The sequence below is a fragment of the Sinohyriopsis cumingii genome, chromosome 2 (genome assembly GCF_028554795.1).
Source record: "Sinohyriopsis cumingii isolate HCF-2022 chromosome 2, ASM2855479v2, whole genome shotgun sequence".
Lineage (NCBI taxonomy): Eukaryota > Metazoa > Mollusca > Bivalvia > Unionida > Unionidae > Sinohyriopsis > Sinohyriopsis cumingii.
The window spans coordinates 95,976,617-96,199,405 of record NC_142962.1 but is presented as its reverse complement, the minus strand read 5'-3'; the positions used below and the strand labels follow the sequence as shown (position 1 = coordinate 96,199,405).

Below are 222,789 nucleotides of genomic sequence, written 5' to 3'. Positions count from 1 at the left end.
ATATACTATTTCATCTTTTTAACTGAATCTTTCGCTTAACAAGATTTGTCTCGAAGTAAACCATTAATTGCAACGCAGGAGAGTCGCTTTCCAGCGACTTAGCCTAACTTTCAAAGATATATATGCTATTCAGCATTTGCCGTATCATCAAATAATTTATGCTGTTTAGCTAACAGTCTATTCACAGCATTTCGCCTGTCGTACACTCAACAAATAATATGCATCATTTTTGTCTAATCTACCGTCTTCTTAAGGGTATGTTCTCACAATGCAGTAAATCTCAGAAATATAATGAAACGCAGAAGGGGATGGCCGAGTGGTCTAAAGCGCTCTCCGTTACGGATCATTGCCATCTCACCTCTTTCTGCGTGGGTTCGAGACTAGGATTCGGCCAATGTGTGGTATGTGAGAAAGCTTGCCAGTAGCTTCTCGTGGGTTGGTGGTTCTTCCCGGGGTTATCCTAGGTTCTTCCTCCACCATTAATACTGGCCGCCATGCATTGCCTATCGTGTGCTGAAAAATGGCGTTAAACCCTACAACAGCAGCAACAGCAATGCAGAAGTGAAAATTTTAATTAGTCTTAAACTAATCAAATGGCTGTACTGGAGAACATTTACAAAATGCATAGTGTGACTCTTAAAAGTTCAAGAGGAACCCTGCACATTATTGGAAGAAGAAAAAGTATAGTATAGTCCATTCACGGTAATAAACGTTGAAGAAAGGAAAATTAATCCAGATTTTCATTATTTCGTAAATTTAGCGGCTATAATATATTTCTTGAATATACGATAATATGAAATGATTTGTTTGCCTGGGTAAAATGAAGATCTGAAACCGCTAGCCAGCGGTGTATATTGTAAAAACTGCTATTTGGCAGTGGAAATATGTGAAAGATTGCTATTCAGCAGTGGAAATATTTGAATGACTGCTATTTGCCATTTTTAGACGATGAGAGAATGGATGATGGTCGATCATCACATGTCCGTTGGCTTTGCAAGACTGATCATAGAAAATAGCTGAAATCGTATCCAGATGTGAACCATCAAAATATAATCCTTCAGGAAGTTTTATTTCACACAGATTCAAGTGGGAATCGCTTGGCTCTTGTATTGTTTTTGTAAATGAAAGAATAATTTTAGTTCAAGTGTTCTTGTTCATTTAGCATTTCAACAACAGAATTGGTTTGATTCCCGGTGATATTTTGAGTTGTATGAATGATTTATACCAATACCACTTTCCAAGAATTTTCGTGATACACTTGCATGTCTTGAGGTAATTATGCCGTAAAGCAACACCAACTGTTGCTGGTAAACGCATCCAGATAATTGTCATTGGGTAAATTCAGATAAAATTGATTATTCATAGTTCTATCATTTACGTCTCTAAGGAGTCACCCAATGTCAAAATAGAATGATTTTGCAACGGTTCCACACGGTTGCAGTGACTTGAGTGAATATGAATTGAGTTTCCGTACCTACCGTTGTTGCTACTGTTGATATATATTAATGATCGATTCGGAAGATAATCAATATAACTGCTAGTAAAACAGTCCACAGTTCCTCATTCATCTCCTTGTTGCAAACTAGAGTTCCAATCACACAGTATGCCACGAAGATCTGACAGGAAAAAATAAGCCGATTTTTGAAGACTCGTTCTTCGCACCACACCTACTGTTTTTCCTTTTGAGTCTGTGACTCTTCTAGTGATGAGATGGAGGAAGAGGTGACTTCTTCGTGTTATTGTCGACGAGCTGCGAAGCTTCAAATCAAGAATTGCACCCCGGTGGATAACTCATACGTAGTTTCACTTCTTTGATACAATGTTTCTACACTTTACGTGGTCTTTAGACTAGAAAACATGAACAAAATAAGCATGCCATTGATAATTGATTCCTACTATCTTTGTTTGATTTCTTGATAATTTACGTCGAATTGTTTTGTATAACATGTATATCGATTGTTCTTGCAGCCATTGTCATGGAGACGTGCACTTTTGAGTTTGGCTATGGCTGCACAATACAGTTGTTGAACTTCTCCATAGCCAGCAGCATGTGCAGGGTTGGAGTAAATGCTCGCCAAAAGTGTATTCATTCTTTGTTAATAAGTCAACCAATTGATGCTATTAGCTTTGTCTGTTAATTTGGATAGCGAACCATGACGTGTCGGACGAACAATAGGAGCGAGCAATCATGCCTCCTTAGGGGTCAACGGTTTTTGTTTCTTTACACCTGTTATCACCTTTTCTTTTTTCCTTCTGCTGTGACGCCATCATCTTATTTACACAGACGTTCATTTATTTTGTCAAATCGGTTTAGGTAAAGTCGTCAAAAATGCTGCAAAACTTTGGGTCATAGCTGATTTAGCACATTTGTTTGGTAATCTTCTAAGTCTAATACCTCTTCTTATTCTTTCCCTTCCATAGACGTGGCGGTCTTTGTTGTCTTTGTAGCTGCTGTTTTGCTTCACCAAATTCTTAAGATGTCTATGAGCAGACTTAGTGGTCTTGTCTAAAGCTTTCTGGTGAAACAGCTGAAAACGTTGCAGTAACTGTCCGTATCAATACGATGTTGTTTCGTTTCTGACACGTCTGTTCGATCCATCAATAATTGTAATTCTTGTTACAACTGAATCGTCTCAGTGACATTAGGACTCAGTGACAATGATAGAGTACCATCCATCTGTTCCAAGGGACTTGTGTTAATTTTCGTACTTCACAGTGGTCAAGTAGTAAAATACGATGTCCTTCCAAAATGCACCGTACTTTTTTTCTATTTTTTGTTGTTCACCCTAACACTCTTCCTCAAATAGGACCGGTAATTATTTCTAACACACTAGCAACCACATTGGCTCGCACAGGGCTTTCGGCAACGGAAGCAATCCTTCTAGCTTAGCAATCACTTTTTTCTTCTGACTTACTATAAGTTTTTTTTTCACCATGTAACGAATAAATTACGAATCACTTTTTTCTGTGTCTTCGTCAAGATGACGATTCCTTTCAACACGTTCAAACACATTCGCATACCATAAAGACAATTTCTGGAGCTGTTTAAACGATCTGTTTTCGCATCAGTGCAGTCGCTTCGATGACCACCGACAACACATCCCAATTTTCGGCTACACCAGGAAAAAGGCAATTTTGTTTGTCTTGATGAATAGTTTGGCTGCGATGCTGTTGCAGTTAACTCTTCTGGGAGGACATAGTGCCTTAACTTTCGACACTGGACGACGAGACAAAAAAGGTGTTGTCAGTGGACTAAATCGATAGAGTTTTTGTTTGGACAAATCAAATAAACTTTGTAACATAGTAGATTTATCTTGCACTTTATTCAAGGACTATGCTACTATTTTGTCAGCGGCAACAGTCAGAGCAGCAATAGAGAACGAACGAGGAAGGAGTCACTTTTGAATGGGTGTCCTTAGATTTCGCTAACATCACCTATAACGGAGGAGATGCTGAGACGGCAGCGGATATCGATGTGAATATATGTCGAGATTTTCGCGAGTAAAACGTTCGTTCATGCAGTAGCGCCTCTTTTTTTTGGGGGGGGGGGAGTGGTGATCGTGGTCTTCTTCTTGGTTTTCTTGCGGGATGGTGTTTGGATGTGTAATAGCTGCAAATCTCTTCTTCATCTTCCTCTTAATCTTTGTTTTTGCTTTATTTTTGTCTTTACTAATTTATTAGTATCCCACCGAAAAAGCGAACAAATGATCTCTCCTCTTAGAAATGAACCTCCCTTTGGTTTGAAAATAATTTGTTTCTTACTTTGGGTATCGATTCTAGGATTAGCGAAGTCTGGCATTTCAACCTTATGCATTTTGAGAATATGTTGCCTTTGATGAAGAGTGTCTTTGGTTACTTGCAGGAACTGACTTGCCGTATAAAAAAAAATCATCGCTGCACTGTTTTGAGACTTGATTCCAACGAATGCGAATGCACTTGTGCATCTTTTTTGTGTCTGACGGGATACAATTAACGAATTAATTACGTTAATTAATTAATTAATTAATTAATTAATTAATTAAATAAGTAAGTAAGTAAATAAGTAAGTAATTACGATCAGGAGACTGTAAAGAGGTCATGATTAATAATGTCAATAATAAAGTGAGTGATTGTAGATTTCATACGGTTTTTTTCCATAGACAGGCGAAAGTGAGGAAGTTGACATGCAATCACCAGGCCACCTTCGTTGCACCAATCGTGAAATAAATCCGTATAAAAGCTAAAATAATCAGGTGTCGTGGCTTTCAGATTAATCAGTAAATACGTGTGGATGAAGGTACATGAGAAATTTAGATCAATGGGACATCCTGACTGGATTCCAGAGACGGAAAAAAAAAGAAGAACAAGAAGAACAGGAAGAAATGAATTATTGAGAAAGTGAGGAAATGGTGGAAGAAGTGGAGAAAATAGAAGAAGAAGAACCCAAATGCCCTTTTCAGGGCCACTCATATGCCTCGAAAAGATTTGCTTTCTTGCCTAAATGTTTTTAGTCGGTTGTATAGTTGTTTGTGATTGTATGTTGTATGTGTTGTCTATGTCTCTGCCCCGCCAAACGTTCTACGGTTTTTTTCCCGCTCTTTGGTCCGATTGAGGTCAGCCCCTTGCTACATTATTGTTAATAGTCAGTACCGTGACGTCACCTCTCTGTTCGATTCCTATTGTCCCTAGACAGTCCCAATACTTTTTGTCCCTCTATAGTCCCACCCATGTTAAAATTCCCCATGTTAAATTCCCATTGTCCCCCTAAGGGTCCTGGATATCCCGACATTTACACGCAGTGTTGCATCAAAATTCCTTTGAAGGATGTGAGTGAATGATAAATGAATAACCGATAACAAGTGCTTTTACAAAATTCATCTCACATGATGCTGCTCTTTTGAATTTGGGACCATAACTCGTGTATGTATTTGATACGGCATTTCTTGGATTTCCTTTACCGGAAATTCACTTCGGCATAAGTCTCAATGCGTCTCTAAAGTCTAGGTGTTTATTAAACCATACGGAACGCCATGGCTGAATGATGCCTATGACGATGTTGCACGTTCGGGATGTCCTTTGATTTCAAACTCAGTGTAAGCTGAGGATATCAAAGAGGAGATGGAATGAAATTCGAACCATTGGGATTCTTGCATCGTCATCGTGGTGGGTGGCATGGCAAACAGATCTAGTTCCGACTTGGGACAGGCTCAAGACTCTCGATGCATTATTTTCTTTCTTTCTCTCTGTGTGATTTTTTTAAATAATCAAAAACGTCTAAGTCTCGAGCAGTTCTTCTTTTCTTAGTCTTTCTAGCTTTGTGTGTGTGAAGTCCTCTGAAGGGGTGTTTTCGTCGTCTATTTCTGCCTTGTACTTGCTGTGGCGTCAGGGAAGCTGTAATGCCTGACACGTCAGCGTCCAGGGCCTTTATAGGAGTTTCTCGCCGAAGCAAAATGTCTTTGCCTGTTTGAAGTAAGACATTTTTGCCTGCTCTCAAGAAAGCTTCTTTGGTGTTTTGTTTGTCGATGATGACATTTTTTGGAGAAATTCTTTCCCGTGTGCCAACTAAGCAACTTTCAAGGCGTACAATCTTCGTGTCACCATCGGTTTCAACAAGGAAGCCACCGAACGAAAGGCCGATTTCAACATATCTCCTAAACCACGTCATCGGTGTCGAGTGACTCCTTGGTCAACTGGATACATGACTTACAACTCGTTCAAGAATCGTTTTCGAAAATGGAGATTCACCGTGACTTTTGCTTTTGGAGTATGGAATATTTTGTCCCATATCTTCTTTTATGGTAATGTTAACATTGTCTAAATACGACCTACTGACGGGTAAATAGTGAGGATGTACAAATTAGCGGTGAATGTGATAGGTATTTCCACCTTCCTGGTCATTGGCCGTGGTCGAATCCACTTTGAAAGGAATGACACGCAGTAACGGTACGGAGGAGTGTCCTACCACGTTGTATTCCACCACATCGGAGTACACAAAGATCAAATTGAGTCCTTCGTTCATTTCTACAGGGGATTCAAAAGCTCTGTAAAAATCCATATTACTGTTGATCTTTGGACCCAGATTCTGTGCTACCATCTGTAGATGTCCACCCAAATTTTTAAACAAACTACCATTAAACCTGAGGGATAACGTGTCGGTATCCTGAAATTTGATAATGAGGCGACGAGCCACTTTATGATACTCAGTCTTAACACTTCTTTTGGCTCTGCTCAGGGCTTTGCCAAATGATAGCTCGAACCTATCAGCAAACTATGTCCACCAAATGTTCACCGCTAAAATCATAGCCTGACAAAATTTTCAACGTGTAGATGCTGAATGATGGATTGCTTGCTGACTTGGTGTCACCTGAAAACCCGATTTTATTTATCTCTTCTTGCAATTGGGCGTTCAGGATTTCGACCTGGAAAGTGTTTTGTTTTTCAGTTCTTGATTTGTGTAGGGTAAAGCATTTCCACCAAAGCCACTTCCCAATGGCCTTCTTGATCTAACTGGATTGCCTGAGGTAATTTGGCAGAGTAACAACACAAAGTACAGTTGGGAAACCCCTCCATGGAACTGTCACTGGGTAAGGTTAAGTAAAATTGGTTCTTCTTGTTCATAATTCCAGAGTTCTGCTGTTGTCCGAGGGGTCACTGTAAGTCAGAGGAGTGTTTCCGCCCACAATGTTGTTGTTGGAATGGTGACTGACGCTTGACGCAATATTCATGTTGTTACAGTACGAGGAGTATTTCAGAGAAGGATTGGGAAGTAGGTGACCGATGCAACTGCTCAGTAAAATGATCCATAATTGTTTGTTTCCTTGTTGCAAACTCATATTGGCAATGGCCACACCGATGACATAATACACCACAAAGATTTGGCAGAAAAAGACGATTTTCGTTTAGGTACTGGCTCTCCACACCACAGAAACAAGGGTTGCTTTTGTAGATCTTGCAGAGAAGAACTGGGTGAAGGAGAGGTCACTGCAGTGGTAGCCGTAGCTGACGCTGTGTGGAATGGCATGATATTCACTTCCTTTTATAGTCGATCCAAGAATCAAAACTGGGAGGATATCCTTTCCAGCGCACTTTCACTTATCTGACACGTCGTTTTCCCAATTTACGTGTTCTCCAGTCGAGAATGCTTTCTATGTCGTACACTTCGTCTTCTATTTTGGTCATGCGTTGTAACTCAGGCAACTAAACTTTCCTTTTAACACTTCCCCGCTCATGTCGTCCAATTTATAGAAGACAGGATGACGGCCAAACACTCGTCCAGTGACACGAAACAATTCGGTGGTCCAGTTGGGTAAGTAACCTTTGTCGAAAGTGCGTTGGGTTTTGCCAGTGCGTACCCAATCTCCTACTGACAAGATTCCACTTTTCTTGGGGACAGCCACCATCGGGGACGTGCCAAACAGGCCTCAGAAACGGTGACTTCGTTGTCGGGAGTCACTTCTTGGGGGACACGTCCGATGCTTCGATGGCAAGATTGGTTGTACGGTTGAACCATATATGGTAAGACGTCGATGTACTTGAGATTGTGTTGATGCGTAAAATACTTTCACGTGCGTTCTTTCAAGGTACGTTCCACGATGCTGACTTTGGTTTTGGGATTTCCGGTGATGAAAAATAGAATGTTAGGTTTCTTTAATTCTTTTTGGAAAGTTCGTTCCAAAAATTTGGTGCCTTTGTCGGTTTGCCATCGAAGAGGGTGACGACAACTTTGTTTCAACACATGTTGGGGGGCTCGCACTAATTCACTGCCGAATTTGGAAGTCAATGGCATGACCCAGGCAAATTTGGAAAAGACATAGATGACACAAAACAAATATTTGTAGCCACGATTGTAGAAGGTCAAATGAGAGACATCGGCTAAATCGGCTTGCCATTGATGATCGATGCCCTGCTCTCGTGTGCGACTTCTGGAAAATTTTCATCGAATGGGTTTGTGTAAAGCGTACGTGGCTTGTTCTTGTAACCATCGTTGCACTTGAGGTAAACGGAGACTTTTCAAACGGTTTAGGAGCACGAAACAAGTTCGGAACTCCTCCGTATTGCCCAGGATGTGATGGATCGTAGTAAATGCTGCATAACACCTTCTCCATTTTTGCTAACAAGTCACCCACTCTTCACTGATACTACTCTGTTTTCTCGTGTGGTAGTTTCTTGGTTTATAATGCTTTGCGTGTCCGGCGAGCGAGAGGTGTTGAGGAAGAGGATGTCTGAACAGGGTAATCGGTTCTTCTCTCACTTCAGTCTTCATCTTCCTTTTCTCTTCTGATGAAGAAGGGGTGGCCATCATTTGTTTGATCCATCCATTTCTGGATGTAGGTGATATTTGTAACATGCGTACTTTCTCTGGTGGTGTTGTTAACTTGCGTACTTTTTCTGATGGAGTTTGAAACTCATCTTCGTCTCCTTTTTCTGTCTTAGTCACTGGGTGTAGTGGTGGTGGTTGACGTTTCATCAGGGTCTTAAAAACTTTCGGAGTCGCCTCAGCTGTTTCATCTAAAACTTTCTGATGAAAGAGTTGTAGTCGTTGCAACAGTTGACCGTACTTTTGCGATTTTCTGTTTCAGACAAATCTTTTGCAATTCCTGTTGTAACTGGGACATCTCGGTCAAATTCCGATTGGGAGGCAAATGCGTCCGTTGTTCTTGCCAACAATGGTATTCCATCCATCGTTTTTAAGGCCCTAAAGTCAGTTTTCGTCCTTCCATTCGATTTTAACGGTCACGTCTGAAATTTTTGGACCACAGAGGTCCCTTTTATCTTCTTGGTCCTTTTTATCTTGGTCCCACGAGTCCTCCCAGCATTGTTCCCAATATTCATTATACCAATGGTCCTAGCAATAGAGGCAAAATTTCTCCGCGTTGTACCAACAACTTTTTCTTTTGACGAATGGGGATTTTCTTTTGAACCATTTGGCGAAGAACATAACGATGTTTGGGCTAAGCATTTTTTCTGGTGTTTAGACAAAGGAATCGTGTCTTTCAAAACGTTCAAACAACATTCGCAAAGAGACATCTTTGGAAGCGGTTTGAATGAGTTTTTTCGCATGGATGGAGAAGCTTCGGACAAGGCGGACAACATGTCGCAATGTTTGACTAAACGAGGAGGCAGTCCTTTCCTTTTCTTTCCTTTAGGTTTAGAAGAGGGATGGCTTATGGGTAGTGACATCTTTGGGTGTTCATGAGCACAAAAACTGTGATTCCTATTCTTTCCGCAGGCCTTTTTTATACTGGAACGCGTCGCCATTGATTGTCTTTACGTCGTATTAACTTGATGACAGGCATCACGCGTCGTGGAGTGGTTCGCAACAGACTTAATCGGGACAGTTTTTGCTTGGACAAATCCAGTAAACTCTGTAATATGCCTGATCTCTCTTGGATTTTGATTTTGGGACCAGGTACTATGTGAGCAGCTGCCACTGCAGCTAAAGAGGTGGTGGGTGTCACCGCTGGAGGAGAATTTCTTGGAGACGTGGGTTTCCATTGTTTCATCAATTGAGGAAGAACGGGTATCAAATTGAGTTTGGCAGGCATCCCCAACAACAGAGAAGCGGAAGAACCTGAGGCTACTGGAGACGTGGTCACCGTCGCTGCAGGTCGTGGTTTGCGAATGTAAGGTTTCGTCCTGTTCGAAGAAGAAGCTGTGTTCTGAGGGCTTTTCTTTATCTGAGGGTTTTTCGTTTTCTGGGGACTTTTCTTTTTCTGGGGCTGTGACCTGGTCTTGACACTGTTGCTCTTTTTCTTCTTTGGGCTTCGTTTGTCTTTTTTGGGAGCGATTTTTTCTTAGGGAGGACTTTGGGGGCATTAGGATAACATTTTAAGAGGGAACGAATGATGGCACCTCCTGGATAACCGCTCATTTCAGGTTTCAAAATGATTTGCTTTTTGGTTTGAGTGTCGATGCGGGCATCAGCCAGTCGCGTCACGGCTACTTTTTCTCTGAGAAAGGCGTTTGGTTTGATGAGGAATGTGAATGATGCCTTACAGCAATTGACGTACTGTCACCGTAAAACATCGTAGACTTCTTTGGAAATATCTTCTAAGACACGAGCACGTATTTATGGACTTTTTTCGCGACTGATGCCATACAAGGCACGAATCAATTTGACGGGAAGATGAGACTGAAGGGTCGTCATGTTGGCGTTGTGTGCGACAGACCCAAAGTGTCCGAGGTTTTTATTGAATTAATTTGTTAAGTCGACGACAAGGACGTGTACACGACAGGCCCTTGGTCTTGACACCAGTGGTGAAAAAGATGGGTACGAAATCTCAAATAATCGTGGATGGTGGGTTTTAAATCCAGGAGTAAATAGGCGTGAGGAGTTTGAGCGACATCGTCGTATGCATGAGTCAGCCAATGCGTTCCTAACTGTCTGGCTAAGACTTGCACTTGCGATTTATCTCTAGAACTTTTAAACAAGACCTCGTAATGAGCATTGAGACTGATGGCGCGATGGGCTTTACTTTGTTGAAACAAATTTTGGGTAATGTAAACGACACTGGCATTACGATGATGCCCTTTGCGCGTGAACCAGTTTAATTTCTCCTTCGTCTTCTCCTTACATGTCATCGAAAATGACCAGATGGGTTTGACTTGGGTCAGACACGATTCCGTCGTCTTCGCTAAGAATGCCTTCCACAAACACGATGGAATCTCCTTGACTTTCTAGCAAGAGGCTGTACGCCGATTGCCACTCTTTGTAACACCACACGACCTGTTGAGGTAGACGATGGATCAAATTATGTCTATATTCGATCAAACGTTTGACAAATTCGGTTTTGCCTGAACCACTAGGTGCAGCAATTAACATATTAAAGGGATGGCGAAGATATATGGCCTCCCAACCGGCACGATCTAAGTGTTCGTAAATGACTTTGACAGTGGAGGAAGAGGGAGAAGAGACAACAGAGGTAGCCATAGTACAAGGAATGTCACTTTTGACACGAAGACAGACAAGACAAGAGTTTTTATACTTTTTCAGGACACGTTTATTGCAAGTTAAAATGGAACAACATGACATACAAAAATAGATAAAAGCCAAAATGGTTAAGTACAACGATAAAATACACATGAAAATGATCAAAGTTTAATATGAACAAGTCACTGTACAACATGTTTTTGGTAACCAAGATGTCCTGGAGACAGTGTATAATGTTCTTACAGTCTCTACATTGGGTACAGTCACACAGTTGTCCTCCCAGAACGGTGTTTCGGGAATGTCCATGACAGTCCTGTCCTGAAGAGAGTGGTTGTCGTCGGTGACGGGTTCTTCTAGCACTGTCACTAACACAGGTTTAAAAGTTACTTTTTTCCTTGGACGTTTGAACTGAGGATCACAACTTTTGAGCATAATTGGCCACTTCTTTGGTCCAATCCTCAAAACTCCAATTTTTCCAATCACGTACATCTGTTCATTGAGGGTGTAACTCACAAGCTACACACAGATCGTCATACACATCTAAAAGTTGACGAATCTTTTTCCCCCGTAGAGGTCGAGAAGTATCCAGATGAAAACGCACGACTTTGAACAAAATGAGTTTCTCGTGCTCATTTAAATGGACCACATTCATGTTTCATTTGGTGGCAAGTACTAATCGTAAAGATCCCACAAGGAATCTGTTGGTAAACGAAATCTCAGAAAGGAAGTCACTAAGACACACAACACACGTCGACCCCAATTCAATGGACACAGTTCTCGTAATAAGTGTTGACAATCCTCCATAGTCTTAATAGTGTCATTTATATCCTTCCACGGAATATGTTGTATCACGAGTGATACAGGTTCTGGCATGGTACCCGTTTATATACCCTCTTTTTCGGGGGTAATAAGTGTACTTTTTACACAAAACTGATCGTACTCCAGATCCCAAACCAAACTGTTTAGTCACTAGTTCACACACTACACATCGCACAGAATATTCCTCTAGAGACAAAATTTGATAACGTAAAAGATTTTCGTATTCCACTAACTCTTCCTCTGGTACTCGTTGAAAAGTAATGTCAACATGTAACAAGTAAGATGAGTAGACACCAAGATCTTCTGGTCCTCGTCCAGTAAAACAATGCCTGACCATTGGAACTTTTTCAAACGAATCAGTTCTCTTATAGCATTCAGGGACCAGTGGTTTACACACCGGTGACGTAACGGATGCAATTGTTCTATGCATTTCACTTGTATTTTGACCAGCTCTCGGTAAATACGTTCTCTCAGCTCCACATGCAAACCACCAATGTTCTCTTGTAAAGTATCCATGATCATGTCAGTCAGTATTATTTTATTTAAAATCTTCTCCTAGAGCGAAAGTAATGGACATAGTGAATAATTTCTGACCACTGCGATTCAGGGTAACGATCAAGAATGTCGATAAAATCTTCTAACGTAAACGGTCTAAAGCGGAATAATCGGAAGAACGCACACTTGATCCAGAGAAATCTGACGCGTTTGTTGACTTCTTTCACTTTCCTCTTGTGAATTTCTCGACACAAAAGTTCTAAAGTTACCAACTGAGATTTTGCTCTGGCAAGTCCCTGCCAAACTTCCTTGTAGATATTCTCTTTCAGTTCGTTTGGTAATCCTTGAATATTGTTTTTTAAATGGGGCTTAAATACTTGTCTAGCTGTTGTCCAACGTTCGACTCCTAGGCAAGCTGCTTTCTTAAACGATATGGCATGCCACTTCAATGACTCGGTCCCACTTTAGGTAGGTAGTGACAATCCGGAGACCATCGAGCATGTTCCAGGTAAGCCGAATCTTTCTGCTCCCACTGGTGTAGTGGCACCTCCTAGATATTTAGGCCATTTTCCTTTTAAGGTTTCGAATCGACATTCTTAGTTGCAGTATTCATGCAAACGCACAGGGAACGAATATTCATCTTTCACAGGTTGATTGTGATGAGGGTAGGGTGAAATCCGCAGGAGTTTGCTCAGTTTTGAATTACATCCGTAGGGTGGTAGCTGCATGGTTTCACGTGGAGGATAACATTGACGATGAAAACCAATAAAGAGCCCAAGATAAGGTTTGCAATGGACATCATCCCTTTCCATCGTAGGGTAATGGTAGTAGTATTAGTTATAGCAAAGTTCCCATGACGCTTTACTGCATCGCTGAAGTCACATCGTACGGCATTGCTCCCATCGGAAGGCACAGCATCGCACTCCACTTGAAAATTCCCAAACTTGAATGATGTCTGTTTAAAAGGATTCATCTTTCTCGCTTGGTCTAGGTAGTTACAATGAACTATCGATCTTGGAATTTGTCCCTTTTTATATGCTGACCAATATAGACGTGACCGTACGGTAAAGTGAAGTGGTTGGGAAGCCGCACTCACTTCTGGTACACAATTTGATACGGTTTTTCCGAGGGTCGACTGACGATTTGGTGAGTGGGTAAACTTATAATCATGTGCGGTTCGTAGGTGGTCACTTTAAAGTTTCCATCCTTTCCAGACTGCAAGGCTTCTTTCAGTACGCCGCAGTTCATCATTCGACTGTTGCGATAATTGAGTCAATCACGTCTCTTTACACTTCCTGTTTACTTCTCCTTGTTTGTCCCGGTATTCGTAGCCGTAATTTGTAGGACAGTCACTAGCAAAACATAGAATCTTGTGGTCAGGGTGTTCGTCCGTCCAGGCTCCTAAACGGTCTCTAAGGCGATCGATGTAGATGAAACTGTCCATGTCAAAGTACAGGACACGATCTCCTAACAGTTCTGCAGTTTCGTACAATTTTAAGAAAGAATGGGCTGTCAAGTAGGACGCAATGAAGACATATCCAAATTCGGCGGCTTCTACAAAGTCCATTTCGTCTTCGTAATTGACCAGGATCAAATCCTCACGAACGACGTCCACGTGTTTCATGTCATTGGTTTTGTCGTGAATCATCTGAAAGTAACGGGAAAGTTCTGTCAAATATTCTTCTTGGGTATACACGGTAGTTGTGCCATTTAGCCTCACAATCAATTTAACATCGCTGTGGCAAACGATCGGCTTCCTTCGTTTTTCGCCACGTGGTCTAAAGTGATGCCTTCCTGCTCCCAGTATTTCTCTTTGAATTTCATTTGGTCTTCGAAAATGTGACACCAGGAAGGATAGCCGCTGTCTTCTTGTTTCAGTTTCAAAACTGCATCCACATAGCCCCCGAAAAAGTCTTTCTGAGTGTCGTAGCCCTTGTGGTACTGTTCTGTCTTATGAAAGTGGTACATTTCGTACTCTTCTAACAAATTGTATCCAATGTCCAGATCTTTGAACAAATTCCACACTGACCCACGTTCCTGTCAAGGCGCTTTCTTCCTGGGTGCGTTGATAAGGTCGGTCTTGGTTGCACGTTTCGGCACAAGTACGACACAAGGGAAACATCAGTTTTCCTTGGCAATGGTGAGGTAAAACGGGATGGTACAAGACGGTAGGAGGGAAGACTTTGCACTTGATCAATCCTTCGTATTGTCGAATGCTGTCCAGGTCAATGTGTTCCGTCAGCAATTGCGGGTGCCCTACAGGAAAGCGAAAATATTTGCACACGTATGGATACAGCGATCACTCGTCCAATTATTTTATTTCTTCTCCTTTCTCCTCGTCAGCTTGGTACAGCAAACCGATGCCATTTGTCCTTCCTCCATAGAAACTGTCTCGCGGGTTTAGTGGGTCCACGAACTTGTAACTTTCCACGATGCGTTTAAACCAAGGATCGGTTTTCAAACGGTGATCGTACTCATGTCCCCACATTTCCACCACTTGGTATCCTTGCTGATCTAAGTTCAAGCGACGGCGACAAGTGGCCTGGTACAAGTCTTCTATAGTCGGTTGTAAAAACTGATTTTTAGTGTCACGTTCAGGGTAGCAGAGGGGACATCCGTGAAATAAGCAACTGTTAAACTTGTATACGATCTTGGGATTTTCTAAGTGCCAACCATCCACTGAATACGTTCCTATGGTTTTTCGACTCCTCTGTTGCGGGCTTGTTGGATACATTTGTCATCCTTGTCGCACAAGTAACGTAGGCAGCACAGGGCTTTGACAGAGTATTGACGTTTCACAAAGTTGGTCGTTTGAGGGCTGATGACAGCAAGAGTATTTTCGGGCATAAATCGTTGGCGATGCACTAAGGAACCCGCTTTGGCAATGGTGAAGCTTTCATTCAAAGGATCGATCCCTCCGTGTTCCATGAACAGTTCTCGAAATTTTGCACAGCAACGCCGTAAAATGTCCACGTCGGAACGAAAATACTTTAACATTTCATCCTGAAAGTCGGAGGGGTCCGAGGCGTGAGCCTGATACCAAGCGTAGAAAGCTTTTCGTTGTTCGGTACGCATGTTGTCGGGATGGTAGTCGTGGGCCTCAGGCAAATGGGGTAGAACGACGTGTTGATTGGCTTAGGTAGTGAAAAAGTGCGGAAAAAACCTTTGGCCATTTCTGTCATTCCAAACGTTTTAGGTATTCGACGCAAAGGCATGGCCAAGTAACTCATTGTATCTTTAAACTGCGCTTGTCCCACTTGCATGAAGATGATTTTGGCTTCGTTCAAAGTCACTTTAGGACGTTCGGTACTTTGTTCCGTATATTATCTCATAAGAAACTGTCCATCGTATCCCGAGAAATTGTGAGCCATCACCGTGACGTGGCGATGACAATCTCCGTAACGTTTGATGTCCTCTTGACTCCACGTCTCATCGATGGGGTCTAAGAGCCATTGGGCGAAATCGGCTAGCGTGTTCGGTCCCCGAAAGATTTTTTCACGTCCTCCAGGAGACTTGCTGAAGTGAGGGCAATAATTATAGATAGGTTCTTGGATGCACTTCTCGCACGCTCGAAGAGCCACGGATATATTAGGAATGTGAATGCCAGTCTCTTGCATGCATTCGAAATCGAAAAAGATGAAATCGTCTTTCTTCTGGTCATCTTCCTTCTCTTTTTTGGAATGGTATTTTTGAATGTAGCATTCGTGTTCCAAGTCCAGATTTGGTGACAAATGTGATATCTTTTCTTTCCTCGACATACGTGTAACTTGGTACTATTGGTACGTATGCCTTGTCCACAAGTAGGGCACAAACTGAGGATTTGACAAGCACTTTTCTGTTGGTAACAAACAGGGCTGACAAAAGTGGGCTGAGAAGCATGGCAATGCACACGTTCTTGTCCTTCGTCCAGACACGGTTGAGAGGCCAAACATCCCTCACATTTCGATCCACAATGCTTGTGCTGCTCTTGATTGTTATAGCCATATTCACATTTCTCAGAATAATAACCGTATCCCAGGAATCCATTGATAATCAGAACCACTAGATTCCTGGGATACGGTTATTACTGTGAGAAATGGCATCGGAATGTTCATCTTGATGATAGATGTGAATGTATTTTCCGTCTTTGAAATATTTGCCTCGAAACAACAGAGGTCCGCGCACTTCTTGATGGTGTACTTTCAATGTGTAGCGTGGAGCTAAGAGACCTTGCAATTTTTGCATTTCAGGAATGCCACAGGGTGTGTCTTTGGATATCCCCACTTTGCTGTAACAGGAGTTCTGTTTCTCTTTGTTGTCTGGCTCCATTTTCGAATGTTCTCCCAGTCTATTTTCCATTCTACCGTGTCGTTCTTGTCGGCATACGTTCATCCCACCACGATGGCACGGGCTAGACACATCTGGTCTTTAGGGTTGTAAATTTGGACGAGGTTGCGCTTGATGCTCCGAAAATGGTTCACCATTAACACTTTTCTGCGTTGTTCGGTCCCTTTGGGGAGCGAAAAGTGGTCATGAACAGTGTCGCTTTTCCATTGGTGAAGTGAAACTTGTTGTTGGATTGTTGCACGTGTTGAATCTTGTCGATGACTTTGGAAGGTGTCAATTCTGCTGTGCTGCTAAACTCGATCAAAACCGGGGACTTCAGACTGTCGTGATGGATAGAAAGACTCAAGCGATCGTCTTCTTTGGCTTCACATTGTCGTTTCGGTGTGGTTAACAAAGAATCCCACACCTCGGTGATGAAGCCCTCTGCTTTCCTCAGCGGTACGTTGGAAATTAAATCTTTTAACTTCAATGTGAAATGTAAATTTTTTAAAGGAGCGCTTTTCCGCCTCTCGAATGTGGTAGTACTTTTCAGGGTTTACTAATAGTGGTGAACTTTGGCTGTGTGTAGAATCTCTGGGTCTGGAATCTGGCTCACTCATGTCATCTTCAAAATCACTGGCATGAATCTGTGCCAAGACTTCAGCTACTGTACGAGGCGATAAATCACGTTTCTGCCTCTTACTTTCTTCTATTTTCTCCACGATATGATGCGATCGTTTCATCTTGACTGAGTAATGTCATATGACTACATTTTAAACGCCATTTGTCACTTCATATCCATGTCAGACCAGTGTATATATAAAGGGTGTGTGTCTTCCTTTACACTATTTATTTCATTCTCAAACCGAGCAGAACGAAGGAGGAGCCCACACAGATCGAACTTCTGATCAGAGCTTTGCGAGGTGTCATAAGAAAGTTTTCTTCAGACAAGCCGACGGACTACTCCCCCTCCTTTCGAGATAAACGTCAACATATTTGCTATATCTGTAAGAAGAAAATACATTGGTCTTTAGAGTGTCGAGATCGTCAAAATATCAAAACAGGTGTCAGAAGAGACAAAAGTCAAGATCCTGTTATCATTGTCAAGAGAAAGGACATTGGTCTTTAGAATGCCCTAAGAAACAACAGGAGCGTGAGGAAGAGAGGGGTTATGAACAGGAAGAAGAGGTACCCTCCCCCAAAGGAAGAACTCACCCCCGTGCAGAAAGAGAAAAAAAGATAAGAAAAGAAGAAGAGGAGAAAGTGAGGAAGAAGAGGAGGAAACCTGTGAAAGTAAAGAAATTTAAAAAAAAAAAACAGAGAGTGAACAAAGACATAGAAGAAGTCTATGAACTTTATAAAGTGTTGTGTTGTGATATTGACTTGTAAAATTTTTACCAGAATGGATCAGGCAGAAAAAGTAAGCGTCTCTTGGTTTTGATTTTTTAGAATATGGACCTACACTCACGCACTCACTCACTCACTCACACACGTACATCATGGGTAAAAAAGGGCTTTTGAGTTTTAACTGATTTTGGCGATTTAAATACTATCTCTTTTCGAAAGAAGTGGGTGAGCCCTGAAAAGGACCGTTGGGTATTTGTTGTTCTTTTATGTAAAAAATCTCAAGAACGGGACGTAATCATCTTTCAACTGCCTTAAGCCTTTGCCACGGCCAAGGCCTACTTCTAGGCTGGCTCCTGTCGATGATGATTTAGTAGAAATTACTAGGGGTGGTATCGCAGACATAGTGACAGGACAGGTTTGTTTGGCTCTGGAAGGTATTCTCTTGGATCGTATAAAAGAAGTCTGATACATTTGTTTCAGACTCCGTAACTCTGCTAAAATGTCTAAGAGTACCGTTACCGTTTAACTTTCACTGTCCTCCTCTCATAGACCTTGTTTCTTCTCTGCTGATTCTTCCTGTCGTTTCCTTCTTACTTCTTCTTCTTCTCGCTTCTTCTTCTTCTCATTATTGCTGTTGAAGGAACAAAAGTAATTCTGTTTATTTCTGCCGATGTAAAAATTTCTCAAATTCTTATTTCTGTCTTTGTTTAAAATCCTCGACGTGTGGTAACGAAGGAGAAGGTAGCGAAAGTGCTGATACCGGAACGAATTCTTGAGAAGAAGAAAGAAAATCGACTAAATCACAATTAAAATCGACCTCTTCTGGAAGTGGGTCTGTGTTGACTTTGGTAGCTGCTGATATGCCATCGCTTCTCGTCTCCACGGCCGGTGCACCCCAATTCATCGTCTTCTTAGGTTCCGACATGTTTGAAAAGTCTGTCTCATGGATTGACTGCGCACAGACGCTAGCGCACCTATATAGCGAACGTGACGTCACAGTCCGCTCTCTTCGGACTGAAAGACAGGCTCCGCACTGTTGCTGAATTTTGTAACGCGTGTTTGGATTGATGAAAAAAACTCAATCTGTTTCGATCGCTCTTTCACTATAAATAACCCCGTTCATTTCATTCCCTTCACCTGTTCTTGTCACAAAATGTGGTTCAATCATCTACTCTCGCATCGTCGATGCTGTTCCGTACGGACTTACCCATGTATGTGAAATCATCATGGACAATTATCCGGATCACGGATACGAGTGTTTGGAAAAGAAGAATTTATGTTGTTTGAAGAGAGTCCTTATCTCCGGACCAGAAGTCAGAAGAAGTCTGAGGAAGAGAAGAAGACCTATGCGTTGCCCTCGATGTTAACGGAATGATGTTAACAAAAAATCGAAGGCCCTTTTTAGGGTCACTTATATGCATCAAAAAGATTTGCTTTCTTGCCTACATTTTCTTTCTAGTCGGTTGTATAGTTCTTTGTGTTTGTATGTTGTATGTGTTATCTATGTCTCTGTCCCGCCAAATCTTCTAGGGTTTTTTCACGCTCTTTGGTCAGATTGAGGTCAGCCCCTTAATACACTGCTGATAATAGTCATTACCGTGACGCCATATCCCTGTTTCGTTCATATTGTCCCTAGATAGTCCAAATACTTGTGTGTCCCTCTATAGTCCGACCCATGTTAAAATTCCCCATGTTAAATTCCCATTGTCCCCCTAAGGTTCACGACCTTTTTGGTTGGATTCTCCATTGTCCCTATATCGTCTCCTATTACTACTATTCCATCATCCATCATATTGTAATGTTCAACGATGCGTCGGAATTCTGTGTCTCTTTCTAAATTCAACCGTCATCGTGTTCTCACATTTTCACAAGGCAAAATATCTGAGCATTTTACCACTGGTTTCGTTGGCGATTTTGATTTTATGAATCTTTTCCATGGTCAACCCTGTTTACGGATTGAACATTTGTTGGTCAGGATAACACTTGTGATATCCTTTCCATGGCGATCTTGGCTCTGTCTTGTGGATGATGGTGGTATTGGCAGTGCATGATAGGCCATCAAATCATGAAAATTACTAGAGTAACCATCTAACGAAACCTCACTGATGACATTCGGTGACACCGACTTCACTTGGTTTTTAGACTGTCCTTGGAGTGGCGTGCTCGTTCATGACGGTGGACTAAACAAGTCTGTTTTGATTATATCCCTTACCTCACTATATGTGGAACCCGGATAACTTTTTCCTTCACATCCTCTTCACTCTAATGTATTTTTAAAATTCCAAATGATAAATTTGTTTACAATATTTTAATTTTGAAATTTTCTCTTTCCAATTTTTGTTCGTTATTTTTTGTTCTAAATTTATAAACATTTGCTTTGAAGTTATGCTTTTCTAAAAATTCGTTTTGCTTTTAATTATTTTTTAAAATTGATGTTACCGTATTAGTTGTTCATCATGCACATTTTTCTAGTTGATAAAGAAGACAGCATACAGATCGCGTGTGTTAGACACGTACATTCTGAATCTAATTCTTCTCTGGCTGCACGTGCTCCATCTGGGTCGTATTGATTTTCCTCTGAGTATAAACAGAGCTAAAAGGAATGCAACCAGTCGAGACAAGAGTGCGTTACCTTTTAGGTCTGAACGTGTAATTTGTTTTTCTTCCTCTTCTAAATACTAAGTGTCTGTCATTATTCACTTCATAATTGTGTCACTGACAAGTAGTTCCTAACTTTCTTGGATGTATTTTTTTAAAAAAAATAATTTTTCCATAAAATTGTCTACGTAAAAATTCGATAGAAATACAAAAACAGTCCCTTTAAGGTTTTTGTTATTGCTTCTAACTGGTGTGGAACCAATTTGTCACCCCTAAAGGGAATTACATTGTAACAGTTACTAAACACAGTTTATACCGCTAAAATCAAGTTCTAACTGCAAACGGGTTACGACTTTAAAACCCCGCAAACACCAAACCATTAAATCGTAAACATTCAAATTTCTATAGTCATCTTTCAACTGATTTGTTGTTGTTGATGTTGTTGTGGGGTATAACGCCACTTTTCAGCACACGATAAGCTATGCATGGCGGGCAGTATTAATGGTGGAAGTTGAACCTGGGAACACCCCGGGAAGAACCACCGACCCTTTCAACTGAAAAAAAAAACACAATGTAATTAGATACAAGAGAAGAATTATTTATAGTATATGAGACACTGAGACACTTATTTATTGTATAAATAAATTTACAACAAAAAAAAAAGTAGCCTAAGTGGTTAGAGCGTTGGATGCAGGATTCAAAGCCAGGCCGAGTTATACCAAAGACCTAAACCAATGGTATTTACAGTTGCCTCGCTTGGCGGTCAGCACTAAGAGGTTAGTGTTCTGACTGGTCGGCCTGGTGTCAGGATAACGTCACTGGATGAGACATTATGCTACGTGTCTGTGTCATGATGCCCCAGTGCTAGACATCACTATAAACTACCACACTGCATACATAGTAGCGATATGACAGGAAAATCGTTAAAAGCTACGTTAATAATCTAAATCACACACACACACACACACAGAGAAAAACGTTGGCGAGGCACATTGCATGAGAATAAATAATGCACACCTTTGAAATAATAGCATGGTATGTTGAGACTTAACCTTGACGCCTTGTGTTGCCGAGTGGTTCATGATACTTCCGGCTTGTTCCTACAGGCCGCATAACCAGCTATTATGTGTTGAAAAATGGCTTCAGACCCATAAGACAAAACTTCTTCTTAAGCTGAGAAAAGTATTGCTTAATCTAATGAATAGCAATCAGGATATGTGAACTCCGTGATCCGACATCCATGCGTGCTAGGTGTTCTATTGTAAATCATTTGCACTAGCACATGAAATTAATTTAAAGGAAAAACAAATGTATCCCACCATGTACGTAACATTCGTAACCTGAACTTTTACAAATACTTCTCTATTATTTCCACAAACAAAATGCATATGAAGCTGAACGTAATTCCAATTTCCGGTCCTACTGACCTCATTGCACTGCGTATAGTGATTAGCGATGATATAAAACAGCAGAAATTCTCACCCATGCATACAGGTTATACTGATAAAACCGCGAGAAGAGCCTTTCATATTATGAATGAAAGAGATACCGAATGCAGACGACTTAATATGTTTCTCAGTTACGATAAATATCTCTCTTTTTGTCTCATCAAGTTTCTTATCAAGTTTCAAAATCTAAGAATGTGATGCAACCATTTCGTCACTTTTACTTTGTTATCGTATTTATTTCATTATAGTATGCATCACTGTACATTTAGATTAGACACTGAGAGATTGATTTCAAAGGTATATCAGCACATGATTCGCTCTCGAGGCAATTTCGTTGTAGCTATCATATTGTTATATCAGCTTTCTTGTACATGAAATGTTACCTTCACGTGACTGGAAATTGACTGACTAATAAATAAATCTATATATTCCGGAGTTCTATTATTTTTGTAGTTATACTAAGCTTTTATTACGCCCGTTTTAGAATGGGATCTGGTTGTTTGGAAGCCCAATAAATCAGCCCCATAACTGTACTGATATATCTGACGGGTTAAGGTCCCTAAAAAGTCTGAGTGTCAGTAAAAGCTTGGGGTTGACTTATCGGACAAGCCAATTTGTAGACAGCTAGAGCAATATCTCTCCGAATTAGGAAATGCTAGGTACGCCGTACAGTGTAAACGTTACCCGGCATCTTTCAATGCGCTTCAATGCACATACGTTATACATATATTATTTTCTTCCTTCCAAGTGATACCATACGAAAACCACATTGTGCACGAAGCATAGCTGTGTTCCAGAACGTTGCACGCACAACAAGCATCTGTTTCTTGTCGTAGTTTTCTCAAACACTGAATGACAATTCGGCCGCTCGTTAATAAATCATGGAAACGATTAGAAATATCTTTAATAACATGTTTATGGCTTCTTTTCCTCCTCACGGTATGATTAAAAGTTAATATTTGATTGATCTGACTTTAGTAAGAAAACCAGAAAATTTCACTGGGGCCATCAGGATAGCTCATATTAATGAGTAATTCCTGACATTTCTTACTTCTAATACTAAAACTGTTTTTGGTTTGTTGGGGGCGGGGCGGTTAAAGATCACATTGAGTCTTGTAATCCAGAATCGATTCTGGGTTGTATTTGTTCTTTTTAATTATAATTTTTAACTTAAAAAAACTTACCTTAGTTGAACTGTTACAAAAATAGATGCATTATGTAGTGTCCACACCTTAGCTGAACTGTTACAAAAATAGATGCATTATGTAGTGTCCACACCTTAGTTGAACTGTTACAAAAATAGATGCATTGTGTAGTGTCCACACCTTAGTTGAACTGTTACAAAAATAGATGCATTATGTAGTGTCCACACCTTAGTTGAACTGTTACAAAAATAGATGCATTATGTAGTGTCCACATGGCTATCTTTACCATAGACCTGAATCTGTCCATATTTGCCTATTCTCAAAAGGCAACAACAGCAATAATAACTTCCTCAGAAAGAGAATCTACAAAGGATGACAGAGTTTTCACCTTTGGCCGAGTGGTGAAAAGGTAATTTAAGGCGCTCGCCTCTGCCACTCACTGATCACTGACATGTCACCTTTGTCCGCACGGTTTCACATCTCAAGCTCGGACAACTTAGCCATGTGATAAAGTTTGTCCGTAGCTTCCCGTGGGACGGTGGTTGTCTCCGAAATTTTGTCAGGTTCTTATTTTCACCAGATTTATGGCCGCCATGTGTAGCATATTGTGTCCTGAAATATGGCGTCAGATCCACAACTACAACAACATATTTTAACTTTCCCTTTTAACAGCTGGTGTGAGATATTGCATTTAAGGATTATATTAAAAATACACTTGATGCAAACGATTGATATCTTATTCTGATTATTTGTTTCCTTACTCGTTTTCTAACTTATTTTCCTAAAACAAATCTTTCTCATTTTCCCTTATCCTTGTTCTAACCAACAAATGAAAGAAAAAAGTGGCAACTACTGCAAAAATAATTTAAGTTGCTGTATTATTTATCTTTTTTTCCTTATGTCTGTTTTCTTTTTTATGTGTTTTTTTCATCAGAATCGTCACGAATCATGTACCCGTTTTTATTTGCTGCCGTTTATGAACATTGTGACTAAGTCTATTATTTGTTTGTTACCATCATGCTGGACTCAGGTACTAATCATACGGAAGAAATGGAACCAGTATAGAAATGGGTGAACATAAAATTGAGCATATATATGTTTGGCTAGTCATGGCTGCTGATACTGAAAATAAACTTGTACTATAAAGAATCTGTTGGGAGCTTGTCCTAGTTGTAATGATGAAAATAGAGACAAGCTCTTATTGGTGGAATTGTTGTCATTTTACAGACTTGGGTTTGGAAAACTCATTACAAGGCCGGATTGGAAAAAGGGGGTGGGATCCGGACGCGCCCACTTTTGACTAGAAGGAAAAACAAACGTACACACACATACAAATGAATAGTCACTTGTCACTTGAAATCTAACCTTTGTTTTTATTCATTAGCACTTTTATTGGGCAGTATGCACACTTTGAGTAATTAGACACAGACTTTGCTTGGTGCCCTTTTGAGGAAAGTCAGGGCCCTTTCGACATTTTGGAAATAACCCCCTCCCCCAACACTTGACCTGATCCAACCCTGGTTCTCAATTATTTAAAAAAGTGTGCATCACCATGGATCCATTTCTCTGTTATTCCTATAAGTATGGTAAACAGTCATTATGTGTGATTATTAACAATTCCGGACCCACCCACCCCGATCCGGCTCTGAGAACAAAAAATACAAATACTTGAAATCATGAGTTTACTGTAAACACAAATCACCCTTTTAAAATAATAAAATATATTTTTGGACATATTTCAATGTTACCGTTACAAACAGATGTACATGCAAAGCATGACGAACCTTTAGATTTTATGACTTACAAACGTCTTCCCTGATGTTGTTAGTAAGCAACGTCACTGCACTCACTTGTGGTCTGACGTTGGTGAGGAGACATACCGTTAGGCCACAAAAAAAAACAATCTGATGTTTCGTTGAACCGAATTTAAACTAATAAATAGTTTGGTTTAATAATAACGTGGGTCATCGACACAATCTATATTTTATATGTTTATATACAATGTGATGACTCGGTGGCTCTTAATTCTTGTTTACAAGCAGATGTGCATGGTCACCTATTATTCATGGCCATACAAATTATCTCCCCACCAGTTAAATGCCAAGTCGATTATTTCGCAAATTATTTTCTGTCGTATAGAAAAATCGATGCTCAAACCGACCATATGATCCTATACAACAACCTAAAGCCATGACGAACGAATTCAAATCTAGTGTATGAGGTTTAATGCTAAAATAACGCAATGCGATAAGCATATATATAGCAAGCCATGTCATCTCTGTCTCTTGAAAGATCGTTCTGTTCAACAATAGCACCATTGCCTTTAGTCTGCTTCCCCGCACTCTCTCCACTCCGTTGCTGTTCCTCATATCGAAGAATAACGAAGCGGAGAGAGGTCAGGGAACCAGACTACCTTGCCTTACTGTAAAACGATCTTAAGAAATTAATTTTAAATGTGGTTCACGCAAGTAGTGAATAGGTCACCCTAGCCTCAATGGAAATTAGCATTACAGGACCCCTTGGGTCACTCTAAGCTCAATGAAAATTTAACATAGGGAAAAATCATGGGTCACTCTAGCCTCAAGGGAACTGAACATGGGAAAAAAGTCTTGGGTCACTCTAGCCTCAAGGGGAATTGAACATGGAAAAAAAAATTCTTAGGTCTGTTGAGCGACAAGGGAAAATGGAACAGGGTCGGGACCCTATTAAAATAGGGTCCCGACCTGATGGGTCTATGGAAATGGAACATAGGAAAATTGAAACAGGGAGGGGTCTCTATTTTATTTTAAACAAAAAAAATAATAAACAAAATGAGGTAGACAATTGAAAGTCTATCTCTTTTCGAGAGATGTGGGTGGCCCTGAAAAGGGCATTTGGGTTTCTTCTTCTTCTTCTAACTCCTTAACTTCTTTATCCATCCCCTTATTTTTTCCATCATTCCTTTCTTATTCTTTTCTGTTTCCGGTATCCAGTCCGGGTGACCCACGGCTCGGAACTTCTGTTGGATTTTCATCCAGTTAGCGTTCAGTTTCTCTAGTTCTTCCTTTTTCTTTCTATTTTCTTCTTCTTTCCTATCTTTTGCCCACCTGTCCTTGATTTTCTGCGCTTCTTCATCTATCACCTTTCTCATCTTTTCTTCCCCTTTTTTCAATTGTTCAACACTCCTTTTGACAAAGGGCCACTCTGACCTTTGTTCTATCTCTTCCAAGAACCTTCTTACTTCTTTTACCTTCTCCGTGGCCTCTTTTATTGTCCCCACTCTGACATAAGAGGGATTTATCAGCCCTCTCAATCTCTTCACTTCTTCTTCAATTAATCCCTCTATCATCTCCCTGGCTAATTTTAGTTCGTTCACGTAGTGCAGACTTGTTCTTAACCTCCAGTCTCTTTCAATCCTTTCAACTCCATATTCCCCATCCACCATCCAAAAAATAAACATGCCTTAAGTCATTAAACAGTTGTGACACCTCCATCTTCGTTTTGATTATTCCGTATGATGGTTCTAACATTGAACCTTGTGGGTTCTTATAGTTAAAGCGCGGACGTGAAGGAAAATATCCCCCTACTTTTCTCATTTCATATAATATACTATCCACATAAGTGAAGCAGCAATTAACAGGCCCTAAATCTACTATCCACACACGCAAAGCATTATAATTAAACCCAGTAATCTACTATCCACACAAACGTAAGTGAGAGCTTACAAACACACACACACACACACACACACACACACACACACACACACGGAAAAAAGAGTCAGTGTTTATATTCACACTACTCTACATACACACATTAGCAAATCGATTACTATTTCTTTTCTAAAGGTTTGGGTAGCCCTGAAAAGGGCTGTTTGTTTTTGAACTCCAGTGACACCTGGTTAATGATGGCACCTTCCAGGCCTGGCACCACACACACATCTTCTTCCCCAGTCTCCTTTTACTTTTTTTCTTGAGAGCGCAGAGGGAGGATGATTGGCTTCAGCACCCCAATCCTCTGTCTCTGGTATCTTGTAAGCCATCCTCTCTCCTATTTTCTTTTCCTCCTCTTCCCTCTGTCTTCTCTCCTCCTCTTCCTTCTTTATTCTTCCCTCTTCTACTATGGCCTCCGCTGCCAGTTCATTTAACAGGTGCCTGGCATATTCCAGATGTATCTGGAGTTCAAGAAGTTTGCTTATTCAGGTATTCATTGTCTTGTTAACGAATGAACAGGGTAGCTAGACTGCCAAGCGATATTCAATTGATAGTCAAAGCGCGGACGTGAAGGAAAACATCCCCTAAAACAAAATTTATCTTACCTAGATCATGACCAAACAACGCGCGGACCTAAAAGAAACACTCACTCACTTTTTATACTACCCATTACTAATTTAAAAATTTTCATTTTAAAAAAATTATATACTATCCACATATGCAAAGCAATCAAATCCCAAATCTACTCTCCACGCACGTCAAACAGCAAAAAAAAAAAACATTATCATTATCCACACAAACGTACTTGATCTCTTACAATCACAAACACATACACTCACACCACAAAAGAGTAAGTGTTTATATTCACACTACTCTACATACACACATTGGCAAATCGATTGTTATTTCTTTTCTAGAGTATTGGGTAGCCCTGAAAAGGGCTGGTTTTTTTTGTTTGCTATGGCAATCTTTTAGTTTCTAAGAATGCGACGTCCTCTGACGATAGACTTTCTGACGATAGGTCTGCTTCTTCGGAAAGAGAAGAAGAACTCTTTGGTGACGATACGCCAATCGACAAAGCCTCTGTCAGGTTGCTGCTGCTGTTGTTGCTGTTGCTGCTCTCTCTGCTGTTTCTGAAGTCTGTACTGCTCTGTCCATTCTTCTTTCTCCCTGTTCATTTCTTCTCTGAAAAGCTCTTCTATCAGGTCTTCAGTGACTTTTAACATTCTCACATTCTCTATCTCTTCTGGCTTCGGTATCAGACTGTGTCTGACCCTATACAAATTCACGTAGGCTTCGTTCAGCTTAGCTAGTCTGGAGCACATCTTCGTAGGAGGATGAGTCGACAATGGATGGTTAGACTGGAGGCTGCCCCCGGCTTTAAAGTCAAAGCGCGGACGTGAAGCAAAACATCCCCACATGATTTTCGAGTCGGACCGTTCAATGAGTGTCATGAGAGGGATAGAGAGAAGTCAAAGAGCATGAATCAAGATTCCTATAGCCAAACAAAAGACAAAGGCATTTTTTCTTCAAAACACAACATTTTTTATTCAAAATTACTTAACACTAACAAACAACTCTAACATTTTTTAACAATAATCCAACAATATAACATCAAACATTTTTTTCAAATCACAAATATTTTTTAACTAACACTTTATTTTGGACAGGGCTGACAACGTTGTGAATGAAATTGTGATTTCCACTGTTGGAAGTCATTAGGCCATTGATGGACACTACGTTTACTAGCTTGAGACAAAAGATAAGCATAATGGTCACAAAACCATTGATCTACTTTCACATCATTTCTAGAAGAAGAACGAGGATCAAAATGAGTCACTAAATGTTCTAAGGAAAAGCCCAGGCTGCGATGATGCAGAAAATACACACAATATTGTCCACACACCAAGGAATCTGTGCCTTGTAATTTCACATTATTGAATCGGGTGGTCGGAGCATTTCTTCTCATAAAGTCAATGATATCGTCTTCCAAAGGGGGTAATCCATACGAATCGAAATATTCCACACATCCTTCTTGAGAAAAGTAGACGGCTACCCAGTGGGTTCCTGGGAGATGACTGTCGTCCGTGTTGATCACATAAGCTTGATGCTCTTGAGGTTTGCGATGAGGGAGTTCATCTTTAGCACAGACGACAGGATTCCAAGGAGCCGTGTACGAGCTGTGGTTCAAAAGGTAATAAAATTCCCAGGTATCCTTTTTTTTTTTCTTCTTCACAGGTAATAATAAGTGATCAATTCGACCCTGACTTTTTGCTTGAAAATGTCTGACAAGTAAAAGGCGTTTAGCTTCGTCTCCCCACTCTGATTCAGGACAGCTTCGATACGATGGATCTCTTGAGTGGTTAATGGTGGACAAGAATGTTCACGCAAGTCTTTATACCACTGATGCAACACGACTTCGTCCGAGATGAGACTCCAAGCTTCGTCCAGATACTCGTCCAATTTTTCTTCTTGACTCAGCATCAGGCATTTATCGTGTTGAATTTGACTGGGATGATCGTTTTGACATCCATAGCAATTTTTCTTGATCAATTCCGTCATTTTTTCGACCAAGTGTTTGGCAAAACAGGACACTAAACGGGCTTCTTGTTCTGGCCATCTTGACTTCATGATAACTTTTTCGTCTTTGTCTTGAGATTCTTCTTCCACATTCTCCTCACATTCCATGTTCAAAGTTTCTCCACTAGGTAAAGAGGGATAACAATTTTCCGTGGTTTCTAATAATCTAGAATGACTTCTCTCAAACTGTTGATTTCTAGGGTATTATCGAATTCTGCATACAGGATGACGTTCACCGTTTCATCAGGTTCTCGGTTTGCAAACTGAATTTCTACTCGAATCTGGCCTGATTTTATAGGGTGGAAATGTCCCTCATCGCTGCCTTGGTCTGGAGTGAAATCAAAAGCCCACAAAGCATAGCCTCCTGCATAATCTTCGTACGATATGCCATGACTGGTGTTGGTTCCTAACTGACCGGTGGCTTCGTACAGGGACAAGTACGACCTCAAGTAATTCTTCTTGTCAAAGTCAGGTTCGAAAGGTTTGATACACAAGGTCTTGCCATCGCGACTGACTTCGATCTTGGACACGCCTAAGTGTTGAAAGTAGAAAGGACTTTTATTGGCAGCTCCGTTGAAGGCTGTATTCTCGACGATACCAACGATCAAATGTTTGGGTAACTGTCTTTGGAACAGATGATCTTCGATCATGGATCGCTGTCCCTTGGGAATGGTGAAGGTTTTCACTTCCACGCGTCGTATGGGATACTTGGCGGTCGTTCTGCTCAACGTCTGACTAATGTCGTTTCCCACTTTAGGTAACACTTCCACACGGCGTACGTAGAGTCTGGCTTCTTGGATGATGGTTTTGTAATTGTCACTATCAGCCACTAAATGGAAAGTGACGCTGCTACGATTCAGTCTCAGGCGAACATTCACCCCGTACGGCAAATACTTTTCTTGCAACCACATGTCCAAATGCAAACGATCCATCAGTTCTAAACTCTGTCCGTCTTTGATTTTGTTTCTTCGTTCTACAAATCCCTCATTGTGGTCTTTCTTTGGATCAGTTTCCAATATTTCAAACTGGTTTGTATCGTCAGCTTCCCATAACACACAAGCATTGAGATGAGTGTTCTTGGCGTCTATTCCGTACGTCAAGAGATTTTCCAGGTACGCTCGATAAGGGTAAGTATCCATGCTGCTACTGACTAGTTTGTTATTCAAGTACAAGTCCACTCCGCTAAACAAGGAATGCATGAAATTGTTGACGAGAGCTACTTTCTCGTCATCTATAATACCGACTGTTTTATCAAGAACTTTGACTTTCAGGTACAAGTAACTGCTGTTCAAATCTATGTAATCTTCGGGCTGTCCTTTGATTTCAAACTCGATGGGAGCGGAATCCGTCAAAGAGGAAATTCCACCCATTGGGATTCTTGCATGGTCATCATAGTGGGTGGCATGGCAAACAGATCCAGTTCCGACTTGGAACAGGCGCAAGACTCTCGGTGCATCATTTTTTCTGTGTCTCAATAATCGAAAACGTCTAAGTCTCGGACGGTTCTTCTTTTCTTTGCCTTTCTAGCTTTAGAAGTGTGAAGTCTGGTGAAAGGGTGTTTTCTTCGTCGTCTTTTTCTGCCTTCTCCTTGCTGTGGAATGCCTGACTCGGTAGCGTGCAGGGTATTTATAGGTGTTTCTCGTCGGCCTAAAAGGTCTTTACCCGTTTGCAGCAAAACATTTTGCCTGCCCTCAAGAAGGATTCTTTTGGGTTTTGTTTGTCGATGATGACATTTTGGACAAATTCTTTGCCTTGTGTCAGTGCGGCATCTTTCAAGGCATGCAATCCGCGTGTCACCATCGGTTTCAAGACTGGGGCCACCGAACGAAAGGCTGATTTTAACATATCTCCTAAACGGTGTCTTCGCTGTCGAGCAACCCCTCGGTACACTGGATACATGACTTGCAACTCGTGAGAGAACCTTTTTCGAAAATGGAGTTTCACCGTGACTTTTCCTTTGGTGAATGGAATATTTTGTCCCAGATCTCTTTTATAGCAATGTTGACCGTGTCCAAATAAGACTTAGTGACAGGTAAATAGTGAGGATGTACAAATTCGCGGTGAACATGGTAAGTGTTTCCACCTTCCTCGTCAGCGTTCGTGGCAGAATCTACTTTGAAAGGAATGACACGCACTAACGGTACGGAGGTGTGTACCACCACGTTATACTCCACCACATCGGAGTACACAAAGATCAAATTCAGTCCTTGGTTCATTTCTACTGGGGCGCGAAATAACTTGCTAAAAGAATCGTTGTCGGAAATGACTGGCAATTCGTTTTTCTTTATCATGGCCATCCTCATGTCCATGTCCCCGCCCAACATGTCAAACAATTCAGGACAAAATAAGAAAGACAACATTTTGTGCCCCTCAGGAAATTTCATCAGGAAGCGACGACCTACTTTGTGGTACTCCAGGGGGACACTTTTTCTGACACTCTCCAAAGCTTTCAGAAATACGACATTAAACCTGGAGCTAATGGTGGTGACCAAATGTTGACCACTAAAATAATAGCCTGGGGGAATGATCAAGCGATAGGTCGTCTTTTGAGTTTCTGAGTTATATATTTTGTTATCATATTTGACGTGGGTATTCAGGTACTGTTGCATTTGCTCGTCATGAACTTCCATTGAAAAAAACATTTGATTGGGAAGGACATTGAGGACTTCAGTCGGGTGAATGATTCTACCAAAGCCACTTCCCAATTGGCTTCGTGATCTAATGGGATGGCCTGAGGTAATTTGGCCGTGTAACAGCACAACGTGTTATTGGGAAACACCTCCATGGAACTGTCACTGGGTAAGGTTAAGTAAAATTGGTTAGTGTGACTCATAATTCCAGAGTTCTGTAGCTGTCCTAGGGGTTACTGGAAGTCAGAGGAGTGTCTCCGCTCAAAATGGGGTTGATGTTGTTGGAGTGGTGACTGGCACTGGCACTGGACACAAGGTTCCCGTTGTTCCCGTTCGAGGAGAATTTCAGGGAGGGATTATGAAGCAGGTAACCGATGCAACTGCTCAATAAAATGGTCCACAATTGTTTGTCTCCCTGTTGCAAACTCAAATTGGCAGTGGCTGCCCCGATGACACAATACAAAACGAAGATTTGGCAGAAAAAGACGATTTGCGTTTTAGGCACACGTTCTCCACACCACACCCACAAAGGTTGTTTTTGAAAATCTTGCAGAGAAGAACTGGGTGTAGGAGTGGTCGACGTGGCTGCGTCTGTGTGAAAGGGCATGATGGTCACTTCTTTTTATAGTCGATGACTTGCGAAGCGTCGATGCAAGAATCAAAACTGGGTGGATATCCTTTCCAACGTACTTTAACTTCTTTGACACGTCGTTTGCCCACTTTACGGGTTCTGCGTTCGAGAATGCTTTCGATGTCGTAGACGTCGTCTTCGTTTTTGGTGACACGTTGTAACTCGGGCAAATAAAACGTTCCTTTGAGCACTTCTCCGTTCATGTCTTCCAATTTATAGACGGCAGGATGACGGCCATGCACTCGTCCAGTGACGCGAAACAATTCGGTCATCCAGTTAGGTAAGTAACCTTTGTCGAAAGTGCGTTTCGTTTTGCCAGTGCGCACCCAATCTCCTACGGGCAACACTCCACTTTTCTTGGGGACAGCTCTCGTCGGGGACGTACCAAACAGGCGCTCAAACACCAACACTTCGTTTTCGGGAGTCACTTCTTGCGGGGCACGTCCGATGCTTCGATGGTAAGATTGGTTGTACGCTTGCACCAGGTGCGGTAAGACGTCGATGTACTTCAGAGTATGGTGATGCGTAAAATATTTCCACATGCGTTCTTTCAAAGTGCGTTGAAAATGTTCCACGATGCTGGCTTTGGTTTTAGGATTCTCGGTGGTAAAAAAATGAATGTCACGTTTCTTTAATTCTTTTTGGATAGCTTGGTTCAGAAATTCGGTGCCTTTGTCCGTTTGCCATCGAAGAGGGTGACGACCACTTTGTTTCAACACTCGTTGCAGGGTTCGCACTAACTCGCTGCTCGATTTGGAAGTCAAGGGTACGACCCAGGCAAATTTGGAAAAGACGTCGATGACACAAAACAAATATTTGTACCCGCGATTGTAGCTGGCCAAATAAGAGACATCGGCTAAATCGGCTTGCATTGATGATCGATGCCTTCCACTCGGGTGCGACTTCTGGAAAACTTGCGTCGAATGGGTTTGTGTAAAGTGTAGGTAGCTTGTTCTTGTAACCATCGTTGCACTTGCGGAAAACGGAGACTTTTCAGTCGCGTTTTGGCAGCACGATACAATTTTTGAACTCCTCTGTAACCTGCAGGATGGGAGGGATCGTAGTAATTGCTGGCTAACACCTTCTCCATTTTTTTGGTTTCTTAATAAGGCACCCACTCTTGGAAGATGCTACTCTTTTTCTCTTGTTGTATTTTCTTGGATTGTAATGCTTTGCGTGTGCGACCGGCAATAGGTGTGGAGGACGAGGAGGATGCCTGAACAGGGGATATTTTTTCTTGTTTCACTTCTGTCTTCACCTTCTTTTTCTCTTCTGATGAAGAAGAGGTGGTCATCATCTTTTTAATCCATCCAATTCTGGAGGTAGGTGGTGTTGTTAACTTGCGTACTTTTTCTGGTGGAGTTTGAAACCCTTCTTCTTCTTCTCCTTTTTCTGTCTTGGTCACTGGTAGTGATGGTAGTGGTACTGGTGATGGTGCTGAACTTTTCATCAAGGTCTTAAAATCTTTCAAAGTGGGAAGAGCTATTTCGTCTAAAGCTTTCTGGTGAAAGAGTTGCAGTCGTTGCAAGAGTTGACCGTACTTTTGCGATTTTTCTGTTTCGGACAAATCTTGGCGATCCATCAAGGACTGCAATTCGTGTTGTAAGTGGGACATTTCGCTCAAATTGGGATTGGGAGGTAAATGCGGGGTGCGTTGTTCTTGCCACCGATGGTATTCCATCCATCGTTTGTAAGGCACTAAAGGTAGTTTTCGTCCTACCATGGGACTTCAGAGGGTCTTTTTATCTTGTTCCCATCAGTCCTCCCAACATGGTTCCCAAAACTCCTTTCAGTAAGGGGCCTAATAAGAGGGGTAAAATTCCTCCACGTTGGACCAACATCTTCTTCTTTTGGCGAAGGGGAATTTTCTTTTGAACCATTTGGCGAAGAACGTGACGATGTTTGCCTAAGCATTGTTTCTGGTGTTTGGACAAAGGGATCGTACCTTTCAAGACGTTCAAACAACATTCGCACACGGTATCAATGACCTCTTTGGAGGCCGATTGAATGAGTTTTTTTCGCAGGGGTGGAGAAGCTTTGGACAGGACAGATAAGATGTCCCCATGTTTGACTAAACGTGGAGGCAGTCCTTTCCTTTTCTTTCCTTGGGGTTGTTTAGAAGAGGGATGTTTTCTGGAGGGTGACATCTTCAGGAGCACCAAAACACTGATACCCTACTTGGTCACACACCATTTTTATAGTGGAACGCGTCGCCACTGATTGTCTTTACGTCGTATCAACTTCAGGACAGGCATGACACGTCGTGCATGGGTACGTAACGGACTAAATCGAGCCAGTTCTTGCTTGGACAAATCCAGTAAACTTTGTAACATGCCCGATCCTTCTTGAACTTTGATTTTGGGAGCAGGTACTTTGTGAGCAGCTGCCACTGCCACTAAATTGGAGGGTCCCGCCACTGGGGAAGTTCTTGGGGTCATCAACGGAGAAGTTCTTGGTGTGATCAACGTCTCCAAGTACTCTTCAGTTCTTGGTGTCATCAACGGAGAAGTGGATGAACCTGAGGCTACCGGAGACGCGGCTACAGCCGTTGCTGGTCGTGGTTTGCGAGTGTAAGGTTGCGTCCTGACCGAAGTGCCTCTCTTACGACTAGTTTTCTTCTGTGGACTTTTCTTTTTCTGGGGACTTTTTCTCTGTTTCTTTTTCTGGGGGCTTCTTTTCTTTTTCCGGGGTGGTGACTGGTAAGAGGAGGGTCCCGAAACTGGAGAAGTTCTTGGATACACGGGTCTCCTTCGGGACCTGGTCTTTTTCTTCTTCTTGGAGCTTCGTTTGACTTTTTTCTTGGGGAGAAGTTTGGGGGCATTAGGATCCCATCTTAAGAGAGAGCGAATGATGACCCCTCCTAGAGTACCGCTCCCTCCAGGTTTCAAAATGATTTGTTTTTTTGTTTTGAGTGTCGATGCGAGGATCGGCCAGTTGGGTCAAAGCAACTTTGTTTCGATCAAAAAAGCGTTTGGTTTGATGAGGAATCTGAATGATCCCTTGAGTACAACGATAAAAGGCACATCAAAATCATCAACGTGGAATAGAAACAAGTTTCTGTACAACATGTTTTGGGTAATGTTCTGACCAGTTCTATAGGGGGTAAGGTCACACAAGTGTCCTCCCGAAAGGGACTTTCAGGCATGTCCACGACAGTCCTGTCCTGGGTGACGGGTTCTTCTTCTGGTACGGTCACTAACACAGGTTTTAAAGTAACTTTTTTCCTTAAACAACGCTCGTGCATACTGGGCCACTTCTTGGGTCCAAGTCTCGAAACCCCCTTTTTTCCAGGCACGGACATCTGTCCAATGGGGGTGTAAGTCACAAGCTACACACACATCGTCATACACGTCTTCGGTAGCTAAAAGTTGACGAATCTTTTTTTCCTGTTGAGGTCGAGAAGTATCCAGATGAAAACGCAAGGCTTTGAGTAAAAGGAGTCTTTCGTGACCATTTAAGGACATTGGGGTGGTAAGTACTGTTCATAAAGAGTCCACAAGGAATCGGCTGGTAAACGAAATCCTAGAAAACAAGTGACTAAGACACACACCACTTGTCGATCCAAATTGATTGGATACAGTTCTTGTAATAATTGATGGTAATGATCCACGGTTTGAATATGGTCATTGAGTTCCTTCCACGGAATCTGTTCAATCACATGTGATAAAAGTCGTGGCATGGCAGCCTGTTTTTATACTCTCTTTGTTTCGGAAACAATACACGTACTTTCTAGCCAGAGATCTTCGTTCTCCAGTGGGGAATCTAAATGCTCCAAACTGTAACCTAAACTTCAAACTTCGATTAGAGGTTTCCTCTTCCTCTAAGTAGATTCCACGTAAAATATGTTGGCAATCCTTTAACTTGTCTTCCTCAATGCGTTGCACTAGGTGAATCTCAAAGTAACCAAAATGATCAGCACGTGGATCATCGGTGGCTTGGAAGTATTGAACAAGGTCTGACCATTGAAACAATTTCTGACGAATCAGTTCTTTTATACCATTCAGGTACCAGTGGTTTAACATCTGGTGACGTAACGGATGCAACTGTTCTTTACGTTTGACTTGTATTTTGACCAGCTCTCGATAAATGCGTTCTCTCAACTCCACAGGCAAAGCACGAATGTTCTCTTCTAAAGCATCCATGAATAGGTCAGTCCGTACAGTCCGTCACAATCTTCTCCTAGAGCAAAAGTAATCCACATTGTGAGTAATTTCTGACCACTGTCATTCAGGGTAACGTCCAAGAATCTCACTGAACTCTTTTGACGTAAACGGTCTAGAGTGATATAATAGGATGAATGCACACTTGACCCAGAGAAATCTAACACACTGGTTGACTTTTTTCACTTTCCTCTTGTGAATTTCTCGGCACAAAAGTTCTACAGTTACCCATTGAGATTTCACTCTGGCAAACCCCTGCCAAACTTCCTTGTAAATCTTCTCTTGCAGTTCTTTAGGTAATGATTCAATATCGTTTGTGAAATGAAGTTTAAATACTGGTCTCGGTGATGTCCAACATTTGACTCCTAGCCAATCTGGTTTCTTCTTCAACGACATGGTAAGTTACTTCAATGTCTCGGTCCCACTAAGGGTAAGTAATGACAATTCGGTGACCAACGAGCATGTTCTACGTAGGCCGAATCTTGCGGTTCCCAGTGGTGAAGTGACACACCGCAACTGAAGCACTTGACTTTATCTCCTTCGCCCAAGTAGAAAAATCCGGCTCTGGCTAATTCTTCGGGGGTCGGTCCTCCCAGATACTTAGGCCAATTTCCTTTGAACGATTGAAGACGATTTTCAAAGTCGCAGTATTCCGACAAACGTACAGGAAACGAATATTCGTCTTTCACAGGTTCGTTTCGATGAGGGTTGGGTGACATGGACAGGAGTTTGCTCAGGGCTGGATGACATCCGTAGGGGGGAAGACGTGAAGGTGGACATTCACCTTTAAAACGAAACCCAGTAAAGTGTCCAAGAGGACGAGCGGCATCGCTTTCGCATCCCTCAGGTTTGACACGCACAGCATCACTTTCCATGATAGGGGTAGTGAGAACAAAGTTCCCATGATGCTTTACGGCATCGCCAAGGTCACAGCGTACAGCATCGTTCCCATCGCAAGGCTCACAATCGCATTCCACTTCAGAAGCCCCAAACTTGAATTGTGCCTTTCTGAACCAGTTTTGTGTTTCTCTGAAAGTTTTCATCTTGTTCGCTTGGTCTTGGTAGTCACAATGAACTATCGATCTTGCCTAGGGTTCCTTTTTATATACAGACCAATACCGACGTGTCCATAGGGTAAGGTGAAATGATTGGGAAGTCGCACTCGCTTCTGGTACACGATTTGATAGACTTTTTCCAAGGGTCGACGGACGATGTGGTGAGTGGGTAACGTACAATCTTGTTCAGTTGATAGGTGATCACTTTAAAGTGTTCATCTTCTCTAGACTGCAAGGCTTCTCTCAATACCCCAAAGTTCACCAAACGACTGGTACGATAATTCAGAGTCAATCCTTTCACTTTACACGTCGTGTGCTCTTCTCCTTGCTTGTCCCGGTATTCGTAGCCGTAATTTTTTGGACCGCCACTGACGAAACTTAGAATCTTGTCGTCGGGATGCTCGTCTGTCCAGGTTCCTAAACGGTCTCCTTCGATGTCAGGGTGCTGTTGACTCGGGTGATCGATGTAAATGCAACTGTCCGTGTCAAAGTACAGGACGCTTTCCCCTAACAGTTCTAAAGCTTCGTACAATTTTAAGCGAGCATGAGCTGTCACGTAAGCCGCAACGATGACATTTCCAAAAGGGTCGTCTTCTACAAAGTCCAGATCTTCTTCGTAATTCACTAAGATCAAATTTTCGCGAACGACGTCCACGTGTTTCATGTATTTGGTTTTGTCGTGAATCATCTGGAAGTAGCGGGAAGGTTCTGTCAAATATTCCGTCTTGGGTAAACACGGTCGTTGTGCCATTTTTGCCCCACAAGCAATTTAACATCACTTTGGCAAACGATCGCCTCCCTTCGTTTTTCTCGATGTGATCTAAAGTGATGCCTTCTTGTTCCCGGTATTTCTCTTTGAATGTCTTTTGGTCTTCGGGAGTGTGACACCAGGAAGGATAGCCACTGGCCTCTTGCTTCAGTTTCAAAAAGGCATCCACGTAGTCTGCGAAAATGCCTTTCTGCGTGGGGTCTCCCTTGTGGTATTGTTGTGTCTTGGGAAAGTGACAAATTTCGTACACTTCTAACAGTTGGTATCCCATCTCCAAAGCTTTGAACAATTCTACGCTGACCCACGTCCCCGTCAAGGCCCGTTCTTCCTGGGTGTGCTGACAAGGTTGATCTTGGTTGCACGTTTCGGCACAAGTACGGCACAAAGGAAACATCAGTTTGCCTTGGCAATGGTGAGGTAAGACGGGATGGTATAGGTTCGTGGGAAGCAAAACTTTGCACTTGATCAAGCCTTCGTATTGTCGAATGTTTTTCAGGTCGATGTGTTCGGTGAACAGTTGTGGGTGCCCTGCAGGAAAGCGACAATATTTGCACACGTAGGGATACAGCGAACACACGTCCAAGTATTTGATTTCTTCTCCTTTCTCTTCGTCAGCTTGGTACAGCAAACAGGTGGCATTGGTCCTTCCTCCGTACAAACTATCCCTCGGGTTCAGCGGGTCCATGAACTGGTAACTTTCCACTAGGCGTTTAAACTCGGGATCGGTTTTTCAAACGGTGATCGTATTCGTGTTCCCACATTTCCACCACTTGGTATCCTTCCTGTTCTAACTTTAGGCGTCGCTGACAAGTGACCTGGTACAAGTCTTCCATGTTTTGTTGTAAAAACTGATTTTTAGTGCCACGGTCACGGTAACAGACGGGGCATCCGTGAAATAAGCGACCGTTAAATTCGTACACGATCTTGGGGTTTTCTAAGTCCCAGCCATCGACCGAATGCGTTCCGATGGTCTTTTCGCCCCCTCCGTTGCGGGCATGCTGAATCCCTTTGTCTTCCTTGTCGCACAAGTAATGTAACCTGTGTAGGGCTTTGACCGAGTATTGACGTTTGACATAGTTGGTCGTTTGAGGACTGATGACAGCCACGGTGTTTTCAGGCATGAATCGTTGCCGGTACACTAAGGAACACGCTTTGGCAATGGTCCAAGCTTCTTTCAAATGATCGACCCCTCCGTGTTCCATGAACAGTTCTCGAAATTTTCCACAGCATCGTCGTAAAATGTCCACGTCGGAACGACAATACTTTAGCATTTCTTCCTGAAAGTCGAAAGGGTCCGAGGCGTGAGCCTGGTACCAAGCGTAGAAAGCTTCTCGTTGTTCGGTACGCATGTTGTCAGGGTCGTAATAGCGAGCCTCAGGCAAATGGGGTAGAACGGCATGTTGATTGGCTTCCGTATTGAAAAAGTGTGGAAAGTAGCCTTTAGCCATTTCTGTCATTCCAAACGTTTTAGGCATTCGACTCAAAGGCATGGCCAAGTAACTCATCGAATCTTTAAACTGTACTTGTCCCACTTGCATGAAAATGATTTTGGCTCCGTTCAAAGTGACTTTAGGACGCTCGGAGCCTTGTTCCGTATAGTATCTCAAAAGAAACTGTCCATCGTATCCGGAGAAATTGTGAGCCATCACCGTGGCATGACGATGACAATCTCCGTAACGTTCGATGTCCTCTTGGCTCCACGTCTTGTCGATGCGGTCTAAGACCCATCGGGCGAAATCGGCTAGCGTGTTCGGCCCTCGAAAGATTTTTTCACGTCCTCCAGGAATCTTACTGCAGTGAGGGAAATGACTGAATATAGGTTCTTGAATGCACTTCTCGCACGCACGATGAGCCACGCAGAAATTAGGAATGTGAATACCGGTCTCTTGTATGCATTCCAAAGCGAAAAAGATGAAATTGCCTTTCTTCTTGTGTCCATCCTCTTTCTCTGGTTGGGGCTGGTATTTTTGCACGTAGCATTGGCGTTCCAAGTCCACGATGTGGTGACAAATGTGACATTTTTTCTTTCCTGAACATACGTGTGCCTTGACAGTATTGGTACATATGCCTTGTCCACAGGTAAGGCACAATCTCAGGAGTTGACAAGCACATTTCTTCTGTGAATCTTGCGTCTTCAAATGTTGTTGGTAACAGGCAGGGCTGACAAACGTGCGCTGACAAGTTGAACAATGCACTGGTTCTTGTCCTTCGTTCAGACAGGGTGGAGAGGCCAAACATCCTGAGCATTTCGATCCACAATGCTTGTGTTTCTCTCGATTGTTATAGCCATAGTCACATTTCTCGCAATAATAAACATATCCCAGGAATCCGGTGATACTGGTAATGGTATCGAAATGGTCATCGTGATGATAAAGGTGAATGTATTTTCCATCCTTTAAATCTTGGCTTCGAAACAACAGAGGTCCGCGCATTTCTTGAGGGTGCACTTTCAAGGTGTAGCGTGGAGCTAGGGCATCTTGCAATTTTTGCATTTCAGGAATGCCACAGGGTTTGTCTTTGGGCAAGCCGGCTTGTTGTAACAGGAGCTCTGCTTCGTTTCATTGTTTGGCTCGGTCCGATTGTCGGTTAGTTTTCCAGGCTCTTTTCCATTCTGCCGTGTCGTTCTTGTTGACATATGTTCGTCCCACCACGATGGCTCTGGCTAAACACATCTGGTCTTCAGGGTTGTTAATTCGGACGAGACTTGTTTTGGTGCTGCGAAGCTCGTCCACCAATAACATCTTTTTGCGTCCAGTCCCTTGAGGAGGAGAGACATGGGTCATGTCCAGTGTGGCTTTTCCATCGGTGATGTGAAACTGGTCATTGGATTGTTGTACGTGTTGAATCTTGTCCATGACTTTGGAAGCGGTCAATTCTGTAGGGCTGCTAAACTCGATCCAAACAGGGGATTTCAAACCGTCGTGTTGTATGGAAAGTCTCAAGCGATCGTTTTCTTTGGGTTGACATTGTCGCTTGAGTGTGGTAAGTAAAGAATCCCACACCCCGGTGATGAACCCTTCTGCTTTCTCCAACGGTACTTCGGACTTGAAATCTTTAAACTTCACCGTGTATTTGTAAGCCGTGGTTCTAAATTTTCTAGAGGAGCGCTTTTCCGTCTCTCGAATGGAATAGTACTTTTCAGGGTTAACTAAGGGTGGTGAACTTTGTTTAGAGGGTTTGGATTCTGGTTCACTCATGTCCTCTTCAAAATCACTGGCATGAATTTGTGCCAAGACTTCAGCTCTGGTACGAGGCGATAGATCACGTTTCTGCCTCTTACTTTCTTCTTCTTTCTTCTTGAATGAATTGGATCGTTTCATCTTAATAGCAAAACGTCAAATGACTACAGTTTAAACACCATGGACTAATTTATAGTCATGGCAGACCAGCGTATATAAAGGGTATGTGTCTTGTCCTTTCACTATTCATTTCACTCTCAAACCGAGCACAACGATGGAAGAGACTACCCAGATCGAACGTTTCATCAGAGCGCTGCGAGGGGTCATTAGAAAATTTTCTTCAGACCAGCCATCGGACTACTCTCCTTCCTTTCGAGATAAAAGTCAAGATACTTGCTATATCTGTCAGAAGAAAGGGCATTGGTCTTCAGAGTGTCCAGACCGTCAAAAAAGCAAAATAGGGGCTAAAAGAGACAAAAGTCAAGATACCTGTTATCATTGTCAAGAAAAAGGACATTGGTCTCCGGATTGCCCAAAAAAGAAACAAGAACAGTCAGAAGAAGAGAGGGATTCTTCAGAGGAAGAAGAAGAGAAAGAAAGTAGACAGGTGAAGAAAAAGAAACAGGAGAAGAAAATAAGAAGGGAAGAAAGTGAGGAGGAAGAAGAGGAAAAGACTGTGACTGTGATCAAATTAAAAAAAAACAGAGGGTGAACAATGAGACAGGAGAAGTCTATGAACTTTTTAAAGTGATTTGTTGTGAATTTTGAATTGGATTGTAAATATTTATAAAAGAATAAATTAGATATAAAGGTAAGTGTCTTTGGGTTTTGATTTTAAAATAAGAACGTACACTCACACACTCATACACAGACACGTACTATAGGGGTAAAATTGGGGGTTTTTTTTGAGTTATTGGCAATTGAAAGTCTATCTCTTTTCAAGAGACGTGGGTGGCCCTGAAAAGGGCCTTTTTTGGTGTAGGGGTGAGTTTAAGCAATCAACTTTAACTGTCTTAAGCCTTTGCCACGGCCGAGGCCTACTTCTGGACTGCGTACTGTTGATGATGATGATTTGGTTGAAATCACTACGGGTGGCACGGTAGACTTAGTCACAGGGTTGGAGTGTTTAGCTCGGGAAGGTCGTATTCTCTTCGGTCGTAATAAAGAAGTCTGATACATTTGTTTCAGACTTCTTAACTCCGCTAAAATGTCTAACAGTACCGTGACCGTTTGATTTTCACACCCTTGTTTCTTTGCTGCTGCTTCTTCTTCTTCTTGTTTTTTTCTTACCTCTTCTTCTTGCTGTTGTTGCTGTAGAAGAAAAGCTTGTTCCGCTTCCTTTTGCTGTTGTATAAATTTCTCCAATTCTTCTTTCTGTCTCTGTCTAAAATTCTCCACGTGCTGTAATGAAGAAGGTGACGAAGGTTCCGGAACAAATTCTTGCGAGGTAAGAAAATCCACAAAATCCCAATTTACCTCTTCTGAAAGTAAGTCCGGGTTCCCTTGGGTGGTCTCCACTGCTGGTGCACCCCAATTTATCGTTTTCTGAGTTTCCGCTATGTTGAATAACTGTTGCATGAATCGACTGCGCACGGGCGCTAGCGAATCTATATAGACCACGTGACGTCACAGACTGCTCTCTTCGGATTGGATGCGAGCTGACTGAATTTTGTAACGCGTGTTTAGATTGGTCAACGAACTCAATCCGTTTCACTCCTTCCTCTACCTATAAATAAACGCAGTTTACTGCATTGATTCACCTGTTCTCGGCGCCAAAACATGTGGACCGATGTGCACTCTTCTACGCTTGTGTCAACGATGATGTTCAGGACGGACATACCGATGTATGTCCGATCCAAGTGGACAGTTGTCCATAGGACCGACATGAGCCTATGGATACGTAGGATTTACGTGGAGAGGCAAGGATGCCTGAAAAGAGTTTTAGTTTATGGACCTACCATTCGACGAAGCCTAAGAAGAGGAAGATGTTGCAGATGCCCTTTATGTTAAGGGCATATTAACATAAACCCAAAGGCCCTTTTCAGGGCCACCCACATCTCTCGAAAAGAGATAGACTTTCAATTGCCTACCCCATTTTTTAAATTTTTTTTTTGTTTAAAACAAAATAGAGACCCCTCCCTGTTTCAATTTTCCTATGTTCCATTTCCATAGACCCATCAGGTCGGGACACTATTAAAATAGGGTCCCGACCCTGTTCCATTTTCCCTTGTCGCTCAACAGACCTAAGAATTTTTTTTTCCATGTTCCATTCCCCTTGAGGCTAGAGTGACCCAAGACTTTTTTCCCATGTTCAATTCCCTTGAGGCTAGAGTGACCCAAGACTTTTTCCCATGTTAAATTCCCCTTAAGGCTAGAGTGACCCAAGACTTTTTTCCCATGTTCAATTCCCTTGAGGCTAGAGTGACCCAAGACTTTTTCCCATGTTAAATTCCCCTTGAGGCTAGAGTGACCCATGATTTTTCCCCATGTTAAATTTCCATTGAGGCTAGAGTGACCCAAGGGGTCCTGTAATGCTAATTTCCATTGAGGCTAGGGTGATCCTATTCACTACTCACGCATCACCAAAACTGCACAAAAAATCTAGCGTGCCGAAGTCTTCTTGGGAAAAAACATGCTAAGATTTAGCCCCTGAAATGGCCTTAAATTGTACACGGTGTACAAGCAGTACAGCCGCATACATCTAGGTTTGTCATCAGTGATGTAAGAGAAAGGGGTTGTTTAACTTGGGTGTTATAGACCGTAGATCTTCCTCTTTACAAAGCAGACTTCAAATAAACATGCTTGTATTCCTCCACAACGAGGCTCGGGGGTCTTGTACTAATTATGAAATATGTTGATATTTCTAAAACCTTTAAAACCAAACTGTATTACTGAGCTTAAAAAATCAGAGATTTTAAAGTAGAAACATTGTAGAAAAATCAGCAGTTGGTAATAGTAATACATATTTCCCATTCTAAGTACCAGTCTTTATCGGAACAATTTCTTGGTGGGAACGACGATGGATGGGAACAAAGTACATAAAAACAGTGGTAAGTTTGGAAACAATAGAAGCCTTCAAGAAAGAAGGTAATTTTGAAAGAATACCCCCTTCCTCAGCACACACATATACACACACCAAACCCTTAACTTCCCTTATTTGCAACGCGTCAAATGATTTCCTCCATGACGGTTAAAAAAATAAAAAAATAAAAACAAATAAAATGAAAATTCGAACAATTACGGTGAATCAATGTTCTGTTCATAGCTCAAAAAACAAATCCCAAACCATTTGACACCCAGACCGGCATCGTTTTTAGTTATCATTAAGGTCTTCGTTTTCAAATATTTTTCATTTTTTTTCTTTTCGCAAAATATATGAGCGGTGAGTTATTTATGATAATCAGTTAACCTATCTGGCAATTGCGTAAATCTAAAACAAAATCTAAACAACTATGGTGACAAAGATCTGGCTAAACTATACACTCGCTTAAACTGGGTGAATAACCAAAACCGTACGGTATGTATATACGGCATGTATAGCATGCATTGAAAATGTAGTGAAAAGAAAAACAATCGCATTAAATTTCATCAAATGAATAGGATAGTGTTGGGGACTAGGAAAATTGTATGCAGATTCATTACATGCATGTATAAGAATGACCTTGACCACAGGATTTATGAATAAAAGCTCAAGCAAAGTGTCAGAAGCAATAAATTACTTACCATTGCTCTGGGGACAAATGTATTTTTTTTTCTTCAACGTACTATGAAACTAAAAACTATTCACAATTGAAATGGGAGTAAAATCGTCAAGTATGCATACATAGTTTAAACAGATTGCAGAAACACTACTGAACGAACCAAAATTCCTGCTTACTTCAACATCTGCCAGCGTAAAATGACGAAACGGAAAGGACCCCAAACATCCAGTATTGGAGAAGATACAATACAGTGATGAGGACAAAAAATTAAATAAATTTTGTTCATATCAAGGGAAGTAAACAAGCATGTCATTGGATTACACATGTGAATAGTAGCCGTTTCCTGTTCCTAGTGTACAAGAAAGATCGAAAGGCAACAAAAAAGGAGAGGAGACAAGGTTTGTATGTTAAATGATTTTATGATGATAATGTGATTAGAATTATAATTAGAAAGTTTTTTCGTATCATACATGGAGATTGTATCTAACAATACATTTTTGTCAGATATTTTGACCGGTTTTTGAACGGGTATCGACCTTGAGGTATGAAAGATTCTAAAGCAAATTTTTTAATTTCAAAATTTGCCAGCAGACTGTTTTGAATAAATTATTTTTTAGTTCAGCTCTCGAGTTTCGATATTTGGAAAGGGAGACAAGTAAACAGAGTTGTTAAAGAAAAATCAATTTTTTCATATATTTATATGATTTTTTGGATGAAACACCCAATAAACTCTGCACAAAGTTAGTCCGTGAATATCTACAAATTACGTGTGTGCTTAATAATAATAATAATAATAATAATAAGCTATCTTTAACGAGGATAACACATTATGTCAAGGCTTACCCATCTGCCATGTGGTCCTCAGTTTTTGCAGTCGGCTATGTTAAAAATATATGTATAAAAATACACAAACTAAAAATACAAGACTATGCACATAACCAGGTATTGTTGCACACTCATTCATACATATTTAACATGAATAACCCTGTGTGACTGTGCTGGGAAACATACAAATATGAACAATATTCAATACACAGGTACATACATTTCAGCATAAGTTGTACTATCTATCTATCTATCTATCTATCTATCTATCTATCTATCTGTCTGTCTATCTATCTGCATGCATGCATGCATGCATACATACATACATACATACATACATACATACATACATACATACATACATCGAGTAAGATCTGGACATATCATTTATGGATATGATGATAAGGCTTTCTGTTCAGAGCTTTTAATATGTCATTCCAGATGGTCGAGAAAGAATTTCTTTAATGATATTTTAAAAGAAGCAAGGGAAGTTGAGTTACGTATCGTTATAGGTAAGGAATTCCATAGAGTAGGTGCTGATACAGTAAATGAGCTTTTGTAATGATTGATTTTCTAACAGAATCTGGAGATCGTTGTTAGTCGTCGATCGGAGATTACGCTCAGTATCCGATGATCTTAGTTCAATTATGTAAGAGATATAATCTGGAGAAAGACCGTTTAAAGACTTGTATGTCATGATTCCTTTGAAATAAAGAATGCGTTTTTTGTAATGGTAGCCATTTTAGACGTGAAAACAAAACATTCGAGGGAATCATAACAGAAAGTTTCAGTATTATTCGGGTTGCCCTTTTCAGGAGTTTATCAGTTCTGGACAGATTATAATTGGAAGTGTTTCCCCATATGGTACAGCCGTAATCTATCAGTGGTAGTATATAACTCAAAAAATAAAGTTCAAGTGATTGGGGACGTAGAAATTTCGAAAGCAATTTTAATAGCGTTACTATTTTGACTACCATTTCACATAGGTGATCGATATGTGCATTCCAGCTAAGGTGCTGATCAATGTAGATACCAAGAAGTTTTTGATTTTTTTTTTACAATAGATACGTCTAAAACATTTTGAGTTAGAAGTGAATCCATGTTAGTAGATAGACGCTGCCTTGTTCCGATTGTCATACATTTCGTTTTAGAGATGTTAATATGCATTTTGTTTTGATGACACCAAACTGATATATTGGTGAGGTCGGTTCGAACTTTATTTTTAATGGAATCTAGAGATTTACCAGATAAATGCAATATAGAATTGTCAGCGAAAAGATCTGTGTTAGATTGCACTGGACACAAGGCTATGTCATTGATAAATAGTAGTTAATGGGGATCTTATAGGGTCTATGGGATTTATCATTACAGACCCCCTTGGGAACATATAGGGTCTATGTAAATTTAACATGGAGAAAAATCGTGGGAACATATAGGGTCTATGGGAATTAACATGGCCAAAAACCCTGGGACAATATAGGGTCTATGTAAATTTAACATGGAGAAAAATCGTGGGAACATATAGGGTCTATGGGAATTAACATGGCCAAAAACCCTGGGACAATATAGGGTCTATGTAAATTTAACATGGAGAAAAATCGTGGGAACATATAGGGTCTATGTAAAATTGAAACAGGGAGGGTCTCTATTTTTTTTAAAAAAAAATAAAATAAAAAAATAAAATAAAAAATAAAATAAAAAAAGGGTAGGCAATTCAAAGACTATCTCTTTTCGAGAAATATGGCTGGCCCTGAAAAGGGCCTTTGGGTTTTCTTCTTCTTCTTCTTCTTCTAATTTCTTCTTTTCCTCCACCAAGTTCTTATTTTATCTCCTACACTCTTCTTCTCTTTCTTTTTTTTCTTCTCCTCCTCTTCTTTCTTCTTCTCTTCCTCCTCTTCTTTCTTCCTCTTTTCATTTTCTTCTTCTTTTTCAATCTTTTCGTTCCATTTGCGTATTCTTATTCTTTCCTCTTCATCCTCCTTCTCCTCCTTGATCTCTTTCATGACACCACTAATCTTGTCCTTTGCTTTCCTTAAGTTATTAATTTCCATCTTCACACGATGGGGACTATAGGAATAATGGTCTTCAACCAGTCTTAATAGCATCTGTTCCATTATTCCTAAGTTGTCTAAAACGTCTTGCAAGGTTTGAATTTTGTCGATTTGGTTTGACGCCATCTTCTTTTTATTCTTTGCAGAATGGTTTGAACAACGAACACTGTGGGTTATTATAGTGAAAGCGCGGACGTGATGGAAAACATCCCCCTAAAAAACATAAAATTGATCTTACCTAGATCATGACCCAACAACGCGCGGACGTGAAGGAAAACATCCCCACTTTTCTCATTTCATATAATATAAACCTCAACTATACTCTCCACATACGCTAAGAAACAATAAAGAAACCCATAATCTACTATTCACACAAACATACCTGAGCTCTTACAAACACAAACACAAACACACAATCACACAAACACATACCGTCATATTTTTTCAAAAAGAGTTAGTGTTTATAATCACACTACTCTACCTACACATTGGCAAATTGATTGTTATTTCTTTTCTAGAGTATTGGGGTAGCCCTGAAAAGGACTGTTTTTGGAACTTCAGAGGCACCTGGCTAATGGTGGCACCTTCCGGGTCTGGCACCACAGACACAACGCCTACTCCAGTCATTGGTCCAATTGACTGAAGTTGTTGGAAGAGCTGACGGGGGGTGAGTGGCTTCACTATCCCACTCCTCCGTTTGCGGAATAGTGAACACTTCTTCTTCTTCCCTTTGTCTTCTTTCTCTTCTATTTCTCATTCGAGGATGAACAATTACCTCTTGTTGTGGTTGTAACTGTTGTGGTGCAGTCATTGCCTGTGGAGGTTCCATCACCCAGGGCTTCACCTCACATTTCTTTATCATCATAGGGTGGCCCCTGATCTCTCTCTTTCTTTCCTCCTCTTCTTTCATTTTTCTCTCTTCCTCCTCCTGTTTTATCCTGGCTTCTTCCACAAGAGCCTCCGCAGCCAGCTCGTTCAGGAGGCATCTGGCATATTCCAGGTGCATCTGGAGTTCAAAAAGTTTTTCAAGTCTGCTACTCATTTTTAATGTTGATCAGTTAACAAGGGTAGCTAGACTGTCCAGTGAGTTTCAATTTATAGTGAAAGCGCGGACGTGATGGAAAACATCCCCCTAAAACATAAAATTGATCTTACCTAGATCATGACCAAAAAAACAACAACAGCGCGGACCTAAAAGAAACACTCACTCACTTTTTATGCTACTCATTCCTATTCTAAAAATTTTGTATAAATCACTTCAATAGACTATTTACATACTCTAAGCAATCCAATCTAACCCCAAATATACACCTCAAACACTAAGAAAAGATATCATTTTAATCTACTATTCACCTTAACTTACTTTAACTATTACTAACACACAAACACATACCCTCACATTTTTTTAAAAAAGAGTTAGTGTTTATTTTCACACTACTCTACCTACTCACACATTGGCAAATCGATCGTTACTTCTTTTCTAGAGTATTGGGTAGCCCTGAAAAGGGCTGTTTTTTTTTGTTTTGCTATGGCATTCTTTTTTAGTTTCTAAGAATGCGATGTCCTCTGAGGATAGACTTTCTGGCGATAGGTCTGCTTCTTCGGAAAGAGAAGAAGAACTCTTTGGTGTCGATACGACAATCGACAAAGCCTCTGTCAGGTTCAGGTTGCTGCTGCTGTTGTTGCTGTTGTTGCTGCTGTTGCTGCTGTCTCTGAAGTCTGTACTTCTCCGTCCATTCTTCTTTTTCCCTGTTCACTTCTTCTCTGAAGAGCTCTTCTATCAGGTCTTCAGTGATTTTTAACATTCTCACATTCTCTATTTCTTCTGGCTTCGGTATCAGACTGTGTCTGACCCTATGCAAATTCACGTAGGCTTCGTTGAGCTTGGCTAGTTTGGAACACATCTTCTTAGGAGGATGAGTCGACAATGGATGGTTAGACTGGAAACAACCCCGGTTCTTATAGTGAAAGCGCGGACGTGAAGGAAAACATCCCCCACACGGTTTTCGAGCCGCAACGTTCAGTGAGTGTCATGAGAGGGATAGTAAGAAATCAAAAAGCATCAATCCAACATTCTTATAGCTAAACAAACCACAAAGGCATTTTTTTCAAAACACAACATTTTTTATTCAAAAATCAGTTAACACTAAACAACAACTCTAACATTTTTTAACAATAATATAACACTATAACATCAAACTATTTTTTTCAAATCACTAACATTTTTTCTCAATTACAATCTACTTTAAACAAGGCTGACAACGTTGTGAATGAAATTGTGATTTCCACTGTTGGAAATCATTAGGCCATTGATGGACACTACGTTTTCTAGCTTGAGACAAAAGATAAGCATAATGGTCACAAAACCATCGATCTACTTTCACATCGTTTCTAGCAGAAGAACGAGGATCAAAATGAGTCACTAAATGTTCTAAGGAATAGCCCAGGCTGCGATGATGCAGAAAATACACACAGTACTGTCCACACACCAAAGAATCTGTGCCTTGTAATTTCATGTTATTGAATCGGGTGGTTTGAGCATTTCTTCTCATAAAGTCGATGATATCGTCTTCCAAAGGGGGCAATCCGTACGAATCGAAATATTCCACACATCCTTCTTGAGGAAAGTAAACGGCTACCCAGTGGGTTCCTGGGAGATGACTATCGTCCGTGTTGATCACGTAAGCTTGATGGTCTTTAGGTTTGCGATGAGGGAGTTCATCTTTAGCACAGACGACAGGATTCCAAGAAGACGTATACGAACTGTGGTTCAAAAGGTAATAAAGTTCCCAGGTATCCATTGTTTTGTGTTTGTTTTCTTCTTCACAGGTAATAATAAGTCGTCAATTCGATCCTGACTTTTTGCTTGAAAATGTCTGACGAATAAACGGTTATTCGTTCTGTTTCCTCACTCTGATTCAGGAGAGCTTCGATACGATGGATCTCTTGAGTGGTTAATGGTGGACAAGAATGTTCACGCAAGTCTTTATACCACTGGTACAACACGTCTTTGTTCGAGATGAGGCTCCAAGCTTCGTCCAGATACTCGTCCAATTTTTCTTCTTGACTTAACATCAGGCATTTATCGTGTTGAATTTGACTGGGATGATCGTTTTGACATCCATAGCAATTTTTCTTGATCAATTCCGTCATTTTGTCGACCAAGTGTTTGGCAAAACAGGAGACTAAATGGGCTTCTTGTTCTGGCCATCTCGACTTCATCATGATCACTTCTTCTTTTTCCACAGTCTCCTCACATTTCATCTCCAAAGTTTCTCCGCTAGGTAAAGAGGGATAACAATCTTCCATGGTTTCTAGTAATCTAGAATGACTTCTCTCAAACTGTTGATTTCTATGGTATTATCGAATTCTGCATACAGGATGACGTTCACTGTCTGGTCCAGTGACTTTGCAAACTGAAGTTCCACACGAATCTGGCCAGATTTTATAGGGTGGAAATGTCCCTCGTCGCTGCCTTGGTCTGGAGTGAAATCGAAAGCCCACAAAGCATAGCCTTTGTCATATTCGTCGTACGTAATGCCGTGAGTGGTGTTGGTTCCTAACTGTCCGGTGGCTTCGTACAGGGACAAGTACGATCTCAAGTAATTTTTGTTCTTGTCACTAAAGTCAGGTTCGAAAGGTCGGGTACACAAGGTCTTGCCATCACGACTGACTTCGATTTTCTTTACGTCGAAGTGATGAAAGTTGAAAGGATTTCGATTGAAGGCTCCGTTGAAGGCTGCATTCGAGACCATACCAAGGATCAAACGTTTGGGTAACTGTCCTTGAAACAGATGATCTTCGGTTATGGATTGCAGTCCAGCAGAAATGGTGAACGTTTTCACTTCCACACGTCGGATGGGATACTTGGCAGTCGTTCTGCTCAACGTTTGACTGATGTCGTTTGCCACTTTGGGTAACACTTCCACGCGTCGTACGTAGAGTCTGGCTTGTAGGATTGTGCTTTTAGGAATGCCAGTCTTATCAAGATCAGCCAACAAATGGAAAGCGGCACTGCTGCGATTCAGTCTCAGGCGCACATTGACACCGTTCAGCAAATATTTCTCTTGCAACCACATGTCCAAATGCAAACGATCCATCAGTTCTAAACTCTTTCCACCTAGGATTTTCTTTTGTCTTTCCTCAAAGCCGTTATTGTCTTTTTTTAATGTGTCGAACTCGTTCGCTTCGTCAGGTTCCCACAGCACACAAGCATTGAGATGAGTATCCTTGGCATCTGTTCCGTACGTCAAGAGATTTTCCAGGTAGGCACGGTAAGGGTAAGTATCCATGCTACTGCTGACTAGTTTGTTATTCAAGTACAAGTCCACTGAGCTGAACAAGGAATGCATGAAATTGTTGACGGGAGCTATATTCTCAGTGTCTTCTACTGCACCACCATCCTTATCTAGAACTTGGACTTTCAAGTACAAGTAACTGCTATTCAGATCGATGTAATCTTCGGGCTGTCCTTTGATTTCAAACTCGATGGGAGCGGAATCGGTCAATGAGGAGATGGGATTAAATTCCACCCATTGGGATTCTTGCATGGTCATCATGGTGGGGGGCATGGCAAACAGATCCAGTTCCGTCTTGGAACAAGCGCAAGACTCTCGGTGCATCATTTTTTGTTGTTGCTGTGTTTCAATAATCGAAAACGTCTAAGTCTCGAACGGTTCTTCTTTTCTTGGCCTTTCTCGCTTGAAGTCTGGTGAAAGGGTGTTTTCTTCTTCGTCGTCTCTTTCTGCCTTGTCCTTGCTGAATGCTTGACTCGGTAGCCTGCAGGGCATTTATAGGTGTGTCTCGTCGGCCTAAAATGTCTTTGCCTGTTTGCAGCAAGACATTTTTGCCTGCCCTCATGAAGGCTTCTTTAGGGTTCTGTTTGTCGATGATGACATTTTGGAGAAATTCTTTGCCTTGCGTCAGTGCCGCATCTTTCAAGGCGTGCAATCCGCGTGTCACCATCGGTTTCAACACCGGGACCACCGAACGAAAGGCCGATTTTAACATGTCTCCTAAACCGTGTCCTCGCTGTCGAGCCACCCCTCGGTACACTGGATACATGACTTACTTACGAGTCGTGAGAGAACCGTTTTCGAAAATGGAGTTTCACCGTGACTTTTCCTTTGTTGGTGAATGGAATATTTTGTCCCAAATCTCCTTTTATAGTAATGTTGACCGTGTCCAAATACGACTTAGTGACCGGCAAATAGTGAGGATGGACAAATTCGCGGTGGACGTGATAAGTGTTTCCACCTTCCTCGTCAGCGTTTGTGGCAGAATCCACTTTGAAAGGAATGACACGCAGTAACGGTACGGAGGTGTGTCCCACCACGTTGTATTCCACCACATCGGAGTACACGAACATCAAATTCAGTCCTTGGTTCAGTTCTACCGGGGTACGAAAATACTGGCCAAAAGTCACGTTGTCGAAAATGACTGGTAATTCGGGTGGTATTTTTCGTTCTAAGTTCTTCCTCAGCTCCATGTCACCGCCCAACATGTCAAACAATTCGTGACAAAATTGAATGGACACGATTTTACTTCGCTCAAATTTCATCAAGAAGCGACGAGCTACTTTGTGGTACTCCATGGTGACACTTTTGTTCTTGACAATCTCAAAAGCTTTCCCAAACACGCCATTAAACCTGGAGGCTATGGCGCTGACCAAATGATGACCACTGAAATAATAGCCTGGGAGAATGAACAAGTTGTAGGTGGTCGTTTTAGTTTTGTCATCATAGGTTTTATTGTCATATTTGACATTCTTATCCAAGTACTCTTGCAATTGCTCGTCATGAACTTCCACCTTAAAAGTATTTTGATTGTTAAGGACATTGTGGACTTGGGTCGGGTGAATCATTTCCACTAAAGCCACTTCCCAATGGGCTTCGTGATCTAAGGGGATGGCTTGAGGTAATTTGGCCGTGTAACAGCACAACGTGTTGTGGGGAAACACCTCCATGGAACTGTCACTGGGTAAGGTTAAGTAAAATTGGTTTTGGTGACTCATAATTCTAGAGTTCTGTGGCTGTCCGAGGGGTTAGTGGGTGTCAGAGGCGTGTCTCCGCCCAAAATGGGGTTCTGATTGTGGTTGGACTGGTGACTGACACTGGCACTGGACACAAGGTTCCCGTTGGAAGAGAATTTCAGGGAGGGATTAGGAAGCAGGTAACCGATGCAACTGCTCAATAAAATGGTCCACAATTGTTTGTCTCCTTGTTGCAAACTCAAATTGGCAATGGCTGCCCCGATGACACAATACACCACGAAGATTTGGCAGAAAAAGACGATTTGCGTTTTAGGCACACGTTCTCCACACCACACCCACAAGGGTTGTTTTTGTAAATCTTGCACAGAAGAACTAGGGGAAGAAGGACTGGTCGACGTAGCTGCGTCTGATGTGTGAAAGGGCATGATGGTCACTTCTTTTTATAGTCGATGACTTGCGAAGCGTCGATCCAAGAATCGAAACTGGGTGGATATCCTTTCCAACGTACTTTGACTTCTTTGACACGTCGTTTGCCCACTTTACGGGTTCTGCGTTCGAGAATGCTTTCGATGTCGTACACGTCGTCTTCTTTTTTGGTGACACGTTGTAACTCGGGCAAATAAAACGTTCCTTTGAGCACTTCTCCGTTCATGTCTTCCAATTTATAGACGGCAGGATGACGGCCATGCACTCGTCCAGTGACGCGAAACAATTCGGTCGTCCAGTTAGGTAAGTAACCTTTGTCGAAAGTGCGTTTGGTTTTGCCAATGCGCACCCAATCTCCTACGGCCAACTCTCCACTTTTCTTGGGGACAGCCCTCGTCGGGGACGTACCGAACAGGCGCTCGAACACCAACACTTCATTGTCGGGAGTCACGTCTTGCGGGGCACGTCCGATGCTTCGATGGTAAGATTGGTTGTACGCTTGCACCAGGTGCGGTAAGATGTCGATGTACTTCAGAGTGTGGTGATGCGTAAAATATTTCCACATGCGTTCTTTCAAAGTGCGTTGAAAACGCTCCACGATGCTGGCTTTGGTTTCGGGATTCTCGGTGGTAAAAAAATGAATGTCACGTTTCTTTAATTCTTTTTGGAAAGCTTGGTTCAGAAATTCGGTGCCTTTTTCCGTTTGCCATCGAAGAGGGTGACGGCCACTTTGTTTCAACACTCGTTGCAGGGCTCGCACTAACTCGCTGCTGGATTTGGAAGTCAAGGGTACGACCCAGGCAAATTTGGAAAAGACGTCGATGACACAAAACAGATATTTGTAGCCACGATTGTAGCTGGCCAAATGAGAGACATCGGCTAAATCGGCTTGCCATTGATGATCGATGCCTTCCACTCGGGTGCGACATCTGGCAAACTTGCGTCGAATGGGTTTGTGTAAAGTGTAGGTAGCTTGTTCTTGTAACCATCGTTGCACTTGAGGTAAACGGAGACTTTTCAGTCGCGTTTTGGCAGCACGATACAATTTTTGAACTCCTGCGTAACCTGCAGGATGCGAGGGATCGTAGTAAATGCTAGCTAAGACTTTTTCCATTTTTTTGCTGTGTTAATAAGTCACCCACTCTTCGGTGATGCTACTTTGGGTGGGTCGAAAGGGTGGTTTGGAAACGGATTTTCGTGTCCGATGGGCTACGGGGGTAGAAGTCGAAGGTAGTGGTGATGGAGGTGGAGGTGGCAATGGAATGGCTTTGGTTTTCTTTTCTTTTTTCGCTTCTGGTTTCCCTTCTTTCTTTTTCACTTCTGTCGAAGGAGGCGTGGACATCATCTTTTTAACCCAAGCTTTCATTTCTTCTCGTTGGGGTGTGGGGGACGGGGTCAACAAGGATGCTGCAATCTTACTCGAAATGGGAGCTGCTGACGGTGTTTGAAACACTTCGCGCATCTCTTCTTCCTCAGGTCTTTGTGGGGTAGCATCTCTGGTGACCCATGGGGATGGTAGTGGTGGTGGTAATGATGATGATGGTGCTGGACTTTTCATCAAGGTCTTAAAATCTTTTAGAGTGGGTAAAGCTGTTTCGTCTAAAGCTTTCTGGTGAAAGAGTTGCAGTCTTTGCAAGAGTTGACCGTACTTTTGCGATTTTTCTGTTTCGGACAAATCTTGGCGATCCATCAAGGATTGCAATTCGTGTTGTAACTGGGACATCTCGCTCAAATTGGGATTGGGAGGTAAATGCGGGGTGCGTTGTTCTTGCCACCGATGGTATTCCATCCATCGTTTGTAAGGCACTAAAGCTAGTTTTCGTCCTTCCATGGGGTTGTCAGGGGTCGATTCTGAGATCTTGGAACTTCCGAGGCCTTTTTATCTTGCTCCCACCAGTCCTCCCAACATGGTTCCCAAGACTCCTTTCAGTATGGGGCCTAACAAGAGAGGTAAAATGCCTCCACGTTGGACCAACATCTTCTTTTTTTGACGAATGGGAATTTTCTTTTGAACCATTTGGCGAAGAACGTGACGATGTTTGCCTAAGCATTGTTTCTGGTGTTTGGACAAAGGGATCGTGCCTTTCAAAACGTTCAAACAACATTCGCACACGGTATCGATGACCTCTTTGGAGGCCGTTTGAATGAGTTTTTTTCGTAGGGGTGAAGAAGCTTTGGACAGGACAGATAACAGGTCCCCATGTTTAGCTAAACGTGGTGGCAGTCCTTTCCTTTTCTTTCCTTGGGGTTTTCTGGAGGGTGACATTTTTTGCTTGTGGTTCCGGGACATTCACCGAACAGACACTAACGTCGATGACTTAACGCACACCCTTTTATCTTTTTTTTGGGACTATCGCTTTGTCATAAAGGTGACAATGTTTTTCCCAAAATCACCAAGGAATCCTCCCCTTTGTTGACGCCTCTTTTTCTTGGAACGACTGTGTCTTTTCTTAGGGTAATGTCGATGTTTGGCTAAGCGCTTTGTCGGATGACGCGTCTGCCTTTGTCTCTTTCTTTTGTGGCTTCTTGGAGGTGACATCTTTTTACAAGTTCACTGATACCCCGACTTGGTCACAGGCTCTTTTTATACTGGAACGCGTCGCCACTGATTGTCTTTACGTTTTATCAGTTTGAGGACAGGCATGACACGTCGTGCAGGGGTACGCAACGGACTAAATCGAGCCAGTTCTTGCTTGGACAAATCCAGTAAACTTTGTAACATGCCCGATCTTTCTTGGACTTTGATTTTGGGAGAAGGTACTTTGTGAGCAGCAGCCACTGCCACTAAATTGGAGGGTCCTGCCACTGGGGAAGTTCTTTTGGGGGTCATCAACGGAGATGTTCTTGGTGTGATCAACGTCTCCAAGTACTCTTCAGTTCTGGGTGTCATCAACGGAGAAGTGGATGAACGTGAGGATGCCGGAGACGCAGTCACTGCCGTGGCAGGTCGTGGTTTGCGAGTGTAAGGTTGCGTCCTGGCCGAAGTGCCTCTCTTGCGACTAGTTTTCTTCTGTGGACTTTTCTTTTTCTGGGGACTTTTTCTCTGTTTCTTTTTCTGGGGGCTTCTTTTCTTTTTCCGGGGTGGTGGTGTCTGGTAAGAGGAGGGTCCTGCCACTGGAGAAGTTATTCTTCTTGGGGACCTGGTCTTTTTCTTTTTCTTCTTGGGGCTTCGTTGGACTTTTGTCTTGGGGATAACTTTGGGGGCATTAGGATCCCATCTTAAGAGTGAGCGAATGATGACCCCTCCTAGAGTACCGCTCCCTCCAGGTTTCAAAATGATTTGTTTTTTGGTTTGAGTGTCGATGCGGGGATCGGCCAGTTGGACCAAAGCGACTTTGTTTCGATCGAAAAAGCGTTGGGTTTGATGAGGAATCTGAATGATTCCTTGGAGTAATTGACGTGCCGTCACCGTGAACCATCGTAAGACTTCTTTGAGACTAGCTTCTAAGACACGGGCTCGTGTTTGTGGATCTTTTTCTCGACTGATGCCATACAAGGCACGAATCAATTTGACGGGAAGATGCGACTGAAGGGACGTCATGTTCACACTGTGTGAGACAGACGAAAAAGGGTCTGAGGTTTTTATAGATTTTTTGATGGGGAGTGAAATGAAGTCGAGGACGGAGACGTGTACAGGACAGGCCCTCCGTCTTGGCACCAGTGGTGAAACAAGTGGGTACGAAATCGCAAATCCTCGGGGGTGGTAGGTTTCAAATCGACGAGTAAATAGGCGTGTGGCGTTTGAGTGGCATCGTCGTACGCCTGAGTCAGCCAAGGCGTTCCTAACTGTTTGGCTAAGACTTGCACTTGCGATTTATCTCGAGGGCTTTTAAACAAGACCACGTAATGCGCATTCAGACTGATGGTGCGATGGGCTTTACTTTGTTGAAACAAATTTTGGGTGATGTAAATGACACTGGCATTACGGTGATGCCCTTTGCGCGTGAACCACAATTTAATTTCTTCTTCGTCTTCTCCTAACATGTCGTCGAAAATGACCAAATGGGTTTGACGGGAGTCAGAGACGATGCCGTCGTCTTCTTTAGGAATGCCTTCCACAAACACGATGGAATCGCCTTGACTTTCTCGCAAGAGGCTGTACGCCGATTGCCACTCTTTGTAACACCACACGACCCGTTGAGGGGGTCGATCGATCAAATGATGTTTATGTTCGATCAAACGTTTGACGAATTCGGTTTTGCCTGAACCGCTAGGTCCAGCAATGAGCATGTTAAAGGGATGGCGAAGATACAAAGCCTCCCAACTGGCACGATCTAAGTGTTCGTCGATGACTTTGACAGTAGAGGAAGAGGGAGCAGAGACAGCAGAGGTAGCCATGGTGTGAGAAATGTCACTTGTGACACGAAAACGAACAAGACAAGAGTTTATATACTTTTTCAGAACACGTTTATTGAATGTTTTTTTATCAAACATGAATACGAAAGACAAAAATACATAAAAGCCAAAGGCTTAAGTACAAGGATAAAAGGCACATGATAACGATGAACGTGGAATAAACACAAGTGTCTGTACAACAATCACATCTTTTGGGTAATGTTCTAACCAGTTCAACAGGGGGTAAGGTCACACAAGTGTCCTCCCGAAAGGGTCTTTCAGGTCTGTCCACGACAGTCCTGTCCTGGGTGACGGGTTCTTCTGGCACCGTCACTAACACGGGTTGAAAAGTAACTTTTTTCCTTGAACAACTCTCGTGCATACTGTGCCACTTCTTGGGTCCAAGCCTCAAAATCCCATTCTTTCCAGGCACGGACATCTGTCCAATGGGGATGTAAGTCACAAGCTACACACACATCGTCATACACGTCTTGGGTAGCTAAAAGTTGACGAATCTTTTTTTCCCGTAGAGGTCGAGAAGTATCCAGATGAAAACGCAAGGCTTTGAGCAAAAGGAGTTTTTCGTGACCATTTAAGGCCATGGAGGTGGTAAGTACTGATCGTAAAGAGTCCACAAAGAATCGGCTGGTAAACGAAATCCCAAAAAACAAGTCACTAAGACACACACCACTTGTCGTCCCAAATTGAATGGATACAGTTCTTGTAATAATCGATGGTAATGATCCACGGTTTGAATATGGTCATTGAGTTCCTTCCACGGAATCTGTTGGATGACATGTGACATAAGTCGTGGCATGGCAGCCTGTTTTTATAGTCTCTTTGTTTCGGAAACAATACACGTACTTTCTAGCCAGAGATCTTCGTTCTCCAGTAGGGAATCTAAATCTTGCATACTGTAACCGAAACTTCAGAGTTCGTTTAGAAGTTTCCTCTTCCTCTAAGTAGATTCCACGTAAAATATGTTGATAATCCTTTACCTTGTCTTCCTCAATGTATTGCTGTAGGTGAATCTCGAAGTAACCAAAATAATGAACATTTCGATCATTCACTAACTCAAAGTGTTGAACAAGGTCTGACCACTGAAACAATTTCTGACGAATCAGTTCTCTTATACCATTCAGGTACCAGTGGTTAAAGATCTGGTGACGTAACGGATGCAATTGTTCTTTACGTTTGACTTGTATTTTCACCAGCTCTCGGTAAATGCGTTCTCTCAACTCCACAGGCAAAGCACGAATGTTCTCTAGCAAAGTATCCATGAATAGGTCATACTAAATCCTCTTTGGTCTGACACAAGAAATGTACTCTTTGCACAAACATGGTTTCACTTCAGTGTCAAATTTAAATCGTTGAGTCACTAATCTACACATGACAATTCGTTCAGAAGTTTCCTCTTTCACTAAGTTGACATTGTGTTCAAGATGTTGGTAATTCGTTAACTCTTCCTCTGGAATTCGATGCAGTACGTTTACAATGATGTAGGTAGAATCGTCCATACCAAACCAATCCTTTTGAAAACTAGAGGATCGTTGATCAATGTCTGTCCGATGGAACACTTTCAATTGAATCAATCCTTGTATAGCCTTCAGGTACCAGTGGTTCAAACACCGGTGACGTAACGGATGCAATTGTTCTTTACGTTTCACTTGTATTTTGACCAGCTCTCGGTAAATGCGTTCTCTCAACTCCACAGGCAAAGCACGAATGTTCTCTTGTAAAGTATCCATGAACAGATTATTATGGTAAGAAGTTACTTCAATGTCTCGGTCCCACTAAGGGTAAGTAATGACAATTCGGTGACCATCGAGCATGTTCTACGTAGGCCGAATCTTGCGGTTCCCAGTGGTGAAGTGTCACATCGCAACTGAAGCACCTGACTTTATCTCCTTCGCCCAAGTAGAAAAATCCGGCTCTGGCTAATTCTTCGGGGGTCGGTCCTCCCAGATACTTTGGCCATTTTCCTTTGAACGATTGAAGACGATTTTCAAAGTCGCAGTATTCCGACAAACGCACAGGAAACGAATATTCGTTTTTCACAGGTTCGTTTCGATGAGGGTTGAGTGACATGGGTAGGTGTTTGCTCAAGGCTGGATGACATCCGTAGGGGGGTAGACGTGAAGGTGAACATTCCCCTTTAAAACGAAACCCAGTAAAATGTCCAAGAGGACGAGCGGCATCACTTTCGCATCCGACAGGTTTGACACGCACAGCATCACTTTCCATGATAGGGGTAGGGGCACTAAAGTTCCCATGATGCTTTACGGCATCGCTCAGGTCACAACGTACAGCATCGTATCCATCGCAAGGCTCACAATCGCACTCGTCTGCAAACTCCGTGACGCAATTACAATGGTAACCACATGGACAATCGCAGTTTCCTTCCGGACATTTTCCGTCGCAATGCCTGGGTCTTATCCATCCAATATTAGTCACACTAGAGGAAGATACAACTTTTTTACAATCCCCAAACTGGAACGATGTCTCTTTCAAAGTATTCATCTTGTTTGCTCGGTCTTGGTAGTCACAATGAACTATCGATCTTGCCTAGGGTTCCTTTTTATATACAGACCAATACCGACGTGACCGTACGGTAAGGTGAAATGATTGGGAAGTCGAACTCGCTTCTGGTACACGATTTGATAAACTTTTTCCAAAGGTCGACTGACGATGTGGTGAGTGGGTAAACGTACAATCTTGTTCGGTTGGTAAGTGGTCACTTGAAAGTTTCCATCCTCTTCCGATTGCAAGGCTTCTTTCAATACCCCAAAGTTGACCACACGACTGGTACGATGATTCAGAGTCAGTCCTTTCACTTTGCACGTCGTGTGCACTTCTCCTTGTTTGTCCCGGTATTCGTAGCCGTAATTTTTGGGACCGCCACTGACGAAACTTAGAATCTTGTCGTCGGGATGCTCGTCTGTCCAGGCTCCTAAACGGTCTCCTTCGATGTCAGGGTGATGTTGAATCGGGTGATGGATGTAAATGCAACTGTCCGTGTCAAAGTACAGGACGCGTTCTTCTAACAGTTCTAAAGCTTCGTACAATTTTAAGCGAGCATGGGCTGTCACGTAAGCCGCAATGATGACATTTCCAAAGGGGTCGTCTTGTACAAAGTCCAGATCTTCTTCGTAATTGACTAAGATCAAATCCTCGCGAACGACGTCCACGTGTTTCATGAATTTGGTTTTGTCGTGAATCATCTGGAAGTAGCGGGAAGGTTCTGTCAAATATTCCGTCTTGGGTAAACACGGGCGTTGTGCCATTTTACCCCACAAGCAATTTAACATCACTTTGGCAAACGATCGCCTGCCTTCGTTTTTCTCGATGTGGTCTAAAGTGATGCCTTCTTGTTCGTAGTATTTCTCTTTGAATTGTATTTGGTCTTCGGGAGTGTGACACCAGGAAGGATAGCCGCTGGCTTCTTGCTTCAGTTTCAAAAAGGCATCCACGTAGTCTGCGAAAATGCCTTTCTGAGTAGGGTCACCCTTGTGGTATTGTTGTGTCTTGGGAAAGTGGCAAATTTCGTACACTTCTAACAGTTGGTATCCCATGTCCATAGCTTTGAACAATTCTATGCTGACCCAGGTTCCCGTCAAGGCCCGTTCTTCCTGGCTGTGATGACAAGGCTGGTCTTGGTTGCACGTTTCGGCACAAGTACGGCACAAAGGAAACATCAGTTTGCCTTGACAATGGTGAGGTAAGACGGGATGGTATAGGTTCGTGGGAGGCAAAACTTTACACTTGATCAAGCCTTCGTATTGTCGAAGGTTGACCAGGTCGATGTGTTCCGTGAACAATTGCGGGTGCCCTACGGGAAAGCGACAATATTTGCACACGTAGGGATACAGCGAACACACGTCCAAGTATTTGATTTCTTCTCCGTTCTCTTCGTCGGCTTGGTACAGCAAACAGGTGGCATTGGTCCTTCCTCCGTACAAACTATCCCTCGGGTTCAGCGGGTCCATGAACTGGTAACTTTCCACGAGGCGTTTAAACTCGGGATCGGTTTTCATACGGTGATCGTACTCGTGTTCCCACATTTCCACCACTTGGTATCCTTCCTGTTCCAACTTTAGGCGCCGCTGACAAGTGTCCTGGTACAAGTCTTCCATGGTTCGTTGTAAAAACTGATTTTTAGTGCCACGGTCAGGATAACAAACGGGACATCCGTGAAATAAGCAACCGTTAAACTCGTACACGATCTTGGGGTTTTCTAAGTCCCAGCCATCGACCGAATACGTTCCGATGGTCTTTTCGCCCCCTCCGTTGCGGGCATGCTGAATCCACTTGTCTTCCTTGTCGCACAAGTAATGTAACCAACGTAGGGCTTTGACCGAGTATTGACGCTTGACATAGTGGGTCGTTTGAGGGCTGATGACAGCCACGGTGTTTTCAGGCATGAATCGTTGTCGATACACTAAGGAACACGCTTTGGCAATGGTGCAAGCTTCTTTCAAAGGATCGACCCCTCCGTGTTCCATGAACAGTTCTCGAAATTTTCCACAGCAACGCCGTAAAATGTCCACGTCGGAACGACAATACTTTAGCATTTCTTCCTGAAAGTCGAAGGGGTCAGAGGCATGAGCCTGGTACCAAGCGTAGAAAGCTTCTCGTTGTTCGGTACGCATGTTGTCGGGGTCGTAATAGTGAGCCTCAGGTAAATGGGGTAGAACGGCGTGTTGATTGGCTTCCGTATTGAAAAAGTGTGGAAAGTACCCTTTAGCCATTTCTGTCATTCCAAACGTTTTAGGCATTCGACTCAAAGGCATGGCCAAGTAACTCATCGAATCTTTAAACTGTACTTGTCCCACTCGCATGAAAATGATTTTGGCTCCGTTCAAAGTCACTTTAGGACGTTCGGTGCCATGTTCCGTATAGTATCTGAGAAGAAACTGTCCATCGTATCCGGAGAAATTGTGAGCCATCACCGTGGCATGACGATGACAATCTCCGTAAAGTCCGATGTCCTCTTGGCTCCACGTCTTGTCGATGGGGTCTAAGACCCATTGGGCAAAATCGGCTAACGTGTTTGGCCACCGAAAGATTTTTTCACGCCCTCCAGGAATCTTGCTGCAGTGAGGGCAATGACTGAAGATAGGTTCTTGAATGCACTTCTCGCACGCTCGATGAGCCACGCAGAAATTAGGAATGTGAATGCCAGTCTCTTGCATGCATTCGAAATCGAAAAAGATGAAATTGCCTTTCTTCTTGTGACCGTCCTCTTTCTCTGGTGGGGGTTGGTATTTTTGCACGTAACATTGGTGTTCCAAGTCCACGATGTGGTGACAAATGTGACATTTCTTTTTTCCTGAACATACGTGTGCCTTGGTACTATTGGTACGTATGCCTTGTCCACACGTAGGGCACAATCTCAGGAGTTGACAAGCACATTTCTGCTGTGAACCTTGCGTTTTCAGATGTTGTTGGTAACAGGTAGGGCTGACAAACGTGCGCAGACAAGTGGAACAAGGCACTGGTTCTTCGCTCAGACAGGGTGAAGAGGCCAAACATCCTGAGCATTTCGATCCACAATGCTTGTGTTGCTCTCGATTATTATAACCATGGTCACATTTCTCACAGTAATAACCGTATCCCAGGAATCCGGTGATACTGGTAATGGTATCGAAATGGTCATCGTGATGATAAACATGAATGTATTTTCCGTCCTTAAAATCTTGCCCTCGAAACAACAGAGACCCGCGCACTTCTTGAGGGTGCACTTTCAAAGTGTATCGTGGAGCTAGGGCATCTTGCAATTTTTGCATCTCAGGAATGCCACAGGGTGTGTCTTTGGACAGGCCAGCTTGTCGTAACAGGAGTTCTGCTTCACTTCGTTGTTTGGCTCGGTCCGATTGTCGAATGTTCTCCCAGTCTCTTTTCCATTCTACCGTGTCGTTCTTGTTGGCATAGGTTCGTCCCACCACGATGGCACGGGCTAAACACATCTGGTCATGAGGATTGTGAATTTGGACAAGGCTACGCTTAATGCTGCGAAGGTCGTTCACCAATAACATCTTTTTGCGTCCGGTCCCTTGAGGAGGAGAGACATGGGTCATGTCCAATGTGGCTTTTCCATCGGTGATGTCAAACTGGTCATTAGATTGTTGCACGTGTTGAATCTTGTCCATGACTTTGGAAGCGGTCAATTCTGCAGGGGTGCTAAACTCGATCCAAACAGGGGATTTCAAACCGTCGTGTTGTATGGAAAGTCTCAAGCGATCGTCTTCTTTGGGTTGACATTGTCGCTTGAGTGCAGTGAGCAGAGAATCCCACACTCCGGTGATGAACCCTTCTGCTTTCTCTAACGGTACTTCGGACTTGAAATCTTTAAACTTCACCGTGTATTTGTAAGCCGTGGTTCTAAATTTTCTAGAGGAACGCTTTTCCGTCTCTCGAATGGAATAGTACTTTTCAGGGTTGACTAAGGGTGGTGGACTTGGTTTAGAGGGTTCGGATTCTGGTTCACTCATGTCCTCTTCAAAATCACTGACATGAATTTGTGTCAATATTTCAGCCCTGGTACGAGGCGATAGATCACGTTTCTGCCTCTTACTTTCTTCTTCTTTCTTCTCGAATGAATGGGATCGTTTCATCTTGAAAGCAAAAAGTCAAATGACTCAAGTTCAAACACCATGAACTACTTTATAGTCATAGCAGACCAGCGTATATAAAAGGGTGTGTGTCTTGTCCTTTCACTATTCATTTCACTCTCAAGCCGAGCACAACGATGGAAGAGACTAACCAGATGGAACGTTTCGTCAGAGCTTTGCGAGGGGTCATTAGAAAATTCTCTTCAGACCATCCTACGGACTACTCTCCTTCCTTTCGAGATAAAAGTCAAGATACTTGCTATATCTGTCAGAAGAAAGGGCATTGGTCTTCAGAGTGTCCAGACCGTCAAAAAACAGGAGCTAAAAAAGACAAAAGTCAAGATACCTGTTATTATTGTAAAGAAAAAGGACATTGGTCTCCAGATTGCCCAAAAAAGAAACAAGAGGAGTCAGAAGAAAAGAAGGATTCTTCAGAAGAAGAGAGGGATTCTTCTGAGGAAGAAAGAAGACAGGTGAAGAAAAAGAAACAGGAGAAAAAAAGAAGGGAAGAAAGCGAGGAGGAAGAAGAGGAAAAGAGTGTGACGGTGAAGAAATTCAAAAAACAGAAAGACTAAACAAGGAGAAAAGAAGAAATCAATGAACTTTTTATTAAAGTGTTGAGTTGTGAATTGTGAATTGGATTGTAAAAAATGGAGAAAAGAATAAATGAATGATATAAGGTAAGAGTCTTTGAGTTTTGATTTTAAAATAAGAAGCTACACTCACGCACTCATACACAGACACGTACTATAAGGGTAAAATGGGTGGGGTTTATTTTTGAGTTATTGGCAAATTGAAATTGTAATTCTTTTCGAGATATGTGGGTGGCCCTGAAAAGGGCCTTTTATTGGTGTAGGGGTGAGTTTAAGCAATCAATTTTAACTGCCTTATGCCTTTGCCACGGCCAAGGCCTACTTCTGGACTGCGTAATGTTGATGATGATGATAATGATTGGGTTGAAATCACTAAGGGTGGTACGGTAGGCTTAGTCACAGGGTTGACGTGTTTAGCTCGGGAAGGTCGTATTCTCTTCGGTCGTGATAAAGAAGTCTGATACATTTGTTTCAGACTTCTTAACTCCGCTAAAATGTCCAACAGTACCGTGACCGTTTGATTTTCACCCTCTTGTTTCTTTGCTGCTACTTCTTCTTCTTGCTGTTGCTGTTGTTTTTTTCTTACCTCTTCTTCTTGTTGCTGTTGCTGCAGGAGAAAAGCCTGTTCCGCTTCTTTTTGTCGTTGCATAAATTTCTCCAATTCTTCTTTCTGTCTCTGTCTAAAATTCTCCACTTGCGGTAATGAAGAAGGTAACGAAGGTTCCGGAACAAATTCTTGCGAGGAGAGAAAATCCACAAAATCCCAATTCACCTCTTCTGAAAGTAAGTCCGGGTTCCCTTGGGCGGTCTCCCCTGCTGGTGTACCCCATTGGATCGTTTTCTGAGTTTCCGTCATGTTGAATCACTGTCGCATAGATTGACTGCACACAAGCGCTAGCAGATCTATATTGACTACGTGACGTCACAGACTGCTCTCTTCGGATTGGATGCAGCTGGCTGAATTTTGTAACGCGTGTTCGGATTGGTGAATGAACTCAATCCGTTTCAATCCTACCTGTCCCTATAAATAAGCGCAGTTCAGTGCATTGATTCACCTATTCTCGGAGCCTCAACATGTGGACCGACGTTGAATCTTCAACCCTTGTGTCAACAATGATGTTCAGGACGGACATGCTCATGTATGTCCGATCCAAGTGGACCGTTGTCCACAGGACCAGCAGCAGCCTGTGGATAAGAAGAGTCTATATAGAGAGACAAGGTTGCCTCAAGAGGACTCTGATGTATGGCCCTGCTGTAAGACGAAGTTTGAGGACAAGAAGATGTCGCAAATGCCCTTTATGTTAAGGGCATATTAACATAAACCAAAGGCCCTTTTCAGGGCCAGCCATATTTCTCGAAAAGAGATAGTCTTTGAATTGCCTACCCTTTTTTTATTTTATTTTTTATTTTATTTTTTTATTTTATTTTTTTTTAAAAAAAATAGAGACCCTCCCTGTTTCAATTTTACATAGACCCTATATGTTCCCACGATTTTTCTCCATGTTAAATTTACATAGACCCTATATTGTCCCAGGGTTTTTGGCCATGTTAATTCCCATAGACCCTATATGTTCCCACGATTTTTCTCCATGTTAAATTTACATAGACCCTATATTGTCCCAGGGTTTTTGGCCATGTTAATTCCCATAGACCCTATATGTTCCCACGATTTTTCTCCATGTTAAATTTACATAGACCCTATATGTTCCCAAGGGGGTCTGTAATGATAAATCCCATAGACCCTATAAGATCCCCATTAACTACTATAAATAGTAAAAAAAGAAGAGGCCCTAATATAGATCCTTGAGAAACACCACTTAAGATATGACTTGGTGCGGGTATATATTTACCCGTGCAAGCAACCTGGTGTCTGTTAGTGAGATACGACGTGAACCAAGCAACTGAGTTTGGAGAAAACTTGTAGGCTGAAAGTTTTTTAATGAGCACTGAATGGTCAACTAAATCGAATGTTTTTTTTTTAAAAAAAAATCAGTGTAGATTGCGCCAGTAAGTTCGCCTGATTCTACTGCTAGTAGCCTTTGGTCAATAAGTTTTGTCAATGCAGTTTGAAATAAATGATTCTGTCGAAAACCTGATTGTGATCTATGGAGGAGTTGGTACTTGTCAAGATATCTGAAAATATGCTTGCTGACATGCTTTTCAATAATTTTTGAAAGTACGGATAGAACAGATATGGTTCGATAGTTGGATGGGTCATTCTTTTCATTTCCCTTATAAATTACGAATACTTTTTCAAACTTCAATGACTCCAGGAATTTACAGGAAGTGATACTAAAGTTAATTATTTCTTTCAACGACTCTGAGATTGATAAAGTCGACATTTTCAGGGTTTTGGGGTGAATTCCCTCTAGACCAGCCGATTTGTTTGCGTCAAATTTATTGAGAATATCAAGTGTCATTTATTGTTATTAAAGGAATACTGAAACTAACATGATCGGGTACCCTTTCATTCACAGATTTAGTAAGTTTGTCTAAACAGGCTCTGTATGATTAGACCTGTCAAGCGTTTGTGAAATATTAGTAAAATAATGGTTCAGTTGGTTTGCATTATCGCGCTCATCAGTATAACTAGTACCATCAACTAAAATTTCACATGGAGCTAGAGGTGCAGGTTTCGTTGAAGTTAGATTTCGTAAGTGATTATAGATGGATCTGATATCAAAGTTTCATGTAATGGCTTCTTTGAAAAAGGAGTGTTTGTGTTTTACAGTGATTAATTTGACTTTGTTATGCCACAAACGATAGCTTGTAAAGTCTATATTGATGATAGTAGCTTCGTTTGCGTTGTGCCTCTGCGATTTCATTAGTATACCATTCTGGTTGTTTTGATCGTTTAATTCTTTTGATGCGTATGGGGGTGTGTTTATTTAGGATAGTAAAAAAAAAACAGTGGTTCCATATAAACAACTCGTAGTCTATGTTAAGGACATTTATTGTGTTACTATTTTGTGATAGTCCGGTGATAAATTCATTTTCAGCAAAGTTTTTGAAACATTTATACAAAAATACAAAAGTGATGGTCTCTCTCTGACATCATTATGTTATGAGGATTGGGGTGATGACGGATTTCTCAACCAAGATGCAATGCACTGGATGATGCAAAAGTTTAATGCGCTATCTTTGTTGTGACTACATTGTTCGACTCCATTCAAACCCCACCTTAAAGAGTACCGTTTTTATTTGCTTATAAGACTAGTCCAATTCAAACGCACAAACGCAGATCTGACGTCGCATAATGTATCGACAGATCTGCGCCTGTTCAATTTATTAGGGGTTATCAGTAGAACAAACAACATAGACCCTGATCTGCAGGCGCATTATGCTACGGCAGATCAGGATCTTTGTTATTTACAGTTTGACTCGACTGATAAACGAGTATATACGGTAAACAAAACTTTCCTTCAGTAATTTAGAGATGTTAATTCCATCCAATCTCTTGTGAACATTCGAAGTAAAAGAACAAACATAAAATCAATACGTATCCTAGTAACCTTGTTCGGATCATTCAACACTTATCGAGTCTATCGTCGTGTCTTTTAACCTATGACCGAATTCACTGACGTGGTCACAAACATTACTTTATTTCCTTCATGGAAAAACCTTTTACTTTTGTTTATTTTTTCAAATAAGATGTTCACAGGTGGGGCACAATAATTCGCAAGTGCTTTTCTGTTGATGGAATTGTTTCATGCGATGTTGTTCGTAACAGAGTGGACTACCGACTGTTCGTTTGCAAGTGAAGCAATGAATTCTTTCTTTTCCATCAAAAATGCAAGACATAGAGGTTAGATAGCCATGAAATCTTTCTCCGCAATGAATATGGCACTCATGACTGTTTAGAAATAGCGACTGTGTCTGAGAAATCTTATGATACTTGCAATTGCATCGAAAAGATCGTGGTGATGATAAACGTGAATGTATTTTCCGCCTGAAACATGTATGCTTCACGAGCGACTTGGAGGTATACTTTTAACATACTTTTAGCGAGGTCCACACACGGACTTTTTGGAAAATGCCTGCTTGCTGCAAAAAGAAGTTTGCTTCTCTTCCTTGTTTATCTCTGTGCGATCATCTAATGCTCCCCCTTGATCTTTTCTATTCTGTTGTATCGTTTTTCTCAGCATACGTTAGTCCAACTACGATGGCACGGTCTTTTGACAATTGTTAATCTGGACGATGGTTTTGTTTTGCACCACGAGGCTAATCCATTGATTAAACGTTTTTTGTTTTGTGTCGCTCGCTGCCTATTGTAGGTGAAACGTGCGTCATGTGCAGAATATCTTTTCCATCGGTCATGTTATCGTTAGATTGCTGGACGTGTTGAATTTTGTCCAAGATTTTGAAGAAGTTAATTCTGCAGGTGTACTTAACTGGATCCTCACTGGAGTCTTCAAAGTAATGGGTAGTCTATAAAGATCGTGATCTTGAGCTTGGTATTTTCGTTTCAATTCATTTGGCAATGATTAAAATAAATCTGTAATGAAAACCGCTGATTTCTCTTCTGGCACTTGAAACCCGCATTCGTTAATTCCACGATGTACTTGTAAGCTATCGTTCGACATTTTTGGGAAGTACCTTAATGTGTAGGTCGAGTGTCAACATAAACTTCATGAGCTCCCAACGACTTTCTTCCTTGGATGATATCGACTATCTCTGTCTTGTAGTGGAGGTAGATGATGATGACCCCCGATTACTCATGTCTTTTAAAAAATCTCAAGCCAGAAACTTTGCCAACAGGTCTCTGTGGAAGAGGTGATGCAGAAAGTCGACGTCGTCATTTGACTTCTTCTAATTTCTAACTGGAAAAGTGTGGTCTTTTCATGATGATTACACTTTTTATTAGACTGGAATATACACTTTCTCCCAATATACTGAGAGACCCTTCCTCTATAAGAATACAATCATTTACTTTTTAATCTGCGAAGGTGGTATAGCCACAACCGTCTACACGTTTCTTTAGCGATTTACAGAGAATCATCCGAAAGTATACTTCGAACAAGACTTCCACTAGAGATAACAGTCAATATACCTGCTATATCTGTCAAGATAATGACAATATGCTCCAGAATGTCCGCAGCGTCAAAGAAAAGCAACAATTAAGACAGGCGAATGGTGAGACAAAGTAAAGATACCTGATAATGTCAAGAAAAAGGGCACTGTTCGTCAGAGTGCCCCCTCTCCAACACAAAGAGATCACGGAGACAGCAGAAGTAGAATACCCAAACCAGTAGGGAAATTCAGAATAGCGAGACAGGCAGAGGAAGCTAACGCAGAAGAACCATGACAGTGAAGAAATTCAAATATGATAAACAGTTAAAAACAAGAAGAAAACTGCTTTGGTGATGAGGTTTGTTTTATTGTGATTCTGATGTCGCGACAATATACAAAAGCAAACGCGTGTGTGTGCTTTTGTTTTTGTATTCTAGGAGACGAAGGAAATGTTATGTAGACTGATTACATGCACCTATCAGATTAACCTTGACAGCGTAATTTATTGTTAAAAGCCCAAGCATGGTGTCAGAAGCAAAACATCACTTATCATTGCTCTGGTGATTAAATGTATTTTTTCAACAATTATGAAACTGAAAACTGTTCATATTTGAAATGGGTGTGCACCGCTCCGGTGGCCTAAGCGGTTAGAGCATCCGCCTCAGATGCGGTAGTCACGGGTTCGAACCCAGACCGAGTAATACCAAAGACTAATAAGAACTGTACTAGCAACTTCCTCGCCTTGCGCTCAAAATTAAGAGGTTTGGGTTAGGACTGGTCGGACTGGTGTCAGGATAATGTGTCTGGATGGGCGATAGTGCTTCATGTCTGCGGCATGATGCCACATTGCTAGAAATAACTATAATCTGCCACACTGCAGACTGACGTAACGGGTTGTTATGCCGCCACTGTGATAGGTGTGTAATGACTGAGGTGGGGTGTTCCCAATATTATATTTAAATTATTATCAAGGTCCTATCCAGATTCGATTTTAGTAGAAAGTTAAATTAGTGAAAGATAGATGTAAAGCGCCGAGCCCCCAGTCAACAATACCGATGGTTAAATGATTGAATATAGAAAAATGTGAAATTCAACGAATAACAATATTATAACAATTCAATAATCAAGTGTTTCAAATGTCCCAAGTACTCTCCTTCTGCTCGACCTTATGAGAGCCTATTGCATCATTTGATTATAGTGTGAGATAGCTTTCCACCTGTTCTGGTGTGGTGATACAAGATCCCCTTCTTGTATACAAACTTCAGCGCGCCCTTCGGATTTTCTTTTTCCGTTCGATCTTCAGCGTATTTATGGAACTGCGTTAGAGTTAAAGCCTTCCTGCTGAAGCTTCCTCAATTCGGCCGGAAGTACGTTACTGGTCTGTGTCGACGTAACTTCCACCGGCGTTGATTTCGTCTGTCGACTCTTGTACCTTCTTTCCACAACACTCACCGGCGTCGGTGTGCAGGTTCGTTGTTCGGTTGTGGAAACACATAACGACATCCCAGTATGATGTTGTGCAATAGTCCATCCAAGCACGCAGCTTTACGTACGGTGAATCGAGGTCAATGACAGCCAGGGCAACGAGTCACGCGCGCCTCAATTACCTCCCCTGTGTAGTCCTCGGGCTTAACATAATTCTTGTCGACAAGGGCGGGAACTCTTCATCCAGTGTCGTACAATAGCTGCCATCTTCTCCGTTGACGATTGTGGGCACGATGTTTGCTGGTTTACAGCTTGCCTCCTGCTCTCACTCCTTTCTAGCGACGGCATTCATCTGGGTCTGCCTGAATTTGGGACAGTCCCTTGCATAATTCCCCGGGCTTTGTAGCACGTCGGAGGCTCTCGCCATCCAGCAAGGCACGTTTTCGTGGGTGACGCCTATCCTGATCTAAGGTCGGCATCCTTACATGAAGATCCCCTCCGACCTTCCCGTCGCCCTGACGGTTACGGACAGCCGGCTCTCCCTCAACCACACGGCGCGACTCAATGGTTCTTTGAGTGTGCCTGCTCATATCTCTCCGCCATGATGCCGATCACTTCGAGAGTCCGGTGCTCTCTCTCTCTCTCTCTCTCTCTCTCTCTCCGCTAGGGATATTGTCAACTTGTGACGAAGATTACTCAGGACATGCTCCTTGAGTATAGCCTCACGTAGCCCGTAGTACGATTGGACGACTTCTGCCATCTTTATTCACTTTTCAAATAACCATTGAACACGGGCGTGGAATTGAGAATGGGTTGCCATCTCCTGAAACCGTTAATGGCACGTTTCGTCGGTCAGCCGATAATGTCGAAAAAGCGCCTTCTTGAGCGCGTTGTAGTCGCCAGCTTCTTCTTCGGCTAAGTTATGGTAAACTTCGCGATCTGCACCTTGCAGAAAGGCTGAGACGTTAATCACAAATGTTGCTCGGAAATTTTATGAGCGCACGCGAGGTGCTCAAATTGCACAAGGAAATCGTCAGTGGAATTTTCTTTGTCATTAAACCGCGGTATACTTATCTGTATCATTCGGTGGTCAATAATCGGTCATACGCTCCCTCCAAAACTCGTACTGGAGTCGTCCATATCGGTGATCCTAGCTTCTACCCTTAATTTCTCCATTTCGAGAGCATAAGCGCGCTCTCTTTCTTTCGCTGTCGCTGTTATTTGGCCCAGCTCCATCTCCCTCTGTTTCTCTTCGCTGCCACCAACTATTTCTGTGTCTCTCTGTCCACTGCTATCTTTGCCAGCTCCAGCTCTTTCTGTGTCTCTCTTTCGTCTGATTTTTCAGCCATCCCGGCTAGCTCTCTCTTGGCCTCTTTTTCGGCTGTTCATTTCGCCTTCCATTCTTTGACTTTCTCTTCTATGAACGCTGCTCGGCAATCTCCCTCATACCCTAGATCTTTCAAGTCCATGGCGCGATACTCTTTAAGCATCTGTCTTTCAGTAGCCATTTTCTGATTATACTAACAGTTAGCGATACCCTGTCACGACTTACTAAACAAGTGACAGATGTTACAGGTTCCTAACCCATTACTTACCTATTGACAATAACTAAACTCGCTCAGATAAGATATTCTGCCTGATATTTGCTTCACAAATCTACCAAGCATGCAAATATCAAATTATAACATATACAACTCGAAAAATCATAAAAATTCAAATACACTGGATGGAAGATATCTCACAACTGTTCACAAATACCTCCTAACAAATACAACTTTAGGTCGCAAAAATAATATTTATGTCTAATTCAGATCCCGGGCGAAGCCGCCACTGTGACGTGACGGGTTGTTTTGCCGCCACTGTGTTGGGTGTGTTATGGCTGGGGTGGGGTGCTCCCAATATTCTATTTAAATTATTATAGAAGTCACACCCAGGATCGATTTTGGTTGGAAGTAAAATTAGTGAAAGATAGATGTAAATCTCCGAGCCCCCTGTCAGCAATGCCGACGGTTAAATGATTGAATATACAAAAAAGTGAAATTCAACGAATAACAATTTAATAGTCAAGTGCTTCAAATGTCCTAAGTACTCTCCTTCTGCTAGACCCTGTGACAGCCTATTTCATCATTTGATTAGTAGTGTGAGATAGCTTTCCACCTGTCCTTTGTATTCTACTCATCTTCGTATTCTTCTCTCCTATTCTCCCAATTCCTTCTCCTCATCGACTTCTCTATAATCCACCTCTTTCTCCACTTTCTCCTTCTCGACTCCTTTTCCTCCTCCTCCTCGACTCCCTCCAACGACTAGACTTGTCGACTCCGACTGCTCTGCTAGCCTCACTTCCGTCTTCCCTCTTAGAGACTCGGGACTAAACTGAACCGGAAGTTCTGTCCCCCAAAAATCTTCCTGTGAAAACACACAATATTTTCCTTAGCCCTCGCATTTCACACTTCCCCCAACCTATCATCAGATAATGGCTATCAAATTTATTCGGTCACGTATTCATTCGCATCGAAATAATCACATGTTCTTGTGTGGTAAAAAAAAACGTCGTAATAAAAGCAAGGTATCAATTACTTCTCATACAAATATCAATAAATTGCGTCACATCAGTACATATTCCTAACCCCATTATACTAACCGATATCACATCAATCCGACGCATTTCTTTGCATTACAACTCATGCAAAGTACACAAACATTAAAATATCCATGATCTGATATATCCATACATCCATATTAACTAATCGTACACACTTCAACCATTTTCAAAATTCACAATTCAAGCATGTGCAAATTCTAACATGTACATGAATAAATGCACTAGTTTACTCCACAGCTAACAATCTACATAATTCTCTACATAATATTCAAACTCATTTCTCAAATACGCATGTAAATTAAATACAACAAAAGGTAATTATACGTACTAAACGATCATAGTAATTAAGTATACACACTACACATAATTACAATTACAATGCCGTAATATTCTGCAAAAATTGAGCAAATAACTGACTGACCTTTACGAAGTTTTGTCTTTCCTTAGAATCTCCTCTGTATGTTTTACCACCAAATTACGACTGGCTTCCTCAGAGTTACCCTACTATATTACTCAGCAATCCTCCTAGGCGAGACTAAATTTTGGCTTGCTAGTTAGAAGTTATAATTCGGATCGAAATTGTTACTAGTCTATTTTTCACGCCACATTAGTGACCGGCAGTACCCAAGACATTTCACACGACGATTATGCAGGAGGATATTCTTTGCGTGGCTTCAATTTCAATCATGACCTGGCAGCGACGAAGGGAACTTCCACCCGATAAAATTAGGCCAGCTTGTGTGGAACATCACAGCGAACGTCATCTTGTATGCAGAATTCTACAATACTTTGGAAATTAAGGTTGTGAGAGAAGTGGTAATCGACTTATATAAAACACATACCTATGAGGATAGGCGAAGAAGGTGTTTTTTTTTCTGAACAACAATAGTCACGGCACACAATTGAAGAAGACAAGGATAAAAATGCAGTCACGGTATCATGTTGGTTTGAATAAGAACAGTACTAAGTGTCCTGTTTTGCATATCACTTTGGCTGAAAGAAAAACAATCCTGACAAGAGAACATTGCCATTGTTGTCAAATTGATCATCTCAGTGACAAACAAAACTACAGATGTCTGATGATGAATCAACAAGACAAGCTGAAAGAGTATCCCGAAAACTCATAGGCTCTCGTTTCAGAGAGAAGACCTTGAAAGAGAGGTATAAAGAGTTGAGCGACCATTTTCCTACGATTATTAACTTCTTTGGAAACGAAACGCATCGAAGCTCTCTTGCAAAAGAACATAGAGACTCCTCGTTCATCGACGTACTTAACAGGCATTTTCAAGGAAAAGTTCAAGTGTCAATTGCGACGTATCGTTACCTGAAAAAGGAATTAATAGAATACATGAGAACTTCATAACCTTCTGACAGCTTCATGGAATCTATTGGTATGCGCTAAAGACGACCTTCCTCAGCGAAAACCTAAAGACGTTGAAGCCTATGGCTTCAACACAGACGACAGTCATCGCCCAGGAACCTATTGGGCACCCGTCTGCGTTCCCATCAGGTACAGTGTGGAATCTTTTGATTCTATGAATTGCCTCCTCTGGATGAAGACATCATCGACTTTATGGGAAGAAATGGTGTACCCACTTAATTCAATAATGTGAGGTTACAAGGATCAGATTCGATAGTGTCGGGACAATATTGTGCGTGTTTTCTTCATCAACGCCGTCTTGGACTTCCCTTACAACACCTAGCAGCTTGTTTTGAAAATTATTTCTCAAGAACCGCTGACAAAATTGAATGTGGTTTTGTGAACAAGCTGCCTATATGTTTTCGTTCGCACAGAAATTTAATTTGCATAAATGCAAGCTGACACTGCATTAGATCATTATAAGTCTAGCCTGACTCTGCGCCATTGTTGCTAAATAGGCGATTCTGCTTTACTATCTAATTTTGGATATTATCCCTACGCCGACTAAGTCTAAAGTTACGTCTGTATGTGAAGAGAAACAAATTAGTTCGAAACACGTGGCCCAATTTCTTTGTTAATTTTAATGACCTAGTGAACTTAATCTAATACAGCTCTTGGAAGTAATTTTAAGCTAAGCACAATTCTTCCCACCCACCCACCCCAAAAAAGTGTGTTAATTTTTGTTTTTACAAACCCTAAAATTGTGAATGCTTCTTGCACTACTTCTGTTGTAAAAATCTTCATTTTCGGAAAAGCGTAGTTACTCACGTTCTAAAGCTCTTCAATTTCGGAGGTAAGTAAATCTTTCTTGTAGGTGGCAATCCCATAATGCATAAACAGAAGTGATCGGTTAAAAAAACAAAACAACGGAACTTGTGAAGTTGGCTCCCCAACGTTATCAGTCATGTAAATATGTTCATATTTAATATTTGATGTGTGTAAATTAAGAGGAAGGGACAAGCCCAAATCATATACAGCACAAAATTTCATTGACTTTTTTTTTTGGTCCTGACGTTTGAGTGAGCGGGGCAAATTTAACAAAATAATGTTTAGAAAATTGGTTTTTATTTTCTTTTCTAATCCAAGAATCTTTATCCACATGTTCTTTCTATCTGATATAGACTATAGACAATTTAGTTGTATTTATTATGCGATGAAACATTAACAATACGAGAATGGTACAGAAATAGAACTACGTTTTGCGCATTTTTTTTTCAGTGTCACTGAGGCGTTTCATTTCTAAAATTGGTGCGTGGGTGGTTGAGGGTACAAGCTGCTGTGGGAGGGCGGTAGACGAACACTTATAATAAACTTATGTACCTATAATTTTTAATATCTGGCTACGAAACTTCTTAACCTCGCTACATACTTCATTAAAGAAAATTACAATAATCCATGGAAAGCAACGTAGCTTTTGCAATAACAACATAAATAATCTCTTTAATCAGAAAAATAGTATAATCCCAAGGGATATGTTGCTTATAATTTACGTATTGTGCAGAGTCAGGATTATCCTGATAGTACTGAATTAATTATATATAAAAAATGAAGTTACAAACCTTTAAAGATATAATATTAGGACCTGGAAGTGTTCATCATGTCAGCGAAGATAATAAATTGTTGAATACTTTCAAACCTGAGTCTTCAATAGAGACACTGCTTAACAGTTGTTGGATTTAATTATACTCCATCCACTTTTTTAAATACAGATTGCACACAGTATATTTGTAACATTATGTCAGTCATGTCGCACAAAAAACGGAGTATATACTTTTTCAGTTTGTATCTTAAAAATAGCATAAGTTTGTAAAACAAATTATATAATATTAGAGATAAACAAGAAAACCTACTGTTTATTTAGTAAAACGGAATCAAACTATCTGATTTTCCTTTGTACGAAAACAACAATGCTAACTGGAATAAGAAAATGTTTTTAAGTTTGAACAATATTAAGGAAGCCTACAAAACATTCCAAAAGTTTCGGGCTTAAAGACCAGGAAAAGTATTAAAAATTCTTACTAAATTCAACGCAATAAATTTCAAAGCTTTTGTACGGGAACGGATGTAGCAGCAGTTATAACTGTAGGAGAAATATCTAACAGCGTGTCATTTACAGCCCGCAGCTATTTAACAGTCTGTCATTTACAACCAGCAGCTAACAGCCTGTCATCTACAACCAGCACCTATATAACAGCCTGTCATTTACAGCCCGTGGCTATGAAACACTATGTCATTTACGGCCAAAAGCTGTCCAACAGCTTGCCACTTACAATCAGTAGCTTCTGTTCAAATTGTTCCAGGTGAAATATGTAAGGAAATAGTTAGATATATCAAGTCAAATTGAACAGTACAAGATACAAATTAAGAATTCAATAGAGATTAAAAACAATTTCCAGCTGAAATGAAAGATTGACAGCACACAGTTCTTAAACAACCGGGACGACGTTTGTTCGCTATACGAGTTAACTCCCAGTGATGATGGTAGACATGGTTTAAATGATTTGGTCAAACTTAAAAAATCAAGGCAGACAATAATGGATGATTGATATCAACATTCTAATAACGAATTAAAATATGGTTTTTTTTCATTGTACTTGTGATGGATATTAGAATGTATATTACTTACGGGTTTTTGTACGTAATGTAATTTCGGGAGTTCAAGCAACGTTAAATACCTAACACCTAAGAAGCAGGAGAAAATACCACAAGAAGCAAAACAACTCAGTTTTCACTGAAAAGAATCATAGCATAGAAGAAGCACGAAAGAGATTGTAAATACCTGAAAATAAATTAAAAAAAACAAACTTCTAAATGAAACTCAAATTTCCTTTTCAATACAAGGTCCTTAGGTGTCCGTGGACAATGTTATAAATCTCGTGTTTCTTCAATCTAAGTAATGTTTTCAATTGTGTAATTTTTCTTGTGATTGAATAAGAAATCTCTTCCATCTCGAATTTCAGATTCTCTTAAATCACGCATTTGTATTTCTTAGCAAACCTGCTTTGTGTCGTTGTTACTCCTAGATGAATACATTATCGCCAGTAACCCATAAACCGTTGTTAATGGATGTGCCGAATAGTTTATATTGTTTGCTTTCGAGATGTCATAAATGTTGTCCTTGAGACAGTCACTAATGCCGTAGAGCTTGATATCATCGTTCATGTCGTAGAGCTTGTAATCATACTTCATGTCGTAGAGCTTGATATCATGTCGTTATAAACCATTTCAGTCTCAACATTATTGCACAGATATGCATCGGTACAAAGCAAAGTTTTCTTTGTGCCAAAATATTTTGTGGTTGTTGAAATAGTATTCATACATATCCATTTTAATAATGTAAAATTAGCATAGATCAGTTTGATTAACTGGACATTTTTGTTTGCTTGTTTGCTTTTCATTCGGACAGATGTTATGTTTTGTTAAATAACACAAAACATGGTTTGGTCTAACTACTTTAATGGCTAGATTACAAGTGACTGAAACAGTGAGAACACATCCACGCTAGTTTCTTACGCTATTGTTATCATAAGACATATAGAGCTACAACTGAGTGAGAGCCTGGAGCTGACCTTAGGTGACCTGTAACTGTCAGACCATTTGCAGCAACAGAATATTAGTACCGTATATTACCACAACAAGCATCACGTCATCATTAATAAGTATTCTCCTGATGAATGATAGGTCATTTGGAGCATTTTATAATCTGTTTTCAATCTATACATGTTTTAATTGTTGCCCTTTTGCAGGAAGGTTCTAAATGTTTGTAAAATCCAGCAATTTGAAGACATTTTTCTCAAATTCAGTTGGTGCCATTTGTTTCAAACTTGTATTAAATTGTATGCGTGATTTCAGCCAAAGTTGCTGTTTAAATAGGACAGCTTTGTGTATCTTCCTTAGTTTCTGCAGTGTTTTAATTTTCTGTATGTCCGTTGTACACCTTAACTTATCTTCCATCCAAATTTGGTCTTTAAAATATGTATAAATTTCAAGAATATCATCAACTTTCACTGTAAACACTATGTTCACAGGTTTTGTTTTAGCTCTGGTAAAATTCTCTGAAATGAATTCTTTCTACTTCCAAGTTAGCAGTTTTCTATTTGGATAGTTTAATCTAACTGAACTTTCACTGAACCAGATCCTCTGATTTTCCTAGTTATGATTTTCTTCTAACATGGCTCCGTGTCGTTAAACAATTATGTGTGCAAATCTTGACTGTTATCACGACAACCTTAATGCCATTTTACATTTTTCATGAATTAACCTCTATTTTTGACGTTATGATTCCACTAACCTTTTATTTGTATTTTTTTTCTTCTCATAGTTATAAACCATATTAAAGGATATTTGTGTGTGTGGGCGATCAGTAATGTTCCATGCGTATTTATTACCTAACGACTGTTATGGTAAAACAAATGAGAAAGTTAAAAACAGCCTTTCATCTTCCATCTAAAAAAATGCTTAAGTCAGATCAGGAAAGGAATCCTTTTAAAAGATAAATGTTTGGCCGAAACTTTGCAAACATGACGTATGATGGAGTGTTTTAATACATTAAATCAACAAAATGTCGTTCCCCATTTGTCCTTGCAATCATTCCATGTTACAAGACAATTTTCCATACATGCGCACGCAACTGGTGCAAAAGTGTACGATTGTGAAAGGGAAATAACCGGACTAAATTAATCCCAACACATAGCCTGATAATTTCTCTTTACTTGTTCTATCGCGGATATAGAAGCAAATCTACGTTACATGTAACTTCTATTAGATAAATAAGAGTTAAATAGCGTCTTCACATAATCAGTACGTGTATGAATATTAAGTGGATATTCATCAAAGCTGTACTATTGAAATTCTGGCACGGTGTAGAAGTGGTACGTAAATTTTACCTTTCTTCTACAAAATTTGGGTTTAGGTCTTGTAATCTCCAATAACATTGTACGTCTGGAGCAATCTTAAAATTGGGAGCTAACACTACAAATTTAAACTGGAGAAAATTGCAAGAAATATGTGTATATCAGTGCATTATTAAATCGTGATTAGTGGCAGAGTAATTAGTGAGAATGAACTCAAAAACATCCCTGCTTCAGTGGCATATTCAAGAATTTTGAAGTAATGCTGAATACATTCAGTAAAGTAAATGGAAGTTGACAATTTTAGTGAGGGATACACATTTATTCAAAGGTGATTCAACTCTTTAAATGTATTAGAAATAAGAAAAAGTTTTGAAATAGAAACATGGAAACTATTTTATGCGAAGTTGAAAAACCGTTGAAAAGGGGTGGCTGTGACCGTGTGTGTGTGTGTGTGTGATCTAGTGTAGATGTACATTGCATCTACATTCCAATATGTAACCGCACTTTAATTGTGGTCTCAATAGATGTGAAGAAATATAAAGAGCTACAACATACACAGAGAGTACAAATAAATAGACCCACACGGACTTAAAACTGGACCCACAAGGACAGAAGGACAATAACTCGATATACTGTTCACTTTTATGTGGGAATAAAAAGTCAATGTTTTTAAGTTATTGATGTGCATAATCATAGTTTCTGCAATTTCTTTTTTTCTTCTTCAAATGCTGTTGTTGTTGTTGTTGTTGTGGGGTTTAACGCCATTTTCAGCACACGATAGGCTATGCATGGCGGCCAGTATTAATGGTGGAGGAAAGTAGTGAAAGGGGTCACTTTAGCGACAATGGGAATTAGTATTAAAAACACCCCCTGGGCCACTTTGGCGACAATGGGAAATTTAACATTACGAAAACCCCTGGGCCACTTTAGCGACAATGGGAATTAACATGGGAATAGATTTTGGACTTGTCTAGGGACAAGGGAAATTGAACATGGGAGAAAAAAGCAATTTTAGGGACAAGGGGAATTTAACATGGGATTTTTTTAAAATAAAAAAATATAAAAAAATGGGGTAGGCAATTGAAAGTCTATCTCTTTTCGAGAGACGTGGGTGGCCCTGAAAAGGGCCTTTGGTTTTCTTCTTCTTCTAACTCCTTAACATCTTTATCCATCCCCTTATCTTTGCCAAAATTCCCTTCTTCTTTCTCTTTTCATTTTCCGGTATCCAGTCCGGTTGACCCATGGCTCGGAACTTCTGTTGGATTTTCATCCAGTTAGCGTTCAGTTTCTCTAGTTCTTCCTTTTTCTTTCTATTTTCTTCTTCTTTCCTATCTTTTGCCCACCTGTCCTTGATTTTCTGCACTTCTTCATCTATCACCTTTCTCATCTTTTCTTCCCCTTTTTTCAGTTGTTCAACACTCCTTTTGACAAAGGGCCACTCTGACCTTTGTTCTATCTCTTCCAAAAACCTTCTTACTTCTTGTACCTTCTCCATGGCCTCTTTTATTGTCCCCACTCTGACATAAGGAGGATTTATCAGCCCTCTCGATCTCTTCACTTCTTCTTCAATTGATCCCTCTATCATCTCCCAGCCTAATTTTAGTTCATTCACGTAGTGCAGACTTGTTCTTAACCTCCAATCTCTTTCAATCCTTTCAACTCCATATTCCCCATCCACCATCCAAAAGTAAACATTCCTTAAATTATTAAACAATTGAGACACTTCCATCTTCGTTTTCTTTATTCCGTGGAATGGTGCGAATAACGAACACTGAGGGTTCTTATAGTTAAAGTGCGGACGTGAAGGAAAACATCCCCCTAAAACAAAAGTTATATTACCTAGATCATCACTTAAAACGCGCGGACGTGAAGGAAAACATCCCCTACTTTTCTCATCTCATCTTATCTACTGTTCACATACGGGAAGCAGCAATAAACAAGCCCATAATATACTATCCCTACACGCAAAGAATTAAAATGAAACCCAAATCTACTATCCACACAAACCAACTTAAGCTCTTACAAAACCCAATAATCTACTATCCACACAAACATACGTGAGCGCTTACAAACACAAACACATACACTCACACTAGGAAAAAAGAGCTAGTGTTTATATTCACACTACTCTACATGCACACATTGGCAAATGGATTACTATTTCTTTTCTAAAGGTTTGGGTAGCCCTGAAAAGGGCTGTTTGTTTTTTAACTCCAGTGACACCTGGTTAATGATGGCACCTTCCAGGCCTGGCACCACACACACATCTTCTTCCCCAGTCTCCTTTTACTTTTTTTCTTGAGAGCGCAGAAGGAGGATGATTGGCTCCAGCACCCCAATCCTTTGTCTCTGGTATCTTCTAAGCCATCCTCTCTCCTATTTTCTTTTCCTCCTCTTCCCTCTGTCTTCTCTCCTCCACTTCCTTCTTTATTATTTCCTCTTCTACTAAGGCCTCCGCTGCCAGTTCATTTAACAGGTGCCTGACATATTCCAGATGTATCTGGAGTTCAAGAAGTTTGCTTATTCTGGTATTCATTGTCTTGTTAACGAATGAACAGGGTAGCTAGCTGCCAAGCGATTTTCAATTTATAGTTAAAGCGCGGACGTGAAGGAAAACATCCCCTAAAACAAAATTTATCTTACCTAGATCATGACCAAACAACGCGCGGACCTAAAAGAAACACTCACTCACTTTTTTATACTACCCATTACTAATTTAAAAATTTTCATTAATCACTTCAATATACTATCCACATACGCAAAGCAATCAAATCAAACCCCAAATCTACTCTCCATGCACGTCAAGCAGCAAAAAACATTATCATTATCTACTATCCACACAAACACATACACTCACACCACAAAAGAGTCAGTGTTTATATTCACACTACTCTACATACATACATTGGCAAATCTATTGTTATTTCCTTTTTAGAGTATTGGGTAGCCCTGAAAAGGGCTGTTTTTGTGTGCGAAGTTGAAGCTAGGGCGATCTTTTAGTTTCTAAGAATGCGACGTCCTCTGACGATAGACTTTCTGATGATAGGTCTGCTTCTTCGGAAAGAGAACAACTCTTTGGTGTCGATACGACAGTCGACAAAGCCTCTGTCAGGTTCAGGTTTCTGTTGCTGCTGTTGTTGCTGCTGTTGCTGCTCTCTCTGCTGTTTCTGAAGTCTGTACTTCTCTGTCCATTCTTCTTTCACCCTGTTCACTTCTTCTCTGAAGAGTTCTTCTATCAGGTCTTCAGTGACTTTTAACATTCTCACATTCTCTGTCTCTTCAGGCTTCGGTATCAGACTTTATCTGACCCTATGCAAATTCACGTAGGCTTCGTTTAGCTTAGCTAGTTTGGAGCACATCTTCGTAGGAGGATGAGTCGACAATGGATGGTTAGACTGGAAACTACCCCGGTTCTTAAAGTCAAAGCGCGGACGTGAAGGAAAACATCCCCACACGGTTTTCGAGTCGGACCGTTCAATGAGTGTCATGAGAGGGATAGTAAGAAGTCAAAGAGCATGAATCAAGATTCCTATAGCCAAACAAAAGACAAAGGCATTTTTTTCTTCAAAACACAACATTTTTTTATTCAAAATCACTTAACACTAACAAACAACTCTAACATTTTTTAACAATAATCCAACAATATAACATCAAACATTTTTTTTTTCAACTCACAAACATTTTTTAACTAACACTTTATTTTGGACAGGGCTGACAACGTTGTGAATGAAATTGTGATTTCCACTGTTGGAAGTCATTAGGCCATTGATGGACACTACGTTTCCTAGCTTGAGACAAAAGATAAGCATAATGGTCACAAAACCATTGATTTACTTTCACATCGTTTCTAGAAGAAGAACGAGGATCAAAATGAGTCACTAAATGTTCTAAGGAATAGCCCAGGCTGCGATGATGCAGAAAATAGACACAATATTGTCCACACACCAAGGAATCTGTGCCTTGTAATTTCACATTATTGAATCGGGTGGTCTGAGCATTACTTCTCATAAAGTCAATGATATCGTCTTCCAAAGGAGGCAATCCATAGGAATCAAAATATTCCACGCATCCTTCTTGAGGAAAGTAGACGGCTACCCAGTGGGTTCCTGGGAGATGACTGTCGTCCGTGTTGATCACATAAGCTAGATGGTCTTGAGGTTTGCGATGAGGGAGTTCATCTTTAGCGCAGACGACAGGATTCCAAGAAGCCGTGTACGAACTGTGGTTCAAAAGGTAATAAAGTTCCCAGGTATCCATTGATTTGTGTGTTTTTTTTTTCTTTTTCTTCTTCACAGGTAATAATAAGTGATCAATTCGATCCTGACTTTTTGCTTGAAAATGTCTGACAAGTAACCGTTTCTTCGTTTCGTCTCCCCACTCTGATTCAGGACAGCTTCGATACGATGGATCTCTTGAGTGGTTAATGTTGGACAAGAGTGTTCACGCAAGTCTTTATACCACTGATGCAACACGACTTCGTCCGAGATGAGACTCCAAGCTTCGTCCAGATACTCGTCCAATTTTTATTCTTGACTCAGTATCAGGCATTTATCGTGTTGAATTTGACTGGGATGATCGTTTTGACATCCATAGCACTCTTTCTTGATCAATTCCGTAATTCTTTCGACCAAGTGTTTGGCAAAACAGGAGACTAAATGGGCTCCTTGTTCTGGCCATCTCGACTTCATCATGATAACTTCTTCTTCTTCCACAGTCTCCTCACATTCCATGTCTAAAGTTTCTCCACTTTGTAAAGAGGGATAACATTCTTCCATATCTTCTAATAATCTAGAATGACTTCTCTTAAACTGTTGATTTCTATCGTATTATCAAATTCTGCGTACAGGATGACGTTCACTGTGTGATCTAGAGAACCTGCAAACTGAATTTCCACACGAATCTGGCCTGATTTTATAGGGTGGAAATGTCCCTCGTCGCTGCCTTGGTCTGGAGTGAAATCAAAAGCCCACAAAGCATAGCCTCCTGCATAATCGTCGAACGTAATACCGTGACTGGAGTTGGTCCCTAACTATCCGGTAGCTTCGTACAAGGACACGTACGATCTCAAGTAATTCTTCGCGGCACCAAAGTTAGGTTCAAAGGGTCGGGTACACAAGGTCTTACCATCGCGACTGACTTCAATCTTGGACACGCCAAAGTGTTGAAACTCAAAAGGGTTTTCGTTGTGAGGTCCGTTGAAGGCTGAATTCCTGACCATACCTACGATCAAACGTTTGGGTAACTGTCCTTGGAATAGATGATCTTCGATCATGGATCGCTGTCCCCTGGGAATGGTGAAGGTTTTCACTTCTACGCGTCGTATCGGATACTTGGCGGTGGTTCTGCTCAACGTGTGACTGACGTCGTTTCCCACTTTGGGTAACACTTCCACGCGTCGTACGTAGTGCCTGGCTTCTTGGATGACAGTTTTGTACTCGTTCTTATGGGCCATCAAATGGAAAGCGGCACTGCTACGATTCAGTCTCAGGCGGATATCCACCCCGTTTAGCAAACACTTTTCTTGCAGCCACATGTCCAAATGCAAACGATCCATCAGTTCTAAACTTCGCCCTTGCAGAATTTTATTTCTACGTGTGTTAAACCCCACATTGTGAGCATTCCCATCTTCTGTCAGGGCTGTATCGATAAACGTACCATCACCCGCTGTGTCAGGTTTCCATACCACGCAAGCATCCAGATGAACATTCTTGGCTTCTTTTCCGTACGTCAAGAGATTTTCCAGGTAGGCACGATAAGGGTAAGTATCCATGCTGCTGCTGACCAATTTGTTATTCAAGTACAAGTCCACTTCACTGAACAAGGAATGCATGAAATAGTTGACAGAAGCTACTCTATCATTAGCTCCAGGATTGGTGTTTTCCGCCGTTTTGATCACTTTGACTTTCAAATACAGGTAACTGCTATTCAGATCGATGTAATCTTCGGGTTGTCCTTTGATTTCAAACTCGATGGGAGCTTTTTCCGTCAGTGAGGAGACAGGGTGAAATTCTACCCACTGGGATTCTTGCATGGTCATCATGGTAGGTGGCATGGCAAACAGATCCAGTTCCGACTTGGAACAAGCGCAAGACTCTCGGTGCATCATTTTTTTCTCTTTCTCAATAATCGAAAACGTCTCAGTCTCGAACGGTTCTTCTTTTCTTTGTCTTTCTAGCTTTAGACGTGTGAAGTCTGGTGAAAGGGTGTTTTCCTCGTCGTCTCTTTCTGCCTTGTCCTTGCTGAATGCCTGACTCGGTAGCGTGCAGGGCATTTATAGGTGTTTCTCGTCGGCCCAAAAGGTCTTTACCTGTTTGCAGCAAGACAGTTTTGCCTGCCTTCATGAAAGCTTCTTTGGGGTTTTGTTTGTCGATGATGACATTTTGGAGAAATTCTTTGCCTTGTGTCAGTGCGGCATCTTTCAAGGCGTGCAATCCTCGTGTCACCATCGGTTTCAACAACGGGGCCACCGAGCGAAAATCCAATTTCAACATATCTCCTAAACCGTGTCCTCGCTGTCGAGCAATCCCTCGGTACACTGGATACATGACTTACGAGTCGTGAGAGAACCGTTTTCGAAAATGGAGTTTCACCGTGACTTTTCCTTTGGTGAATGGAATATTTTGTCCCAGATCTCCTTTTATAGCAATGTTGATCGTGTCCAAATAAGACTTGCTGACGGGCAAATAGTGAGGATGTACAAATTCGCGGTGAACATGGTAAGTGTTTCCACCTTCCTCGTCAGCGTTCGTGGCAGAATCCACTTTGAAAGGAATGACACGCAGTAACGGCACAGAGGTGTGTCCCACCACATTGTACTCCACCACATCGGAGTACACAAAAATCAAATTCAGTCCTTGATTCAGTTCTATCGGGGTACGAAATAACTTGCTAAAAGAATCGTTGTCGGAAATGACTGCTAAATCGTTTTTCTTGATCATGGCCATTCTCATGTCCATGTCCCCACCCAACATGGCAAACAATTCAGGACAAAATATGAAACCCATGATTTTACTGTCAGGAAATTTCATGAGGAAGCGACGAGCTGTTTTGTGGTACTCCAGGGTGACACTTTTTTTGACACTTTCCAAAGCTTTAAGAAACACGACATTAAACCTGGAGGCTATGGTGCTCACCAAATGTTGACCACTAAAATAATAGCCTGCGGGAATGAACAACTTACAGGTGGTGTACTTTTGATTTTGTGTGCCAGGGGTTTTTATGTTATATTTGCCATGGGTATCCAAGTACTGTTGTATTTGCTCGTCATGAACTTCCACATCAAAAGAATTTTGATTGGGAAGGACACTGAGGACTTGGATCGGGTGAATGATTTCTACTAAAGCCACTTCCCAATGGGCTTCGTGATCTAATGGGATGACCTAAGGTAATTTGGCCGTGTAACAGCGCAACGTGTTCTTGGGAAACACCGCCATGGAACTCTCACTGGGTAAGGTTAAGTAAAATTGGTTAGTGTGACTCATAATTCCAGAGTTCTGTGGCTGTCCGAGGGGTTACTGGACGTCAGAGGAGTGTCTCCGCTCAAAATGGGGTTGATGTTGTTGTTGGAGTGGTGACTTACACTGGCACTGGACACAAGGTTCCCGTTGTTCCCGTTCGAGGTGAATTTCAGGGAGGGATTGGGAAGCAGGTAACCGATGCAACTGCTTAATAAAATGGTCCACAATTGTTTGTCTCCTTGTTGCAAACTCAGATTGGCGATGGCTGCTCCGATGACACAATACCAAACGAAGATTTGGCAGAAATAGACGATTTGCGTTTTAGGCACACGTTCTCCACACCACACACACAAGGGTTGTTTTTGTAAATCTTGCAGAGAAGAACTGGGTGAAGGAGCGGTCGACGTAGCTGCGTCTGTGTGAAAGGGCATGATGGTCACTTCTTTTTATAGTCGCTGACTTGCGAAGCGTCGATCCAAGAATCAAAACTGGGTGGATATCATTTTCAACGTACTTTGACTTCTTTGACACGTCGTTTGCCCACTTTATGGGTTCTGCGTTCTAGAATGCTTTCGATGTCGTACACGTCGTCTTCTTTTTTGGTGACACGTTGTAACTTGGGCAAATAAAACGTTCCTTTGAGCACTTCTCCGTTCATGTCTTCTAATTTATAGACAGCAGGATGACGGCCATGCACTCGTCCAGTGACACGAAACAATTCGGTCGTCCAGTTAGGTAAGTGACCTTTGTCGAAAGTGCGTTTAGTTTTGCCAATGCGCACCCAATCTCCTACGGTCAACACTCCACTTTTCTTGGGGACAGCCCTCGTCGGGGACGTACCAAACAGGCGCTCAAATATCAACACTTCGTTCTCGGGAGTCACTTCTTGCGGGGCACGTCCGATGCTTCGATGGTAAGATTGGTTGTACGCTTGCACCAGGTGCGGTAAGATGTCGATGTACTTCAGAGTGTGGTGATGCGTAAAATATTTCCACATGCGTTCTTTCAAAGTGCGTTGAAAACGTTCCACGATGCTGGCTTTGGTTTCAGGATTCTCGGTGGTAAAAAAATGAATGTCACGTTTCTTTAATTCTTTTTGGAAAGCTTGGTTCAGAAATTCGGTGCCTTTGTCCGTTTGCCATCGAAGAGGGTGGCGACCACTTTGTTTCAACACTCGTTGCAGGGCTCGCACTAACTCGCTGCTGGATTTGGAAGTCAAGGGTAGGACCCAGGCAAATTTGGAAAAGACGTCGATGACACAAAACAAATATTTGTAGCCGCGATTGTACCTGGCCAAATGAGAGACATCGGCTAAATCGGCTTGCCGTTGATGATCGATGCCTTCCACTCGGGTGCGACTTCTGGCAAACTTGCGTCGAATGGGTTTGTGTAAAGTGTAAGTAGCTTGTTCTTGTAACCATCGTTGCACTTGAGGTAAACGGAGACTTTTCAGTCGAGTTTTGGCAGCACGATACAATTTTTGAACTTCTGCGTAACCTGCAGGATGGGAGGGATCGTACTAAATGCTGGCTAACACCTTCTCCATTTTTTTGTGTGTTAATAAGTCACCCACTCTTCGGTGATGCTACTTTGGGTGGGTCGAAAGGGTGGCTTGGAAACGGATTTACGTGTCCGATGGGCTACGGGAGTAGAAGTCGAAGGTAGTGGTGGTGGAGGTGGCAATGGAATGACTTTGGTCTTCTTTTCTTTTTTCACTTCTGGTTTCTCTTCTTTCTTTTTCACTTCTGTCGAAGGAGGAATGGTGGACATCACCTTTTTAACCCAAGCTTTCATTTCTTCTCGTTCGGGTGTGTGGGACGGGGTCAACAAGGATGCTGCAATCTTACCAGACATGGGAGCTGCTGACGGTGTTTGAAACAGTTCTCGAATATCTTCTTCCTCAGGTCTTCGTGGGGTAGCATCTCTGGTGACCCCTAGGGATGGCAGTAGTGGTGGTGGTGGTAGTGATGATGGTGCTGGACTTTTCATCAAGGTCTTAAAATCTTTCAGTGTGGGTAGAGCTGATTCGTCTAAAGCTTTCTGGTGAAAGAGTTGCAGTCGTTGCAAGAGTTGACCGTACTTTTGCGATTTTTCTGTTTCGGACAAATCTTGGCGATCCATCAAGGACTGCAATTCGTGTTGTAACTGGGACATTTCGCTCAAATTGGGATTGGGAGGTAAATGCGGGGTGTGTTGTTCTTGCCAACGATGGTATTCCATCCACCGTTTGTAAGGCACTAAAGCTAGTTTTTGTCCTTCCATGGGATGTCAGGGGTCGATTCTGAGATCTTGGGACTTCAGAGGGCCTTTTTATCTTGCTCCCACCAGTCCTCCCAACATGGTTCCCAAGACTCCTTTCAGCAATGGACCTAACAAGAGGGGTAAAATGCCTCCACGTTGGACCAACATCTTCTTTTTTTTTGACGAATGGGGATTTTCTTTTGCACCATTTGGCGAAGAACGTGACGATGTTTGCCTAAGCATTGTTTCTGGTGTTTGGACAAAGGGATCGTACCTTTCAAGACGTTCAAACAACATTCACACACGGTATCGATAACCTCTTTGGAGGCTGTTTGAATGAGTTTTTTTTCGTAGGGGTGGAGAAGCTTTGGACAGGAAGATAACATGTCCCCATGTTTGACTAAACGAGGAGGTAGTCCTTTCCTTTTCTTTCCTTGGGGTTGTTTTCTGGAGGATGACATCTTTGAATCTTCAGGAGCACCAAAAACACTGATACCCCTACTTGGTCACAGGCCTTTTTATACTGGAACGCGTCGCCACTGATTGTCTTTACGTCGTATCAACTTGAGGACAGGCATGACACGTCGTGTACGGGTACGCAACGGACTAAATCGAGCCAGTTCTTGCTTGGACAAATCCAGTAAACTTTGTAACATGCCCGATCTTTCTTGAACTTTGATTTTGGGAGAAGGTACTTTGTGAGCAGCAGTCACTGCCACTAAATTGGAGGGCCCTGCCACTGGGGAAGTTCTTCTTGTCGTCATCAACGGAGAAGTTCTTGGTGTGATCAACGTCTCCAAGTATTCTTCAGTTCTTGGTGTCATCAACGGAGAAGTGAATGAACCTGAGGCTACCGGAGACGCGGTCACCGCCGTTGCAGGTCGTGGTTTGCGAGTGTAAGGTTGCGTCCTGGCCGAAGTGCCTCTCTTACGAGCCCGTATTTGTGAATTTTTTTCTCGACTGATGCCATACAAGGCACGAATCAATTTGACGGGGAGATGTGATTGAAGGGACGTCATGTTCAAAACTGTGTGAGACAGACGAAAAGTGTTTGAGGTTTTTATAGATTTTTTTGTTGAGTGAAATTAAGTCGAGGACGGAGACGTGTACAGGACAGGCCCTCCGTCTTGGCCCCAGTGGTGAAACAATTGGGTACGAAATCGCAAATCATCGGGGGTCGTAGGTTTCAAATCGACGAGTAAATAAGCGTGTGGAGTTTGAGTGGCATCGTCGTACGCCTGAGTCAGCCAAGGCGTTCCTAACTGTTTGACTAAGACTTGCACTTGCGATTTATCTCGAGGGCTTTTAACAAGACCACGTAATGTGCATTGAGACTGATGGTGCGATGGGCTTTACTTTGTTGAAACAAATTTTGGGTGATGTAAACGACACTGGCATTACGGTGATGCCCTTTGCGCGTGAACCACAGCTTAATTTCTTCTTCGTCTTCTCCTAACATGTCGTAGAAAATGACCAAATGGGTTTGACGGGAGTCAGAGACGATGCCGTCGTCTTCTTTAGGAATGCCTTCCACAAACATGATGGAATCGCCTTGACTTTCTCGCAAGAGGCTGTACGCCGATTGCCACTCTTTGTAACACCACACGATGCGTTGAGGTGGACGATCGATCAAATGATGTTTATGTTCGATCAAACGTTTGACGAATTCGGTTTTGCCTGAACCGCTAGGTCCAGCAATGAACATGTTAAAGGGATGGCGAAGATACAAAGCCTCCCAACTGGCACGATCTAAGTGTTCGTCGATGACTTTGACAGTGGAGGAGGAGAGAGCAGAGACAGCACAGGTAGCCATAGTGTCAGGAATGTCACTTGTGGCACGAAAACAAACAAGACAAGAGTTTATATACTTTTTTCAGGACACGTTTATTGAATGTTTTAAACATGAACACGAGAGACAAAGATACATAAAAGCCAAAGGCTTAAGTACAACGATAAAAGGCACATCAAAATCATCAACGTGGAATAGAAACAAGTTTCTGTACAACATGTTTTGGGTAATGTTCTGACCAGTAAGGTCACACAAGTGTCCTCCCGAAAGGGTCTTTCAGGCATGTCCACGACAGTCCTGTCCTGGGTGACGGATTCTTCTTCTTCTGGCACTGTCACTAACACAGGTTGAAAAGTAACTTTTTTCCTTGAACAACTCTCGTGCATACTGGGCCACTTCTTGGATCCAAGCCTCAAAACCCCATTTTTTCCAGGCACGGACATCTGTCCAATGGGGGTGTAAGTCACAAGCTACACACACATCGTCATACACGTCTTGGGTAGCTAAAAGTTGACGAATCTTTTTTTCCTGTTGAGGTCGAGAAGTATCCAGATGAAAACGCAAGGCTTTGAGCAAAAGGAGTCTTTCGTGACCATTTAAGGCCATTGGGTGGTAAGTACTGTTCGTAAAGAGTCCACAAGGAATCGGCTGGCAAAGAAATCCCAGAAAACAAGTCACTAAGACACACACTATGCGTCGTCCCAAATTGACTGGATACAGTTCTTGTAATAATTGATGGTAATGATCCACGGTTTGAATATGGTCATTGAGTTCCCTCCACGGAATCTGTTCAATCACTTGTGACATAAGCCGTGGCATGGATTCCTGATTTTATAGTCTCTTTATTTCGGAAGCAATAAAGGTACTTTCTAACTAGACATCTTCGTTCTCCAGTAGGGAATCTAAATCTTGCATACTGTAACCTACACTTCAGAGTTTGTTTAGATGTTTCGTCTTCCGCTAAGCAGATTCCACGTAAAATATGTTGGTAATCCTTTAACTCGTCTTCTTCAATGCGTTGCTCTAGGTGAATCTCGAAGTAACCAAAATGATGAACATTTAGTTCATTCACTAACTGAAAGTGTTGAACAAGGTCTGACCACTGAAACAATTTCTGACGAATCAGTCCTCTTATACCATTCAGGTACCAGTGGTTAAAGATCTGGTGACGTAACTGATGCAATTGTTCTTTACGTTTGACTTGTATTTTGACCAGCTCTCGGTAAATGCGTTCTCTCAACTCCACAGGCAAAGCACGAATGTTCTCTTGTAAAGTATCCATGAATAGGTCGTACTAAATCCTCTTTTGTCTGACACAAGAAATGTACCGTTTGCACAGACATGGTTTTACTTCAGTGTCGCATTTAAATCGTTTAGTCACTAATTTACATATTACAATTCGTTCAGAAGTTTCCTCTTTCACTAAGTTGACATTGTGTAAAAGATGTTGGTAATTCGCTAACTCTTCCTCTGGAATTCGATGCAGTAAGTTTACAATGTAGTAGATAGAATCATCAATAGCAAACCAATCCTTTTTAAAACTAGGGGTCGTTGATCAATGTCTGTCCAATGAAACGCTTTCAACTGAATCAGTCGTTGTATAGCATTCAGGTACCAGTGGTTCAAACACCGGTGACGTAACGGATGCAATTGTTCTTAACGTTTGACTTGTATTTTGACCAGCTCTCGGTAAATGCGTTCTCTAAACTCCACAGGCAAAGCACGAATGTTCTCTTGTAAAGTATCCATGAATAGGTCAGTCCGTACAATTCACAATCTTCTCCTAGAGCAAAAGTAATCCACATAGTGAGTAATTTCTGACCACTGCCATTCAGGGTAACGTTCAAGAATCTCACTGAACTCTTTTGATGTAAACGGTCTAGAGTGATATAATAGGACGAATGCACACTTGACCCAGAGAAATCTAACACACTGATTGACTTTTTTCACTTTCCTCTTGTGAATTTCTCGGCACAAAAGTTCTACAGTCACCCATTGAGATTTCACTCTGGCAAACCCCTGCCACACTTCCTTGTAAATCTTCTCTTGCAGTGCTTTAGGTAATGATTCAATATCGTTTTTGAAATGAAGTTTAAATACTGGTCTCGGTGATGTCCAACATTTGATTCATAACCAATCTGGTTTCTTCTTCAAAGACATGGTAAGTTACTTCAATGTCTCGGTCCCACTAAGGGTAAGTAATGACAATTCGGTGACCAACGAGCATGTTCTACGTAGGCCGAATCTTGCGGTTCCTAGTGGTGAAGTGACACACCGCAACTGAAGCACTTGACTTTATCCCCTTCGCCCAAGTAGAAAAATCCGGCTCTGGCTAATTCTTCAGGGGTCGGACCTACCAAATACTTAGGCCATTTTCCTTTGAACGATTGAAGACGATTTTCAAAGTCGCAGTATTCCGTCAAACGTACAGGGAACGAATATTCGTCTTTCACAGGTTCGTTTCGATGAGGGTTGGGGTAACATGGACAGGAGTTTGCTCAGGGCTGGATGACATCTGTAGGTGGGTAAACGTGAAGGTGAAAATCCACCTTTAAAACGAAACCCAGTAAAGTGTCCAAGAGGACGAGCGGCATAGCTTTCGCATCCCTCAGGTTTGACACGCACATCATCACTTTCCATGATAGGGGTAGTGAGAACAAAGTTCCCATGATGCTTTACGGAATCGCTAAGGTCACAACGTACAGCATCGTTCCCATCGCAAGGCCCGCAATCGCATTCCACTTCAGAGGCCCCAAACTTGAATTGTTCCTGTCTGAACTTGTTTTGTGTTTCTCTGAAAGTATTCATCTTGTTCGCTTGGTCTTGGTAGTCACAATGAACTATCGATCTTGCCTAGGGTTCCTTTTTATATACAGACCAATACCGACGTGTCCATACGGTAAGGTGAAATGATTGGGAAGTCGCACTCGCTTCTGGTACACGATTTGATAGACTTTTTCCAAGGGTCAACTGACGATGTGGTGAGTGGGTAAACGTACAATCTTGTTGGGCTGATAGGTGATCACTTTAAAGTGTTCATCTTCTCTAGACTGCAAGGCTTCTTTTAATACCCCAAAGTTCACCAAACGACTGGTACGATAATTCAGACTCAATCCTTTCACTTTACACGTTGTGTGCACTTCTCCTTGTTTGTCCCGGTATTCGTAGCCGTAATTTTTTGGACCACCACTGACGAAACTTAGAATCTTATCGTCGGGGTGCTCGTCTGTCCAGGCTCCTAAACGGTCTCCTTCGATGTCAGGGTGATGTTGACTCGGGTGATGGATGTAAATGCAACTGTCCGTGTCAACGTATAGGACACGTTCCCCTAACAGTTCTAAAGCTTCGTACAATTTTAAGCGAGCATGAGCTGTCACGTAAGCCGCAATGATGACATTTCCAAAGGGGTCGTCTTCTACAAAGTCCAGATCTTCTTCGTAATTGACCAAGATGAAAACCTCACGAACGACGTCCACGTGTTTCATGTATTTGTTTTTGTCGTGAATCATCTGGAAGTAGCGGGAAGGTTCTGTCAAATATTCCGTCTTGGGTAAACACGGTCGTTGTGCCATTTTTGCCCACAAGCAATTTAACATCACTTTGGCAAACGATCGCCTCCCTTCGTTTTTCTCGATGTGGTCTAAAGTGATGCCTTCTTGTGCCCGGTATTTCTCTTTGAATTGTATTTGGTCTTCGGGAGTGTGACACCAGGAAGGATAGCCGCTGGCTTCTTGCTTCAGTTTCAAAAAGGCATCCACGTAGTCTGCGAAAATGCCTTTCTGAGTGGGGTCACCCTTGTGGTATTGTTCTGTCTTGGGAAAGTGACAAATTTCGTACACTTCTAACAGTTGGTATCCCATGTCCAGAGCTTTGAAGAATTCTACGCTGACCCACGCCCCCGTCAAGGCCCGTTCTTCCTGGGTGTGCTGACAAGGTTGGTCTTGGTTGCACGTTTCGGCACAAGTACGGCACAAAGGAAACATCAGTTTGCCTTGACAATGGTGAGGTAACACGGGATGGTATAAGTCCGTGGGAGGCAAAACTTTACACTTGATCAGACCTTCGTAGTGTCGAATGTTTTTCAGGTCGATGTGTTCGGTGAACAATTGTGGGTGCCCTGCAGGAAAGCGACAATATTTGCACACGTAGGGATACAGCGAACACACGTCCAAGTATTTGATTTCTTCTCCTTTCTCTTCGTCGGCTTGGTACAGCAAACAGGTGGCATTGGTCCTTCCTCCGTACAAACTATCCTTCGGGTTCAGGGGGTCCATGAACTGGTAACTTTCCACGAGGCGTTTAAACTCGGGATCGGTTTTCAAACGGTGATCGTACTCGTGTTCCCACATTTCCACCACTTGGTATCCTTCCTGTTCTAACTTTAGGCGTCGCTGACAAGTGGCCTGGTACAAGTCTTCCATGGTTCGTTGTAAAAACTGATTTTTAGTGCCACGATCAGGGTAACAGATGGGGCATCCGTGAAATAAGCAACAGTTAAACTCGTACACGATCTTGGGGTTTTCTAAGTCCCTGCCATCGACCGAATACGTTCCGATGATCTTTTCGCCCCCTCCGTTGCGGGCATGCTGAATCCATTTGTCTTCCTTGTCGCACAAGTAATGTAACCAGCGTAGAGCTTTGACCGAGTATTGACGTTTGACATAGTTGGTCGTTTGAGGACTGATGACAGCCACGGTGTTTTCAGGCATGAATCGTTGCCGGTACACTAAGGAACACGCTTTGGCAATGGTGCAAGCTTCTTTCAAATGATCGACCCCTCCGTGTTCCATGAACAGTTCTCGAAATTTTCCACAGCATCGTCGTAAAATGTCCACGTCGGAACGACAATACTTTAACATTTCTTCCTGAAAGTCAAAAGGGTCGGAGGCGTAAGCCTGGTACCAAGCGTAGAAAGCTTCTCGTTGTTCGGTACGCATGTTGTCAGGGTCGTAATAGTGAGCCTCAGGTAATTGGGGTAGAACGACGTGTTGATTGGCTTCGGTATTGAAAAAGTGTGGAAAGTACCCTTTAGCCATTTCTGTCATTCCAAACGTTTTAGGCATTCGACTCAAAGGCATGGCCAAGTAACTCATCGAATCTTTAAACTGTACTTGTCCCACTTGCATGAAAATGATTTTGACTCCGTTCAATGTGACTTTAGGACGCTCGGTGCCTTGTTCCGTATAGTATCTGAGAAGAAACTGTCCCTCGTATCCGGAGAAATTGTGAGCCATCACCGTGGCATGACGATGACAATCTCCGTAACATTCGATGTCTTCTTGACTCCACGTCTTGTCGATGGCGTCTTAGACCCATCGGGCAAAATCGGCTAGCCTGTTCGGTCCCCGAAAGATTTTTTCACGCCCTCCGGGAATCTTACTGCAGTGAGGACAATGACTGAAGATAGGTTCTTGAATGCACTTCTCGCACGCTCGATGAGCCACGCAGAAATTAGGCATGTGAATACCGGTCTCTTGCATGCATTCGAAATCGAAAAAGATGAAATTGCCTTTCTTCTTGTGTCCATCCTCTTTCTCTGGTTGGGGTTGGTATTTTTGCACGTAGCATTGGTGTTCCAAGTCCACGATGTGGTGACAAATGTGACATTTTTTCTTTCCTGAACATACGTGTGCCTTGGTATTATTGGTACGTATGCCTTGGCCACACGTAGGGCACAATCTCAGCAGTTGACAAGCACATTTCTGCTGTGAACCTTGCGCCTTCAAATGTTGTTGGTAACAGGCAGGGCTGACAAACGTGCGCAGAGAAGCAGAACAATGCACTGGTTCTTGCCCTTCGTTCAGACAGGGTGGAGAGGCCAAACATCCTGAGCATTTCGATCCACAATACTTGTGTTGTTCTCGATTGTTATAGCCATAGTCACGTTTCTCACAGTAATATCTGTATCCCAGGAATCCGGTGATACTGGTAATGGTATCGAAATGTTCATCGTGATAATAGACATGAATGTATTTTCCATCCTTAAAGTCTTTCCCTCGAAACAACAGAGGCCCACGCATTTCTTGAGGGTGCACTTTCAATGTGTAGCGTGGAGCTAGGACATCTTGCAATGTTTGCATTTCAAGAATGCCACAGGGTGTGTCTTTGGACAGGCCGGTTTGTTGTTACAGGAGTTCTGCTTCACTTCGTTGTTTGGCTGGGTCCGATTTTTGAATAGTTTTCCAGGCTCTTTTCCATTCTGCCGTGTCATTCTTGTTAGCATAGGTTCGTCCCACCACGATAGCCCTGGCTAAACACATCTGGTCTTGGGGGTTGTTAATTCGGACGAGACTCTTTTTGGTGCTGCGAAGGTCGTTCGCCAATAAGATCTTTCTGCGGCCAGTCCCTTGAGGAGGAGAGACGTGGGTCATGTCCAGTGTGGCTTTTCCATCGGTGATGTCAAACTGGTCATTGGATTGTTGCACGTGTTGAATCTTGCCCATGACTTTGGAAGCGGTCAATTCTGCAGGGCTGCTAAACTCGATCCAAACAGGGGATTTCAAGCTGTCATGATGTACGGAAAGTCTCAAGCGATCGTCTTCTTTGGGTTGACATTGTCTCTTGAGTGTGGTGAGTAAAGAATCCCACATCTCGGTGATGAACTCTCTGCTTTCTCTAACGGTACTTCGGACTTGAAATCTTTAAACTTCACCGTGTATTTGTAAGCCGTGGTTCTAAATTTTCTAGAGGAGCGCTTTTCTGTCTCTCGAATGTCATATTACTTTTCAGGGTTAACTAAGGGTGGTGAACTTTGTTTAGAGGGTTTGGATTCTGGTTCACTCATGTCCTCTTCAAAATCACTGGCATGAATTTGTGCCAAGACTTCAGCCCTGGTACGAGGCGATAGATCACGTTTCTGCCTCTTACTTTCTTCTTCTTTCTTCTCAAATGAATTGGATCGTTTCATCTTGATAGCAAAACGTCAAATGACTAAAGTTTAAACACCATGGACTAATTTATAGTCATGGCAAACCAGCACATATAAAAAGGTGTGTGTCTTGTCCTTTCACTATTCATTTCACTCTCAAACCGAGCACAACGGTGGAAGAGACTACACAAATCGCACGTTTCATCAGAGCTTTGCGAGGGGTCATTAGAAAATTCTCTTCAGACCATCCGACGGTCTACTCTCCTTCCTTTCAAGATAAAAGTCAAGATACTTGCTATATCTGTCAAAAGAAAGGGCATTGGTCTTCAGAGTGTCCAGACCGTCAAAAAAGAAAAAAAGGGGTTAGAAAAGACAAAAGTCAAGATACCTGTTATTATTGTCAAGAAAAAGGACATTGGTCTCCAGATTGCCCAAAAAAGAAACAAGGGGAGTCAGAAGAAGAGAGGGATTCTTCAGAGGAAGAAGAAGAAGAGGAGGAAGAAAGCAGACAGGTGAAGAAAAAGAAACAGGAGAAGAAAAGAAGAAGGGAAGAAAGTGAGGACGAAGAGGAGGAAAAGACTGTGACGGTGAAGAAATTTAAAAAACAGAGAGACTAAACAATGAGACAGAAGAAGTCTATGAACTTTTTTTAAAAGCTCTATTGTAAATTGTGAATTGGATTGTAAATATTTATAAAATTAGGTATAAAAAAGGTAAGTGTCTTTGGGTTTTGATTTTAAAATAAGAACGTACACTCACACATTCATACACACGTACTATAGGGGTAAAACGTTGTTGTTTTTTTTTTTTGTTGAGTTATTGGCAATTGAAAGTCTATCTCTTTTCGAGAGACGTGGGTGGCCCTGAAAAGGGCCTTTGGTTTTTGGTGTAGGGGTGAGTTTAAGCAATCAACTTTAACTGTCTTAAGCCTTTGCCACGGCCAAGGCCTACTTCTGGACTGCGTACTGTTGATGATGATGATGATGATTTGGTTGAAATCACTAAGGGTGGCACGGTAGGCTTAGTCACAGGGTTGGAGTGTTAAGCTCGGGAAGGTCGTATTCTCTTCGGTCGTAATAAAGAAGTCTGACACATTTGTTTCAGACTTCTTAACTCCGCTAAAATGTCTAACAGTACCGTGACCGTTTGATTTTCACACCTTTGTTTCTTTGCTGCTGCTTCTTCTTGTTGTTGTTTTTTTCTTACGTCTTCTTCTTGCTGTTGTTGCTGTAGAAGAAAAGCTTGTTCCGCTTCCTTTTGCTGTTGTATAAATTTCTCCAATTCTTCTTTCTGTCTCTGTCTAAAATTCTCCACGTGCGGTAATGAAGAAGGTGACGAAGGTTCCGGAACAAATTCTTGCGAGGTAAGAAAATCCACAAAATCCCAGTTCACCTCTTCTGAAAGTAAGTCCGGGTTCCCTTGGGTGGTCTCCACTGCTGGTGCACTCCAATTTATCGTTTTCTGATTTTCCGTCATGTTGAATAACTGTCGCATGAATTGACTGCGCACAGGTGCTAGCGAATCTATATAGACCACGTGACGTCACAGACTGCTCTCTTCTGATTGGACGTGGGCTTACAGAATTTTGTAACGCGTGTTTGGATTGGTCAGCAAACTCAATCTGTTTCAATCCTTCCTCTACCTATAAATAAGCGCAGTTCACTGCCTTGATTCACCTGTTACTCGGCGCCTCAAGATGTGGACCGACGTACAATCTTCCACTCTTGTGTCTTCGATGATGTTCAAGACGGACATACCAATGTATGTCCGATCCAACTGGACAGTTATCCACAGGACAGACACCAGCCTGTGGATGCGAAGAGTCTATGTAGAACGTCAAGGATGCCTCAAAAGAGTCCTGATTTACGGTCCTGCAGTCAGGCGCAGCCTAAGGACAAGAAGAAGACCAATGCGGTGCCATTTATGTTAATGTATCTTAATATTAACATAAACCCCAAAGGCCCTTTTCAGGGCCACCCACGTCTCTCGAAAAGAGATAGACTTTCAATTGCCTACCCCTTTTTTATATTTTTTTATTTTTAAAAAAACAAAAAAGAAATCCCATGTTAAATTCCCCTTGTCCCTAAAATTGCTTTTTTCTCCCATGTTCAATTTCCCTTGTCCCTAGACAAGCCCAAAATCTATTCCCATGTTAATTCACATTGTCGCTAAAGTGGCCTAGGGGTTTTCATAATGTTAAATTTCCCATTGTCGCCAAAGTGGCCCAGGGGGTATGTTTAATGCTAATTCCCATTGTCGCTAAAGTGGCCCCTTTCACTACTGAGGAAGAACCCGGGAAAAACCCGGAAAGAACCACCGATCCACGAGAAGCTACTGGCAAGCTTTCTCACATACCTACATTGGCCGAATCCTAGACTCGAACCCACGTATACAGAAGTGAGATGGCAGTGATCCGTAATGGAGAACGCTTTAGACCACTCAGCCAGTCGGGGCCCCCCTTTAAAAGCTGTAAAATCCTCGATAGAAATTGACATTTTTATTTCTATTTTGAGAAAATATTAAGAGAAGATGCAACTATGACATACAATTAATCATAGGACTAATTAGAAATTGTAACAGTCGATAAGCGTATTGAAATTATATTCAGTTTTTTCACTCATGCGTATTCTGTTTTCATGTGTGACGATGTTTATAACGCATAAAACAGTCAAGTCTAAAGCAAAGAATTTTACTCGAAACATCGAGATTAAATATCTCTGAACATTATATATGATAATTGCATGGTAGTTTAGTGCAAGTTTTATATTCTGCCTATTTCGACAGCTATCGAGCTGTATGCATAGCAGTAAAAGGTAAATCCCCCACCCGGCATTGTGTTCAATTTTGAAGTGCCCTGAAAATCAGCAGTTTAGCACTACACCGTGTCTTGAACATGGGCCCACGGACTCTAACAGACTAGTCTTCAACATTGACACAGCAGCTACATAAATGTGTTCAGAAAATCAACTCAGCAGTGTAACGCTGTCCACGTGTCTAACACAATTACCAAGTGACTGGCCGGTTTGCCGTCACCATGGACAGGGCAGATGTATAAACGTGCTCAGTACAGCAGAATAACTACATCAACACGTCTGTAGCCATATTCACGTAATTGGCACATTGGTATCAAACCGATAGATATCGCCAGAGTTGATATTAATATGTCCATAGCACATTTGGGGATAATTACGCGGTCTCGAATGGTGACCCATAATCTTTGTTGGCATGACGTAGAACAATAACCGCACTGGAATTATTGACACGTATCGAATACTACCCGAGTGACCATGTTTTTGTGAAAGAGACACGGATAAAGTAATGACGTGTCTAGAAAATTGACTGTATAGCAGTTTTCACTCGCTCATAGCTTCATCGAGGAAGATTAATAGACTAGTCAATAAATCAGGCAAATATTTCCGTGGTGCTAGACTAATTAGGAACTACACAAAATCATATGATTGTAACTATTTTTTACCTCTCACCACGAAATAGACCCAATTACCACTGGTGTGCCTAAATATAGAATAAGTCGTGAGAGATAAAATTAAAGAGATAAAAGATAACTAGCACACTGAATAATGTTTATAGAATGTAATCTATCACTGATGTAGTTGTCGTCGCGATTATCATTAGTAGTAGTAGCAGGGGTAGTAGTAGTAATGGTAACAGGAGTGGTGGTGGTAGCAGTAGTATTGTTGTTGTAGTTGTTATTATACTTATTATTAGTATTAGTATTAGTATTATAGCCACACGAGTTCGTGTTTTTAATCCAACCACATTCAATAATTAGTACTATAATATATTAGCATTCGATAAATATCAATATCCTTCTTCCGAGAAGCATTATTTACTAACAAAATGTATACATCTTGCGTCTGACCGATTTTAGATCAGATTTCAACAGTGTTCCCTTGACCTGTAAAATCGTTATCAAACACTGGACAACAAATTTTTACAAAAGTCATGTTACTGAAATAAAATTAGTCAATTCTTATCAATTTTTATGTGCTGAACACGAATATGACAGTCAAATTGCAAAATTGGCTCTAGTTTTTTTGTAATCTGCAAGAAATTAATGTTTACATAACGAAATGCATTCCAATAGTAAAAGGTCAACTGTAATAGCCTACCTATAAAAAATCAAGTCATTGACTACATCTTAGATTTCTTCGCCTGTCTCTTGTACAGCTGTTCGGGAGCATCTCTGAGGAGTGTCCAGCAGTAGTCAGCCAGCATTGTAGTGGACCATTTTCCCTGGTATCTTTGTTCCATTGTTGCGATATCTTGATGAAAACGTTCGCCGTGTTCATCACTAACAATACCACAGTTGCTAGGAAAGAAATCCAAATGGGAATGAAGGAAGTGAATCTTTAGAGACATATTGCAGCCAAGTTTCTTATACTTCATCAACATGTCTTCTACTAGTTCCTTATAGTTTTCTGCCCTAACATTTCCGAGGAAGTTTGTAGAAACTAGGCGAAAAGCATTCCATGCTTGTTTCGCGTCACCTTCCAGCAAGTTGTTGAACCGGTCATCTTTGAAAAGCTCTCGAATCTGAGGACCCACAAAAACTCCCTCTTTAATCTTTGCTTCGCTGAGTCGAGGGAATTTTTCATGCAGGTATCGGAATGCTGGCAAAGTCCGGTCAATGGCTTTCACGAAGTTCTTCATCAAACCTAGTTTGATGTGAAGGGGTGGTAGCAAGATTTTCTGAGCCTCAACCAGAGCTGGGTGTTGGATATTCTTCTCTCCAATGGCTACATTCTGCCTGTGAGTCCATTCCTTCCTCATGTAGTGCATTTCCCTTGCTCGGCTATCCCACTCGCATAAGAAACACATGTATTTTGTATATCCTTGCTGCAGTCCCATTAAAAGGGCAACTACCTTCAAATCACCACAGAGGTGCCAGCTGTACTTGTTATACTCAATGGAATTCAGTAGCTGCCTTAAGTTATCGTATGTCTCTTTCATGTGGACAGCATACGCTACTGGAATAGATGGAAGAATGTTTCCATTGTGCAAAAGCACAGCCTTGAGACTCAGTTTCGAATAGTCCACAAATAGTCTCCATTCTTGTGGGTCATGAGTGATTTTTAAAGCATTCATGAGGCCCTCAATATCGGAACAGAATATCAGATTACTTTCCTTTCTGAAGAAAGGCTCCAATTGCTGGTGGCGCTTTCGATATGCAGTAATTGTGACATCTTCTTCTAGAAGATTCCATTGTTGGAGTCTTGATCCTAGCAATTCTGCCTTGTTCTTTGATAAGTCCAAATCACGAATCAGGTCATTTAGTTCTTCCTGTGTTATTCTGTGTGGGGTTGATGATGCACCACAGTGAAAATCTGGATCACTGCATGCTGATGGACCAGGAGAAGAACAGGTCGACTCACCTTTGTCTTCGTCAGATGAATCAAGAGAATATTCTGCTGGAGGTTCTGGAATAGGAAGTCCCTCACCATGTGGAACTGGTCTCAATGCAGACGGAATGTTTGGGTAGACTATTCTCGACTTCTTTCGCTTCGTTATTCCGCCGGAAAGAGGAGGCACCAAGCAGAAGTAACAGTCATTTAGGTGGTTGCTTGGCTCTCTCCACACCATTGGGACTGCAAACGGCATTGATGACCTTTTGCAATTCAACCACTGTGAAAGCTGTGTTGTACATGTAGCACAGCATATATGCGGAGCCCAAGGCTTGTCTTGGTCACCAACCTTGCATCCGAAGTAAAGATGATATGCCTTCTTCACTTGAGAATTGATACTTTTCTTCTGGTTGGCAAATGTCACTTCCCCACAAATATAGCAAAAATTGTCCGCGGTATTAACACACTTTCGAGGCATTACTGTTCTTTATTGTACGTAAATGGATAAAATAATAAGTTTTATGTAACAGTAGCTTGAACTGTCTCGGACAACGTCTAAAATATTTTAAATGCTGAACCTATCTGATTGGGCTTTATATAGTACACTGCTTACGTCAGCTACAGCAGCCGCCTGGCATTAGTATAATAGGCCTACACATGTATAGTACACTGCTGACGTCAACTTACTTCAGCAGCCGCATGGCATTAGTATTGCATTGCATCAGAAAATGATGCAATCAACTGTGGATGATGTGAGCATGATGGTATTATGCAATGTTACATCATTATTCCGGATGTTGCTGCAGTCCTACTGGAGAAATTTACACAGTGAAACATAGAAAATGAGGTATATGAATATCTTCAAAACGAGAGCCAATACAAATTTTTCACGGTTATATTCGTGTTCGGCACACCAAAATACTACAAATTAGGGCCTTTTCAAGTCAGTAATGATTTCACTGTTGACCAGTGTAATATGCGAACAAGTGCTCTTTGATCTCTCTTTACCTCAAAAGGAATTTGGTCACACGTGTATGTCTTTACTTGAAAACGTCCAACTGGTGCATAAGAAATATAAACAAACAATCAAACATACATACATACATACATACATACATACATACAATATGAGTAACCCCCATTACAGATCACGACCAGTCATTGTAAACCTGTTTAATGATTCCAGTTGATTCTATCTCTGAAATTCCCTCCGATGTCTCCAGCTCAGTTTAAAATGATATTTCCGGCTCGCTTTACGATTTCCCCAATTCACCCAGTGATTACCATGCTCGCCCTTCGATCTCTCCAATTCGTCCAACAAATTTACTCCATCTCGCCTTCTGCAACACATTTTTGATTACTGCCGCTCGATTCCATTTTTTCTTCTCCATCAGTTTTGTACGAGCATATGTTTCACAAGTTTTGAACGACTTGACATTCCATGCAAGCCAGTGATCAGGTGTACATTTATTATTTCTTGTGACCAATAACAGTGTTGTGACAAAGCAAAATATGTCAAGGTAGTACACGTTAACATTCTTACGTATTACCAAATTTCCCATAATGATTTGTTATTTGCTTGGTTTCGGTTTAACGCCACTTTTCAGTACATGATAGGCCGGAAATAGCGGCCAGCATATCTGGTTGTGGAAGAACTCGGGAGGACCCAGGTAAAAATCACCGACCCATAGGAAACTACTGGCAAGCTTTCTCACATACCTCCGTTGAACGAGCTGAGACTCGAACCCACGTACACAGACATTTGAGTGATCTGTACAGGCGTGCTCCTTTTAAACTAGTCGGGCACACAGAGACCCTCTTGTTACACGTACCACGGACACGTACAGGGTATTTATTCAATGTAAAATCAGCTTACTAAACTGACGGCATGCCCAATGGACATATTGCCAAACCTTCATTTAGATATCCATGGTGGCTAAGTGGTTACAATGCCGGATTCACGTCCAAACGTTTGCGAGTTCGAATCATACCATCAGACCAGACTGGGTCAGCTACCGAGGTGTGTCCTTTGGCAAGACACTTTACATTAATTCAGTGTCTCCCAACCATTTTTGGCCGAGATCCTAACAAATACTTTTCTGAGCCACACGACCCCATTTCAACATTTTGACAAGTTTTACCACTCTTGCAATCAAAAAAATCATCGCGACCCTCCTCCAACAACGTCCTCGCGACGATCATCTGAGTCGCGGCTTGGGGGATGTGAACCACTGCTCTAATTTCCTCAGCACTAAAGATCTCATTTGTCATTTACTTACTCAAGCTGTCAGTTTAGATTTGTCTGTCTTGACTTCAAAACATCACGTTTCTGACCTTGTCGTTACTGGTCTAGTTTTCTTTGGCGTCAACATTCAAATCTGGCATTTGGCTCAGTTTCTCTTGCACCTTTCTATGATCCGTATCCAAAAAAGCTAATCAGACGACATCTTTTCTGCAAAGAAGCCTGCCATATTTATCTAGCTGTCTGTCTATCTCTCTCTCTCTCTCTCTCTCTCTCTCTCATATATATATATATATATATATATATATATATATATATATATATATATATATATATATATATATATATATATATATATATGTATATATGTATATATATATATATGTATATATATATATGTATATATATATATATATATATATATATATATATATATATATATATATATATATATATATATATATATATATATATATATATATATATATGAGAGAGAGAGAGAGAGAGAGTGTTACCCAAACATATATGACTTTACTTCGACATGGAGATCGTGCGTACCGTTGTTTTACTATGAATGTACATGTGTACTATAAAGGCGTACGCCACCATAAAAGAGACAAGGCAGTTACCACTATTATGCATCAAAATTAGAATAAGTCTTGGGAAATTAAAGACAAAAGGCACATTCAATATTCGGCACAGGATTAAAACTATTACAGCTGTGGATGTCGTTATCATTATCTTGTTTATTGCCATTATTATTTCAAGAAGTATTAGTGTTATTATTATTATTATTATTATTATTATTATTATTATTATTATTATTAGTATTATTATTTAAAGGAGACTAGAAATCAAAATTTTCCTTTTACGTATGTAATTCTCTACAGATTGTAATTTGACTGCAATGTTTATAAATTAAATATCGTAAGCGGGCAGTGATTATATTGCGTGGAAGATACCACGATTCCGTAAATTGCCGAGTTTTTCCGAGTTTTAATGAGACGACAGATCACGTGGTACCGTGACGCAATACTAGCCAGTCCTCGAATATAAACATTGGCGAGCGAGGCAGACAGGAGACCACAGTTTGGTAATATCTCTCAATTTGGCGCAGCGAAGTCCCGATTATTACATTATGTCTGTCAATTTTCATTTGTCAGAAGAAAAAAAACCAACCCCAAACCATTTTTAAATATAACGTATGCAATCCACAGTCTAAACTGCCACACTACTAACATCGTAGCGATAAGACTGAAAAATTGTTAAAGCTACGTTAAAAATTCAAATCACACACTTCTAAACCCGGCACTGGACGAAATAATTAATATCATACAACAGTTTTTTTCTTCTTTTTTTCTTCTTCAGTAAATAGAACGTGAAGATTAAACATTATTCAAGTAAATTTCAGATTTTTTAAACAACTACAACAGTACTATAGTAAAAAAAAAATAATTAAAAGAATAAAATTGTCACCAATTAGCTTAAATGAATGATCACGTTGAAATTTTCTCTGCAAACAAAATCGCATCTCCATTTCCGCCAAAGAAATTCGGCCAGTTAACACCTGACATTCCTCTACCGTATATGAAAAGTTTAATTACCATGATTAAATTACAAGGAATAAAACAAAATATACCATGCAATATATGTGGCCCTAAAGAACTAATTCTGAATAAATATTTTAATCAGCAAACAGTGTTACATGCATTAAGACTTTAACCTAAGGAAATAAGGTGGGGCATAAAACTTGAGAAAACCGGTTGCCACATGTACGGTAACTTGTGACTGCAGATTTGAACTGTTAAAATGAAGTCCATGGCATCGTAAGTAACAACAAAATAGGCATCGTTTATTTGGTAATCAATTGCTGGTGCTTACACATACACACACTGTCGAACATGGTTTCTTTGAAGTATGTCCGAAGGGCAGTCCTTTTCACAAGATCAATGCAAGGATAAGGATTCTGTTCATCAGTCACACCGGCTTTATTGTTTGCGTACTTAAATCAAAACTTTAGCTATTTTGCAGTTTAGCCAGAACTGACCAGAATATGCAAAAGGGACTTGTCATGGGGGAATAATAAGGCGTATCACAGCGAGAAAAGGCACGTCAAATGGGCGGTCGCACATTGGGGCAAGGGGGGGGGGGTCAATAGCCGCCCCCCCCCCCCCGTTCTATTGTCAGACAGTTAATGTGAAACTTTGACTTTTTTTTTCAATAGCTGCTTTTTAAACTGCCCAAGGAATAGTTTTATATCAGTTCCAATTAATACAGATTACCGTTTATGCATAATACATGTATACAATGCATTTTTTTTTTTAAAAAATTAATTTTTATAAGATTACTGAAAATTGTGTTTTCTCGAAACACGACAGGTTTAGAATCTTATTTTTAGCAAAGCTTCCATTTGATTAAAATCAAATCTAAATTTCACCTAGGACAGTGGTGATTTGATTTAGATTGTGCCGTGTTAAGGCATGTATGTCAACATCTTGAAAATACATTTACTCATTTCACCAGCGCGATCAAAGTTTCCTCAGGCAAACAACTTTTGTTTCGACAAGCCTGACGGGCACCTCACTTTGAATACAGGATGGGCCGGAACTAAAACCAGAAGGGGCCCAGGGTGTCGGGCTATCAGATTTGTTTTTAGCACTGCTGTTTTAGATAAAAGATATGTGGATTGATTGTTGCATTTTGTGGTCACTTACTCGTCCTTCTGCCTATTTTCGTAACTCACACGTTTAACTCTTTTCCCAGGATTTAAAATGTCCAAAGGTATGTCTGGAACAGCGCCAACTTTTAGTTTAGGCCTAGCATTTGCGTATCTTTGAGCTGCTATTTTTTCATGATCCCTCTCGTAACATTCCTTTGAGAAATGTAACGAGCACATAGTGCTGTATGGTGTTGCTTTGAAATCAACTCGTTTGTAATAATGTACCCATTCTTTCATGATGCCTTTATCTTTCGGAAAAGAAAAAAATATTATGTCCACAGGATTTTCTTAATGTTCTATTACACCCTTAAGCAACGCAAAACGGTATTGTCTTTTACTCTGGCAACTCCCACTTGGGCTGCTGGAGTCGCTACTATGACGTCAGATCCCGAAAGTAACCGAATAGGCGCGGAAATTTTGCATACGAGGTCACGGAAATTCAGCTCCTAGAAGATGGGCCAATATTTAAATATTGGCATTACGGTCGCAGATGATACTTCAGAATAAGGTTTTCTGCTATAGTACTTTTATTATTATTCTATATTTCCATTGGTTTCTGGTCTCCTTTAAGTTTATATTTTAACCAAAAACACTGTCGACAGTTATCACTACAACCGTATAATATAAGTTAAAAAAAACCAAAAAAAAACATCCTTCCCTCCTCTGACAAACAGCAGTGCCTGTGAAAATGCTTACAACAACGATCTCGTCGGGATAAGATTTTATTTCATCAGCATTCCCTTGACCCCGTACATGGTTATCATGGTGATACTCAGACATGTGCTCTTTGGTCTTTGTTTATCTCTAAAGTTATTCGGTTACACATGCGTCGGTCTATCTGTTCTAGAAAACGCCTAACTGTTGCGTAAGAAATCTTGGAGACAGGCGGGTATGCATACACTGTTCGATAACCAACCAAGAAACAAGACTAACCCCAATTACGGATAACAGCCAGTAATCAACAAACCATGTTGATGATGTCGATTGACATTCTTTCTTCAAAACCGACTCAACTAACGGTAATAGTCAAATGATAACAAGCGACATCGTGGACAGAGGAAACTTGGTCTAGCAGTCGTTTAAGGGCAACTGTAATACACAATTCACTAAAAATGGGTGGGGGATGGTACTGATTGTGAACCGATGCTACAAAATATGGTACGACTAAGGTCCTAAATTAAGTAAATGAAAAGAGCGAAAACCAACTAGTTTTGTAAAATTCACCAAATAAAAAGCGAAACTTTCAAAAGAACTTGTGAATTAAAACCGAAATAGTCCTAAAAATCATGTCACAAGTCCAGATGTATAAAGTATTCCGAATTAATTCCAATTTCGAAAGTGCCCGTGTACCAATAGGCTGGAATAGTGTTGATGTGCTAGCAGTTTTGATGCTTTACAATGAAAGAATCATCCAAAACGTCTCTTAAAGAATCCACAATAAGTCCAAAATAGTGATATTGTCCGAAAGTATTATTGAACACTTTGTAATTCCAGTGAATAATTTAAATAAATAAATCCTCTCAAATTAAAACTGAAAACAACTTAAAGACTTATTCCACTTTGGATGCTAAGGTAGGAATGAGTACTTCTGATACGAACAACCCTAATATAAAAGTCTAAGGCACGATTAGACGATCAGGATGAGGGTCACAAGTTCATTTCTAGAGCATTCTAAGTTGTCAATAAGACCAGTTCTTTTACTAATATGTTAGTAAAGAACATGGCAAGTATCAGGTACACCAGCAATTCCTGAAGGGAAAACCATTGACTTAGCTATGTAATATGTTCGATATAAAAAAGACATTAATCAGGAAGGCCCAAACTCCTACCTTCAATTACGGAAAAGGTCAATCATACAATACAAATTGAATACAAACAGCATATAATTATGGACAAACACTAATACACAATACAAATTAAATATGCATAATATAATACCGTAATAGTAATGTCCCATTTATTTCAATTAAGTATCCTACAGCATTAGCTATGAATGTATGAAAGAACAACTTATAATAAAAATATTCCATACAATTTGGTCCAGCACAGTACAGCAGTATGTATGTATGTTATGGGGGGCCCCGAGTGGCCGAGTGGTCTAAAGCGCTCACCGTTCCGGATCACTGCCATCTCACCTCTGTCTGCGTGGGTTTGAGTCCAAGGCTCGGCTAGCGTGGGTACGTGGGAAAGCCTGCCAGTAGCTTCTCGTGGGTCGGTGGTTCTTCCCTGGGTTTTCCAGGGTTCTTCCTCCACCAGTTATACTGGCTGCCATGTATAGCCTATCCTTGTGCTGAAAAATGGCGTTAAACCCTAGAACAACAACAACAATGTATGTATGTATGTATGTATGTATGTATGTATGTATGTAATGAAAATAAAATGCGACTGACACCTATGAATAATCCATTTAGTGGCAAGAAAAGTGGATTTTGTATAAAACGTGGAGAAATTGAACTTGGGTTGTTTTTCTGCAAATACTGTTTGCAAATAAATGGATTCTATTCAGTCTTGAACAACCTTGACAGTATTTCCTAAAAAGAGTAGGGATGCCTATAAAAACCATAAGAAGCATTTTATAATAAAGACAATTACACAAGTCTGTCTGAAATTTTGGTAATAATAAGAATGACACAGTTTGAAGTCCCAAACAATATGACTATCCCCAAAATAAACAGTCTCGAGTATTTTCATATCTTCTGTTCATTCCTCTATCTATGTCTATATATGTCTGTCTATCTCTATCAATATATCTGTCTATCTATCTATCTATCTAGCTAGCTAGCTAGCTAGCTATCTAGCTATCTGCCTCACTTGGTAATTCAGTTTTCTATACTTTATTAATGAATGAATCGTCAATTTATATCTCTAGCCACTTTCTTGGTATCCTAATAATGGGTTCGAAGCAAACTGTACCAAATGTAAGACCTTGGTATAATATTTTCACTATATGTAGACCACCAACCACCTTAAGCTTCCTACTTGTATCCTGGTTTCTTAAGCATCCCATGTCTTTGGAAATGACTACACTATACAAGGATAAAAACTAATTAACCTTTGTGTTCAAATGTCATACACGAAGCAACACAAATAAGTAGTTATCACAAAATACAGGAAAATGTTAGCAAATTGCCATTAACATGTATATAACTAACTGTACAAAGAACTGTCTACTCTTTTCTTATACGTTGGCAAGTCGACAGACCATTGTAGAAAAGTACATTGATATGTGCATGTCATATTCACCACCATTAAGCATGTTTCGGTGTACTTAGTTTAACATTCACGATTAGTGTCCATCGTGGCATCCACTAGAACTGAACGAAGTTTTGAATCATACTGTTGGCAGATAGTGCCTTTTCACACTACCGAAAACGCATACCACAGCTACGATAATTCTCATAGATACAAGTTAACTCAATATATATCCCATTTATGCATACATATAAGGTTTATTTAAATAAGCAAATAATGGCAAGTACTGTTCAATGCCTTTAGACGGGTATCAAGAACGAAAGACTGATGATGCCCAAAGATATACACTTTGGCTGATAAATATTGTGAGAACTACGTGCGGTGAAAGAAGACATGGAAAAAGTAAAATGTAAACAAGCAAATGAGTCATTTTATAGTATTTATTTAAGGAAAGTTTTGTAATTCTCTTCGTTGTTATTAATACCGACCACAACTCTACTTTCAATATGGAAAGTTTGATAGTCATAGGGTTACAGGTATGCGTGTGATATAACTGTCAGTCAAGGGATCAGTTTGACTGGATGAAGGCCAATATGGCATCCCTCATTACAAGGCATCCTGATGTTTGCCACGTGCATTGTACACAAAGCCTTATGCTTATGAAATATGTAACTCTTTCTGGATCTTGCTTAGTTTTGATGCAACAAGATGATTCAAAGCAATAGCTCAATACCGTCTCAATGCCGTTATATATTGCGCCTAAGCACAATATCAAATTGCTCGTTTTAGCTCATATAAATTCGTTATCCGCAAAACAAATTATTCCTGAATATTTAAATTACAGATATTTAAGTTACTCATTTATAACTTTTCACTTATTAAGTAGTATACTTTATATTTGGCTATAACACACCCACCCACCCTCTTAAGCCTATTATTATTACCAAGACACCTTATCAGCACTGACACAAATCTCGCTCGTGAACAGCAAAATGCTTGTTAAGAGAAAACAATGAATGTGATCGTCAGTTACGCGTGATCTATCGTACTGACGACATTTTTTGTTGCAGGCTGACCACCTTTTCGGGTTCCTTCTCAAAATGCGGATTTTTTTTTTTTACATGCAGACATATAGCCCCAGGATGACTTGTTTATTCAAGATCAAAATAACGCTGTTAAACTTTCAATTTTTTTAATTCCTGTATCTTGTGCTTAATTATTTCTGCACTAGTCATTTGCAACCGTGGGACGATGTTTGGGGGAGAAAAAAATGTATAGATTGTATATACTTCTATCATTTATGCTATATTTTTAAAAAAAATTCATTTCCGCATTGATTCCCTCTAAATACGTGTTACCTGTCCCGACTGCGGACAAAGGTGAAGCTTTGTTTTATTGCTGTGTTGGTTTTTTGTGGTTTTTATATTCAAAAAATCTGTCCACCCTGTGGTTGAAAACTGAAACGGATATATCTTTCAAAACATATTAAGTTAAGTAAATATATTAAGTATTTTCAATTTCGTTTCATCTAACTTGAGATGGATGGCCATTCTGTTACATGATTTTATATGGACTATACTTGAAACCAAGAAAGCTAACACTGGTGAAATCTCTAGATATATCAAGACAAAACTATAATTCTGGTGTCACATTTCCCTGACAAGAAAGGTTGTTGCCTTGTTTGAAACATGAATCCGGCTTTTCGAAAAGTGACAAAACGCCAAACTTGTTGTAAAATTCAGTAAGAGATTCAGGTTATATTTTTCTCGTTAAAAGGCACAATTCATCATCGCAAAAGTCAATATATTTTCTCTGGTCAAACATACAAGTTTCAACAAATTTCATCCCCTGACAAGGTTTCTACAATATATGACAGACTTTATTGTAAAAAAAATGAGACTGTTAAAAAGTAGGAAAACCAGCTCTTATTCGTCCATAATTACCTGCAGAAAGTGATTATTTATGAAATTAATTATGTGATTATAAAACTAATAAATTATAAAATAACAAACATAATCGGTTGATGGAGATTTGATTGAACAAAACGGAACAAAGTATACAGTACTTATTACAAATTCTAGTGTCATGTACAAACACTGGATTTAAAAAAAAGGATTTTTGTTTTAAAAGGACTTTAAATGCCATAAAAATCTACAAATGTAATTGTTGTTTCAGTATCTATTCTAATATCAAATATCGTGTACACATCCATATATTGTACTTATAACATGGATAAAAAGGGCTATAACAGAATTAATAATACATTCCAAAATCAGGAGACAGCATCAGTTGCGAAACGGAATAAAGAATTTGATAATTAAAATGAAAATCATTGGCATAAACTGTTTCATTTTCTCACAATAAAGTAAGCAGATGACCTAGGCATAAATGCATTTATTCTAAGAGTTTATGCAGAAATTTGACAGCGAATAATTTTCGAAATAAAACTGGACAATTTATTTTCACATTGTTTAGGAATGTTCAACTAGATAATCAATGCTGGCATGGTTTACGGACTGGAAGATCAACGAGTGCAACCGTATCTTTAATATTTATATACCAGGAGACATATTTTCGGTTCGGCATAATAAATCTTTGTATAAAAGAGGATATGATTATCTAATTTAAGGCTGTAATTATATATCTATAACTAGATTTATTCACGAATTACGAAATTTTGGCTCTTGTTAAGAAATAAAAAAGGAATATACACGTGCTGTCAGAAATGTATTCTGCATATACAATGGCTAACATTTGATTTAAAAAATAAACGTAACTGAATATGAACTTGTCTCCATTTGCCACTCTATTCATAGTAAGGTATGTGTTGATACGTGTGTTTCCATTATTATGTCAAGTATACATGTCTATGCATCATAATGCGCCCCTGAGCACACACCCGTATGTACGCTATTATATATATATATATATATATATATATATATATATATATATATATATATATATATATATATATATATATATATGAACGATATATTTTTTTATAGGTGTGTGCATGTAAAGATAGGTATGCATTCATGGATGAATAGACGGATGACTGTAAATCCATGAAAGCGAATGGCAGAAGTTAAAATACAATAACGCACGCACGCACGCACGCACGCACACACACACACACACACACACACATACATACATAGAGAGGGCCCCGGGACGTCAAGTGATCTAAAGCGCTCGCCTTTATCGATCACTGCCATGTCACCTCGGTCCACGTGAGTTTAGTGGGTATGTGAGAAAGCTTGCCAGCAGCTTCTGGAGGTCGATGGTACTTCCAGGGGCTTTCCCGGTTTTTTTCTTCACCAGTCATTCTGGCCACCATAAATAACCTATCATGTGCTGAAAATAGCGTTAAGCCCACAACAGCAACAACAACAACTAACTCTCTCTCTCTCTCTCTCTCTCTCTCTCAGAAACTTCAGATTAAATTATACGATATGTACTTTAAACTGATCCACTACTATGAATATTTCACATTTATATTGAGTTGTGTAAGTTGTTGGCGACGATTCCAAGGCCTCTAATGTTTCTGGGATAAAGTTTTAAAAAAGGAAACAACTTATGTAAATCAAAGAATGTGATTCAACCCGTTTATCGAGACATATGTAGAAGTTTTTTTGGGGATGGGCACTTTTTGGAGAGGTTATAATATTTGTATATTCATGTGTGCGTGTATGTTCATGCGTTTTATCTCAGCGTTATACTCTATCGGATTAGTTTCATTCCTCGGCACCAAATCTAAACATTCAGCACGTATTTGCAGGGCCTCAAAAAAGTGTATGTCCTGACTTCTGTCATTGGAATGATGATTGCACATGAAAATGAGAATTAAAAGCTGTGTTGCTTTAGCCGTATTTCTCTTATATACAAATGCTTATACCCATGTCTATGTTCCATTCTCTTTCGGGGATGTACTTTCTTCTGCCCATTTGGAACGGCAATTTTGTGATTTAGGCTCAGAAATTTGGAGAGTTTTGAGAGTTACAGACTTTGCACACGCCTTTTCAACCGAAATAGTTCGGTTGAAGAGAAAAACGTACGTGCAACTGCGTCGCTATGTATTTACTGCTGAGAACGGATACTGGGTTGTAGAAAAGGAATCATCAAGTAAGTTTTTTTGCATTTAAATTGATTTGATTATGCATGGTACCATATATTTTTTACATATGCCTGCTTCTAAAAAACTACATCCATGTTTTTAAAAGATGAATATGTCGCAAATCTGTATACGGTATTTGAAATGTCGTAATTCTATATACGGTATTTGAATTATCGCAAATCTATATACGGTATTTGAAATATCGCAAATCTATATACGGTATTTGAAAAGCTTTTAGACATATAATATGGGATGTAACTAGCGTACTCGGAGTTCGGAATTCCCCCCCCCCCCCGCTTCTTTCTTTCTTTATTCTTTCATTCCTTTGTTTAATTTTTTTATTTTTGTGGGTTGTGGGAGTGTGTGACCATGGACAATTTACAGTAAAAAGAAGCGACCCACTTCAGTTGTTTGTCCTAACCAAATCAGAAACTAATGATGGATATTATAATAAAGTATGTGTTATAGCGTGAGCATACTTAAAACAAAGATCGGCATTCACTTTAGTAGAATTACCACATCATATGAATCATTTCAAATCGCACTTCTTCATTTACCAAGTGGAGCAGACGTATATGTTTTAGAGCCGAGGTGGGCAAACTTTCCAGTGCAAGTGCCGCATACACAAATGTACACCTTGTCGCGGGCTGCATAGATCATTAAGTAAAATAATTAATATTTGAAATAGCAAAAACAGGTTTTTCTAAATAACATCATAATTAATTTTCAGTTGTTAATATGTTATTAATATTTGAAAACTTAAACTTAAACTTCAAAAGAAGCACATTTATTTGATAAATAGAGTAACATAAGCAGAGTCAGTGCGAATGATGACTTGTTCCTAGGCCGCATGAAAACCCCTGGCGGGCCGCATGCGGCCCGCGGGTCGTAGTTTGCCCACCCCTGTTTTAGAGTGTGTATACCTACTCCTGTACAAGTTGCTTGTGTCGGATTTCGTCACGTAATGTTATCGATAGAAAGTTTTAGCCCAAGACTCGTTAGTTCACTAATCAATAGTCCAAAGTCCACCGACAGCACTGCTCTTAGAGTATATACAATTTCATGACTCTAGTTGCATGAGATACGTCAACACAAACATAGACTGAATTGCATTTGGTTATCAAGAAAGAAGATAATTCCACTGGTGAGTAAATTTTAATTTTGTATTCTCTCAGACAGTAACAAACACCTGACAGCATTGTTCTATTCCAGCAAGGCATTTTACATTCTAGAGATAAACACAATAATTTCATTTTAGTTTTGCAATTTCCCATTCATCACATTTTACCAAGATATTTTATTTGAAGGGTCCATCAGTCTCATAGAGTAAGCCAAGAAAGTTGTTTATAAAAAGCCTTTTCGTTCATTCATTCATTCATTCATTCTTTCTTTCTTTCTTTCTTTCTTTCTTTCTTAACAATGCATTTATCTAAGTGGTTTCTGTTAAATTGCGGTGTGTTGTAATCCGATGAAATCATTAATTTCATGTGATCATTATGTACACTAGGCCCCGTATTCACGATAGGCGTTGTATCCACGAATCCCCTTTACTCTGAGTGTAAAGAACTAAAGTTCAATTTGTGATAATCAGTAGAAATTAAGTTATTTTAAGACTGAAATTTATTTAAATGAAAATGCTTGTTGAATTTAGGCTGATGAAATTTGTTTCATAAAACATTAACGAACAAAGATTTTTTGACAAAAATCTATTGAATTTTTGTTTGCACTTATTTTGCGGAATTTCGTGATTACGGTGACAATACAAAATTTGTCTTCAGGTGCACGTAGTAGTTAAGTCATTAAAACCACTTTATCTTTTTTGTGTGTTCAGTACAGTCAATATGATGCGTAGTTTGAAACAACTATCAATTATAGGCTTAATACTTTAATAGTGTCTGGTGTTGACTGTAATACACTTTAAATCATGTATTTAAATGCGTTCTCAAACCGGTTTTGACAGACTGAATCATTAAGCCTAACAAATTATGGCAAACTGGCAAACTAAATCAAAGTTCCGATATGTTAACCTATCTATACCCAAGCGAGTTGATCAAATACTTCATTGCTTCGTCTCTGTGTATTTCATTTGATGCGACGGCAAGCCACGGCATCCAGTCAGGATCAAGTTGATCGAATTTGAACACTGTTTCAATTAGGAACCGGGGGGGGGGGAGAGGGGGCACACAACTGCAATGGACTGATAATCTGATAATTATAAACATTTCCACTGCCGATCTGTGTTAACAACAACACATATTTTCTCTCAAATACAGCTATAATGGCTTCTCTCTGGCACGTCATCATACTATCGATGTTAAACGTACAAAGTATTCCTCTGAAGTCCATTGCCTCCACCTTTTTCGGCCGATGTACAATGTACCCCTGTAACACTATTGGTTAGTTGGCATTACATTCTAAGGGAGACAACTCATGAAATCCAAAAGATGTCGCTAGGGCAAAGCACTGAAATGTCTGATTGACCCGCCAAGGTACAGACATGTTAATATATCGGATCCTTGGATAGCGAAGATGGGCAATCTAATGCTTTCGGTATCCAAAATACGTTTCAGAATATTTCAATATATAAAATATTTGTACACTGTGGGATTCAAACTATGAATGGTAACTTGACAATATAGTCTTCAGCAACAAAACAACAGTTCTGCAATGGATAAATTGTGGCAAACCAATGACAGGGTATAACAGTACCAATCAAGATGCAGTTGATAGGGACACTGCAACTAGGCGCAAAATAGCGCCATCCTACACTTGTATTACTCAGTCCAGCAGCGTTTATCCAGACCTGTATGTGTCTCACATTACTGTGGGCAATGAGTTCACCATGACTTAGAACATGAATGAACATGAATCACGTACCTGTAATATTTTAAATATATCGATGTCACGGATCGCAGACAAACATGGCGTTCAAACGAACTTGTCGCATCAAAGAAGTTTGTTTACCGCGAAACACGAGCAACCTAGAGCTCCATATTTAAGATACGTATCGTGATAACTCCATCAAGCAACCAAATAATGCAGAAAAACACATTTGGAATTAAATAAGGTCATATAGACATGGACTTTGCCCCCGAAAAGGTACTCAATGAAAAATGTCAAACTTAGATAAGCAACGAGTGTTATAATGATCTATATGTGACAGCTGAAAATCACTGACAGAGATTTCTTGCAGACATAATAAATATGGGATTATGTTACTTGTAGTTCAGTATTTATTTGACTCCAAAGACCATAAGGTAATCTGAAAATATGGCAATGAATAGGAACATAAACGAAAATAGGAAGAAGCTATTCAAACGGTATGTTCTGCTACCAGAGAACAACTCTCCATATCCACATAATTTCTTGCTACCCAAGTGTGACATTTTATACCGGGGCATCATGCCGCAGACATGTAGCATGATGTCCCACCTAGTCACATTATCCTGACACCATGCCGACCAGTCCTAACACTAACTTCTTAATGCTGAGCGTCAAGCGAGGCAGCTGTTAGTACCATTTTTGTAAGTCTTTGGCTTTTTTCCTGACCACTTGAATAATAATAACAACAACAACAACAACAACAACAATAATAATAATAATAATAATAATAACGATGATATGGATGTCATCGGGTAATCGTCATAACCGTTCTCTCTCAAAAATTTGTTTGTACTAGAAAACACAATAATAAAATATTGCGTTCTTAATTATGTCATATTTACAAAAATATATTGATAAATCTGAGTTTGGTCCTCTGGGAATCTATATTAAAGAGAACAATAAACTGGTTTGGAAAAATGACTTAAATGCAAGGAATAATTAAAGTTGTAGACATCTCATGAGTTTATTTCTTAATGTTCTGTTCCTTCAACCGCTGGTCGTTTTTTTGTCACGTCACGTTTTCAAAAAACCCTACCCCTCATCCTCACACAAGTAGGACCCCTCTCGTGTGTGTGACGTCATATATAGACGGCACTTGTGATAAACTCAGCAATGTGCATAGTCGCCTACACATGACCGCCATTTCAACAAGGTTCGACCTAAAGTGAACTTGCATAGTTCCGATTAGAAATTCTTTCTGCCAGTATTAGGGCACATATACCATTTGAATGGTCAAGGACAAGAAGATTATTTGTTTTTCCACTGAGAGTTTTGAACAAATAATGGAACAGTGGATTTCGACCATTTCTTTCCAGAAAGTTTAAGGTGTAAGATCACTAATTCTTGATAAGCTACTGTAGTACAGAAAAGGTAACGTTTTATTTTATTTACATATGAGCGTTGTCCAATTGCAAAGAAAGCATGCGAAAACACAGGTTTATGATTTTCTCCTCAAAAATTTCTACTAATGCAACTTCTTTTTTTCTTAAGAATGTATACTCGTGTTGTGTTTGTTTGTTTGTTATTGTTTTCTTTTCACCTGTATACTGATAGAACAGTTGACCTATATTTTTTGGAGCTGTCCCACTTTTCGCACCCATATCCCGATTTTAGGTCATTACCCCAAGTTAAATGTCCGGCATTATTTCCTCTTATTTCAACTGGAGCTCCTCCTATTTGAAAGGGTAAAACTTCGTTTAGATAACAACTAAACATTATTTAATCCTTAACTTTATATTATGATAGAGAGGGTCCTGTGTCAGAAAGGGTCATGGGGGTAATCTAAGGTAATTTTGTCACTATGTATGATTTTTTCCTTCAGATTATTGTTGTTTTTTCTTCTCAACATCAAGCTCGCGTCGAGCACCTGTGGTGTGTGTGTGTGTGTGTGTGTGTGATAATCGAATATAAAGGGATATACTTTTAGTTCACATTTTCGTACCGTTAACATACAGTAGGTCCAATAATCGCAGTGCTAGTGCTAGGTGTCGAGGCTTTCGGGGGCAATGTTATTTAGTAGTGACTCTGCTTTGCTATAGAGAAGAGTTTTTATGTCAGTTGACAACCTTTTTCCTCCACCTCACCCTCCCCCACCCGGCCGGTCTCAATAGCACCAGAAATCACAGGGGCTCATATCGTTGCTCCTAAGTTTATAGCATACATCTATATTAATAAATTACCATACAAGATCCTGCAAGATTATTTTTTCTCTAGATGTTTCATATGGTATTGAACTTAGTCTATTTGACAGTCCTGATTTGTCGCTTAAATTAACAAGCATGGTATTAATCAGGAGTTTGGACTTAAATGTTTATCTGGTTTTCTGGTTGACACTTAAATTCATAAATTTTGACAAAGGGTGCCTGTTTCGGTTTCTTGTAGAGACAGTTATGAGAAGACTATATTTTACATGTTTTGAGATCGCCATCGACGCTTATTCTGGCTGATCGTCACAAGGCGAAGATTACAACTAGTTTAGTATGGGACACATGGTTACCATGTGAGTCAAGTAACCATGCTTATACTATTAATTCGTTTTAAATTATAAATTTTTTATTCAATTTTGCAACTGAGGCTGGTTACTGATTTTGTAATGTTTTGTAAATTCATCCTTCTTAATCTAATGTTATAATGTGGCTTAGTGGTTAGAACGTCCGCCTCGGATGAGGGAGGTCGTGGGTTCGATCCCCGGCCGAGTCATACAAAAATGACTTACAAAAATGGTACTAACAGCTGCCTCGCTTGGCTCTCAGCATTAATAGGTTAGTGTTAGGGCTGGTCGGCCTGGTGTCAGGATAATGTGACTGGGTGGGACGTCATGCTACATGTCTGCGGCATGATGCCTCAGTGCTAGACATCACAATAAACTGCCACACTGCAGACATCTTAGCGATATGACTGAAAAATTGTTAAAGCTACGTTGAAAATCCAAAATCACACACATTATGTGGGTGTATACATGGGTATTATATATTAGAATCAATACTGACATATCATTTACATCTGTAGATTTGTATGGCATTTAAAAGTCACTGAATTCTCGGAAATTTACACGAAACCCAATTTTGTGACGAAAATTATCAGCATTGATTCATGAAATGGGTCCGTTGATAATATGCGTTTAAAGGAATTCTTCCTTTTCAACAATAAACATATAATATATTTTAACAAATGATGAGAAGACATATATCTACAGGCTATTCAAGCATTTTTTCTCAAGCGAGCTTTAGTAGTAAGGTGGGATAGATTATCGTCAATGGGAATTAGCATTACAGAGACCCCTGGGACAGATTAGCGTCAAGGGAAATTTAACATGGAGAAAAATCGTGGGTCAGATTAGCGTCAAGGGAAATTAACATGGAGAAAAATCGTGGGACGGTTTAGCGTCAAAGAAATTTAAACAGGGTGGGACTTTATAGCGTCAAGGGAAATTGAACATGGGATTTTTTTTTTTTTAAATTTTTTTAAAAAAGTGGTAGGCAATGGAAAGGCTATCTCTTTTCGAGAAATATGGCTGGCCCTGAAAAGGGCCTTTGGGTTTTCTTCTTCTTCTTCTGCTTCTAATTTCTTCTTTTTCTCCACCAAGTTCTTATTTTATCTCCTACACTCTTTCTCTTCTTCTCTTTCTTTTTTTTTTCTCCTGCTCTTCTTTCTTCTTCTCTTCCTCCTCTTCTTTCTTCCTCTTCTCATTTTCTTCTTCTTTTTCAATTTTTTCGTTCCATTTGCTTATTCTTATTCTTTCCTCTTCATCCTCCTTCTCCTCCTTTATCTCTTTCATGACACCACTAATCTTGTCCTTTACCTTTTTTAAGTTATTAATTTCCATCTTTACACGATGGGGACTATAGGAATAATGGTCTTCAACGAGTCTTATTAACATCTGTTCCATCATTCCTAAGTTGTCTAAAACGTCTTGCAATGTTTGTATTTTGTCCATTTGGTTAGAAGCCATCTTCTTTGTAGAATGGTTTGAACGACGAATACTGTGGGTTCTTATAGTGAAAGCGCGGACGTGAAGGAAAACATCCCCCTACTTTTCTCATTTCATATAATAAAACCCAAACTATACTCTCCACATACGCTAAGAAACAATAAACAAAATCCATAATCTACTATCCACACAATCGTACGTGAGCGGTTACAAAACCCTAACTATACTCTCCACATACGCTAAGAAACAATAAACAAAATCCATAATCTACTATCCACACAATCGTACGTGAGCGGTTACAAAACCCTAACTATACTCTTCACATACGCTAAGAAACAATAAAGAAACCCATAATCTACTATTCACACAAACATACCTTAGCTCTTACAAGCACCAACACACAAACACATACCCTCACACTATCTTAGAAAAGAGTTAGTGTTTATATTCACACTACTCTACCTACACATTGGCAAATTGATGGTTATTTCTTTTCTAGAGTATTGGGTAGCCCTGAAAAGGGCTGTTTTTTTGGAACTTCATGGACACCTGGTTAATGGTGGCACCTTCCAGGCCTGGCGCCGCATACACATCTTATCCCCCAGTTACTTTTTACCTTTTGGGGGGAGAGAGCAGAGGCAGGATATGTGGCTTCAGAATCCCAATTTTCGGTTTCTGGGATTCTGAAATTTCTTCTTCTTCTCTCCTTTTCCTCCTCCTCCTCCTCCTCTTCTTTGTATCTTCTGTCCTCCTCTTTGTATCTTCTTTCCTCTTCTTCTTTATATCTTCTCTCCTCCTCTTCTTTGTTTCTTCTTTCCTCCTCCTCTCTTATCCTTCCCTCCTCCACAATGGCTTCCGCGGCCAGTTCATTTAATATGCGCCTGGCATATTCCAGATGCACATGAAGTTCCAACAGTTTCTCCAGTCTCGTGTTCATTTTTGGTGTTGATCAATCAACAAGGGTAGTTGGACTGCCGAACGAGTTTCAATTTATAGTGAAAGCGCGGACGTGAAGGAAAACATCCCCTAAAAACATAAAATTGATCTTACCTACATCATGACCAAAAAACAACAACGCGCGGACCTAAAAGAAACACTCACTCACTTTTTATGCTACCCATCACTATTTTAAAATTTTTATAAATCACTTCAATAGACTATCCACATATGCAAAGCAATCCAATCTAACCCCAAATTTACACCTCAAACACCAAAAAAAGAAATCATTTTAATCTACTATCCATACCAACTTACTTAACCACTTACAAACACAAACACACAAACACATACCCTCACATTTTTTTAAAAAAGAGTTAGTGTTATTTTCACACTACTCTACCTACACACATTGGCAAATGGATTGTTGTTTCTTTTCTAGAGTATTGGGTAGCCCTGAAAAGGGCTGTTTTTTTGTTTGCTATGGCATTCTTTTTTAGTTTCTAAGAATGCGATGTCCTCTGAGGATAGACTTTCTGGCGATAGGTCTGCTTCTTCGAAAAGAGAAGAAGAACTCTTTGGTGTCGATACGACAATCGACAAAGCCTCTGTCAGCTTCAGGTTGCTGCTGCTGTTGTTGTTGTTGCTGCTGTTGCTGCTGTCTCTGAAGTCTGTACTTCTCTGTCCATTCTTCTTTTTCCCTGTTCATTTCTTCTCTGAAGAGCTCTTCTATCAGGTCTTCAGTGATTTTTAACATTCTCACATTCTCTATTTCTTCTGGCTTCGGTATCAGACTGTGTCTGACCCTATGCAAATTCACGTAGGCTTTGTTGAGCTTAGCTAGTTTGGAGCACATCTTCGTAGGAGGATGAGTCGACAATGGATGGTTAGACTGGAAACAACCCCGGTTCTTAAAGTCAAAGCGCGGACGTGAAGGAAAACATCCCCCACACGGTTTTTGAGTCGCAACGTTTAGTGAGTGTCATGAGAGGGATAGTAAGAAATGAAAGAGCATCAATCCAACATTCTTATAGCTAAACAAAAGACAAAGGCATTTTTTTCAAAACACAACATTTTTTATTCAAAAATCACTTAACACTAAACAACAACTCTAACATTTTTAACAATAATCCAACAATATAACATCAAACAATTTTTTCAAAACACAACATTTTTTATTCAAAAATCACTTAACACTAAACAACAACAACTCTAACATTTTTTAACAATAATCCAACACTAAAAGTTTCTCCACTAGGTAAAGAGGGATAACAGTCTTCCATGGTTTCTAGTAATCTAGGATGACTTCTCTCAAACTGTTGATTTCTATGGTATTATCGAATTCTGCATACAGGATGACGTTCACCGTTTCATCAGGGTCACGGTCTTTAAACTGAATTTCCACACGAATCTGGCCGGATTTTATAGGGTGGAAATGTCCCTCGTCGCTGCCTTGGTCTGGAGTGAAATCGAAAGCCCACAAAGCGTAGCCTCCTGCATAATCCTCGTACGTAATACCCTGACTGGTATTGGTTCCTAACTGTCCGGTGGCTTCGTACAGGGACAAGTACGATCTCAAGTAATTCTTCTTGGTAAAGTCAGGTTCGAAAGGTCGGGTACACAAGGTCTTGCCATCGCGACTGACTTCGATTTTGGACACGCCAAAGTGTTGAAAGTAGAAAGGATTTTTTTCGGCAGCTCCGTTGAAGGCTGTATTCTCGACGATACCAACGATCAAACGTTTGGGTAACTGTCCTTGGAACAGATGATCTTCGATCATGGATCGCTGTCCCTTGGGAATGGTGAAGGTTTTCACTTCCACGCGTCGTATGGGATACTTGGCGGTCGTTCTGCTCAACGTCTGACTGATGTCGTTTCCCACTTTAGGTAACACTTCCACACGGCGTACGTAGAGTCTGACTTCTAGGATTTTGGTTTTGTAACCGTCACTATCAGCCATCAAATGGAAAGCGGCACTGCTACGATTCAGTCTCAGGCGGACATCCACCCCGTTCAGCAAATACTTTTCTTGCAACCACATGTCCAAATGCAAACGATCCATCAGTTCTAAACTTGTGTCGGCTCCCGTGATTCTCTTTCTTCGTTCTACAAATCCATCATTGTTGTCTTTCTTTTCATCAGTTTCCAATATTTCAAACTTGGTAGGTTCGTCAGCTTCCCATACCACACAAGCATTGAGATGAGTGTTCTTGGCATCTATTCCGTACGTCAAGAGATTTTCCAGGTAGGCACGATAAGGGTAAGTATCCATGCTGCTACTGACCAGTTTGTTATTCAAGTACAAGTCCACTGAGCTGAACAAGGAATGCATGAAATTGTTGACGGGAGCTACTGCTTCATCGTCTATAGCACCTCCAGTCTTATCTAGAATTTTGACTTTCAGGTACAAGTAACTGCTATTCAGATCGATGTAATCTTCGGGCTGTCCTTTGATTTCAAACTCGATGGGAGCGGAATCGGTCAGTGAGGAGACGGGGTGAAATTCCACCCTTGGGATTCTTGCATCGTCATCATCGTGGGGGGCATGGCAAACAGATCCAGTTCCGTCTAGGAACAAGCGCAAGATTCTCGGTGCATCATTTTTTTTTTGTCTCTTTTCTCAATAATCGAAAACGTCTAAGTCTCGAACGGTTCTTCTTTTCTTGGCCTTTCTCGCTTGAAGTCTGGTGAAAGGGTGTTTTCTTCGTCGTCTCTTTCTGCCTTGTCCTTGCTGAATGCCTGACTCGGTAGCGTGCAGGGCATTTATAGGTGTTTCTCGTTGGCCTAAAATGTCTTTGCCCGTTTGCAGCAAGACATTTTTGCCTGCTCTCATGAAGGCTTCTTTAGGGTTTTGTTTGTCGATGATGACATTTTGGAGAAATTCTTTGCCTTGCGTCAGTGCCGCATCTTGCAAGGCGTGCAATCCGCGTGTCACGATCGGTTTCAACACCGGGGCCACCGAACGAAAGGCCGATTTTAACATATCTCCTAAGCCGTGTCCTCGCTGTCGAGCAACCTCTCGGTACACTGGATACATGACTTACTTACGAGTCGTGAGAGAACCGTTTTCGAAAATGGAGTTTCACCGTGACTTTTCCTTTGGTGAATGGAATATTTTGTCCCAGATCTCCTTTTATAGCAATGTTGACCGTGTCCAAATACGACTTACTGACAGGCAAATAGTGAGGATGTACAAATTCGCGGTGGACGTGGTAAGTGTTTCCACCTTCCTCGTCAGCGTCCGTGGCAGAATCTACTTTGAAAGGAATGACACGCAGTAACGGTACGGAGGTGTGTCCCACCACGTTGTACTCCACCACATCGGAATACTCAAACATCAAATTCAGTCCTTGGTTCAGTTCTACCGGGGCACGAAATAACATGCTAAAAGACTCGTTGTCGTAAACGATGGGTAATTCGTTTTTCTTGAGCATGGTCTTTCTCATGTCATTGTCTCCGCCCAACATGTCAAACAATTCAGGACAAAATAAAATGGACATGATTTTACTTCGTTCAAATTTCATCAAGAAGCGACGAGCTGCTTTGTGGTACTCCATGGTGACACTTTTGTTGACATGCTCCAAAGCTTTAAGAAACACGACATTAAACCTGGAGGTTATGGTGCTGACCAAATGTTGACCACTAAAATAATAGCCTGCGGGAATGAACAAGTGATAGGTGGTGTACTTTTTGTACGGGTTTTCTTGTCATATTTGACATTGCTATCCATCCACTGTTGCATTTGCTCGTCATGAACTTCCACATCAAAAAAATTTTGATTGCGAAGGACATTGAGGACTTGGGTCGGGTGAATGATTTCTACTAAAGCCACTTCCCAATGGGCTTCGTGATCTAAGGGGATGGCCTGAGGTAATTTGGCCGTGTAACAGCACAACGTGTTCTTGGGAAACACCTCCATGGAACTGTCACTGGGTAAAGTTAAGTAAAATTGGCTTTGGTGACTCATAATTACAGAGTTCTGTGGCTGTCCGAGGGGTTAGTGGACGTCAGAGGCGTGTCTCCGTCTAAAATGGGGTTCTGGTTGTGATTGAAGTGGTGACTGGCACTGGACACAAGGTTTCCGGGGTTCCCGTTCGAGGTGAATTTCAGGGAGGGATTAGGAAGCAGGTAACCGATGCAACTGCTCAATAAAATGGTCCACAATTGTTTGTCTCCTTGTTGCAAACTCAAATTGGCGATGGCTGCCCCGATGACACAATAAACCACGAAGATTTGGCAGAAAAAGACGATTTGCGTTTTAGGCACACGTTCTCCACACCACACCCACAAGGGTTGTTTTTGTAAATCTTGCAGAGAAGAACTAGGTGAAGGAGGAGTGGTCGACGTAGCTGCGTCTGTGTGAAAGGGCATGATGGTCACTTCTTTTTATAGTCGATGACTTGTGAAGCGTCGATCCAAGAATCAAAACTGGGTGGATATCCTTTCCAACGTACTTTGACTTCTTTGACACGTCGTTTGCCCACTTTACGGGTTCTGCGTTCGAGAATGCTTTCGATGTCGTACACGTCGTCTTCTTTTTTGGTGACACGTTGTAACTCGGGCAAATAAAACGTTCCTTTGAGCACTTCTCCGTTCATGTCTTCCAATTTATAGACGGCAGGATGACGGCCATGCACTCGTCCAGTGACGCGAAACAATTCGGTCGTCCAGTTAGGTAAGTAACCTTTGTCAAAAGTGCGTTTGGTTTTGCCAATGCGCACCCAATCTCCTACGGCCAACTCTCCACTTTTCTCGGGGACAGCCCTCGTCGGGGACGTACCAAACAGGCGCTCAAATACCAACACTTCGTTCTCGGGAGTCACGTCTTGCGGGGCACGTCCGATGCTTCGATGGTAAGATTGGTTGTACGCTTGCACCAGGTGCGGTAAGATGTCGATGTACTTCAGAGTGTGGTGATGCGTAAAATATTTCCACATGCGTTCTTTCAAAGTGCGTTGAAAACGTTCCACGATGCTGGCTTTGGTTTCAGGATTATCGGTGGTAAAAAAATGAATGTCACGTTTCTTTAATTCTTTTTGGAAAGCTTGGTTCAGAAATTCGGTGCCTTTGTCCGTTTGCCATCGAAGAGGGTGACGACCGCTTTGTTTCAACACTCGTTGCAGGGCTCGCACTAACTCGCTGCTCGATTTGGAAGTCAAGGGTACGACCCAGGCAAATTTGGAAAAGACGTCGATGACACAAAACAAATATTTGTACCCGCGATTGTAGCTGGCCAAATGAGAGACATCGGCTAAATCGGCTTGCCATTGATGATCGATGCCTTCCACTCGGGTGCGACTTCTGGCAAACTTGCGTCGAATGGGTTTGTGTAAAGTGTAGGTAGCTTGTTCTTGTAACCATCGTTGCACTTGAGATAAGCGGAGACTTTTCAGTTGCGTTTTGGCAGCACGATACAGTTTTTGAACTCCTGCGTAACCTGCAGGATGGGAGGGATCGTAGTAAATGCTGCCTAAGACTTTTTCGATTTTTTTGTGTTGGTTGGTGTGTTAATAAGGCACCCACTCTTGGAGGATGCTACTCTTTTTCTCTTGGGGTATTTTCTTGGATTGCAATGCTTTGCGTGTGCGACCGGCAATAGGTGTTGAAGAGGAGGAGGATGTCTGAGCGGGGGATATCGGTTCTTGTTTCACTTCTGTCTTCACTTCTGTCTTCACTTTCTTTTTCTCTTGTGATGAAGAAGGGGTGGCCATCATCTTTTTAATCCATACAATTCTGGAGGTAGGTGGTGTTGTTAACTTGCGTACTTTTTCTGGTGGAGTTTGAAACCCTTCTTCTTCTTCTTTTCCTTTTTCTGTCTTGGTCACTGGTACTGGTGGTACTGGTACTGGTACTGGTGATGGTGCTGGACTTTTCATCAAGGTCTTAAAATCTTTCAGAGTGGGTAGAGCTGTTTCGTCTAAAGCTTTCTGGTGAAAGAGTTGCAGTCGTTGCAAGAGTTGACCGTACTTTTGCGATTTTTCTGTTTCGGACAAATCTTGGCGATCCATCAAGGACTGCAATTCGTGTTGTAACGGGGACATCTCGCTCAAATGGGGATTGGGAGGTAAATGCAGGGTGTGTTGTTCTTGCCACCGATGGTATTCCATCCATCGTTTGTAAGGTACTAAAGCTAGTTTTCGTCCTTCCATGGGGTTGTCAGGGGTCGATTCTGAGATCTTGGAACTTCCGAGGCCTTTTTATCTTGCTCCCACCAGTCCTCCCAACATGGTTCCCAAGACTCCTTTCAGTATGGGGCCTAACAAGAGAGGTAAAATACCTCCACGTTGCACTAACATCTTCTTTTTTTGACGAATGGGAATTTTCTTTTGAACCATTTGGCGAAGAACGTGACGATGTTTGCCTAAGCATTGTTTCTGGTGTTTGGACAAAGGGATCGTGCCTTTCAAAACGTTCAAACAACATTCGCACACGGTATCGATGACCTCTTTGGAGGCCGTTTGAATGAGTTTTTTTCGTAGGGGTGGAGAAGCTTTGGACAGGACAGATAACATGTCCCCATGTTTGGCTAAGCGTGGTGGCAGTCCTTTCCTTTTCTTTCCTTGGGGTTTTCTGGAGGGTGACATCTTTGAGTCTTCAGGAGCACCAAAAAACACTGATACCCCGACTTGGTCACAGGCCTTTTTTATACTGGAACGCGTCGCCACTGATTGTCTTGACGTCGTATTACTTTGAGGACAGGCATGACACGTCGTGCAGGGGTACGTAACGGACTAAATCGAGCCAGTTCTTGCTTGGACAAATCCAGTAAACTTTGTAACATGCCCGATCTTTCTTGAACTTTGATTTTGGGAGAAGGTACTTTGTGAGCAGCAGCCACTGCCACTAAATTGGAAGGTCCTGCCACTGGGGAAGTTCTTTTGGGGGTCATCAACGGAGAAGTTCTTGGTGTGATCAACGTCTCCAAGTACTCTTCAGTTCTGGGTGTCATTAACGGAGAAGTGGACAAACGTGAGGCTGCCGGAGACGCAGTCACCGCCGTGGCAGGTCGTGGTTTGCGAGTGTAACGTTGCGTCCTGGCCGAAGTGCCTCTCTTGCGACTAGTTTTCTGTGGACTTTTCTTTTTCTGGGGACTTTTTCTCTGTTTCTTTTTCTGGGGGCTTCTTTTCTTTTTCCGGGGTGGTGGTGTCTGGTCAGAGGAGGGTCCTGCCACTGGAGAAGTTCTCCTTGGGGACCTGGTCTTTTTCTTCTTGGGGCTTCGTTGGACTTTTGTCTTGGGTATAACTTTGGGTGCATTAGGATCCCATCTTAAGAGTGAGCGAATGATGACCCCTCCTAGAGTACCGCTCCCTCCAGGTTTCAAAATGATTTGTTTTTTGGTTTGAGTGTCGATGCGGGGATCGGCCAGTTGGACCAAAGCGACTTTGTTTCGATCGAAAAAGCGTTTGGTTTGATGAGGAATCTGAATGATTCCTTGGAGTAATTGACGTGCCGTCACCGTGAACCATCGTAAGACTTCTTTGAGACTAGCTTCTAAGACACGAGCTCGTGTTTGTGGATCTTTTTCTCGACTGATGCCATACAAGGCATGAATCAATTTGACGGGAAGATGCGACTGAAGGGACGTCATGTTCGCACTGAGAGTGAGACAGACGAAAAAGGGTCTGAGGTTTTTATAGATTTTTTTATGTGGAGTGAAATGAAGTCGAGGACGGAGACGTGTACAGGACAGGCCCTCCGTCTTGGCACCAGTGGTGAAACAAGTGGGTACAAAATCGCAAGTCATCGGGAGTCGTAGGTTTCAAATCGACGAGTAAATAGGCCTGTGGAGTTTGAGTGGCATCGTCGTGCGCCTGAGTCAGCCAAGGCGTTCCTAACTGTTTGGCTAAGACTTGCACTTGCGATTTATCTCGAGGGCTTTTAAACAAGACCACGTAATGCGCATTGAGACTGATGGTGCGATGGGCTTTACTTTGTTGAAACAAATTTTGGGTGATGTAAACGACACTGGCATTACGGTGATGCCCTTTGCGCGTGAACCACAGTTTAATTTCTTCTTTGTCTTCTCCTAACATGTCGTCAAAAATGACCAAATGGGTTTGACGGGAGTCAGAGACGATGCCGTCGTCTTCTTTAGGAATGCCTTCCACAAACACGATGGAATCGCCTTGACTTTCTCGCAAGAGGCTGTACGCCGATTGCCACTCTTTGTAACACCACACGATTCGTTGAGGTGGTCGATCGATCAAATGATGTTTATGTTCGATCAAACGTTTGACGAATTCGGTTTTGCCAGAACCGCTAGGTCCAGCAATGAGCATGTTAAAGGGATGGCGAAGATACAAAGCCTCCCAACTGGCACGATCTAAGTGTTCGTCGATGACTTTGACAGTAGAGGAAGAGGGAGCAGAGACCGCAGAGGTAGCCATTGTGTGAGGAATGTCACTTGTGACACGAAAAACAAACAAGGCAAGAGTTTATATACTTTTTCAGAACACGTTTATTGAATGTTTTTTTTCAAACATGAATACGAAAGACAAAAATACATAAAAGCCAAAGGCTTAAGTACAAGAATAAAAGGCACATGATAACCATGAACGTGGAATAAAAACAAGTGTCTGTACAACAACCACATGTTTTGGGTAAAGTTCTAATCAGTTCTATAGTAGGGGGTAAGGTCACACAAGTGTCCTCCCGAAAGGGTCTTTCAGGCCTGTCCACGACAGTCCTGTCCTGGGTGACGGATTCTTCTGACACCGTCACTAACACAGGTTGAAAAGTAACTTTTTTCCTTGAATAACTCTCGTGCATACTGGGCCACCTCTTGTGTCCAAGCCTCAAAACCCTGGTCTCGGTGATGTCCAACATTTTACTCCTAACCAATCTGGTTTCTTCTTCGTCAACGACATGGTAAGTTACTTCAATGAACAATGAACTATCGATCTTGCCTAGGGTTCCTTTTCATATACAGACCAATACCGACGTGACCGTACGGCAACGTAAAGTGATTGGGAAGTCTCACTCGCTTCTGGTACACGATTTGATAGATTTTTTCTAGGGGCCGACTGACGATGTGGTGAGTGGGTAAACGTACAATCTTGTTCGGTTGATAAGTGGTCACTTTAAAGTTTCCATCCTCTCCCGATTGCAAGGCTTCTTTCAATACCCCAAAGTTGACCACTCGACTGGTACGATGATTCAGAGTCAGTCCTTTCACTTTGCACGTCGTGTGCACTTCTCCTTGTTTGTCCCGGTATTCGTAGCCGTAATTTTTGGGACCACCACTGACGAAACTTAGAATCTTGTCGTCGGGATGCTCGTCTGTCCAGGCTCCTAAACGGTCTCCTTCGATGTCAGGGTGATGTTGACTCGGGTGATGGATGTAAATGCAACTGTCCGTGTCAAAGTACAGGACGCGTTCTTCTAACAGTTCTAAAGCTTCGTACAATTTTAAGCGAGCATGAGCTGTCACGTAAGCCGCAATGATGACATTTCCAAAAGGGTCGTCTTGTACAAAGTCCAGATCTTCTTCGTAATTGACCAAGATCAAATCCTCTCGAACGACGTCCACGTGTTTCATGTATTTGGTTTTGTCGTGAATCATCTGGAAGTAGCGGGAAGGTTCTGTCAAAAATTCCGTCTTGGGTAAACACGGTCGTTGTGCCATTTTACCCCACAAGCAATTTAACATCACTTTGGCAAAGGATCGCCTGCCTTCGTTTTTTTCGATGTGGTCTAAAGAGATGCCTTCTTGTTCATAGTATTTCTCTTTGAATTGTATTTGGTCTTCGGGAGTGTGACACCAGGAAGGATAGCCACTGGCTTCTTGTTTCACTTTCAAAAAGGCATCCACGTAGTCGGCGAAAATGCCTTTCTGAGTAGGGTCACCCTTGTGGTACTGTTGTGTCTTGGGAAAGTGGCAAATTTCGTACACTTCTAACAGTTGGTATCCCATGTCCAGAGCTTTGAACAATTCCACGCTGACCCAGGTTCCCGTCAAGGCACGTTCTTCCTGGCTGTGATGGCAAGGTTGGTCCTGGTTGCACGTTTCGGCACAAGTACGGCACAAGGGAAACATCAGTTTGCCTTGACAATGGTGAGGTAAGACGGGATGGTATAGGTTCGTGGGAGGCAAAACTTTACACTTGATCAAGCCTTCGTATTGTCGAATGTTTTTCAGGTGGATGTGTTCCGTCAACAATTGCGGGTGCCCTACAGGAAAGCGACAATATTTGCACACGTAGGGATACAGCGAACACACGTCCAAGTATTTGATTTCTTCTCCTTTCTCTTCGTCGGCTTGGTACAGCAAACAGGTGGCATTGGTCCTTCCTCCGTACAAACTATCCCTCGGGTTCAGCGGGTCCATGAACTGGTAACTTTCCACGAGGCGTTTAAACTCGGGATCGGTTTTCAAACGGTGATCGTACTCGTGTTCCCACATTTCCACCACTTGGTATCCTTGCTGTTCTAACTTTAGGCGTCGCTGACAAGTGTTCTGGTACAAGTCTTCCATGGTTCGTTGCAAAAACTGATTTTTAGTGTCACGGTCAGGGTAACAGACGGGACATCCATGAAATAAGCAACCGTTAAACTCGTACACGATCTTGGGGTTTTCTAAGTCCCAGCCATCGACCGAATACGTTCCGATGGTCTTTTCGCCTCCTCCGTTGCGGGCATGCTGAATCCATTTGTCTTCCTTGTCGCACAAGTAATGTAACCAGCGTAGGGCTTTGACCGAGTATTGACGTTTGACAAAGTGGGTCGTTTGAGGACTGATGACAGCCACGGTGTTTTCAGGCATGAATCGTTGGCGGTACACTAAGGAACACGCTTTGGCAATGGTGCAAGCTTCTTTCAAAGGATCGACCCCTCCGTGTTCCATGAACAGTTCTCGAAATTTTCCACAGCAACGTCGTAAAATGTCCACGTCGGAACGACAATACTTTAGCATTTCTTCCTGAAAGTCGAAGGGGTCAGAGGCATGAGCCTGGTACCAAGCGTAGAAAGCTTCTCGTTGTTCGGTACGCATGTTGTCGGGGTCGTAATAGTGAGCCTCAGGCAAATGGGGTAGAACGGCATGTTGATTGTCTTCCGTATTGAAAAAGTGTGGAAAGTACCCTTTAGCCATTTCTGTCATTCCAAACGTTTTAGGCATTCGGCTCAAAGGCATGGCCAAGTAACTCATCGAATCTTTAAACTGCACTTGTCCCACTTGCATGAAAATGATTTTGGCTCCGTTCAAAGTGACTTTAGGACGTTCGGTGCCTTGTTCCGTATAGTATCTCAAAAGAAACTGTCCATCGTATCCGGAGAAATTGTGAGCCATCACCGTGGCATGACGATGACAATCTCCGTAACGTTCGATGTCCTCTTGGCTCCACGTCTTGTCGATGGGGTCTAAGACCCATTGGGCAAAATCGGCTAACGTGTTCGGTCCCCGAAATATTTTTTCACGTCCTCCAGGAATCTTGCTGCAGTGAGGGCAATGACTGAAGATAGGTTCTTGAATGCACTTCTCGCACGCTCGATGAGCCACGCAGAAATTAGGGATGTGAATGCCGGTCTCTTGCATGCATTCGAAATCGAAAAAGATGAAATTGCCTTTCTTCTTGTGACCGTCCTCTTTCTCTGGTGGGGGTTGGTATTTTTGCACGTAGCATTGGTGTTCCAAGTCCACGATGTGGTGACAAATGTGACATTTTTTCTTTCCTTGACATACGTGTGCCTTGGCATTATTGGTAAGTATGCCTTGTCCACAGGTAGGGCACAATCTCAGGAGTTGACAAGCACATTTCTTCTGTGAACCTTGTGTTTTCAAATGTTGTTGGTAACAGGTAGGACTGACAAACGTGCGCAAACAAGTCGAACAAGGCACTGGTCCTTCGCTCAGACAGGGTGGAGAGGCCAAACATCCTGGGCATTTCATTCCACAATGCTTGTGTTGCTCTCGATTGTTATAACCATAGTCACATTTCTCACAATAATAACCGTATCCCAGGAATCCAGTGATACTGGTAATGGTATCGAAATGATCATCGTGATGATAGACATGAATGTATTTTCCGTCCTTAAAATCTTGGCCTCGAAACAACAGAGTTCCACGCATTTCTTGAGGGTGCACTTTCAAGGTGTAGCGTGGAGCTAGGGCATCTTGCAATTTTTGCATCTCAGGAATGCCACAGGGTGTGTCTTTGGACAGTCCGGCTTGTTGTAACAGGAGTTCTGCTTCATTTCGTTGTTTGGCTCGGTCGGATTGTTGAATAGTTTTCCAGGTTCTTTTCCATTCTACCGTGTCGTTCTTGTTGGCATAGGTTCGTCCCACCACGATGGCACGGGCTAAACACATCTGGTCTTGAGGGTTGTTAATTCGGACGAGACTCTTTTTGGTGTTGCGAAGGTCGTCCACCAATAACATCTTTTTGCATCCAGTTCCTTGAGGAGGAGAGACGTGGGCCATTTTCAGTGTGGCTTTACCATCGGTGATGTCAAACTGGTCATTAGATTGTTGTACCTGTTGTATCTTGTCCATGACTTTGGAAGGGGTCAGTTCTGCGGGTCTGCTAAACTCGATCCAAACAGGGGATTTCAAACCGTCGTGATCTATGGATAGTGTCAAGCGATCGTCTTCTTTGGCTTGACATTGTCGCTTGAGTGCGGTGAGCAAAGAATCCCACATCTCGGTGATAAACCCTTCTGCTTTCTCCAAGGGTACGTCGGCCTTGAAATCTTTAAACTTCACCGTGTAGGTGTAAGCCGTGGTTCTAAATTTTCTAGAGGAGCGCTTTTCCGTCTCTCGAATGGAATAGTACTTTTCAGGGTTGACTAAGGGTGGTGAACTTGGTTTAGAGGGTTCGGATTCTGGTTCACTCATGTCCTCTTCAAAATCACTGGCATGAATTTGTGCCAAGATTTCAGCCCTGGTACGAGGCGATAGATCACGTTTCTGCCTCTTACTTTCTTCTTCTTCTTCTTTCTTCTCGAATGAATGGGATCGTTTCATCTTGAGTGCAAAACGTCAAATGACTCAAGTTTAAACACCATAGACTAATTTATAGTCATGGCAAACCAGCGTATATAAAAAGGGTGTGTGTCTTGTCCTTTCACTATTCATTTCACTCTCAAGCCGAGCACAACGATGGAAGAGACTACCCAGATGGAACGCTTCGTCAGAGCTTTGCGAGGGGTCATTAGAAAATTCTCTTCAGACCAGCCGACGGACTACTCTCCTTCCTTTCGAGATAAAAGTCAAGATACTTGCTATATCTGTCAGAAGAAAGGGCATTGGTCTTCAGAGTGTCCAGACCGTCAAAAAAGAAAAAAAAACAGGGGCTAAAAAAGACAAAAGTCAAGATACCTGTTATTATTGTAAAGAAAAAGGACATTGGTCTCCAGATTGCCCAAAAAAGAAACAAGAGGAGTCAGAAGAAAAGAAGGATTCTTCAGAAGAAGAGAGGGATTCTTCGGAAGAAGAGAGGGATTCTTCGAAAGAAGAGAGGGATTCTTCAGAGGAAGAAGAGGAAGAAAGAAGACAATTCTATTTAAAAGAGGCAAAGAAACAGGAGAAGAAAAGAAGAAGGGAAGAAAATGAGGAAAAAACGGTGAAGAAATTCAAAAAACAGAGAGACTAAATAATGAGAAAGAAGAAGTGTACGAACTTTTTAAAGTGTTCTGTGGTGAATTGTGAATTGGATTGTAAAAAATGGATAAAAGAATACATGAATGATATAAGGTAAGTGTCTTTGAGTTTTGATTTTAAAATAAGAAGCTACACTCACGCACTCATACAAAGACACGTACTATAAGGGTAAAATGGGTGGGGTTTATTTTTGAGTTATTGGCAAATTGAAATTGTATTTCTTTTCGAGAAATGTGGGTGGCCCTGAAAAGGGCCTTTTTTCTTTATGGTGTAGGAGTGAGTTTAACCAATCAACTTTAACTGCCTTAAGCCTTTGCCACGGCCAAGGCCTACTTCTGATGATTGGGTTGAAATCACTAAGGGTGGTACGACAGGCTCAGTCACAGGGTTGGCGTGTTTAGCTCGGGAAGGTCGTATTCTCTTCGGTCGTGATAAAGAAGTCTGATACATTTGTTTCAGACTTCTTAACTCCGCTAAAATGTCCAACAGTACCGTAGCCGTTTGATTTTCACCCTCTTGTTTCTTTGCTGCTACTTCTTCTTGCTGTTGTTGCTGTTGTTTTTTTCTTACCTCTTCTTGTTGCTGTTGCTGTTGCTGTAGGAGAAAAGCTTGTTCCGCTTCCTTTTGTCGTTGCATAAATTTCTCCAATTCTTCTTTCTGTCTCTGTCTAAAATTCTCCACTTGCGGTAATGAAGAAGGTAACGAAGGTTCCGGAACAAATTCTTGCGAGGTAAGAAAATCCACAAAATCCCAATGTACCTCTTCTGAAAGTAAGTCCGGGTTCCCTTGGGCAGTCTCCCCTGCTGGTGCACCCCAATGGATCGTTTTCTGAGTTTCCGTCATGTTGAATCACTGTCGCATAGATTGACTGCACACAAGCGCTAACGAATCTATATAGACCACGTGACGTCACAGACTGCTCTCTTCGGATTGGATGCGAGCTGACTGAATTTTGTAACGCGTGTTCGGATTGGTGAATGAATTCAATCCGTTTCAATCCTTCCTGTACCTATAAATAAGCGCAGTTCACTGCATTGATTCACCTATTCTCGTCGCTTCAAGATGTGGACCACAGTTGAGTCATCCACCCTTGTGTCTTCCATTATGTTTAGGACGGACATGCTCATGTATGTCAGGTCCAAGTGGACTGTTGTTGATAGGACAGATACTAGTCAATGGATGAGGAGAGTTTACATAGAAAGACAAGGATGTCTCAAGAGGGTACTTGTGTATGGACCGGCAGTTAGAAGGAGTTTAAGAAGAAGAAGAAGAAGATGTGACAGATGCCATCTATGTTAATATTAATATTAACATAAACCCAAAGGCCCTTTTCAGGGCCAGCCATATTTCTCGAAAAGAGATAGCCTTTCCATTGCCTACCACTTTTTTAAAAAAATTTAAAAAAAAAAAAATCCCATGTTCAATTTCCCTTGACGCTATAAAGTCCCACCCTGTTTAAATTCCTTTGACGCTAAAACGTCCCACGATTTTTCTCCATGTTAATTTCCCTTGACGCTAATCTGACCCACGATTTTTCTCCATGTTAAATTTCCCTTGACGCTAATCTGTCCCAGGGGTCTCTGTAATGCTAATTCCCATTGACGCTAATCTATCCCACCTTACTATTAGCTTTCGTTATGATCGTGCCTCCGTCAGCAATATCTGTTTTAAACTTCTTACAAAACTTCCATGGACCATTTTTGACCAAATTTTGCACATAGCATTCCGACATAGATGGCTTTAAAATTTAAAGAAATGTCGAGATTTTTTCAAAAATGACCGCTGTTACCAAATCATTTATATGCTTTTAAACGACGTCTTCTGACCCCGACCCCCCCCCCCAAAAAAAAGAAAAAAAAGACAAAACAATTGCTGAACAGAATTTGACAGAAAGTGTCTTGTCGGAAAGACCTTTTGAATTTATGCAGGCTATACCAACAATCCTTCAAATATAGTCGATGTTATTAAAATAGTAAAGCCACTGTTACCAAAAAAAGATTATTTTGAAACGACTTTTTCTCCAAAACTGCTAAATAGAATTTGACCAAATCTGATAGAAATAACCTTCGCAGGAATTTTTTTTTTTTTTACATTGGTAAAAACGATGCCCATGTGCCATCAAATATTAAATGTATAAAAACTATGAAACAGCTTCTTAAAAGCAATACAAGAGAATTTGCAAAAATTGACAGAAGACATCTTGTAAATTTGTATAGCTAAGGCTGATTAGCCATAATACATACATGCCGTTACTGAAAATTTAAGATCAAATGAAAACGACTTTTTTTCAGTACCACTGAACATACCTTGATCATATTTTACAGAAGGCAACATGGCATGACGACCTTTCAAGTGATACATATGATGCCGATCAACCAAAAAATTTGGCCGCCTCTGCTAAAAAGGAAAGAAAAATCTGTAAACCACGCCTAATCTAAAGTTGTTGCATAAAGGTTTTACCATCCACCATTGAATATGTCCGCCGTTATTTAAATAGTTGTTGAAAAGAATTTTACCAAGTTTGAAATGAAGCACCCTGGCTTTCATGACAACTTTTAAACTACTACTTTTCCAAAACCACTTCTTTCAATTTAACCGATCCGGATTAAAAAAAAAATAGCCCGACATGAAGACATTATAAAATATTTATACAAATTATGTCGGTCCATTTATAACACCAACAAGAACGTAACTATTCTAATCTGTGTTTTTAGAGTTTTAATCTCCGGTGTTGAAAATTATTGATCTAGCTTTTGACCCATTCCCTGTATATCAGAAGCCCAATTAATTTTGTATATTTCCCATTAAAAATAAAGCTTTAAAAAATAAACGTAACGAATGCAAGTAGTCTAAACAAGTAGATACTAAATTACACAACCACGAATTAACTACTACACGTTCTTTAATAAACAAAGAATGTAACTGTACGCTGTTCCGAATTTATCACAGAGAAATTTTAAAAAGTCCAAGTCAGAAATCCTAGTTTCTTAAGAACATGACTCGCATTAAAATTGACAAATAATGTTAAGCATATGGATTTTATTGTTACTGTGTGGGTTTTCCCCTCTTTTTCTAGATTAAAATGAAAAGTGATGTCAGATATAGGTTGAATACATAAACTATTTACAAATTTCAAAATGCAGAAATTATGGATGGTACTTGTACTTTAATAGCAATACAAATAAACTTAAATAGCATTATTAAATTAAGATCTCAAGTCAATATCAGAAATACACATCGACTAAAACTCTCCAAATGTTAAAAAAAATTGTTATAAATTAAGACTTTCTTGTAATCAATGCATGTGTGGATTTTCTGTACTAGCTTATTCGTCATTTTCTGTCAATTTATTCATTTTACATCACGGATGATAAGAAAATCATCCCTACATATATGCGTCGATTAGAACCTAATTTGTTTGCTGGTTTTTTTTTTTCATTTCAGAAAGTGTACAATTTCGCGTCGAGTGCAGTGTTAAACATTAAATGGCACAACTAGTATTATTTGCAAGGTAATGGGCACAGTTATCAATGGTTATTCATGTACAAATTATGCTTATTCATTTCTTCTAAAGAGAAAACTTATTTTTAAAAAGATGGAGGTTTCTTTGCGAAGAAAGGCTGGAATATGACATCAGCGATCTGTGTTAGATGATCTGGATGAAGTGTCTGTGTAAAACGTGTTCACTTGCACTTTAAACATACAAGACGGATTTCTGTATTATTTTATGCGCGTTTTATCAACATTGGACGATTATACTGATGTGAAATACATACACACTAGGAGTAACTGGTGAATTATATATTTCCCTTTTTAAACCAACATAATTGCCAGTTCTTCGTAAATAAATTTGTAAACTGTAGATTTAAAAATATTTTCCTGATAAATATCATATAAGTAATAGTAAAGTGTACTTATATATATATATATATATATATATATATATATATATATATATATATATATATATATATATATATATATATATATATGTGTGTGTGTGTGTGTGTGTGTGTGTGTGTGTGTGTGTTTCACCCTATCACCACTACCCACTCACAACCTTGCCCATGTTTATTGGCGTCCAAAAATAGTTTTGTGCTCCAGGGAAATTAGTGACGCGTTCTTTATCATAATCTGTCACGCCATTTACCTACTGTAAATTTTCTAAATTTTCCAAACAATCATGTATATTGCAATAAAAGTAGTTAATGATGGGGAGTGCTTTTAGGTGCAGTTATCAATGTTTAAATCTTTTCAAAATCTCAGCCAGGCATCATATTAGTTGATCCACCGCTATATGCGGATTCTATTGACTCTTTTGTGGCTGTCAATTTCTTGGCTCTTTATGTCCTTTACCTGTGTGTGCCTGTTACATAAGAGAAAATCGGCTTTTGTTTGCCCTGTAGGTAAATCATTCTTTTGTCAGGGGATCGCGTCGTAGTAATGTATATAACAGGTGTGCATCCAGCCTGGTAACCAGATCCAGTTTCTGTCTCGGTTACACTACGTATATCTTTCGGGTTTGTATTTTTATCATTTTTTTTAAACAGTCATATTAGATGTCGATTTTTTGTTTATGTGCGCGCGTTTGTATTTGGTGTAAATTGAGAACATTCATGAGATTACACACCAATGTACAGAGGACACACCTCCAACCGAGGACGTCCTCGGTTGGAAAAATGGGAAAATCTTGCTTCTCTCAACTATTTTAGCCTAGAATAACGTAAAATCATGATTTGTAGGAAGGTCTCCGTTTACACGCTTGGCGCTTGTTTGCGATTTTGGAGTGTACCTTTCTTCCAAAGCTGGCGATGCACACGCCCGAAACAGTGTCCTAGATTACCCGGTGGAAAACTTTTAGAGGTATATCCGCTATTTCAAAAATGTATTATCTTCCTTTAGATCCAAGCAACAGATTCCAACTATTAAGCTAAACTTTAAGAAACTAAGCTTGCGCATATAACAGCCCTTCGTAAAAATTTTTTTTTAAAAAATAATAAAAAATTAATATTGTATGCATGTGAGAAAATAGTGTTGAGAAACTCACGATACAGTCATGCCATGCACGTCCAATACAGGCAAATAAATCTACGACATGTACGAAAGAGGTACATCAAAATGCTGTTGGAAATACGCATGCATTCATTGTAGAGTTGTTCCGAAATTGCCTAATTATCCAACCCATCTGTAAAGTTAAAAGATCCTGTTTGCGGCGAGATTTTACAAACATAAAGATATTGAAAAGACATCTTTGATATGCAAAATTTATTTTATGATTATTAAATGAGCTATATCCGCCCCTTAGAACAGATGTGAATCAATTGAAAAAATCCCAAAAAGGTGAGATCGAATTATCACTACCGAATTTGGACGTTACATGCACAGAACTTCAGTAAATATATAGAAAGATAAATATTATATACAGAGGACAAGGTTATCAGTCGTAAACTGTTGAATGCATTCAATGTTATTTTAAATGTATATACTTGATTCATTTGGTGATTTGATGACTTTGCTTAACATATCATGAATTATATTTGTATCGACAGTTCTGCTGTAAACGAAGTCTTATTAAAACAACACACAACATGTATAAACAAGGTGTCAATCTATATTGTTTTCCCAAATTTAAAGAGGTTTTTAACAATAGTCAAAACGCTCAGGATGTTCTACTGGGCCAACATGTATTTATATCTTAACAGAACATTTATTTAGAGCTGCATTAGACTGTAACATTCTTACTCTTTTTTCAGTATGTTTTATACAGAAGGCGACGCGGAAAAAAAAAGCCAACTGTTTGAAACTTTCAATCAGCGATACAAAACACCTTTACGTGGTACCTTGAATTTGCAAATGTATAAACTATGTGATTTGGAAGGTGAACCAAGAGATTGTTGTACCATTAAAGTATACTCTTGTTCATTTGTGGCTCCAAAACAATAAAACAGGATAAACTGTTTGTGAAAAGTATTAGAAAATTATCCCCATCCACTAATACTATACATGCATGTACTCACATAAAGCTATGTTCTTCTGGTCTGTAATTACTGAACTTTAAAGATATTTAGGAGGTTTCAATTCAGTTAACATAGATAAGTTGTTGCTGTTGTTATCGATGTTTTAGTCTATCATTATTCTTTGTGTTGAGGTTGAGATAAAACACTATACAGATTACAACATAAATAATGTTGTATGCATCATCGATTTATTAAGACAAAGCGACTTGAAAAATACAAAGTCTCCGTGAAATACATAATATGGGTAACACAAACATTCGATTTTTTCTCTCCACATAATATAATATCTGCACATGCCCGAGAGAGAGAGAGAGAGAGAGAGAAGAATTGTACGCGTCTTATGCAACGAAGATATTACTCCTTTTTGTCAAAAAGCAAATAGTCATTGCCGATAATGCGAGTTTCCTGCCATAATTGCTCAAATCCAGCCAAATAGTATTGTTACAAGCCAGAGGTATGTGCTTGACCGAGCAGTGTCAAACCCTGGCGTGATTCCGCTAGAAGTCTTAAGTTTACCCCAAATTTCCAAGCACTTCTTTGCAACTTCAGTTGTAAATTAGAAAGCCCGACGTGTCCATTCTATACATAAATTTTTCGCTAATCAGTGCAAGACGACATATCTCAAAACTTGCCAAATATCTATCAACCGCACATCTGCATGGTTTCTCTTCATCAACTTTCCGTACCGTCAGCAGTTCACGCCGTAGAAACTATACAATTCCCTAACACAGGGAACTATTCTTACTGCGCCAGCTTAGGCCAGCCAATTAATGATTTCAAGGCACATTTCGCCAGCACATCTGCGTCACATTTGCCATCATGGCGACATAAACGGTAATAATGAGCGCCTAGAGGCAGCTGTTAGTACCCTTTTTATCTCTTTGTTATGAATCGGCCTTGGTTCGAACCCGCAACCTCCCGCATCCGAGGCGGATGCTCTAACGACTTGGACACCTGATTGGTCGTATTGATTGTTAAGACTGGACTAGATATGCAAACATGTTCTCGTTGGTCATAATGTACCAGTGTCCACGGTCTCCGTGATTTTGTCAAATAGTGTGCGTCCTTAGTTTGCATGGATTATACAGAACATTTGTGTAAACGTGTCTGTCTTCGCTTGCATTGCAAAATGACACATTCCTTAGAATTGATAATACAGTTCCATTCTTGATACATCACCATTTGCTATTAATTTACTGCCTCAAACTGTATTTCTTTTCGCTCTGACATCGCCAGAACAAATGTCCTCGGTACGTGGTACGTGAGTCCTTGATATCCACCAAATACAAGTGTGTGTGTGTGTGTGTGTGTGTGTGTGTGTGTGTGTGTGTAAGGAAAACTCCACTTTGGTTATTACATACCAATAATTTACTGAGAGGTTGCATTAATCGAACTGTTTTTTCAATGGGAACTGCTCAGTCAATCAAATCATAGAAATTGTTGAGTTGGTTCGAATAAATTAAGGATTTCTTTTGCAAAGAAATCTCCTAGGAACCAATTTTTTTAAATTTTATTTTTCGCAAATTACTTCGCGGATGTACATCAGAAGCTTGTTGTTTGCTTCGAATAGTCGTGGTCGTCCGAATCACTCCATAACGAAATAAAGTATCTCCCTTTCTCATCCGCTCACGTTATACCAGCACATCTCGGTGATAATGTCACACGCATTCATGCCTGTATACATGCCTAATATTACTTGTGTAATGTTTTAGACATTTAGTAATTTGAAAAAAGAATAATCATCAAAACTGATAATTAAAACAAGATTTTTTATGAACAAAAGTTTATAATTTTTGTAGATGGTATATCGGTTCGACTTTATGTATAACTTGAACAAAACTGGGATAGAACCATATCGTTTTCCTAAGTCAATATTCTGTAGATGTTAAAGAAAGACAAAGAAAATGTGAAATAGACAAATTCATATACACATGAAAAGTATACGAATAAAATGTAATGTTATGGTTATGTGTAAATATTATATTTTTTTTTTTTGAACGAGGATAAGGAGTCCTACGCGGTACGTTTGTTAAATCGCATTTCACATCCTCAGTCAACGGAATGATCAAGGATATAGCGTGTGACTTGAAGTGGTTAACACGAATCATAACACGAACTTTTCCTCAGTCAATATTCAGTAGATGTTAAAGAAAGACAATGAAAATGTGAAATAGACAAATTTGTATGCACATGAAAAGTATACGAATAAAATGCAATGTTATGGTTTTATGTAAATATTATTTTCTTTCTTTTTTTTTTTTTTTTTTTTTTTTTTTTTTCTTTTTGAACGAGGATTAGGAGTCATACGCGGTACGTTTGTTAAATCGCATTTCACATCCTCAGTCAACGGAATGATCAAGGATATAGCGTGTGACTTGAAGTGGTTAACACGAATCATAATACGAACTTTTCCTTAGTCAATATTCAGTAGATGTTAAAGAAAGACAATGAAAATGTGAAATAGACAAATTCATATACACATGAAAAGTATACGAATAAAATGCAGTGTTATGGTTTTGTGTAAATATTTTTTTGTTTGTTTGCTGTTTTTTTTGAACGAGGATAATGAGTCCTACGCGATACGTTCGTTAAATCGCATTTCACATCCCAACTCAACCGAACGATCAAGGATATAGCGTGTGACTTGAAGTGGTTAACACGAATCATAATACGAACTTTTCCTCAGTCAATATTCAGTAGATGTTAAAGAAAGACAAAGAAAATGTGAAATAGACAAATTCATATACACATGAAAAGTGTACGAATAAAATGCAATGTTATGGTTTTGTGTAAATATTAGGTTGTTTTTTTTTTGTTTTTTGTTTGTTTTTTTTTTAACGAGGATAATGAGTCCTACGCGATACGTTCGTTAAATCGCATTTCACATCCTCAGTCAACGGAATGATCAAGGATATAGCGTGTGACTTGAAGTAGTTAACACGAATCATAATACGAACTTTTATGATCGTAAACATTATGAATTTACATCATATGAAGAAGTTGTACAGCATTATAACTCCTTAATTTCAATGTAATACAAACAATACTTATTCAGTAATTTAAAAAAAAAAGGTCCCATTGGTTCTTGATATTTTGGTGATGAAATTTATCTCTGCAATGAGATAAAAGAAGAAAGAGCAACTTTGGCAGGTTGAACGTGTAAACATTATGGAAACGAATGTCAGAAGTTTTCTTTGCTTAAATACTTGAGGAAGAGGGTACTAATCAGGTATGCTTGCATGTTGTAATATTTGTGTTCTGATCATAAGCAGCATTTGCAATATCCTAATTTCTAAAACAGACACAGTTCTTCTCTTAACTTTACATTTATGGACAAATAAGAAAAAATATAGTGTCATTAAAATATGTATGGCTAACAGACGATATTAAGATACATTATTTGACTCAACATGTAAAACTGGAATTCTCGACATCGGAAATAGAACTTACAACAACCACTGTGTAACTTTACGGATAACATTTAAAACCTCGACATAGGAAACATAACTTTCAACCACAACATTATTAATGAACATATAAAAATCTAAAATCTCGACATATGAAAATGAAACTTTCATTGCAAACAATTTCATTCTACGTGTGAAGTTGGAAGATTCGATATACGACATTGAAATTTCAACCAGTGCTGTGTAATTCATAAGTTAAGATCTAAAATCTTGACACAGGAAACGTGATTTTCAACCTGGGCTGTATATTTCAACACATAAAATGTCAGCGCAAACTGTTTGATTAAACATTTGAAACTGGAATTCCCGATATACTACATTGAAATTTGTAATTTAATAGATACAAATGAAAAACTATACACGTCAAATATAACTTTCAACAACACCAGTTGGATTCAACATGTGAAACTGGAATTCGGGACTTGTGAGAATAAAATTCCAACTTTTACTTTCTCGCTGAACAACCTTATTTCACCTACGGCGCTTCATATTACAAACGCAACAGCAACCGAGTCGGGCTGATTTTGAGGACGGCACGTTAGTAGTGAATCGGGTCACTTTAGCCTCAGTGGGAATTAGCATTAAAAACACCCCTGGGTCACTTTAGCCTCAATGGGAAATTTAACATTACGAAAACACCTGGGTCACTTTAGCCTCAAGGGGAATTTAACATGGGAAAAAATTTGGGGTCTGTTGAGCCTCAAGGGGAATTTAACATGGGAAAAATTTTGGGGTCTGTTGAGCCTCAAGAGGAATTGAATATGGAAAATAATCTTGGGTCTGTTGAGCCTCAAGGGGAATTGGACATAGGGAATAAATCGTGGGACTGTCTAGGGACAAGGGGAATTGAACAGGGGATTTTTTTTTTAAAATAAAAAAAAAATAAAAAAAGGGTAGGCAATTGAAAGTTTATCTCTTTTCGAGAAATGTGGGTGGCCATGAAAAGGACCTTTGGGTTTCTTCTTCTTTTAATTTCTTCTATTTCTCCACCAGCTTCTTATTTTCTGTCCTACACTCTTTCTCTTCTTTTCTTTCTTTTCTTCCTTCTTTTTCTCTTCTTTCTTCTTCTCCTCCTCTTCTTTCTTCCTCTTGTCATTTTCTTCTTCCTTTTCAATTTTTTCGTTCCATACTCTCATCCTTATCCTTTCCTCTTCATCCTCCTTCTCCTCCTTTATTTCTTTCATCAGATCACTGATCATTTCCTTCACTTTTCTTAAATTGTTGATCTCCATCTTCACTCGATGGGGACTATAAGAATAGTGATCCTCGTTTAACCTAACTAACATTTGCTCCATCATACCCAAATTGTCCAGGACGTCTTGCAATGTTTTCATTTTATCAAGTTGGTTTGAAGCCATCTTCTTTTTTTATTCTTTTTGTAGAATAGTTTGAACGACGAATACTGTGGGTTCTGCGTTCGAGAATGCTTTCGATGTCGTACACGTCGTCTTCTTTTTTGGTGACACGTTGTAACTCGGGCAAATAAAACGTTCCTTTGAGCACTTCTCCGTTCATGTCTTCCAATTTATAGACGGTAGGATGACGGCCATGCACTCGTCCAGTGACACGAAACAATTCGGTCGTATAGTTAGGTAAGTAACCTTTGTCGAAAGCGCGTTTGGTTTTGCCAATGCGTACCCAATCTCCTACGGTCAACACTCCACTTTTCTTGGGGACAGCCCTCGTCGGGGACGTACCAAACAGGCGCTCAAATACCAACACTTCGTTCTCGGGAGTCACTTCTTGTGGGGCACGTCCGATGCTTCGATGGTAAGATTGGTTGTACGCTTGCACCAGGTGCGGTAAGATGTCGATGTACTTCAGAGTGTGGTGATGCGTAAAATATTTCCACATGCGTTCTTTCAAAGTGCGTTGAAAACGTTCCACGATGCTGGCTTTGGTTTCAGGATTATCGGTGGTAAAAAAAATGAATGTCACGTTTCTTTAATTTTTTTTGGAAAGCTTGGTTCAGAAATTCGGTACCTTTGTCCGTTTGCCATCGAAGAGGGTGACGACCACTTTGTTTCAACACTCGTTGCAGGGCTCGCACTAACTCGCTGCTCGATTTGGAAGTCAAGGGTACGACCCAGGCAAATTTGGAAAAGACGTCGATGACACAAAACAAATATTTGTACCCGCGATTGTAGCTGGCCAAATGAGAGACATCGGCTAAATCGGCTTGCCATTGATGATCGATGCCTTCCACTCGGGTGCGACTTCTGGAAAACTTGCGTCGAATGGGTTTGTGTAAAGTGTAAGTAGCTTGTTCTTGTAACCATCGTTGCACTTGAGATAAACGGAGACTTTTCAGTCGCGTTTTGGCAGCACGATACAATTTTTGAACTCCTGCGTAACCTGAAGGATGCGAGGGATCGTAGTAAATGCTGGCTAACACTTTTTCCATTTTGTGTTTTGTGTTAATAAGGCACCCACTCTTGGAAGATGCTACTCTTTTTCTCTTGGGGTACTTTCTTGGATTGAAATGCTTTGTGTGTACGACCGGCAAAAGGTGTCGAAGAGGAGGATGTCGGAACAGGGGATATCGGTTCTTGTTTCACTTCTGTCTTCACTTCTGTCTTCACTTTCTTTTTCTCTTGTGATGAAAAATGAGTGGTCATCATCTTTTTAATCCATACAATTCTGGAGGTAGGTGGTGTTGTTAACTTGCGTACTTTTTCTGGTGGAGTTTGAAACCCTTCTTCTTCTTCTTCTTTTTCTGTCTTGGTCACTGGTAGTGGTGGTGGTGGTGGTACTGGTGATGCTGCTGGACTTTTCATCAAGGTCTTAAAATCTTTCAGAGTGGGTAGAGCTGTTTCGTCTAAAGCTTTCTGGTGAAAGAGTTGCAGTCGTTGCAAGAGTTGACCGTACTTTTGCGATTTTTCTGTTTCGGACAAATCTTGGCGATCCATCAAGGACTGCAAATCGTGTTGTAACTGGGACATTTCGCTCAAATGGGGATTAGGAGGTAAATGCGGGGTGCGTTGTTCTTGCCAACGATGGTATTCCATTCATCGTTTGTAAGGCACTAAAGCTAGTTTTCGTCCTTCCATGGGGTTGTCAAGGGTCGATTCTGAGATCTTGGAACTTCAGAGGGCCTTTTTATCTTGCTCCCATCAGTCCTTCCAACATGGTTCCCAAGACTCCTTTCAGCAATGGGCCTAATAAAAGGGTTAAAATGCCTCCACGTTGGACCAACATCTTCTTCTTTTGACGAAGGGGGATTTTCTTTTGAACCATTTGGCGAAGAACGTGACGATGTTTGACTAAGCATTGTTTCTGGTGTTTGGACAAAGGGATCGTACCTTTCAAGACGTTCAAACAACATTCGCACACGGTATCGATGACCTCTTTGGAAGCTGATTGAATGAGTTTTTTTCGTAGGGGTGGAGAAGCTTTGGACAGGACAGATAACATGTCCCCATGTTTGACTAAACGTGGTGGCAGTCCTTTCCTTTTCTTTCCTTGGGGTTGTTTAGAAGAGGGATGTTTTCTGGAGGGTGACATCTTCAGGAGCACCAAAACTCTGATACCCTACTTGGTCACACACCTTTTTTATACTGGAACGCGTCGCCACTGATTGTCTTTACGTCGTATCAACTTCAGGACAGGCATGACACGTCGTGCAGGGGTACGCAACGGACTAAATCGAGCCAGTTCTTGCTTGGACAAATCCAGTAAACTTTGTAACATGCCCGATCTTTCTTGGACTTTGATTTTGGGAGAAGGTACTTTGTGAGCAGCGGCCACTGCCACTAAATTGGAGGGTCCTGCCACTGGAGAAGTTCTTGGGGTCATCAACGGAGAAGTTCTTGGTGTGATCAACGTCTCCAAGTACTCTTCAGTTCTTGGTGACATCAACGGAGAAGTGAATGAACCTGAGGCTACCGGAGACGCGGTCACCGCCGTGGCAGGTCGTGGTTTGCGAGTGTAAGGTTGCGTCCTGGCCGAAGTGCCTCTCTTGTGACTAGTTTCCTTCTGTGGACTTTTCTTTTTCTGGGGACTTTTTCTCTGTTTCTTTTTCTGGGGGCTTCTTTTCTTTTTCCGGGGTGGTGTCTGTTAAGAAGAGGGTCCCGCCACTGGAGACGTTCTTGCAGACACGGGTCTCCTTGGGGACTTGGTCTTGACACCGTGGCTCTTTTTCTTCTTGGAGCTTCGTTTGACTTTTTTCTTCGGGAGAAGTTTGGGAGCATTAGGATCCCATGTTAAGAGGGAGCGAATGATGACCCCTCCTAGAGTACCGCTCCCTCCAGGTTTCAAAATGATTTGTTTTTTGGTTTGAGTGTCGATGCGATGATCGGCCAGTTGGGTCAAAGCGACTTTGTTTCGATCAAAAAAGCGTTTGGTTTGATGAGGAATCTGAATGATCCCTTGTAGTAATTGACGTGCTGTCACCGTGAACCATCGTAAGACTTCTTTGAGACTAGCTTCTAAGACACGAGCTCGTGTTTGTGGATTTTTTTTCTCGACTGATGCCATACAAGGCACGAATGAATTTGACGGGGAGATGTGATTGAAGGGACGTCATGTTGACGCTGTGTGAGACAGACGAAAAGTGTCTGAGGTTTTTATAGATTTTTTTTGTGGAGTGAAGTTAAGTCGAGGACGGAGACGTGTACAGGACAGGCCTTCCGTCTTGGCACCAGTGGTGAAACAAGTGGGTACGAAATTGCAAATCATCGGGGGTCGTAGGTTTCAAATCGACGAGTAAATAGGCGTGTGGCGTTTGAGTGGCATCGTCGTGCGCCTGAGTCAGCCAAGGCGTTCCTAACTGTTTGGCTAAGACTTGCACTTGAGATTTATCTCGAGGGCTTTTAAACAAGACCACGTAATGCGCATTGAGACTGATGGTGCGATGGGCTTTACTTTGTTGAAATAAATTTTGAGTGATGCAAACGACACTAGCATTACGATGATGCCCTTTGCGCGTGAACCACAGTTTAATTTCTTCTTCGTCTTCTCCTAACATGTCGTCGAAAATGACCAAATGGGTTTGACGGGAGTCAGAGACGATGCCGTCGTCTTCTTTAGGAATGTCTTCCACAAACACGATGGAATCGCCTTGACTTTCTCGCAAGAGGCTGTACGCCGATTGCCACTCTTTGTAACACCACACGATGCGTTGAGGTGGATGATCGATCAAATGATGTTTATGTTCGATCAAACGTTTAACGAATTCGGTTTTGCCTGAACCGCTGGGTCCAGCAATGGGCATGTTAAAGGGATGGCGAAGATACAAAGCCTCCCAACTGGCACGATCTAAGTGTTCGTCGATGACTTTGACAGTGGATGAAGAGGGAGCAGAGACAGCAGAAGTAGCCATAGTGTCAGGAATGTCACTTGTGACACGAAAACAAACAAGACGAGAGTTTATATATTTTTTTCAGAACACGTTTATTGAATGTTTCAAATATGAACAATACGAAAGACAAAAATACATAAAAGCCAAAGGCTTAAGTACAACGATAAAAGGCATATGAAAATCATTAACGTGGAATAAAAACAAGTGTCTGTACAACATGTTTTGGGTAATGTCCTGACCAGTTCTATAGGGGGTAAGGTCACACAAGTGTCCTCTCGAAAGGGTCTTTCAGGCATGTCCAGGACAGTCCTGTCCTGGGTGACGGCTTCTCCTGGCACCGTCACTAACACAGGTTGAAAAGTGACTTTTTTCCTTGAACAACTCTCGTGCATACTGGGCCACTTCTTGGGTCCAAGCCTCAAAATCCCATTCTTTCCAGGCACGGACATCTGTCCAATGGGGGTGTAAGTCACAAGCTACACACACATCGTCATACACGTCTTCGGTAGCTAAAAGTTGACGAATCTTTTTTTCCGGTAGAGGTCGAGAAGTATCCAGATGAAAACGCAAATCTTTGAGCAAAAGGAGTCTTTCGTGACCATTTAAGGCCATTGGGGTGGTAAGTACTGATCGTAAAGAGCCCACAAAGAATCGTCTGGTAAACGGAATCCCAGAAAACAAGTCACTAAGACACACACCACTTGTCGACCCAAATTGAATGGATACAGGTCTTGCAATAATCGATGGTAATGATCCACGGTTTGAATATGGTCACTGAGTTCCTTCCACGGAATCTGTTCAATTACATGTGACATAAGTCGTGGCATGGCAGCCTGTTTTTATAGTCTCTTTGTTTCGGAAACAATACACGTACTTTCTAGCCAGAGATCTTCGTTCTCCAGTAGGGAATCTAAATCTTGCATACTGTAACCAAAACGTCAGAGTTTGTTTAGAAGTTTCCTCTTCCGCTAAGTAGATTCCACGTAAAATATGTTGGTAATCCTTTAACTTGTCTTCCTCAATCCGTTGCACTAGGTGAATCTCGAAGTAACCAAAATGATGAACACGTGGATCATCGGGGCCCTGGAAGTATTGAACAAGGTCTGACCACTGAAACAATTTCTGACGAATCAGTTCTCTTATACTATTCAGGTACCAGTGGTTAAAGATCTGGCCCCGATTTCACTAAACATCTTAGCTTGAGGTAATTCTATACCTCAGATCTGTTGAGTTTTTGCCGAGCTGAGATTTTTCTCAGGTACCGTTTCACTATGCTTCCTCATATCAACACTTGAGGATCCTCTACTAAGGACAAAGTTTGAGATCGGTTATTACAATCTTAAGCGACCACACCGGAAGACTCTCTACCTTGGAAGTTACGCATATGATCATCACCATGGATTAGCGTGCTAACTCCCGCTAACTGTAAGTATTATTGTCGTCTGCTTTGAGTTTTCTTGTTCTAGGTAGATGTCAGTTATGGAGCACAAAGAAAATATGAAAAGGTCAGGGAATTGGAACGAAAGGAAAAAATTTTACTTGTTCAGAGTGTTTTAGAAAGGGAAAAGGTTCTTTTTGGAAAACTAAAAGGTTGTGGTGCGGTGGGTGGAGTTACACACTATGACAAGGAACGGGCCTGGGTTGAAGTTGCAGATGCTGTTAATGCGTAAGGATTATTCCAACATTTTAAAAACTCAGTATAATTTATCATTTATTGAAACTTACTATAATTAACTAAATTGTGATATTACCAGATGTACGTGTATGTGTTGACTCGAAAATGGGTATCAGTTACGTACGTCAATTACTAAAATTAACAGTGTAATTGCTTCCTGTGATATCGCGGGTTCTACGGTATCGCCATATTCATCTTTTTCTGTATTTGTCGTGGATAGGGACACATATCATCGACCTTAATTTAAAAAAACAAGGTGTTATAATGAAAAATACATGTAATATTGATTCTAAGGATATACAGATTATATGTGAGCACATGGGTATTGACTTGTTTTGAAATAGTGCAATTCATCTGTGCATTTTTAACTTAGCATACTCATTAGCAATTCAAGCATTTACAATAATTAAAACTAGTAAAGCTAAATTAATAACTCATGGCCATCCAGTTTACAAATGATAAGCATACAAAAGTTGACAATTTGCAGAAAATTACATCAAGCCTTGAATAATTCAATACCAATTGACCGGCCATATTGTAGGATGTTACTATACCATATTATTCAATTAACTAATGCTCTTGCCACTTCAAATATGCATCTGCTTACACTGGCTACAATCACACCCAACGACTCTCCGATGAGCCTGAAGTGAGCGCCAGTGGCGAAAAAGCGTAAGGCCACAAGCACCTTGTGGAGGGGTGGTAACGCCATGCTCCGCTTCGTAAAAGCCGAATCAAGTTTTTCAGTAACAGTATTTAAGATGAATAAAATGGTAAGTCTGGTAAATCTATAGCGAGCGAACAAAACAGTGTCATCGACGTCCAGTGGGTTACCTCTATCCCTTATAATTCTCCTTTCTAATCGAATCCTTTGATGACGTCGACGATAACGTCGTTCAAGCGCCATATTTGAGCGTCTCCACTTGAGGGAGCATAACCATAACCTCAGATAAATGAGGACAGTTCTCAACTTTGAGTTTAGATTTTTCTCATTTGTTCATTGTGAAACCGGATTTGAGAAAAATCTCAAATATTGAGGAAAATCTCAAACTTTGAGTCGAAAAACACACTTAAGATGTTTAGTGATACCGGGCCCTGGTGACGTAACGGATGCAACTGTTCTTTACGTTTCACTTGTATTTTGACCAGCTCTCGGTAAATGCGTTCTCTCAACTCCACAGGCAAAGCACGAATGTTCTCTTGTAAAGCATCCATGAAGAGGTCATACTAAATCCTCTTTCTGACACAAGAAATGTACCGTTTGCACACACATGGTTTTACTTCAGTGTCGAATTTAAATCGTTTCATCAATAATTTACACATTACAATTCGTTCAGAAGTTTCCTCTTTCACTAAGTTGACATTGCGTAAAAGATGTTGGTAATTCGTTAACTCTTCCTCTGGAATTCGATGCAGTAAGTTTACAATGTAGTAGATAGAATCATCTATAGCAAACCAATCCTTTTTAAAACCAGGGGATCATTGATCAATGTCTGTCCAATGGAACACTTTCAACTGAATCAGTCCTTGTATAGCATTCAGGTACCAGTGGTTCAAACACCGGTGACGTAACGGATGCAATTGTTCTTTACGTTTGACTTGTATTTTGACCAGCTCTCGGTAAATGCGTTTTCTCAACTCCACAGGCAAAGCACGAATGTTCTCTTGTAAAGTATCCATAAACAGATTATGGTAAGTTACTTCAATGTCTCGGTACCACTAAGGGTAAGTAATGACAATTCGGTGACCATCGAGCATGTTCTAGGTAGGCCGAATCTTGCGGTTCCCAGTGGTGAAGTGACACACCGCAACTGAAGCACTTGACTTTATCCCCTTCACCCAAGTAGTAAAATCCGGCTCTGGCTAATTCTTCGGGGGTCGGTCCTCCCAGATACTTAGGCCATTTTCCTTTGAACGATTGAAGACGACTTTCAAAGTCGCAGTATTCCGACAAACGCACAGGGAACGAATATTCGTATTTCACAGGTTCGTTTCGATGAGGATTGGGTGACATGGACAGGACTTTACTCAGGGCTGGATGACATCCGTAGGGAGGCAGACGTGAAGGTAGACGTTCACCTTTAAAATGAAACCCAGTAAAGTGTCCAAGAGGACGAGCGGCATAGCTTTCGCATCCCTCAGGTTTGACACGCACAGCATCACTTTCCATGATAGGGGTAGTGAGAACAAAGTTCCCATGATGCTTTACGGCATCATTAAGGTCACAGCGTACAGCATCGTTCCCATCGAAAGGCTCACAATCGCATTCCACTTCAGAGGCCCCAAACTTGAATTGTGCCCTTCTGAACTTGTTGTGTGTTTCTCTGAAAGTATTCATCTTGTTCGCTTGGTCCTGGTAGTCACAATGAACTATCGATCTTGCCTAGAGTTCCTTTTTATATACAGACCAATACCGACGTGTCCATACGGTAAAGTGAAATGATTGGGAAGTCGCACTCGCTTCTGGTACACGATTTGATAGACTTTTTCCAAGGGTCGACTGACGATGTGGTGAGTGGGTAAACGTACAATCTTGTTGGGCTGATAGGTGGTCACTTTAAAGTGTTCATCCTCTCCAGATTGCAAGGCTTCTTTCAATACCCCAAAGTTGACCACTCGACTGGTACGATAATTCAGAGTCAATCCTTTCACTTTACACTTCGTGTGCACTTCTCCTTGTGGGTCCCGGTATTCGTAGCCGTAATTTTTTGGACCGACACTGACGAAACTTAGAATCTTGTCGTCGGGATGCTCGTCTGTCCAGGCTCCTAAACGGTCTCCTTTCGATGTCAGAGTGCTGTTGACTCGTGTGATGGATGTAAATGCAACTGTCCCTGTCAAAGTATAGGACCCTTTCCCCTAACAGTTCTAAAGCTTCGTACAATTTTAAGCGAGCATGAGCTGTCACGTAAGCTGCAATGATGACATTTCCAAAAGGGTCGTCTTGTACAAAGTCCAGATCTTCTTCGTAATTGACCAAGATCAAATCCTCGCGAACGACCTCCACGTGTTTCACGAATTTGGTTTTGTCGTGAATCATCTGAAAGTAGCGGGAAGGTTCTGTCAAATACTCCGTGTTGGGTAAACACGGACGTTGTGCCGTTTTACCCCACAAGTAATTTAACATCACTTTGGCAAACGATCGCCTGCCTTCGTTTTTCTCGATGTGATCAAAAGTAATGCCTTCTTGTGCCCAGTATTTCTCTCTGAATGTCTTTTGGTCTTCGGGAGTGTGACACCAGGAAGGATAGCCACTGGCTTCTTGTTTCAGTTTCAAAAAGGCATCCACGTAGTCTGCGAAAATGCCTTTCTGCGTGGGGTCACCCTTGTGGTATTGTTGTGTCTTGGGAAAGTGACAAATTTCGTACACTTCTAACAGTTGATATCCCATGTCCAGAGCTTTGAACAATTCTACGCTGACCCAGGTTCCCGTGAAAGCCCGTTCTTCCTGGGTGTGCTGACAAGGCTGATCTTGGTTGCACGTTTCGGCACAAGTACGGCACAATGGAAACATCAGTTTGCCTTGGCAATGGTGAGGCAAGTCCTTGGGAGGCAAAACTTTGCACTTGATCAAGCCTTCGTATTGTCGAATGTTTTTCAGGTCGATGTGTTCCGTTAACAATTGGGGGTGCCCTGCAGGGAAGCGACAATATTTGCACACGTAGGGATACAGCGAACACGCGTCCAAGTATTTGATTTCTTCTCTTTTCTCTTCGTCGGCTTGGTACAGCAAACAGGTGGCATTGGTCCTTCCTCCGTACAAACTATCCCTCGGGTTCAGCGGGTCCATGAACTGGTAACTTTCCACGAGGCGTTTAAATTCGGGATCGGTTTTCAAACGGTGATCGTACTCGTGTTCCCACATTTCCACCACTTGGTATCCTTGCTGTTCTAACTTTAGGCGTCGCTGACAAGTGGCTTGGTACAGGTCTTCCATGGTTCGTTGTAAAAACTGATTTTTAGTGCCACGGTCACGGTAACAGACGGGACATCCGTGAAATAAGCAACCGTTAAACTCGTACACGATCTTGGGGTTTTCTAAGTCCCAGCCATCGACCGAATGCGTTCCGATGGTCTTTTCGCCCCCTCCGTTGCGGGCATGCTGAATCCATTTGTCTTCCTTGTCACACAAGTAATGTAACCAGTGTAGGGCTTTGACCGATTACACTGGACAACAAATTTTTACAAAAGACATGTTACTGAAATAAAATTAGTCAATTCTTATCAATTTTTATGTGCTGAACACGAATATGACAGTCAAATTGCAAAATTGGCTCTAGTTTTTTTGTAATCTGCAAGAAATTAATGTTTACATAACGAAATGCATTCCAATAGTAAAAGGTCAACTGTAATAGCCTACCTATAAAAAATCAAGTCATTGACTACATCTTAGATTTCTTCGCCTGTCTCTTGTACAGCTGTTCGGGAGCATCTCTGAGGAGTGTCCAGCAGTAGTCAGCCAGCATTGTAGTGGACCATTTTCCCTGGTATCTTTGTTCCATTGTTGCGATATCTTGATGAAAACGTTCGCCGTGTTCATCACTAACAATACCACAGTTGCTAGGAAAGAAATCCAAATGGGAATGAAGGAAGTGAATCTTTAGAGACATATTGCAGCCAAGTTTCTTATACTTCATCAACATGTCTTCTACTAGTTCCTTATAGTTTTCTGCCCTAACATTTCCGAGGAAGTTTGTAGAAACTAGGCGAAAAGCATTCCATGCTTGTTTCGCGTCACCTTCCAGCAAGTTGTTGAACCAGTCATCTTTGAAAAGCTCTCGAATCTGAGGACCCACAAAAACTCCCTCTTTAATCTTTGCTTCGCTGAGTCGAGGGAATTTTTCATGCAGGTATCGGAATGCTGGCAAAGTCCGGTCAATGGCTTTCACGAAGTTCTTCATCAAACCTAGTTTGATGTGAAGGGGTGGTAGCAAGATTTTCTGAGCCTCAACCAGAGCTGGGTGTTGGATATTCTTCTCTCCAATGGCTACATTCTGCCTGTGAGTCCATTCCTTCCTCATGTAGTGCATTTCCCTTGCTCGGCTATCCCACTCGCATAAGAAACACATGTATTTTGTATATCCTTGCTGCAGTCCCATTAAAAGGGCAACTACCTTCAAATCACCACAGAGGTACCAGCTGTACTTGTTATACTCAATGGAATTCAGTAGCTGCCTTAAGTTATCGTATGTCTCTTTCATGTGGACAGCATACGCTACTGGAATAGATGGAAGAATGTTTCCATTGTGCAAAAGCACAGCCTTGAGACTCAGTTTCGAATAGTCCACAAATAGTCTCCATTCTTGTGGGTCATGAGTGATTTTTAAAGCATTCATGAGGCCCTCAATATCGGAACAGAATATCAGATTACTTTCCTTTCTGAAGAAAGGCTCCAATTGCTGGTGGCGCTTTCGATATGCAGTAATTGTGACATCTTCTTCTAGAAGATTCCATTGTTGGAGTCTTGATCCTAGCAATTCTGCCTTGTTCTTTGATAAGTCCAAATCACGAATCAGGTCATTTAGTTCTTCCTGTGTTATTCTGTGTGGGGTTGATGATGCACCACAGTGAAAATCTGGATCACTGCATGCTGATGGACCAGGAGAAGAACAGGTCGACTCACCTTTGTCTTCGTCAGATGAATCAAGAGAATATTCTGCTGGAGGTTCTGGAATAGGAAGTCCCTCACCATGTGGAACTGGTCTCAATGCAGACGGAATGTTTGGGTAGACTATTCTCGACTTCTTTCGCTTCGTTATTCCGCCGGAAAGAGGAGGAACCAAGCAGAAGTAACAGTCATTTAGGTGGTTGCTTGGCTCTCTCCACACCATTGGGACTGCAAACGGCATTGATGACCTTTTGCAATTCAACCACTGTGAAAGCTGTGTTGTACATGTAGCACAGCATATATGCGGAGCCCAAGGCTTGTCTTGGTCACCAACCTTGCATCCGAAGTAAAGATGATATGCCTTCTTCACTTGAGAATTGATACTTTTCTTCTGGTTGGCAAATGTCACTTCCCCACAAACATAGCAAAAATTGTCCGCGGTATTAACACACTTTCGAGGCATTACTGTTCTTTATTGTACGTAAATGGATAAAATAATAAGTTTTATGTAACAGTAGCTTGAACTGTCTCGCACAACGTCTAAAATATTTTAAATGCTGAACCTATCTGATTGGGCTTTATATAGTACACTGCTTACGTCAGCTTCAGCAGCCGCCTGGCATTAGTATAATAGGCCTACACATGTATAGTACACTGCTGACGTCAACTTACTTCAGCAGCCGCATGGCATTAGTATTGCATTGCATCAGAAAATGATGCAATCAACTGTGGATGATGTGAGCATGATGGTATTATGCAATGTTACATCATTATTCCGGATGTTGCTGCAGTCCTACTGGAGAAATTTACACAGTGAAACATAGAAAATGAGGTATATGAATATCTTCAAAACGAGAGCCAATACAAATTTTTCACGGTTATATTCGTGTTCGGCACACCAAAATACTACAGATTAGGGCCTTTTCAAGTCAGTAATGATTTCACTGTTGACCAGTGTTATTGACGTTTGACATAGTTGGTCGTTTGAGGACTGATGACAGCCACGGTGTTTTCAGGCATGAATCGTTGTCGGTACACTAAGGAACACGCTTTGGTAATGGTGCAAGCTTCTTTCAAAGGATCGACCCCTCCGTGTTCCATGAACAGTTCTCGAAATTTTCCACAGCATCGTCGTAAAATGTCCACGTCGGAACGACAATACTTTAACATTTCTTCCTGAAAGTCGAATGGGTCTGAGGCGTGAGCCTGGTACCAAGCGTAGAAAGCTTCTCGTTGTTCGCTACCCATGTTGTCGGGGTCGTAATAGTGAGCCTCAGGTAAATAGGGTAGAACGGCGTGTTGATTGACTTCGGTATTGAAAAAGTGAGGAAAATACCCTTTAGTCATTTCTGTCATTCCAAACGTTTTAGGCATTCGGCTCAAAGGCATGGTCAAGTAGCTCATCGAATCTTTAAACTGTACTTGTCCCACTTGCATGAAAATGATTTGGCTCCGTTCAAAGTGACTTTAGGACGCTCGGTGCCTTTTTCCGTATAGTATCTGAGAAGAAACTGTCCATCGTATCCGGAGAAATTGTGAGCCATCACCGTGGCATGACGATGGCAATCTCCGTAACGTTCGATGTCCTCTAGGCTCCACGTCTTGTCGATGGGGTCTAAGACCCATCGAGCGAAATCGCTTAGCGTGTTCGGTCCTCGAAAGATTTTTTCACGCCCTCCAGGAATCTTACTGCAGTGAGGGCAATGACTGAAGATAGGTTCTTGAATGCACTTTTCGCACGCTCGATGAGCCACGCAGAAATTAGGAATGTGAATGCCGGTCTCTTGCATACATTCGAAATCGAAAAAGATGAAATTGCCTTTCTTCTTGTGTCCATCCTCTTTCTCTGGTTGGGGTTGGTATTTTTGCACGTAGCATTGGTGTTCCAAGTCCACGATGTGGTGACAAATGTGACATTTTTTCTTTCCTGAACATACGTGTGCCTTGGCACTGTTGGTACGTATGCCTTGTCCCCACGTAGGGCACAATCTCAGGAGTTGACAAGCACATTTCTGCTGTGAACCTTGCGTCTTCAGATGTTGTTGGTAACAGGCAGGGCTGACAAACGTGCGCAAACAAGCAGGACAATGCACTGGTTCTTGCCCTTCGCTCAGACAGTGTGGAGAGGCCAAACATCCTGAGCATTGCGATCCACAATGTTTATGTTGTTCTCGATTGCTATAGCCATAGTCACATTTCTCACAGTAATAAACATATCCCAGGAATCCGGTGATACTGGTAATGGTATCGAAATGGTCATCGTGATAATAGACATGAATGTATTTTCCATCTTTAAAGTCTTTCCCTCGAAACAACAGAGGCCCACGCATTTCTTGAGGGTGCACTTTCAAGGTGTAGCGTGGAGCTAGGACATCTTGCAATGTTTGCATTTCAGGAATGCCACAGAGTGTGTCTTTGGACAGGCCGACTTGTTGCAACAGGAGTTCTGCTTCACTTCGTTGTTTGGCTCGGTCCGATTGTCGAATAGTTTTCCAGGCTCTTTTCCATTCTGCCGTGTCATTCTTGTTAGCATAGGTTCGTCCCACCACGATAGCCCTGGCTAAACACATCTGGTCTTGAGGGTTGTTAATTCGGACGAGACTCTTTTTGGTGCTGCGAAGTTCGTTCACCAATAAGATCTTTCTGCGGCCAGTCCCTTGAGGAGGAGAGACGTGGGTCATGTCCAGTGTGGCTTTTCCATCGGTGATGTCAAACTGGTCATTGGATTGTTGCACGTGTTGAATCTTGTCCATGACTTTGGAAGCGGTCAATTCTGCAGGGGTGCTAAACTCGATCCAAACAGGGGATTTCAAACCGTCGTGTTGTATGGAAAGTCTCAAGCGATCGTCTTCTTTGGGTTGACATTGTCGCTTGAGTATGGTGAGCAAAGAATCCCACACCCCGGTGATGAACCCTTCTGCTTTCTCTAACGGTACTACGGACTTGAAATCTTTAAACTTCACCGTGTATTTGTAAGCCGTGGTTCTAAATTTTCTAGAGGAGCGCTTTTCTGTCTCTCGAATGTCATAGTACTTTTCAGGGTTAACTAAGGGTGGTGAACTTTGTTTAGAGGGTTTGGATTCTGGTTCACTCATGTCCTCTTCAAAATCACTGGCATGAATTTGTGCCAAGACTTCAGCCCTGGTACGAGGCGATAGATCACGTTTCTGCCTCTTACTTTCTTCTTCTTTCTTCTCAAATGAATTGGATCGTTTCATCTTGACAGCAAAACGTCAAATGACTAAAGTTTAAACACCATGGACTAATTTATAGTCATGGCAGACCAGCGTATATAAAAGGGTGTGTGTCTTGTCCTTTCACTATTCATTTCACTCTCAAACCGAGCACAACGATGGAAGAGACTACACAAATCGAACGTTTCATCAGAGCTTTGCGAGGGGTCATTAGAAAATTCTCTTCAGACCAGCCGACGGACTACTCTGCTTCCTTGCGAGATAAAAGTCAAGATACTTGCTATATCTGTCAGAAGAAAGGGCATTGGTCTTCAGAGTGTCCAGACCGTGAAAAAAGAAAAAAAGGGGTTAGAAAAGACAAAAATCAAGATACCTGTTATTATTGTCAAGAAAAAGGACATTGGTCTCCAGACTGCCCAAAAAAGAAACAAGAGGAGTCAGAAGAAGAGAGGGATTCTTAAGAGGAAGAAGAAGAGGAGGAGGATAGCAGACAGGTGAAGAAAAAGAAACAGGAGAAGAAAAGAAGAAGGGAAGAAAGTGAGGAGGAAGAGGAGGAAAAGACTGTGACAGTGAAGAAATTTAAAAAACAGAGAGACTACACAGTGAGACAGAATAAGTGAATGTACTTTTTAAAGTGCTCTGTTGTGAATTGTGAATTGGATTGTAATTATTTATAAAGAATAAATTAGGTATAAAAATGTAAATGTCTTTGAGTTTTGATTTTAAATAAGAAGCTACACTCACGCACTCATATACAAGTAATATAGGGGTAAAATGGTTTTTTTTTTTTTTTTTTTTTTTTGAGTTATTGGCAATTGAAAGTCTATCTCTTTTCGAGAGACGTGGGTGGCCCTGAAAAGGGCCTTTGGTTTTTGGTGTAGGAGTTAGTTTAAGCAATCAACTTTAACTGCCTTAAGCCTTTACCTCGGCTGAGGCCTACTTCTGATGATGATGATTTGGTTGAAATCACTAAGGGTGGCACGGTAGGCTTAATCACAGGGTTGGCGTGTTTAGCTCGGGAAGGTCGTATTCTCTTCGGTCGTGATAAAGAAGTCTGATACATTTGTTTCAGACTTCTTAACTCCGCTAAAATGTCTAACAGTACCGTGACCGTTTGATTTTCACCCTCTTGTTTCTTTGCTGCTTCTTCTTGTTTTTTTCTTACCTCTTCTTGCTGTTGTTGCTGTAAAAGAAAAGCTTGTTCCGCTTCCTTTTGTCGTTGTATAAATTTCTCCAATTCTTCTTTCTGTCTCTGTCTAAAATTCTCCACGTGCTGTAATGAAGAAGGTGACAAAGGTTCCGGAACCAATTCTTGCGAGGTAAGAAAATCCACAAAATCCCAATTTACCTTTTCTGAAAGTAAGTCCGGGTTCCCTTGGGTGGTCTCCCCTGCTGGTGCACCCCAATTAATCGTTTTCTGAGTTTCCGTCATGTTGAATAACTTCCGCATAGATTGACTGCACACAGGCGCTAGCGAATCTATATAGACCACGTGACGTCACAGACTGTTCTCTTCGGATTGGATGCGAGCTGACTGAATTTTGTAACGCGTGTTTGGATTGGTCAATGAACTCAATCCGTTTCAGTCCTTCCTCTACCTATAAATCAGCGCAGTTCACTGCATTGATTTACCTGTTCTCGTCGCCTCAGCATGTGGACTGACGTTGAATCTTCCACCCTTGTGCCAACAATGATGTTCAGGACGGACATACCGATGTATGTCCGATCCGAATGGACAGTTGTCCATAGGACCGCCAGCAGCCTATGGATACGTAGGATTTACGTGGAGAGGCAAGGATGCCTCAAAAGAGTCCTGATTTACGGTCCTACAGTGAGACGAAGCCTAAGGACAAGAAGAAGTCACAGATGCCCTTTATGTTAAGGGCATATATAAACCCAAAGGCCCTTTTCAGGGCCAACCACATCTCTCGAAAAGAGATAGACTTTCAATTGCCTACCCCATTTTTTTCTTTTATTTTTAAAAAAATCCCCTGTTCAATTTCCCTTGTCCCTAGACAGTCCCACGATTTATTCCCTATGTTCAATTCCCCTTGAGGCTCAACAAACCCAAGATTATTTTCCATGTTCAATTCCCCTTGAGGCTCAACAGACCCAAAAAATTTTCCCATGTTAAATTCCCCTTGAGGCTCAACAGACCCAAAAAATTTTCCCATGTTAAATTCCCCTTGAGGCTAAAGTGACCCAGGTGTTTTCGTCATGTTAAATTTCCCATTGAGGCTAAAGTGACCCAGGGGTGTTTTTAATGCTAATTCCCATTGAGGCCAAAGTGAACCCATTCACTACTCACGTTAAACCTTCCGCAACGCGAATCTCTAATTATTTTTAAACGGGTTAGTGGGAGCTTGAGGGAGATGGAGGACTTGGCTTTAGATGGAATACCATTCCAACTTAATGTCGTGTGCTTCATGCCGCTTGACGCCGCGGCAGCCAGGAAAAAGTCCAACTTATAAGCTGCTATCAGGTTCCACAAAACTTAAACAACAATGGTTTCATTCAATGCTGTAGTAAAGCTAAGTGTTTTAGAACAGTCCAATGCTGGTTTGTTTATCATCAAATGTTTTAAATAAGATATAGTGGTTACAGTATCAACTACTTGCCCGGTCGATGTTAAGTTTGTATAACTCTGTAATAGACAGTTGACATCAGAACGTGCAAAAATTTCAACTAACAAAAATAATTATCCTTAGCAACCTTTAACAAAAGAGTAGATGTCATGGACATCGATATGTCTTCGAGGAATGTATACAAATATTTAATTTTAAACGTTATTTTTCAGGTTCATATTACAATTTGAAAATGAGGACAGCACTTCGATTCCTCATCAGACAGACACGTGCTAGATGTCTTGTTCAACGGTATTCGTCACGTGCACCAGCGCTATCTCTGAATGTGAATGTTGGTGGGGGACAAACATCAATCGAAACATCGAAGAGACATTTGAGTTCAGAGGCTGCAAATGACTTGATCTATAAAAGTCATTTTCCTGACGTAACCTTTCCAGAAGTTTCACTGGCAGAGTACATGTTTTCTTGTTTCAACAAGTTTGCGAATCGGATCGCTATTGTGAGTATGCAAAAAAATACACCATAGCACGTATACTCAACTTATCTTTATTTTTAAAGTTAATTTTTTTATTTTGTATATCCCCACATCTAAAAATATGAGACACTTTCTCCCTCCGTCCATTCCTCCTATCTCAGCCGTAACTACAACATGACTACATGTGTTGACAGAAAATATTCACTGTATGCTCATTTTGGAATCAACCGTCTTCGCTAGCCCTGGTCCTTTACGTTAACCTATCTACATAGACAAGTAAAATATCGGAACTTTTGCTCGGGAAGATGGATATCAACATGTGTCACAATTCTAAGCTGAGTTGTTGTGACCGCTCTTTCACTTTCTTGGTTTTATTCAAGATTTCATCATGATCGTGTTTGGGCTCACATTCCAAAGCATTATTATCTATTGAAACAAAGCTTGTCCTGAGAGGGCATATTGAGATGAATATATTTCACCCACCAAAAGTTGGTTGCTGTAACCTACTTTGTAAGGTTTCTTGAATATTACAATATACTGACGCGTGCTACGAAAACATGGCATCGTAGGAGTTCTTCGGTGGCACTTGTAACATTTACGATATGTAGAGAGTATGTCGAGAGACAAGAAAGTCAATTCCCACCGACAACGAATCTGAACACGTTTCAACCATCCCATCTTAACAGAAAATAATCAGACTTGGGGCCAAATTTAAACATTCCTTCGCAAGGAGAAATATTTTTCTTCGCATGTATACTTTGAATTTTGTAAACTATGGAGGTCCAAGTATATTTATTTCTAAGGATGGTTCGAAAATTTCAAGACGACATTGAGAGCGTACCAAACTCTGGATTTGTTTTTTTTTTTTAAAGTGAGCTCTATTCGTGTTTTTATTCCTCTAATGTTCTGCTGAATATGTTCACCTGTCGTTCACTATATATCGCTGTTAGACGGACTTGCATACCGCGTCTCTACGTAGATCACATGCATGGTATTATTAAAAATTGTTACAAGTGCCCATGATCTGTTGCTTACTATCAACTCCTACTGTCTTTGACGGATATACTTTTCTTTTGCCATCCGATGGCCAAGTAAAAAAAAATATCGTAGGTGAATGTTCAGAGTAAGCTTTGGCATACAATCCAAGCGATCAGTTAAAAAAAGGAAATTTTAACAAGTTTAAGTTAAGTATAAAGTAAAATTTCTTGCGATGATTTGTCAAGACCAACAGATGCGTTATGTGCAAAATACGACATTAAAAATTTGTCAGGAATAAATTTGTATGGTCAGACACACGGACGATAATACATGAGAGCTCATTTGAAATAAAATGTATGAAATTAATCGAATATTTGCTATCTTTTGCTTGCCTTTGCGAGGAAAAAAATTGAAATTGTTCGATGAATGAGCACAAACATAATATTATATTTATCACGCGACGAAATTTATAGATTTTTGGAACGAAACTGCAGAATATTCTAGATTTAAAAATACATTTGTGATGTCATTCGGTGATAGTATACCTCTTATATGTAGAATATTATGATATATACATGTCTCCGTCTGCCCAGATTGTATTACCAATGGAGAATTCTCAGATACCAGTCTGGTAAAATACAGCACAAGCTTCGCTCCCTCGAGGTACTATTGAAATCATCTAGATTAGACTTCATAACCTATGTGACGTCAAAAATTACAATAGGCTAATATATAATGTATTTATTTTGCAACATTGTTCCAACCAAATATAAATTGTTACCTTAAAGGTGTATACTGGCATATTCTGTTTTTTTTTTATTTTTTATTACTGGTCTCTTTAGTCAGAGCTTGTAGAGACGTTTAGCGCTCAAAACTTTGGATCACATCATTTTGGGACACCCCCCCCCCCCCGAGGCCATGGTTTGGCTTTCAATTGCTTTGCGATTAAAACCGAAGTAGGTTGGGTGATGCAGGCTAGATGCTGGCCACACTATTCACAATTCGTACTCTTTCAGAATGTATTGCGTCCGTAAGGCTGTTTTGAATCCTGGGTCATCTAGACATTCTAGTTGGTTCCCCACAGCATCGCGAATGCTATTCGCGTCTCTCTCTCATTGAATTTTCATGTCAGCGTCTCGAAATGAAGCTAAAATTACCGAAATAGTTTCGTGTACCTTGGATTTATACGTCGTTCATATTGACATACAGTGGAACACCATTCTATAATCCTGAAAAAGACTTGTTTGTGTACATGTAATCCGCTACGGTTGTCCTGAGTTCTGGAAGAGTCTATGTTTGACGTGCGATTGCTAAGCAGTTAGTCACAACAGGCGGGGAAACCAGAGCCGTGTTGCCTACAATGGTGGTACAATAATCACTTCTGCATTGTCGTCCACAATCTTTTGAAGAACACGTCCCTCCAGGCTGAAAGGGGGGAACATATATAAAATTAATACATGCCACGTCATAGAGAAAGCATCAGTGGCACATGCATGTGGATCTGGTACATATGACACATATTTCCGAATTTGATGAGTCAATCTAGAGGCAAGCATATCAATATAAAAATTTCCAAATATTGCATGAATTTTGTTAAAGCTAGCTTTGTTTAACATCCACTCTGCATCATCGTTGAAATACCTAGATGAGTGATCTACCTCCATATTATTCTTTCCAGGAAGATGGCAAGCACTCAACTAGATATGCCTTTCTATCACCACAACCAAATATAACGAGCCATTTGATCTAGTACTCATTTACCCCTCCCCATCCCATGAGAGAACTGTCATTTTTAATAACAACATCTGGGTTACCTCTGTAAATAGGCTCAAAACTTTAACATTTTGGAACCACCATTTAATTGTATCTTTAGCGAAAGAGAAATGGATGCATCATAACTGCCTTTCTGCATTTTCAATAATCTGTCGTTTTCCCATTCCAAAGATCTGTAGTAGAGATGGGTATATTCTAAGCCTGGTTCACTAGCAGCCATTGTCCCTATTACTTATGTTATTTCAACAATAGCAAATGCTTCTGTTTCAAGAGCGATTCACAAAACCCTAGCAATTCATGTGCCTTTACCTCAGTCAATCGAACACTGATGTTTACAGAATTAATGAGAAATCCCACAAGGCTGATAGTTTGTGTGCATTCCAAAACGGATTTTGTGACGCGTATTGTAAATCCTAAATCGTCCAATTATGCAACAGTATGACACACACTGTTTTTACCCTCTAAGTCTGTTGAAAGTAGTATAGTTGGAAACCCTGGGGACAATGGAATATTCAGTCAAAAAGGTCTTGGGACCTTATAGGGACAAGATTTATAGGGACAATGGAAATCCCAGTCAGAAAGGTCGTGGATCCTTCTGGGGACAATATTTATAGGACAATGGAAATCCCAGTCAAAAAGGTCTTGGGACTGTATAGGGACAATGAGACTTACCGTTAATACAGAATGGGACAGGTGATGTTAAGTCACCGTACTGAAGATTGGTAACAATGTAGAAAGGGGCTGACCTCAGTTTGACCAAACAGCGGGAAAAAGATGGAACGCTTGGCGGAGCGGGACTAGCGGTACGTAGACATTTATAACACATACATTTATAACACATACAAGATACAGACACAGATGGATGAATATCACTCTATGACACAAACAACTGTACAGCCGACTAAAAATTATTAGGCAAGAAAGTATATCATTTCTAGGCATATGAGTGGCCCTGAAAAGGGCCTTTGGTGTTTTGTTAACATCATTCCGTTATGACAGAGACCACTGCATAGGTCTTCTTCTCTTCCTCAAACTTCTTCTGTCGTAGATAAAGACTCTCTTTAAACAGCCTTGTCTCTTCGCATAGATTCTTCTTTTCCAAACGCTCGTATCGGTGATCCGGATAAATGTCCATGATGATTCGACATACATGGGTAGGTCCGTGCGAAACAGCATTGACGATACTAGGGTAGATGATTCAACATTGGTCCACATCTTGTGACGAGAACAGATGAAGGAAATGCAGTGAACTGCGGTTATTTATAGTGGAAGAGCGGATCGAAACAGATTGAGTTCTTTCACCAATTCTAACACGCGTTAGAAATTTCAGTCACAGTGCTGAGTCTGTTTTCCAAACCGAAGAGATCGGTCTGTGACGTCACGTTCCCTATATAGATGCGCTAGCGTCTGTGCGCAATGAATCCATGCGACATAATTTTCAAACAAGACGGAAACTAAGAAGACGATGAATTGGGGTGCATCGGCCGTGGAGACGAGAAGTGATGGTATCGCATCGTCTACCAGAGTCAACACAGTCTTACTTCCAGATGAGACCGATTTTAATTGAGATTTAGTCGATTTTCTTTCTTCGCAAGAATGTGTTTCGGTACCAGTACCTTCACCACCTTCTCCTTCTTTACCACACGTCGAGGATTTTTAGCAGAGACAGAAAGAAGAATTGGAGAAAATTTTTCAACAGCAGAAGGAAGCAGAACAATCTTTTCTCCTTCAACAGCAACAGCTAGAAGAAGAAGCAAGAAGAAAACGACAGAAAGAAGCAGCAGAGAAGAAACAAGGTCTAAGGGAGAAGGAGGGCACTGAAAGTCAAATGGTAACGGTACTCTTAGATATTTTGGCAGAGTTAAGGAGTCTGAAACAAATGTATCAGACTTCTTTATTACGATCCAAGAGAAAAAGACCTTTCCAAGCCAAACAGTCCAACCCTGTTACTATGCCTGAGATACCACTCCACTGACAGGAGCAATTGCAGAAGTAGGCCTTGGCCGTGGCAAAGGCTTAAGGCAGTTGAAGCTGGTTACGTTCCGTTCCTGAGTTTGTTGTTTGGAAAACAAATACCCAACGGTCCTTTTCAGGGCCACCCACTTCTTTCGAAAAGAGATAGTATTCATTTTGCCAAAATCAATTAAAACTCCAAATTCCTTTGTTTTGGCTCCATGATGTACATGTGTGAATGCGTGAGTGTAGGTTCTTATTCTAAAAACTCAAAACCAAGAGACGCTTACATTTTCTGTCTGGTCTATCCTGGTACAAATGGTAAAATCCAATTCACAACACAACACTTTAAAAAGTTCATAGACTTCTTCTGTGTGTTTGTTCACTCTCTCTGGTTTATTCTTGTTTTTTTTTTTTGTTTTTTTTGAATTTTTTCACTTTCTCAGTTTTCTTCCTCTTCTTCATCACTTTCTCCTCGTTTTCTTTTCTTCTTTTTTTCTCTTTCTTTAGGGCATTCTGAAGACCAATGTCCGTTCGTTTGACAATGATAACAGGTATCTTGACTTTTGTCTCTTCTGACACCTGTTTTGCTTTTTTGACAGTCTTGACACTCTGTAGCCCAATGCCTTTTCTTCTTACAGATATAGCAAGTATCTTGACTTTTATCTCGAAAGGAAAGGGAGTAGTCCGTCGGCTTGTCTGGAAAAGCTTTCGTATGACACGTCACAAAGCTCTGATCAAAAGTTCGATCTGTGTGGGCCCTTCCATCATTCTGGTCGGTTTGAGAGAGAAATGAATACTGGAAGGGAAGACACTACCCCTTTATATAGGGAATACTCTGGTTTGACATGGTTATAGGGACCCATGGCATTTAAAATGTAGTCATTTGACTTTATGCTGTCAAGATGAAATGATCGCATAATTTCGTGGAAAAAGAAAAAAGTAAGAGACAGAAACTAGATTTTTCACCTCGCACAGTAGCTGAAGTCTTAACAAATTCATGCCAGCGATTTTGAAGATGACACAACATCAAGAGGAAACTTCTGAACGGTGTGTTGTGATGTGCAAGTTAGTGACTAAACCATTTCGATTCACCACTGGAGTACGATCATCTCTGTGCAGAAAATACACTTTTTGCCTCCGACAAAAAGAGGTATAAAAACGGGCTACCATGCCACGACCTTTATCAGTGGTGATAAAACAGATTCCGTGGAATGAAATCAATGAGAGTATTCAAACGGTGGAGGATTACCAACACGTATTCTATGAACTGTGTCCATGAATTGGGGTTGTCGTGTGGTGTGTCTTAATGACTTCCTTTCTGGGATTTCGTTTACCAGCCGATTCCTTGTGGACTCTTTAAGAACAGTACTTAATAAAAGATGAAAGTGGTCCCGTTCAATGTCCACAAGAGACTCATTCTGTTAAAAGCTTTACGCTTTCATCTCGATACCTCTCAACTTCTACGGGAAAAAAGATTTGTGAAATTTTAGGTGCTGAAGATGTGTACGACGATGTGTGTGCAGCTTGTGACTTACACCCTCACTGGACAGATGTACGTGACTGGAAAAGTTGGGGTTTCGAGGCATGGATCAAAGAAGTGGCCAATTATGCCCAATTCAAACCTTCAGTGAAAAAAATAAATTTTAAACTTGTGTTAGTGCCAGTGCCAGAAGAAGCATGTGTCACCGAGTGAAATCACTCCCGTCAGGACAGAACTGTCATGGACATTCCCGAAAGACCATTCCGGCAGAACACCTGTGTGACTGTATCCAATGCAGAGACAGTAAGAACATAACACTGTTCCTAGGTCACCTTTGTTACCAAAACATGTTGTACAGAGACTTGTTTATATTCCGCTTTGATCGTTTTGATGTGTTTTTTTTTTTTTTATCGTTTTACTTAACCACGTGGCTTTTATGTATTTTTGTCTTTCGTGCTGTTCCTTTTTATATTTCAATAAACGTGTCCTGACAAAGTTTGTCTTAGTGTCAAAAGTGACATTCCCTGCATTTTGGCTACCTCTATTGTCTCTGCTCCATCTTCCTCCACGAACACTTAGATCGTGCCAGTTTGGAGGTCTTGTATCTTCGTCATCCCTTTAACATGTTAATTGCCGGACCTATCGGTTCAGGCAAAACAGAATTTATCAATCGTTTGATCGAACATAAACATCATTTGGTCGATCGTGGTGACAAAAAGAGTGGCAATCGGCGTAAAGCTTCTTGCGACAAAATCAAGGCGATTCCATCGTGTTTGTGATAGGCATTCCTGGCGAAGACGACTGAATCCTGTCTGACCCCAGCTAAACTCATCGGGTCATTTTTGACACGTTCGGAGAAGACGAAGAAGAAAATAAGTTTACGCGCAAAGGGCATCGTCGTAATGTCAGTGTCATTTACATCACCCAATGTACTCTTTCAGAATGTATTGCGATCCTAATGCCCCCAAAGTCCACCCCAAGAAAAATGTCACTCCCAAAAAGCTAAACGGACCCAAATTAAGAAAAAGATCAACGGTGTCAAAACGGGTCACAATCCCAGAAAAAGAAAAAAGCTCACAGAAAAATAAAATTCCCCAGAAAATAGGTTTTGCCATCAATAGAGTCACTTCGGCAACCTTACATTCACAAACCGCGACCTGCAGCGACGGTGACGGCGTCTCCAGTAGCCACAGATTCTTCCCCTTCTCTGTTGTTATTGATGCCTGCCAGACCCAATTTGACACCCGTTTTTCCTCTAGCGGTGACGCCTTCCTCTTTAGTGTAGTTACAGCTGCTTTCAGTGTACCTGCCCCCAAAATCAAAATCCAAGAGAGATCGGGCATGTTACAGAGTTTACCGAACTTATCCAAGCAAGAACTGTCCCGATTTAGTCCGTTGCGAACCCCTTCACGACGTGTGATGCCTGTCATCAAGTTGATACGACGTAAAGAGAATCAGTTGCGACGCATTCCAGTATAAAATAACACCTGCGGTAAAGGATGGGGATTAGTGCTTTTTTGTGCTCCTGAACGCACAAAGATGTCCCATAAAAGAAATGCACACCACTCTTTGGCTAGAAAAGGATAAAAGTTCCTCCTCGTTTAGCCAAACATTGAGACATGTTTTCTGCCCTGTCCAAAGCTCCTTCACCCATGTGAAAACAATTCATTCAAACAGCCTCCAAAGACGTCGTCAATACCGTGTGTGAATATTTCTTGAATGTCCTGAAAGGCACTATACCTTTGTCAAAACATCAGAAAGAATGCTTAGCCAAGCATCGACACGTTCGTCGCCAAATGGTGCAAAAGAAAAAATTCATCCGTCAAAAGATGTTGGTACAACGCGTGGGAATTTTGCCCATGTTGTTAGGACCCCTGCTGAAAGGAGCATTGGGGACAACGTTGGGAGGACTCATGGGAGTAAGATAAAAAAAAAGGATCAACAAGATAAAAGGGACCTCCGGAGTCCAAAAATCTCAGACATGACCATTTAAATTAAATGGAAGGATGAAAACTGGCTTTAGTGATTTACAAACGACGGATGGAATACCATCGATGGCAAGAACAATGGACCCCGCATTTGCCTCCCCATCCTCATTTGACCGAGATGTCCCAGTTACAAAACGAATTGAAATCGCTGATGGATCGCAACGATCTGTCCGAAGCAGAAAAATCGCATAGGTACGGTCAACTGTTGCAACGACTGCAACTCTTTCACCAGAAAGGTGTAGACGACACAGCTCAACCGTCTCTGAAAGATGTTAAGACCCTGATGAAAAGTCCACCACCACCACTATCCCCACTACCCCCAGTGACCAAGACAGAAAAAGGAGAAGAATTTCAAACTACACCAGAAAAAGTACGGAAGTTAACAACACCAACAGAGAAAGTATGCAAGTTAAAAACACCACCAACTCCAGAATTCGATGGATTATAAAGATGACGGCCACCCCTTCTTCCACAGAAGAGAAAAGGAAAGGAGTGAAGACAGAAGTGAAACAAGACCCGATTACTCCAGTTCAAACATCATCATCCTCCTCGACACTTATCGCTCGCCAGACACGAATAGCATTACAAGTCAAGAAAATCACACAAAAAAGAGAGTTGCATGAGTGAAGAGTGGGTACTTATTAACAAAAATGGAGATGTTAGCCAACATTTTATACGATCCAAAAATTGATGCCTGGGAACCTTATTACCTTTGAACTACAGTTCGTACACTGCTTCTTAGAATCCTCGTTTTTGTTAAAGATGAACTACCTCATCGCAAACCTCAAAATTATCTAGCTTATGTCATCTCCCAGGAACCCACTGAGAAGCCGTCTACTTTCCTAAAGAAGGATGTGTATTGAGTATTTTGATTCGTATGGATTGCCACCTTTGGAAGACGACATCGTCAATTTTATCAGAAGAAATGCCCAGACTACACGATTCATTAATGTGAAATTACAAGGCACAGAGTCAGTGGTGTGTGGAAAATATAGTCTGTGTGTTTTTGTTGGCAGTTAGCGTTTGGAGGTAAAAAGTAAGTGAGTGTTTCTTTTAGGTCCGCCAGTTCCATGTTTGTTTTGGGTGATGAAATGGAGCGCTCGCCAGTCTGGCTACCCATCATTGATTCGTGAACTATGAAGAATGAGTAACAGAATCACAAAATTCTTGGAACTTCAGATGCACCTGGAGTATGCCAGGCGCCTCCTGGACAAACTGGCTATGGAGTCCATAGAAGAATGTGCGAGAATAGAAGTGGAGGAGGATCATGAGGAGAGGAAAAAGAATTAAGAGAAGAAAGAATCCTGCCTCATCTTATGCTGAGGTAAGGACGCCGCCACCACTACAACGAGCACGACAACCAGCACCACAATCTATCAACGCCAGCTACAGCCACCAGTACCAGTGCCAGAAATAAGGAGACCTCATCAACCCCAACTAAAAAATAGAAGACAGAGGGAAGTCTTCACTATCCCACAAAGTGAAGACTGAGATGATGAGACTACTCAACCCGCCATTGCGCTCCCATGAACAAATGTAAATTGGGAGCAGGACTGGATTATACGTAGGGCCAGGCCTTGGAGGTGCCAGGATTAGCCAGGTGTATTTGAAGTTTTAAAAAAACCCAGCCCTTCTCAGGCTTAACTAATTCTCTAGAAAAGAGTCTATTCAAGTTGCCAGTTTGAGTGAGTGTGGAGTAATGTGATTATAAACACTCCTTTACGGATGTGATTGTGCGTGTGTGTTCGTATTAGCTCGCGTATGTTTATGTGGATAGTAGAGTGTGTTTATACGAGTGCGCGTACGTTTGTTTGGATATTAGATTTTGGAGTTTGTAAGCGGTCGCGTACGTTTGTGTGGATAGTAGATATTGTGATGTTTTCTCCTTCCCGTTTGTGGATAGTATATTTTGGGTTTATGGATAGTATAAAATAGTTGTTTTCTTCTTCCCGTGTATTGATAGTATATTTTGGGGTCTGTATGACTTCGCGTACTTCTGTGTGGATAGTAGATATTGTGGTGTTTTGAAAGTATAATTATGGGTTTGTATGGGTTCGCGTACGTTTGTGTGGATAGTATATTTGTTTTTTTGTTTTTTTTCCTCTTCCCTGTGTGGATAGTAGATAATATTTGAAGTGAGTGTAAGGGATGTTTTCCTTCACGTCGGTGCTTGACAAATGTAAAGTCAAGCGTCCGTCATTCGCGCCATCAGGGGAATACATTTTAATCAATCAGAATTAATGATCAAACTTTAACAATCTAAAATTAAACCTGATTTGATAGTCATTCAAGAAACACTTATCCACCAAAACAAACTAAGACTATGCCAAACATCCCAGGTTATTCAGCCAGCAATTTTACTACGAGTGACAATGAGCAAAGAGGGGGTGGTTTAGCGAATCTTTGTCAGTGACACACTCCCAAATATATATCAGTGACACACTCACAAATACATCATTCCAACAGCACCCTGTAGCCACAAATGACCCCAATAATCACACACCTCTTGAGTATCAATCGATACTCATCCACAATGGGCAATTTTTATTCGAAATTGTTAATATTTATGACCCGGGCAAGCCTCATACCGTCTCCCCTCTTAAATATGCACAACTTATCAGCACATCAAATGAATACATGATATGCGGCGACTTCATCGCACATAGAAAAAGATGGGGAGGAAAGCACAAAAAACAAGAGGCAAATTAATTGAAGAATGGGTTATCAACAACAATCCGGTCATACTTAATGATAGTACTAAAACCAGAATTTCACCAGAGGATGGATCACTATCGGCAATTGATCTAACAATTTGCACACCCAGATTAGCACCTATATCTAATTGGTAAGTAGATAGAGATTCCACGTTGGGCAGTGACAATTTCCCCATAATTATTACTATTAATCTCACCAATCCAGTTGCCACTTTTCTAAAGTCTCCAAGTGGAAACTGGACAAAGCCAACTGGCATTCATTCAATTCCTTGCTCGTCGAAATAGCTATAGCCAACCAACGGGAAGACGACATTAACAAATACAATAAAACAAATCCTTTAAGCGATCAATGCAGCCGCCACTCAAAGTATTCCCACGATTGGAACAAATAACACCACAAATGCAAAACAACCGATCCCATGGTGGAACGACGACTGTAAAAATGTAATCAAGGTAAAAAAGAAAGCTCTCAATAAATTTCGCGATACCGGTCATTCAGCTGGTTATACAAGCTATAAAATAAAAGTAAAACAAGCAAATGATATCATTAAAAGAGCAAAGGAAAAATCTTGGCAAAAATTTTGCTCCACCCTTGAAATTAATCAATGCAATTCAAAACAGGTTTGGAATAAACTAAAAGCAATGCGAGGCGCAAATAGTAACAATATTCCAAATATCAAGGGTACAACAACTAATAAAGAAAAAGCAGAACAACTAGCAATACACTTCGCTGGAATGAGCAACAATGACAACCATACAGCCAAATTCTAAGCACATAGAACAACAATAGAGTACAAATATCCATACCTATTTACTGACCTAGATCGACGGATTTCTCCCCTAAATGAACTGTTTAGTTTGAACGAATTGAAATCAGCACTTAGAAATAAGAAATCCACCTCCCCAGGAGAAGAAAAAACATGGATTTGAAATATATAAGAAAATACCACACACTATGGAAGAAATCATATTAGATATGATTATTCAATCAAGGCAGACAGGACAAATTCCCCACAAATGGAAACAGGCTATAGTTATTCCAATCCCTAAAGCTGACAAGGACACCAAAGAAATATCCTCTTACAGACCGATCTCCCTTACCGATACCATATGCAAGGTGATGGAGACAATGATAAACAACATCACCGTGAAAGCATCAATCTTCTGTCACAAAACCAAAGTGGCTTCCGCAATTAAAGATCCACCCTAGATCAACTAATAAGGCTCGAGTCCCGTATCAAACTAGCATTTGATGCTAAAAGAAAATGCGATAGACATCTCATAGCTCTTTTCTTAGATCTTGAGAAAGCCTTCGATTTAGTTTGGACTGATGGTCTCATTGCCAAACTGAACCATTATGGAATCAGTGGCAACATGCATAAATGGATTAAAACCTTTTTAAAAGACAAACATGTCAGAACCAGAATAGGGGCACATTAGTCAGAAGAATATGTGCTAGAGAATGGCACCCCACAAGGACGTGACCTGAGTCCGACCCTATCGAGAACGCTCTGTTTACCTCAGCAAAATAGACATATCGCAATTTGCGGACGACAGCGGCTTATGGAAAGCGGGAAACCCACGCAGCCAACAACTATTAACAGAACTACAAGTCAGTTTAACTAATGTCGGCAAATGGGCCGACAAATGGGGGTTCAAATTATCAAATGGAAAAACAACGGGAATACTATTCTTCCCCCCCCCCCCATTAAGGATACAATATAAAACCACCAACCATATATATCCAAGGCGATCCAATCAAATTTGAAAGAGTGGCAAAATTTTTAGGCATGTACTACGACCAACACCTCACATGGAATCATCACATCACCAAATTAATACGGCAATATAGCAGAAACCTTAACCGCCTGAAAAACATCAAAGGTTTACAAAGGAGTGCAGACCAAGATACACTGGTAACACTTTTCAGGGCCTTAATCAGATCCAGACTGGATTATAGATGCCAGATCTATGCATCTGCCAAACGATCAATTCTCAAACGCCTTGACATAATTCAAGCAAAAGCTCTACGTATATGTATAGGCACACTCCGAAATACCTCTAAAGAAAAACTACATATCCTAACAGGCCAAACCTCTTTAACATTAAGGAGAGAAGAATTGACATTAAGATATGCAGCCAGAATTGCTATACAAGATCCGAGCCATCCAACAAGAAACATCATTAACAAATGCAACTTCCCATTTAGCCAGAGACTCGTCCCCTTCCCACCATCTGGGAAAATGATCCACACATTATGTAAAGAACTACAATTCGACTGCCTTCGTGCAGAAATAATACGATATCCAGACACTACTCCATGGACAAGGAAAAAACCAATTATCAACACCTTAGCTACAACATTAGGATCCAAAGTAGAACATCCTTTAGAAATAAGATGAAAGATCTTTACTAAATTAGACACTTCTAACAAAGGTTTTGTCAAAATATACACAGACGGGTCTAAATCAAACAACCTAGACAGAACTGTTGCAGCACACACTATTCCGGAACTGAATAACAAAATAGGAAACCGACTCCCGGAAAATTTTTCAATATACACAGCAGAATTCTGGGCCATATTTGAAGCAGTAAAGACAGCATATCAACAGATAATTCAGAAAATACTAATAATAAGCGACTCACTTAGTGTGCTTAAAACACTGGAAACAGACAACTCAAAGGGGCGTGAAAACCTCCTTAAAGAAACCTACTTGCTATTTAATAACATGGAAAAACAAGACCAAATTATAGAATTCATGTGGTTTCCATCGCATATAAACATCCCAGGTAACGAGAAGGCCGACCAAGCAGCAAAGAACGTACTGAGCGAACTAGAACCAGCCCACATCGATTAGAGCGTCTCAGAATTATACAGCATTATAACCCAAAAAATTTCCTCTAAATTGCAAACCCAGTGGGATACATGCCTTAAAGAACGTACGGTATACTCGATTAAAAAAACAGTGAGTCGCAATACCAAAGCACCGAAAACTAATATCAAACATCATCAATGGATCATTAACCGAATCAATACAGGAAAAACCTGATGCTACACCTGCATCTATCACTCAGTTCGGCGCCTTGAGCTGTCCAAACGTATAATCAATTAAGCAATGCAATAGGTGATTTGTAATTAAGTAACCATCATTCATACTAACATCTGCTCTATCAATATTTAAGGCATGATGAATCGTCTTAAAATATACTAACTATGACTGGCCAACTAAAATAAACATTATAAGGCGGCTTAAATCTCAGCCATCAGGGCCCGCTGCACAATGTGGCAACAAATTGACTCATAAACTAATTAGAAATTAGAGTAACAACCCAAAATTAGACCTATAACGTGGATAAAATCCCAAAGCCATCAAGATCAGCTAGACAAGGTGGTACCACATTACATAATTAGGAAATATGTCCTTAAAACATTAGAACTATAAGATGACCAAATCTCAATCATCAGGCATCCCGCACAAGGCGGAAATATTTTTAGAATACCAAATATTACTCGATTAAATAACTTTTCCCTAAAATAGACTAGGAGATTCATCTTGCCATCTATACCTATATCTTCTTCTACAAATAGCACACATGATTTTCCAAATTATAAACACGGCAAACGACGCCATTTACTTTTCGGAAATTGGGGCACAAAAATCGATCCTGGATGTAGGGCGCATTCCTTCCACTGAGTCCGACCCTCCTTTGCCACCTCCAGACATGTACCATCTAGGTGAGTGCATGTGGACCATTCCCACTCACCACGAATCCCGTGAGACATTAGTGTCTCGAAATCGGACTAATCAAATAGCACTTCCTATGTGCATGAGTACGTTGGTGGAAGTGGCACCATTCCTTCCCCCTCGAAAAAATCAATCATTCCCAAATGGGAAATTAAACAGTCGTACACGCTCGCAAGGGCGAACACAACTTTAATTAAAACGACGGACCGACCGACCATTCGCGCCATTCTACAGAATAACCAAAGAAGATGGGAAGCAACCATATTAATAAAATGTTGAAACTACAGCAAGTTATGGATACGATTGGCATAGTGGTGTATTATTAGTGAAAACTGAAAATGGAGCCTATAGTCCACACATTTGGAATTAATTTGAAAAATGCTAAGGAGCAACTGAGACAGATGATTAAAGAAGAAAAGGAGAAGGAGGATGAAGAGGACATACAGAGGATGAAAGAGTGGAATTACAAATTAGGAAAGGAAGAAGAAAATAAAAGGAAGAAAGAGGAAGAGGAGAAGGAAAAACAGGAGGAGGAAAAATGAGAACAAGACGAAAAGTGTAGGACAGAAAATAAGAAGCTGGTGGAGGAGTAGAAGAAATTAGAAGAAAACCAAATGGCCTTTTTAGGGCCACTCATATGCCTCTGAAATATTTACTTTCTTGCCTAACACTTTTTATAGTCGGTTGTATAGTTGTTTATGTCATAGATTGATGTTCAACCATCTATGTCTGTGTGTTGTACGTGTTGTAAACATGTATGTACCGCCAGTCCCGTTCTGCTAAGCGTTCTAGGTTTTTCCCCGCTATTTGGTCAACTTGAGGTCAGCCCCTTGCTACAGTGTTACCAGTCTTCAGCACCGTGACGTCACCTCACCTGTTCCATTCCTATTGTCCCTATATTAATGGTAAGTCACATTGTCCCTATACAGTCCCAAGACCTTTTTGACTTGGATTTCCATGGTCCTATAAATCTTGTCCCCAGAAGGTCACACGACCTTTTGACTGGAATTTCCATTGTCCCTACAAATCTTGTCCCCAGAAGGTCCCACGAATTTTTTGACTGGATTTTCCATTGTCCTCAGGGTATCCCACTATACTACATTTCAGCCTTGAAGCAGACTATCATCCAAAATAGACAACATTGAGATAACCCATCTTACGCAAGGAAGAAAAAACAGGCTTCATGATTTTGGTGTATATGCGTGGTGCAGATGCCAGTCCATTTGGTAAACAGGTGTATTGATAAAAATTGTCCTTTCCAGCGAAAAGAAATATTTGCCGAAAGCAATGTTAACCGAAACTGAGATATACACGTTTCATGTCAATTGAACCAAAATAAGAACCTTTGCGAACCATGGTCAGTTCTGTTTTTAATGTCTCCATTTTGTAATGGTGATATAGCACATGTGCATTGAAGCATAAAGGTTAAGTATAATCTGGATTCTCTCAATCTTTTCCATTATGAATATGTTAGACAAATCATTTACACAGGTAAAATTCATTCTCTCAACTATTCCCTTATTCAACAGTTTATCATTTTCTGTTGTAAATTACAGTGGATTCTTTGTCGAGATTTTTTTCTTCTGTTTTGGAATGCAAGTTTGGACTGGGCTGATATCGATATCGAGTCTATAATATTTCATAGTAGATGAAATCCAGGCATCAGAGGCTATCGTATGCAAGTATTTAGTATACCGACTAACCTTACCAGCGATAACATTTTCTGGCGTATTATATAAGGCAGGGAAAGTGCTCTCGTGAATGGGGAAACTACTACTTACAGCTTTTGTTGATGAAACAACTCTGCCTCTGTCCACATATCTTGATGAAGGTGATAAAGTCTCTATGGTTTCCGCTGATATGGTTACCGCTGACATGACTGAGACTAGTCCTACATGTACGACCTCGACGCTGCTATTTATGTTTTGTGCGTCAGGCACTAAAACAAAAATAACATGTACTATGTCTTACATTGTAGGACTAGGGCTGAGATCTGTCCCCATCTTGAAAAAAAAAAGACTTTGGTCCTGTTTGAGCACCTTCATAATTTTAGGTTCGTCCAGTGCTTGAAGATGGTAGGTTTCCAGACACTTTGTTCCCCATCTGCAATATTGTTGACATTTGTGGACAGGTCATCTGCAAACAGGAGGTCAGTTACCTTATTTGGGTGCACACAGAGATTGGTAACTGTACTGAAGATTAGGCTTGATAATTTCTTTCCTTTTCTGAGACATGTCACAAAATCCTGAGGAAACATCCGCTGCACACATTGCCGGATTACTAAATAAGTAGAGTAGGCACCGGCCTAGGGACCCCGCGACAACGGATACAAATACTATTTTTTTGATAAATGTATTAGGAGATAATTTACGAGGAGGAGGCAAGATTTAGACTGCCTAAGGGCCTCCACGGGGTTTAATCCGACACCTGCAGCACATAACCAGCATCTGCAAGATGTTTATTTACATTACGGCAAATTCAACGATAACGTGCTTCGTCATCTTTAGGCTTAGTCAAGAAAGCTGGGTGATCTCGTTTAAACCGGTTTCGTCGCGCTCTATGACGTAAGAGGGAGCGCACATGCGGTAGGGAAAAAGTTGTAATTCTAACATAAACAGAGACGCGACAATGTCGTAATTTATAAACAAAGCCTGCGGAAACACTGGCAAGAAAAACTGGCAGTCAAATCCAATAAATTGGAGACAATTATGTAGCTTCGTATATATGTTCGGTATGGTATGTTATATCTTTTATTTTTCCCCATACAGGTATGTGCATTCATGCACGTAAAAGACTTAAAAAACGGCTGTCAGTTCAGATTAAACTTTAATTAAATTTTACATCATGCTAAATTACTGTATGTTACTCCGCTATCCCATACATAGTTGAACACAATCATGAATGAACAATATATGTTCGAAGATGCACGCGACTTCTTCTTCACGCGATCAGACACTAGTAATATAATAATTCAATCCAAATCGACTTTCTTGACCCAGTGTAACGCCGAACTATCATTGTAAAACTACACAGCGATCGATAATTTTCGGCTGTAAATTTTGTTACGACAATTAATGTGTAGATCACTAAAAATAAGTCCAGATTGAATAAATTGTGTTAGCCCTATATTATAATTAAATTTAAAAAATAAAATTATTTCTTTTGAACTTATGTCAATAAATGCGCGTAATGGGGGTAAAAAGCAAACGGGATGGCGTGCAAATGCTATAATTTGAACTATTTAAAAAAGGCACTTGCACAACCTCCCGTTTGTTTGTACCTCCCCTATTTTATTGTCGCCACTGTCAACTTCCTGGCGTTTGTAATCAATGGAAGTTTCTTTTGTAACACGATCTTTGATAATCTCAAAACTTCCATTAACTTTGGAGTTACAACACATGTACCTCCTTTCTGTTTGTTTTAGAAATATTACAAACAGATATTGCAAATATGGGAAGCAGACGACAGCTTTTAATGACGTAAAAATCAGACAGTCGACAGTGTTAGGAACCGCTTGACGACGGATAGGTTAGAAACTATGAATCACTGAATTAAATCACTACGTTTAGTGCATTTTTTATTTTTATATATATAAACAAATATCTTTTTTTTTCGTTTTTAAAATCGGTGGGGGAGGGTGTGCGAATGTTATAGTAGCCCACAGGGTCTCGTACTGTTGCTTACAATTTACCTGTCATACGTGTACAATATAAAATATAATAACTACTTATTATTATTATTATTATTATTTTATATATATATATATATATATATATATATATATATATATATATATATATATATATATATATATATATAACATGTAAGACAGGTAAATTGCAACCATTGGTACAAGCCCCTGAGTAGCAGCCCAGTTAGACCAAGAAGTAGCAGAGACCTTATTGGTTTAGTATCCCGGTTAGCTACGATGTCGTAGCCTCAACTTGATTTATTGTGGTTGTCCACGAGGTACGAGTAAGGGTACTAATATTAGTACTATATCCCGGTGTGCTATAAATTAGCAATCGGCAATCAAGTAAATAAATCAGGATACTTTATACATGTATGTCTATTTGTTGTTTTTTTGTGTTTTTTTCTTGTTTTGTTTTCTTTCTTTATTAAAAGGCATTTGATATCCAATTTAAATCAGATGATTGCAGGAAAGATCGATAAACATATACAATGTTGATTCCATATAATGCAAGGGATGTCACGCTGATATCTTGGTAAATTTATTATCAAAATATCTGTACAAAGGCATATACTTGTCCTGATGTTGGGAGTTTGATGTAATAATAATAATAATAATAATGAGGACTTTGGATAGCGTCAAATCTTTAGAAGCTTTAAGCGCTGAATGGACATGTTGCACAAAGTGTAAATCAACTTGAAAAATCGATGCTGCTTTCATGGCTCTTATTCTTTGAATGTGCTCTCCAACAACAGCAACTTATCTGGGTTTACAGCCAAAGCATGGTTCAGATCAGTTGGTAGAACTTTTTCCACAGAAAAATACAACATAAAAATATTGAAATCTAATGTGCGTTAGAGCTGGATCATAAGATAGTTCCATTGAGTCTGCCGATTTCCACTGCTCATCAGGCTGGTCACTGTCATATGAAACACAATACACTAAAATTATGTAATTGTTTAAAGCATGTGTAGGTAATGTTTTAATTCTGGTATGTTTTTGACTTTGGCACGTTTGACTTTAGTTTGTTTTGACTTGGGTACGTTTTGGTTTGGGTACGTTTCGACCTGTTCCAATGCATCTGTTACCATCCATGATGGGGAAGTCGAACTGAACTGAATTTTGCTTCAAAATCGTTGGACATTATCAGACCACAGACTGGTTAACTGATTTGTTACAGTGATATTGATTTTTAGAAGACAAAGTTCTCTTGAGAAGATGGGGTATGATCATGTTTGATAACGATGATATTCATGGATGTATTTTTAAAATAGTTTACTTGTCAGCAATTCTGAAAATTTCCCAAAATCAGCTTGTGATGCAGAACTAGCTATGAATGATTATCTAGTGTATATATAAGATAAGTAGTACATGATAAGTGGTGTTTTGCAGAAAATTACCAAAAATTTATACCATGATACCTTAGAATGTATGATATTGTAGAAGCAAGCATACCATAAATCTCATCTCTTTCATTACCCTTTGTTTACATTATATTACGAATTATTTTTTTATAAAAATGAAATTCTCATATTTATCGGGGGGGGGGGGGAGGAGATGATTACCACTCCTCTTTAATCAGCCCTTAAACCCCAACTCCCTAGAACTGATTGTTGAGACATCTGTGCCACTGCTTATATAGTGAGTGTTCTCTCCAGTGCTGGAGATGTTAAAACAATCCTAACACCTCAAATATTAAAAAAAAATTCTTCACAGAATGTTCACATTCGGAAATCATACAGCAGTAACATTAGTATTTCTTTTTCAGAAAGATTTTTCAACAGGTGCTTCCTATACTTACACACGATTGAAGGATAGATGTATCAAGGTAGCAAGCTGTCTCACACGTCTGGGTTACAAGAAGGGTGATGTTGTTGCTTACTATGGTATCAATAATCCTGAATTTGCCATGTTGTTACTGGGATGTGCTGCTGCTGGGATCATTCTCACAACTGCTAACCCTGCGTATACTCCTGGTATGCATATTTTGTATTAGTTTTACTTAGATGAGTAACTGTTCCAAGAATTGTGGCAAGGTTGACTGTTGAAGGAACTTGTTTATATTTATTTATTTATGTCCATTTTCTGATGCAATCTCTCCAGAAGAATCTATTCTTAAAAATGACATGTTTTGTGTTTGATTCCTTTTGCACCTTTTTCATAAATAGAAGACAAATTTTGGAATTGGCTACATAATTTGAAAATACATTTGTTACATGATGACTCTAGTTCATTCCTCACATCATTGCGGTCATCCAGTAAATTTGCAGGTCTGTCATTATATGCAGCTAAAAGCACATATTTTGTTTCACATGAAGTATTTAAAAGAAATTAGCCAGGTACTGAGAATTACTGAGTTGCAGATAGGATAAAATTCATATTGCTGTGCAGACTGGACTATAATATACATGACAATAGTTACTGAAAAGTGATTGTAGGTTTTTAATTCTCTTACATGTTCCTCCTATGCTAAAACTTTGTGTGATTTTCTTCCTGCAGGTGAGCTGGCTCGCCATTTGGAACATTCAGGATCCTCAGCAATAGTCACTATAACTCCACTCCTGAATAACGTGAAAGAGGCATTGAAAACTATACCTATCAAGGTAGCTCAATTTTTCCATATAATGTCATAGAACTTTGGGGAAATATACTGAATCTTTGTTTTGACAGGTATCAATACAATAATTCTTGTTTATGCCCGTAACATTTGTTTTGTTTTGTTTCAATAGCCTACAAGATGGTGTTTATTTTCCATTCAGGCATCTGCACATCTGCATGTGGTCCAGTGTTACTGTATGGATATATCTTAGGTCTACATTGCCACAAATATTTTTTACATGAGTAAAACGGTCAACATAACAAATTCAATTGTAATCTTGAAATATGATAACTTTTATTTGGTTGATCATTTTAGAAGATTTTCAGAAGCATTCTGAATAAGTTTTGCTGTTGGAAACTAAATTGGTCTCATCAAACCAAATTGGAGCAGTTGATTGATTCATGAAAAAAAAAATGATGTTTTTTATTGGGTCAGTTTCATGTAAACTTGTGACAAACAGCACCTGGCTGCCATGTATGGCCATTCATGTGCTGAAAAATGGTGTTATTCGACAACAGAAGTTTAAGGGGTTTGATGGTGGTGTGTTACATACAAGGGTGTGGTGGTGAAAATTGATTAATACTTATGCAGTGCTGAATTTTGATGGTATCTTGTTTGGACTGTCTAAAAACAATGTTGGAAGATTATATTTCTCAAGATGGCTTCAATACTCAGCAGCTACAAGAATTGATTCCTGGTGATTCATTTTAACCAGTATAAGTGATCCTTTGATGAACTCTTGTTCAGGAACTCTATTTTCTTGTAGATAGATGATGCCACCACTTTTTGTTATTGGAGCTCAGAATATAAGCTGGAAGAAGAACTTAAGCAGCATATTTGAAAGTAAATACAGCATAACATCACATGCATGCACCATTTTCTGATAGACCTACAGGTCATGTTCAGATTCACCTTTTCTCTCAGTATAATGATGATACATATTTTGTGTTAATCTGTATTTGCAGAATGTATTTGTGGTGGGTAACTCTGATTGCTATCATCCCTTCTCCATGCTCACAGAGGATGATGGGAAGGCATTTCCTGAGCATGTACAGATCAATCCTCGTGAAGATCTCCTTGTACTCCCTTATTCTAGTGGAACAACAGGGCTTCCTAAGGGGGTCATGCTCACCCACTATAATATTGTATGCAATCTCTGCCAATTAAGGTTTGTTCCTCTGTTGTAAATGTTCTGTAAATATTTCTTAGTGTGCCTTGAGAAGAAGAATATGTAGATTATGTGTATTGAAATTCATTAAAATAGTAGAGTGAAAATTATTTTGTATCATTTACAAGATATCTTGTTAACTGCTTACAGGATATCATTTGAAATTTGATGAATAACTTGAGAAGATTTCTTTACAAATGGTAATGAATATATCTGATACATTTAGTTAGATATCTCTAAATAAAAACACTTGTTATGATAACAAGTAAGATCTAATTATGAAATTTATGTGATATCTGAGTGGATGATAAAAATTTTGTAAGAAATATAATACACATTTTAAAACTATTTAAAAAATACTAAATTTGTTTATAGAATATATTATACATGATAAAAGATCTTCTAAAATGAGGTATTATGGGAACTAAAATTGACATTGTAAACATTTTATAAAGTTTACATAATATCAGGTAATGTTTGCCTGATACTTCCTGTCAAAATTTCATATTTCTTGAAGACTTTACATGATTTCTGATAAAGGTTGCATTTCAGTATTGTGAGTTAGATCCCAAATACTTGTAAAAGTCCCATCATAAGTCTAAACGTATAGTGTATTTCGAATGAATTTCGATGTTCGATGTGCCAGTGGTCTGGAATAGTTTTGATGTATGATAGTGATTTTTATAATCTGAAATATGCTTCAGTGAATTCACAATGATTTCCACAATATTTATTTAGTCCTTGAGTCTAAAGTGCACTTTGTAATTCCAATGAATAATTTAAATAAATTAAATCCTTTCAGCTGAGCACAATTTGATTTCACTAAGACTGATGTTAAGATATGGAATAAATAATTCAGAAATAAACAGCATTTATATACAAAACTGAGTTCATTTTCCCATCAAATGCATAAATAAGAACACTTCTAGAACATTCTTAATTTCTAAATAAAACTAGACCTTGAACTTAACATCTGTAAACATGTTTACCTCCAAGTAATAATGATCTTAAAACAAATTAAAATCATAGACAAGTATTGCTTTTGTAATATGTTCTTTACAAAAAAATAAGCTGTGAGTAGTAAGATAGGCCTCTGCCCTCAATTACAGCACACAATATAGATAATACATAACACCTAAAATGGTTTACAAGATAGCTGATAAAAGTTTATGACTATCTCTTTTAATTGCACATATTATAATCAAACTGTCCATGATATATTGAAAACTTTGAAAACGGATAAAATGAAGACATTTATTATCTTAGGGTCATCTAAATGAAGTTATTTATAAAGTACATGTTAAATTTTTAAGATATTTGTTGTATTAACTTAGAGATCTATATTGTAAATTCCATCAGATACGGTATCTTAAAACTCTTCAAGAAATGTAAACAGGTGTCTTTTGAATATGTTGTATACCAAATAAATAATACAAGATATTGTTAAAAAAAAGTAATTTATGGCAGTATGTGTAGCATATTGTCCATGACCTGGTTTTATCTGGTTGCATTTATATCATACATTGTGACTTTAAAAATCGCTAAACGGCCTGATCCCACTTGAGGAAGATGCATATACATGATGTAAGGTAGATCGTAAAGTCCACAGGGTATCTTTACAAAAAAATTCAAATACAGTATGGCGTGTCCTACAAATTATATTACATATCTTTCAAAATTTTAATAAATATTATTTAAAGTTTATGAGAAATTTTATACAAATTGCAAAATATATAATTAAGTTTATGCATCTTATAAATTAAGTGGGTTATTCTTAAAAATGTTACAAGATGATATCTTTATTTCACTGATAGAAAGTCCATCTAGCCATAAAGAGGATAAGTACTTCTAATTGAAGAAGAGTCCTTAGATTCCTTAAGCAAATGGTTTCTGCTTCTTTTCTTTCTTGTTTTTGTTTAATCTAGAAATCTTTGGATTTATATTTTACTACCTTAGAGAAAGTAAATTGGACAAATCTTAAAATTGATTGGTTGCCTTCTTGCGCAAAAGGAAATTATAAGAATCCTCAAGTTAAATGGCAACTTCTTACATGAACAAAATTGAAAACACACTGAACAGGATTGTCAGTTCCTATGTGATAAAGAAATTAACAGATTGTGAAATGTGCTTATTGCATTGGTGCAACAAAGAAAACCCTAAAACCACAGAATTAGTGCTTCTGATATAAGTGGAAACAATTTCATAAGTCCTTTAAATTTTCTTAATATAAATTTGGTAATTTCTTCAATAGAATTGTTGCTGCCTGTGTGAAAGTCTTTATCTTGACAAAATTTTGCACCAGCCAGCATAAAATTAAAGGATGGATGAGTGAAAGGATGTTTCTTTTTCTTTCTCGCATCATTTTTTTCTCTGAATGAAACTCTTTCTCTCTCTCTCATTATTTTAGACCAGCTGCAGTTACAGTACCAGAGGACAACAATTTAGCTGTTTTACCATTTTTTCACATATATGGAATGGTGCCAATTCTCCTTGGAACCTTGCAAGATGGTGCCACTATAATAACATTGCCCCGCTTTGAGCCAGAGATGTTTTTGAACTCAATTAAGAACGAAAAGGTGACAGGCATATTAATTTTTATTATTCATTCATATTGTATTATTTATATGTATATAAAGCTGTATTGATTAATCAGCAATACTCATAATCGGGCTAGTATAATCAGTATCGGCAGAAATAATTGTTGCCGATGTAAACCAGTTTCCAAAATATAAATTCAATCATAACATTCATTTTGACATGGCTTAAATTTTAAATCAGAATTAAATAGTGAAAATTTAGGAATAAACATTTGTTTTGGGGTTAATTGAAAGACAGTATATTCTTAAAGCTTAATACTTTTTAATACACTTGCTGTAAACTACCGCTGATTGTCTGCACACAACAAATTATCAATACCATTCATGCACTCATCCCAATCACTGCAGCCAACAAGCCAATGAGGCCTCATGTGGCTTTTGAACTTCCAGTATACACATTAGCAGATAACTAGGCAGATTAGATAGCTAGCAAAATTTCCAACTACTACGAAACTATGACTCACTATATGCTCTTTAGCCAGTACTGCAATGCTGCTAATAAACGAATAGCAGTCGGACTCTGAAGCAGCTGAATGCTGATTGATTTACAAATATTATGCAGCATTGATATTGTCATGCCAGCGACAGCGATGTTACCCCTGGATACCCCAGCTGCTGAGCTGCTTCAGCGTGCAACCCACAGCCTTGTGCGTGCATCCATCCAGCCACGTGGCCAACTTAATAGTATCTTAATTGATTTAAAGCATTGTTTCAAGAGAGCGAATCGATTAGATTATTAATACTGACTAGCGATTGTACACTACTAAATATACTATCAAGATTATACATAATTTCGAACTCGAAACACTAAAGTTTAGTCTGGAATTTCTTCAAAGTAAATGCAATTGACGAGTCCAAAGTGTAAATGCAGTTGATGAGTCCAAAGCAAATTGTACACTTTGCAAAGCATGCATTTCCAGAGGTTGAAAAGGGTTCTAAAAACTATACATCAGATCTTGTCCAGCACTTGCGCTGCATGCACATATTGAACATGGCCTGTTTCTGGCAGATAAAAAGAAAAGGATGCTGTGCAGTTAACCTCAGTAGCTGTATCAACTCCTCATACTCCGACTATTGACGCCATGCTGAACCGGAAGCAGCCATTTGCAATAGATGACCTGAAAGCTATTAATTGGCACAAAGCTATTGCAGAGCTCATGGCAGTAGATGTGCAGCCATGTTCCGTTGCTAAAGACATTGGATTTTGACGTCTGATGGCCATGGCAAAAATGTGCTATAAAATTCTAAGACGGAAGTACTTTTCCTCATCTTTGATACCTGACATGCATAAGGAGATACAAAACAAGGTGCCTGATTTAGTTTCTGCCCAATCTGACCTTAGTTTGACCTGTGATGCATGTTCAGACCAGACCATCGGTGTAGCCTAGTTGACTCTTACGGCACACTGGCTGAAGAAAGACTTTCAACAGAAACAGGTAATTTTAGCAGCAATGCCTCTCGATGAATCAGACACAGGAGAATATTTGGTAAACAAATTGGACAAATTGTGCGAGGAATACAACATTCCTAAAAATCAGATTCATGTTCTTCTGCGTGATGGTGGTGCAAACATGGTTAAAGCAATGCATCTGGCTGAAATTGACAGCATCATCTGTTTTGCACTCACACTGCACCTCGTTGTCAATTATGGCATTCTGTTGCAATGAGCTGTTAAAGATGTTTGGCGGTTTCGCTATCCATAGTCAGCAAGTTCCGGCACTCCATCCTGGCACAACAGCAGCTCAAAGATCAGCAGGAAAACTTGGGCGTTGCCCATAAGAAACTCATTCTTGCTCACAATTATGTAAATATCATTTATTCCACCAATCCCATTATAATGGCAATTTTTCTGTTGACAAATGTTGATGTTTTAACAAGTATTGACTTTATTTGGACCGCTCCGGTGGCCTAGTGGTTAGAGCATCCGTCTTGGAAGTGGGAGGCTGTGGGTTCAAACCCTGGCCGAGTCGTACCAAAGACTTACAAAAATGGTACTAACACTGCCTCGCTAGGCACTCAGCATTAAGAGGTTAGTGTTAGGACTGGTCAACGTGGTATCAGGATCATGTGACTGGGTGGGACATCATGCGGCATGTTGCCCCTGTGATAGGCATCACTGTAAACTGCCACACTGCAGACATCATAGCAATATGACTGAAATTGTTTTAAAGCTACATTAAAAATCCTAATCACACACACACACACACACACACTTTATTTGGCTAACTGCAGTCACATTGTTTTAGATTGTAAAAAAAAATGATGAAAAAACGTGACCCAAAATTTTTTCAATTTTCATTCTTATATTTTTTTCAAAATTAAATCTGTGACTAAATATATGTAAAAATAATAAAAACATGGCTAGGTTCATAAAATGAGCTCTTTTAGTCACACATATCATAATTGAAAACCCTTCATTTCTGGTTTTCTATTGTGGGTTTTTTAAATGATTTACTCTTTAGGCTACATTTGCAGAGAAAACAAATTTCAGAATAGAAAACTCCAAAGATAATAAAAGTTTACTTGTATAATTTCATGACTTCAAATATATAGAGAATATTTTCTTTCCTGGCATAATTACTGGATATATTTCATCATGTAATACAGAAAACAATATTTTAAAGTGACCTGTTTGACATTTTGCAAATTATTTGATTATATCTGACCATAAAGTAAGTCCAGTTCAGCAATGAATCACAGCAGGTTTATCATTGTTATCCAGGAAGTGTGGGGAAGTATCCTCACACAGTTGCAAATGATGTTGAATCAGATTTCTTCAGCAAAACATAATTTCTGTCGGAAATGTAGTTCAGTCTCTATTTGTTCTAGCTCACAGTGTGCTGCAGGGATAACTTCTATAGGCACACACACACATAAGTAGGGTATGGCATGCTGGGAAATCTTATAAGAAGGGTATGGCATGCTGGGAAATCTCATAATTTCATGTGAAATAATGAGGATATATTTTCATGTGAAAATCTAGGAATACAAAATGTGTAAATTATTTCATCAAGTACTTTCTATATTTCACACTTAAGTGCATAATAGATATTATTATTCATAAAGAAATAATATTCCTTGTAATGCAGAAATACTTTTTTGCACAGGTGAAGGATGCACAAAGGAGGCTTTGCAAACTGTAACCACAATATCAATTTTGCTGTTGTGCATTCATATACTGCAATTTTGAAAAGTTCTTAGTATTTATACACACTGTATTTCAGTCTCATATGCGCATCTGAAGCAGAGCTTGTTTTCTTCAACTAAGCTTATTGCATGTTAATAATAACAATGTATGTAACCCAAAATTCGGGCTCTGGAATTTTATGAATGTTGAATTTCTGTGGCTGCATCTTTGTAACTATTAGCCTCTTTTTGTGTTGATAAAAGTTGTTTATTCTTTGATCTCTAGGGAATTGAAAAGAACCAGTTTGGTTTGTATTTTAATTCTGATTGCTCAAGGTTCTGTGTGCATGACATGCACATGACTGGAAGCAATGGGAACCCAGTTTTGCCATTTTGTAACGATCTTGCAGATCAGGAAGACACTGAGATGACCAACATATTTGCATAATTTATGCAAATAAATTGAATAAAATGTCATCAAGAATTTATTGAATGCGTTCAGAGTTACACAAAACAGTTTAATATTAAAGCATTTAGTCAGATTTTTATGGTACATTTGTCTTGCCATAAGCACAGTCTTTCACAATTGATTAATGTTAACTATGTGATCAGGAAAAGTTCTTGATGTTCTGTGCATGTTTGCAATGATAGTACTCAATAATGGTGAACTGCTCATACCATATGAGTGATTGTACCCTGAGATGGACTTAGAAACTTAGCCATTTGACAAGATTTCATAGATTTCAGTGTCAAAAGCATGAATGATACTTTGATGGTTAAAATTTTGCCTGCTATAATAAGTTTTGTTGCATGGTGTTCATTTTACAGATATAACAGTGCCAAACCATGCAGTAATTGTCCAGTTCAGTAAAATCATACTTAGAACTCAGTTTAAAATCTATGCTGTTCAATCATCTTACTATTTCAGTTGAACAGGATGGACTCTGATCTAGCGGCACATTCATGGTGTTATTGTGACACTTTGGTGTTTTTGATGCATAGATGACTACAGCCGTTTTTGCTGAGTAGTCATTATATGATGCTATTTATAAATTTGTGTGGAAGTTGAGGAGTTGACAAGTGATTCATGACCTTTCTAACTGACTTTTATTTTCATATATCTTTTTCAGATAACAAACCTATATATTGTTCCTCCTATCATCCTTTTCATGGCCAAACATCCTGTTGTACAGAAGTTTGACCTGTCCAGCCTACAGTTTGCAATTTCTGCTGCAGCGCCCTTAGGTGATACTCTAACCCACGAATTTATGGATAGGTTGAAAATTCCTCTTGCACAAGGTAACAAATCCTCTTGTGTTATATATATTTATTCATTCATTCATAGCCTTGTATAGCCAGATTATTATCAAGCTGGATTTTTTTTATCAGAAACTACTAAATTTGGTCCTTTCCTGCTGTCAGACTATTTTTTCTGCATCAAATACATTACCTGGTTACATTTATTAGGATAACCTTTGCTACCTCCAAATCCAGTCCTCCCAAAAAGATGGAAGTAACTTTTTTTCTCTCTCTTTCTCTTATATATATATATATATATATATATATATATATATATATATATATATATATATATACACACACACACACACACACACAGACACACACACAAACACACAGGGAAGCAACTCTTACAGCCCAACTCCAGTTTCAACTTTTTGCTGTTACATCCTGTTTAAACTAGTTTTTACTTTCACTGCCATATGTCCTCCAGACAATCCAATTAAATTTGATATATTTTATAACTTTATAAATTTAATCGTCCACATTTCTTTTTTAAGTGACACAAAAGGTCAGTATGTTGTTATATGTGGGACATAACAACATTCTTGGGAATTCAGGTGAATTTTTTGATATGTTTGCTTCATTCGTTATTGTAATATGATTTTGATCAGTACCATTCAGGTTCACCAGAGAAATTGTGGGTGCTGTACTTATCAACTATTACATTCCTAAGTCATTTTAATAATACATTTTACAATATATATATATATATATATATATATATATATATATATATATATATATATATATATATATATATATATATATATATATATATGTACAGTGTGACCCTGCTATAACACATTATTTGTGAACCATAGAACCTGACCGTGTTATAAGCAACCATGTCAGTTAGCTGAAGAAAATGATGCATGTACCCCTAAAAATTGCAGGGGGCAGGTAATAAATGTGGGTGGTAAAATACCTGCATCATCAGCACAGTTACCATCTTAAACCAATGCATATTAAATGAGAAATTCACCTTTAGTGAAAACAGAGAAGGCATATATAAAAGTTTACTTTATTTAGAGAACCACGAATTAGTAAATATATGTATATACTGTTTATATATACATGTCTAATGTATAGCATGAATAGAGTATCGACACCATGTACTCGCCAGCGAATCTCATCATATACATTGAATCAACAATACAAGTGATTCCATCAAAATTATGCACACACAGATTTAAGATATTCAGTAATTTTGCCACATGTCATATTGGTCTGAATTCAGTGGAAAAGCATAGCACAATCATGTAATGAATGACAAAGCACATTTACTTTTCAGTATGTCCCAAGTCGGTAAAAGTTAGTTTGTATCTTAAGCTGCTGTTGGTTGCGTTCGTAAGCATAAACTTTTTTCCTAGAAAAAGGAAACTTTCACAGTACAGTTAGAGTGTTTCAGTTGCATTGGAAAATGCAAAAATCCATCAGATTCCATTACTTTTATTTAAGTTTGGTACTGACTGCCTTTGAAGAAAAGTTCTTTGTTTTTATTGGAGATTGTAGTCGGCTTTCTTTGATGAATGGTGCATGCTTTATTGAAGTCACTCACTGCTAAAGGACAGCTTGGAAGAACAAAACAAATATCCATTTCATTTTGTGGTGGTAACATCAATATTTGTATTGCATGACTGAGACTGATCTTTTTCCATTTGTTGAGTATGTTTTCATAACAATCTGTGTTTCAAAGGTAATCTGTTTCCTTTGAATTTCAGCAAACTATTTTATCTGGTTACATTTTTAAAAATGAATTGGCCATCGTTTGGTGTATTCTGTTTACTGTTCCTCCATGCCTGTTGAATAAACCAATAAGTAAGATGTGTTTCTTTCTTTTTTTTACATTTGAATAAGCAGTAAGAGGCTGCCTTCCACGCATGCATCAGAAATTTAGAAAAGGGGTGAAGGATTTAATTCTGACTGAAAAGAAGAGGAATTTTACTTACCATCCACATAAAAATGTCGGTTTTTGTAAATATATTAATTACTAGCGAGCAGCCAAAAATCTGACAAAAGATAGATATGAGATAATGTCTCATCTGGTTGATCTCCATTACCAGAAATGTCAACAACAATAAAGCGGATATCTCACAACATACAGTACTCATGCTAGATGCCAAGATAAGCAGATTATGATATAACAAATTTTATATTCAGTCCAAACCAGTGGTTGTATTATACAAGTTTAAACAGCCAACAATGTTGCCAATAAAAAATATCACCAGATGGTATTTTTTGCTGCCAATAAGGAAAAAAATCCAAGTTTACGAGATTGGCAAAGCCCTACATGATCCCAGAATAATCATTTTGCATGTTATTTTTAGTACTTTTAAGAAGAAAAAACTACTTTTTCTTGTATGAGAAAAATACATATAAAAATTCAGTAGCCATGCCATGATCATCTTGTATTATTCATATGCATTCTCTTCTCCAAAATGATAATAAACTTTTTAAGTTTTTTTCTTGTACTTTTAATAAAGATTTCTTTTTTTTCATGTACAAGAAAAATACATGAATATGAAGATCACACCACGACCATGTTATATCCAAATCTGTGCTATTACGGAGCATGCTATAGCAGGGTCACACTGTGTATGTATATATATATATATATATATATATATATATATATATATATATATATTTGTTGTATGCACTACATTTTTTTTCTCTTCATTAAAGACATGACCCAAGTGCAAGAAGTGTAAACAAATGAAATTTATGACATTTGAATTATGGACATGAGATGTATTTACACATACAACTGCTTGCTGGTACACATGTATAATATCTGTGCACCTGGTAAAAATACTAAGCCCAACATTTTTGAAAAGGAGCTCTAGGGCTGCACAAATAAGCATGCTCTAATATGCAAAATAGTGCCAGATATAATGAATCCATAAATGCAGTAGAATCATAATTGGTCTCATGGATGTTGTTAAAATGTCCTCTCCAGCATTATGAGGTTGCAAGATAGCACCAGGACATATTGTATCTGTGTATACACAAAAAAGTACAGGCAATACCAATCAAGCCTTGGAATCACATATGATCGCTATGACTCGAAAGTATTTGTTATCCATATGTGAATGAGTAGAAATGGTGTTTATATATTGTAATTCCACAGGGGATAAGCCTTTAGACCCTGCTAAAGAAGTATGAGTGTTTGCAGTTATTTATTTCATCTATACATGACAGTAGTAGGAAGACAAGTCAACAAAGATTTGCAATTTCACCAATATAGTATGAATGAAAAAACATACTACATAGGTGGCCAGCCATACCTAAATTGGTATGGATAGACAGTCCATACCAACCATACCATACCAGCTGGCTGGACCACAAAGCATATATCATCTTTTGGTATGCAGTCCCAACTGCCAGCCAACCAGTCCAGCTGTACAGATGAGCTGTGTACTTTTACAATGGTCATGGCTTTGTTATCTGTAGCTGGCATGGCGGCCAACCAGTAAACCAGACCGACCATTCTTATGATATTCATAGTAAACAGGTATTACTGATGCAGCTGTCTGACCAAGCAAAACCAGCCATAACCAGATTGGCATTCCATAATGCAGTCACTGCTGACAGCTTATCCAGTGGGCATAATGATGCATGCTGATGAAGGTGATAAATCAGAAATGCATCAATCTGACAACGGAACAGATGAATTTAGGTAATGGAATTTTGTCTCATAGGATTTTGTCTCCATCAAAATACCATCCTCCACCTTCAGTCAGTTCTATCTACAAGGTCAGTGCCTTGGTAGATGTAGTTGATGATGATTAACTGTCATCATCATTCAGAACCTTGCTACAGTTGTTCAAGATTGCAAAAATTACCTGGCATCTCCTGGCACATTCATGATTCTGGTAAAGCAAGAGTTTAGTGGTGATACAGTTGCAGTAACAACTTTCTCACCCACTAGTAAAATTCATGTTCAGAGATACTTTCTCCACACGTACCCTGTCTAGATGTTGATGAAGTGATTAGAAAAATCTAACAAGCTTTTCCTCTAGCTGAAACAATGATAATTGCAGTTTTTCTCAACCCCCTCCCTTTTGGTTTTCTACTTCTGATAGATAGCCATATGCCCCTATTTTTGAAGGCAGGCAGGGAGGGAAGAGGGAGAAATACAGTTTCTCCTTCCCCATGCCTTTTGTCACCCATGCTTTTTCGCAAACCCACTTGAGGCACCAGACTATTCCCTTTTAGCCACATTTGGACCTATGATTCTCACAAAATGATCAAGAAATTCCATTTCTTCTGTTTGTAAAAATACATTGTAGATAGTATGAAAACCACAACGGGGCTTCAACTCCAGAATGTTCTGGTTATAAAGTCCAATGGCAGTTGAGACCTGTGATAGAGATGCGACATGTCCAACACATACTTCAATATACTGATTTGTACAGCCCCATTATAAGTATTTTGGGCATTGACAGAAAATCAATAACAAGAAAGTAGGTATGGAATCCTTAACACTTGGGCATCTTTCTCCCAAATGCATCAAAAGAATTATTCATGTGCCAGAGAAGTCATCAACCACGATGTTGGACCTTCAGTAAAATGTTAGACTAAATCATGTGACAGTTTAGGATCTCCTCCACAGAGAAGGTGGCATTCCTGGATTACACAACTTCATATCCATTGGTAATTATGGCATTTGGTTCCTGACATGAACAACTTCCCCCATTCACAGTACAAGGTAGATAATCAGTGTAGAGAAGTTAGACTTTATCCCTTCTCAAAATTTTGTCCATCTAGATATGGAACTCTTAACACATATTAACTTGGCATCTTTCTCCCTAATACATTAAAAGTATAACTTTAGCATCAGAGGATGCATCTAACAAGATGTTGTTTAGGCAAGGAAGTTTTGTACAGCTCCTTGGCTAGCTCTGCATTGTGGGCTTGTTACAATGCCTGTTTTCTCCTGGACCTGCAGTAGTCAGTGGGATGTGGATTTTTCAAGAGAAAGCACTTCATATCAACCAACTGGAAATGAAAGTCGTTCTCAATGCCTTCCACAAATGGGTGGAACATATCCATGAAACAAGGCCTAGGTAATGTCAGACAATCCATATTTGGTGACATATATCTGCAAGGGGAGGAGCTGTTACCAGGCCACTGCCTCATGGCAAGGGAATACCTTCATGGGTACTTCCAGTATCTGGTAATATTCAAGTCAACACAATTCCTGTCTGGCTGAATGTCCTACCCGATTGTTATCAAAGGAGAACAACTGTTCATACAAACTTGTCCCTCCTGGAACCTGTGCCTTTAGGGGCCATCTGACCCATAACATCTCTTCATTTTTCCATGACCACAGAGACATGGGATAGATATGCTTTTTTAATCAGCTGGAAGGTTAAAGGGGCATCAGTTTTTGTTGTGAAAACTGGTAAATAGGGGCAAATAATATAACATCTATAATTTATCCCCCAGGATGAAACACCCTGGATCAATGATCTATTTAATCCAGTGACAAATATACTAGATGAGTCATAGCAACCTCCAGTCCACTCAAGCAGTTGATATGATCCCTTTTCCATCCATGTCCAAACAAATTCCTTCTTTTCTCTAGGATTTTTAAGGGTTGTATTGATCAAAAAGGAGTTTAACATTTCAATCCTGGAGTGGATCACAACAGATGAGTGATTATTGTCACATCAGTGAAGTCACACCACTCTCAATGCCGATTTCCCAGTGGCAGACTCTTTTCTTTTTCTATTCAAGTACATGAAGTTAGACCCTATCACAATCAGGGGATACTTTTCCATGATCTACATATTCAGACTTCATAAAAAAATGATTTTAGAAGCAACAAAGTATTCTCTGACATATTCCTACGCATGCTGTAGCAGCATACATGACTTGCATTTAATGATAATGCTAACTTTAGCATGCAGATTGAATGAGCTACATGCTATTATGTTCTGATGGTTCAAAGGTCCTAATGACATACAACAGCTTGTTGTCACTAGTCAACCAACAATAACTATTCATTCCCTTTCCTTGATCTATCTGTCAAGAGACACAAAGAGGCAGGACCCTGTACGTACCCTCAGATGTTACCTGAGGTGAACTGACAATCTACATCAACTATGAAAGACTTCCTACCACTGAAGGCTGGAATGCAAGTCGGGACCCCACAAATGCTTGTCACTTGGCTAAAGGGCATTATTAAATCAGTGTACTCTGAACTTTCACAGGGTCAGGGACACAATGAAAACTTCTGTTCACAAAAATTTGAGTAACCTTCATGAGCATGGCCTTGAATATAATATCTCAGTTCAGGATAGAGGCCCCAAGTGGCGAAATGGTCTACAGTGCTCATCATTCAAGATCACTGCCATTGCACCTGTGTTTGCATGGGTTTGAGTCTCGAGCTTGACTAATGTAAGTATGTGAGAAAGCATGCCAGTAGCCTCTCGAGGGTTGATGGTTTTCATGGGATCTTCCTCCACCAGTTATACAGGCTGCCATGTATAGCCTATCTTGTGCTGAAAAATTGTGTTAAACCCCAAAATAATAACAGTTCAGTACATAGCGGAATCAGCTGACTGGCATTTCCAGACTGCATTTTCTAGTTTCCATTTGCATTAAGACATGGCCTTGCTAAGGAGAGAACTGACTCTTGTTGGGTTAATGATATCAGCACAGTGATCACTCCTCATTTATGAAAGCAACATTTTACCCATACATGAATCTGCCAATTTTACTGGATTTCCCATTTGATGATGAGACAATAATCAAGTGCATAATGACACACGTATCATACAAACTGGCTCTTGTTGTGGTTAATTAGTTCATCCTTTTAGTATCCTTCTCCTCTTACCTATTTTTCTAAAGTAATGCATTGAACAGAGTAAGCAACATTTTTTTTTTATTTCTCTAGTAATACTTACCTGACCACATTACAAATAATCCCTGTTTATATATAGATAATTGTTTTTCTATCTCTCTGGGAGGTATGGATTCAGAGGTAGCGAAGGTTATCCTAACGTAATGTGATCAAGTAAGTATTTTATTGGAGAAACTTTACTAAACATTTCTTTCACACCTATTAAATTTAGCTTATTTTCTATCACATCATTTTATTAGAAATTAATTTTGAAAATGATTCCTAATTTTGAAAATGATTCCTAATTTCTCATAGATTTGTTCAGCAAGCACATTTTTGTCTGTTTATATACATGGATGATGTCCCAACCATAATTAATAATTTTTTTCATTACTTGTTATTTCAATTGTTTTACAGGCTATGGATTAACTGAGACTAGCCCTGTGACACATTTAGATGAAAGAAAGGTTACCGTGGGAACAATTGGACCCTTGATTCCCAATACTTTAGCAAAGGTAAAGATAGTCTAACAAGTCTATGAAGAAATCAAAGATTTTATCTTGAACCAAGAACTTTCTTGTTAAAGTTCTTTCTATATTTAACAGATTTCATGTTCCCTCTTTCCTTTTCTTGATTTAACTATTTCATATTTTCTTCCCGAGTTTATCTTTTGCTGTTTCACATGGAAGTATTTAAATCTGCTCATACGTTTGTGTTCAGCATACTGGTGATCATGTGACTCCAGTCCAGCTTCATTCCTCTGACAAAGGCCTTGTGATAAGGTCGAAAGCTAAGGAGTCAAGAATTTGTTTGCTGCAGAAAACATCTCTTCTTATTTCATTAAGTATAAAAATCTGTTGCATGTGACAATATTTATTCAAGAATCTTATTTGTTATTTTGGTGACAGTCTGACAAGGAAGATAACCCAGATGTCTATTATTCATTATGTCTCTGGTAGTTAAGTACTCTGGATTGTTCCAGTATTTATGTTTTCTATACATGGAAAATGATTTTAAAATATATGGTCTACTTGATTGCTGTGTCAATAGTAGATAGTTTCCATGGAATTTGGCAAGGCTGTTGTAACAACAATGTACCTAAAGTCAAACATTTACAATTTTGCCTCAGAACCCTATATTTCTCTGATAATAATTGATACCCAGTAAGTTTTACATGAATGAAATGTAGGTACAACTATTACATACCAAATTATTACATAGTAATTTATATCTTACAAGAAAAATTTGCAATTTAAATATTTTACTGAAATGAAATAAATGGAAGCACTTTAAACCAATAAATTTTGTTTAAATAAGAAGGCTATGTCCAACATTTTTTAAAATCTCATTTATAATGATTAGAACATTTGTATAAGAAAATTTAGTTTTATATACATGAGAAGAAACTTAAAAGAATTTGATTTAAAATAATAGTTTGCTTATATCTTAAGACCTGCTCATGATCTTGATATCTGATAATCACCTGGTGCTGTTGTAAATCATTAATAATATCTGCCTTAATTTCTGTAATTTTGTTATGGACTATTCAAGTAAAATATTCATGGGACCCAGGGAAGGCACTTTTAACATAGAAGTTGTCCATAGATGCATTTTGAATTTTGTATTGTTTTCATATAAACTCTTTGGCTAATCTGAGAACCTCAGCATAATTTTTTTTAAATATGGCTTCCTTGGGTACCATGTATTTTTAAATGAATAGTCCTAAGTGTCAGTGCTTCTTAAAGTTTTGTATAATCAAGGTTCTGAATACTGCTTGTTTTGGGGGTTCCCATTGCATGAAAAAAATGATCACAGAACTGTATGATCATATTGAGCACCAAGTGAATGCTGTCTCTGAATAGTTCTATAAGTACTCAATAATTTAAAGGTCACATGGTGAGTTACACACATATCAGGAAGCAGTGTCATTTTATGAGGCAAGTAGGTTGTTAAAAGTGGCTAGAAAAGGGCATTTAAATTTGAGTGTCCTGTCATGATATATTGTGAATGTATGAAATGCATAAAAATTATTTTCCTACAATGATATGCATGAATAAAAGATGCTTTATAGTAACCTTAAATTGGAAGACACCCACTTGACTTACATGACTGTATACCATTATATAAAGACTGCTTGATATAAATACTTATGTCTTACACATTTATATTTGAAACACAGCCAAATGTTATTATAGTTTTTCATCCATGATAAGACCAAGGAAATTAATTTGTCATAGAGTAGGGAGTGGGCATATTGTCAAAGATATCCTGACACCAGGCTGACTAGTTCTAACACTAACCTCTTAATGCTGAGCATCAAGTGAGGCATCTGTTAGTACCATTTAAGTCTTTGGTATGACTCAGCCAGGGATTGAACCCACGATCTCCCGCATTCAACGCAGACGCTCTAACCAGTAAGCCACCGTCTGTGCATTTTAATAAACACAAATATTCAGATAAAATTCCTCACTTTCAGTTGCATCTGAAACCAATAAACAAGAGATGCAATAAAAACTAAAATTAAAGAAGCTCCCAAATGTAAAGAAATAGGAACCACAACCTGCTTTAGTATTATATGTATTTAGAATTTTGCATTCTATAGCTGAAGATGAAAAGACTCTATTTTGTTTTGGTCATAGCTGATGGTTAGACATGTTATATCTTAACACTGTGTCTATTTGTCGATCCCTCCAAATGAACATGTCACAGTATTAAGGTTTTTTTACTTTTCTTTTGGTATCAATATACAATATTCATTTTCTTTTAAGATTGTAGATGTTGAAAGTGGGAAAGCTTTACCAGTTAGAAAGGAGGGGGAGATCTGGATAAAGGGACCACAAATTATGAAAGGATACTTCAAAAATGAGAAGTCCACATGTGACATGATCACAAGTGATGGTTGGCTCAAAACAGGTGGGATAAATTAGAAATCAGAATACCACATGTGACTAGCTACGATGTCGTAGCCTCAACTTGATTTGTTGTGGTTGAGGCTACAAACCAATCCCATATCATGTAATGGAGCAAAAAAAATCATCACTAAAGTCAGAAAAACAAACAGTGTAGAAATCAACTACATAAGTATAATCATGTTGTGAAAGAAATTTGGCTTATTTTGAATTTATTAAGCCCTTACATGATAAAATAAATTGGCATGGTCACTCTAACCTTATCCTGTCCGCCATGGCAGATAACGCGAGACTCTCGCCGTGACCCCTTTTCTACGTAAGGCTTGCCAGACCATATTTTGGATATTCTACGCTATATTATTATCAATCAAGTGGCAAATAATCGCTTCTTGGTGGAATTTCAAAGTTGCCAATAAACCGTATTTACTTTTAATGCGCAGAATTTCTGACCCAAAGGCGCCAAATTTTTACTATGATTTGTTTACATTTCCAAATAAGGCGCCAATGTCCTTATATGGGACACAAACAAACGAGGCTGAGAACGGAAGTAATCATTATTTAAAATAATGTGGCAGACGATCGAAACAACAATATCGGCTAAAAAAGAAAAACGAGATTTTACAACTATTTCAACAATGATTTTCGATACTTCCGGTATTAAATAAGAGGACTATTCAATTTATTGGATTATATGCAAGGAATATGTTTAAAGTGTTATTATTAGGCTAAAAGAGCGCCGGATCTTTATTTGGAGCTAGACATGTATGTTTGCCAAGAAATTAGGATTACCTGTTTTCTCATGGTCATCGATAAACTTTATATATATATATATATATATATATATATATATATATATATATATATATATATATATATATGATACATGATTTGTTTTAGCTAGTTATTCAGTGGCTTTTAGCACATCAGATAAGTATCTGTGAAACCATACTGTAATATGAGATGGGTGTCTGTGAAATCATGTATTGATATGGGTGTCTGTGAAACCATGCCTTAAGCCTTAATGTGAGATGGGTATCAGTCAGACTTGAAATGCAATGATATTTGAAATGTATAACATTTAGACATAGTACAAGTAGGGCAAATATAAGTTATTTTATTGGAAATAAGTCAGAAAGCGGAAACATTTACCATACAACTTACATATACATCCTTGATTAATAAAAATTATTGATCTAAGTATACAAGTTCATCTGCTGTTGGCTGCCTGATCCATATGTGTTAGTAGTAGTCAGTAGGTAGATAGCTGTATTTTTGCCTGCTGCTTGCCATTTTGCACTTTTACATGGGAAAACGTTTTCCTCCATGAAATCTTAACATTTGGAATATTATTTTTCAGTACTGACCCTGACTGTATCATGTGCTCAAGTAAAATTTTAAAGATTTTAAAATTTTGTTCTTTAAACAATTCAACACAGTTATGTTGATTTAAAAAAAAAAGTACATGGACTTGTATTTTATTTTAATTGTGGTGCATCAAATGGAAGCGACTTAGTCATTCGTTGCATCAAAAATCACATATAACTTTCTCTCAAAGACCACTCTGCAGATTTTGACTAAGTTTGAAAGAAGGCATCTTGGCAGGAAAAGGCTTTAAAATTTACATAATTGATGTGGTCATCATGCAAGTTGACCATTAAGTGTGGTACTAAAACCAGTTGACCATTAAGTGTGGTACTAAAACCAGTTGACCATTAAGTGTGGTACTAAAACATATAAAAATAAATGTGAAAATAACTTCTTCTCAAAACCACTTCACACTAAATTTGACTAAATTTGATCGAACGCATCGCAGCATTAGGGGCTTTCTATTATTCGCACCCTGATAACTTGCGAACCCACTTATAATGCAGGGTCAGGCATGGATCCCATTATTTTTAAACCAGAAAATATCACCCCAAAAATTGATCTATATGTCTTGAACTTGAAAAATAATCACAATTAAAATTGTTAACTGAAACATTGATATATCGCTTGTTTTATGGTCAAAAATGGTAGACATGACCTGGAAACTTTCATTAACATTTTGACATTATCAGCTTTTAATAAGAAGTCATATAATTGGTTGCATTTTCTTTCCAAACGACATTTTAAGTAAACTGTAATTAAAGATATTCAAGGAAATTTCCATCAGTGAAAATGTCACTTACACCTAGTGTAGGCAGTACATTAATATTTAAATGCCAATTAAATAATTTTTATGAAATAAAATTTGTGTTTTAATTCTCTCTTTTAGTTTCACTTAAGTGTAATCATCATAAATGCAATGTGTATTTAAACGTAAAATGTGTCAATCTACTGTAACAACTGTGTCCGCAAGCATTTCTCTGAGAACCTAATTAAGTGCTGACTGTGTTTTGATAACTGATGTTTGGAATTATTTGTTGTATTGTCGCAATAAATTAACAGCTGGCCCCCTTTGTATTTGGCCCTGTCCTGTTAATTATGTCTTTTGAATCAAATAAAGGAGGTGGAATATATAAAAAAGGTAAAAGGCACACAAATCCTACATACTTAAAATCTAGCGGCCCCTGTCATGTGTTGGGTGAACTCACTTCAGTTGATCAATCAAACACTGTTATAAATTTTATTATGTAACATAAACTACCTTAAATTAACCAAATCTTTCATAACTGTGATCAAAGATAACAAGGCAGCCAAGCGAAATGAATACTTTGTAAGATAAAGAGCTTGATTTCACAGATACAGACCATTGTGGGCAAGCGAGTTTCTGAGAATTTCTGAACTAGCACTTAGAGATATCCTCAAGGATGATAAGAAGTTTCACTTTTGCTTTCAATGAAATCACAACATCAATATTGTACTAATGGAACAATACAAAAATTGAGTTTCAATGAAGGCGATTGTCTCACAAAAATATGTAGGTAGTTTTAAAAAAAAAAAGAAATCTTGTTTGGTGGTATATTGACAGATAGTCTAGTTTCCAGCTACTTTGACTCCCGACTTGCTAGTATACTATTTAAAACCACTCCGAGAATCAGACTAATCAACAAAAAAAACAAAGTGATGTAATACACATGTTTTCGTGTACACTTGATGGTTGTTGAAACCAGTTGGAACAATCTTTTACACGTCAGAAATTTTGAACATAAATATTATTTATACAGAATAATGAACAACTTCATTAGAAAAAGCATGCTATTCACAATTATTATCGACGTGATTGTAAAAAGAGGATTCAGTCATTAAACAGCCCAGTTCCCTACCCCCCTTCCCCCACGATTTTCTCAATGTATAAGCAGATTTGTTTGATTTTTGGAAGTCCCTTGATAAATTGCACCCTTGCTTATAGTGTGGTTTATGTTTGTGGACCCTGTTTGTGTGCGAGTTATTGAGGGATAGATGTATGGCTAATGTACTAAACATATCAAACTTTTCACAACTTCTGAAAGAAGCACTCAACTAAATTTGATAGAAAACATTCTGACCTAAATTCTTTCAGATTTTTACAAATGACGCTGATCCATCATCAAATGATTGCTGTCATTACTGAACAAAAAAATCTTTATAAATTACTTTTTCTCAGGACCACTTAACGGCATTTGACCAAATCTGACAGAAAGCATTATGATAAAAATGCCTTTCAATATTAGATGCTGAAGTGCCATTGCATATGGATGAAGAAAATATTTATAAAAAACAGATACCTTGAAACAGTTGTTTTCATAACGTACACAGTCAATCTAGTGACCAAGATTTCTTGCCCAGTTATTCTTGCATTTGGATATTAGGCAAATGAAAGCCAGTTGAGTGATTCCAAACCCACTTGGGTCTTTTGTTTAATAATAAGGGTTAATTACCAGTGGGAAAATCTGGGAATACATTTTTTTGAAATTTTGAACCCTGTGCAAAACTGAAAAAATTTAACACAAACAAATATTTTGTTTCTTACCCTTTGTATGCATTGTTGTTTGGAAACTTAATTTATTTGCTTTAATTTTTGGGGTCTAATTACAGGTGATATTGGGTATGCGAGGGAAGATGGGCGACATGTCATCACAGACAGGTTGAAAGAACTTATAAAGTACAAGGGCTTGCAGGTATTGATTCATGTTTTCTTATTTGACCAATGGAAGCAGCTGTGCCTTACTCTTAGTATAGTGCTTTCTATCAAGTTAGAATCAAACTAGACAGGGACCTGGAACCCTTATCAATTAAAGAACTTCACTGACAGGTTTGAAAGGACTTCAAAATACAAAAGCATCCATGTATTGAGTCATTACAGCATTTTTTCTTTTAGGGTCCAGTCATTTAAATGTCAGAAGTTGGGGTGGCTGCTGTGACTTTCTTTTGAACCAGGATTTTTTTTTGCCTTAAGATAATTAATTCTTTTGACTAATAAAATGCATATAATTAATTAGTTTTTTCCATGAAATCAGGGTTAAAATATTTTTCCATGCTATTTAAGGGTAAATAATTTTGTTTATGAAAGCCCCAGGGCCCCCAGCCCCACCTACACCCCAGAAATGAAATGGTTGGTTTCTTATTCGATGATTAGAGGTACCTCCGCCTAATCCTTTGCATATCAGTTTCCATGGAATTGAACAGAGACCAGGAATCCTAACTGGTGAAAGGACAAGCAAGATGTGAAAATTACGATAGGGGACTAGTTAACCCTTTACCTCATAGAGTATATGGCTCTTTAGGCCTTCGATACACATGTAGCAAAGTTACCCAGTGCAGTGCGCTATAAATAGAACACCTGTTACCTATTTGACTCCATACACATATGCCTGCCTGTTAACTGTTAAGCAGTGTAGTGTATGTTACGTTTAACAGCAGTTTTAACTATTTTGCATTTTTGGTACACATCTATTATGTATGGAAAAATTTAAGAGTAAAGTCTGGTCATTACAGCTGTGTAATTATTCTTCATGAGTGACCAACCATAGCTGCCATTTCTCATACTCGAAATTTACAAGTTTTTTGTCTGCGTCTACATTCACTAAGTCATCTGAATTTGATAATTTATAAAAACTAATTGCTGCCTACATCAATATCAGAGCCTTTACCTAAGTTATTGAAGCTTTCATAGTTGTGATTCTAATCATGAAAACTTCGTAAGTACTGAACAAAATCTGCAACCTCCATTTTGGTGAGTGGAGAATATTACCCAGTTACCTTAAATAGACCACGTGATTTGATGTAATGGTCATTCACAGAAATGAATGTAGTATCTAATAGGAGGTTTTCCCTGAAGGTGGCACTATGAAAACCAGCTTAAAATGGCTGATGTTTACAGCAGGCGTCAAAAGGCGCTTCCATGCAAATGGATATGAGGTATCAAAACTTGCTTCCATGCGAATGGGGCAGAGGCGTCCAAAGGCGCTTCCATGCAAATGGAGTAGAGATGTCCAAAGGCGATTGCATGAGGTAAAGGATTTAGAGCAACAATACTACCTACATGTCATTCATATTTTATTCAAAATTGATTTATCAGCACATCAGTTTTTATTTTGTACATGTTAGTTTATATTAAGTAGCAAAAACATTTAGTGCAGAATTAGTACTCAAAAGCTCTGATAGCCCATTGCCTGGTGACCCTCTAAACTGGTTTCTCCCATATTCCATATTGCCCATTTGCCAAAATAAAAAGAGTATGATCAAATTTACCTGACAAAACCAAAATGTGGCATTTTCATTTTGAAGTTTTTGAAAGATAATGGTAAGTTATTAATATTCAATCCTCTGCTGGGATTATAATTATAGGTCACTCTTAGAAAGATCATTTGCTCACATGTACCAAAAACTATCAAGATTATGTATAAAGTAAAGAATATGACACACAAATGGGAAACAGTATATGTTTATTTTCCTTGTTATTTAGGTCCAACTTTCTGTAAAATTGAGAAAGTATTCACAAACATTCAGTATATAAAACAGTTTTTTTACATTGAAAGGATAGCAAGAAAGAATAAAGTTTTAGATTTCAAATAACCTTATAGCTAAAGATTTCTTCCATAAGGTTTACAGCTTAATGACAAAACTCCTCTGTATTGTGATAATACAGCAAGAAGTTACTTGACAAGTACCCTGGTTGTGGTCAAATCGATGGCCAGAGAACTCATTAAGGTAATTGGGTTTCTTACTGCAGGCATTTTGCACATGCAGCAGTGGATGAACTCAGTATTTTGAAAAAAGTAAAGATAAAAAATAAAGTACAGTGTATGTGATGACAAGGCCTTTTTTAAAATTTACATTTGTGTTCAAATATAATGCATAAACATTTTACTAAACACAATTTCATAAGATTGTTAATATCACCTGAGGTGCCCCATCACTCGTCTTTGAATATTAACAGCTGTTGAAGTGATCTTCATCATCATTATCCATTTGTGTAATCTGGTGGTTTCAGTAGTACTTTTGTTGATGCAACTTTGGGTAATCTGCGATAGTGCTTCCAATGGAGGAGTGGCTTTCATGGTTATCAGCTCATCACCATCTTGATTATTGGAGATGAGTGCCTTCTTTTTAACTGTTTTTGTTGTAGGTATGGGGAACAACTCAGTTTCTTCTCTTCCCTCCTCTTTTCTCTTTTCTCACATTACATAGTTCATGATGACTCCCCACTGTAACTTCATTAGCTTGGTTGATGCTATACTCCCATACCATAGTAGCAAAGCAGTTTTCTTCTGTCCTGTCCTCAGGCTCCAGTTGTCATCCAAAGCCACAGATGACCTTGAGGGCCCAGAGTGCTGGATGTGGTATACACCAGTAGCCGGTATCCTGTCAGAAACCGTGCCTTCTGTCACTGTGACTTGTTGCACTGCCATTGTACTGCTTGCTGCCTTCAGTGACTTATGGATGTACTTTTTAACAGGATTTAATGTCTCTTTTCAAAAGCTCCCTGATGAAAATGTTAGTTTATACAAGTGAAGCCAAAGGCTTGCAAAAAAATAGTGTCTTTTTAAAGTGTATTCCTTTACCTTTCAAATTTGGTATACAGGAGTTTTTGTAGAAGATCAGAGAACAACAGCCCTTCTTACATAAACATGAATGGTTGTCAACGCATCATTTTAAAGTTTAATACAGGCATGTAGCAATTAAATAATTATTCTGTATATGTGAAAATCAGTCACAGTTACAGAGCTACAATGGTTAATCTCAACTGGTAATTCTCATTAATACATTTTAATTCCTGTTAATAACTGGTCAATTTTAGGGATGGTTAGAAAGGAGATTTTTTATTACTTTATTTTTTTATGTCTCATCTATTTGAAATTTATCTGACTCACTTAAATACAATTTTGTGAATTGGAACTATTACATATTTGAAATTGAAAATAAAATCTATTCTTTATAAACAAGTTAATTAACATTTGCCTTGTTTTGAAGTTTAGCCAGATTTACTTTACATGAGTGAGCTTCAAAGTAATGAGTCAGATTAATAAAGTACAACAATTAGCAAATTAAGAAAGCACAAATTAGTGAATTGTTTTAAGGTTTTATTTGAAAGCACTGTTTATTACTGATGGTAATTGTTTCGACTCTTTATCTTGCATTTTTTGTCCTTGCTAATACAGGTTGCCCCTGCAGAATTGGAGAATCTTTTACTGAAACACCCCGCTGTGCAGGATGCAGCAGTGTTAGGGATGCCTGATGATGAAGCTGGTGAACTTCCCAGGGCATACATTGTCACTAAACCTAATGCTAAGGTGTCTGCTGGGGAAATAATGAAATATGTTGAGGGTAAGGCTTAACTTTTGCTGTGGCATGCATTTCTTTGTTCAGTCACTGTATGTTATGATATTTTATTGATTAGGCAAACTATGAGTAACTTCCAAAGGGGACAGATGGCAGGATGTGGTTAGCCCAAAAATTCTTGATTTATCATTCAGATTTCTTAGATTTCCAGGTTGGCATCTGAATCATCAAACAGTTTTCATTGATAAAAAAGTAAATCCCTGAGCAAAAATCATTTTCAGAACTCAGATTAAAGTTATGCTATTCTTTGATATCCAGGTATCTCCAATGTGAATTTTTCTTGCTGAACAGGCTGTAAGGTAAAGTGAGTTTATGACATTGTCCTTGATCTTTCATCCATTGTAAATTGTTCATATTTGCTATTTACAACGTTTTTGAAAATATTTTACCAATTTACATGTGATTTTACAAGGATCATTCTAATGGCATGTGCTTTCAGATTTGTTCATTGGATGCAATTCCATCATCCAGTAGGTCTCCTATTTATAACAATATTTAAACATTTAAATAAATTCTTCTCAAAATCTGTTTAACATAACTTGACCAAATTTCACCAAAAATATCTTGCCACGAGGTCCTTTTAAATTCCTTTAAATGATGCCAGGATGGAAAAAACAGCATTTTACAAAATGTGGGCAGAAAGTATCATGGTCTAGATGGCTTCCAATTTTGTATTTTGTACAAATTATGCTGATTTGCCATGGAATATGTTTACCATTACTAAAATTAAACAGTCTTTAAATGACTTATTAAAAAAAAAATGGATTAACAGAATTTTACCAAATTTGACAGAAATTATCCTGGATTTGGCTGCAATTTTTAAAACTGGTAAGTACTTTAAAAGATCTAAAAATGACTTCTCAAAAACTACTCAGCAGGATTTGACCAAATTTCACAAAAGATCCCTGGCATAAAGAGCTTTTCTAATATGGCCACTATTGCTAAAATAGAAAATTACTTCTTTTCAGAAACTACTCCTGAGAATCCTACCAGATTTAACTGTGATATCAAGGGCTTTTTTACTGATTAACGATCAAATAAAGCCACATTTACCAAAATTTAAAAATTCTTTAGCTAATTGACCCCTGGAGGTTTTGTCATTTTTGTCTGAAGTATGAGTAGGAAAAACAATTGTGGGGGGGAGGGGGGCTAATTCTGAATGCATCCTAATACATCAACTTCCAAGAGATTTCCCATGAACCTAATGCATCGTTTTTCATTGGCTATTTCACTGGTGCAGGAGCAGAAGTGTAAAAGGTGGAGTTTTTTTCTTCGTTTTTTTAATGCTCAACAGACTCATTATTTTCATAATGAGACCACTCTTTATGCCAGTTGTCCATCTTATCCAACTTTTTGCAAAGGTTTGCCTGTCTGTGTGCAGTTCAGACTGATCTGCCTTAGATCTCAGGCCAAAAAGTCTAAAATACAGACACAAAATTGGATTTCGACCACAGGTGTGGGGAAAAAATCAGGTCCAAAAAGTTAGGTTTTTCCCTCAGTATTTTGTAGTGTAACTAGAACATCCAGATTATTTGGTATCATTGTAGAGCTACATCTGTCTACCTTTCTATAATAATAATAATAATAATGAAGACTTTGTATAGCGCCTAATCTTTAGAAGCTCAAAGCGCTTTACAACATTAGACAACACCTGTAAGATAAAAAACATATGATTACAAAAACAAACACCATGAAATTAGAAAACATTAAAAAACATGCTGAGAATATTTAAGGTAGGAAATATTATTGGGTCTTTAAGTTTGTTCTTGCAGTCAAAATAAGTGAGTTTTGAGAGCCCTCTTGAATGTGATCACCGTGTCTTTGTGTCTAAGTTCATTGGGCAATTCATTCCACGTTGCTGGGCCCTGGTATGCAAAAGAACGCTGTCCATATGACTTTGTTTTCATAGTGGGAATAATGAGTATATGATTGTCAGAAGAGGAGCATAAGTATCTTGCTGGTGTGTACACATGGGTGAGGTTGGATAGGTATGTTGGACTAGAGTCCAACAGTGAAACGTAGCACAGAGAACAAATTTTGTGTTTGATTCTGGATCGAATGGATAGCCAGTGTAGGGTACAGAGCAGCGGGGAGGTGTGCTCTGATCATGTTACTCAAAGTATGATCCGAGCAGCTGTGTTTTGAACTTTTTGAAGTTTCTGGAGCAGATATTGAGATGAACCAGACAGAATTAAGTTACAATAGTCCAGTCTTGAAAGTACTAATGAACACAAAAGTGTTTTAGTGGCATCAACTGAAAGATATTTGCAAATTGAGCTGATGCGTCTCAGCTCAAGATATGCAGCCTCGCATATGTTCATGACATGTTGGTGCAATGTGAAAGTACTGTCCAGAGTAACACCTAGGTTTCATAATGATTGTGTGAATTTAATGTTGGTGCTGCTGATATTTCTTGTTTGAGGTAAAGGATGTGAATGAGAAAGTCTTTGTATTGTGATCAGAATGGCTTCAGTTTTATCATCATTCATCTGCAGCTTGTTACATGTCATCCATGATTTTACATCAGAAATGCACTTCTCTACACCTTGGATGGTAGCATCAACTTCAGTTGGGTGGCTAGATTTGTATATTTGGGTGTCATTAGCGTACACTGGATGATGATCTATGACACTTGAGAGTGACTGAGTGTACAGAATGAAGAGAACGGGTCCAAGAACAGACCCCTGTGAACACCACAACATAGATCAACTGGGCTGGAGTGTATTCCATTTTCAGATACAATTTGTGTCCTGTTGACCAAGTAGGACTTGAACCACAGTAAGGCTGTGTCATGAATGCCAAATACATGCTGGAGACGGTGAAGTAATATATCATGGTCTGTTGTGTCAAATGCTGCAGACAAATCAAGGAGGGTGAGGACTGTAATCTTTCCGCTATCCAAAGCAGAGAGAATGTCATTAACTACTTTTAGAAGAGTAGTTTCAGTACTGTGGGAAGGGCGATATGCAGATTGTACATTGCTAAAAAGACTGTTTGAATTTAGATGAGATACAAACTGGGATAGAACAACCTTTTCTAAGATTTTTTATATGAATGGGAGATTAGAAATTGGGCGGTAGTTCATTAAATTGTTATGGTCTGGTGCTGGTTTCTTCAGCAGAGGCTTTACAATGGCAGTTTTGAAAAATGATGGGAATTCCCTGGATGAGAGAGAGGTATTAATAACATCAGTTAGTGAAGGCTATACTGGATCTAAGCACTCAAGCAGCAGTGATGTTGGAATTGGATCAAGTTCACATGACTTTGGTGCACTCACTTTAGTGTATCATACATGACCTTGATGCTACAGAGCTCTGCAGTAGGCTACTACCTCCTGGTGCATAAACGAGGCACCAGGGGTTAATGAGTTAACACATTAACCCCTGGAGCTTTTTGTCAATTTCGCCTGAAAATCAAGTAGGAAACACATTTTGAAAGCTATTTTTTTATATTTTTTTTTGTTGCTAAAGGAGCCATTATTTTTGTATGGAGACCACTCTTTATTCCAAACGCCCATCTTATCCTACTTTTTGTAAAGGCTCCTCTGTCTGTTTGCATTTCATACCAGTTTGCCTTAGATCTGAGACTAAAAAGCCTAAAATCATGACACAAAATCGGATTCCGACCACAGGCGAATTTTGGGTTAAAAAAAAGTCAGGTCCAAAAATTGAGGTTTTTTTATCTGTATTTTGTAGTGCAACTAGAAATTCCAGATTATTTGGTATCATTGTAGAGCTACATGTCTACCTTTCTGTAATACCAACTACTTTAGTGGATCATGCATGACCATGATGCTACAGAGCTTGGCAGTAGGCTACTACCTCCTGCCCCGTTAAGTCATCGCTAGGGGTTAATGTGTTAACAACTTCTTCTCAAACTTTACTTAACATTGGTGCCATTATGCCATTAAATATGGCTGCAGCTGCTAAAAATGGAAAAACTTAACAACTTTACGAAAACAGTTTAACAGAATTTGATCAAATTTTACTGAAAGTTTCTTAGCTTGAAAACCTTTCACATTCTATAAATAATGCCAATCCACCATCACATATGGCCACCATAGTAAAAGTAGAAAAGTATTCACACAGCTTGGTGTATAAAAAAAATGTGTTTAGAGAATTTTATCAGCTTTTACAAAAAGTGACCTGGCATAAATGCCTTTAGTATTGGACAAGTGATGTTAATGTGCTATCAGATATGTTGAAAATATAATGACTAGAGAAATCTTACAACAGTTATTTTCATATGTGATCAACCTTATTGATATTAAAGAAATATCTACAAAAAAGATCCTACTGTCCCAAATTTCTTGCTCAGCTGCATTTGCATTTGGCTTTTAGGCCAATTCCAGCCATGTGTGTGATCTCAGACCTACTTGGGCCTCATGTTTCTTGTATTGACAATCCAGAAGTTATTTTTTCTTGAAGAATATGATGAGTATGTATGGTATACAAACGAAATCAACATTTTCCATGCACTGTTGTGGATTTACTAAAAGTAAATGTCACAGTAATGAGTTCAAAATCAGGTGCTACCCCAAAATGTGTATATATATCCAAATTTTCTCTGCACCTAAAAAGGATTTGTAATAAAATGATGCTGTGGTCAAAATTAAAAAATAAATAATTCAGATACAGTCTGACTTTAAAACTCGTTTTTAAATCTTTAAATTTCAGAAAATGTGGCAGCTTACAAGAAACTTCGTGGTGGTGTAGAATTTATACCAGAAATTCCCAAAACTGCAAGTGGCAAGATTCTGAGGAGGGTTCTTAAAGATCGACTGATCAGTTCTCAACTTTAGACACAGTTTACTCTGCAGGCTGTTTTATGTGGATACTGTTTTCTTTTCTTTCCAAGTCTGAGCTGAAAACGGTCTAGAGCCTTATGAGGAATATAGCATTTCTAGAAATTTGCACTTTGGTTTCCAATGTTGGCTGTGAAAATCAGAAAGATTTAATGATGCAATAGCTACACTGTATTTTTAGAAAGAAAAGAAATAAACATTACACATTCATTGATGTAAGAAGCTAGGGAAATGCACATAAAGACACAATCACTCTACAAACATTTATTATAATTTCTTGATCCTATCATTAAAATTGATATGCAGAATTTAACAATTTTATGCGAATAACATCTTATATCATCATTTTGTTTTCAAATATACCTAATTATTTTTAAGCAATTTTTATATAATAGCCATAAAATGGAATATGTTATTATCTTGTTTATCAGTTTTCCTGTTATCAGTTTCATTTTCTCAAAATAATTGTCCACCATCTACTGTTAAAAAACTTGTGGATAGCTTGCATTTGGGTAAGGAAGAACACTATTAATTTTGGCATCAAAATTCAAGGTATGACTGGCCAAAAATAATTTCTGCACAGTAACTTGAGTTCTTCACTATTTATTGTTACCAAACTTTGTGAATGGCTTTTACTTGTGGCATGGAAGAACTTTTGATGTTAAAATAACATTGGTCAGGGTCACTGACTGAAAAGAAAAAACAAGTTTCCAAACAAGAATTTGAGTTTCTCACAACTTGTGGGTATCAAACTTTGTGGATGGCTTGCACTTGTGCAAAGAAGAATCCTACTGGAAAGGTCAAAAGTCATGTGACTGAGCATCTCGTTAAGGTTTTGACTGAAAGAAGCAACTGTGCGTGATTTCAATTTTTAACATAGTTTTAACAATTTTTCAGTCATATCGCTATGATGTAGGCAGTGTGACAGTTTTTAGTGATGTCTAGCACTGGAACATTATGCCACTGACATGTAGCATCATGTTCCACTCACTCACATTATCCTGACACCTGGCCAACAGCTCTAACACTGACCTCTTAATGCTGAGTGCCAAGCAAGGTAGCTGCTAGTACTGTTCTCATAAGTCTTTGATACAGCTTGGCCAGGGTTCAAACCTGCAACCTCCCACATCCAAGGTGGACACTCTAACCACTTAGGCCACCAGAACAGTAGTTTTCACACGATAACATGATTACTGCATATCTATGATTATCAAACTTTTTGGATGATCGGCACTTGGAGTAAGGAAGAACCCTATCATTTGTGGTGTCAAATGTCACCATGACTGATAGAATGAAAATGGTCTGCACATAATAATATTAGTTCAAAGATCTAATACCAACACAAACTTGGAATGGCTTGCACATGGGGTAAGGGAAAAGCCTATCAATTGTGAGGTCAAAATGTCAAAGGTCGAGATTACTGATAGAAGATAAGTAGTTTCTGCACAAACATTTCAATGATTTACATAGAGGACAATTAATAGGATGGGCATACAATGTGCTGTTCAAGAGTATTTGGGCACATTGAACATATACTGCTATGTTACAACCATGAGATGAGTTCATATACCAGTAAAGTGTGACCTGTATATCTGAACATAAAATTAAAAGGAGTAAAAATTTGTGTTTGATTGGTCAGTGGGCCACAGTAATTGATGACAAATTTACAGTGCCAGCTCCCTCCAGTCCAATCACATCACATCCAACACAAATTTAATTCTGCTCAGGAACTTTTAAGAGACTTCATTGCTTGAATTTAGATTTGGTATGAGGCTTTACATTAACAAGATCCAAGGTTGATTTAGAACTTTAAACTTTGATTTTCATTCAGCTGAATTACTTCTGAAGAACCAAATGGATTGAAATTTAATTTGATATATTTGTGATTCTCACCATTTTCTGCCAAGATTCAATGTAGTTATGACCTCATTTTAGTTAGATCTTTGCCCCACATTTGTTTCCACTAAATAACTTTTTGAAAGACTTCTCAAATTTAAATTTGAATATGTTATGAGACTTTACATAAAAAAGACCTTGGGTGAGTTTGATTTGTAATGTTTTCTGGCAAAATTTTATGGAGTTATGTCCCTTGTTTGACATGACACTTTGCCATTCAGTTTCCACTCTGTGACTTTTTAGGACTTCATTGATCGAACCAAATTTTACTTGAGGTTTTATATTAAGAAGATCTAAATAAAGTTTATATTTACTGTTTATATATTTACTGTTTTTATATTTACTGTTATAGCTGTAATCCCTGTTTCAATTTGACCTTGCCATTTAATTGTATTTTATGGATACATTTTAGGTTTTCATTTTATGGATAGTGGTAGCTAGGGACTAATAAAATACTCGACTGTTGCTATAAGAACTAAGTTTGTTTCTAGCGTTCTTTTCTTTGTGATGGATCTGTCCATGTCTTATTCTTATCACACCAGCATGTACAAATAAGAAAGATCTAGTCAGAAACATGAATCTTATATGGACAACTTCCTGCATTAAACAACTAAATTTGTCTAAAAATATATATTAACACACAATCATGTCCTAAGAAATAAAAATTTTAGTTACGAGAAATACATAATGGATATATACATGTTTGTTATTGGAAAATTGCTGTTGGAGTTGAAAGCTGTATGTACCATTACAAGGATTAGATTTACCATTGAACATGTTTATTCCCATCAGTTTTCCACTGGAACCTGAATATGCCATTGGAATGAATGTCATTTAATGGGAGTTGATTCAGTATAGATATAAATGAAGGAAAAAGAAAACTAGACCAATGATGGATATGAATTGTATTTGTTTAAGGGAGGTTACTGTGTAGGAAGTGGCCCCAAGTGGCCGAGTGGTCTAAAGCGCTCTCCGTTACGGATCACTGCCATCTCACCTCTGTCTGCGTGGGTTCGAGTCTCGGATTCGGCTAATGTGGGTATGTGAGAAAGCTTGCCAGTAGCTTCTCGTGGGTCAGTGGTTCTTTCCGGGGTTTTCCCAGTGTCTTCCTCCACCATTAATACTGGCCGCCATGTATAGCCTATCGCGTGCTGAAAAATGGCGTTAAACCCTACAACAACAACAACAACAACAACTGTGTAGGAAAGATATAATGTGGGTAAGGTATGTAAGTGAGAAACATTTGTGATATTGTGGGTTGGATGTGTTAAACCCAGGGCCCTGATTAAACAGTTTTCACTGTATAGTCGTGATCATATAAAGGTAGAACATAAAATTGTTACATTGGTTTTCTTGTTAAAATGCTAAATTATAGTTTTATCAAACAAGATTGTATTGGGTTCTCTTATAAATCAGGTCCAATTGCAAACAACAGAGACATGATCTGCCATCACATAATACACCAGCAGATCAGTTTCTAGTATGTTTGTTCCACAGATTAATCCTCACATATTGCTTACACCCTGATCTGCTTTTGCATTATACAATTACATTTCTGGATATATGCAAGTGGCCCTGGCTTATAGACAAGTATATATGATAAGTATGCAAATGTACATGTATCACATGCTAATTTTCCATGATTAATATTTTTATTCAGTAATTGCAAAAATTGTATATTGTTCATTGTTGGCTAACTGAAATACCTTGTTATGTTTTAACAATTGATGATCAGTGTATGTCTGTTTTGGTCATACATTATTTGACATTTGACAAAAATATGTCTTATGAAGTTTTTAGTTTTAAACAAAGTTTTGTATTACGCACACTAAAATGCACAATGATACACATTTTCTTGCTTTTAATTATATTATTAATTATTGCTATATATCTGTGGACATTTTATTACATTTTCACATCAATTATTGCTATATGTCTGTGGAGATTTTATTACATTTTCACATCGATTATTACTGTCTGTGGACATTTTATTACATTTTCACATCAGTTATTGCTATATGTCTGGACATTTTATTACATTTTCACATCCATTATTGCTATGTCTGTGGACAGTTTATTACATTTTCACATCAATTATTGCTATATGTCTGTGGACACTTTATTACATTTTCACATCATATACATTGCACATACTCTTGTGTAACTTATGTATGCAGTGTAAAATGTTTTTTTAAAAGAGTTCATTTA

The 222,789-nt window shown here is 39.8% G+C and overlaps 1 protein-coding gene across 3 annotated transcripts; it reads left to right on the top strand.

The window, feature by feature from the left end:
* Positions 1-45,514: 45,514 nt before the first annotated feature.
* LOC149805421 (putative 4-coumarate--CoA ligase 1) lies at positions 45,515-220,185 on the top strand. 3 transcript variants are annotated; one of them, XM_089949989.1, is made up of 12 exons: positions 45,515-45,861; positions 166,999-167,285; positions 187,356-187,563; positions 188,087-188,190; positions 189,152-189,354; positions 191,762-191,930; positions 196,208-196,376; positions 203,647-203,744; positions 205,998-206,142; positions 210,135-210,217; positions 213,701-213,866; positions 218,558-220,185. In XM_089949989.1, the coding sequence occupies exons 2-12, from the start codon at positions 167,019-167,021 to the stop codon at positions 218,680-218,682; spliced, it is 1,737 nt and encodes a 578-aa protein (XP_089806115.1). In that variant the 5' UTR covers positions 45,515-45,861; positions 166,999-167,018; the 3' UTR covers positions 218,683-220,185. The 3 variants fall into 3 exon arrangements, with proteins under 3 accessions (XP_089806115.1, XP_089806116.1, XP_089806120.1); XM_089949990.1 differs by lacking the exon at positions 45,515-45,861 and adding an exon at positions 118,669-118,738; XM_089949994.1 differs by lacking the exons at positions 45,515-45,861; positions 166,999-167,285 and adding an exon at positions 184,478-184,632.
* Positions 220,186-222,789: the final 2,604 nt, after the last annotated feature.

Excerpts from the sequence above, each read along its gene's own strand:
- LOC149805421 (XM_089949989.1), top strand. The coding sequence starts at position 167,019 with ATGAGGACAGCACTTCGATTCCTCATCAGACAGACACGTGCTAGATGT. Across the intron at positions 189,355-191,761 it reads TGCAATCTCTGCCAATTAAG|ACCAGCTGCAGTTACAGTAC; the intron begins GTTTGTTCCTCT and ends TCATTATTTTAG. Across the intron at positions 191,931-196,207 it reads ACTCAATTAAGAACGAAAAG|ATAACAAACCTATATATTGT; the intron begins GTGACAGGCATA and ends TATCTTTTTCAG.